Source organism: Parambassis ranga, chromosome 6 (genome assembly GCF_900634625.1).
Source record: "Parambassis ranga chromosome 6, fParRan2.1, whole genome shotgun sequence".
In the NCBI taxonomy this organism is placed as follows: Eukaryota; Metazoa; Chordata; class Actinopteri; family Ambassidae; genus Parambassis; species Parambassis ranga.
The window spans coordinates 9,102,249-9,366,011 of record NC_041027.1 but is presented as its reverse complement, the minus strand read 5'-3'; the positions used below and the strand labels follow the sequence as shown (position 1 = coordinate 9,366,011).

The 263,763-nt window shown below is 40.9% G+C and overlaps 14 protein-coding genes across 28 annotated transcripts; 10 read left to right on the top strand and 4 right to left on the bottom strand.

The window, feature by feature from the left end:
• Positions 1-793: 793 nt before the first annotated feature.
• Positions 794-5,953, bottom strand: LOC114437279 (ubiquitin-conjugating enzyme E2 Q2-like). Of its 2 annotated transcripts, none has more exons than XM_028407886.1 (13): positions 5,701-5,953; positions 3,954-4,058; positions 3,704-3,826; positions 3,565-3,621; positions 3,320-3,472; positions 3,024-3,108; positions 2,875-2,935; positions 2,667-2,757; positions 2,515-2,573; positions 2,355-2,403; positions 2,172-2,267; positions 1,997-2,063; positions 794-1,910 (listed from the first exon to the last, which is right to left on the bottom strand). In XM_028407886.1, the coding sequence occupies exons 1-13, from the start codon at positions 5,857-5,859 to the stop codon at positions 1,879-1,881; spliced, it is 1,137 nt and encodes a 378-aa protein (XP_028263687.1). In that variant the 5' UTR covers positions 5,860-5,953; the 3' UTR covers positions 794-1,878. The 2 variants fall into 2 exon arrangements, with proteins under 2 accessions (XP_028263687.1, XP_028263688.1); XM_028407887.1 differs by having other exon boundaries at positions 3,320-3,469.
• A 4,348-nt stretch (positions 5,954-10,301) lies between these two features.
• LOC114437201 (neuroplastin-like) lies at positions 10,302-21,535 on the top strand. Of its 2 annotated transcripts, none has more exons than XM_028407726.1 (8): positions 10,302-10,635; positions 16,125-16,293; positions 16,385-16,479; positions 17,180-17,313; positions 17,737-18,010; positions 19,488-19,509; positions 20,454-20,530; positions 20,630-21,535. In XM_028407726.1, the coding sequence occupies exons 1-7, from the start codon at positions 10,545-10,547 to the stop codon at positions 20,512-20,514; spliced, it is 846 nt and encodes a 281-aa protein (XP_028263527.1). In that variant the 5' UTR covers positions 10,302-10,544; the 3' UTR covers positions 20,515-20,530; positions 20,630-21,535. The 2 variants fall into 2 exon arrangements, with proteins under 2 accessions (XP_028263527.1, XP_028263528.1); XM_028407727.1 differs by having other exon boundaries at positions 10,309-10,635; positions 19,500-19,509.
• Positions 21,536-24,173: 2,638 nt separating this feature from the next.
• LOC114437200 (potassium/sodium hyperpolarization-activated cyclic nucleotide-gated channel 1-like) lies at positions 24,174-34,489 on the top strand. The gene is made up of 8 exons (XM_028407725.1): positions 24,174-24,826; positions 28,472-28,895; positions 29,207-29,368; positions 29,904-30,122; positions 30,660-30,806; positions 31,228-31,468; positions 32,377-32,541; positions 32,928-34,489. The coding sequence occupies exons 1-8, from the start codon at positions 24,174-24,176 to the stop codon at positions 34,487-34,489; spliced, it is 3,573 nt and encodes a 1,190-aa protein (XP_028263526.1).
• Positions 34,490-36,799: 2,310 nt separating this feature from the next.
• Positions 36,800-41,810, bottom strand: pkmb (pyruvate kinase M1/2b). The gene is made up of 11 exons (XM_028408245.1): positions 41,698-41,810; positions 41,006-41,185; positions 40,815-40,906; positions 39,798-39,929; positions 39,528-39,714; positions 39,180-39,450; positions 38,952-39,102; positions 38,716-38,868; positions 37,924-38,090; positions 37,331-37,512; positions 36,800-37,247 (listed from the first exon to the last, which is right to left on the bottom strand). Exons 2-11 carry the CDS (start codon positions 41,154-41,156, stop codon positions 37,141-37,143), a joined length of 1,593 nt encoding a protein of 530 aa, XP_028264046.1. The 5' UTR covers positions 41,157-41,185; positions 41,698-41,810; the 3' UTR covers positions 36,800-37,140.
• A 3,553-nt stretch (positions 41,811-45,363) lies between these two features.
• On the top strand, positions 45,364-50,460 carry LOC114437835 (protein mono-ADP-ribosyltransferase PARP6-like). The gene is made up of 22 exons (XM_028408767.1): positions 45,364-45,405; positions 45,543-45,629; positions 45,929-46,023; positions 46,113-46,173; positions 46,605-46,695; positions 46,775-46,841; positions 46,930-47,079; positions 47,156-47,297; positions 47,373-47,504; positions 47,789-47,884; positions 47,969-48,061; positions 48,141-48,266; positions 48,348-48,413; positions 48,504-48,571; positions 48,666-48,714; positions 48,815-48,927; positions 49,015-49,087; positions 49,186-49,255; positions 49,336-49,415; positions 50,040-50,103; positions 50,191-50,275; positions 50,364-50,460. Exons 1-22 carry the CDS (start codon positions 45,364-45,366, stop codon positions 50,458-50,460), a joined length of 1,947 nt encoding a protein of 648 aa, XP_028264568.1.
• A 1,904-nt stretch (positions 50,461-52,364) lies between these two features.
• Positions 52,365-52,973, top strand: rpp25a (ribonuclease P/MRP subunit p25, a). The gene has a single exon (XM_028408766.1). The coding sequence runs from the start codon at positions 52,365-52,367 to the stop codon at positions 52,971-52,973; it is 609 nt and encodes a 202-aa protein (XP_028264567.1).
• Positions 52,974-53,813: 840 nt separating this feature from the next.
• Positions 53,814-56,472, top strand: cox5aa (cytochrome c oxidase subunit 5Aa). The gene is made up of 5 exons (XM_028407974.1): positions 53,814-53,971; positions 54,809-54,925; positions 55,926-56,047; positions 56,143-56,259; positions 56,336-56,472. Exons 1-4 carry the CDS (start codon positions 53,899-53,901, stop codon positions 56,254-56,256), a joined length of 426 nt encoding a protein of 141 aa, XP_028263775.1. The 5' UTR covers positions 53,814-53,898; the 3' UTR covers positions 56,257-56,259; positions 56,336-56,472.
• A 1,560-nt stretch (positions 56,473-58,032) lies between these two features.
• On the top strand, positions 58,033-67,490 carry LOC114437409 (AT-rich interactive domain-containing protein 3A-like). Its single transcript, XM_028408072.1, has 9 exons — positions 58,033-58,260; positions 58,779-59,408; positions 62,998-63,072; positions 63,159-63,231; positions 63,908-64,091; positions 64,442-64,692; positions 64,775-65,050; positions 65,221-65,310; positions 65,819-67,490. Exons 1-9 carry the CDS (start codon positions 58,237-58,239, stop codon positions 65,959-65,961), a joined length of 1,746 nt encoding a protein of 581 aa, XP_028263873.1. The 5' UTR covers positions 58,033-58,236; the 3' UTR covers positions 65,962-67,490.
• Positions 67,491-71,928: 4,438 nt separating this feature from the next.
• LOC114437552 (interaptin) lies at positions 71,929-78,663 on the bottom strand. 2 transcript variants are annotated; one of them, XM_028408330.1, is made up of 23 exons: positions 78,233-78,663; positions 78,104-78,165; positions 77,753-78,011; positions 77,523-77,617; positions 77,301-77,436; positions 77,102-77,221; positions 76,892-77,017; positions 76,686-76,790; positions 76,450-76,590; positions 76,138-76,367; positions 75,809-76,070; positions 75,320-75,419; positions 75,193-75,235; positions 75,032-75,101; positions 74,842-74,915; positions 74,679-74,763; positions 74,510-74,600; positions 74,355-74,437; positions 74,183-74,281; positions 73,878-73,991; positions 73,616-73,768; positions 72,814-72,874; positions 71,929-72,534 (listed from the first exon to the last, which is right to left on the bottom strand). In XM_028408330.1, the coding sequence occupies exons 1-23, from the start codon at positions 78,317-78,319 to the stop codon at positions 72,323-72,325; spliced, it is 2,808 nt and encodes a 935-aa protein (XP_028264131.1). In that variant the 5' UTR covers positions 78,320-78,663; the 3' UTR covers positions 71,929-72,322. The 2 variants fall into 2 exon arrangements, with proteins under 2 accessions (XP_028264131.1, XP_028264132.1); XM_028408331.1 differs by lacking the exon at positions 72,814-72,874 and having other exon boundaries at positions 72,413-72,534; positions 78,233-78,660.
• Positions 78,664-79,671: 1,008 nt separating this feature from the next.
• Positions 79,672-84,750, top strand: LOC114437789 (enhancer of mRNA-decapping protein 3-like). 2 transcript variants are annotated; one of them, XR_003670938.1, is made up of 8 exons: positions 79,672-79,813; positions 80,067-80,232; positions 80,314-80,540; positions 80,639-80,974; positions 81,360-81,513; positions 81,596-81,813; positions 81,908-84,593; positions 84,630-84,750. XR_003670938.1 is itself a non-coding variant. In XM_028408708.1 (7 exons), the coding sequence occupies exons 2-7, from the start codon at positions 80,069-80,071 to the stop codon at positions 82,240-82,242; spliced, it is 1,434 nt and encodes a 477-aa protein (XP_028264509.1). In that variant the 5' UTR covers positions 79,672-79,813; positions 80,067-80,068; the 3' UTR covers positions 82,243-84,750. The 2 variants fall into 2 exon arrangements, 1 of the variants encoding a protein (XP_028264509.1); XM_028408708.1 differs by having other exon boundaries at positions 81,908-84,750.
• Positions 84,751-84,929: 179 nt separating this feature from the next.
• On the top strand, positions 84,930-95,725 carry LOC114437592 (tyrosine-protein kinase CSK-like). The gene is made up of 13 exons (XM_028408386.1): positions 84,930-85,381; positions 89,956-90,059; positions 90,133-90,246; positions 90,337-90,449; positions 92,075-92,294; positions 92,913-93,006; positions 93,128-93,193; positions 93,417-93,516; positions 93,596-93,686; positions 93,762-93,835; positions 94,138-94,333; positions 94,542-94,628; positions 94,869-95,725. Exons 2-13 carry the CDS (start codon positions 90,045-90,047, stop codon positions 95,052-95,054), a joined length of 1,356 nt encoding a protein of 451 aa, XP_028264187.1. The 5' UTR covers positions 84,930-85,381; positions 89,956-90,044; the 3' UTR covers positions 95,055-95,725.
• A 2,234-nt stretch (positions 95,726-97,959) lies between these two features.
• cimap1b (ciliary microtubule associated protein 1B) lies at positions 97,960-100,541 on the top strand. The gene is made up of 7 exons (XM_028407479.1): positions 97,960-98,014; positions 99,400-99,513; positions 99,594-99,797; positions 99,868-99,969; positions 100,048-100,169; positions 100,235-100,375; positions 100,449-100,541. Exons 2-7 carry the CDS (start codon positions 99,402-99,404, stop codon positions 100,539-100,541), a joined length of 774 nt encoding a protein of 257 aa, XP_028263280.1. The 5' UTR covers positions 97,960-98,014; positions 99,400-99,401.
• Positions 100,542-100,995: 454 nt separating this feature from the next.
• Positions 100,996-104,743, top strand: rabl2 (RAB, member of RAS oncogene family-like 2). 2 transcript variants are annotated; one of them, XM_028407481.1, is made up of 8 exons: positions 100,996-101,601; positions 101,694-101,723; positions 101,954-102,033; positions 102,159-102,238; positions 102,469-102,580; positions 102,677-102,774; positions 102,874-102,957; positions 103,161-104,743. In XM_028407481.1, the coding sequence occupies exons 2-8, from the start codon at positions 101,698-101,700 to the stop codon at positions 103,239-103,241; spliced, it is 561 nt and encodes a 186-aa protein (XP_028263282.1). In that variant the 5' UTR covers positions 100,996-101,601; positions 101,694-101,697; the 3' UTR covers positions 103,242-104,743. The 2 variants fall into 2 exon arrangements, with proteins under 2 accessions (XP_028263282.1, XP_028263281.1); XM_028407480.1 differs by having other exon boundaries at positions 100,996-101,615.
• A 130-nt stretch (positions 104,744-104,873) lies between these two features.
• shank3a (SH3 and multiple ankyrin repeat domains 3a) lies at positions 104,874-256,474 on the bottom strand. Of its 10 annotated transcripts, XR_003670879.1 has the most exons (28): positions 251,749-251,862; positions 213,878-214,412; positions 193,524-193,727; positions 191,587-191,658; positions 174,177-174,285; positions 173,531-173,682; positions 172,892-173,059; positions 169,429-169,545; positions 164,272-164,349; positions 163,783-163,849; positions 162,877-163,106; positions 162,590-162,759; positions 155,178-155,359; positions 141,826-141,939; positions 126,987-127,062; positions 124,672-124,754; positions 123,436-123,560; positions 123,039-123,174; positions 119,634-119,714; positions 118,966-119,093; positions 118,697-118,802; positions 117,666-118,192; positions 115,446-117,577; positions 115,291-115,335; positions 114,813-114,859; positions 111,732-111,783; positions 111,138-111,154; positions 109,518-109,654 (listed from the first exon to the last, which is right to left on the bottom strand). XR_003670879.1 is itself a non-coding variant. In XM_028407478.1 (24 exons), exons 2-24 carry the CDS (start codon positions 214,187-214,189, stop codon positions 109,084-109,086), a joined length of 5,940 nt encoding a protein of 1,979 aa, XP_028263279.1. In that variant the 5' UTR covers positions 214,190-214,412; positions 251,749-251,862; the 3' UTR covers positions 104,874-109,083. The 10 variants fall into 10 exon arrangements, 1 of the variants encoding a protein (XP_028263279.1); XR_003670876.1 differs by lacking the exons at positions 115,291-115,335; positions 251,749-251,862 and adding an exon at positions 256,346-256,474; XR_003670881.1 differs by lacking the exon at positions 115,291-115,335 and having other exon boundaries at positions 213,878-214,170; positions 251,794-251,908.
• Positions 256,475-263,763: the final 7,289 nt, after the last annotated feature.

The window sequence follows — 263,763 nt, the reverse complement described above, 5'->3', positions numbered from 1 at the left end:
CTCCCTCATCAGATATATCAGACAAGTAACAACAAGATGTAAAGAAGCGTGCTGAGAGAAGGGGGAAAAATGTTTTTCCTGATTTGAAGATATTCTCTTCAGGCACATTGCTGCCATTTGTGCAAACATTTCTAATCAGGAAAATGTAAAAGTCGCACTAAAATCCCCATGTGGGTTCTGATAAGCTATAACATGAGGTGATCATCATGCTGCTCTGTCTGTGTGTCCCACTGTTCGGACTACAACAGCATGTTACCCACACTGTAAAGCTCAGTTACAGTATGAATTCATTTAATGTTTGTGTCTGCCTGACATCAGATCAGCGGGGGAGCAACGTCAGTGGCACAGAGCACTAATTCACCCCGACATGTATAGATCCCCGTCCTAAGATATTGTTTGTTACCTGAGTTGCCCTTCAAACATACTTTTGCAGACAGTGTTAACAAATAACCTGCAAAAGAGCCAAAAGATTGATAGATACAGTGTGTGTGTGTGTCCTGTAGCGTGGGGAACAGCAGTACTGGTGGCTGTACTACATACAGTATGTTGCATGGTCAGAGTTAAAATATACACTTTGATACAGGTATCTTCTGGGTTGGTATCACACAATTAGTGACCTTGTTCCCAAACTAACATGGAAACAAATCTCCTGTGTATTGTGGTGGAAAAAGAAGCCCTACTCTGCAGAGAGGAGATAAAAGCAGCTGTTCAAAACGGGCGGGGGCAAACCACATCAATTTATGTTTGGGAGATGTAACAAATTTGCTGTAAAAATGGGCAGAACGACAAAATATCAAACATCTACGTTAGCTTAATTTAATTTCTCTGTACAGCCCATACCAGGAGATTTTCCTAAAAAAGTGTGACTCCATTCAATAATGATGCTGCAGTACAACATGCTGTTAACGCCGAACACAAAGGGCTTTACTGTCAGCATCACACTAGCCATCAGCCTCTACTATACTCAACAGATAGACCAATAGCACTTGCAGGACTGGTAACATAATAAGGCAAAAAGAGCCACTCAGCTTTTAAGGTTAGGCCTGTTAAAACTTCCAAAATGTCAAAACACTCATCTTCTGAGAGAACCTTATGAAGCCAAAAATATGCAGGTGCCTATATAATTCTATATCCATTGGCCTTCCTATTAACCTGTGGTTGATTTGTTCCAACAACAGCAACAGCCGATCTGCATTCAGCAGCTTTGAAGTGTTTTGATTCTGTTCGGCCCACAGTTTTAAAAAGTAAGAGCTAAAAGATACCGAGCACATCGATTTTAAGATAAGCTTTCATAATGTGAAACTGGCTCATTTATTGTCTAGGATGCTCAAATAATAATAATAATAATTAAAAAAAATGCAAAATTAGATCTCTAAAATAATATTTGCATTTATGTACCAGGTAATTTCCAAAAGAAAAACAAAAGAAATAAAACTGCAGTCAATAAAAATGGGTGTGATGAGGTGAGGAGTTTTAGTATCGATCTTCTTTGAAATTCCCCATTTAAAGACGGGTAAACTGACTGAAGCCCACTTTGTCAAAGCAGCTAAAGAAAAAGTGTTTCCCCACATTTAAAAGGAGAACAGTTTTTTTTTTTAAAGACAAATGAGCATATTTAGAAAACAGGACTGGTGATACCCTCACATCATCCTCCTCTCTAAAACACTGAGGGGAGAAGCAACGTGAGGCCACGACAAAGTCTTTCCTGGAGCGAGGTGAAGGAATACTTGTCAGATGAGCCAACGAGATGGTTCTCGCAAAAAAAAAAAAAAAAAAAAAAGATGATGATATATTCCCAGTGAGTCAGAGAGGGAAATTATTCCAAAGAAAACAAAGTGACCCAAAGACATGATCCCAGTGCATAGTGGTAGTAGCTCCCTATCCATCTTCTTTAGGTGGTGTGTACCAGCCTGGAGGAACAGAAGGAAGACATTTTCACAACAGAATCCATCAGGGTGTATGATGAGCTCCAATCATTCATGTATATTTTCTTTACCGTTTTTTTCGTGAATCTGCACCAGGGATTTGTATGACTGTTGTGCTCTGGCAAGATTGTACTGGTTCTGAAATAGAAGTGATGATAACAGAAAATATCGCTATTAAGAACAAAATACGGTTCTTTTTCCCCACTGCCACATCTTTGAGAAGCAAAACATGAGCATGTCTGTTACCCTATTGGCTCCGAACTGCACCCTGGCTTTGCCTTTAACCAGGGTTGCATTTATCTGCATAATGACAGATTCTATGGAATAGGCACTGCTCCAGCCCTGAAAACACACACACACACACACACAGGGAGATTGTGTGATTGAGCTAAATTCAATGAGGTGCACATAATCAAAGTATTAATGTACCTGTTTGGTGAGAAGTTCCATGCACAAGGCTCCTCCTCCTAAAACATAACTGACAAAAATGAAAAAAAAATCATATGTAGATTTGAAACTCTGCAATTTGGATAAAAGTGAATACTTTTTTCTGAGATATATTTTAATGTAAGCAACGATATATACTCACCCTCCAGACAGCACAGGTGAGACAACCCGTACGAAAGGTGGGTCAAAAGGGAAATTATCCTGTCATACAAGAAAAAAAAAACATGCGTTTTGAGTTTGTGCACTCACCCTCACAAAAACTGAATAACAGAGAAACATACAGACAGGACTCACTTTATAAGAGAAATTGAGAAGAATGTAGTCCACTCCTTCCTTTTCTTTTAAGACCTGCAAGTCACTATGTAATGGACTATCTGGGTCTACCCTGTAATGAAGAATGATGTGTTTAATCAAATGCGAATCAATCAAATTTAAAGAACATGCAATACTTTCAAAAATGAAAAATAATAATAATTAAAAGAAAAACAGTGTAAGCACTTACGTCCTTAACTTGACGTGCCACTCATAGAGGCTGTCACTGACTAGCTCAACTGAATAAATACCTAGAAATAAGTCACAATTACAAAGCTTAGCGTCCATCGGCAGATGAGAAAACTATAAAAACTATAGATAAATGTGTCATTTACTCACCTGTCTTGTAACTCTGTGACCTGTAGATCTCCCTGAGTTCCTTCATTAGGCGGTCTGAGGCTTGCACTGAGCCAGAGACTGCACCCTGCGATGAGAATCACAAAGATACACATACAGTAAGACACCTGGACAAAGAGGAAGCATACCAGAGGTTGTACAAATCTGATGTCTAGTTAAATTTCAAACGACTGTCCTGCCAAGGAGACCGTGTTTTGTTGTCTTGAGTAATCCTGAGGCTCAAATGAGATATGCAGAAGCAGCCCCTCAACCAACACATGAACAGAATGGGCACTCACATTCAAGTGATCTTGTCTCTGGTTTTTACGAATTTTCTCCAGGATAGCCAGATTTTCTTTTTCTATCCCGTCATCTTCTGACTTTTTTCCATCCGCAGGCTCCTCCTCTTTCATCTCGTAATGGTCCAGGTCTGGATCCAGATCAATGTCCTGCTGCCACAGTGCATCAATGATGTTTAGAAACAGGATGTAACAAGGTTGTGATAATATGAATCTAAGGGACTGTCAGGTAAATCTTTAGGCACCTCTCCCATTTCTTCTTCCTCTTCCTCTTCAGATGTCACTTCGTCTGGTGGCCCATGCTATAATAAAATGCGTAAACAGTAAGCTTCTGAATAAAATAAAGAAAAGACAGCGAGCTTGACTCTTGCTTGCCGTCTCTACCTTTCGTTCCTGGGTAATTGGGCCAGCAGGTAGAGGCTGGTCCAGCATTTCTACATCTGGATGTTGTGGCAGGTTGTAAAGGCGACAGAGGTCACAAATGAGGCGCTTCAACTGCTGAAGAAGCTGTACGCAAAATAAGAGGAATTAAATGTCAATAAATACCAGACAGTTGTTGAAGTGTATAGCCTTAGATACAGTTTGTGATTTCATTTTGTGCTGTGTGAAGCGAGATCCATACTGGACAACGCACCAATGTGCTGCCTTTTCTCACATCCTCTAAGCGCTCCAACACTTCAGCCAGGCTTGGATCATCTGAATCAACAAACCATATTGGTGGTGTTGATGGATATGATTCCTGCAACACAGACAATAATAAGACATGGAAATTAATTCATGACTCAACAGTTTACAGAACTGAGGATTTGAGAGACAATTCCACTTATAACGACATAAAATAAAGCTAAACAAAATAAATGTCATGCATAGATCTACGATGAGTGATTATTATATCGCAGTTGTGTTCATCACAAGTCATAAGACAGTTCGACTGTTGTGTGGAGAACACAGAAATATTGTTTTGCAGACTATACAATACACATCAATAAATAAATGAGAGGTAAACACTTTTGAGTTTCCTCTACAATGTTGATGGAAATGTGTCAGAGAGATGTAGTTATAAGCACTGCCACTAACCACTTTCCACTTGCCCATCACCAAGGTACAAAGCAGACCGAACAAATGCCAAAATATGTCTGCTGGCTCCACAAAAAGTGGCAATGCAACGCAGAATTCAAATGATGGCACCTATTTTTTTCCATATAAATGTGGCTGAATGGTGCATGCAACAAAAACAGATTATATATATATATATATATATATATATATATATATATATATATATATATATATATATATATATATTCTGTGCATGCTGATCAGTGTCCTACACAGTTCTCTGGAGGACTGTAGTGTGCATGAATGTATTCTAGCTTTTCTGAGACTGACTCAGCCGAGTCTCCATATGACATGACCATCAAAACATTTTTAAAAGCCTGTCTGCCTTCGCAAAATGTGCATAAGTGTAACTGTATGAGTGTTTCTGCAGCTGAGAGGAGGATGTGGTCAGGTTCTCAAAAACGTTCACCATGCTATGTGCACCCTGAATGATGAGAGTGAGCCTCTGCTGTCACATTCTGCGATGGTTAAGATAGAGATCAATCTAAATGACCAATAATGAAATAAGGAATCTAGCAGTTGTCGTTTAAATGCATTAATCTCTCGGGCCCATCTTTGTATCTACCTGATCAATCTAAATGAACACTATCACAGATCCTTAGTCGATCGGAAAAGTCGAATACAGTCAGGACGCGTTTACACTACTTCGTTTTCATGTAGATAGCAGCTTTATTTTATTCTGAGTTCAAACCTGGGATCGGTCTATTTACTGAAAAGGCAGAAAACTGCGGAACATCATTCCTGTAAACCGCCTGTATTTAACGTTAAAGACGTGATCGATACTTCATCAGTTCAGACAAACGTATCGACTGAAATGTTGTTTAAAATCAGATGCGATAGTGGGGATACCCACACACACACACACACTCACACTGAATAACGCCACGATTAAACTACATACGATCCAGTAGTTACAAAGTTAGCCGCTGTAGTCCTGCCAACAGTAACGCAGTTATTTTGGCTAACAAAACAAGCTAACGTTACTTTCAGTTAACAGGCTAGCCAAAGCTACCGCAGCGTCGTTACTCTTCGACGTTTTATTGTACACTTTTTCAAAGTGAATTTAACACTGGGTGTACATTGGATTATTTAATCCACGTGGTTTCTTTAATGTGGATGTCTTAACACCAAATGATAATAGAAGCGAACACTTTTATTTGTAGTTAATTAGTAAACACGGTACCTTCCGCGGACTGATTTGGTTTCAGTCGTTAGTCAGTGGCTGGGCTAGCTTGTGCGCAGCAGAGCTGGCCTGGACTCACCGTGATGTTGCAGTGAATGATCAGCAGCTTCTCTCCCGTTACGTTGAACTGGCAACTGAGCTCATCGGGTTTCCAGTCTATTATTCTAAATCGTTCGTGGTTTGGGTCAAAAATTGACTCCAGAAACTTCAGTTCGGCCTTCAGCCCCGAAACCGACATCTTCTACTCATCTCAAACCACCAGGCCGCTGGCAGAGGGGAAGTCGGGGCGGAATGCGACCGCGCAGTCGACTCGGGTCTACGGTTCTCGCATGTTAGCGTGAGAACAACAACAAAGGGCTGGAGGGGCAGCTTTATATAAACCTATATGTGCTGCACGCTGTCAGTGGCGTTTTTTTTAGAGTTATGGCACTAAACTAATGTTTTTGTATCTTACTTCATTTTATTTATGGCACCAATATAGTGGCAGACACCACACAAACAATAGAAAATACATCAACAATTCAGGGCTACACATAATATTTAGATATAAAATAAATTAAAATGTATTTGTCAGATGTCCAGGGGCCCCCCAAAAAAAACAAAAACCACAAGATTTGTGTGTGTGTGTGTGTGTGTGTGTGTGTGTGTATATATATTAAAAAATACAAGTGTGTACAGTGTAAAACAGGTAATACATTCTCATAAACAGGTTTACATGTTAATACCTGGGAAATATGGTATTGGTTGGCATATAGGTCTATGTGTATTAATTATAGCTTCCTGCGTATTCTATCACACTATTTGATGGAATCTTGCAGGTAACAGGGGCCCAAAACTAAATATTTTCTCACAACTGTTTGTCCCAGTTCTGTGATATAGCGTAATCAAAACAAGTTAAAGTTATTATTCAGTTTACATTAATATGAGAAACACATGTTGTTCCATCTCATATATGAGTGTGCATCCTATTCTGCAGCAGTACAAATGGTTCTTGTGTGGGGTTTTTTTATGTGTTAAAGACCTTAAAAATCGCCTCAAGACAAAAACCTGATGCAGTTGTTCCATGCTGCCAAATGACCTAGTATTAACTGACCCTGGAATTGGTGGAGGGGCAATGCTGGCTCCAAGTTCCTCTGGTTTTCCATGTTAGGTGGACCATTCAAGGTGAAGCTCACTTTGTTGCTGCTCCTTCGCCCCTCTCTTACATTCCCTTCACTGCAACAGAGTTGGCAGATAGGATGACTTTCCCTCAATTAATAAAACATGTTCTGAGTTACACTGCTGGGATGTATACACTATCATACATCACAGAGCCCAATTACAGGAGTTTGTCCAGGGTTCTGGAGATCATGGGGTCATTGTGATGAAAAGCTTCCTCTACATAGCTCTGAAGAAATTGCTGCAGCATTTGCTCAGCTGTCTCTTAAAGGCATATGGAGGTATGAGGATCAAAGGCCTGCCAGCATGGGCAACAAATGGCTGCAACAGAACCACCTCTTAAAACACCCAAAGTTGAGCCTGTTTGTAACCCGCGGAGGCACCAATGGAGTGATCAGCCTATCTCTCCAGAAATCAGAGCAAAGGGAGCAGCTGTGATCGTAGACATTGGCATGTTGGACAGACACATCTTTGCACATGCACTGAAGACGGTTCTTTAAAATTCCACATACAGACAACATGCAGGCGCTCTCCAGGCTGCACAGAGTTCAGCCCATGACACCTCTGGATCAGGCTGTGTTTTGGATACGTTATAAGATATAAAGGAGCCCATCATCTGTAGACACAGTCCTTCAGAATGTCTTGGTTCGCTTACAGCTGTGTTGATGTCATCGCAGCTTTGCTGACCACAATATTTATCTGCACCTCAGCTGTAACTTTATTGTGGAGACTGGTTTGTACTGGGAAAAAAAGTTAAGTATGATAAGAATGAAGATTTCTTCTTGGTGTGATTATTAGGTGACGAAGAGTTAATGCAGAAACTCCTGCCCTGTGTGAAGCACTTTAATATGGTATATTTCATGTATTTATTAGTGTGAGTGGTTATGCACTAGTTTGACAGTAGATGGCAGCACAAGCAAGACAGAGCTACATGTGATTCACAGTGTTGTATGAACATCTGTGTCCTTCTACAACCATTGATATAGGTGTTTACAGTCCTGTGGATGAAACACTATGAAAATAATGCCGTTCACATTTTATTTAAGAAAGTCAGTGAGAAAAATCCATAAACATACAATACATGGAGTTTCATAATCAAAATATTTCACTGTGAAAATAGAGAACAGGAATGAAAGAAGAAACCGTTAACCTATGAATTATCACATAGATTTTAACCACTGCAACTCATCAAAAAAAACACACACACACACACACATGAATAACTGAAGGACTGACTGATGTTTAAAATGTCCTGATGATTTTGTGACTAACATTTTCAAAGCTGTTATTTTTTTAAAGCATAAAAGCTTTCAGGAAAAAATTTCTTCAACAATATTATTAACCCTTATGCACTGTTCGGGACATTTTTGTCCTCTGAGAGTAATTTTTCTGTTTATTTTGGCCATAACTTTGTCAATATGTGAGCAAATTGAATCATTTTTACTCAACAAGCTTAATTTTACATAAATTTTGTTAATATGATTATGTAGTGCCATGGCTGTGCAGTCAAAAAATGTGGTTATAATGGAAGTCTATGGGACAAAAATGGCCACGAACAACACATTAGGGAGAAAAAAATGAAAATCCAGTGCTGTGCAAAAACTAATAATGCAATAAAGTCATTTTTTTACTGATATTTGACATGACCAAGACTGTAATAAAGGTTAAAAAAAAATCCAGTCCACATTCACCTTTTCTATTAAAAATGAGCCATTTTGTGTGTTTTTTTCCATTTATTTGCACCACCCCTTATAAAATTGGTGATTAAAGGGTTAAAATCCTGGGGGAAAATGATTTTTTTACTACTGTTGATCAGAACTGAAGTTAATTAAAAGGTCTATGCAAAAAAATTTCAAAACAATATTTATCTGATATATTTTTAAAACCGTTAAAGTTAGGGGACGTTTTTGTCCCGAACAACACATAAGGGTAGTGTTTGCAAACGTTGCACAAGGGTTAATAGCAAAATCAAGCCTGCTTATTTACAGACCATTTGAATGTAACACTCTCCATTAGCACGTAATTCATGGCATAGTGTGCCATATGAAGCTGTGCCATTAAAGGCTATCATCCTGTCTAAAATCTTTACAGGTCCACCAACCTGAAAAACAGAGCAAAGAAAAAAGGAAAGATGTGAAACTATACTGGTTAACTTCTCTTAAAAGTTAAAGTCAAAGCCCAAAATCTAATACAGAATCACAGGTCTCACATGACAAAACAATCTTTAAAATTACTTTTTATATTCCCACACTACACAACTCCTTTGTCTGACAGCTGAAACAGACCAAGGACATGCAGTATATGTGATGTTGCTGTGAAGAGAGATGTCAAATAGTGATTTGACTTTAGGATTAAAAGTCTACTTAAAGCCTCAGGTGCTGCCAGGGCTTAGCCAGAGTGAGAAACTGTTTGACCTATGACACTATTAATTCCTTGTAGTGCCATGCTCAGCACTAAACGGCCTGCTGTCTAAAAATGGTTCAGCGTCAGTGACTGAGAAATGCTCTTTCTACTGGTGGCAGCAACAATATTAGTCTACATGAGCAAAACTAGCTGATCATGATTTTGGCAACAATTTCTATGTGTCAGGACCACCACCATCCGGAGAGACCTCACAGACAACAGTGACAACAGATATGACTTTGTCAGACACGACATAGAAAGAAGGATCAAGGTAAAGCCACTCGAAGAAGCTGAGGTGCAGTCTAAACAAGAGTGTACTTAAAGCAATCACACACACATTAAGGTGCCCTCTATACGGTTTGTTTTATGTGAGTATGGACGGCATTGTGCTATTGTTGTGTTTGGGATTTTTAGCACCTACAATAGATGCTTGTGGTCTAATTTAGATGTGGTAATCAGAATACAGACACTTTTTATTTTTTTTATGACTATATTATAAAAAAATGGTCAAAGGGGTCAAAGGTCAAACTATACTACCCAGTGAGCTAACAACTTAGCTAAATTGGAAGCTGGTCACTTGTCAGCATTTCTGGCATAGCACCAACATTTTAAATAACTTTTTGAAATCAGCAACTTATTTGAGCAGGAGGTTAAAACCACACATTTTAATTTAAAGTCGATAAATTAAGAAACAACTCTAATTTACTGCACTTACTTACAGTGCATGCCTTTGACTTAAGCAACTATTTAACAATATGATTCAATTGTTTGTATATCAGACAGATAGACTACATATATCATAATAATGGCTCACATGTATAATTTCTCATTCCAGTACCTTGCTATTATCATGACATTTCTCATTATGAGTTTGTTTCTATATTAGTCTCTGTAATTATTTCATGATTATTATTATGAGAAACTTCATGCTGTGTTTATAATAAAAGAAAATCAACCTTCCGGACATGTGTCCATGTTTCAGCCTGTCTTAGTGAAATTACAGCGTCCATCTTGTTCATTGTTTTCATAATTGATTTCTGCTCCACTTAAGTGATTGAACATTGTGTGATGTACCGGCTCCTCTCTCTCACGCTCTGCGCTCCTCTCAAGATCTCGCGGGATTTTAGGATTTCAGGGCTGGTTAAAAAAAAAGGTGTCTCCCTCGCTGCACCGGGCTGTCAGCAGAGCAGCACAGGTAGCCAGCAGCAGTAGCAGCGCTGCGGGCTCCTGCTAGTCTACCTAGCGACACTTCGCTTTTTTTCGTGTTTGACACGACCCGGAGGGTGCGAATCTTCCTCAGGAGCAGCATCATAACCCACTCAGGTCACCTACCGGCATTTTCCCCATCCACCGTCTCCGAAGATGATACCTGGAAAAGGAAGAGCTGCAGTCATGTCCTTCTCGGTGGCGATATTCGGAGCGCTGATGCTGCAGTCCGTCTCTTCCCAGAACGGTATGAGCTCTGTTTACTGAAAATATGTGACGGTGAAGCCGCATCATGGCGAAAATACGGTTTAAATGGAGGAGTAGACGCCCGCAGTCACTTTGGGGGGCATTTTTAATTCATCGTTTGAAGACTCTTTTAATCATTAGGAGCGATGTGTCTCACAAGCCTCGTTAGATAATCCCTTAACGTGACACTAAAAGACAAACATGTGAATCGATGCTTTGATTCTCCTGCATTAAAAAAAACGACGGGTCAATAAATGATTAATAGGTTACAATCTGTATTCGTTAGGCGGATGTGGGCCACACGGAGGCCTGTGTGATGTCCCTAAAATGTCCTTTAAGTGTAGAGCAGAATACAGAACCGATACATGAGCCTGCAGTCTGCAAGGTCCCGCTCATTAGGCTGAGGAAAAGGTGACACACACACACACTCACTCACACACACAAACACACACACACACACACACACACAATCAACATGCTGTCACGCTTGGGTCTGTGGTTGAGGAATCCAGTGTGCGCCTCTGCCCTCCTCCTACCTCCTGGTAATGAAGCCCATGGTGCAGGCCCGTGTAATTAGATGTAGGACCTGAGCAGTGCTGCTCTGTAAATAGCATCAGTCCATTTTGCTGCATGCTTCTATTTTTAGAACAGAGATGCTGCACTGGGATCCACGGCTTTAATGTCCTCTTACAACACTGAATCTGTTAACTCTTCGCTGAGATGTGCTGCACTGCAGAGGGCCATTGATTTCTCACAGCACAGTTCTACTTGTCTAAATGACCCACGGCTCATAAATCTCATCCCCACCGAACAGATTAGGGCAGTGTAACCCTCTCTCAGCTGAGTATCTGTTGGTGCGACTGTCTCTCTGTGTGTGGCTGACAATTGAGAGTGTGTTCAGCTTTGGCCTTGTGGACCATGTGTAGGATTGCATTACACATTCTCTTCCTATACTGCACACCCACTCAGACTCTTCTTCAATCAGATAAAGCAGAAAAAGCTCATTTTTGGTCAGAAGTAATTCTTCTTTATCTGACTCAGGGTGGTCTCAGGGAGCTCTCTGTCTCTTCATTTCTTTGTCCATCTGCAGCTGGTAATGTAGGATGCTAACACACACTGTGCAGCCAACCACATATCAGAAGCCATTTGTATAATGGCTGTTCATACGTGAAGCTATTACCAGTCAGGTTCCCTATAGATGTGCAGTCGGTTGCAGCCAGCAGAGAAGCTGTTATTTAAAACCACGTTTTGTTTAAATCCCGTGATCGCATTGATGTATTCAAATGCTGTTTTCTTAAATGATTATTGATTGTTATATGTGCACTAGTATTTTGAGTGTGATAAGAGTTATTTAGTGTTCAAGGTATGCTCTCTGCATGTAAACTGCATGTAATCGGCCACTGATAGAATCCAGGATGCTGTTGCATTGGCTTTCTGAACCTTCTTTGGTGGTACACTGAAATGTGAGAAATCAAGATTTAGATGACCTGAAAGCAAACATTTCTGCATACAAGCAACGATAAAACTAGAAATAATATAAATCCTAAATCTGATTAAACTTATATAATGGGTACTAAAATGCACTATTACCTCTTAATCTGCATATTCTGACTGGTTTTCACACTTCGTTTGTGACACATGGGAGCGTTGCTGTAAGAAACCCAACCTGCCTACAGTGTGCTTGTGTAGTGATTGAAATCTGAAAGGAAGGAAGTAACAAGGCAGAGGCAGTGTTTTATATTAACCACTCTATGCACAGCTTCTGTGAACACAAACCTCATCTGTGTTGTCGCAATATTTTGTGCATGTGAGCGTAGTGAGTGATGAGAGAGGGCCGGGAGGAAGGTGCAGGCTTTCACCCTGCAGGGACATTTGTTTCTGTCCTGTCTCAGTTCAGCCTTTCACACGGTTGAACACCTGTTAAACCTGTGCACTGAGCGTGTTGTGCCGTTTTCTTGTATGCTGACGTTTGCATGCGTTTTGTTTGTGCAACAGTTGGATACCTTACAGTTGAACCACTACCGTTGCTTCTTTTTTGTGTGCTGGTTTCATAATTAATGTACATTTCTGTTATATTTAGCATCAAACACAGTCCCAATTTGGAACAGGAAATAAAAGCTTTCACAGCTCAGCTGTTTTTGAAGCTTTTAAACATCCTAATTCAGCATCAGCATGAGGAGCATGACTGCAGGACTGTGTCTGAACTGATGCCACATGATGCTGATGCGTTTGTGCACATTCACTTTAAAGTGTTTGTTAAACTAAATGATGTGTGTGGCGTTGACCTTCTGCTCTGACAGACTAATAGTTTAACATTGAGTTCAGCTACTCTTTATGTGTTGGTACAGTAACTGGGACTGTGGCCAGAAGCACTTCATGTTAAGTCAGTTTAAATAGACTCCAGAGAAGGTATCTCTTATGACTATTCCTGGCCATCTGTTGTCAGGTTGTGCTGTTAGATTTGCTGTTTGACTAATCAGCCACAAATTAGCATACATGGAAACCTTTTGATTAGATGTTTCATTTGCTGCTATGTGGTTTAAGCACCATTTAACCATTTGAGTCCACAGCCAATGACAGGACATCACTACATGTGGTTAAAAGCTATTAACTGAAAGCTGTTTATTAATTTCTAAGCAATCTAGGATGCTATAAAAGCATCACATACAGAGCTGATGTGATTACTCACTACTACTATTTCTCTGCTGATGTTGTTCTGCTGTGAAGATATTTGTACTAGTCTTGTTGTAAGATGTTATTTTATCTTTTTTTGACATTTTGTAAAACAGTGGGTGTACAGTATATCATGAAACAACCCACACATCACATGCATATTCCCTCATATTCACCAAGAAAACAAACAAAAGCATGCATATTTAATGCAGGACATACTGCAGAAACACAACACATGCAAGATATAATACGTAAAAAAACGTAACAGGCAAAAAAAAAACATTTGGAACATATTATACAAAAAGGCATTAAGCAAATAATTTTGTAATTTCATAATATCACAAATTAACCTTTCCTTAAGTTTTTTTTTTAATATATATATAAATATATCCTCTCTTCAAAAGGATTATTTCAAGCCAGTGAGTGGAGCTGCAAAGATTTTATTCCAGCTTCTCAAGTGTGATGCTTTTCTTTGTTTTACTTCATAGTACTGTGAAATCTTGGTCACATAATAACAACAGCTTGAGCTTTAATATCAGTACAGGCGTAGCTCATTCTCTGTTTTACACCAACAACAGCAGCTATTGTTCAAAAATGAAAAAAAAAATGAAAAAAACCCATGAGACACACTGATTCACAAACCACAGCTAAGCTAGCATCCGCCTCACGCGAGTGATGTCACTTAGGCAGTACAGCATGGCGTGCGGGGTCAAGGCCACCGGCTCAGCATTTTTTGACACATCTCTGCTGTCAGAGGCGACAGGGTCCATCACTCAGCACTTCTGTGTTAGGAGCTGAGGTGTCGGTTTTCAGGCACGCGCATGTTATTTATTGGTACTTGCTGTAGAATCTATATCTATAAAAACATGTGATGGTCTGTGTTGTGTTGGTCTGCCGGATCTGGTTGGCTATGTCTCTTCCTCTTCCTACTTTGTTGCTGTCGAGTGCTTCTATGGAAACGGAGGGGGTCTATCACCATGCGCCCACGCGCTCCCCAGACCCAGATCTGCAGCTTCTATAAATCTCCTCTCCAGCTCATGCTCTCCGTGGTGCCTATAGACCATAGTTATGACTACACCCCCACGCATCCGTCCTTCTCTCACTGTGATCATTGGTTTTGCTTCTATTGCATAGACTTCTGTCAGTGACACCCCCTGTTATAGAACAGTAATGTAAACATGCTTCTCTTCTAAAAATGTCTTCAACATACAGATGTGAGGTACTGGAAATGACAAGGTCACATGGAGGTCTTTTGGAAGTGAGCGCTGCATGGATAGCACACACATTTATGTGAAGTCATTAATTGGACAAGAGCAGCCGAACAGTTCAAGCTTCACAGGAAAAGCAGTGACAGTGGCTCAGGCAGATCTGACATCGTCTTTGTCTGTTACCAAAAAAACCTTTTCTCACAGGCATTAGAACCATCACTACGTCACACTAGGCTTTAGGAAATGGTGGATGTCATTTGTTTCACAGAAAATGAAGCAGACTTATTATTACTGACCAAAAAATTAGCTTGGACAATAAGTTGTTCTTATCTTTTATTTTCATTCAAATTTTTAATATAATTTGTGTTTTTACATCATGTTGTTTTTATCCTTCTGTGTCTTCTCTTTTAATTTAACCTGTTATTTTCTTGCTTTTCCATTCTACATCTTCTGTTTTATGGACACTCTGCCCCTCTGAACCACCACTTCCAGCGGGCTTTGTGAAATCACCCCTCTCTGAGACTAAGCTCACGGGCGACACCTTTGAGCTGTACTGTGACGTGGTAGGTAACCCTACCCCTGAAATCCAGTGGTGGTACTCTGAGATCAACCGGGCCGACTCTTTCAGGCAGCTGTGGGACGGCGCTCGTAAGCGCCGGGTCTCTATTAGCACAGCCTACGGCATCAACGCTGTGAGCGTGCTCGGGGTCTCGTATCTCACACTGGATGATGCTGGGACCTACGAGTGCAGAGCCAGCAACGACCCGCGACGTAATGACCTCCATCAGAATCCAGCCACCACCTGGATTCGTGCTCAGGCCACTATAACTGTGCTGCAGAGTGAGTGGTCAGTGTAGAGAACCACCCCCGCCACCCCCGTCTCTCCCTTCAGAACCTGTGTGAGTCAGCCTCCCTCAGATCTCCCTAGAGGACCACTAGCTTCCTCTGTAGGTGCCATCCTCCCCCCCTACAGACTTGAAAAATGAAGAACACCATCATCTTGTCCTCATTTTATCTTTTACAATCCCTTAGTTCAGTACATCGTTTTAAATACATCCAGTAGAGCTCAGTTTTCCTTCATTTCCTCTGTCATTCATTTTGGTTTCTGTTTTTTTCAGTTTCCTAAATTATCATATTTTCTTTCTTGTTATGTGTTGTTTTAAATGTTTGCAGACTGCACTATGATACATAGAAATATATATGTATATTGTAAATCCTTTATTTTTAGTCCTCAGAGCCATTATTCAACTCTACTTTTGAGAAAGACCTTTTTTTTAATCATTGTACAGCAACCATGACTTTTAGCTTCCAACCCTATTGAGACAGGGTGTAGCAAATTCAAACTACTTCATCACTTGAGTTAAAAACTAAACGGGCATCCACCTGAATCAGAAAGGGAATGAACTTCTACTTCAAGGATCTCGGATGCCTGAAATAATTCCTCCCACTTTGCAGCTCTTATGTCTGTGCTATTCTGCCTAAGGTCTGGTTGGCTGTAGTGTTAGACTGCACCCTTTTAATGTTTTACCGTTTATCTTCTTATACACCGTCACCCATCAGCACAAGCAAGCATCCCTTCTGTTGTAGCTGAGGTATGTCTCTGTTGCAGAGCCGTCGATTGCTGCCTCAGAACACATCACTCTTCCTGTGGAAGGTGACAGCCTCACCCTGCAGTGCAACCTGACCACCGCCCACAGTGGGCACCAGGAGAGCTTCTGGATGAAGAACGGGGAGGAGATCGCTGAGACGCGCAGCCCAAACAAGAACACCGAGTACAGGTAGCTGGTAAAACGGTAAAGCTTTTGCATGAGTTTCAGGGAGATGTTTAGGCTGCTGTGACTTGATGTGTGGTGTGTTTTTTCTCTGCAGGCTGAACAGACCAAGAGGAGAACACGCCGGGGTGTACATGTGTGTCTACACCTTCGACTTGGCTCCCCCAGCCAACGCCACCATCGAGGTTAAATGTAGGTGTTGATTTGTGAGCTACAGAGCACATTAGAGATGTCGCAGATAGATGTGTCCTCAAGCACTAGCAGCCCCGTCATGTGTAGGACCTGTGATTTCAAACAGCTCTGCTGGCTGCTCAGGGGCAGCCGGCGCCCTTGACACCTCCATCCAGCCATTGCCCGGCTCAGTGGCAGCAGATGGTGTCTTGTTTGTCTGATGGCAAGGGATTAAGTCTCAACGGTAAAATCTGGTCAGCCTTTTTCTGCTGTCACACATGCATGGCTATGGAGGCAAATTGGTTTCTGGGGCAGTGTACATTTATGTTCGTACAGGCAGTTTTACAACATGCTGGTTTATTAGATAATATATGCAATTTCCCCATTGTGGGACTAATAAAGGTTTCTTAATCTTAACATGTGGTGTAAATGTTACTGTTTTATTTGGGGGGTGTCATTTAGACTGCTTGATTTCTCTGCTCCAGCTATTTTAATGCAAGTTATTGTTGCTTTTGTTCAAACTCTTGAAAGAGCTTTGTGAATTTTACCTAAAAAGGAACATAAATAAACTATGTTATATTATCCGATCACTGAAAGGTGGTAATTGATATCAAATGATACAACAAGTAACAAGAAGCCTCTACATATGTAAATAAAATGTTAAAAATCAAAGAATTTTTTTATTTAATTGTATTTAACACTCGCTCTTTCACTGTTTTAGCTTCTCCTGAGATTACCGGCCACAAACGCAGTGAGAATAAGAATGAGGGTCAGCGCGCATTGCTGTACTGTAAGTCTGTGGGCTATCCTCATCCAGTCTGGACCTGGCGCAAGTTCGAGAACGGCGTTTTTAGGGTATGTCAAATGAGTTTTGCTATGGAAAAAATATCATTAGACATATCATACATGATTCGTGGTGCACTGGCATGTGTGTCAGTGGGTTGCAGTTATGTTAAGTAACCTTCAGGAGTCTGGATGTTTGCCTTGTAAGCAGCAGGAAACACTGAGATCACTGGAGGTTAAGAGGTTAATATCCTCTTTGGCTTTGCAGCACTTCACTCACACCGACTTACTCTAATTATTCAAGCTCAAGTTGTATTTATGACAACACCAAATAGAAAATCTTAAATTTATTGTACAATTCATTGTAATGTGAATCATTAAAGCGAGAATGAACATAATGTATGTATGATAATGTGATTTGTGATGATTTGTGAAATAAATAAAAAAAATACTCTCAGTAGTTATTTTATGGATTTCTCTCTGATTCTTTGGTAGGAAATCGACAATACGACTGGACGCTTCTTCGTCAGCAGCAGAGACAACTACACCGAGCTCCACATTTTGAACCTGGACATCACTTTGGATCCCGGCGAGTACCACTGCAACGCCAGCAACATTGTTGGGTACCGTGACGAGAAGTCTGTGCTGAGGGTCCGAAGCCATTTGGCCCCTCTGTGGCCTCTTCTGGGGGTTTTGGCTGAGATCATCATCCTGGTCGTCATCATTGTTGTTTATGAGAAGCGCAAGAAGCCAGAAGATTTACAAGACGGTGAGTCACCAGTGATGCTGTTTTTTCAGTGCTCAGTTTTTAATATACAGTATGTGGCACACTTTCCTTCACCAGAGACACCAGCACAGTCACCCGATACTGTGTTGTGCCTGCATTTAATAATTCAGTCTGGTGAGGTAGGCCCAGTAGGCAGACACTGTTGCAGAAGGTCGCACCTTGTCAGGACACTTTACTGTGTTTAATATTCATTAGAAATAAGATACTTTAGTGTTGCAGAGGTGGACACTTTTAATTATTAATGGCTTCCAGGGACCTTGTGGTGTCCCATGTTTGTGCAGCCTCGAGACTCATTATTTAGCAACCTGCGTTTGCCATCCTGCGATTTTCTGATATGACTTGAGTACTTTATTATCCAGATATTGTAAATTATGCATTAATGGTATTTGGCGACCTTTTCCCCTCAAACAGAATTTTGATGGTGTCACATGCTGATTAGATGCAACATGCAGAGAATGACTGACAGCTCAGAGGTGGCTCTGATAGACAGGAATAGATTGTCATTAAGGTTTGTTACTCTTTCACTACTGCACTGTTGCAGAATTTAGGAGTGTTAAAGTCACCTTGAGGAGCCTCTCGGTAGCAGCACAAAATGGCTGCGTGAATCTCACAGAAGATTCTTGCTTTGACTGTAAATATTTCCTTTTTTTACATGTGTGTGTGTGTTTTTTTCAATTTAGATTAGATTTGAATATTTTCACAGATTGTTGTAATATCTCCCGCCTTCCCTCCCTTTTCCCAAATTGCATAACCTAAACCATGTTTGTGGTAAGTGTGAGACTTCGCATGCCTCATGAATTTCAATAAGCATTCAGCCTCATCTTCTTCTAGTTCACAGCACACTACACAGCTCTGTTAAGCTTCCTCTGTGTTTTATTTTACAAAATAACACCTCACACTCATTGTTACTGCAACAGTGAAACAGCATGCAAGTCAGTGTAGAGAATTGAAACTATGGTGTTTATCAGTCATTTCTCGTACCACTGTTCCACACTGCTTCACTTACTTATTACCTACAGTAGAGGGCTGATATTGATGGAGCTGCTTCTGACTAATCTCTCTGACCGAACAGATGTTCTCTGTGAGCGCTGCTTGTCTGTGCATGACAACTTTACTTTTTTTTTTTTTTTTTTTTTTAATTTGAAATGTTGCCTGTTGGAAACTTTCCTTGCTTGTTCATGCAGTTTTTTAATGCGCTGTTCAACTGCGTTTCTGTGTGTGTGTGTGTGTGTGTGTGAGTGGATTCATGAAGTGTACCTTTATTCAGCATGACAGACTATATTGTGTTACTCCATCCAGGCTGCCTTCTCATTCCATAACACCGTCTTTCCACACACATACAAATGAACCACATCCTCAGGGCCAATGTGTTAGTTAAAACACTTCACCAACATGTGCAGCTTGATTTTGATTTCATTTTCTGGACCTCATTTCTCCATATTTTCCTTTTTTGCCTCAGATGACGACCTAGCTGGACCAGCGTAAGTATAAATTTACCGTTTGTCTGTTTAGCTTAGTAAAGTAATGTGTGTTTTTATCGTGGCACACGTGTCACTCCTGACAGTCTGTAGACCTCACTGTGGAGAACTCCCCAACACCGGGTGTAGGTGTTACTATTAATGTTTGAAACAGTTTAATCTTCGTGTTAAAATGAGCAGGAGTAGGCGAATTTTTAAGCCAATTGATATAGATTTTGTTGTCAGCACCCTCCTGTGGTTTTTTGGCAGTAATTTGCCAGTGGGGTGGGACGTGGCAGCAAATAAATGGAGCATAAGCTTGCCACAAACAAAAGACGTCGGCCTTGTAACACATCTTGTGAAAGGGTTTGTCTTGACTAGTCTGTACATAAAGATGGATGAACCTGCTGAAGTGGTTTCAAGGCTCAGTGTGGGTGCTCTGGCTGTCGCCATGTTGGCAGCCCCTGAGTTCATCTAAATCCTGGTAAATTTATAACTTGAACACTGGCTTCATTTCTCCAACCAGGAAATTGCTCCTAAAAATAAGCAGGATCACTGTAGCAACAACACATTGTCAGTAGCTCGCCTGTTTCACAGTGGTCCAAAACCAGCTTGTGTTCCTGATATGGAGTTAAAACAAAAGTAAAGATAGAAACAGGAATGTAGATCATGCTGAGATTTTTTTTTAAATATAACTGGATCCTGGTCTGGTGCACTCCTCCACAGTTATAACTAAAAATTGTTTACCTCACAGTAATGCTGCAACTGAGTAATGTTCCATAAACGGTTAAAGTGATCGTTCAAAAATCAATGTCTCTCTTAAAAGCTTAAAAGTGGTGTGTCGATGTTGTGAGTTGTTTTGCCAAACAAATAATCCACTGCCAATTCTATCAGTTATTTAGTCAGTGATTTGAAAGCAGTATAACAGTTCCATCGATAACATTTGTGTCATTTGCCTCCTGCTAAAGGAAAACCAATTCCACCAACAATCACAAAGACAAGAATCTCCGTCAGAGGAATACGAACTGAGCAGCCCGTCTGCTGAGTAAGTATTAAATTATTAAGAGGAGGCCTGATGATAAATATGTATGACAGGCCTGTGGCCACAAACAACATGTTGACTGAATTCTCTCTTTGTGTGCAGGTCTCATTACACATGTATTGACCATATGAAGGTAAACAAGAGGGGGCTCCATAGCAGTTGTTCATAGGATGTATCTGCCATTTGCTTGTGGAGGAATTAAACGAGGCATGCCTTATGATTTTATTGTGTGAGGGTGTGAGGTCAGCAGGTATGCATCGGAATTGTTGACATTATAACCATTGTTGCTGCATGCAGTTGTTGACGTTTTTTGGTTTTCTTTCCCTCTTATCCACATATTTTACATTTTTACTACTTCTACAGTAATGCATGCAAGGTGTTGACCTTCTGTTTGATACAGAAATGGCTTCTTTTTTCAGTTTGTTTTTCTCTGAGAGTGGCTTCATGTAGATAATCTGTACTATGTGTTATAGAGGAAAAACAAAATCTCAGCAATGTATAAGAAAATATCACCATAATCTGGTATGACAGATGTGTACAGTTTTATCATTCCACTGCATACCATTCATATCTATTGCATTTAAGGGCTTTGCAATGTCCCTCTAAATTTGATTAAGGTTTACTTTACTGTATGTATTAAATCAATATAACAATGTATCAGATCACCATTAATATAAAGACTATTCATATTATATGATGCACTTACATGTTGAGAATAATGTATAAACCTACTTTAGGAGATATGTACTAATCATTCTGACATATTGTTTTATATTTATGTGTATTGTACAGCATGGCTATTATCCTATGCAATTATTATCCATATCAATATATTGAAAATCATTGCAGCTTTTGATTTCTCCGTGACAAAGCTTTAAACTATAGTAGGATCACCATAGAGCGTTGACGGCATACAACACAGCTGCATGACTTCTGTACCGCTGACGTGGGAGGGTGGTGAAGAAGAGAGCCCACGTCAGAGCTGACACGTGTGAAGCAATTCCAAGATCCCGAGTCATTTTTAAGAATAAAAAAAAAATCTCAAAAAAGGAAATGTCTTTGGTGGGGTTTTTTTTGGGCACCAGCTCCTACATACATACATACACAATGGCAGAAAGTGGAGAATTGCACCATCTAGTGAGGGTTGAAGTGGATTGCAGCAGACGGAGGAGGTGGAGGAGGAGGTTCACAAGTGTGTGAACAAGTCCTTAAGCAATATTGTCTGCTAAAATTCTATTCTCTAAAACCCCATGTGCACGTTTAAGCAACAGCTTAAACGTGCACATACCTACCTCCGAATGCACATTTGAGAATTCCACTGTTTGCATTGTTAAAATTACAGTTTATACAAAGATGCATTTTTAACAGATTATTTGGTACATTTTTACATCACTTTTTTAATTTATAAATTCTTAAATGAAACTGTTTTGTGATCTAGGTATAAATTAAAATACACAGATTTTGGTCCTGAAGGGTGTCTTTCATAGATGGATACAAACCCAGATGACATATTAAACAATGCGAATACACAAAAGTATGGTTTATCTTTTCATTTATAAAGACACTGCAGTCCTTTGCTTTAAATGAACAAATGTTTCTTCATCAGTAAAGACAGGAAACATTAAGTCGCTTCTGAAAACAGGTTTCTTTTGTTCTGGACGCACAACATTTTGTGACATTCCAACTGATCTCTCACGTTCAACACAAACTTTGAGGTAATGGCAGCAGTGCATCCAAAGGGGGCGCTGTTTGTAACGTCTGCTGGCTCTGAGCATCCCTGCCCAGGTCTCAGTGATGCTGATAAGCTCTCAGCAGCAACTTGTACCATTAGAATAAAGACATACTGCAGTGTGTTTTCTTATTGATTTAAGGTGGCGTATTAATTATCTGGACCTCTTTACCAAGATGTAATGCTGCATCCTGGATTAATATGTCAGCAGGGTTCAAATAGTAATAAAATCCGTCCGTTTCTGCAGCACAGAGACATCTGTGACTTTGTGAACTCTGTAAAAAAAAAAACAGCAAACCGCTGGAAGGAGGGAACACAACTTTTGACAAAAATGATTTGTTGTTCTCTCTCTGTGTGGATTAATCCCTCAGATGTCGGTTGAAGTTTAAATCAGTTTGATGGATTCATTCTTATACAGGCCGGTCGACTGTTTTTATAACAAACCTCATGTTAAAATCTGCACAGCTGCTCCAGTGTGAGCTGATCATATGTCACAGATAAATCAGAATTTGTTGATTAAAACTAATACTGAAGACTAGTGCAGTAAACCTATAGATGTGTAAACACTGTGATCTGTGTCTACATGTGAAGGATTTAATGGCACTTAGTGAAGGATTTAAACCATCATATAATGCCTCACTGAAGTTGCATGTTAAGACTGTCTGATCTACCTAAACCACACGCTTTGATATTGTTGTCATAAATGTGCCTAAATAATTGAAAATAAACTTTTAGTTTACAACAAAACTGCATATAAGAATGTATGAATTTGCACGTTTTGTTGACTCTAAATTAGCTGTAAGTGTGAACATGGATGTTTGTCTCTCTGTGTCCAGGTTGGACAGTCAGTCCACTTAAGGATTCAAGGTTGAACTCATTTGATTTTAAAGTCAGATTTTCTGTCCATTGCTTGACTTAATAAATCTTTGAGGGGATTTCTTTAAAATTTAGACCGAACCATAATTTGGATTTGAGGATGAACATATAAGATTATAACCCAAGAATTCACTCACTATAGGATAAGATTTCACACAAATTCCTATCTGGTTTTGTTTAAAAAAAAAAAAAGACAAGAAAAAAGGAAAGAAAGAAAGAGCAAAAGAATCAGTGTCAGAGGATGTTAATGTTAATGCATGACTGTTTTATCCACTTTGACCATATTAAAGTAAACCAGTTTGTTTTCTAGCAAGACTTCAGAGGTCCCCCTCATAGTCTCAGCTCTGAGTCCCTCACACGCATCACTGGGTGTTGCATCCTGTCTTAACTGAACTACTACTCTTAAGGCTGGATCTCATCCTTGAATCATCCTCTCCAGTTGCCCTGACAGGGCGGGGTGAGCGCATGTGCCAACCTGGCTCCTATGGCAACCCGATAGATTAGCTCCATCGATATTCACGTTATTAGAAAGCGACAGGCTTCAGTGATGGATCAGTGATGTCAGCGCTGTTTGAATGCCGGTGCCAGCTGATTACATGTGTGCGTTCACCTTGCACTGAGGGAGAGCTCGGATATTTCGGGGAGGTGGGGATCATGCTTTGTCATTGAGGAGCTCAGCAGCAGCAGCAGCAGCGTTCTCCCACTCCGGCACGTCCGACGCTCAGCATGCTGCATCCTGATGCGCTCCCGTCTGCACTCAGTGAGCTTACCTGGAATTTACATGCATTTCTCGTTTACCGCTTTGACATGACTGTGTGACTGGAGCGGGCACGTATTGTTGACGCATCTCTATGTGTAAAGGAGGAGAGCGGCACGTCCCAAGTGTCAGATAAGATACGACCTGTCCTGCGGATGCGCCGTTACTGTCTTGCCTCCAGTGGTACCCCAAGTGTATGAGATACATGATTCATCCCTGTGTTTTCACGGGCTGTCCTTAAAGCGCGCCTCCTCCTCTTCTTCTTCTTCCTCTTCTTCTTCAAAATGGAAAGATTTCAGTCTTCCATGCGCAAACGGCTGTACAGCTTGCCGCAAAACATTGGGCAAAAACCCTTTGTGATTGACGAAGGAGACAACGGCGACAAGGACACTAAGAGGAAAAGTATTCGGCTAAAACATTTGTCCTCTCCGTCTCCTGCAAGCAGTTGCAAGAGCATTGAGGAGGCCAGGAGCGAAGACTTGGAGAGGGACGTTACTGTGAAGACCAACTTGAATGGGGACTGTCGCTTTTTTAGGGGCAGCATCTCTTCCATCACCGGGCGGCATCCTCCCGGGTCAGACTCAGCGGAGCAGCGGCGCCTCATCCCCGAGGCTGATGCCGGTGTCAACGAGAGTTACCCCGGTGAGCACGGCCCCGGGGCCGAGCAGGCAACGGGCGGACTGATTGGCGCAGCCGGGCAGCCGTCAGTGTTTGACCAGTCAAGTTTCATCAAGTTGGAAGGGTCCGAGCAAATAATACCTGAAGATGACCGGCTGTACCAAGCCGGCTTCATGCACCGACAGTTTGGGTCGATGCTCCAACCGGGAGTCAACAAGTTCTCCCTGCGGATGCTGGGGAGTGAGAGGGCCGTGGAGCATGAGAGGGAGCGCGTAAAGTCTGCAGGCTTCTGGATAATCCACCCCTACAGTGATTTTAGGTAATTTATGTGCAGAAAGTCTTGTCCTCACAACAGCAGCTGCAGTCATCCTGTCGCTCATTTCACACTCATTTTGCCTGCAGATATAGAATAAAACAATTCTGATCATTATGAAATGGCTTAAACTTGACAGAAGCTAAAGCCCTGCACGTCAGGAGTGATTTTACTGCATTATAACGACACCAGGAGTGTGCAGAATGGGTGCATAACAGGCTCTCAGTAACGTATTCACACATTACATAGATAAACAGCTCAAGGTGTGAAACTGATAATGATTACAAAATATATATTTACAGGGAAACATGGACTTGAAATGGTTGATTTGTGCTAAATATCATGCATGTGCAGGGTGTAAGTCTGTCTTTTGTTTGGCCTAGAGGTGTGTGTGTGTGGTTTAATTCACACAACAACTTAGCTGTATAATTATCTAACAACCAATTTTCTGTATGAATCCATTTTGTGAATCTAAGCCAACCTGTAATTCCCTAATTTGCCTCGCCTGCTATACCATTCCTCTGCACGCTGCCTGTAAACCAGAGTTCTGTTTATCACCACCATCAAGAGATTTTCCTGACATTTAACCTTGACGCTCGCTGTCATCATATTTTCACCAGCCAGTTGTATGCCGATGTGTGTCACTGCAATTTTTTTCCACTCATCTGAATTACATTTTTTTTTATCATTTAGCGAGGGCAATGGATTACAGAGAGTGCAGCAGGGGCTTGGAAATGGGGTAATCAAAATAGGGTAACATGACCATTCAAGATATTAGAAGCACACATCAGTGGAGATTATTACAGCACAATTAGTCTAATGGAGCAGAGATGGTGTGGACAGGGAAGGGACACACAGCAAAAAAAAAAAAAAAAAAAAAAAAAGCACGCACTGACAGAGAGGGAGAGAAAGAGAGATTGAAATGAAAATGATGTGAGGAATCAGGACAGCCAGCTGTTAGCTCTGTGGACGAGTTATGAGGTGTCATCACTTGGTGCTTGGCTCAGTCACACTTTCGAGCAGCAGCCATGTGTTAGTGCAGGCCTGTCAAGGTAACCAGTTCTAGTTTAAAGATGTAAACTTTATCCAGGGTTCCTTTACAGGTTCTGATCCTGCAAACTGGCAACTTCAGTCCCTGATGTGTGTCACAGTCATGAGGCGACATGCTGTGTGCTCACACTCTTGTTGTCGTCTGCATTCTAAGTAACTGCTGTTTTGTATTAAAGCATTCTGTGGATACAGAAGCAGACATACTGAACTGGCACGCTGTGTAAATATAGTTAATATGATTGCTGGTGGGCCTGAGCCACAGTACAGGTGTGTGTTAAGCCACTGAGCTGCATGCAGGCTGTTGTGTTTCAGCTGCGCTCTGGCAGCAAGAGATAAGTATCTCTAGTACAAATGTGATCCCTTTTTCAGCTGTCCTGATTGATCTAAGCTTCTTTCACCATTTTAAGCCTTTTTGTGTTCACTTTGCTTGTAACTCCCCTCTCTGGGTGCTCTCACGCTCTTTAACGTGGTTGAACTCTGACCCAAAAAGTGCAAGATTCCTCTCAGCACCAGCCAAGGTCCACAGACTTCACAACTGTCAGCTTTATTTTGATGGTAACGCCAGATTACACCAGCAGGTTGTCTGATCTTCGTGGGCTGAATGCTGCGTGCACAGTCATTTGTTGAGCCAAAAGGATGGTCTGCAGGGTGATGGCTGTAATGCACTGTCCCCTACAGACCTTTTAATTTATTTATTTTTTTTCATCCAGCTGTTCCAGTGTTCTGTAGCACAGTGACGTGTGCAGAGCAATAATGCTAACATCTGGCTGATGGGAGCTGACTTCTGGAGATGACATGGATTCCCAGGAGATAACGGTGGATTTAGCCAGAGAGGGGAAGTGCAATTAGGACCAGTGTGTCACTGCAGAGACAACAGGCAGATGTAGAGAGAAATGCAAATGCTTTGTTTGGCAGAGAACAACGGAAAGCTGATTAGGACAAATGGCCACTGTGCCCTCACTGGTTCCCACTTTTCGTGATGTTCCCCCTGAGAAAGCTGGGTGATGTAGAACAGGTGGATCTGTAGGAGTCACATCAGAACTCCTGAACACTCACCAAATAACAGCTATTAATCATCAGCAGTGTAACGATATCAGATCAACACAGTGATTGTGGTAAAAAGAGTTTATGATAATGATACTCTCATGATATCTGCAGTCGTAATGAGGCCTATCCTCATTAAGACTGCAGATATCATGAGGATATGAGTTTTAATTTTTGCATGTCTGTGAGCCTACCCGGCTAGCTAGTCCTCATCTTTTTACAGCATTAAATTGTATTTCCACTTAATATGACAAAGCATGAACACAAAGAAGCTGAATATTAATGAACTTCTCTCTCAGTCCACCCTTAGATAATGGTCAGTAACACTATGAAATATGTTTCTACACACACTCCTGATAAATGAAAATGGTTTCCTCAGTCAGTCTTTTCAAAGGATTCTTGTGTTCTCCTGATTGCAGTGAGTGTTTGCTGCACGCTCCCCCACATCCCAACCTTAAGTGTTGTGATGCATGCGTCCTCGTAGGTCCTGCAGTTTGTGCTGACCCTGTTGGTGCGTCAGGCTCCTGGTGAATCGATCAGCTGTTAATCAGGTCTCTGAAAGAGATGGAGGATGTGCCGTCACACACGCACACACACAGTGCTACATCACTGCATGTTGTTTGCAATGCAATTTGCAGTAAAGAAAGAAAAAAAAACATTTGAAGTTGTTGGAGTAAGACATCCATCAGTACAGTATAATGGAAACAGCCAGACATGGTACCAGATCATGTGGTTTTATAATAACTGTGCTGAGGCAGGACTGGAACAACTAGCAGCCTCTTTCATGCAGTTGTAGATAGAATTGAACACACTGCTGCTGCTGATACTTGTAAAAATCAATATTTCCTCATGAGAAATTCAGATGAATTCCAATAACCAATTTTCCTCCACGTCCCTGTGGCCAGAAGCCCAACATTGAACTGAATTAGAGAACCATTGTTATTTTCTAGAATCAATCTAATTCTCACCTCAGTCAGTTTGTGTTGGTTCTGCTCAGAAATCTTCAAGTTTAACTGTAAGATACACAGAATTATTTGTATCTGAAGTCCTAGATTGCTCTAAATATGTAGGGTGCACTCTTCTATACCATTACAACTTGTTACATAGCTAACAAATAAACACAGCTTTAATATTCAAGTTTATGTGAAGCCATGTGTACTCCGGTTATTTTCACATATCCTTAAACGTGTTGAAGTCTTTCATGGTGTCTAAAAATAGAGCCGTTTCTCCTTCCCCAGTTTTTAAGGTACGCTCTACTGTTTGTAAGTTGGTTTGTGTACAACACAGAGCTGACTGCTGGTAAGAGGCTGCATGTACACAACAACAAGAAACAGCCCAGAGAGCTGGTTTCTGAGGCAGAAACATTGGAGTGCTGCTCTCACTGATATCTGATGCATCATTTTATTGAGTTTCTGATACTAGTTGAACAATTGGAACAATTCTAATCTTCAGTCTCTGTATGTATGATGTGATTTTGTTGTTGTTGCTGCACATGTCTCAACTGGACTACAGTCTGCAAATGACTTTGGTGTTACAGTCCATCGCTGTGTGTTGTAGGTTTTACTGGGATCTGACCATGCTGCTGCTGATGGTGGGTAACCTCATCATCATCCCTGTGGGCATCACCTTCTTCAAGGATGAGCACACGCCCCCCTGGATTGTTTTCAACGTGGTGTCGGACACCTTCTTCCTCATGGACCTGGTCCTCAACTTCCGCACAGGCATCGTCAAGGAGGACAATACGGAGATCATCCTGGACCCACAGCAGATCAAGATCAAGTACCTTAAGAGCTGGTTTGTGGTGGACTTCATCTCCTCCATACCAGTGGACTACATCTTTCTTATTGTAGAAACACGCATCGACTCGGACTTTTACAAGACAGCCCGAGCCCTGAGGATCGTCCGCTTCACGAAGATCCTCAGTCTGCTGCGGCTGCTGCGCCTCTCCAGACTCATTCGATATATCCACCAGTGGGAAGAGGTACATGAGGGCACAGCTTGATTTATGATCAAATGCTTGTTCACTGCGCACAACAGGCAGGATGCTTTTATATGAAGTCATTTTTTTTTAGATAAAGCAGTCTTAAACGCTGTGCATAGTGAGATCTCTTTTCTGCTCTAGCAGTGCTTTCTGACTCATCCACAGACTCCTTTGTGCACAATCAAATCACTTTTGTAACAATAACAGATGCTTTGCTGCAATAACTTAGACAGTTTCATTCCAGTCAGGTGTTAATGTGCAGATGTTTACTGAACAGTTCAGCAGCCTAATACACACAATCTGTGTCATAGGTGTTCCACATGACGTATGATCTGGCCAGTGCTATGGTGCGCATCATGAACCTGATTGGTATGATGCTGCTGCTGTGTCACTGGGATGGCTGTCTTCAGTTCCTGGTTCCCATGCTGCAAGACTTCCCCCCTGACTGCTGGGTCACCCGAAACAAGATGGTGGTAAGTGGATTAATATTGAGTCAGAGGCATCTGAGCGTGTCCCACTTAAAACCACAGCAAATATATTCATGTTTAGGCTTCATCAGATATCATGTTTAAATGTACAGCAGCAGATTTATCACTCACTTTTGTGTCACACACATACACGAGGAACATTAGGGACCCTGTAAAACATCTGAATTCTAAGAAAGTGCTCAAATAATACAGAAGACGTGTGGATCCAGTTCTGACTTTTTCTTAGTTTTTTTTTTTTTTTTAACAGAATTGTATTTTTGTTTCTAAATCTATTTTGAGGTGAGTCAGAATTCAGAAAAAAAACTCAAACATTTACTGTTTGAGCACAAACTGAAATAGCTTTCAGACCAAAGATTCAATCCATAAAAATACAAGCTAAATGTAACCATGCATGGTGATGTTTTGTGACCGATCCGAAGCCAAAGCTGAAGAACGAAAGCTTCATCGTCTGAAAGAAAAAGACATGAAGCCGCAGTTATGCTGTAGATTCTGATTCTTTCTCCTTCCACGTCGCTTACAGAATGACACTTGGGGTCAGCAGTACTCCTATGCCCTGTTCAAGGCCATGAGTCACATGCTGTGCATTGGCTACGGCCTGTACCCCCCTATTGGCATGGCAGACGTATGGCTCACCATCCTCAGCATGATCGTGGGCGCTACCTGCTTTGCCATGTTTGTGGGGCATGCCACTGCGCTCATTCAGTCTCTGGACTCCTCCAGGAGGCAGTACCAAGAAAAGGTGGGTGTTTGTTAAAAGTATGGCTCAGATTTGATCAATTCAGATACCTATCTTTACAATGCCCATCAAATTAGGACCTTTGGGTGTGACTGGAAAGGACAGAGGAGCAGAGAAAATCACTGTCAGATGTTCAAGCTGCTAACACATACAAATAAACCGGGAGCCTTCCACATACATAGGCTGGCTGCACTGATCATTTATGGTGCTTTGCTGCTAGAGTACACTGCTGAAGGGCACAGTAGTTAATGTTATTAGCCGCAGCCTGCAGAGCGCCACTGTAATTGTCAGATGGGGCAGAGTCACAACATTGCACTGTGGGCAGGTTTCACAGATGGCCTGACAGTCGACTGTTAACCTAATGAGACACATTATAGTCCACCTCTGAGCCAACACATCAATCAGTTTAATATATTCATTTTGACATGACTTTGCATTTTGTCTTAGACAGAAATGCAGTCACATTTCAGTTGCAGTCACTCAAATACTTTCATATATTTGTATCATATAAATAACTAATAGTATTTGTCGTCACCGCAGTATAAACAAGTGGAGCAGTACATGTCCTTTCACAAGCTCCCTGCCGACATGCGACAGAGAATCCACGACTACTACGAGCACCGTTATCAGGGCAAGATGTTTGATGAGGAGAGCATCCTGGAGGAGCTGAACGAACCGCTACGAGAGGTCAGCTCCAGCTCCTGACTTTACACATATGAAAAGATCTAACTTAGGATTCATAAATGATTTAAAACATCATCATGTGTTGTAAGTGCATAATACTTTTATAAAGGCATTTGTCAACAACTGATTTTTGACACTAATGGACCAGAGAGACTTGAAGGTAAACTGTTCCTGCTCTCGGGATTAAGTTGAATGCTTAATTATTCGTGTAATCTAACATGGCGGTCTTACTTTGCTTGATAATGTTAATAGTCATGTAATCTGATTAGTAATGGCTGGAGACTGTATGAGGACAGAGAACCTCATTAATAGCACTAAGCTGTTAACCACCCTGCTTTTACAATGATTGAAATGTACACACGAAGCAACACAGACGTCATGACGCCTTTGCAAAGACACTTTGTTTTTGTGTCTCTCTCTGCAGGAAATCATCAACTTTAACTGTCGCAAACTGGTGGCCTCCATGCCCCTCTTTGCCAACGCTGACCCAAACTTCGTCACCTCCATGCTGACCAAACTGCGCTTCGAGGTCTTCCAGCCGGGCGACTACATCATCCGAGAAGGAACCATCGGCAAAAAGATGTACTTCATCCAGCACGGCGTTGTCAGCGTCATGACCAAGAGCAACAAGGACACCAAGCTGTCGGACGGCTCTTATTTTGGAGGTACTGTGTCAGTTTGAACATGGGTATGAAGGAGTGGTGGTTGTATGATTTGTTTTGATTTATTTTGCTCAGGCACTCAGCGGATTAACTTCCCTGACTATTACAGCTGGGAAAAAAACTGTTCACATCATCTCCTTAAAAGGGGCTCTGGAATAAGAGGAGCAAAGCTTTGCGATCTTGGATTCCATCTGTGGGGTTTTCCCCTGTTGTTGACACCATATTTAAAGCTAAAACCCGTAACTCTTCATTTGTTGTGTCCTTGTCATCATATCCAGCACAGCGAAATGTCAACTCAGGACATTGGTACATTTCAGGTATAAAAACATGAGGGGTTAATCATGAAGCATATATTTTTCTGGCACAGCTTAACACACACACAGATGTTAAAATAGTAAATGAGGACAGAAACATCCAGAACCAACACACAAGACAAATATGTCAGAAATCCCTCGTCGTCATGTGTAATAAATAGATTAAATTGATAAACAGGACAAGGGAGAGAGAGAGAGAGAGAGAGAGAGAGTTTTAGTCTGTGTGTGTTTGTATATCCTCAATATGTCTGTCCTGAAAAATATGCCTACTCTTTTTTTTTTTTTTTTAATGGCGCATTATTTTATTTTTCTGATCTGGCACGACAGATGAGGTCAGGACAAACTGTAAGCTGCAGAAATTGCATTAAGTGCTCCATCTGTGGGGTTCAGAGGCACTGGTCTTTTCGTGTTTTATCGTCTCACACTAATAATACTATTTTTGACTTTTATTTTTTGGTGAATGAGTCTAAAAAAGATATAAGAGGTGGGAAATTATTGTATATTCATTGATAATAATGACCCAATTTTAGTCCTGTCTTTGATTCTGCAGGAACTCTTTTTAAAGAACAAATGTTTTTTTTTCCCCTCCAACTGCAGAGATCTGTCTCCTGACCCGAGGCAGGAGGACAGCCAGCGTGAGAGCAGATAACTACTGCCGGCTGTACTCTCTGTCAGTGGACCACTTCAACGAGGTGCTGGAGGAGTATCCCATGATGAGGAGGGCGTTTGAGACCGTGGCTCTCGACCGCCTGGACCGCATCGGTAAAACCACTTTATAGCAGCTCATTATTTTTTTTTAGAAATCATATTTATTAATGTTTACATTCAAATGTTTTCTTCTATATTATAAATAATTATTGTATTCAAGGCTGTCTATTTATATGTGTAACTGGCACAAAAATGTAGTGTCTTTTTTCAGGATTAAATAAACACAGGAATGATGAGTGCAGTGTTACCCTCCATTGTACAATAATTTTGTATAGCACTTACATACTAAAATACATTATAGGTTTCTGATGCTGCTGAAAAATATATATTTGTTTCAGATAAATAAATTTAATGCTCATCATTGTAGCATCTAGTTAAGATGTTGCAGCTGATGAGTTGCTTTAATATCATGTGGTTGACCACATGTCTTTCCTCAACAGGGAAGAGGAACTCTGTTCTTCAGCATAAAGTCCAGCATCACCAAAGTTCTGGCACACTAAACCTTCAAGAGAATGAGATCATCCAAAGAATAGTGCAGCACGACCGTGACATGGCTCAGTGCACGCAGCTCATCCAAACCAGCACTACACCAAGCTTAAACCCTCCCGCTGCTCCTCCGTCACCAACGCCCGTCATCTGGGCCCCACTCGTTCAGGCCCCGCTTCAAGCTGCTGCTGCAACGACCCCGCTGGCTCTGGCCTTGGCCCACCACTCCCAGCTCCCTCCCATACTCTTCCACCACCCTCTGGCTGTGGGCTCTGGTTCCTTCAAGGATCACTCCAGCCATTCAAGGAGAGTGCATGTTGGAGCACACACCTCCACCAGCTGCGCTTCAGGGTCTGGTTCTCCTACCAGATTCAAATCTGGGGTGGAGACTCCCACACTGGCGTTCCCCACAACACACTATCTCTGTGCTGGACCCACATCTCCCACTGTGACGTCGCAGCCCATCTTCACCAGCAGCATGCAGCCCCTGACCCCTCTGCCCACTCACCAGCCTCTGCCCCACCCTCCACACTCTGGCATGGCTTCAGTGTTCCCCATCAGTCAGTCCACCGTCTCCTACACCTGCTCAGCTCAGCTCCACCCCCAGCCCTTCCATGGTGCAATGACCACCCCACCTCACCCAATAGGTTTACTCCAACAGGGGGCGCCAGGGAGGCTTACAGGAAGATTTCCAGTCCCCTCAGCTTCCACCATAAGTCCTCTGATCTCCAGCTCAGTCAGTCCCATTCTAAGCCAACTGCAGCAGACCCCTCACGCCATCATGCAGCAGATGGGATCCAGTCATGACAGAGCAGGCAGGACATCCAGCGGTCTGAACCTCCCATATTTTCCTTTCATCACTAACACCCAGTCCTCCACTGGATTAATACAGCCTATGTCTGCAGTCGGAGCTGGTGCTGCTGCCTCTCTGGCCCAGCACAGTCTGGCAGGTCTTCAGTCTGTTTTCCTCCCCCAGGTTCTCCCCGAGAACTCGGCCCTCGCCTCCCTGGCCCAATATGGTTCTGCCGAGGCTTCGCCTTGCTACACGCCTCCGGTCCACAGTCCTAGTATCCAAAGCCCTGTGAAAGGAAGAACAGTTTACCGCAGTGAGCTTCCTAGCACCTTGAGCTCTCACAGCCCTCTAACCCTTCAGACCTCATGCCCTGCCCGGGTGTCCTCTTCCCTCAAAGAAAGGGCCGAGTCCTCGGTGGATCTCTTTTCCCAGGAAATAAAGACTATCTCAGGCTCTCACAGCTCTATACACCAGGAAAGGCCTTTGGCCATGAGCAGCTTGTCTAAGGGAGTAGTGGGACCTCTGAGCCCCTTCTCCTCCCCCATGGCTGCCAGTAAACCCTACAGCCCCATCCCAGGTCAAGCCACTCCTGTCATTCGGACACATTCAGGGCCCGAGTTTCAGAACCAGTCTGTTGTTAGCATTCACTCTCCTCACTCTCAATCCCCTCCTAAAATGATAAAAAATGAACACAAACAGTCTAAACTTCCCTCCAACTTGTGAGGTTCAGACACACCCTCCTCTAATGCCTGAGAAAAGGTTATTTTAACCACTGCTTACACATTTTACAGCAGGAGGGTGTGTTGTCCTTGGAGATCAGTGGTTTCATTTTTAATCAGAGTGAATGCATCATGGATGACGATGAACAGTGTCAGAGAATTGTTTTCTACAGGATATATATTGCATCTTTGAATATGGTAATAACATCCAAACTGTAGTATATATAACACCTGTCGTATGTATTGTATTCTAGCCACACTCTGTGATTTGTCATACGTATTTGTTTAAAACCCAATTGTCCAGGCAATTTTGTGTAACCTTTTAGTGACACCTGTTCAGTTGGACAACTGTATTCAGTTACGATTGAAACCAAAAATTGCTGTCCTCTGTTTATATCCATTCCCACTGCTGAGTGTGGCATGAATGCAGGGTAACCCCCCCACCCCCACCCCACTTAGAGAGAGAGAGAGAGACAGACTGTGCACTTTGCTTGTTGACATCAACGTTGGATGATGGCAAGTCTTCCAAGTTAGCTTTTCAGCAATATTGCACACCCAAATGTGGGTCACACAAATCAGATGACGTAAAAACTCAAAGGTGATGAATGTAATGTGTGTCTGTCTGAGTGGGAGGATTCCGTTTGAATGTGTTTTTCTGTCAGAGCCACACAACGGATGCCAATGTTTGGCAAAAACTTTGGTACAGAACATCCACCTGAGCCGAGGTTTGTGTGCCACTAGCATAGTATGCAATAATCTGTGTTTTTTTTATGGATACACAAAGATACTGTGAATTGAAGCACTTGTATTGATGAGTGAAACTTCAGTCAGAACTCACTTAAATAAGGGAATACAAACAAAAGCAATTGTGGATAATCAAACATCCTGAAACCAGCGATGCACTAAGATTGATGTGAATGTTTCTTCTGCACCAGGCAAAGGGCTAAAAGCAGTTACTTGGACACAGGATTATTAAGACACCCTGGTGGGTCATATTGCTGCATATTTACCTCTTTCATTGTACAATATTTGATTGTAAAATTTGACATCTGTTGTTGAACAGTTGCTGCTTTGTGATGCTATGCTGAATCGACGTGTCACTGACTGCTTTTTAAAAACTCTCTTCTCAGTACGCTCACTCACACATTCAGATGATGCATCTTTGTGTGTCTGGGCCTTTCAGCAGTTGACAAACTGTGAGCAGTGTGCCGGTCAGCAGGTTGAGCCCATCGGAGGGTCCTGTCCTGTGGCTTTAGCTGCCTGGTGACTGAACCCGAGGCCTGCTGGGACTCTGAAACCTTCCAAGGTTCAGAGATGCTATCAGTCATGAGCCAGTCCCTGCCAATGCGCTCGATCAATCCCTTATTACTATTCTCCTCCGATGACCTGCCAGCAGCATCCGCTCAGTTTGAGGCTATTTTGAGCACATTCGACTAAAAGGTGTGCGTAGGAGACAAGGTGTCGGTCAATCATCTGTTTATATATTTATTTCATCACATTTTGCTGCCTTTTAAGCACCATATCTGATGATTTCATCACCTTTATGTTAGGCACATTTTATTTTAGCTATTGAATTCAAGGCAATAAAATAACATGTTCAATGCTGCTTGTCAGAGCTGTTGATTTCTATTCTGGAGAAAAGAATGGCATCAAGAAGAATCCGATAAAAACAATGGAAGACTTTTTGGAAGTTTAAGCCGGGTCATGCCAGATTTCCACCATTTAAAATAGCCAGGATTATAGAAGAAAGAGTCCATAGACTGATAACCGCCGGATTTGTGAGTAAAGTTCTTTTTTGGACTTGCAGCTCAATTTTTTTAGTTAATAATAACATTCACAGGTACGTCTGTCATTAACAGGCTTAACTTGAGCTCCTGTTGGCTGAAGCAGAGAGATTAGTCTGATTAAATGGTCATCTTTGGCTACTAGACAATGATATTATTAGATCTGATCTTCAGCTAAGATTTATGTCTTCTATCTGAACATTAAAATATGATACGGTTATCTCAAGATGACAGCATGACCAATGCTCTCAGCTGCTGTAGCTATGGGTTTATTTTCTCGGTATCTTTTTCAAAGGACTGTTTTTGCAACGATTTATTTATTTAACACCATAGCTTTTAGCTTTATTTAGCTGCTTACACTTGGCTTTGTTTTGCATTCATTACCCTTGAATTTGAGCAAGGACAATGCTGCTAATTTAACTTGCTAATTAATTTTTCCTCAGCCTAGTTTCATTAGTCAGTAAGGCAGTCAGGCTCATTTCTGCTTTGTTTTCACTTTTCTAAAACATTAGGACAAACTCTGACAGTGATTATGAAAGCGGTTGAACAAATAGTTTATTTGAATGGATGGAAATGTTGTTTCATTTGTGTATGAAACATAAGAGATAACAATGATGGTACATATTTGTAATTTTTCCTCCTGGACAAATGAACAAAACAAACAAGAAAATTACAAAGTATGTAACCTTGAATTTAGCATACGGTGTACATCACGGTCTGTGGCGGTGGGATGTAGACAACATCAAAAGTCTTTTTAAAGCATGGCCTGGTTTTGACTTTCTGTAGTGAAAACCCTCACAATTGAACATGAACATACAGCGAGGGCAGGGTACAGAAAAGGGGAGTGGTTCTTAATGTCCTTTGATGGAGCTTAAGGCACCAAAACAACCCTCATGGTGTTGGTGTAACCAGAGCCAGGGCGCCAGCCAGTCACGACAATGGCCACATCACCAGACTTGAAGAATTTGCGGTGCTTACCTGCAAACAGTGAAAATTAATTAACAATGATGCCACATTTTTTAGGAATTATTTCTAAACAAAACAACAAAAATAACACTTACCATATTCCAGGGCAAAGTTCACACGCATGTCGACGTCCTCAGCCCAGACATCATTGGCAGGCTTGGTGTAGAGCACGGGGTAGATGCCACGGTAGAGGTGAGCCTGGCGGGCGGTCATAGCACAGCGAGTCACAGCGATGATGGGGGCACGGGGCCTGTACCTGGACAGCATGTGAGCAGACCTGCAGACAACAAATACGAGTTATTACAAAGACAAAACTCTCACAGCAATGAGCTGAAAGAGGCTACATAGCTGCAGAATATTTTCATACACCAGTAGTCATGTGATCCAAAGTTAATGCACAAATAGTGTATCTAGTGAATTCTCTTTATGAAGAGATTATCTTTGTGAAATGAAGCCAGCTGGCTGTGGTATGTGGTCTGTATCATGTGCTGGGAGGATGAAAATGGAGAGGAATCAAGAGGGTGTTAAAATTAACTTGTAAAATGTCAGGGTTCAGCTCTCTAAAGGTCAAGTGGAGCACAGATTGTGTGTGCTGTGAAAGTTGGCATACTTCACACAGCTGGGTGGGGACCTGCATGAGGTGTTGATATTACAGTATGATTCAGCTTCACAGAAGAGATTTACTGACCTGCCAGACTTGGTGAGCACGATGATCGCACTGGCGCAGCACTTGAAGGAAGCTTCCACAGCACCAATGGCGACGGACTCTGTGGGGTCACGGGTCAGATGAGAGGTGCGGCGCAGCTCCTCGAACATCTGCCTGTGGAACATGGCGGCCTCGGCTTCACGGGCAATCTAAACAAAAGCAGATTACAGCGGTGTCAGGCTGTGTGAGGAGGAGGCAGAGTTCTTCATACCTGAAAGCACACTGAGACATGAAGCTAAACAACAGCTGCGGCTGTCGGTTGCTGCGGACATGCTAACTGAGTGATATGATCACACAGTTAAAGCAAAATGCAGAGGACAAGACGGGATGTCTGGCAGCAGATGGGTGGAGGAGGCAAGCAGTGCAAGAGGGATGCACAAAGCAAGCTGAACAAATACAAAACAAGCTATTAATAAAACCAGTGAAGTTAATGCACATCACCAAGTGAACAGATATTGCTGATGCACAGCAAAAACATGTATTATTTCTTATTTTTCACATGATTAAATGAGGCTGATATAGCAATTATTTTTCTGGGGTTAGTATTATTATTACTCCTGGGTGTAATTGTATTGTTTTCATAGAGGTACAGGACACTATTGCGTCAGGTTTCCAAACCCCATGCTGGGCCCCAGAATTGTGCAGCCCTGCTCTAGACCACTTAAATGCACCGCATGCTTCAACAAGTGATGAATCAAACACAGCAGGAAATATTCTCACATCAAACTGAATTAAAACATGCAATAAACACAATTTTAAAGATGTCTGTGTTACCCTGTGTTGTGTGCGCACTGCCTCCAGAGGGTAGTCGCCCTTAGCGGTCTCACCGCTCAGCATGATGCAGTCGTTGCCGTCCAGCACGGCGTTGGCGACGTCACTGGCCTCAGCACGAGTTGGACGGGGTTTCTTGGTCATACTCTCCAGCATCTGAATGAAAACAACAACAACACACAACGTCTTCCTGTGTCCAGACAAAAAGTGCTGATCTGTTGTGTCATGGTGTCTCAGACCTGTGTGGCACAGGTGATGGGCTTGCCGATCCTGTTGCACTTGCCAGTCATCATCTTCTGGGCGAGGAAGACCTTCTCTGTGGGGATTTCAATGCCCAGATCTCCACGGGCGACCATGATGCCGTCACTAGCTTCCAGGATCTCATCAAATCTAACAGAAAAAAAGAAGATGTTTAACAGTCATGCAGACTCAGATTCATGCAGTTGGGCTGCTGGACGTCGTCCCACCTGCGCACACCCTCATGGTTCTCCAGCTTGCTGATGATCTTGATGTCTTTGCCCTTCTCGCCCAGCGCCTTCCTGACAGCTTGGACGTCAGCGGCCTTACGGATGAAAGAGGCGAAGACCATGTCAACACCCTGCTCCACACCAAACTGCAGATCCTGCAGGTCCTTTTCAGACAGAGCAGGGAGGTCGACAGCAGCTCCGGGCAGGTTGACACCCTTCTTGCTGCCCAGCATGCCACCATTCTCAATCTCACACATAAGGTAGTCGTTGCCTTTGGAGACACAAATATTTTCACTATTAGACCTGAAACTAATGAACAAGAATGGCTGAATTTTTTTTTGTTCTTACCGACTTCCTTGACCTTCAGGGAAATCAGACCATCATCAACATAGACGTGGCTCCCGGACTGCACAACCTTGGTGATGTTCTTGTAGTCGAGCCACAGAACTTTCTCATCACACTTCTCCTTGTACTGGTCGTCGAGTGTGAGCTTGATGGTTTCACCCTTCTTCAGCTCGACCTCAGCGGTGGCGCTCTGACAATGCATTCAATTGTTATATTCATATAATTATTTGTTCTACATAAATCACATATAAGAGACATTTGACAGGAACTTACACCCTTTATCAGTCCAGTTCTGATTTCTGGTCCCTTGGTGTCCAGAGCGATAGCGATTGGTCTGTATTCAAGAGTTCCAGGACCAAAGCTTTCAGCTGCCTCACGGACATTCTTGATGGTCTCAGCATGGTACTGTAAAATAAACAAATGTCGTCATACTGGAAAACAGCTGCTTTATTGTCTCTTAAATTCTAAAAATGTCAACTGAACTCAGCACAACAACAGGTGGACAGTCTCTGTCTAAGTGACATAAGTGCTTACATTCACAACTGCAGCACATTTTCAGCATGACATTGTTCAGTATCACTGCACATAAATAGCTGTCAAACCTTTCCCATAATGTGTTGTGTGATGCATTATTTTTACTTTCCTTGCTCAGTTGCCTGCACGCAAGCTTAAAAAAAAAATGGAGACACTGTTCTCTGTTAATAATGCCGCCTCACTGTGGCTTCTCTACATGTCTTCCTCTCTTCCTCTTTAGCTGTGAGGGTCACTCCTATTTATAGCTGTACTGACAACTGACACGCCAATGAGACAGAGGTCTAATTTAGTTTTTTCCTTCACAAGACAAATCCTTTTTAATCACTTTGTTGTGGCATCCTGCAGTCGTGAAGCAAAACCGACACTTTTGTTATTATATATTACAGCACAGATGACAGTGATGCACCTTTAAGGCGAGCCCCTAACCTTGATGATCACTGTGGGTATTCATGCTGCTGCAGATGGTATGTTTGATGGCTCAGATGACAGTGAAAATGTAATAGAGGCATGACTTTTAAAGGTGATGGGTCACTTTTGAAACTGTATCATGGCCACCTGGCTTGTACTATACTGAAAAGCAACCTCATGGATCACGTTACAGGCTGTTTCTAGGCCACAAGGCTAACTGCTGCCACTGTAAAAGGAAAACTGCACAGTAACGGCTGTTGCATTGCTCTGTTCTGCCTTTAATAGCTGCTCTGACATGGATCAGACCTTCTAGGTTTCAGAATGCAAAGATATTTCTCCCCCCTTTACCTCATGCGTGCCATGAGAGAAGTTCATTCTTGCAATGTTCATCCCAGCCTTGATCATTTCCTTGGACATGTCCACAGATCGGGAGGCAGGACCTGCATCGGGACATGCAGAGACACAGGGTCAAACATCTGAATGGTTCAATGGATGATTCACATAAACAGTGGTGATTATTTAGTGGTGATGTGTCTGACCAATTGTGCAGATGATGCCAGTGTTGCGGGACACGGCAGGTTCAGAGTCGATGTCCAAGAGGCACATGTGCTCAATAAAGGTATCCGCCATGGCAGCATGCAGCTGCTGGGTGTGGATGATGGAGGAGCCCATATCCTTTGACTTTGACATGACTGGATCTGAGTCTGCAGGAAAAAGTCCTGCGCACACAGAAACAAGTCCATAACTGTGGTGTTTGTCCACACTTAACAACCAGTAAGTTAGAAAACAAGCACTGAGAACAGAAAACAGAATGATAATGAAGGTGCCATTTCTCTATGAATGACTGTATAGTTGTGCTGTGCAGTGTGTGAGCTGGCTAAACAGCCTCTGCATAAGGCTATGACAGTATGTCTGCCTGACTCCCATGTTCCAGCAGAGTTTATGTTCAGCTAAAGAGGAGCAACTCTCTAAAACTGATCCACACACATTCTTTAAAGCTGCAGTTTAATCGAAAATATATACTTAAATCTGTTTTACATCATTGTTAGCATAGTCAGCATATTTCTAAACGTGCTAAACAAGTCTATAATTGAACAGAAATAACAAATAAATCAAGAGTTGTGATATATCTAATGTTCCAGTGTGCATGCGCAAAATCTAAACTTTTCCTTTAGTTTAGTTTATATCTGATATTCTCCCATGTCCTCTCTGTCTGCGTGTCTTTACTCACCTTCTGGGGTGAACTTTGCAGGGACCAACGCGCCAACTAGTTCCGCTGGATCGACCACTTTTATTCCCCTAACCAGCCGGGACTACTTTCCTAAAGGAGCAAGAACACCAGCTGGCACGGGATAGGCTGAAACAGCGCGCGTATTTATATGAGTTTTTATGGAAGCAGTTTGTTATCGTTTTTTTTTTTTATTCCGTGTCAACAATTTAGTTTAAAGCGCAGATGGTTGTTTAATATTAAGTTAAAAAGAGAGTAAGTGCACGTTTTTGTTTGCCTGGCCAATCAGAGAGCGTTTGGACTTATTTAAATTGTGAGGGAAGATGATTGGTTCATTTGTATCAACATTAATACAGAATAAATTGAAAAATTTAAAGTAAAATATGTATGATTCTACATTCTTACTTCCTATATTTTATATTTATATATATATATATATATATATATATATATATATATATATATATATATATATATATATATATATATATATATATATATATATATTCCTTTTATATTCTTCTAATGGCATATTGAACAATTAAATATGTTCTTTAAAAACAAAAATGGCAATGGGCTACTGTGACCTCTGACCCCAGACCTTGTTTTCTGGCTTGAACACACTTTTTTACTTAAAGACTTTTCAAAATTCTGTTTTTAAATATCTCAGCTTTCTTCATTTGTTTGAAGAGAACATAATTTCAAGAACACAAACACACACACTGATCATTGACCTATTACTACATGTTACTATCCATTTTCAACAACCAGGTTTTTATAAACTCAGCAGGACGCCTTGCATTCCTGCAGCATATAACGTGACGGTCCGGATACATTCACCTGCTTCATATACTGTAATTAATTACAGGGCTAGGAAGTCCATGCTGTGAGGATTATGACAGCTGATAAGCAGCTTCAATTTCAAATTTAATAACAGCCTCCTGCACAAGTGCATTAGACCCAGTCAGTAACACATGATGCAGCTTCACCAAAATAGAGCCATCCTGCAGTTACAGTACATGCCCTATACACGAGCACGCCCACCATATATATATATATACACACATATATAGAGTGTCTAGCTGTCATTCTGCAGAGGTAAATTATGCTAAAGATATATATATATATTTGAGACCTGCTGGACTCCATGCATGAACATCATGCACATGCTGTACCATGACATAAAATCAGATCTGCCGTGTTGCCTGCTGTGTTTAACATATATGTGCTTTCTGCTCATCCACTATGCTGTCATTTAATACAGTCAAATGTGCAGCCTCAGCAATGTTCAGTAATACAATCATTTATATCCAGTGATAGGAGGTTATTTTATGACTTTCTTTAATGTGTTGCTGTAAAAAAGTATCTGTTATAAACAGATTAAATGAAAAGACTCTGGCTGTACTGGTCTACTGTAATTATTTTAGGACAATCTTCTTCTAAAGCAAATGTGACATCCATAAATGTTTATGACCTTCAAAGCTCTTTTAAGAGGTATAAACCAACTGTATACTTTCTCTGTATCCTCCATGACTACTGAATACAGTGTGTGAATGCCATAAGACAGAGAAATCTGATTCCTGACTGTCACTGACACTGCCTGTCTTAAGACTAATTTACAACCCATAGCTGGCGTGAAGCAGGCACAGCCGCTGCAGAGAAATGTGTGCAGTACTGATTCTTACTGTAAGGAGGGATTAAATGCTAAAATAATTCTTTTTTTTTTAAGATTGCACTCTGTTGATTTGATCTATTTATCTGTGTATTAGTGTCAAACCTGCTCTGCCTCTGCAAAGCAACAGCAGACTCAGCAAAGTCTTAGCATGCTCAGACTGTCAGAAGGCCTTTAAAGTTGAGCTGTTGATGCACAATGTTCTCCCACACTGCACTGCATTAGACAAATGCTGTTAACAGCAGCTGTAAATAAATAAATAAATAAATAAATAGATAAATAAAAAACATCTGCAGTGACAATTTAAAGCTGCATTTAGAGTTTCTGCACATGATGAGCAGTAGAGTACAGAGCTGCCTGTAGGTCTCCTTCTGCCTCTCTTTTCTTCTCAGAGGCTCATCTGCAGCTCTCCCTTGTGGACACCCAGCTGAATTGTCTCTGACTTCCTTTTCTTCCACTCATGGACCGAGTGCAGAACCAACCATATCTATCTATCTATCTATCTATCTATCTATCTATCTATCTATCTATCTATCTATCTATCTATCTATCTATCTATCTATCTATCTATCTATCTATCTATCTATCTATCTATCTATCTATCTATCTATCTATCTATCTATCTATCTATCTATCTTGTCAGTCTGACAGATGAAACACCTGAAAGTTATGATATAACAGTTGATGTATAAATTATGTAGGGGTGGATACAACAACACAATATGATGAATAACCCTGCTGCACACAATGCCCAGTGTTATTCCAACACTTTTGTCTGAGGCGTGCTGACTCATCTTAGCAGGAGTTTCAGTGGCTTTGATTGTGCACACAGTACCTTATAAATGGCAATATAAAGTAGAGGGATTCATGATGCTGTGCCCGTCTCCTACAAAGACACTAACACCCACTCATGTCTAAGTGGATTACCCCGAGGGAAGCACTTGTTAAGAGAAGACCTGCACAGATGTATGTAGTCCTAGAAGTGTCTAATCTGGCCAGACTGAAGAGCAGCAGGCGACTGCTAAACAAGGGTAACTGCTGATTAAGGTCAGGCTGTGACACCGCAGACAGACAGGAAGACTAATAAATGCCAAACATCACCCGGGAACTTTGTCCTCATCAGGATCTTAAAGCTGATTCATACGTCTGACTTTTCCAGAGTCTGGAGGATGTGTGTGTGTGTGTGTGTTTTAACCTCTCCTCTCTTGCTAAAGATAATACATGAGCAGTGCATGTGGATGACATTGGTGTCATGCACACTCTAGGTCGCCTGCTCCGTCTCTCCCCTCTCTGGATCTGGTTCAGCTGATCAAGTTGTCCGTGTCTGTATCCAGTCATGTGACCCAGAAGTCAAGCTGAACATGTGTGACTTCCTGCTGTTCAAAACAGAGAGGGAGAGGACAAACCCAGACAGCTAGCCGATCCACGAAGAGGAATACTCGTTCAGGAGATTTTGATCTGTGTGTTCACTTGAAAGATGCAGAAAGAGGGGTAAGAGCTTCATTATCTGTGATGTATTTGCACATACTGCTGAGATGATATATTGTGAATATTTAAAAAAAAAACACTGACTAACATTCTGCTGTAGCTGAACTAATTAAATGGTGTATGTTTTTCCCCGCATAGTGTTTCAGTCACAGTGGAATGAGCACATTGTTGATTGCTGCTGAAGAGGATCCAAAATTCTCAACACATGGTGAGTCTATGAGCCTCAAGCATCCAAACTTTTATGTAAAATTCCCCGTATCACCAAGACGACTTTCTTCAAAGGGATGCATGCTGGGTAAACAGGATGGACAGTTTACAAACCAAACATTAATGCTTTTCCTCATAAATGAGCTAGTGTTACATCCAATGCTAATTGGCCAATTCACACATAAGACACACTGTATCTCACAGTAAATCTGATATGAGTGGGGACATTAGCACTCTGTTAGCAAAGCAAATGTGACCACAGAAGTGGCGTATGGTTACAGCACCCAGGACTATGGTGAAGCATGTGTGGTCAGAGAAAATTCCTGGACAATAATCGACTTTTGGTACAGACAACAACATTGCATTCATCAGTGTTTGCATCAATTCTCGCACTGTTAAAGCAAATATAAAAATATCAACACATAAAGAAAATGAACTGCGTAAAACTTCTTTTGATATGTCTTTCCCTTTAACTCAACAGGAGACTTGGACAGGAGAGTGGCAGCCGTGGACAGAGAGTTACAATGATGAGGACAGCGATGAGGACGAAATCATGGGTGGAAGCCAAGTAACTATTAATTTTATTGTTTAAGATGATAATAAAAGTAAGACTGAGTATAATAAGACCAGGATTAACAATAATTAGGGTGCAAAATATGTATTAAGAGATCACTGTTAAATAAGGATGATAACAAATATTGCTATCAATCTATCTATTAAATCATAAAACCTTGTTATAATGTAAATGAAACCGTTCGTCTCAGTCAGTGTAGTAGTAAACATGCAAGCGTTTAATCCTTCGACCCCCTGTGGTGCTCCTGAGCTGTTTGGACCAGAAGGTAAGTGTATTAGTGTGTGTCTTGGCAGGAGAGCTGTGCCAGTGACCTGTATCACCACCCTCAGCTGGATGCAGACATCGAAGCAGTCCGGACTTTGTATTCAGACACTGCAGTCTCTGTCAGGTGAATGTCTGAACATCTGGTATTACCATGAATGGATCTCTGCTGTGGTTCTGTTGGGTTTATTTCTCCCTTCCTTCCTTTTTTATCAGGGAGTATGAGTCCATTGATAGTGTGGATGTGGACTTGAACATTAATGCCAGCTTTTTGGATGTAAGTTACACTTATTTGTTAAGGAGTTTGTTTGTAGAGTTTATTTCAAATGTCTTGTGTAACAGATGAGTGAAAACTGTATTTAACTTCCACATTATCAGTCTGATTTATAGCAGAATTGTTACATTTATTTCATATAAACCTATGAGTATATCATATTTTAGTGCAGTCCACATGAGGCAACTCTAAAAGTTGAACTTTTGCATGCAAAGACACCTCTGGTGTGCATTTAGAACCTTAGCTCAGCTTCAGCATACATCATCTCACCTCGATTAGTTCTTCAGGAATGGCAGACCGGAGAATGCCAGGATCAGAACAAAAATGATGTGATGATAATGAGTCATGCAGTTACTTAAGAAAATAATGCTTACCCTTTGCCAGAATGTTGTGCATCATCTGATGGACCTGTTAATGTCATCTAATGTTTACAGGTAGAAGCAGCTAAAGCCTGGAAGGTTGATCTGTTGGAGCCCATCGTCATCCGCCTACATTTTTCTCAGTCTCAGTACCTGGACGGACCTGGTGAGCACCACCAACACTTCTGCCAACACAGGTCAATGTGAATCAATAACACTTCATTAATACATGTTTCTCACTGTAGCGCCTTCAGTTGAGGTCTTTCAGACATCCAATAATGATCACTTCAGTCTAGGGAAACAACTGCAGAAGTGAGTGTTCTTACTTACTAACTGGTATGGCTCTGATAAGCTCCTTCCACCGGATTCACTGTCCCTCTGCTGATCATTCTGTCCCCAGTATCCTCACTATCTTCATATCTCAGGAGTGGAAACTCCTGACGAATGAGAGCATTGTGGTCCAACAAAGGAGCAGACACAATAAGTTCAGGCCAAGTGGAACCATCAAGAAGTTTCGTGCAAGACTCAGCATTTGGCTACCACTATCAAAGTAAGAGTAACGCAGCTGTTTTACTGATCAGGGCTAAGTTCTTGGATCCACGTTGACATCTCATCTATGTGAGCAGGCCTAATGAGCTCCATGAATCAGCTGTGAGGGGTCGAATCATTTTACCAGCGATGAAACTCAACCCTTTCATAAACTCAGCAACCTCCTACACCATCAAAAACCCAGCCGGAGAGCTTTTCACCTACACGCCCAGCGGAAAGGTGAGAACACAGATCTAGGTGTTACTTACTGCAGAGTTTACAACATGTTTTTCACCGTCTTTTCTTCAACTACAGAGAGTGATGGTCTCTGCTGTCAAATCATCAGCACAGCTCAGCACCAAACAGCTGATTGAGCTGCTCTTCACTTCCCAGGCCATCGGACACTGTAAGACCACACCAGGTCTGCAGCATGGATTTCTGGTGCAGGTACAGCCAAAATAAATGATAAATGGACCTATTTATAGTCTAATAGTGAAGGCAAGCTGTACTTTTCTCTTTTTTTTGACTGATACCGAAGACTGAAATAATTTGGAGCTCTTCCTAATCATCCAGTGATTTTGAGAAGAGTTATCGTGTTAGTCTCGGTGGACCTATGGTCGGCCTGTTTTTGGTCGACCTTTATTTGAAATGTTTAGTAAAATAGTTTTATGTATTTGCACATTTTAGCACAGAATGGACATTTCATGATGTGTTGTCCATTGTTTACACAGATAATGAGGTATACTGAGCAGAGAATCCCAACACTGAACGAGTACTGTGTTGTTTGTGATGAACGGCATGTGTTTCAAAATGGCCCCATGCTCAAGGTACAACCTCGTAAAAAGAACATTTAACCAGCACTGTTACTACTGAATATTCTGAGTGTGACATTGTGCTTTGTGTATTTGTAGCCAGCAGTGTGCACCCGGGAGCTGTGTGTGTTCTCCTTTTATACTTTGGGGGTCATGTCTGGAGCTACAGAAGAGGTCGCCACTGGTGCAGAGGTTGGTAACACTTACACCAGCTATGAGTGGTCACACTGAGGAAGAGTTAAGTATTCCTGTAAACTCTGTGCTCTCGCAGGTGATCGACTTGTTGGTAGCCATGTGCAGAGCTGCCCTTCAGTCTTCACGCAAGAGCATCATATTTGAACCGTACCCTTCAGTTGTTGATCCATGCAACCCCAAAACCCTGGCCTTTAGTCCCAAGGTATCAGCTGAACCACCATCATCACTGACCTGATTTGCAATGCATTCAATGTGTTAATAAAATAATTGTTTGTTGTGACAGAGAAAGAGTTACGACAGGCTGCAGAGAGCTCTGGACAATGTGTTATTAATCAGGAGGATGGCTCAGGTGACGCATCCTAAAACAAATGCTTCAAGTTTTATATCAGTCTTTTGTCTCCACAGTTCCATGAATTGTTTTTTTTTTTATCACATACAGGGTCCATATTCTGAGATAAAGAAGCAGATGGACAAGATAGACCCACTTGCTCATCCTTTACTCCAGTGGTAAGACACTCATACATTATAAACATCAAATGTTATTAATATCTAAGTATATTTAGAAGCATGTCCATGTGTGTTTTTGTATTTTTGACCATAGGATTTTAGCAAGTAACAGATCACACATTGTCAAGCTTCCACTGAAAAAGGTAGGCTGCTGCCGTTTGAGTTTCATGTCTTAACATTTAAAATTAGCAGCCAAAATTGTACATTGTAATTTATACATTTTGTTCTGTTGTTGCACACCAGCAACTGGAGTTTATGCACACCCCTCATCAGTTCTTGTTAATCAGCAGCCCTCCATCCAAAGAGGCTCGTTTTCAAACGGCCAAAAAACTCTACGGCAGCACATTTGCTTTCCAGTGAGTAACATCAAAGCTTGATGTGATGTGAAACATGATCCCGGCGTGGAAGCTTAGATTTTATTCTGCGTCTGCTTTTTTTTTCAGTGGTTCCCATATTGAAAACTGGCACTCCATTTTGAGAAATGGTCTGGTTAATGCCTCTTATACAAAATTACAGGTATATAACCACATTACACAAAAATGATGACAAGTCAATATATCATACATTCAGACCACTTCAGGTGCTACAGTCTTTTTTCCTATTTTCCATTCAAGCTACATGGAGCTGCATATGGGAAAGGCATCTACTTGAGCCCTATATCCAGTATATCTTTCGGATATTCTGGTAAGAATATACACATTTTAATATCTGCTTGTATGTATAAATATTCATGCATTATTGATTCTACTTTCTTTTATGTTCAGAGATGGGTAAAGGTCTGCACCAAATACCAAGCAAAGAAGAGCTGATAGAGAAATACAACCGAATAAACCTTATCAAACAGGTGACTTATCAAACTTCTGCATGCAGTCATGTTTAAAGGCCAGCGCCACCTGCTATTTGTCTTTTTGGCGATTTCTTGCTGCTCTGGAGCATTCAGCTGTGTGTTAACATAATGCCACGTGGGAAAGACATAAGCAATGGTGTTAGAGAAGCAACTGCTAATGCATCAGTTTAGAAATAGTAAGCATGAAAAGGATCCAAGGTACAGCAGCATATGACCTATTCAAAGTCCAGACCTCAACCCAATTGAAATGCAGTGGTGGGACCTTAAACTGGCTGAACAAAATCCCAAAACAGACCTCAATGAACTGAAGTGATGCTGTGGAGAAGAATGGACTCAAATTCTTTTACAGCGATGTGAGAGGCTGATGAGCTCATACAGGAAACCCTTACTTAAATTTAATGTTGCTAAAGATGGATGTGCAAACTGCTGTATTATGGGGGGTACTTAGTATTGGCCACGTTTTTTTTTAGTTTTAGGATGCTAAACAAACAATAGCACATTGAAAAGGGCCAAACACTAAGACCCACCATGTTTTTACACACACACATACATCCTTACATCCTTAACATCCTTATCTCTTATTTTGTCATCTCATTCTGTATCTCTCCTTGTCCTATATAGGAGCAGCCGGGGGAAAACAGATTTCTGCAAAGCAGTAACCTGAACTGTATTGCACTCTGTGAAGGTAAATAACAGGTCACTTAGTTTAAGGATCTAAGCTGTAATGTTTGTGACTAATTTCAATGTAAAAGTTGTCTTGATGCTTTTACAGTGATAACCTCTAAAGACCTTCAAAAGCATGGCAACATTTGGGTGTGTCCTGTACCTGACCATGTGTGCACACGGTTTCTCTTTGTGTGAGTAAAACCCCCCTGTGCTCTGCCTCTCAGTGAAATCAGACCATATTTCATGTTTCTTATAACAGTCTATCTTTATCTCTCACAGGTATGAAAATGGTCAGGTGGGAGACGTCCACATCAACACTCAGGAAGCCAGAATCCAGAGGGAAATTTTACAAGTAATTGCTTCAAAGCCATGCTGAGAAGATCAACACACAAATCCCCAATCTATACACTTTATATCACTTATATCCATACATGTTTTGTAATTTTATTTAACAAATACCACCGACTAAAAATAGCTTGTTGTTTTTATTCATGGTGATGAAGATTTTTTTTTTTTAATTTTTAAAAATCCAAATACCAGCTTCTCTTTGAGTGTCATGCCAACTCAAAGGAAGGTTTATATGTGCCTTATATCCAGTGTCACAATAATCCTAAGCCTGTATTGTAAACATTTAATATCTATACATTTGTAAATACATTTTTACAATATTTATTGCTTTGTTTTCTTTTGACCTGTTGACAGATTCCCTTCTTTATATTTTCTGCAATGTGCAAGTTCTTCCACAAGATGGCGCTGTTACCAATGACACTGAGGGTATTTTTTATTAGACAGGGTCCCAATAAAAACCTATTAATGTCAAGTTAAACTAGCTCCAAATGTAGCAGCCATGACATTAACATGCTGTTCTCACACTATGCCATATGTAATAATACATCAGAGGGAGCCTGCACTTTTACTTTAACACTTTGCTGCTGATTCTTGTGAAATGTACTAACATTTTAATTTTAAATTAAATCTAGATAATTCTCCAACAATCACAGATGAAATATTTTAGACAACGACTGATGTTCAAGTTAATATTATGAGCATTCAGCTGACATGAGCCTATGTGAGGAAACATAGCAGATAACAAAAAATCATTATTTACAGGAAAAATAATCACCTTTAAAGAAGATTTAAGAGTTCTGGCAGCATAATGAATGTTAAACTAATATGTGATTGTGTTCTCATCACCACTGAGAGCCACATGTTTGTGCTCATTGCTCAGTGGATAGCACAGGGTGCAAACAATCCTGTGAGGCAGAAATGCTCCTTTGTAACAGTATGCTGGTTCCATATGAGTCCTGCAGCTGCCTCCTGACCTTAGAGAGCAACAATAAACACCTCTGTTTCCATCTGCATTGTTTTTACAGGTTTGGTTAAAAAAGTAGCAGCTCCAAGGTCGAGCCATTGTCCTCATTTATTTAAAAAAAAAAAAGCACAACTTCTGCCGTGAGCCCTTTCTGGGTCAGCCAGCAGGCGACGGGCTGAAGGGAGGAGAACTGTGGAGATGCTGTCAAAGCCTAAAGGAAGACATTTCTCTGACACCATATGGCTCAGTGATGATAATGCAGGGGGGGGGGGGGGGGCATTGTGTCCTGAAAACCACAATATACTGTGTTCGCATAATGTTTTTCTTGCATCTTCATCCCATTGAGATTGTTTAAAAATCTGCAAATGATCAAAAATGCTAACAAACTTTGTCAACCACTAACAATTGCTTCAACTGCATGCCTTGTTAAATCTCATTAAACCATGTTTAGTCATCCATATAATTCAAGCAACCTCGCAGACAAATACAATCTCTGGGTCTTTAAAGCCATTTACACAAAAACTACAATGTGACAGTATTAAATGAGGCAAAATGTTGCATGTGCCTTTAAGAGCACTATGTCCCACTCTACATGTCTCTCTCTGAGCCTCATATGTGTTTGTTGGCATCAGCTGTCCTCAGTGCTGAATGGAGCAAGGACATCTTTTCTTCACGTCAGTGGGATTAGAGGAAGAAATGGCCTTTTCTTTCTGCTCGCTGTCAACTCAGAGCTCAGAAGACAAAGTGAAAAGCTAACAGGGAGACAGGATCCAGATAAGAGATAAGTTTGGAGTACAGAGCTGATCACTTTTTAGTTTCTTTGACTATATGAACAAGAAACATGCTTCTGATATCAAGGGAGATGCACAAATAAGCCGAGGCAGCAGGCTCAGACACAACATCCTGCACTGTAGCTGTGCTGCTTTCTGAGTAACCGACATTAGGTGGAGGGTTCACACAGGACTATAATGGATCATCAATCAGCTTCATTCAGTTCCTCTGTCTCATCTTCATCTCTAAAACTTGATCAGAGCAACTTCAGGAGAATCAGCCGCACAGAGGACAGCAGTCTCTACCCCATCCCAGGCCTCGCAGCAGACATCCTGCACATGCGAGTAAAAGAAGGAAGCAAGATACGAAATTTGCTGCGGTTTGCAACATTACGGATGCAAGGAGAGGGAAGAGACAGCGCTGGGACATTGTTGAGACAGGTGGTCTTTTCTGGCTCAGGTAGGGGAGTCACCAAGACCATCACCTGTGTGGAGATCCTGAAGCGCAAAGTGGAAGGGCTGCACCAAGTGTCCAAACTCTACTATAAGACCATACATGAAGTGTGGGAGAGTCCACAGCAGGGAGCACCAGGTACAACCATGGAGAGGACGGTCCCTGCCATCTGCATCCTGCTCTCAAAAGACCCACTGGATCCCCAGGAGCCGGGATACCAACCCCCACAAGTCATCAGCGGTCCTACAGACACAGGGAGACACAGAGGTCTGCTCCGGGTGGCTCACAGTCCCCCCTCACAGCGCACAGCCAAGAGACTCTGTCTGGATGACTGGAACATGCGTCCCACCTAATATCAAACAGTTTGTTTATATGTCGTCTAACTTGGTATGGTATGGTATGGTATGGTATAAGTTTCACTAAAATAATTTGCAATTAAATTTTTATATTAAATATAAGGTCATTAGTTTCTGAAGTAATCCAATATAATGAAAACACTCCTTTCATTCACAACTTGATATTTGTAAGTAACATAAAGTTAGGAAAAATGTCTCAGCATCCTCGGTATAAAAAGGACCACATGTATGTAAACTTTTATCAGCAGTAGTATAAATAGTCACATTATTAGCGGTTCCATGTATGTGATATCAGTCATCTTCTGTTTTCTATTTTTGGAAATAACATGTGAACATAGATTATCATAACGACTGTGTATCTGTGTCTATGCTGCTTCTTCCCACAGTCGAAAGGCCTACTGGTTAGATTAGAAGGTGAATTAGCCGAGGGTGTGAGTGTCAGCATGAGTACTTGTTTGTTTCTCTACACTGCACAAATCATCAAGTCCAACTTCACAAGAAAGATCCAGAGAACATTGCATGAACATTTTTCTATAATTTGAATTCACTAAATGTCATTATGAGTAAGAAAATACAATAATAAGAAAAACAGTTGTAACCCTTGGGCATTTTTATGGCATTTCAATAAAACTGACTATTCTTAAACCCCTTTGCAACAATAATTATGTATATATTAGAATATTTGATCATTTTTCGTTTGAAGACAATTTAAAAATGAGTCACAAACAAATCACATGGCACTTTACAGTATTGCTTTTGAAAAACTTTGAACCTGTCAAGGTTAGGGAGAAAAAAATATGTCAATGAGCTGCAGTTTGCACATGCGCAGAAGAGCAGCGCGTACGTGACGGGCTAACAGTTAGCGCTAGCTTCCCTCTGCCAAACCTCGCCGGTTCGTGTAGTAGCTTGCTGTCTTTGCAACATGTTCAGAGCCGCCGTCCGACTCTCGGTCTCCGGTGTCCGGAGTCTAACCCGCACGCAACCAGGCTGCCAAGGTATTTGCTCATCCGGCTTTCCATTCTGAGTTTTATTTTTTTAAATGTAGCAGCTTATGAAACTGTCCGGGCAAAGTTCTTAGCGGAAATCAAGTGTGACTGTCGGCACATTGCAGTGTCCACACAGCTAAGCTGGCTAGCTTCATTAAGAAATGGAAGGCAGTTAAACGTGTTTAAGTTTCAGTCAAGTTGTGTTCTTTTGGTACAGTCGTTATTAACGCAATATGAGTGTGTGCTGATCTGAAAATGTCCCCGTATTCAGCCCGGTGGTGTTAGTGTCCTTGCCGTGACCCAGTTGGTAGGCTCAGTTTGCGGCCCTGTGATTGTGCTGCTTGGGCTAGTTGCTAACATGCTAACTAGGTTAGTTGTCTAAGGTGTGTTTATGTAGTTGCGAGTGTTTGGTGGTTTGGCACGAAAAATTGCCACCAAAAACAAGCATGCTGCTATTATGAGGCTACCCTGATGTATTAGCAATTTAGCAGCTACATTAGCTTCATACATAATTATGTGAAGGATAAGGTAAGGTAAGACTGCATCACTTTAGATCGATAACAATGAATGAAACAAAACTCTTCAGTCACACGTCCGCCTGTATTCAGTCCTATTAAGTCGCCATATGATATGAATCTGTGGTATGTCCATGAGTGTCACTGTAGGTCGGTCATATCACGATGTTGTCACTGATCCAGCTCCGTTACATTACTTCCCAGAATGTGTCCTTTTCTTTCTTCACCTAGTGTTCACGTTTAATTGAACTGTACTCCTCCTCTTCCTTTTCTAAAAACCTTTATTTTAATGATGAATGATTGCTGAAAAAAATGTACTTTTATCCTGCAGCTCCTTTGGCCTCAAGGTGTTACTCACATGGGAAGAAGGAGACAGAGGAGGAGTTTGATGCCCGCTGGGTCACTTATTTCAACAAGCCAGACATTGATGCATGGGAGCTGAGAAAGGGTATGCCGTACAAAATTTAAAAATAATAATGAAACTCTACTTTTTTAAAGCTGTCTTATTACAGCTGAGGTATGACAAGAGTCAGGATGCACTGTGACTGAGATTTAGGTCAAATCAGTGAGCAGTTCGAAGGAGTATCTCATTACTGGGTTTGTTTTTTTATTTACTGGAATTTACTACAAGTTAGTGCAGCATACTGTTTAAAATAACATTAAAAAGCTCACGTTTCCAGTTTCAGCAGCTGTTGTTTTTGAGTGCTTAACTAGTGTTTCCAAAATAACTTCACAGTTTTATTACTATAGCTAGTGTTACCTGAGAATCCACTTCAGTTACAAAGTCATTACATTTTCAACTTTTTTTTAGCCTAAAAAGAATTTATTAAGACATTGTATCAGTCACGGTTACTTTTTTTTTTGGTAGTACCAAACTTTTATTTGGATTTCTAGCCAGTCTGTGTGATCCTTCAGAAGGCCACCTCACCTACCGTTTTAGTTGATCTCACTAATATTAACTTGTATAGCAAAAACAAAGAAACTGTTGCTCAGCTGTGCAACAGTGCAACGCGTTGTTCATTTAGGAACCACCCAACCAGTCTAATGTGTATAAGAGCTCACCTCTGTAACCTGATTCCTGTGTTTTCCTTGTTTGTTGGCAAACTTAAGATGAAATCTGTCTCTGGATATTATAAAGGCTTTAGCATAGTATTTGATCAGGTGATTTATCATGTGAGTATTACAGTGTTTTTCAGCCATGGATTGTGAGTATTTTTTGGCTACAGCGGTGGTGTGTATGTGACCCTCTCAAAATAGAATACCGTGCCCATGTTAATCGCAACAAAGGGACATGTCCTTCTTATGTCAATCTAACCGTATAATTAAGAAATGCATTTAAGTGACCTTGGTTTACTTTTGGTTTGATCGTGTCATGGGATTTATGTACAGTGGGGCTTGTTGTAAAAAGGATTTTCTCCCATTCTTAAGTGTTACCACCATGTTTTTAGGGATGAACACACTAATTGGGTATGATCTGGTACCTGAGCCAAAGATTATTGAGGCTGCCCTCAGAGCCTGTCGGAGGTTAAACGACTTGGCCAGCGCTATCCGAATTTTGGAAGCTGTGAAGGTGAGTGAAAGCAGCTCCTGTGTTAACATTGCCCGCCATCCCCCCCTTGTAGTCATAAGATAATGATAATGATCTTTACCATTTTATTTCCTCAGAACAAAGCAGGACCTCATAAAGACATCTATCCGTACGTGATCCAGGAGCTGCGGCCTGTTTTAGAGGAGCTTGGTGTCTCCACACCTGAAGAGCTTGGCATTGACAAAGTGTAAAAGGTACTAAAATCCTGGCTTTACTCCCCTGTGTGTAAAAAGAGAGCAATCTAATGCAAATATTGTTTGTCTGTTTCAGATCTAACGAGAGGAGATACCCCGGACACAGAGCCCTTGTACTTACATGTGTGTAATATTTAATTTGGCCTTTATTACGTTCTTTTGCTTGTAAAATATTGATGAACCTAATAAAGGAAAACGTATCTTTGAGTGTCACAGGTATATTGGTACATATTTGGAACAATGAAGCAACACTGATACAGGTTGCTTCAGCCCAGAGCAGGTCGTCACTAAATGGTTCATGTTATCATGTGTGGACAGTCCTGTGAGAATCGCAGTTGGCCACCAGGGAGCAGTGTTTCCACATGAATGTAAAAATCATTCTACTGTAACCAGTCTGCAGGACATTCATCATCTGTTTGCATTTCAGGGAGAATATACATGCTGGTAAAATAAACTTGTTCAAATTGCGGAAGGTGTGATATTATTATAAACACAGCTCGGGGATATTAACAGGAGGTTACAGTAAATATGACTTCCTTTTCTGTGTCATGGACAAGTGTAACAATAATGTAAAAATTAATCATTTAAAGTGAACACTTTATCATTAATATGAGCAGAGAAGCAGTGTGTTTATGTAAAGATGCCAAGAGAAACAATGGGTTAAAAAATAACTTTTAGTGACCTAAGTCACCTTAGTGGAGTAAATTATTCCTTAGCTCATTATTTTCAGATTGTTTTTAAACTACAGTGCAGGTGAGTTGCCTATATATATATATATATATATATATATATATATATATATATATATATGTATATATATATAAATAAATAAAAGATTATTAAGCTTTAAGAGCCGATGCTTTTTATGGCTGGCTGTGCATCCTCAGCTGTGCAGATGCCATAAAGTGGTCCTTTAAAATGATAAAATATAAAATACACTGATTTTATTTTATTGTGAAAATGTATTTTAAACAAAGAAGGGCAGACGATGATGAGTGTTAAAATATTAAAGATTTATCAGAGGGATGTTTTTATGGGCACAGGAAATAGGATTTGCGTGTTTACAGTCACAATGGGCCCTTTTCATCAACATGACCATTTCAACTCCTAAAGCCTTTTTAACTCATTTGCTGCTCCACAATTTATCTGCCTGCATATTGCTGTCAAACCCAAGAATCGGTTTAAACGTAATTCCGCCTTTACTTATCTCTCAGAGGAAATCTGAGCTTATTGAGAGAAAAGTCTTGTCTGATTTTTTTTTCTCTGTTTCCTGTAATCAATCAGCTCCTGTCAGCAGCATCTGTTTGAGCTGTTTATAGACTGGTGGGAGGAACTATAACCGCGGATTCACAGGCAGGCAGAATTATCACATGTAGCAGCTGTGGATGCAATTATAAGAGGACACAGGTCATTTAATTTAGCCCAAAGAAAATACATTAAAAATATATGTAATCACTCTCACACACGTCTTTATGTTTAAATTAATTTATCAGTGTCCACGCTTGTCTGCAGCTCAGTTTGCTGTTTGTTAGTCTTTTTTTTTTTTTTACAGTGAAGATTGTGTTACCTAGTGTAACAGCCGTGGATTTCGCTTCGGGGTGGGATCTCCCTGTGAAGTGGGTGGGAAGTTCCACATGGAAAAAAAAAAAACACTTTACGATCTTTACGCACGGGGCGGGCCTTTCATTCATCCGAGTTGTGGGTGTGGGCCACTCAGTCAAAGACAATCAAAGATGTTTGAGTTTCCATGCGCAGTGACCAGGGAGGTATAGACCACGTAGCACTATCACCCCTCCTCCAGCAGCTCTGATCCCTCCGGCCTCCACACTGCAGGGTGTGTGTGTGTTTTTTTATTTTAAATCACATTTGATCAAAAGAAGAATCTTTTCGTTTTCAAAAGGAGAAAGCTGGTCATGCAGTGCGTTTTGTTTCCGCCGGAGGAAAGAAGGAAAAACTAGATAAGACCTGTTGGCGGTGATGAATTACTCCAAGGCGCAAATGGTGAGTGTCGACGACTCTTTTCTCAGCGCTTCTTTTCTCGTGTTCGTTACAGTAACAAAGCAAATGACCATTAATGAAGACATTCAGAGCTGCTGTGCGTTTACGAAGACGCGTTCTGTGTAGTTTTGTGTTGAGAAAAACAGGTTTTCTTGGTTTTTGATGCAGTTTTTATATCTTCACCTTCTCTGTGAGTTAAAGTTTTTTTTCTTTTCTGCCGAAGAATCCGTTTGTAAATTCACCTTGTCGGAGTTTAACCGACGTCCCTCTTCCAGGTTTCCTCTAACAGGGTGAAGCCACAGAGTTTTTGTCTGCTGTATGCTGCTAATTTATTTTAATAAAGTCATTAAGTTTTTTTTCCCCTCGGCCCAAATGTGTAACTTTTATTTAATTAGAAAATATTTGAACAATAATTTGGTTTTTTTCTTTGTTAGTTTCTATTGTTTAAAAAATCTTTGATTTATTTGACTTCTTTCTGCCGTGTACAGATGATTTCAGTGCTTTTGTGTTTTTGTCTATAGTCCAGCCTGTCAGAAGAAGGAAGTACAGCTGGGTTTCCACAGTCCAGTTCTGCTGGTGTGAAGCTGGAGGCGGTGATGGAGCAGCTGCAGAGACAACAGGAAGCCAAGCTGGAGATGAGTCTGCAGGAGAAACACCTCCTTCAAGCTCAGCTCCTGTTTGCTCAGCAAGCCGCTGCAGCCAGAGCCTCCGGCTCCAAACTGGACTCTGCTTTGTTTGGAAAGGCAGACAGACAGACTTACCAGCAGATTCTGAACCACCATCTGAGCAGGATGCAGGATCCAGAGGAAGATGAGGATGAAGAAGACGATGACGACGACTCGGATAAGGAGGGACAGGGGATGTTGGGACCTGAAGACAACTACGATGAAGAAGATGATGATGATGAGGAGGAAGGGGATGAAGAGAGTAGGCCCCATCCACAGGCGAAGAAGCCACGTCTGCACCCTGCCTCAAACTTCCCCTTCCAGTCCTATCTTCCACCCGCTGCTGCCAAACAGTTGTCCGAGTCTTCCCCTCCATCAGTCAAACAGGAGCATGAGGAGGTGAAGGTGATGTCTCCTACAAGTCAACATGCCTTCACATCACCCAACGGCTTCCCTGACTGGGGCTATGATGAGCCTTGTAAACAGGTGAGAGACAAAATCAAGGTTTGTGTTCTAAGTTTTTTAAGGAAATTCTGGTTTAGTTCTAAAGGCGTCGGATGGGTTACTCTTCCTCACAGATGTCTGTTCCTGTTGTGGTTTGTGTGTGCTTCTCATTATTAATCTCTCATGTCTTCACGCTGAGAGCTTGCCATTTCTCACATGAGGAGGAAGGAGGAGTGTGCCTGTCTTTGGCAACATGCCCAACTTTTGATAGTGTTTAATTACTGGCCAAGTTGGGGACCTTTACTTCTGTCACCTCATGTCTGAAACCTTCTCGCCACTGGCTGAGCTAATTGGTCTTGGCTATAGTCCAAAGAAGCCAGTTTAAGCCTGAGAGATGGACCTAAAATAACAGCAGAGAAAAGCGTGTGTACAAGGTAGATTTCCTGTAATATCATGTTAAATAAGACAACCAGTGTGTCCACACAGAACAAGCCTCTCTGTGTGGATTTGTTTTCCCCCTTTTTTATGGGGGCTGTTCTGATTGGTTCCTCTTTGTGTATGTTTCCCTTGAAAAGGCCCCATGTCAATACAATGCATTATGATGAATGAGGTCTGTGGGTGGGGGTACAGTTGGGTTAGAGCCTCATAAGTGTACTTACAGTAGTTCCATTGCAGAGACAAAAGGACTTCTGGTGTCAAGAGTGGTGGTACCACCTCCGCAGTGGTCATTTAGAAGGTTAAATGCTCAGAAAGCTCCCTGAACCTCTTAGTGGTGGTGATGTTACTGTAGCTCCATGGATAGCTTTGCATAATTTAACTGTCGCCTGGCAACGCTAAATGGCAGCGTATTCCCCTGCAAGTAATCAATACATTATATGGCCAGTGCAGTGAGAATACATTTCCTTTGCATGTTTGTGTGAAAGGACTTTAGCTTTTTATTGTTAAAAGCAAAAAAGGAACACCAGGATATATGTGTGAGATTCATTTAAGTTCATCCATCCTTGCAGAAATATGACGGTTTGAAATGTGTTTTTTTCGCGGGCCAACATGTAAGCACAGTTCAAATGTTGCTCTTTTGTCTTCTCCTTCTCTGCAGTATTTTTCTTGTTGGTCTCATTAATGAAATAATGAAAGGCTTTTCAAGTCTAGCCAGACCGGACAGCCATTGTTAGCTCCTTGTCTGTGCGGTCTCACTGTAAGCCCTTAAATGTAGCATGCAGGGGGGGGGGGGTGAAGAGCCCCCCCCTCCCCCAGTTCATCCAAGCACACAGCACAGCAAGACGTCAGATAAATGATCTTGACTTGCTGGCTTGATTGAAGGTCCAATTATTTGATTTGGATTAATTTTGGTCCCCCACCCCCCTGCAGTTACATTGAAACTTTTTTTTGAGGTTAAGTTTTCACTTTTGCCCTGCTGGAAAAACTGAATGAAGCTTATAATAAGAGGTAATTGGTTAATGGTAACATTTGAACAGTTTAATGTCATGATTTATTTTATTATCATGAATGGAGGAAGTGACTCGGGAGTGATATGCATGAACCAGATGCCGTCTAATTTAAATGTATAAATCACATATAAAAGTAGCCTATTTAACAAAACAATAGAAACCTTTTCCTGACCTACATTCTGAATACTATCAGCATTCCCAAGCCTGGATGTGTGAAAGCTCTGTGAGCAATTAACTGGAAGCTCTTTGTTAATAGATCCGCAGTAGGTCTCACTTGCTCATCAATAAGAGGGGGAAGGGTTTTATTTCGATTTGATGGTGAAAAGACTGGGATGTTTATCTCCCCTCAATGGGCTTTCTGCTGGAAGAAGGCTTGTATTAGAAATTCAAAGCCCGGGCAATTACATGTGTCAACAGCTACGCCACCACAGGGGCGAGCTTTGTGTGTAAAGTGGATACATTCAGTAACCAGTTTAACCACTTAAAAACTTGGGAAAAACAAACTAGTTTACCCAGAACCAGGGTAGGAGTTTTCTAAGGGTCTTATAGTTGCAGAGCGTGCAGTTTTAAAATCAGGAAAATAACACAAAACGAGTTATCTGTGAGTGGTGAAAGTGTGCGAACCTCTGTCATTTGGCATTCTTTTGAAAAAAAAAATGGGAGTCCATTTGTTCAGAGGTGTTGGTGTCAATCAATAGGATGAGAATCGGGTGTTGGTGAGTGCAGAGATCTATCAAAGTCTGATCTTCACACCACATGTTTGTATCATGGCGCGAAACAAACTGAAGCACAAAGATAGAAATGTTTTTAAAAAAAAATCATTCAGCTGTGACTATAACACACCAATCTAAACACTGAACAGATCACCATGACAGTTATTAGTATTAAATAACACCCTGCTCTGGTGGAGCTGTGGTTTTACACCTGATGACAAAGGGAAGCTCTGTGTTTCACTTCCATGCAGGTGTTGAATATGTGTCTGCAAAGCTGTGTTTTTATGGTAAACACATGGACAGCTGCAGCTGCACCAGAAGCTAAATGACTATCAGATCCTGATGTGGAATGTTGTTATTCCTAAATGAGGTCATGTTGTGTTACTGTGCATTTAACATATATATATATATATATATATATATATATATATATATATGTTAAATGCACAGTAACACAACATGACCTCATTTAGGTGTGTGTGTATATATATATATATATTGTGTGTGTGTATATATATATATATATATATATATATATATATATATATATATATATATATATATATATATATATATATATATATATATATATATATATATATATATATATATATACACAATTAAATAGAGGTACAGTAAGAATATCCAAACATGTATTTCAAGTTTAAAGCTTTCCAGTTAATGTTAGTCTTAAAAGACCCAAGGTTGTTTTAATCTTAAAGCGGTTAATATAAAACCCAAGCATGAACTGAAAGGCGCTGACCCGCAAATCAAAGCAAACAAAATGGTGTTTCATAAGCGGCAGAAATCAGCCCTGAATAAACTATTTATAATTAATTATAAAACAAACGGAATCACATGAACATAATGAGTGACCAATCTCAGATCTCTTGCATCACGGTGCAGCTCTTTGTGTGCTGGCAGGACAATAACCTCTCAGTGGGTCTTTCCACACAGTTGCACACTCGCTGCCCTCCACTCACATTTTTAACCTTTAACCGTCATGTTAAGGTGGAGGCGGGGGGGCGGAGTTGATGCAGGAATAACATGTCGCATTGAACTACTTAAAGAGCATGCTTCATTTCATTAATCTCTCTTTCACTGTGCTCAGCTTTACAAATGTTGCTACATCGTGGGTGAGTGTGGGTGTGTATAGGTGTGTTAAAAATGTTGAAAATTGTTTACACAACACAGCAGTGCAGGTAGTCAGATGTTTACAGTTCCCAGATGTTTACAGTTCCCAGCTGTTTACTACAGGCAGACTGATGGAGGTGGAGCAGGTTTAGAAACGGGCAGATGGAATGGGAAAAAAAAGAGATTTCAGTAGAGGTCTATATTTTAATTTCACTATTTTCCTGTTGAATTGCAGAAAATGATAATTAGTAAATCTGCAGGAACATAATGTAAAGTTGCGTTGTCTGATGACAACCTGTTGACAAATGTCTCACTCTCCATGTGGGGTTTTTACAGAGAGGAAATGCCATCTGGACCGAGGAGAGTGACGGAGGAAAAGTAAGAGGAGAACCATCTCGAGACTTTGCCAAGGTCGGTAGATTTGGATGTAAGACATGACGTGTAAATGCCAAGAATCACTACACAGTAACAGCTGACTTTGTTGTTTCAACGTGCAGCTGTATGAACTGGACAATGACCCACACAGGAAGGAGTTTCTGGACGAGCTCTTTGTCTTCATGCAGAAACGAGGTAATTATTACATGGAGTATCATACTTTTTTTCAAATCATCTTAAAAACATGACCATTGGAAACATGGCCTAAAGCTTTCTCAGTGTACTTCTGTCTTTACTGTCTAAATTCGTATTCAGTGGTGCATGTTAAGGACAGTAGTGCAGAGTAAGTGGTTCTAATTAAAACAAATCTGGTCCAAGTAGAGACAATGCAGTTCTGCTGTGTTCTGAATGCACTGGCTGCTATGTAGGCAAACATCATGGCGGTGGATAATGTGCGTGTGCCATGTGTTCATCTTAAGAACACAGTAATCTTCCAGCTAGCACTGCTTTTTAGCCTCCTTCATTAATTGGCTTTTTACTAAATCGGGATTGGAAGGGTTAGCTGTCACCCGTGTGACTGGCAGACACTGCTGCTCTGAAATCACTCCTCCCCCTGTGCTCAAATCATTGCAGCAACAAAGCTGCTGTTGTGGAATTACCCCCCCCCCCCCCATGTGAAATAAGCTTTATTGGACACAGATTATACATGTTAAGCCACATTACCTTACCTTAACCTCAGGCCCTCAGGTGTCTTACTCTGAATATGTTCTTTCTCTGTGCATTAACTGGAGCACAGCAGTAGTTCTCCAAAGCTGACTGCAAACATGTATCACTAATTCATTCCTTTGTGTTTTATTCTATCATTGATCAGGAACGCCGGTGAACCGCATTCCCATCATGGCAAAACAGGTGCTGGACCTTTACAAACTTTATAAGCTGGTGACAGAGAAGGGAGGCCTGGTGGAGGTTATCAACAAGAAGATCTGGAGGGAGATCACCAAAGGTCTAAATCTACCCACGTCCATCACAAGCGCCGCCTTCACCCTTCGCACCCAGTAGGTGTCTCTCAAATCTAAAAAAAAGCACTAACACTTTAACGCTTGCGGCCTCACACAGCAGCAATAATGCAAACATTAAATACTTTCTTGAATTGACATTAGAGCATGTGCTCAAAAAGGTATTCAGTATCACAGGAATCATAACACACAGTGTCTGGAGGTGATTTTATGTTAAATCCAACCTGAGCCTCTTATATATTTATTTTACATTTAATGACAAATCAATTAAAAACATTGGGCACTCTTACGTTCTACCATCGCCAGTTTGTAGATAAGGTGTTCTAAATGGGATATATAAAGGTATTTTTTTTTAGTTTTAGTCAGTTTTGTGAACCTTGTCCTTGCAGGTATATGAAGTACTTGTATCCATTTGAGTGTGAGAAGAATGGTCTGAGCTCTCCAGGGGAGCTTCAGGCGGCCATCGACAGCAACCGCAGAGAAGGCAGACGTCCCAGCTACACCAACAGCCTGTACCACTACTCTCCATCTCCGAGCTCTGCTCCACACGCTCTCCTGTCCTCACCCACCATGCAGTCCACTCCGACCACACACAATGGCCTGGGCAAGTCTGCTAGTCAAAATTTAAAGAGAAACACAGGTATGCTGCGCTCTGTATTTATAGCAAAACAAATAAAGTTTTAGTATTTCAAAGTTTTTTTTTATCACTTTTCTTTATTCAGATGAGAACTCCACCCCTGTGATACCCAGGCTGCCCATGGCTCTGGCTCTTGGTCACAAGCAGCAGCAGCAGCAGCTGGCACAGGCGGCCACATTAGAGCATCTCAGAGAGCAGCTGGAGCGGGGAGCGGGTGGAGCTGCAGCCGACGGCCCGGAGAAGAAAATGATGCGGCTTGCCGAGGAGCAGCAGCGCCTAATGCAGCAGGCCCTCCAGCAGAATCTGTTGGCTATGGCCTCTCATTTTAACCCTATGAACCTCAAACTTAACAATGGACACGGTGAGTTGCTGCATGCTACCTAATCATCAGTGATTATTTTGGGACTTACTGCTACAGTGAATTAATGCCACAGAGAATTAGGACACTTTTGAAGCCAAAGGGGATCACCACTCAATCCCAGCAAGGTGTAGTAAGCATATTAATTGGATTTTTTTGTTTGTCTTTCACAGAAAACAAACAGGATTTGTCGCTGAGTATCTCGACTAGTGGGCCTGCCAGCATCAGTGTGTCTGTGGAAGTCAATGGCACACTTTATTCAGGTAAGTTTGGGATTGTTTTTGTGTGATTTAGTGACACTGGTGCACCTCATATTGAAGTGAAAGAATAGCTAGCTAGTAGAAACTAGTAGAAACTTTGCTAGTCTGCAAACTTCACTTTATATTTCAGTTTTATTTAGCATTGAATTCACAGGATGGGGCAGCAACTGATTTGTTTATGGCCAAAGCTAAAAAGGCTAAGCTCTGTCTTTATCTTGGAGAAGGTACTATTTAGGAGAATCGCTGGTGTCCACATTCCTGAATGTCATCACCACTATGAACATGTGGGCCCCCTAGATAGTGCTGCTGACAGAAAATGTTTTTGACTTCAGACTCTGTGCAAAATCACTCAAGGAGCTGAATTACATGTGCATGTAACCAGAGCTGCGTAGACTCCTCTTGACCTACCTTAGGGCACAAACTGATCAATCAAAGTTGAACATGACAACAAATGTTTTTGACCGATACAGACTGATTGAATTCATCTTCTTCTGTGTCTTCTCTGTGGTAGGAACGCTGTTTGCCCAGAAGGCGACCGCTCCTGTGTCGTCACAGTCTGTGACTCTGGCAGGAACGAGTGCTTTCAGTGCCCTTTCTTCCTCACACAGTCCCTCCTCCTCCTCTTCCTCCAGCTCCTCAAAGGGAACAAATTAATTTGCGCTGGTTTTCAAACCAGTTCTGCACGAAATTATTAAATAGTATACCTCAGACAAAAATGTAGGAACTCCAGGGAAAATGTGCTGCAACACAGGAAGCTATCCATTTTTATTCACAGCATTGACTTTCTGTTACTGTGCTTATGATTCTTGTTGGACCTCAAAGCTCACACACTGGTGATAATGTAGGTTCAGATCACAGTTTACCTTAGTGCCTGTTAGAAGCCTTTTGTACTGTAGTGGCATTCTTGTCTAAAGACACATTTTTTTTTTCCCCCCCGGAAGTGTCTTTAGAGCAGAAACGTGCTGAGAATCAATGCTGCGTCTCTTTGGGTGTCGACTGAGTTTGTAGCTAATTATCAAACAGTCCCGTAGCTGCCTTTCCATATAGTCACCTGTAGAACAATGTGGTTGTCAAAGTACAACTGATGAAGACCAAAAAGCCTTAGCTCAGTGTCGTAGCTCCGCTCTGTAACTGTTTGCTGAAGCCCTTTTGTATCCCTCTTGGTAAACATTTGGTTTGCAAAAGCTCGTAGTTTACACTTTTTTCACAGCAGCGTTCAGGGAAAACACGTCATCAGAAATGTCTCGGGGAAATAAACCTGAATGTAAAAAGGGGCTGAATGCAGATTAGTTGGATTCTTTTACGTTGTGCTTTAACTTACTTTTTTTTATTTTTTATTTAATGATTCGATTTGGCCTCAAAATTACAGAAAATTTATTTCATGTCAGCTGTGAATCAAATGTGAGAGAGAGATGAGCTTTATGTAGAAGTGACACAACATTTACCTCAACCGACTTCCCCGCCTGGGAAAGTTTTCTCAGATAAATCTCTTTTGGACTCAGGAATGTACTTCGGACGCATCACATGTTTTACTATATCTCATAATATATTGCTGTGTTATATTTGTATAAATGCAGAGAATGTATCGTTAATTAACCTCTAGCTTTGGACATGTGAACACTGAAACAGTGCTACCTCACTCTTCTAGAGAAATATGCAATGCTTCATGCAGCATGTGTCAATTTAGCCATCTGCTGAAATGTGTGTGGACAATCAGGCAGACATATCACTGCAAACAAATGCCACTGTGAACATGACAACTGTAAAGACAATATCAAGGTTGATCAACGCTGTTCCGGTCTTTGATTAACACATTTATGGAATGTGGAGCCATGAGGAATAAAAGAATCTTGTGTGATGTAAAACAAACAAACAGAAATGTTCTTTTTCTTTATTTCTGAATGCTGTAACTTTAGGATGTCAAAAACTTTTATTGAGCAGTGATGTAAGCCTTTAATAAGATTGCAGTTCAGATGATCAGTTGGTGGTGTTACATACAGCAATGTGGCCTAGAGAGCTTAACTCACTGCTACTTTTGGAAATTGTTAACTTTTGTCTGTTTTTACATTTTTAAATTGTCTTTGGAAGAAAAAGACAAAGAAAATGTCTCCATCAATTTAACATCACAACTCGACCATACAATAAAAACAAAATGTGACACAGTTGGAAACACAAGCAAATAATGCAGCAAGTAGCGAAAAGATCAACATTATTTACTTCTTCTTTTGTTGCATGTGTTTTTATGCATGCTCACATTAAAACGGTGAATAAAATAATTGGTGCTACATTTTTTTTTTATCTGATCACAAATTCTTTGCCTCCCAATGTTGTGTTTTATGTGCTCTTCAGTTGAAACTGTATTCTTATTCTCATAATTCTTTCCCTGACAGGTTACAGTATGCGAGTCACCAGATGGGGGTGGCATTTCCTTGCCTGTACAATAGAAACAAAGCATTTCCTTTTTAGAGGCTTAGTTGTGTTTAGTTTTTTTTAATAATTACACTGAGGAAATTTGTGTTATTGTTTTACAACATGTGTCAGATTAAGATTAAGGCTGTGAGGTCAAACTGCACATTGGGCAAAGAAAGAGTGTGTTAAGCATTAATTCCTCCACAGCCATACTAATGGATATAAGAGGTTGTGGGTCAGCGGGTGGGGGTTGGGGGGGGGGGTTGAGGGCAGGAGATGGGCTGCAGGATTTGCTGTTGGAATCTATAGTAACAATACTGGATTGGCATCTGGAGCACTGAAGAAGAAGGATGCTACAGAGGTATTATGAGCTGTGTGTCACCGCCCACAGTCCCCACCCACCAGGGAAAAACCAGTCTAGTCAAGTCAGTCAGCAGATGACGGAATCACTGCTGGGGATGGAGACTGGGATACACAGTACACGTTGAGAATCGATGTTTTTCCAGCTTTGAGGAACTGCAGTTTGTCGAATAACATAAGAATTCCTGTGTTTGTCCTTCTTTTATGGCTCAGACCAAAGTAATGCGAATCTGAAACGGCAAGATGTTTTGATGGAGGCCAGTCCTTTTTACACCTTTGTGGCTTATGTACGAAATGGCTTTGGTTGATCCTCTAAAGCAGACATAGATGGGTAGATACCTCCAGGACTGAAAGTCAGAATGCATTTTCAATCAAGCAAATGATCCTCTCTGGACTTTTACCTGTGGATGCTTTAAAAACAGGCTCTGACAAACTTTCAGCACACTGTTGGCGACATGCCTTACCACGACGAAGAGTACCCAGGCCAGCCTCTTTGGCAGTCTGTGCTCCTCTTTTGCTGCAAAGGTATGATTGAGGGCATCATGGTCATCCTCTTCTTCTGGCTGCTGGTGCAGGTCCTCTTCACCAAACAGTTAGAAGGTAGGTACGGTATTAGAGAATATCTTATCAGTTTTTTTGACAACACACAAAAGGCCACACATAAATTAAGAGAGTTTCAGACGGGCATTCTATCTGTCCGTGAAATCTCACAATGAAAGTCAAGGGGTCAAAATCCAGATGTTTAAAATATAAACCTTGTGTTTTTGTTCAAGAAATGAGAAAGAGAATGTATTTCATGCAGCCTTCAATCACATGGGTCAAAGAAGTACATGTACTTGCTATGTTATCTAATCCAGAGGTTGTCTAAGGGAGCATTACAGCAGTCTGAAAAAACGTATTATTCCCTCTTATGCCCATAGTTCATCTCCAGATTCTCCTCCTGGTTGGACTGATCGTCTTTTGTCTGTGTTTGGTCCTGGGATGCATTCTGTGCTGGAAGAAAAGTAACATATGGCCAGTGAAAGACAAAACCCCTGTGATGCCAGCCCCTGCAGCTCCTGCTGAACCTGGGACCTTTGCTCAGAACCTGCCTCCCTTAGCAACAACATCAGCATCCCGGCGATATGAGGAGCTGGATGGAGATGTACTGGAGTACCCCTCCACCTTCACCAGCCCGGCATTCTCAGAGCATGAATTTACTTCTCCACTATTTTCTAACCAAGCTCAGCCTGCTTCTGAGCAAAAGGAGCAACCGAAGTCCTATTTTTCCCTGCGCCGCCTCAGCTCACCACTGCTAACATCACCTCTTTATAAACCTATAGACCCCAATCATACTTCCCTACCTTCATTTCCCAAGCTGGGACTGTTTGCCAAAACATGTAAGGCTATGCAGAGGCGCTGCACAGTGTCTGGGGACAGTATATCTTACAACGAACACAGTAGACTCACCAGCCCCAGTGCTGCCTCCCCTTCTATGACTGAAAAACCAATCCCTCTGGCTCCACTGGGCTATGGCTCCAGAGCAAGCTGCAAACAGCCAATATCACCAAAACCCTGCCTCCATTTCACCATGGCCTTTTCTCCAGAGCAGCAAACTCTGACAGTCACTGTCCTCAGTCTCACTGGGATATCACACAGCCTGGAAGATGTGTCTGTGATGGGCAGCCTGCCACCTCTGCACCCCTGTCCCATACAAGCTTCTGTCCAGAGCAGCTGCAGCTTTGAGCCTCACTGCCTGATGCTGCCTCTGAAGGTGAGCTCTGTGAAGGAGCTCCAGATGTGTGTACTGAAAATATCTGTGCATGCGCAGGAACCACAGAGCCTGAGAGGCACCACTCTGGGGGAACTGGAGGCCGAATGTGGAGAAAGAGACTGGAGAACAGAGCATCCGGTTCACTTCATAAAGGAGCTTACCCCAGACCTATGGAAACTAAAAAAGGTAGTAGATAAACTGTGAACAGTTGAGCCAGATCAATGGTTGAATAGAAGGTTGAATAAACATCTGAACTCTAACCCAATGACACATTGAACCTGTGTGATTGAAGCCCCTTGTAACCTGCGAACCGGTTATTCTCTGCTGAAACCAGTAAAAGATCGAAAACACTGAGTCATATTTAGTAATTCCAATAGACTGTTGTACAAAAGTATTATGTTGATGCATTTCTTACTGAATGAGATTTGCCCCTCTGTCTCCTCTTTGAACTGTTGCCCTTTGACTCTAGAGTCTGATCTCCCAGGATGCACTGATGTGTAAGGGGCTTAGCTGTCCTCCACAGATCTTCATTTTGCTTCACTATCAGACTCTGGCTCATCGCGTCAAAGTCACTGTCCTCAGAGCTGATAACCTGCACAGTCTCGCTCCCATGTTGGCCGCAGCAGCAGGTAAGAAAACAAAGTCAAAGTGTTTTTTAAGATTTCATTATCCCATCTGGACATCATGCATATATATATTATGCAAGCAATTGTGGGCAGAACTAACTTTTGCATTTCAGGGCAGAGGTAAAGTAATTCCCTATGTTTGCTTTTAATGTTTAGGGGATTAAATGATGTCGTACAGAATCCGAATGCAGCAGGAGATCATCCCCTTTTTAATGACATTGTGGTTTAATCCTTTGCTATTCACAATCCTCAGGAAAACGTTCCAATCTGCACTGGAACTCTTATCTGACAGATCTAATCTTTGTTTGCATTAGCCTGTCTAGGCATTTTTATATTAATATTATTATAAACTGGCACATTCTGTATGCAAAGCCATTAAATTTGATCAGATCTGTTTCATGTACATTATTTCACATATGCATGCCTTGGATAATCTCTTTGTTGTGCATCAGGTTCTGATATGACACAGACAGGAGACAGCTCAGAGATGCAATGAATAAAGATGGGGATTATTTCCTTATGTTAAAGAATTCTTGTGACTCTTCACAATGTGTCTGTGTACAGATTATCAGGTGGTGATCAATCTGTACCACGATGGAACTTTGCTCAGCAGCAAAGAAACTAAAGGAGGCTCCTGCACTGTGTGGAACACATCTTTGCTGTTTGATCTGCCACAAGGAGACATTAGCCAGCTTCCCCTCATGCTCGAGTTCGTAATTATGCAGGTAAATGTTTTTGCTTTGAGAAATTATTTCATGGTTTCTACACATGTAAACAGACACAAATACTCATGTTTATTTGCATTGTTTTCCACTGGGACAGAATCAGCTTCCCTCTGAAGGTAAAGTCATCGGTCGAGTCCTGATTGGAGCAGAGGCCGCAGATGCAGGACGCACCCATTGGAGGGACATGTGCAGCCTGCAGGTGGACCAGGCACGGTGGCACACAGTTCAACCAGAGCTACTATAAAGCTTGAACACTGGAAATATAATGTTGAACTCAAGGAGGGGACGTCTGCAATTAAGTATTAAGTTGCAGACAACTGCAGATCCGATGGATAGATGGATCTCTGATCTTAAAATATGGCCTTATTTCAGTGTATCAGCCATCAAAGTCTGCCATTAAAATGGTAAAAAACACAATGTAAGTTCAAAGTTAGAAGGCTTATAATAGGACAATAGTTGTGTGATGCATTTCCCAGAATAAGCACTCTAAATGGATTTCCTACAATTTGGAAGAACTCCACAGTAATCTGCTGCAAACCTTTTTTTCTCAGTTCCAGTAAAAAAAGAAGTAAGATGGAGGTAGCTGAACTCAATGGTCATTTAATGCATGAGTAACACATAATATTCACAGATGCACTTTAAACACCCTCATGTATTTTAGCTATTTCTCAGTTACATTTTATGTCTGATTTCCTGTATGTAAATATGATGTGAGGAAATAAAATAAAACAGTTATGGTGCTATTTATTAACAGCACCGGTTAAGGCTTAAATTAGATGCTGTTCTGTTAAGACTGACATATAAAAAACACAATCTTTAATGTTAAAAGTGTGTGAGCAGAAAAATAAACAGGCAAAAATCTGGTGAGCTCAGCAGCTGAAAGGTCACTTATTAAACATAATAAAATATAAAACTTTTTCTTGAGGCCTTCAGTGATGTCGCTTTCATTAAGCATTCCTTGGTTACTTATGAAAATCCACAGATCTTGTTCTGAGCAATTTAATGAGGAACTATTTTCCACCAAACTGTCACCAAATGTTATCTCTACTTCATCTATCTCCACACTTGGAGATAAATAAATAGTGCTGCAAGCCACAGGAACAACATAAAGCATTCATATATTTTTTTTATAAACTGTCGCTTTAAGTATTCAAAACACTACAACCAACCTCATCTTCCTCTTCATCTTCATCAGGGCTACAGATAGATACAAGTTCAGCCAAGAATATACCATCAGGATAGATGGCAGGTGTCCACCTCTGCTGCAGGTCACACTCCTCTGAACAGTGTGAAGACATGTGTGATACTTTTCCTGTAGCGTTGAGGTCCTGGAGTGCCGGATCCAACACTAAGTCTTAATTAAAAATGTAAAAAAAATGGTTAAAACAAATGTCTATATATATATATATATATATATATATATATATATATATATATATATATATATATATATATATATATATATAATCTACACACACGACAGGAAGAAACACAGACGGCAAAGAGCAAATTAATTGAAACCAATAGTAAAGTGGGATGCCTCTTCTCATTGGTTAGATCAATTAAGCACAAAGAATCACAACTTACACACCACACACATTTCTACACTACTGGTGACATTTTCCAACTTCACCTTGCTGCAGATTGTCATTATCTTTCTTCAGATGGCTGATTTCAGCAGACAAAGCTGACATCTGACAGAGAAAAGAACAGTTTCAGAGTACTGATCATATATTTGCCTCACTGTGCTGCACAGTAGGCAAATATATGGTGAATAAACAAATTCAGTTTCATAGACTGTTAAGTAACATGCAATGTTTGATGCTTTTGCGTGTTTATGATGGCTTTCTGTCATCATACTGCCACAGTCACGCACCATCAGTGTAAGACAGTGACATGCAACTGGTTCTTATCCTCTTATGTTTGAGTCAGATGCGTTTCAGCCGAGCGGTTCACTCCTCAGCTTCATATCCGATTATTTACCAAGTAGAAAGAGTCATATTTGAGATTATAGCTGAAATGCGTTTTGCATAGTATAAGCGGCTATGCAGCCAGGCTGACACACCCCCATCACACACACACACCACCACCACCAGCAGCAGCAGCAGCAGCACACATGGGCTGGATGCTCTTTGATTAAAGCAGCAGCTGGGATTAGTGCTGTCTGCACATGTAAGTGTGTCATATGCAATGAAAGCGGGGGGGGGGGGGGGGGGGGGGGTCTTTCATGATATAATCTACAGTATGTGCCATGATCACACCAGTAATGACATCATATGTTGCAGATGTATACACTTATACACATTGTATACACATTTTATGCAGCAGGGCAGATGCACCGTAGATGTTCTCTGATGACTGGAGGACAGACAGACACACAGACACATAGACAGCACTAGTTTACATTAACTTTCTATAACTTAAGCTTTCATTACCTGATGTGTGTGGGTGGGCAGCTCTCCTTCAGGATGACTCCCTTCTGTAGGCTCTCCTTCCTCTTTCCCTCCTGTCCAGTCGTTCTCCTCATCCTCCTCTAACACTGGCATCAAACCTGATCCCTCCTGCCAGTATCTCCTCTCCACTGCTGCCTGATAGAGAATATAAACACAAACTGCATGTTTTTTCTATGTGGCAGTGTTAATGTTGTCATTGTTGTGATCTTTGCTCACATGTTTTTAGCATTAAGGTGCTACATACTCTAACAGCTTTAGCTGTGGGAGTCCGGTCTTGAGGTGAGGAAGCTCCAGCTGCTGATGTGTTGTCAGTCTTTCCAGTCTGCTTTTCTTCTCGCTCTTTAAACAAACTCTTTAACTGCGGACATATTAAGATTCACTTAAAAATGTTTTAACTAATTTGCCTTTTCAATCTGGCTATCTGCTGAAAATGTAACGTCACGTTTGGAATAGATAAAATGGACCCATTGTAGTGACATCTACATGGAGCCATCCTGCACAGAGGGATGTATAAAAATGACCTGAAAGCCTGCTGCCACCATACAGTACCTGCTCTGTGACCATTCTCCTTTGCTGCTCTGTCTCTTGATTAACCGGACAAATGATTTTATCCTTCCTGCTCTCAACAGGTTGTTTCTCATCTTTAACCTGTGGACAAGGTGTGTGTCATTCTTGACATTCATAAACACAGGAATCTCTCCCAGGGTTTTACATACTGTACCAGGTAAAGCTGTCGCAGTGTTTGAAGCTTCTGGACCGCCAGCACCTTCTCCTGCTGCAGCTGGTCCTCCCTCCTCCTGCACTCTGAGAACATAGAAGACTGTTTAAAACAAAATGCTCTGTCCTCAGTATGTTTTTCAGGAGGCAGTCTCATACCATCCAACTGGGCCCTGAGTGAATCAGTAGTCAAGATGTCTGCTTGCAGGCTTTTATCTTGTTGAGCATCTTCAGAGACCTTGTTCACGAGCTTAGATGAAGAACAGAGATGACAACGTGAGAAGAAAATGCAGGGTCTGATGTGCTTCAGTGTTTTCAGTGGCTGTACCTTGAGCTCCAGAGCAGAAATCGTGATTTGAGCCTCCATTTTTTCTGCTTCTCTCAGCCTTTCCAAACTCTTCAAAGCATGCTCTCTAACACAGTAAGCAGCAATATCAATTATACACTAAAATTTACAAACAATTACTCATCAGTTCTAAAAGAAATCTTACTTTTCCCTCAGTTCCTTCTCTCTTTCTGCAAGTTTTTGCTTCAGCGTTTGAACCTCGCTGCTTTGTATGCACACCTAGAAATTACAAAAGATGTCCCACATATTATCATCGTACGACATTACCTTCACCACCTTGTTATATGTTGATGTGTTGAACACTGTCTTTCAGTGAGGCAGGAACATCTTGTTACCTGAGAGGATTTGTTTTGGTGGCTGTTGGGGTCCGATGCTTGTTCCCAAAACAAAGAGGATTCTGTTAAGCTGATAAAGAGAAACCATGATGAGGAGGCAGATCACAGAATTTCATTTTTTTAACATTTTAAATATGAAAATCTCATCAGAATCCACTCACTCTGTCACGGTCTCTCTGTCCCGAGTCTCCACAGCCCCACCACCTACAGATCACAGGTCACGGCATATTAACGCCCCCTTGTGTTCAAAGAACAGAATCCTGGACTGTTATTAGCACATATGTTTACCTTTGTATCTGTGTAGGAGTGCCTGTGTCCTGCCTCTTTCCAGCTCCAGCTCATGTTTGCATGCATCAAGCTCAGCCCTCAGCAGTGAGGCAGAGTCTCTCTGTATGATATAAGTGAGTAGTCAAACATTCCATGGACTGTATATAACTTTAGTAGCTGAATCATTTCATTGAGTAATACTGTGAAAAACGTCACTTAGTGAATATAGCAATAAATTAGACAAGGAACAATAATTCATACTGGTGTTAAGTCATTTGTTTTTTCTGGTGTCAGTAGTTGCAGGGGTTCTTTCTGAAGAGTTATTGCACTGTGCAGAATCTAATGACAGAACACTGTTTTTACATCCTTCTGCTCAAAGGGAAAAAGACTGCATGTGTATAAACATGTCTGTGTGACATTGGAAGCCAGTCGTAGTTCATGCAGGCAGCATGAAACACTGGGACTGGACTTTCAAGTAAGGGAGAACTAGTAGAAACTTTGTATTCTTACATCATTTCTGGTGTTCTTCTTGAGTTCCTCTAGCTCTTCTTGTGTGGACTGCAGGGTCAGAGCCACCTTTTGCCATTTCTCAGTCCAGTGTGAGACCACAGCTTTCATTTCCTTGATGCTCTGCACTCTCTCTGCGTCTTGTTCACGATACTCTTCCTCATGCAGGTGCAGCAGTTTCTCCTTCTCAGTGACCTCAGCCTCCAAACACAGACACTGATCCTGCAGTTTCTGGTTTTCTGATTCCAAAGATTCCACAGATTCTCTGCAGAGGTAGGAGAATTTTACTAAACGCACAGTTGATAACTGATTAAAGTCTGGTCACAACTTACCTGTACTGGCAGCACCTTTCCTTTATCTTCATCAGCCCCTCGTCTCCACCTTCATTCATTTTACTCAGCAGCTCCTCTTTCTCTCTGAGCAGCTGAGAGCGCCGCACCTCCAGTTCTGTAATCAGCTTGTTGTTCACGATCTTCTCTTCTTTTAGCTCCTGTACCTGACACTGTGACATCTCCAGACTCTGCTTGGTCACTTCAAGCTCTCCTCTGAGCTCTTCATTGACCTGATACAAATACACAACAGCAATACTTAAATCAAGATTAGAAACAGGAATTAACAAAAAGGATACAGGTCAAATTTCTAACCTCTCTGAAAGCCTTTAACTCTTCCTTTATCAGGATGGTTGGCTGGTTGTTGTTGTTGTTGTTGTTTAGAGACTCATTGAAAGCATGTTGGATCCTCTTGGCCTCAAGATCCTGACCCTTCTCAAGAAGATCTGCTTTCTCCTGCACAGCAACACATGAAAACAAATATAGTCATAAAGAACAACATCACACAGAAAATTAAGTTTATGTAGTAAATATATGAACATATGAGACACTTGGGTTAGGTGGTCTTTGTCAGCCAGAGCCTCTGTCAGTCTGGCCTTCATTTCCTTCATGTTGTCCTCCAGCTTCACTATTTGTGTGGACAAAATAGCCTTTTCCTGAGCAGAATTCAGAGACAGTTATCAATATGAAGACAGTGAGTCAGTAACTCTGATGTGTGTTAGTCTGGTCAGTTTATTAACTGTTGGCTGTAACCAACCAGGCACGCTTGACTGATCTTGCTGTTGGCTTCACATAGCTGTTCTTGCACTTCAGAGTGATTCTGTGCAGTCTGACTCAGCTTCTTGTTCATCTCCTCAATTTGATTCAGCAGTGTCCTCTGTGTCTATGAGAAACACTTGAAGTTATAAATGTATAACTTCAAATGTATCAGGAGGTGTTATTGGTTTTATTTTGCTTGGGAGCTGACCTCTGTGGACGTGTGGAGGTGCTGCAGTGCCTTGTTTCGTTCTTCTTCTTGTGCCTTTGCTCTGATCTCAGTTTCTTTCAGGGCCTCTCTCAGCAACTCTGTGTCGTCCTTCTGCTTCTCCTGAAATAAAATAATTAGTAAAACAAAAATGGTTGAGAAAGAGATAAACATACAAAAGTATTTTTAAAAGCTTACGCACCTGCTTGTTGCTATCCTCTTCACTTACTGGTACTGTTCTGCTGGTTGAGCTGGGAGCTTTTTCGATTGGTTGATTGACGCTTCCTCTGTCCAAAGTAGACTTCATTTGCAACAGGTCCTTCTCCAGCTTCAGGACCCTTGTGAATGAATTTTACATGATGAGTTTCAGTCTTTTCTTTAATCAGTCAAATGTTTTTTATGTGCTTTTTTCCTGCACTTATACTTCTCATGGAGCTCTTCACGCTTTTGGTGCTTTTCATGTTGGGTTAGTTCAGCTGCCTCCTTCTGCTCAAGCGCGCTCATTGCCTCTGATAGATGCTGTGTGACACATTAGTACATGGTGAGAGAATACTGTGTGTGACTGAAAGACACCCCAAACACCGATCTGAAGCAGCAAAACAACATGTTTGGTTTGGTTTAGAACCATTTCAGCTTTCTTTAAAAGTCCCCTACCTTGTGTTTCATATCAAGCAGCTGTGCAGCACTCAACTGTGAGTTTCTGGTCTTCAGGCGGTCCAGGTGAGTGTCTATTCGTTCATGAGCATCTTGCAGCCACTGCACCACTGCTGCTTGTCTGAAGCTACTCTCACCACGGGCAGCCCTTAATTCAGCTGCTGCCGAAGGAAAGGGTCGTGTAGCAGCCTCAGGTGCCAGATAGGACAATGATTGCCACTTTCTTAGTCCTGGATCACTCTGTCTGAAGCCTCCAGTGCTGCCAGAGACACAGAAACACAAATAAACCACCTGATGGTTGAGAATTTATATATATATTTTTTGTCTATGTCATCTAAGTTTTACTCTTACCCTGAGCTGACTTTGGACATAAATCCCGATCCAGGATTCCAGGATCCACACCATGCTGAAGTCTGAAAAGAAATAGATCTTATAACTATCTCTTGATTAACCAAAGTTACATGAAATTCTGGATCTTACCTGGGCTGTAAAACGAGATTTGGTGTCCCACATGTCGAGATCCATTAAAGAAAGTGGACTTGAACTCCCGCATGAAGGGCTAAACATCCTGAATGGTCTTCCTAGATCTAAGCTATCACTTCTGTCTGTATGAGAGAGGCCACAGCTCTCATCTGCCTGCAGGTCCGCCCAAGTGTTGAGGCCCAACACGAGGATAGATTGTCACACAAAGGTGGCAGCTTTGAGGTGTCTGTCTATTCTTGGATCATGTGTCTTGATTTTTCCACCACTTCCTTGATGGTCAACAACTACTTTCAACATGGCACGGTTACTCAAGTGTGTTAATGATCTAGAAATAAAATGTTTGTCCTTCTTGGTTTGTTTATCACACCACTATAAAACTATGACACCTTCTCTTACAGTACCTTGATACAGAAACCGTCTCCTGTCGTCTGATCCTGCACACCTGCGCTGCTTGTAGCCCTTACCCTGCTTTGATTGCAGGCTTTTCTGGTGCAGCCCCTGAACTCAGTATCCATAGTAACCTACGTAGCTACACAAGACACAGTTGGGTGAGTGTGTCATAACACTCCAGGGATAGTCTCCACATGATTCACTCAGGCTGCTGACTGGCCTGTTTGTTGACATGTGTTGTTCAGAACAGTGATCCCAACACACATACTTTTCCTTTGATTCATTAAGTAAATCTTTGCCATAATTGATTTTGACTGCTCTGGAGCACAGATATGAGATAAGAAGAATGTGAGCATGTTCTTAGATACTGTAAAAAAAATTAATTTAGGCAGAGGGGTAAACATGAAGATGAACTGTGTTGAAGCATGCTACTATTCTACACAGTGGTGTGAAATACTGCATGCTACTGACTAAGTTGTTCTTAGCATGACAGAGTTTGACCATTATCCCATTAACCATTATTAAGCCCTGCTTAATCTTTCAGAAATATTGCACATAGATATAAATAATGAAATAGATAGGAAAGTTTTAACTGACTGAGCACCAACAGTCAAAATCAACAACATTTTGTTGGAGTACAGCCCGCCTGATACAACACGTACAATAATTTATACATGTGCAATAACTTATATGTACAATATCCCATCTGTATATCAATAACAATGCTGGTGTGCAATGTTTGTATATAATTCTTCTCATCTCTTATTTTTATTATACTGTATTCTAGTTTATTCTACTTCTTCTTGCTCTGACTGTCAGTGTGTATTGCAGCTGGTACCCAAATTTCCCTAAGGGACCTTCACGAAGGGATTAATAAAGTATATTCTATTCTATTCTATTCTATGCTATTCTATTCTATTCTATTCTATTCTATTCTATTCTATTCTATTCTATTCTATTCTATTCTATTTTTTATTTTGAAAAATTATGCAGTCTTATTTTGAAACGTCGCGGCTCCCGGAAACAGGAAGTAGTCATCCAGAAGCAAGTAGCGAAAGGTTTTGGGGCCATTCAAAACGCTAAGACGCTAACTACCGAGGACGCGATCTGTTCTTTACCAGCACTTGATATTGCTATTTCTTCACTTGTGTTCTTCTAAGGGGTCTGCATCACCTTACTTCTGAAAAGGTATATCACTTCCGAGTCCTTGCGACATGAACGTAACGCTACACATGAACTTAGCTTTGTAACAGGCCAAGCTAACGCTAGTTAGTTCGCTAACATTAGCATCGATCGGTTAGTATTTTTGATTTCTTACTGTCAGAAAGTTATGTCTGTGGATGCTCTCTATCTTGTTGTTTTTTTTTTTTTTTAAAAAAAAGCCTTTTAGATATTACAAGACTTCTTTGTTCGTTAATGTATAAATATAACTTTTCTGCAGATATGGCCGCGGATTGGTTGGGTAGTTTGGTGTCAATTAACTGTGGGCCAACGCTGGGAGTTTATCAAGGAGAAGTATCATCTGTGGACCAGTCCAGCCAAACCATCTCCTTAAGACAACCGTTCCATAATGGAGTGAAGTGTCCCGTTCCAGAGGTCACATTCAGGTAAAGGTCTCCGTCCATCTGTCTAATGACCCATTCGTTTCTTTTTGTTACCTATGCTGATTTTGATTTTTTTTCCTCCAGTGCCATTGACATAAAGGATCTAAAGATTTTAGATATCAGTAACGGCAACGTTAGGATTAGCTCCACTGAATCTACAAAAGTAAGCAGTATGCCAGTTGCAGTTCCAAAGGGTGACCCCAGGTCTGTGGAGAAAGTCAGCTCTCCACAACACTGCTCAAAAAGTTACGGAGATCGTCATCTGGACATTCCTGGTCAGCCTAAAGGATTCCGCCGAAGACATAATTCCTGTAAGTGTACAACTGCTGAATTGAGTTAGAATAAAACAAAATATTACTACCTACTGTTTGTGACATTTTGATTAACTGTGTGTTTACTGTCTCATCAGGGTCATCTAGTAGTCGAGGGGCAAACCAAGTGACACCGAAAAAGAACGGTGTGAAGAACGGTCAAAAGCACAGAGACGACGAGTGTTTCGGAGATGGTGTTGATGATGGCCTAGATACAGACTTTGATTTTGAGGGAAACCTGGCTCTTTTTGACAAAGCAGCAGTTTTCTCAGAGATTGACATATCGGAACGTCGTAACGGTGCCAGGTCACGTGGGACGCCTCAAGAGCAGACCCCTTCCCGGTATCGCCATGATGAGAATATCCTGGAGGCTAAACCTATTGTGTACAGACAGATTACTGTCCCACAGCCTGGGCCCAAAGAATATTGCACTGGTGAGTGTTTCATGGCATGAATGGTATTAATGGGTTTAGTTTAGTTTATTAAGATCCCCCTTTAGCTGCTGCATAAGCAGTAGCTATTCTTCCTGGGGTCTATAGACTTCAAAAAAAGTATTCTTATAACATAAAACAATACATTATACAGACAAAATGGAGTGCACATGTTCATACGGGACAGTACAGCAACGTACTAAAAAATAAAACAGCTCTACATCATTCATTATCACAGTCACAGTTATGCTACTGTAGGGTTCATAATTTTCATAGTTTTTTTTTCTCTCTTCAACCAGTCTTGACAAAGAAGCACCAAATATAGATAATAACAGTGGACACATGATTTGAAATAGTGGTTTCTTAATGTTTTCTTTATTTTAAACAGACTCTGGACTCGTTGTACCCAGTATATCCTATGAACTGCACAAACGTCTGTTGTCTGTGGCTGAGCGCCATGGTCTCTCACTGGAGCGGAGACTTGAGATGACTGGAGTATGTGCGAGTCAGATGGCACTTACTTTGCTTGGAGGGCCTAACAGGTAAGCATGCTGTAATAATGTGCAATCATGTTAGAAAAAAAGAGAGCAGAAAAAAAATATGATTTTTGTCCTTTCTACTCAGATTCACTCCAAAAAATTTACACCAGCGTCCAACAGTGGCACTACTGTGTGGCCCTCATGTTCAGGGAGCTCAGGGCATCAGCTGTGGTCGTCACCTGGCCAATCATGAAGTGGAGGTCATCTTATTTTTGCCAAATTTTGTCAAGATGCTTGATGCTGTGACAAGTGAGCTTACACTCTTCAGCAAGACTGGTGGCAAACAAATGTCCAATATCAAAGGTGGGATTCTTCTGTGACTTTTTTTTTTGTTTTTTTAGTTAAGTTGGTAGCACAATTCCATAATGTGTTTTTCTCTCAATGTTTGACTCCACAGATCTTCCAGACACCCCTGTGGATCTAATCATTAACTGCCTGGACTGCCACGAGAACACATTCCTGATGGATCAGCCTTGGTATCGGGCCGCTGCCGACTGGGCTAACCAGAACAGAGCGCCGGTGCTCAGCTTAGACCCCCCTGTTAGTGGACAGGGTCAGGCAGTTGAGGCCAAATGGTCCCTCTCCCTTTGCCTCCCGCTTCCCCTGGCTGAGGGTGCCGGCCGGGTTTACCTGTGTGACATCGGTGTTCCTCGCCAGGTCTTTCAGGAAGTGGGAATCAAATACCACTCTCCATTTGGCTGCAAATTTGTCATCCCGCTGCACTCTGCGTAATATGTGCTAATGGTCAACAACGTAGATAAACTCTTTCACCTCCTTGACCATTTGGGTTTTGGCGCCTTATATTTCCGAACTTCAGCTGTTTATGTTCATCCAAGAAGTTTAATGCAAGCGGGACTTCTCTCTCCTGTGGACAGACCGCGCATATATTAGCTCTACAAGTTTATATGGACAGAGGAGAGAAGACACTTACAAATCTTTATTAAAAAAGATGCCCAATATAAATTAAGATTCAAAAGTACAAGTGTCAAAGATAATGCATTAATAATTATAGTAATGATGTTCAGTGTGCAATTGGAATTGGGACAATCTTTGATAGAAAAATACAAAAACGTGAATGTCATTGTAGTTTAACCTCATCCAAAGCCATTTACTGAATAAACAGAGATTCACATACAATGTTATTACAGATGAGATGTGATTGATAAGTTTGTGGCCCAGAATAGAATGACTTAATTGAAATGAAAGGGATCCATGACAGCAGTGGTGTCGACCACTAAGCTCCTTCATAATGAGGAAGAGTTGTCACCAGCAGTTGGAAGGTGCAAAATTTAGAAAGCTAGTGTCGAGTTCTGTCAAGTTCCTGGATGATGTTTCTCAAACACCTGATGGAAATGAATAAAAAAAAACTTACTCACTTCAAGCTTTTTGCATAATCATCCAATGAGTTGAACTGCCCATACATGTAATAATAGCTGCATAAGTCATCTCTTTCTACTCTAGGCCACATGCTTATAAATCAACCCTCCTACACTGGGACCTGACAACAGAAATCCTAGTTACACTGGTTTTCTCAGTTACTGTAGTCTGCTGTTTTAGAAGTAGAATATTAATATTCAGACTTAAACCAGTGTTTTATTTTTATGGGGCAGCTACTGGATAGAATCCAGATGTTTTGTTTGTGATTCATTTCGCTGTGATGAGGCTCTGGCAATATGGCACAGCATGCCACATTTATTCCAGTCTTATCTTTTTTTCTTTGTGTACAATTGTGGCATAATACTTCATTTCGGTACAGTTGTGTTGGCTAAAGGGCTTTAAGGTTCCTGTTCCTTAACTACAAATTGTGTATATTTGTAAGGATCATTCAAAACTACATTCTTTGGATTGTTTTTCCCACAGTTCCATTTTCCTACAGTTCCATGTAGACGAATTGGTTTCCATTTATTTTTGTATTGCACAGTATTAATTGGCAGACTCTTGTTGTGTAAGAGCTCAATTGCCCACATTGCATCAGACTAACTAGAAATGGTGCAGGCTTGAACGGATTGCTCATATTGACCATGTTTCTGTATGTGTATTTCCTGTTTTACAGAAATAAATAGAAGCCAGTGGATCCCTGGAACAGTAGAAACAATTCTGCAGAATGTAGTTTAAAGTGCACAGGAGTGAACCTCTAAGTTGAATTTAACTGTGCAGGTTAGAACGTTTTTTTTTTTTTAAATGAAAGTTGTTCATTTAAAAGTAGTGAAAGCTTATGTTGGTATTTTATTGTATGAACAGCCAACATGATTGGATTAAAGAATCCTGGAATTACTAAGTATGCCTTTAAATGCATCAAGACATCCTCTGTGTTTTCAGGATGTAAAGTTGTTGTTTTAAAGTACACAACAGCATATAGACTGTGAAAATACGACACAATGATCTGCTCGATTCGCGTTTTATCTCTTGCCAGATCCTTTTGACAATGACAGCCTGTGTGCTGGTTCTTTGAGACCATAGTGATGTGAAATGTGAGCAGAAGTGGAAATGTTACTTTGAGCTCACTGTTCTTTGTGCTCATCAACATTTATTTGGAGTGAATTGTGTTTTTATTTGAGCACAGTGTAGTCTGGTGAAGACTAATTTCAAGCAGTCTGTTGATGGAGTTTGGTGTGATCCACATTTTAACATCTAATGAGGACTGAAATTAAACATGCGTTTTTCTCTCTGTGCACATTTGTCTGCACAGAATTAATTTGCTGACTCGGTGAAATGTGTTCACACGCACAATGCTTCTGTCCTTTCTCCAACATTCCTCTGGCCTGATGTGCACACTGTCACATCTGTTGAGGCAAGCCTGGCTTGGAATCATCAGCCTGTTCCTGAATGTGGAATGAGTTCATCTTTGCCCACCAGGAGGCAGTGACACCACCGTTTTCCTGTAAGGTGGCTCCTTGTTCAGTTGTAATGGCAGCTTTGTGCTTTTTTTTTTCTTGAATAATTGTGTTTTCTCTGCAAAATGTGAACAGTTGGAGAGCATGTGTGTTGTCAGGAAAATGGCATTCTTTTTAAAAAGGCAGGCTATTTTTTGTTGTTGATTTAATTAATTTTACAGGATTAAAATGTTCAGATCTACAGAAAATGTTACGTTCATGCATCTTTAAAAACGCATTAAACAGAGTGACAAGTTGATCTAAACAAACTTTTACTTTGGGGACTAAGTTCACTGTCAAAGGTTCATATGCTGAAATAACACTGTGCATTCATCATGTGTCATGTCTGCAGACGCAACAATAAAACAATCACTGAATTTTTGTGGACTTCCTTTTTTTTTAATTTTTCTTGATAAACATTGACTCATTGATGATCACATTCCGTTACAAACATGACTGAAATGGATCCTCTGATAACCTATTTTTAGCCAGAGAATCACTGAATGCGCATGTGCAGTGAGGAATCAAGGTGGGGCAAAAACTTGAATAGGCCTACTTCTGACGGGGAAAAGCAGCAGAGCAGCCCGAAGCAGAGGCACAGCAGTCTGTTTTCATTGATCGCTTCCAGGCTGTTGTTTTTATTTTTATTTTCAGAACGCATTATGACCGAGACGGCTGTGACAACACTGCAATGAGCTTACTTTTTGTTGCTGTTGTTGTTGTCATTTTTGAGTAAATAATGTTGACAGGAGAAGCACCAGCAAACCGCCCGGCTGTTTTTGTTGACTTACTTTTGGACTGCTGAACATTTGTGTCCATCTGAGAGAGAGATTTTTTTTACTTCTTCCTCATCAGGACTTGATGCGTTTTTTGCGCGTCCACATCGCCTCACTGCGTGGGAATCTGCGTGCCGTCGCTCAGATGAAAACGGACGTCAGGAAGTAGTTGAATCACCTGTCATCGTCCCAAAACCACTCGGAGTTTCTTTAACGTGAAGGGTAGGTAAGATGTACAATTCTAAGACACAACCATGCAAGTTCATCTTTGTGAAATACAAGCGCTTATCATTGTTTGCACAGGGATGGATGACTTGCAGCAGAGTGTGAAGTTCAGGTTAGTTTATGTAGAGTTTAAAAGAAGGTTAGAGGTGGTGTTTTCATACGTGGCCCCTTAGACTTTTTCTCCACTGACTTCCTGAAATGAAGAAACTGCATCAGGCTGCTCTCTCCTCACTGCTGTGTCACAACATGTTAGATAATGGTGCTGATCATGATGATGATACTCTGCTTGGTGAGTTTTCATCACAGCTGTCATAGACAATGAGATTACTGCCGTGTATTATTATTGGAGCTGTGCTGCTGGAGAATGCTGTTAAATATTTAACATTACTTCCTTATATAGTTTTAAATATGTAAAACTAACCAATGCATTAAAAGCAGAAAACAAAAGTTTCCGTCGTGTAAGAGAGAGAGAGAGAATCTAAACATGTCCCTCCACAGAGTAGGACTCTTATTTAAAAGTGTGACAAAGGCAGAATATTCTGCTGAAAAAACGACATGAACAGAAACCACAGCAAAGCATCGCTGCAGCGCTGCACTGCAAGGAAGTGTCCGTCTGCTGCTCAGGCATGACTGACAGCTTTGTTTGGCTCATAGCTTTACTAAAAATCAACATAACTGATCGTGTGCTGAGTGTAAAGATGCTCAGTGTGTTGTTTGAATTTTGGATAGCTGTAAAAAATTCACTTCGGTGCCAGGATGCCAGATTAAAGGGGGGGAATGCCCCTGACTGGGCCTTATTTTATTTCTCTTCCTGTTACACTGGCTTGTTTAGGGTCAGCAGCTAGACTACTATACTACTATACTTCCTGCCTAAGATCCATCCCCTGCTGCACCACAGTCCAGTTGTTGCCCCCTCAGAGGCAGAGGTGATTTCCTTCACCAAGGAAAACATCTGCCGGCTGTGTGTTCTGTTGGCATGCGCTCCTTCTTGCTCCTCAGTGTTGTCTGTCTGTACATCTACCAGATGAAGGCTCAGTTGACAGAAATCATTTCCCTGACCGCCACCCTGCTGCTCTAACAGTGATGATAACAGGGCAGCAGCTTCAAAGCAGCCGCAGACCATCCTGTGGCCAGAGGGTCAGAATGAAAGGCCGGCTCACCACGGCACCCCTGCTGCACCCAGAGAGGGGACAGGAGCTTTAATGATACATTCCTGATGCTCATTGTGAAGCATTGCGTGCTATAAGAAGTATTAAAGTTCTTCACCAGAGTAAAAATACCACCGCATTTAAGTCAAAATGCTTTACTTCATGCAGAAACTGTAAATAAGTAGAAACACTCAAGTATTAGAGGTGACATAAGGTTACAATTCAAGACATTTTTAACATGTTATTGTTCTGTTATATTTCATTTTCAGCAGAAATTAACATGCATATTGCTTAGAATAAAGGGCAGGATGGTTTTAAGTGAAAAAGGCATCAGCCAGGGACGCCGACCCTCAGTTAACAACACAGGAACTCTACTATGAACATTTTCACCTCGGGTTTTGTCTGCAGGTAGATGAGGGAGTGGCAGATTTAAACAAGGCCAAAGAAGACATATCTACATTCTTGTCTTGTCTTGCTCTGTGCCGTCACACCTCCGCTGATTTGTACAGTTTAGAATGTGACTCGCTTGCTTAAGATAAGAGTCAGCTGTTGATCAGCTTGTTTGGTTTGAACAATAGGATTGCGATGGATGACAAGAACATGTAGAATTCTATTGTGATTGTGAGTTTTTGGACTCCAGCCTGGTTCATTCTGTCATTGAGTTGGTTGGTTTCCTGTTGCTTAGTTAATGTCAGAGGCACTCACACTTCTTTCTTGTGCTCCAACTTCATTGTACTATTTGTGATTTTTGTTTTAATTAAAATTCACATGATGCTAACAGAGCAGATTGTTCAGTACACTCAGAACATATTTAGAAGAACATTTCATATTTACTGACTTCCTAAATTGAAACTGTTGCTGCTCACTGGTCAGATTGATGATGATGGACTTCTGAATGAGATGGAGGTCAGGAGAGACTTGACCGCCTCACAATGACAGCCTTGTGTGCTACTATAGAAAGCTGTGGTTCCATGTGGAGCATTCTGGAAATGGCAGTGTGACTCAATGACAGGCTGGGTTCTGTCCCATTCACACAGCTGCTGGTGGCCTGCTGCTGCTGAGACGTACTCAGTGTTCAGGAAGAGATGAATGAAAAACCTTGGCCCCGTCTGTCTATTTCTTTTCTTGGCTTTAGAGCTGTGACCAAACAACAAGGTCAGACTTTGTTGACTGTAGCAGAAAGGTGTGTTTTAGCCATGTTTGCAGTGTATATTCCATCTTGGGAAGCTTTGCTTGTGTCAGTCATTGTCTTGCTGAATGATGAAATCTCTCCAATGAGTAGTGACGCGTTTAGTGTGAGTCATGCATCCTCTATGATTTCCTCTTATGCGCAGTGTGTTTAAAAGGGAATCACGTCTTTTACACTGTGAATCTAATCCCATTAAAACTGAGACACAGCACTTTAATGTAGTGTAGCACCCATAAACAACAACAGTGTAGCTGTCCAAATGCAGATCAGGTCTGGACTGGATTTAAAGGGTCATTGTATCAACCTAGCAGCACCTGCAAGGCTTCTAGGTTTGGATTCTCACATACTTTGTAAACTTTAGTGAACACTTTGAATGGTGCACAGTGGTTTCACATTGACATTTAAATCTGTGTCCAAGCTAATTATAATTATCACCATGAAAACATGCTTACTGATGACGGTCGTTTTTCAGCTTTTGCTAGTGTTTGAGGAAGTTGAGGAAGTGTGAAACTGCTCGAATGAACGACATTCCTCCATCATTAACATCCAACTCGGCATGTTTCACCTCTGATTCCAAGAGGAGAGGAGAAGTCATCAAAGATTTAAACACCTTAACTGTAGCCATATCAAAGGAGAGATATTGTTCTCTCATGAAACACTTTAATCCAAGTGCCCAGGTTTGACGTTTACCCTTACAGTCAGTATGTTGCTCATTATTATTACTAACATTTATTGATGAGTGATGGACCATGGACTGTCTGGAGCTCGGGCTGATGGGATGGGTATTGGACTAAAGGCCTAGAGCGAAAGTCAGGAGATCACCAAAATTGTTCAAATAATCCTCATGTTGTTACATGGATGTACAATTGTAATCTTATTATAACTTTGTCTAAGGTTTCCTTGGAAAGATTACTTCACCTTGTTTGGCACAGCCTCACAGAGCTGCCACCTCTCTTCTTCTTTTGGGGCCGCTGTGGAGCCGTTGTCCACTAATTGTGTGGTTGGCAGTTCTCTGCCTTGGCTAAATCCCAATGTGCCCTTGGGCAAGACACTTAATCCTAAATTGCTTTCAGTGGTTGCGCGATTGGTGTGTGAATATGTGTGCTTGTGTGTGCCACAGGGTAAATGTGACATAGTGTAAAGTGCTTTGAGTACATTTAAATAGGTAGAAAGTGCTATATAAGTACAGCCAGAACAGTGTGGTGATGAGCAGAGGTGGGGGTTGATGTGATGGGCGTGGGATATTGTATCCAGCTAGTTATCGTCCCTGGAAGCAGAAGACAGCTGCAGTATTCCATAGGGGGACAACATCCGCCACATCCCATCACAGCCAGTGTTGACAGTCATCTCTGTCCTTGTGCGATTTTTTTTTAGTCTCACATTATAAAAGGACGTGTGCTGTAACCATCAGGTTTCTAAGCACCCAACCCTAATATTGAAGCATTAAAACATGGGTTGTCATACAGGAAGGGGACTGTAAAGTAGAGGACATGTCAAAGGATGTGACTTCATGTAAAGTGACAGGATTCTCCCTGGGAACTGACAGAGGAATAGAGGAAGTAGGCTTTTGATAGAGGAAAAAGGAGGAGGCATGTTGAGCATGACTTAATCCACACTGCATCATTTAACTATGACGTTTCGACTCTGACCTGTTGTGTGTGTGTCATGGAAACACCGGCCCCGGGGTGACTCCGGCCTCAGGTTGCCTATACAGCGACACATACACACACAAAGAGCTGGGGTGGATGAGTCCCTGGGGCCTGTTCAGATCTAACCACAAGTTTGCATTCCAGTGTTGGAAGAGGGGAGTTATCTTGATTCCTTTACGGCCCAGTCACACAGATGGAGAACTAGTGTGTGTCTATTTTAGGTCAAGTTTTTGTCTTTTTTTCTTCATCATATTACTCTAGAATGTATAAACTTCTACCATCAGCAGACTGAAAACTATTCATGTAATGTGGCGTTGTCCTGCGTCATGGAAACGTTGTGCGGCAGTTGTGAAAGTGTGAATAAAAAAAGAACACTTGTTATTTCTGCTTTCTGTAAAAGCGGGTTATTTTTGCTGCCACAGCGTGACGAGGCTCTTGTGCACTCTGAAAAAGGCTGACTTGCCTTACTTGAATTAACAAGCAGACAGAAAAACCAAACACTCTTCCTGGGAACTAGTCTGTGGTAATGATAAAGTGTCCAAAAGGTGGGGATGTCCCACTCACTCCTCCGTTCTCTCTTTACAGGTACTCTGTGTGTGTGTGTGTATGTGTTTACCAGCTCTAATGATAGCAGCTGGAAACCCTGACCTGTGAGAGGATTGAACCACCTCATCATGACAGAGGTCCAGGTAAGAAGTACAAACAGAAGCACAGGTAGGCACACAGATAAAGGTGTTTCATTGTAATGTGATGTGCCCACAGGTTCCATGGCCACAGGGCACAGAGTGCGTGGCCAGGTATAATTTTAAAGGTACATCAGAGCAGGACCTGTCCTTTAACAAAGGAGATGTGCTGACCATTATTGTAGTCACAAAGGTAATGTTTCATTATGTTACATTTCTTAATGAGCAATGTTTTTGTTTCATGCTGAAAATGCATGTAAATATACAATTATTATGTTTTCAGGATCCAAACTGGTACAAAGCAAAAAATGCCGCAGGTCAGGAGGGAACCATTCCAGCCAACTATGTTCAGAAAAGGGAAGGTGTGAAATCTGGAGGCAAGCTGAGCCTCATGCCGTGAGTACACACTCCGATCACCGCGGATGGTTCAGTTCTGAATCTTTTACTTGCAGAGCAAACGGGAGTCCGTTTATGTATCTGCCGTCTGCATCTTTTGCCACAACAAACCAGCTCTATGTTCTGTTTGCAGAAATGGCTAAAATAGATCGACTCCGCCCTTTTCCTATGGCTGTGTGGTTACAGAGGGCCGATGGCCTATTTGTCATGGCGGTGACACAGCCGTTGTGTGAATGGAGACCAGAGTTTGGTCGGGCTGTGTTGTAATTGCAGTGCATTTGCGTCTGCTTTCACTTCGGCTTTGCATGAACTGTGCACGGTTTCCTGTTGTTTCTTTTCTATTTCAGACTGAAACAATCTTGAAAAATCTACCCTTTGTCCATGTGACGGGTTTCCGTGTGTGGTTTATTTATAGCATGCTTTATCATATAATGATTAGAATAACTCCAGGTTACTAGTTCACTGAATCCAACTCACATACTTCCTGTTATAATAAATACCACCAGTAATTATATGAGATCAACATGCTTTAGGGAACCCATATAAAGGCCGCATTATATCTATAAAGTGACATTCTGTAACACAAAACTGCTTCAGCAACACTTGATACAGAGAAGCCGCTGCTGTTTCTGTTTGTCTCAGCTTTCCAATGAGGTTAACTGTCTTTACTGTCTGATATTTAAATACACAGCTTTGTCATGGCGCCAGATGCAAATGCATTTACTGTACATTCTGAAAGCTACATTTACATAAGTGACCGCCTCAGTCCGGGCCGGTACATCTGCATCTGGATGCTGGAAACAGTGTGTTTGCTTCATTTGCAGTCAAGGCCTGTTTAAGGTGAAGAACATAACCAGACAGAGGAATAAATAATGTGAGGAAGTCTTATAGACTCTAAATAGCCACACAGGCTGAAGTACACAGGATCCGTTTATTCATATTCAAATGTCAGCATTAACCCAGCAATACTGATCTGATACAAAGCTTTTATAATAGACACCTGCTGCAGTCCAGTAGACCACCGTGAGACCTTATTTTCAAGCAAAATGTGGTGTAAAAAATGTGTTGCGTCTTACTTTACTTTTTTTTTTTTTTGTATTTACGAAACAAATTTTACCTCTTCATCCTCTGTGGAGATGGTGTAAGGATGAACATAAAACCAGACCAGGAGAAACACCATCACTCACCACATGACCAAAAACTATATTATACATTTTATATTATATATTATATATTATAGAACCCTTCATTTTCAAAATCAATATAAAATGAGTTCAGCATGCACAACTTACAAGGATAAATAAGTGCTTAACTTAATAACTTTTTACAAGAGGGCCCTGCTTTCATATATGGGGCTTTATGCAAATCTAATGGAAAGATTGTTTTTGCTTTAAATAGGACACGCTATTTTGAATAAGATGACAAGAAATACAAAATAAGCCAGACAGAAAAAAAAATCACTTGTCAAAATTGAGACCACAGGAAAGAAGTGAAAAAAATATTCATGGTAATGTGCTTTGCAACAGTTTGGCAGCAGAAAGGGTGTAAGCAGATTTAAATCATCATTGATACTGTGTTTTAATTCTCAGTAAAATGATTAGTTTTTCTGATCTTATTTTTTTCAGATGGTTTCATGGGAAAATAACTCGGGATCAGGCCGAGCGGTTGCTCAACCCCCCTGAGACGGGCCTCTTCTTGGTGCGAGAGAGCACCAACTTCCCTGGTGACTACACTCTGTGTGTGAGCTGCGACGGTAAGGTGGAGCACTACCGCATCATCTACCTCAATGGCAAGCTCACCATCGATGAGGAGTGTCACTTTGAGAACCTGATGCAGCTGGTAGAGGTGAGGCGTGAAGTGAGGCCATCCCTATGTTTGCACCGGTGCCACATTGAACATTTGGTCTACTGTAGATACTGAGCCGTGCTACTTCACAGACTCTGTGCAGTTCCTGGAACATATAATGAACAGGAAGTATCAAAGAGGAAGTGAACAGTGTGCTGAGGTTCTAACCTCAAACAGACACTAGGCCTTTACTCTCAAAATGAGTCCCTTTCCTGTGTGAAAACTCATTTTGAACATAATTATTTTCTACATACCTCACTGTTTATAGGAAGGCAGAGTCTAAATAAATTCCATTTGATTTACTGTGCTGAGGTACTTCCTTTTATATTATCCTTGATGTTTTACTAATTGGACCAGACAGCCCTCTATTGGTCATTTAAAGTGTTGAGTGAAACTTTGCATACTGTTTAGTGTTCATACTGCAAGTTTCTAATAAATAACACCAAATAAGAAATAAGATAATGAACCTACATGAACACACAATATTTGAAAGAGCAAGCAGAAAATTCAAAGACAAAATAAGACATGAGAAAATCAATGAAATGTTCACTTAAAGCTTCAACTTGTGAAACAAAATTTACAATTCATCTTCATGTATCTTTTTTTTACTGTGTTTAGCACTACACCAAAGATGCTGATGGCCTGTGCACCAGACTAATCAAGCCAAAGCTGGAGGAGGGGACGGTTGCCGCTCAGGACGAGTTTTCCAGAAGTAAGACTCAGTTTGTTCTCTCATTTATGTAACTGCAACATGTTTATTAGTGTCACCATCATGTGTGAGCCTGAGTATCATGTCTCAGTTGCACAATGCTTCTTCTCTCAATGACCAACAGGTGGTTGGTCGATGAACAGAAAGGACCTCAAGTTACAGCAGGTTATTGGAAAAGGAGAATTTGGAGGCAAGTGGTGTCACATTGTTTTATAACCCTCAGCCACTGTAGAGGAGGGGAACATTCAGTGTCTGCGATCTAAAAAGGCAGTTAGAATAATGTAATTCTCACTGTACTTCCATCCACCAGCTTTATCCTACTGTTTTTAACTACCTACTTTTTTTAGCACAAATATTTAACGTATTTTTCTGTGAGGATTTTATATTGTGTTAATTTTCTTGTATGTGCACAGATGTCATGGTGGGAGACTACAGAGGGACTAAAGTAGCTGTGAAGTGCATAAAAAACGATGCTACAGCCCAGGCCTTTATTGCAGAGGCTTCTGTCATGACGTAAGGAAATATATAAAAAAAAAAAGATTTGTCTTTGTTATAAACACACGTAACGTGTCCATGTTTCCGTGCATTTCAGGCAACTACGGCACAATAACCTGGTGCAGCTGCTCGGTGTGATTGTAGAGGAGAACGGGAGTCTGTTTATAGTTACAGAGTATATGGCCAAGGTAGGTGTCTGATAAGGTATCAACATCTAGAATACTTTTTTCTTACATGTAACATGTCTGTTTTGGGGTTTTCAGGGCTGTTTGGTCGACTACTTGCGCTCCAGAGGTCGGACAGTACTCGGGGGAGATGCTCTCCTAAATTTTGCACTGTGGGTATCTCTGTAGTGGTCACAATATCTATACTGGAGCCATGTTTGGATGAGCGAGCCTGTCATGTTTTTTTGTTGTGCTTATTTGCAGGGAGGACTTTTAGATGAAAACTTTTATTAATGTTTTTAATTATGTTGTCACACAGCCAAGAAGAGGTGTATGATCTTGCAGATTTGCAACCTAAAAAGGCGACAGTGTTAAAAACAAGTTGAAAGGCTTCCTGCCTGTTTTGAGATGATCATATTTTTTTTTAAAACTGAACATGTTTGCAGTGCAGCCTGTAATTCCTTTACTTTTACAGAGACGTCTGCGAGGCCATGGCGTATCTAGAAGCCAATAATTTTGTGCACCGAGACCTGGCAGCCCGTAATGTTCTGGTGTCAGATGAAAACATCGCCAAAGTCAGTGACTTTGGTTTGACCAAGGAAGCGTCTTCCACGCAGGACACGGCGAAGCTGCCTGTGAAGTGGACGTCACCAGAAGCCCTGAGAGAAAAGGTACACCGCTGAGTGATGTGTTTTGTCATGTACCATCACACAGCACAAGACACCAGGCCTGAAAAGGGAGTTTCCCTTTGCCACTCTCTGCTTGCTCAGGGGTTCAGGCTCCAGGTTTCTGTAAAGCACCTAAAACAATTTTGATTGTAAAATGTGCTATATAAATACAACTGAATAGATGCATATTTTTTTCTCTCTTGATAAATAGAAATTTTCCACCAAATCAGATGTTTGGAGCTATGGTATTTTGCTATGGGAGATTTACTCTTTTGGACGTGTCCCTTACCCAAGAATTGTAAGTATCACTATATGTGTGGAGAAATCATAACTGATTTGAATGAGGGATGTGTGTAAATGTCAGTGAATTCACATTGTATTAGGTCAATGTATTAGTTAAGATGAACAAACCTGTATGTATATACTGTTCTTTAATGAATTGAAGCTATTTTTTATTTACACAACACACAAGACACATATTCGTAAGTTTGACAGCACAGCAAAGTTTTACAATCATTATCTTTCCTCTGTTCTGTAGCCTTTAAAAGACGTTGTGCCTCGAGTGGAGAATGGGTACAAAATGGACTGTCCTGATGGCTGTCCTGAGGTCGTGTATAACATCATGAAACAGTGCTGGATCCTGGATCCTGCTGCACGACCAAGCTTTCAAATGTTGAAGGAGTGGCTGCAACATATCAGCCAAGGGATGGCAAAAAGACAGTGATTAGACAGAAACAGTGCTTTTCCTTCATTTCGACCCCTTGGACCATAACGTTGGATAAAAAAAAATCACAACAAATGGAGTCTTGTACAACAGTTGAACTGTATGCTTCTTACTGCTGTCACAGTAAATGAGCAACTCTTATCTTATTTCCTTACCACACGTTGTAGCCTCAGAGCCACAGTGCCTCAGTATCTTTCCATATCTGCCATGCCCTTATGTTGATATTCATAATGGTTTGGCTTAATTTGATTTAATTAAAAAAGAAGCATAATTTCACTGAATCTACAGTTTAAAGAGGAAAGATGCTTCAAACATAGGAAAACCATTTTAATACATTGTCACTCACTGTATTTAATTTTTAAACCATTTCTTCAGACACACCTTTTTGCATGAATTGTTGGAATATTTTTTTAATGGAATAAATTAAAATAATTGTAATTATGCAGCTTTATTTTTTAATATTTTTTTGTTTATGATGTTAATTGTGTCATGGCTACTTTTTGATGACTTCCCAACAACACAGCTTTGTTTTGTTAAGTAGTACATTTTTTTTTATCTGACATCAAAAAATGTAATGGGGAATCTTTGGATTGTATCAAACTATATGGTTATTGGATGCAAAAAAAAGTACTGTATGACCATTTCAACAATAAAACAATGTTTAAAAACTATTAACACCCCTTTTTAATCTGATTTTTGTTTTATTAGTTCAGTTTAGTAGTTTAATAAAAGACATTACACATAATACTTAACAAAACATGCACTTTGTATACACAAAACAATAATGCATATTATACGGGTACTCTATTTGAATTTTAGGAGATCTGGTGGTAGGTAATGGTTGGTTTCTTATGCTAGTAATTTTAATATTATGACCCTAACCCTAATCCTGAGCTACGGTTAGCATCTCAGCTGTTGGCAAGTGAGACATTGAACCACAACTCTGCGACCTTCCTAACTCTAACCAATTATTTTTATGTTTCCATGGTAAGAAATTCTATAGCATACCAAAATAAGCGTACCGAACCGTACAAAACCTTCAGTTCCAAACCGAACCAAACAGCTTGGTGGAAACAAGCTTTAAGGCCCTTCAATGTTTGCAGCAGGATGCTCCACCTGTTCTACCAGTCTGTTATGGTGAGCACCATCTTCTTTGCTGTGGTGTGCTAGGGAGCTGGCATTAAAGCAAAGGAAGACTGGACAGACTCATTAGAAAGGTGGGGCCTGTTGTTGGTTTTAAGCTGCCAACCTGGAGGAGGTGGCCAGGGACAGAATGCTGATAGTAAACTGATGACAATCATGGCCAAGACTCATGCAAACAAGCTGCTGTAAGGATTGGTACAGGAAGTCACTCCTGCCGTCTGCCATCAGACTCTAATACTTAAACTAATGCATCATCTGAAGTGCACTTCAAGCTTTTCAGTTACATTAACTGTGTATTTATGTTAATTTGTCTGCTGCTATAGGTGTGTGTATGTATGTAAGAGTTTTTCCCCTGTATATATTGTATTTATTGTGTTTAGAATATACTGTTTTGTTTTATGTGAGTTGTGGCATTATGTGTTCTTTCTGAGCTACTGGACACTGGAATTGCTGGAAAATAAATTTGCATAAACAGCTCCTACAGGTAAAACTGCATTAATGTGTACCAGAAATAATGTTAGTAGGACAGGTTCAAATGTTTATTGTGGTGAAAAGCCTATGTATTAACACTGTTTTCATCTATTGCAACCACCCCTTTCTTTAAAACATCTAGATTTTTAAAGATAAAAGAAATAAAATCCAATCACCTAACAGAGCTATGACCCTCCCTGTGATCTTGGCTACACCTGAGTTAACCTAGTTCAATTTGAACTACTCTGTCAGGCACTTTGCATGACTTTTTGCAAAATTGTTGCGTGAGATTTCTTTGTTGTTAATACAACTCAGTTGTAAAGTTTTTTATACTTTAGATTCTAAAGGGGTGCCCACACTTTTTTGGCTTACAAGCTACTTTTTGCAATGACCAAGTCAAAATGACCTACCTACTACACCTGTGTATATCATTGACTTCCATTTTAGGATATACGAACAGTAGCTATATATAAACAGGTTATAATAATCAACACAGAAATCATCTTTATCAAATTAAAAAAAAAACAATGTGTAGTTACGTTACATTTTTCAGTACAAACATATTATAAAGGTACCCAGTCAAGTCTGTGTGTCATGGGGCAGGCTGTGAGCAATAAGTGAAGAGAGAGGCTGCTAAATGGATCATAATAAAGGCAATAAAAAATAATAATCCCTATTTTTTTACTGTGTTTAAAATGATCAAACTGACAGCAAGCAAAGTCTTCATACTTCATCCATCCATCCCAAAAACTTGCCCCAAAGGTCTTGTATTGACGGTGAGAGCTCTCACTCCTTCGACCGTTCACGCCACTACATACACACACAAACACACAACGACGTGGGCGATCAGAACAGAGTGAGACATCTGTGTTATAAAGGATCTTTGAGGCACCATGAGGATAGATGAAACTAACATGAAAATTCTTTTTAAATTACACGTGATCGACCTGCACCCCTGCTTTAGAATAATTGTGTAAAGTAATAAGTTTGTGTTTATAATAGGATGATTCATTCCTCATCATGTGACATAAGCAACAGTTTAAATTACAGTGTAAGATGGGTGCACATAGCACAGTGGGGCACTTTGCCAAATTCATATAACGTTATACAAACAGTGTAACCTCATAAATAGCTTAACACACAACACTTAATGCCTGTCGTTGTGTTACTTTACAGTTTACATACAAAATCATAGTCATGTGACATGTGACTGTCAAAGAGTCATTTCCATGGCGACGTTGTCATAGTGAAGGTGACAAACAAAATCTGTGTTTACTGCACATGCAGGGGAGATAAAGCCTGAAACAGATACTCATTGGAGGATCTCATTAGGATTTTTGTACACGGTAAAAATCACCTATTTACTTAATTTACACCAGAAAGTGATGCTATCTGTCATATTTTGCATAATGTTTTGATATATGTAGACTGGTGCTAGTGTAATTTAACTTTACCCATAATCTATCTGGCAGGTCTAGGTTTTATTTGATGGTCAGAGTAAAGTTAGTCAGGTGTTTTATTTAAATCACTAACAAGGAAAGATATGAGAAGGTAATTATCAAGACAGCCCAACATATTTTTAGGGCTGTAATCTCCCGGTCGACTGGTCGATTTATTGGTCGACACGTTCTGGCTCGACCAAAATTCTGATTGGTCGACTTTTTGTAGCGTTAATTTTATCAGGAGGAATGTACCAAGTGCTAATGGGGGTATTTTCGGCGCACCCGTTTCACAGGTAACAGTCGATCCTTGAACTTTGTTTTCACTATTTTGGTTTAGTCCTAACCATAGATTGAAGCGTACCCGGCCCGGCGGTTTGCTGAATATTTATTTAGTTTTGACCGTGTCATTTAAGTCAGTCCTCCTCTACCATGTCAGAGACATCTGCAGTGTGGCAGCGTTTCATGGAAATAGACAACGAAAGAAAGTTTGCATCCTGAAGTTCCCCTCACGGATCCATAAAGTGTCTGTCTGTCACAGCTCGACTACAAACAGGCTGCCCCGTCCGTTTTAAGAATATGAACATTGACGTATTTCAATGTTTTCGTCTAATAAATGGTTTTATAACTGTAGGCGCTCGCAGCAGCGGCAGCATGCTTCAGACATACCCAGACCATGCTGGATGTTAAGCCATCATCCAAGCGTCATTCAGCGAAGCTGCGCTCCTGTGTTCAGTGTCGCTCTGTGCGCAGGACATGTGCAGAGCGACATGAGTGTCTGTAAATATTCTAACATGACATAAACAATTGTGCTGATATCACTAGATGAGGGTATATTTTTCAGAAATCTGTGATATTGCGCAGATGCACGTGATTAAAAACGCTGTCAGAGCCGACAGACAGACTCGAGTGTGTGATTAATTTCAGCGCAAAGTAACCAGGTCAAAAAGATGTAATAATAGGCAAATAAATTACTAGTCTTTGTAGTGTTTATGTTACTTAATTTGTTAAACTTTATTGCTTCAAATTCCCCACCGTAGTGAGGAAGCAGAGGAGCGACACACACACACACACGCACACAGGTAGTCGCTTTTTAGTCAAAACTTGAGGGTTTCAGTCGACCAAGACTTTCTTTGGTGATTGCAGCCCTATTCACCAGTCAGACTTGTTTATAGCATTTACATATGTATAACAGTCATTGTGTGACTAGTATGTAGGTGATCTATCTATCTATCTATCTATCTATCTATCTATCTATCTATCTATCTATCTATCTATCTATCTATTCAAAGTAATGACAAGTGCTGACCCTTGGGTTGGGAGCTGGAGGCCCCACAAACCTAGAGGGCCGATAGCTGCCCTCTATGGAAGCCCTGGACCCAAGTATGCACTGCCTGCACTTACTGGTAAGACGTCATTATGCTTATGATGATGATGATTATTATGGCGTGTAACATGATCTGGGTCTCTTTGCTCCTTGAAAAAGGTATGTCCAAACATGATCCTACCAAATATAAAGCACCAACGTTCAGCTTCGGGACACGTTCTGAGACTTCCGCAGCAAACTGCTCACCGGGACCAAGATATCTGATCCCCTCTAATATCACCAGAGTGGGCCGAGGTGGCACTCCTGCATTCTCACTCCATAGCCGTCCTAAAGAGCTAGATGTGTTTCTGGCTCCCGGACCAGGTAGAACTCACAACATACTCAGACACAAGCTGTCAGACGTGTATGTCTGCAACTTTCTTTGGTGTTTCAGGCCACTACACCCCAGAGCGTTCAGAAAAGTCTGTCTTCCACTCTCCTCCTGCCTTTTCTCTTCGTGGGAGGAGCAAAGATGGCCGTATCAACCAAATACCAGGTAACAATTGCTCTCTTTTGAAGTTATGCTGTAACGTTTCAAGGAGCCAAGTGTTTGTACCTGTTGTATCTACTGCAGGCCCAGCTGAGTACAGTCTGCCACCTCTGCTGGGGCCCAAAACTGTGACCATGTCTTCGGCTCCCACATACTCCCTCTATGGCCGCAGCAAAGTTGGAAACTTCCATGAAGACCTGAAGAAGGTACACCTGATCAAAAACATAGAAGTCATGGTTTACTGTTTTTTAAACGTTTGTTTTCTCTCCAGACTCCTGGTCCTGCTGCCTATAAAACAGTGAACCCATACATTTACGCTAAGAAACCTCCACAGTTCAGCATGACAGGCCGCAACTTCACTCCTGTAGAAGCCACAAAGAAACCAGGACCTGGAGCACATTATCCTGAACAGGTTAGAAACCCTCCTATTTCACCACAAAGGCAAAGCCAACATTAGCTTACACTTGCATTTTTTTCCCCTATAGGTGACCTTCACCAGGAAGAAAGCTCCAAGTTTTTCCTTTGGACTGCGTCATTCTGAATACATGTTACCTCTCAATGTAGAAGTTACTGACTAATGCCACATTTACACAAATTCCAGCATTAAATAAACGATCAAAAGCGCAGGACGTATGAGTTTTATTGCTTCATGATATAGATTATTTTGTGTTTACTTGTTCCTTTGTCATGTGTTTGACATGTTAAATGTAAATTACACCACATTACATAACTGGAAAATGTACATTATGTCGCTTTCAAATCGGTTGGAGAAGGCAGACCAGCGAATCAGAGCAATGGTTTGAGAACGTGGAAGTGACGTGAGGGCAAGGGTATATACACAATTGTTTACAATACTCTCAAAACTGACTGCCACACATGTAGGAAAAGCATCACAGCTAAGCAGCAGCAGCTAAGTATTTTGTGGAATATATTTAAAAAAAATAATAAACAATGACCTCATTATTTCCCTTCCACGTTTTTTTTTAATCAGGCACCTGCAAGAACAGCATAATACAAAACCCAGAGGTCCTGCAGGCGTCCCCGTTGCATAGAAACGAATATTGTCGCCGTGTACCAACAAACTTACGTATGCCTCGAGAAATGGAAACTCGAGAAAAGAAAGTGAACTCGTTTAACTCATTTTTGTGCTGTAGAAGTATCACATACACAGGGCAATCGGGACTATTTAAGTGAGATTAACAATTGGAATTTAAGCTAACTCTGTTAGCTAATGGTAACTAGCGGTCGTGTCCTCCTTCTGTTGTTCGGCGTGTTCTCTGAAACTAACGCTGCAGTACCCAGCAGAACGCTACAGACAATCAAATTCAATCATTTACAGCCTTTCTAATGTCGTCTTTACCCTTTGTTAATATGACCTAATGAAGTAAGCGATATAAAGCCGAACTATACGATGCTAACCGATGGCAAGCTAGCTAACATTCGCTGTCAATAACCGTCCAGCGTAAGCTCCCGTACAAAGGCGAGCTTAACCAGACTGTATTCAGGGGTTTATAGAAACGACTAAAATAGTTAAAAGTAGGGGAAATGGCCGCTGACGTCGGTGACATCTCTGAAATGAATCAAAAGAAATACGATGCAGAAGAACATGTGAAGATAATCTGTCTTGGAGATAGTGCTGTGGGTAAATCTAAGTGAGTATTACATTTAATACTAATTATGTGTTTAACTTTTGCTCACATTGTATGTTGACTGTTTCTTTTCTCTCTTAGGTTGATGGAGAGGTTTCTCTTGGACGAATAGTATCCTTTTGCAGCTTTAGAAATTAAGATTAAATGGCATCTGAATCAATCATTCTTATAATCCATGTTACCTGTTCTTTATTTATTTGTTGTTTGTTTGTAAGGTCAGGCATACCTTCAAGGTTAAATGTCTGGGTTTCTATGAAGAGCCTGGAGACAATTCTGATTGGAAAAAAAAGATGCTACACAAATAAAATTGAATTAAATTGAATCCTTAATTGTTCTTGTAGTCGACCCCAACAGTTGTCAACATATGCGTTGACTCTGTACAAACACACAGCCTCTGTAGGAAACAAGACGGTAACAGTTGGTAAATATTGCATATTTGCTTTTGTTTAGCTCTCACAGGAAATCATTTTACCAAGAGAAAAGTCGTCTGATATTAACAATCAGACCTGATACTGCCTCTACATTATGTTTTTTTTTTCTCCACAGATTTCTGGGACACTGCAGGTCAGGAAAGGTTTCAGAGCATGCATCCCTCATACTATCACAAAGCTCACGCCTGCATCATGGTATGACACATTTCACCCCTTTTCAGTCCTTTCAGGTTTTTTTTTTTGATGTTGCAGTGCCTTGTTGAAAACCTGTCTCTGTCCTTGTTGCATGCAGTTAAAAAGATGCTGGATAAAAATGCTTTGTGGACAATCAGGCGGCAGTTGAAATGCACGTTTTGAACTGCAGAGTTGCTACAATGTCAACAAAAAAAGCTGAACAGTTTTGTAATTTTCCTTCCTTCGCTCAGGTGTTTGATGTCCAAAGAAAGATCACGTATAAGAATTTAGCCACCTGGTACAAGGAGCTAAGAGAGTACAGACCAGAGATACCCTGTTGTGTGGTTGCTAACAAAATTGACGGTGAGTGTAGTTTTTCATGCTGCATATCACGCTCACAAAGTTGGCTTTATTTTTCGAATGTGAACATGTGTGTGTGTTTTTTTTTCACACCTGCAGCTGACATGAAGGTGACACAGAGAAGCTTTAACTTTGGGAAGAAGCAGGGGCTCCCATTTTACTTTGTGTCAGCAGCTGATGGGACCAACGTTGTTAAGGTTTGTTCTCCTAGTCATATAACAAACAAATTCATATAACAAAACAAGTCAGTCTCATAAACCTTCCTCACCACTCTGTGACTGTAACTATCACATCAGATGTTCAGAGAGATGATCAAGAGAGCAGTGGACTACAAGCAAAACCCAAGTGACTTTATGGATGAAGTGATGCAAGAATTAGAGGTAAACCTTAAAGCATTGTCTAAAAGTATATGTAACTGCATAGAAGGAATGGTTTTATTGTGCACTTGGAAAATGTGATTGGAAAAGTTATTACCCTAAAAGTAGGCTCTTGCTCTGGCATTACTAATCTTTTTGTTGCTGCATTTTAATGGTTAAATAGTAAATGTGTATGGTGATGTCCGTCTGTGACACTCCTCCCACAGAACATTGACCTGGAAAACAAAGAAGATAACTCAGATGCAGAGGAGGATGGACTGAAAGCAGAAAGTCCAGAGGTGCTTTGAAAGACTTTCCATAAATATATCCTCCTCTTAGTCATCTCTGTGACTGCACCCATCAACGGGCACATTGTTTTTCCTTGTAATTGTGAGTCATAAATTATTGGTTTGTAACTCTACTGCTGGAGGATGGCAGACGGTGTTTTACTCAGAGTTTAAATCACTGCTCTATATCTGTCCAGTGACATTAGCAGGGAACTAAACCCGGTGGAATCATTAGCATCATCAATCATTAGCTGCTTCTTGTTTTGAACAACTTCTACTGTTAGAATGGTAGAAAGGAACATCTGCTTTAATGTGGAAAAATATTACTTGTGTCCCATGGTAACAATGTGAAGCAATGAAAACAAACTGGCACAGAACAAAGAGAACGTGTGATTATCAACTGTTTTTGCTGCTGTTCTCGATGTTTGTGTGTTTGTTGGCAGTGGTGAGCTGCATCTGTTGGCTGATTATTCTTTTTTTATGTCGCATTAATTTTATAATGTAATTTTCTTTCTTTTTTTATTAGCGCATCATAAATGAAAACTTAATGTACCATGTTATGAAAATGATATCATGTGATCCAGCAGAAGAAACCAGCGCACTAATGTTTGGTTTCTGTGTGTTTGAATGAGAGTCTTATCCAGTAGGTGCAGGTCAGCATGTTGGTTTGTAGAGGCTGACTGGAGTGCTGACATGGAACAGTGGTGAACAGGATCAGCAGCAAGTCATATTTTAGTACCTAAACAGAGACCGACCCACTTGCATAAAATCAATTTCAGGTGATCACGTTTAGAACATTACCATTGTTTTTACCAGCATCTACTTTGAATCAGTTGTGTATCTAGAATCTGGTTGCAGGTGGCTAAGCAGTTTTTGGGTGTACTTTGAGGCCCCCCTCTCAGCTGGGTCTGTCCTAATCTATCTTCAGTGGTAGATGCCCAAGAGGCATCCTGAACCACCTCAATATAGTCTTTTAATGGGAAAGAGCAGCCCCTGAAAAATCACTGCCTTAATGTGGTGGAAGGATTTGACAACAGAAAACCAAACAGCAGCTGCAGTTCATGACCCACACAGTAACTCAAACAACACAAAGGCCTCTCAAGTGAGTCTTGGTGTCATTGGAAAAGGCTGTCTGATGGGTGGTGGCATACAGCTTAGTGACTATTCTTTTAGTCCCTTTAGTTGTTAGTAGGTCTTTAGAATATGTTAATATCAGATCATTGTGTGGCCTCTGTCTGGCTCTCCAAACTGGGGGTGCACTGACCTGACTATAGATAGGTACGTACTTCAAATAAATCACATGATCCCTTTACTTTCTGGAATTTACAAGATACAGCTACCAGTCTATATACATGTTCTATACAAGTTTATATCATTTCTCTTATACTAATGTGAAGGTTTCAGTCTTGCAGTGTGCTTATTGACAGATTTGATGAGTATTTGTACACTCATTCATTGTTACTGTAGAACTTAAGTTGCTTCTTTATGATGATTATGTTGAATTACAAACATGTTTATATTTATGTTTTGTGTTTTATTTATGGCTTATGAAGCACACTGGGATATTTGTACTAACAAGATGCACTAAAGCAGGAAAGAGAAACAAAAACAAGACACACTTCATGTTTTAATTATAAATTTATTACATAATATAACAAACATATATCTCTGAGGTGGAGATATCCTGGGCAACATCTCAGATCTTGCCTCAGACTTTACTATCGCCCTTACACCGTTTGCATGAGGAATACTAGGTAGCTTCTGGTTTAATTGAATTTGAATAAAATATTAGGAGGGGTGGGAGGAAGGGAGGGGGGGGGGGGATTCTAAGAGCGTGGACAGGAGGTCTTAGGTGAATCGTTGGATTGGATGCTGAGAAGGGGAAGTTTACCTGTGAGACAAGGCTGAGGCGTTGCAGTGATACGTCCACCGTTCTAAACTTCACAGTGCAAACAAGGAGAAAACCAACAATGAAAGAAAACCCCCTTTGATGATAAGAACACTGGTTCCCCAGTGGGTTTTTAAAAAGGTCACACTGCTCCCCCCCCCCCCCCCCCCCACGCTATGTAGATTGTGCTTTGTTGATTAAAAAAATAAGACAAAGATAACGCCTTTTCTCACTGAACCTATTTGACCAAATGATGTGTAGGTCTGTTACACATGACTAGTTTTGCATCTGTGTTTGTAGTAAACTTACATGACAATCCGACCGGGTTTTCACTACACTACAGTATTGATTCTTCTAAGCAGGCCAGCCTGTGTCTAAGTTCAGACTGTACACAACCATCTCTCAAGTGTGTTTAGATGGGAACAGTAACCTTCATCACAGTCAAATCAAGCAATTGTGTTACCATGTCTCAAAATTTAAACAGAAATGTTAATGCAACTAGATATACACAGGCTATATATATGTATATGAAGTAATATAAATGTAGCCTGCTTCTTTACAAAATCATAACAATGAGTACTTCCACCTGCAGGAAAGTACAGAAGGAATCTAACAAATGTTTGTTGTTCTCAAGATTTCCAGGAGATGGCACCATATTATTGTATTATATACTATAACAGCTCAAGAATGCTGTAACTAAGATAGTTCTAAAGCAAAGATAAATATACAGTTTAAAAGTTTTCTTTTTGGCACATTTTTCCTTTGTGTTGTTTGTCCCTCACTGGATCACCTCATATAGCATATCCAAAAACTCAGAAATTGAAGGTCTGAAAAAGGAAAGAGGAGTGCTGCCCGACAGAGTGTGGGGTACGGAGCGCAAAATGTCATCTGGGAATGGGTGTACAAAACAGTGACACTGTATAAGCTGCACCTACACAGTTACAAGGTGAGCTGAACTGCAATATAAAATGTGACAGTGTTCTGATCAATACCGCATGGTGATCTCTCTCTCTCTCTCTCTCTCCGTCTCTCTGCCTGTCTCTTCCTCTTTGGGCAGAAGACATCACTCAATACAAAACAAGAATGCAGAACAATGATTTTGAAGATGAATGTTTGTGTGCATTTTTCTGTTTGTGTGTGTGTATGTTTTGTGAGTGTGTGTGTGTGTGTGTGTGCGTGTTTGTCTGACACAGCCACTGCCGGCAATCTCTGATGGTAATACAGTAAGGCTATAGTGGACTAACTCCGGAGACGTAAACCCTACACACTCTCTCACCGTCACATGCATTCTCCAAAACAATTACACACATACACACACAATGGGGACATATACACACATACACAGACACAGACACAATGGGGACATTTACATACATACACAGCCATACACACACACACACACACACACGTTGAAGAGGAACGACCACACAAGAGAGATTCTGGAAAATCCAGATGCACACGTGCGCTTGGACGATGGGTGGCTTTTATGTTAGCACCTTGTCACCTTGTTTTGTGCAAATCATCCCCTAGTTCATAGTTCAGAGTTCAAAAGTTCAAGAGTTCATAGAAAGAATAAAATCTGCTCACCTTTTCCACAGGTGGTTAACTATGCATATATGCCAAACATTCATATATAGATCTATATACTTTTTGTTTTTCAAAAATTTATATGAAATCTATCATATATACATTGCTTGTGATTTTTTTTTAAAAAAAGCAAATATTTGTAGTTCATTTTTTTTTTACAAGTGTAACTATGTTTAGAACTGACAGGATAGTTTTTCTTTCTTTTCTTTTTTTCCCCCGTCAAAATTCAAATGACTGAAAATATTAAGTATCATGTTCCACACGCTACAAAATCTACCCACAGTGTCCGAGGGTAACAAATCAACAATGAACAGAAAAGAACTTTAACAACACAATGAGACTGAGGACATAACACTGGAGGTCAAAGTAAAATCAGTGAGGTCACAGTGAGGCAGTGAGTGCTATTCCTATAATCCAAAACTGCTAGCAAAAAAAAAAAAAAAAAAAAAAGAAAAAGATGCACACAACTTTTCACCAAGTAAATTTGTCCTGGCATTCTGACTGGATGCTGCTGATGTGCAGAGGTTTTTAGTAATAGACATTTCCTGGCATCCTGTCAGAGAAAAGTTCTGTTAAAAATGCTTTGTACTTTGAATAAAACTCACTGTTTCTCACTGCCAGCAGAAGCTACTCATGAGTACAATTGTAGATTTATATTATTAAAGGAAAAGTCAGTTTTGTTTGTTTTGTTCTTTTACAACCTGGGTCTTATTTTTCTGGCTGCCACCTTTAATGATAATATTTTACTCAGTAAGACAATAGTGAAGATAGACACAGCCAGGTTGTAAAATACTGAAATTTTGTCAAGACCATCCAGAGACCTACCCATCCCCACAGCCTGCCACACATTTCATGTGTCAGAGATGCAGACATCCAGATTACATTAAACCTAATTTGCCTACAGATTTCAGATTCCTCTAATCTGGTTTGTTACGATGAAAAACCTTCCAGTGTTTCCTGTCTGAGAAACATCTTCAGGGGTCACAGGGATGGAAATTAGAAAAGCTCTCTAACATGTGTCAGACTGTGTTTAATTGTCCTCAAACATCTTGTATTAAAACATCCTACAACTTCCTCATGTGGGTGCCCCAAACTTCCATCCCTGAGTGATAGACAGGCACGAGTCTACAAGTTATTGTGGACAGACGGAACGACAACAGTGACTTTTTGCAGCCGTGGTGGTGGGGATAGGAGTCTGCTGGGGTCTCAGCCTCACATTACGGGATGCCCTTTAGTATGAAGGAAGACCGTAAGAAAATAAAAACAAACGACAAACTCTCCGCTCAAAAAAACATGATGCAACTTGTCATGCTACGGTTCAAAAAAGGGTGACCATAAGGAAAGTTGTTTACTATGACAAAAATTTCATTTCTGTATCTATATACTTTTTTCTTTCAAATATATATCTATATCTATAGATATATAGATATATATATATATGTATGTATATAATTGGTAGAAATGAGTAAACTATTGGTGAAATAATTTTAAGTATTCTCTCTGCTTTTTATACTAAAAACCAAAAACAGGCGCAGATTAATTTATTACATTTCCTTTTTGCAACATTGTCTTTTCTTCTGAAAGCTATATTTAGATACATATATATATTATATTATATTATATAATACCTATATATAATATTCCCTTTGGAAAACCAAAAAAATTGATTATGAAAAAAGCCACGAGTGTTGGTTAAACATTCTCCAAATATAATAGATAGCACAGTCTGGGTACCAAGGCAGAGGGGCTGTTCTCCTGTGGTTTACTTTGTGGAGCTCCACCTCTGGGCTCTAAAGTCTTCAGTTTAAAAACAGCAGGTATACAGCAGACACACCTTTTCAGAGCTGTGTCAGCACTATGTCCATAGCACTGTGTTCATCTCTGTATAAATAATTTTGAAAGGCAACTGAGCTTTTCTGTTTGGAACGCAATATCTCTTCCTCCTCCTCCTCCTCCTCCTTTACTTGAACTGCAAAAGGCTTACATAGGCCTAATGGATGGGCGGGTGGTAGAGGTAGAGAGGAGAGGAGGGAACAGTGAGAGAGAAAGTGTGGGTGTTGCTAAGGAAACAACTGAACCTTTCACAAATCAAATGTTTTAATTGGAGCTCATGCGATTCTTTGCTGCAAAGAACGACCAGATATTATTTTGAGCTCTGATCTAATTGGCTGCAGGCAAAGAGGTGTGCAGACACTAAGGGCCGAATAGAGGGGGACAAATGTATTGATTCCTCCTCTTCAGTGCAGTGCTAAGTGCAGGGTGTTAATGCAAAGTGTTCACAGGTGATGCTGAATGTAAAAAGCAGCCAGAGTAAAGGAGGAGCCGCTCCTCTCGTTTCTCTCTTTGCTGTCAGCTGTCTCCATCTGTCGCTGGGGCTCAGGGCAGGGGTCACCTCTCCAGCAGCTGTTTAAGTGCACGCTCAATGTTCATGCGGTGTCCGACTCGGGTCACTCCCAGCTCTGCAAAGTCATCCTTGGTTAGAGCTGGGAGGTGCGAGCCTTCGATCTCATGTTCCTGAAACCCTGCTCTGTGCTCTCCAAGATTGATGCTCTCCAGCCAGTCTCCAACATCATACTTGTTCCAAAGGTGGAGAGGTTTTTGGTGGAAGGGCCGGAGGGCTAAAAGTGGTGAGCCTAGCCCAGGGGAGTGAGAGGGTGATGGGGATGGGGAGCGAGAGCGGGAACGGGCGCTAGAGCTCCTCATTACAAAGCGAACCTCTTTAGGCTCCTGGGGGAGGCTGAGGCTGGAGGATTTGAGTATGGTTTGTGGTGGTGTAGTCGGTGAGGTCGGTAGGCCGAAGCCTGAGAATCGTCCAAGGGGGTCACCCCGATCAGGTGAGCCTGAACCTGGGCTAGGGGTGCGTCGCGTGACGGGGTAACGGCTGCCAGGGCGGATGGTGAACGTGGTTCCATAACTTCTCTGAGAAATAGTGTGGAGCTCGCCTAGGCTGCTGAAAAGTCTGGTGGAGACAAAGACAGAGAGGTTTTTAGTAAGCTAAGAAAGAAGAGAAGAAGAAATAGACCGAGATTTGGGTTATACACAGTACATAAGCTGCTGTTAGTGAGGGATACAGGTTAATGGCTGTTAAAAAGATCAGACTAGTCTCACAGTAGAGCCACATTAAACAGCAAGCTGAGCTCATTGATATCAACATGTTTCATATATTATACAACTTTACCACTTGCAGTTTTGTGAGTTATACATACAGGCTGTTTGAATCTATTTCCACATCATCCTGATATTACAGAAGTCTCTATAAGCAATTAAAATATAAGCTACAATCGGTTAGATAATCTAAATATAACAATTAGAAAGGGAACTGCTGCCAGCAGCCTGTTGCTTGTGCCCGCTCACTGTGTATGTGAGTGAGTATCTGAAAATCAAGGCCTACACTGATGTGCTGAACCATGTTTTGCACAACATGTGCAGAATAGGGCAACTTAGAAGCCAGTATCAGCTGAGTGTTAGTACAATGACAATAAAGCTGCATTGAACATTCTAAAGCAAACAACTGCAGATTAAGACAATATTTGATGATTGAGGCGCTCTGGAGAGAGTATTTAATATCCTTTAAGCAGAAATCACTCCATAGGCTGTTAAAGGCGACAACAACACAAAGTGATTAAAACACAATATACACATTTCTGCAAATCCATTCAATTAGAAATATTTAAGTCATGAAGTGGTTAGGTGGGTAAGAAGTGACCCACAAATGCAAGAACTAGCTCAGAATTACATAGAATCTGTAGATTTAAATCACAAGCATTAACATGAAAGAGCTGAATTCATATTTTAATATGGACCAAAGAATGTACATGCAAACACTCACCTACATTCAGGCACAGATTAGATTAAAAGACTAAACGTTTGTTTTGTGATTTTCAGCTTGTGTTGCAACTAGTAATTCTTCTCATTCAAGAAAAATTACATCCAGTAAATGTGCCTTTGTATGACCGCAATAAGATAAGATAATCCTTTATTAGTCCCCCAAAGGAGGAATTCACAATGGTGGAACATTTTAGCTGGTTTTAAAGGCCATGTTGGGACACAGGTTACTCCAGTTTTTTTCACAGTTCCAGTAAATGATATTTTTCCTGCACCTTCAGTAAGAGATTATCAATTAATATTCTACTGATCTAAAGGAGGAGAGGATGGCCAGGAAGAGGGTTTGATTTAAAGTCAAAGCTAAAGTGAGTGTTTGGTCAATCTTGGTGCAAGCAAGTGGAAGCAGAAAGGCCTAAATGCATCAAGTTATTGTTCTGGTGTCTGTTTAATTCATGCATGTGTCTCATATAAGGGGTTTCCATCTACTCCATGTGAACCTGTGGGTGCGTTTTGGACTAAAGAGTGTGATGGAAGTAGCTGCAGCACACAGGCTGAAAAAAAAAATGATGAAACTATAAGGAGCCGACGGATATGAGATGAGCTCCATGCGCACTTACACAGTCGTCCTGCCCTCCTGGGCGCACAGTCAGTTCAAGACCAATCAGATCAGAGCAGCAGGGCGGAGCATGCAAGGTGAGCAGAGAGAGAGCAATGGGAGAGAATGTTAGCATCACTCCATGAGAAGCAGCCTGCCAACCAGACTTTTAGTCTTCCTCAGCCGACTCTGCTGCCCTTGACATGGTTCATGTGTAGAGTATGACTACAGGTATGTTTATATGGAGATGTGTCTGGTGCATGTGTGTATGTGTGTGTGTGTGCATGGGCTTGCGTTGCTGACATGTCAGCATGACAAAGACAGCCGAGCAGGTTTCTGCACTGAAAAGTCTGACCAGCAGGCTACATGAGAGAGAAATGAGCACACTTTTCACATATCAAACACTGCACAAAGAAAAACAAAGAAACAAATAAAAGGGAGGCACATGTCTCTTGACTTTTGAAATTAATGAAATGACGGGGACCAACAGAACCTCTATTCTTGCACATATACTTGTATATGTATAATGAAAGTGCTAAATATTGATTATTGTTTGTGATTTTCTATAAAAGGGATACATGTTTGTTGCTGTTTTAGTGTGCTTAAAGAAACCTACAGTGTCCAATAAGCATGACAGTCAGGGACCATGGCCATCCTCAACACAAACACTGAAAAACAAAACAAAGTTATGCCATTTACATAAACAACGAAGAACAGAAAAACTAAAGTACCCATGTGAAATAAAAATAAGAACCACAGGTTTATAAACCACCCAAAGCTATGACACACAGCATGTGAATAAGGTGAGAGACAAGAGAGATAAAATACAGCAGTGTGGCATTTGAAGGGGTTTTAATGTGGATGGGGTAAGTGATGGGGGAACATTACAATTAAGAGTGCTGGAGTGTCAGTGCTATATGTAAAATGCAGAGAGGTGAGAAGAAACATAAGCACAGACGCAGAAAAAGAGGGAGAGAGAGATAATGGTGTGCATGATAATCTTTGGCACAGCTGAGAGCAATCATCTGTCAGGATGGAGATGGTGAGGAAGTCTTTGATCATATGACCTCAGGAAAGTGAGCCCACATGATGTCATGACTGCCCTGTCCATCCACAGATGTTGTAGTGCACATCAATGATCAATATCTGAATCTGGTCAAGTGATGACTGATAAACCATATTTTGTTTACCGCCACCATGGTAATGAGTTGTCTATTGGTTCAGTGAGCGTTCCAACACTAACTATTATCATAGCTAGTTACTTTTAGAGTAGCTTTTCATAATACATGTCAATGCTACATTTACAGGTGAATACTGCTTCCACAAACAGCGGAAAGAAAGAGGAGCATCTGAGACAATTAAGGCAAATAAATCTCCTTTTGTGCCAGTACTGTTTATACAGGTCAAAGATGTTCCTTCATTTTTTTGAGATATCATTTATCTTTCAGGAAAATGATATGGAAACACACGTGGCACATGACTGCTGAGGTTATGGTCAGCTGTGAAGACTGAAAGAGTCTATCATGACTGCCTCTCAATACAATACTGTCTGTTCTTCTAATCTGCAGCGAACAATGATGAAAACAAATTCCTCCATACTTGTAGTTCACAAGAATACAGTTCAGGATAAAAGCAGAAGAAAGGAGAAGAAAGAAGACAGGAGAGCACGAGAAGAACTATGCAATCAACTGAACTGCTTCAAGAGTGATTACAAAAACCTGAGCTCTTTGAGACTCGGGCTTTTAGGGAAAGTCTGGTATTTATGAACCTGAATGAACCACATTTCCCATAAACCTTTCAGTCTAACTGATTAAGAGTGACAGAAATGTTTGGAATTGGGTCAGACACAACCACCACACACATATGGGGCATTTGTCTGCAGTGCCCCATATGTGCTTGTTTTTTTGAGCTATAGGTGTGAAACAACATACGGAGAGGACTACTACAGAGACAGACAAGGATATATCAGAAGTCTCTCTGAAGTGTTAGGGGAGGTGAGGTATTGCAGGAAGACAGCAGTGTAAATGTGAGCGACAGTTGGTATTACATGTCCCACACAATGTTCACAGAATAACCTTTGGGGGATTAGGACAGTTGTACTACAAATATGGTCCACATGCTTTTTTTGTCTTTGCAGTGACAGTTTTCATCAGTGCTACTGTCAGCCAAGAAGTGATTTAGGGCAGAAAACAGCAGAAACACCTGCTGCAGGAGGAAGGCTAATGCAATTAGCTCAAGATTTCAGTAAACATTACTGTGTAGCTGGATAAACAGCAAAACAAGCATGTTTAGTCCACTACCAGATAACTGTATGTGTGTGTTGCCAGTCTGTTCTGTTCACTATCAAGGACTTCCAAACATTTTTCTCCCAATTATTCAGTAGCTGTCTCCATACAGGGACATCTTTTGAAGGACTTGGTCCATGCAGTTCAGTCCAACCACAAAGATCATAACAATAAAATTACATGGTCATGTCTAAAGGGGGTTGCTTGTATATCATCACAGGCTGCTCCTGTTGCTTGCAACACTGACTGAACTGCAAGTGAATTCTGTCTAAAAAAGAATCCAAACATTACTGGGATGCAATAAACCTGGCCCTACATTGAGCTGTAAGGAATCCACCCTTTGCATTCTTTCGCATTTGTTGGCTGCATTTGACAAAATGGATTCAAAGAAGGCGGCCCCTCAACTGAGACACACCTTTAGACTCAAAGACCTGCTAGTTACAACTAAGTTACAACTCAGCAGGCAACCAAAAAAGAAAACATTTGTCCTTTAAAAAACATAATTCTCAGCCTGCCAAAACAAAACAAAAAACACACCAAAGCTGATGCAGGTTATTGTCCAGCTCTGTGCCGCATCCCGAGGATAGGATTCCGCCCATTTATTAGACTTTATGCAACACTTTTTTTTTTTTTACAAAGTTCAAGACTTTTATAATCTTGCAATTAACAAGGCTGTTATTGACATGATCCTGATTGAATGCTTTTAACATGGCACACCATTATAGATTAGTCATGTTCAAATGCTTATGAGAATACATCCTTAAATCTTTGAGGTTATCACTGATGCCTTTAGGATGGGGAATTGTGATAAGAAGGAAACGGTAGTTTCTGGTCTTATCAAATTTGTATCAGTGATGACTGCAAAGTGCCGTGGATAAGAGGATGTATTATTTATTATTTGAACAAGGACTCTGGGGGCTGCTCGAGGAAATGCTAGAGGGATAGCTGCTAGTAGGGTCATAGGTTAGAAGAGAGTGTGTAAGAGATGAGGGAAGGCTCACAGGAAGTACATGCCTAGAAGCCCTGTTACCTTGTTTGCACCAAGAGATAATCTACTACACACACACACACACAAATGAAAAATTACATAACTAACGTATTGACTACCACTGTCTACTACAACAACATAAAATATTTAAGACTAGACCAAGGAGCAGGAGTAACTATGGAAACAAGGAGCAGCGCCATAAATCATAATACTAATGTATACAGAAAACACAGTACTATAGCAATATTGTATCTTCAGCCAATCTTTCTAAAATATGATGTAAGTAGCAGAGGAGATATCACATGATGCAAACAAGGTAACATAAAACAAATGAAACAAAATGTATAAAAAGTCTGTTCTCTTTCAAAGGGCTTAGTTTATAGGTTTGTTATGAAAAGTATATATTAAAAAAGTGTTGGTTTACCCTAGTGTCTATAACCTTAAGGTTTACTGTCTTCGGTGTCCTCACATCTGTAGAAATATAGAGGATTGCATTGTACTTTCAGGTATGGTGTAAAAATGAAATCCACAGATAACAAACAACACAAACACAGTAAGTCTGACAGCCCAGCACATTTCTGCATGTGAAACCTCTTTTTCTATGCCTCATGAGTCTTTGTCTTAATGATGTTGAAACATATCGTATGGCCCACAAGATAGGTACAGCATATGTTAACTGTGTTATTACTCTGACACTGATGCCAACAATGCTGGTGACCTGTGATCTCATTACCACTTACCATCACAGTAGAGTGGGTTAAACATAGCTTCATTTACACCATTATAATAAGAATATATTCATGCACAACTGAAACAAAGATGCTTTTTGTTGTTGTTGTTTTGCAGTAGATATGCTGGAAATATAAAATGTTGATAAACAAGATAAAAAAAAAATAATGAACCTTTCTAGCAGTGGCTAGGCATTTAAATTTCTTTGGGTCTTGGGTCTAAAAAAGAAAAATATACAAACATAACTTGAATTAAACCTTTATTAAAATCTTCGTTCTGTCACACAATGTTTGATGAAGTTTTAAATTTCTTTTAAACATTTTCTTACCTGGCACCTGCCACAGGAGACTTCCTTCCTGGGTCAAGTGATGCTCCCAGAGGCTCCTCTCCCAGTGACCTTGTGTCTTTATTTAGCTGCTGTAGTCGTGAACTTAGCTCTCCCATAACTGATGGTTTTGTTCCCTCATCTGCACCCAGCCCCAGTCCAAGCCCACCAAGATTGCCCAAACTCCCAATACCAAGCCCCACCCCAGGCCCACGGGGCTCCACTGGGTCCCCCCACAGCTTGGACCTCCGCTGGAAGAGGTAACGGGGCTTGGTGGGGGCAAGACCAGTCACTGAGGCTGAACCACCTGAGGGGAGCCCAGCTCCTCCAGCTGCAGCAGCAGCCAGGGCAGCAGCCTGTTGCTGTGATAGCAGCTCGCTGTCAGAGCTCTGCTTAAGCAGAGGGTCCCTGAAGGTGACAGAGCCTTTACTGCCTCCTATCTGGGACTTGAGTCGGGGCTTAGGAGGCACTGGCGGCTTGTCGAGCACAAAAGTCTGCCCGTCGGCATAGGAGGTGTGCGTGGTGTGTGTGTCAGCAGGCTCGCCGCTTTCTGAGGACAAAGTGGACATGCTGGAAACCGTGGAGACGGTGCTGGTGGTCTCGAGATGGTGGTCTCGCTCTCTCTCGCTAGAACTGCGTGTGTCAGCCTCCTCCACGCCTGAGTCAGCCGCAGAGCCAGACTCACCCACCGGTGGGGGCTCCAGAGGGTCAGAGGGCTTCCCTGAGACAGCTGCTGCACTGGGTGGAGGTGGGGGCTGAGGAGGCTGAGGCTGGGTGGGGGTCACAGTTGGAGTTGTTGGTGTTGAGGGAGTTTGGGGTGTTGGCGTTGGAGGGGTAATGGGCAAGGTGGCAAGTTTTGTTGGAGACACTGGCGCCCCTTGTCCCTGCGCCAGCAGCCCATTTGCAAACTCATCTGGTGGCGGAACAACTCCAATTTTTCGTAGCTCCTCTCTTGTCTCCTCATCACTGGAGGATAACATGGCAGGGGGTAGGGTCACTGTGTATGGATCTACATCCTCCTCTGAGCTTCCCTGAGCCAGACTCTTCTCTTGGGCTGGACTGGCAGGACGCTGAGTTTGAGGTAGGGCCTGGGGTTGGGGCTGGGCCTGGAGCTGGATCTGGGCCTGGGGCTGGGAGACAGTGGGACTGGGGGATTTAGCCCGCGGACTTGGTGATTTGCTGGGCTCTATGGATGCAGGGGAAGGTGTCTGTTCTAATTCTGAACCCACCCCAACAGCCTGACCATTACTGGTAGCATGGACCATGATAAGCCCTGCTGTCTTCTGCTGTGATGTGTCCATAATACTAATCAGCATGCTTTTCTTATCCTCTAGTCTTTTCTCCTCCTTTCTCTCCTCTATTCTGGCCTCCATCTCTTGCCGGAATGATACAGGTGATGGTGATGCAGCCCATTGTGGTTTGGTAGGCTGGGGAACTAAAATTGATGCTGGGGAGGATCCAACTCCATACCCTGCTGCCTTGGCGCTTTTAGGTGAAAAAGGTGGAGATGTGGGTGCCCCTTCCCCATGTGGAGCATCTTTGGTCTGAGTGTCACTAAATATTACACCCAGGCCTGCTCGCTCTTGTTTAGTCCGAGGCTCTGGGCTGCTTGTAGGGGACTGGGAGGTCAGCGCCCTCTCCCTTGCGGCCAGCGCAAGAGCCAGGGGAGAATTGGGATCCAGGGGCTTTCCTGTAAGTGGATGGATAAAGGTGGTCCCACTAGGTGAGGGGCTCAGAGCCAAGGCAGGGGGAGGTAGCTGTCCCAGCTCTCGGGTCAGCATTCGTTCATCGATGGAGTGAGACTGCGTCAGAGAGGGGGAATCGGAGCTGGTGGTAGATGCCCCCTCCATGGTCCCAACAGAAAGGAAGACAGTGGATTTCCTCCGTTCTTCTAGGCGACGCTCACGATCTTTCACTGCTCCGGCAATGGCAGCAGCAAAGGGCCCTTTACCCTGAAACATCATCTCTCCTTGGGCACGCATACGCTCTCGCTCAGCCATCAGCTGCTGCTGGTAGTAGTCTGCGCGGCTGGTGTGTGTGTGCCCATGAGCATGTGGGTGTCGTCCTGAGGGTGAGCTTTCTCGCGAGTGGGCAGCAGCTAAGGCCAAACAAGCTTTTTCTTGTGCATCTTCCACCTGCAGTAGACAGATAAAACAAACAATTACAAACAACAAACAAGTCGGACAATTTTAGCATTAAAGACATCTGTGACATGCAACATACTTGTAGCTGTTTCACCAGGGGACTTTTCTTCCTTTGGGGCTTGGTGGGTGTGTACAGTCCAATACTAAACTGACCCACATTAGCATAAGGGTTGTCAATGACCCGGCCCTTCCTTTTGATTCGCTCAGGTGGAGTAGCAGCAGAAGGACGGGGTATTTCTGTGGGTTCCACAGGTAGATGGGAAGAGTCCTGCAGGATGATCATGGAGCGGGCTTTCTTCTGCCTCTCGATGTGGGTGGCCTGCCGCTGAGCGGCCTCATAAGGCAGATCCAAGGAGGAGGGCTTGAAACTGGAACGTCCTCCAGGCTCGTGGCCTTGACTCTGAGTCCTTGATGGGGGAGGAGGAGGGCAGAAAGCTGGGGGAGGGCCGGTGTCTAGGTAGTAGGGAGGTGGAGGAGGTGCTGTTTGTGGAGGTGGAGGTATTGGACGAGGCTGTGAGTGGTCTCGTAAGCTGTCTGTCATAGAGGAACTGCGTGGAAATCGATGCTCATCTGCGAGGGCAGACAGCCGATCCTCCTCTGTGGCACCTGGCGAGGGAGGAAACAGCATGAATAGAATAAAAAAGGAAGTCACTTACTGCTCACTGTCTCAAATACAGCCATACAATAATGGAATTTAAACTTTTTTGACATTTAATTCTAAATGACTTTAATGAATATGCTTTAAAAAAGAACACGTTTAATGTAACTACAAAGGTTTCACAATAATTTAGGTTTTGTCAAAAGGTTGATGAAGATTCTCAGTCATCCAGGTTCTTTTCATTCTGAAATTTGAAGCAAGGCAACTGCACTCATCTGAGCAGCTCTAACAGTTAGAACTGATGAAGCTGCTTGGATGAGCAGTGAAACGTCTTCAAGAAAATTCTACAGGTCCAGTTGCCTTGCTTCAACCTTCTGAAAGTTGTGTCAAAAGGTTCAAAATTGCTCCATCTTCATCATTGTCCAAAATCTGATTCTTCAAAACAGGCTGAAGTCTTATACTCCTTATTGTATGATAACACCATCATTCACCAGGAGAGCTGAGTGTTTTACCAAAAGACTTGGTCCTGGACATCCCCTTCGTTAGTGGTATGTGACCTCTCTCAATCCCTGGGTGAAGCTCTCCATGTAGAGTCATCCCTTGTCTCTCAAACAGTGACTGCAACACAAAACACAGAATTATCTGTATTATTAAAGACATCTTTAAAACACATACATCAGTGTGTGTGTAGTGTTGTGTCATGAAGTTCCAGGTCTTATGGCATATACTGTCTTATAAGCATACTGCTTATGCTGTCTGTGGTGTGTGAATGTGCACTCACACTGATCTCTGCTGGTGTTATTCTCCTGCTGGTAGGCCGTTGTTTGACAGTGGCTGCTCTGTAATCTGCCTCCGAGGGCTGAGAACGCAACATAGACTCCTGGGATGCCAACATCTCATCTAGTCTCTCTGTTGAAGAGGAAATGAGCCAGAACTAAATACTGGGACATAAGACAACAGAAAATGTTGTCTTCATTTCTGACATTGATAGCACTGGGGAGGAGGTACATCTCTAAAATGTACAGCTGCTATACACGTAGAATACAGTATGAGGTCATGCACTATGGTGTATCACTACACTGTCTCTTGTGGAGCACTACTAAAAGTTAAAAGGAACAAAGAGAGGAAAAAAAGAGTGGAGAAAGTGAGTCCTCATTTGAGGTGACCCCCTGCTGTTCTATTCAACTGATACATAAGTAATAAATCATCTTCATGACAGAGAGGTATCAATTTCTTGCCTCAGACTCACCTCCTCTTCTCCTCCGAGCAGAAGCTTGGTGGGAAAAAGATAGCGTTCAGAGGACGGAAAATGACAAGAACAAGCCAACAGAAGTGACTATTCTAAAAGTTAGGAGACACACTGAAGTTTAATGACAAAGCGAAAGCAGAAATATGACAAAAAAGGAAGAAAAGAGTGTCGAGGTTGCATGCCAGCTCTTTGGCACTCACCCAGCTCCTCCAGTTCAGCAGTCATGGACTTTGAGCGCAGTGTCAGGGTGGTGCTGGGAGCTCTTTTGGGTGGTGGGGGAGCTGTGGAGACATGGCATGGTGTTGAGGATGAAGTTGAGGGGGATGAAAATCCTTTGGCTTTGCGGCTCAGTGCCCTCCTGGCATCCCCCAGACGGCCAGCCCATCCCATCTTCACGGCTTTGATTTGGTTAAATTCAGAAGAACTGGACGCCTCACACTTAGCCAGAACCTTGTTCAGGCTTTGATTGGAGCCCAGCTTCTTCATGTTTTTTTCACTGTTGGTCTGTTAAATCTGTCAGTCTGTCTTACATTCAGTTTCTTAGTCTTTGTGCTGCAGAAATTCTTCTCTGCTGAGGTGCCCGTTGGCAATGAACATATTGTTCAATCCTTTCTGTAACATCCCTAGCTTTCTGAATCCTCCCATTTAACACAGAACAGCAGAATCTGTCTGCTACAACAGGCAGAATGAGTAACATGTGAGTGGAAAGGAGAGGAAGAAAGTCATCCATCTTACTTTTAATATGCTGCCTGGAATTTAGCATATGTGCATTAGAAAAACAGACTCAGACTCAGACACACATACATATATTCCCACTGAGAAAACTCCTTGAGAGGGAACATAATGATATGTGGGCTGACAGATGAAGAGATGTAAATTCAACACCTAAGGAAAATGATGCGGCAGACTTTATTCCCCAAAGCTGACGGGAGCCTCCCAGATCCTACTATGCACATAACCATCCCAGTCAAACAAAGCAGCAAATCATTACCTGCCAAATGTTAGCTTTAAAAACAACCTGCAGAGATTAACAAAAGCCATTCAATAAACACTGCAAACTGAAATGAACATATTTAAGCATGGTAAATCTGCAGTATGCCATGCAGTCAGACAGTGACGGTAAAAACCAGTCTCTACATGCTCGCCAAGTTTTCTAACAATACCCCTCAATAGAACTAGATCAGCTCAGTCTCTCCGAAATCGGCCAGCCAACAGTCAATGCACCACTGTAGAGCGATACATCTCCAAATCCCACAGATGCTCTAATGCCTTCCTACAGCAAAACTACCATGCTGTCGTCAGCAGCTGCAGATCTAGCGTACGCTGCCATCCTGGGTCCTGTCCATATCAAATATCTTCATTTCCTCACCAGCCTGCACATTCTGCTACAGGAGGAGGATGGAGAAGGAGAGTGGAACAGAGACAGACTCAGAGGGAGAGAGAGTTGCAGTTGCTTCTGTAATGTAATGCTTAATTCAAACATGCAGTGTAGTCACCATGGCAACGGTGGCAGTAGTGAGGCCACACATGGTGCAGAGAGTGTGTTTTCGCTTGCGAGTCTGTGTGTGTGTCAGCATGTGCCTGTGTTTTTGTGTAAAGGTGAACCGCAATATGCAGAGTCTCACCGGAGAAGACGGAGAGGGTGTTCAGCTCAGAAACAAAGACATTTAGAAGTTTGAAGCAAAAGCGAAGCATTTCATTCTCTCTGTCTCTCTCAGCCCTAAAGCAGTAGATCCATCTAGGCTATGGGTGTTTGCACAGTCTGTGTCTCATCTCTTCAATCTGTCTGCCCACATTTTTTTCAATTTACACTACAGGAAGTGCTTACTTTACAATCTGCCTCAAATTTTCACCTATCAACAAAATATCTCTAAATTTGAGAAGCCTAATCATGCAACCAGCTAGCCTAGCTCCAGCAACCAGCTAGCATGGCTCTGTCAAATGGTAACAAAATCCACCCAGCCAAGTGTAAAAATGACTATTTTGCCCTTTACACAGACTTATATGGCACATCACTGCGTGGTTGGAACCAGTAAGTGAGAGCAGTGACCCAGCAACTGTGGTATTTAGTTGGTTCCAAAAGGGAGTGCAGCACATGATCTCTACAAAAAGGCAGACTTGTTCTTGTATGAATTAAGTAACTCCCAATAACAGGTAAATTTGTGAGTTTAACAGACAAATGCACAGAGTCATGGTGGGTGTTTTTTCCAGTATTTGTGCCACACTATATACACTCTTTATATTAAACATCTAGAAATGAGAAAGGTATTCTTAACTTTTATCATAGCTATGCTGATACAGGCCTACGCTGTTGGGGGACACAAACATTATCCACTCCCCCTCAGCCCCTCTTACCTCTCCTCTTTTCTCATCAGCCTGATACATACTAATGATTCATGTCATTACCTGTTTTTGCCATAGTTTTGTGTTTTTATCTGCCTCCCTCTCTCTCTGCTTATTGGCTGCACCAGTCTCTGTTGTTCATCTTTGTTTGGACTATTATTATTTATTAACTGATGATACATAGAGCCACTATAAGATAAACACAATGGTTTTAGCTTGCTTGACAACATCAAAAACCTGTCATGTTTGTTCCTCTCTCTCTCTCCTTCATCCTCTCTGTCCTGTCTCCCTCTTCTTCTCCTCCTCTACCCGGCTGACTATCAGCAGGATGGTTCTCTCTTATGAGCCGGGTCCTGCTCAAGGTTTCTTCCTGTTAAAAGGGAGTTTTTCCTTGCCACTGTTGCTCATAACGAGGTTCACGCTCTGGGTATCTGTAAAGCGCCTTGAGACAATTCTGATTGTAAAAAGCACTATATAAAATTCAATTGATCTTGTCATCTAACCTAATAAGCATCTTTTCCAAACTCTTAAATGTCTGCTTTAATTAAATTATGCAAACAGAAGTAAATCTGCCAAGAACAGCATGATTCAAAGTTCAAAAGGTCAAAAGCATGAGGAATGATACATAGACACTATTTGTGAGAGACAGAGGGGGAGAGAGAGAGAGATTGAAAGACCATAAAGTCCTGAGTAGTAGGATTTATTTGACACAGTAGTGTTCCAAACTAGGTCAAACTCATTCATCACTGTCCCTGTATCTCAATAATCTGAAGGGTTGCACACACACGCACGCACGCACGCACGCACGCACGCACGCACGCACGCACGCGCGCGCACGTCGTATAGGCACAACTGCAGTGTACACAGTCCTGAGGTCATTGAGCCAGGGCTGTGTGGGAGCTGAGTAATGGCCATTTGTGGTTGACATGGAAACTACATAAATTCACAGCAAGAAAACGTAGTAGAAATCACCTAGACAACTGAAACACTTACACAAAGTAACTTCCGCTGTACTAACCACATATAATGTCTCTGTTTTAGACATGCTATGAGGTGTTTCATGACCTCTATATTAGAGGTCACGACACACTAATTACTCAATTCAATGCTGCATACTTAGTGCTCCTAATAAAAGTCCTAACACAAAGCATATACTATGTCACATTCCACACTATGTGGACAAAAGCAATCTTTTTCACATAGAACATAATTATTACATTTTGTCAAATTATTACAGGGCACAGTGAGGATTTTATCTTTACCTTTTTTGCGAACGACTTCCTCAGACTCAGGTTTCCGAGTGACAGAAACCACTTTCATCAGCAGCCTATTGCCTCCTTGCCGGATCAGGGACACCACTTGCTTATGGCCTACCTTCACCACATTCACCCCATTTACCTAAGAGAAACACACATACACACAGGTAGAATGACAAAAAAGTGTATCCTTGTTATTTCACAGAGTGCCACACACAAATTATTTTATGTAAATCATGTCTCCCCCTTTGTGGATTAACATCTCATTAATTCAAAAAGCAGAAGCAATTTTTAGGTGAGCCCTCACAAATGGATTTTTATTGACTGAAGAACTATGTGTTCACTGAATCCATTAAAAAAAAATAAATGAATGGACAACAAGGATTAAGGTTCCCTTAGTTACCTCTATGAGGAAGTCCCCTGTCCTCAGACCAGCCCTCCAGGCCACTCCCTCCACGTCCACTGATTCAAGATACTGCAGGGCAGGGAACGCTGGGGTCGGGGTGAACTCTTCAATGGGCGACTCAGCTGTGAAGAAACACTGAGGTTTAGAGGGTGTAAAAACCTTTTTTTGATTTACTTTGGTGGCTCAGTGACATGGAAACACTGGCTCTTTTAGTGTCCTTGTTCGCCTGTTTTTTAAGCACTTGTACCTGTGTTTACTTCTAATGTACATATTGACCAAACATATCAACATGAATATATTAGACAGGTGTACAGGTAGTTCTGAATGGATATACAGCCACATCTGTATAACACTATAGATGCACACAAAAAACACACACACACACACTCTCACATATAGTACACATGCATACTTTTTTAAGGGAGTGCGCTATCACAAACTCCATTTAATCTGGAGTGAATCCAACTAAGTCACTGACACATGAGAACTCTCTGAGGACCACTAGGCACGCTGCAGTGTGTGTGTGTGTGTGTGTGTAAGGGTGCTGGTGAGTAAAAGACTGACTGAAAAAAAGAGAGTGGGGTGAGCCAAGATCCATGGTAGTGAGTGATGGAGCAGTAAAGCACACTCAGACTCCCGGCAAGGTGCCCGAGAGAGGTTGCCATGGTAACGGCCCAGGCAGGGAGCTGGCACGTGCATGAGTAAAATGAAATTGCAAGAGATGGAGACAAGTAGGAGAGGCGATTTCAGTTTAAAAAAGGAGGAAGGTATGACAATATTTGGAGACAATAATGGGACAGGAAGGATATGAAGGAGGTGGAGGAGAGCAGAGAGGAATAAAACATGAGGACAGACAGGAAAAATGGGAGAAATAAGAGAGGAAGGGAGAGGGAAGCGTGTCTCCACCAAAGCTACACGCCATGTGCAAAGAACAGATGGGACAGCTAGCTGACAACTCAGCCAAGGATGACGCCACCAAAGGGGCTGCATGTGCTCTCCCTCTCTCTCTCTCTCTCTCTCTCACACACACACACACACAGATGCCTGAATGCATCTGAATATACAAGTCGAGTGTTGACCAAAGCTGGTTGTGTTGTTGACTCACACAGTAACAATGCCGACTGTGCCATACTCAGTGACTCAGATCAACAAACATCTTAGATCAAAACATGCATTCACATTGAAAACAGACAGGTGGTGAATGGCTTGGTGTAGTCTGTGTGTGTTGCTCACCTTTGGCTCCCCGCAGGACAAAACCAAACCCCTCATTTTCTTTCTTCTGTAAAACAGCATTCTTCTCTTCTATGATATAGTCACTGTGGAGAAGAGAGCAGAGTGACAGCAGGTATGAGTCCAACACCATCCTCACACACTCAAAGAGAGAGGGGCGAGACAGAGGGCAGGAGAGTAAAAGGGTGGTCCATTGGGGGGAGGGGAGGAGGTAAAGGCGCGAACACACACACACACACACACACGTGACCACACATGCCTGTACGATTCCTCCCAATCAAGTTAAAAGCCAAGCAAGAAACCACAGCTCCAGGTTCCCTGGTGTTATGCTAGCATTTACACACACACACTCACAAAGGTAAAGAGACAGAGAACAGAGAGGAGTTAGTGTATAAAGGAATAATCACACCAAAGAGAGGGAGTCCTCATGAGTGAAGTATCTTTGGGATAACACCTAAGAGTGAATCAATCTTCTGCCTGATCCTTTAGATGAGACTGCAGCTGAGAAGTGTGTGTGAGGAGCTTTTGCAAGAGAAACTGACAAGAGATGGCTCAGATGCAATACTGAGCCCTGACTAATGACAGAGGAAACAGTATACAAAAGTAAGTGAGCAGTTCATCACTGTCTGGGGGAGGCTGCTAGGTGGTGCTCTGTAGCGTATGTTTTTTCTAAACTATGTGTGTGTGAAAGCCTGAAAGCCAAGAGTAGGGTTGGTGAAGCATTAAGCAGCAAAGCAAATAACAAACCTTCTCTTCAAACTCACAAAATCGGGGAAAAAAGTCTTATACCAGTTTTAGGATGGCCAAGGATTTTGTCTCTATTTGTCAAATGGCCATAAATAACAGGAAAACGCAAAGATTTTTGTAAAATTAGATCAACTGACTTTTAGGAAACAACATATTTAAAACTGCCATGCACAGCAATACATTTCAGGATTTCTTCCATAATCTAAGATAGATGCAGGCTTCTGCCAACCCTGAACGCCATCACACAGCCAGGAGCTTCAGTATTATCACTCATTGAACCTCCTAACGTGAGGCGTACACAATATAGGGCTAGTGTTAAGAGAGCAGCTCGGTGGGTGGCTGCAGTGGCATTAGCTTAGTTACACTCCACTCTCTCTCTCAGACTTACCAGGGGAGCACAGAGCTCCTGCTGCCGCAGCCAGGAGACCCATAACAAACCTTTCTGCAGGAGGAAGGTCAAAGGTTTGGTTTCATAAAAAGCTATCTATCCATTTTTGCACTAATTATTATGCACAGAAAACGATGTTGGTGAGGCATCCCTGAGATACTTTGTTTTAGTGGAAACCCTTTTATCCACACTGTGCTTTCATCTCTGCTCTATGCCCCAAAAATGCCGCATTAACGCACAGTGCTTACTGTCCTTGTTCAGAATCCGCCTACATAACTGGATAAAGGAAAAATAAACTGTGACTCGCATTTTAAAATGTTTCCTTAAAATAAACCTGTCCTCTTGACAGGTCCTCAGACATTGTACAACAAAACTCAAGTAAATCATTACTCAGGTCTTTAAAGGGGCCCCAGATTGATGTGTTTAAATAATATTTTAATCATCATATGCTGCATCTGTATTTATGACAAAGGACAAAGGAAATTAACTGTTTTCTCCAACTAAACTACATTTGCTTGCAAACGAAACAAAATTACACACAATACATGCTGCATAATGTATGCAGACAATCGCAGTTTAACAGCTTCAGTAACAAATCAACAAGCCTAGAGCTCAGGTAACAGACGTGACATTTAATCTGGCTAACACCTAGAAGGCAAAAAAGCTGACAGTTTATGGAGGGCTGAGAAATCAGGTGGAAACAACACACACTAGCACTGCCTCAGACTGATAAACTGTGTCATTATATGAATTTGCATCATAACAAAACCTCTCTCAGCAACTAAATCTGATTTAGAAGAGATGAGGCACTCACATTGTGCACTCTGTCATCTTGAGACATGGACAGGAAGGAAAAAAAAACCCCACACTGAGTCTAAACCGACTGATTGTAAACATTCTCTTATCAAATCATAAACTCACATACATGCACCTGTATGCACATACAGACAAAAAGAGTTATGTAACAGCTTGTTAGATGCAGAATTAAATGCACTGGCAGCTTCTTGCCTTTAGATGGCACCACCTCCCTAACACTACATCACCTTTTCACTTGCCCTTCATTGACTATGTTAAGGCAGGGAAACAGTCCGTAATATAACCAGTGTAACCTGTGCATAGCATTTATTAGAACACACGATCTGCACATCACTGCAGCATGCTAGCTCACAGAGAGAGGCTGTACCTGTATGAGGTGAAGTTGTCGTAAGATCCCACAGTGTAGTGTCTGAACAGTCTCTTAGTGCGGTCCTCCCGAGTCTCTGTAAAACAGATTGAATGCCTTTTAATCTAATCAGACAGCCCAGAACATTCACAGTGCATATAAAAATACTCTCTTTTACTGTGAGCTAACATTAATGTCTAAAGACGTATAAAAAATTAATTCCTGTCATCATTCTGTAGAGTAATTTAAGATTTCAAATAATGTGGTTGGTGATTTAGTTAAAACAAGCTCCTATACAGAATACAACCAAACCTGATTTAATATCAGAGGTCCAAGGTTTATATATTGCAGCATATAGAAAGCAGGATTAGCCACATCTTACGGTGTGTAAAAGAGTTGACACTACAATAATATCTCAGGAATGAACATGCACTCTTCATAGTTTTTGGATTTCAGTCATGACAGTGGTGACAAAATGACAGCAATGTTAAGGTGGCCTCTGCCCCAGTTCTTAGCATGTTAGTATAAGATTCCACAGAGAGGAATTAAGCTACCACAGAGAAGTAATTATCATTAACATGCTTCATTTATCAAACCCTACCATAGTATAATTGTTCCATAGTAATTTCTCTGCTTTTTGAAAGAGTACAATAATTGTATAATTCAGTGTTTAAGTTCCTTTGTGTTAGAAACTAAATGTGTGCTTGGGTAGTGTGTGTCTGTGGTTTCTGTCAGAATATAGATATATACTATAGGAGTGCTGATAGAGATCAATGCCCTCTCCCCTTCCCAATAATACACCCTGCGTCTCCACTCAACAGCAATCTGCTGACTTCACACTGCATGACCCCTTTGAGGCCACACAGAAACTCTTAAATAGGGTGACATGCGAGAGTGATGGTGTTGCAGACACACAGCATGCTGCCAAGAGCGTGCCTGCCCTTCTGTGTGTGTGTGCGTGTGTGTCACTTTACTGTCTGACATCTAAAAAAAGGCTATGCCTAAAGATGTTTGGGTGTATTTGAGGAAGAGGAGACATGCAAAGAGGAAAAAGGAAAAGAGATCAAACACGACTTGAAGTGTCTGGCCTCTTCAGATACACTTTATCCTGTCCATCTGCCTGAAGAGGTGACAGACTGACAGCCGAGAATGACTTAAGGCTCTGATTACTGCACCCACTGACACATGGTGACACATGAACAGAGGGGCAAAAAATAAGTTCTGCTCCACGTCCATCAGCCTAAGTCCTTCCTCTCTCACCTTGATTCTCCTTTCTTCATGTGGTTTTCCAATATAATCTTATTTGCAGTTTTTTTATTTGTGCTTTTCAAATTTTAATTGCATGGTTTCTTACACATTCAGTTGTTTCAGCAGACGCATGTGGAGCAAGTGAGTTTACAAATACGGAACAAAGATAAGTGGTGTCACAATTTCTTTGTCAATGACAAAGTATTTCTTTTTCGTTTCTCTAACTAGGTTTGGTATTTTTTTTAATTGTATACACAACAATAAAGACTAACAGAAGAAAGAGCTGAGCTCTGGATTGAGGTATTTTAATTTGGTCAGGGTTAGTCACTTTTGGTCACTTTTTTATATTTATAAAAAATATATCTGGATTATTACCAGTTTCAAAATATTTAACTAGTTTAGAAAATAGTGCAGCAGCATTTTGTTCACTTCCTGTGGTGGCTAACTTTTGGCCTGTCAATGAGTCCAACCAAACCTGATCCATCCCGACCAAAGACAAACGAAGACAAGAATGATGGAGCTTTAGCCATAAAATCACAATAAAAGTACTATAAAATAAATATGAAGGTATGAAGGCTGAGGAACATAATCAAAAATATAGATCAATGAACACTGTGGGATTTCTTTAAAAGAATAAAGGTGAGTGGGTGTTTTTGTGAGATTAAGGGAAAAAGAAAGGTGTGAAGAGAGCTGGATGGTATTTTGTGTGGGTTAGAAGGTTACACTGTGTCCGGTCTGTGGAGAAAAGACGTGACATTTTGTTAGCACTGGCTGTCAAAGGGAAGTAGTAATGAAAGAAGAGGTGATATTTGGGCAGAAAGTTATAGATGAGTCAGCACATGTCTTCTCCTGCACATTTGAAGTCCCCCTTTTTATGACCATCACTTACACGCACACATACGAACGTGTGTGTGTGTGTGTACACACTCTCATTCAACCCCTCTCACTAAAAAGCACTAGAAAGAAATCAGCCAAATTCTGGGGAGTTAATGAGAATGAATACACAGATCATATACTCAATACATTTGTGTATGTAGAGTTTGTTCGTGCGTGTGTGTGTGAGAGTGAGAGAGAGCACTTTGTGATACCAGATGCGATCTAAAAGTGTGAAATGCAGCTCATTCATCACAACTGTCATGTATTTTGTAAAGCCCAGGAGCATCTAAAGGCAGGGCCCTGATAACACTGATAACCTCAACTCCACCTTCATCTATCAAACACACACACACACACACACACAGTACAACTATTGTAATTTCTAGGATATATTTATAGTGTATAACTGGACATCCATTTTTTTCATGCTACATTAAAAAAGCAAACTAGTTGGCTGTTTGGAAATGTTAGCAATGCGCATGAGAAACATTCATTTTATGTTCTCTCTCAAACTATTCATACAATTCTGAAAAAAATGCAGTTTAACTATCATCACGTTAAAAAAAACAACATAGAGACAAAGAAAAAGAAGGAGGCCATCTTCCTCTGAGAATAATATGAATAATATGAGGGACAGTTGCCAGTGAGTGCACATTAGGATGTGACCTCGGAATGCAGTTTAATAAGATATCCAGAGAGAATGGCATTTTCATTAGATCAATGTGCTGCAGAAACACAGCGGAAATGGAGTCCTCAGAGAAAAAAGTGTAGCACATAAAAAAAATCTAGCCACAGCAGCCAAAAGACACACAGACAGGTAAGATGGGCAGGATTTTAATTTCTTGAGCCATCCTCATCTCTTTCTCAGACTGATGTGACTCGGCAGCACTCACTCCCACACACAGGCTCGTCAAAGCCTTTGTACAGTATGTCACTTTTGAAACACCTGCCACTCAGCAAGTCTTTCTTGGAGAAATTCTGTACTGCAGCAAAATGTAATGTTGCATAGCACTGTTACACTGGCTATGTACACAGTGGTTAAGAAACAAGAAGAACACCAAGTATGACCAAAGGGCGATTAGAGAGTGAAAAGTAACAGGGGTGTGAATTATATGCAAACTCATTGTTCACTCACATTCAGCTCTAATAGATAATGTTGGAAACATTTCATGTGATTTATTGTTAGTGGACAATAACAACTTCCTCTCTGGCCACACGGTTGGCCCATAGTTTGTCAGTGGGTTCTGATGTGCTGTACTAAATCATCCAGTTATGACTAATTAACACAACACATTTAGGCAAAGTAATTCATTTTAGGAGGACTCTTCCTAATAAGCATAAAGGTCTAAGAGGTGATTGTTTTTTTATTTTATTAACCATGGTAACAGCAGGTTAGAGTACCAACAATAAGCACTTTCTGTCCTAACACAAGGTCACATTGTTCCTTTCTGGGATATTGGTATTTATTTTATTTTGCACACACACTCTATTCACTTTCTAATAAAAAATAATGACATTTCTAAAACGTTCTTTTTTTAAATGTTTGACTCAGGAATTACACGTTAACTTCCAGAGGAACGTGCTGATTGATGTTTGTAATGAGCAGCAACTCGTTTGTAAAAAAAAAAAAAAAAAATGAGTGTGTCGGTTCTCGCTGGTGGCAGCTGTCAACACATGAGATGAAGATATATTTAGCACATCAAGCTTTCTGTCAATGTCTGCGAGCTGTTTACGTTTCCTTCTTAGCCCTGCACAGTGCTTCTGCATACTGGACTGATTGTAACACCTTCACTGTCCTTGTCTGAAGGACGCAAGAGCCACATTATACACACACGCACACACGTACACAGATTGAATGGAAAGACAAACCATCACACACACACTCTCTGTGTGGGAATTAGAATTAACCTATGCTGTTTTACCACAGATAAGAGCTGCACATAAACATGCACACCCATTACCACAAACACACACACACACACATCAAGTGAGCCTCATTGACTTTTTAATTCTTTGGTTCCACACCTCTCCTTCCTCCTTTTCTCCTCATCGAAACTCTAAAGTATAGAAAACTTTGCAGGGGGTGGTGTAGTAAACTCAGAGGCCTCCCTACACCTTGAATACTAATGCAGCATTTAAATGAATCAGAACAATGCTCGGACTCTTCGGTGCAACAACGTCCGAAGAGCCCGTGAGGAGATATGTGTAGAAAGATTTCAAATAACAGCTGAATCATTTTGTTCTTTCATTCCTTGCCTTTTGTGCTGTCATATAATGTGCCTGTTGTTCCACTGATCAAACAGGGAGTTGCTGGAGCGTGCAGGTGGATACAAGGCTCACCCACCTCTGCACCACACAGAGGACAGACCAATGTCTTCATTTTCTTTTCCCTCCTCATCTTCCCATGTGTATGTATGTTATTTAACGTGAGCTGTTTTTTCATTGCTGCATGACATTTTCAGTGCTATATGACAAAGAGGACACTGACACAGTCTGTTCTGCATATACAAGGGATTGAAGTAATCTATGCAAAAATATTTGGAGCTCCGGGACAATATTCAACATCAAAGGTGGCAAAACTGTATTAACATGTGCCTTTGATATTTGTGTGATTCAATTTTTTAACATGATATGATGGGAAGGATGAAGTTACCTCTAATGGATTTAAGTTTTAGAAACTGTAAAAACTAAAACCTAAAGATGGAATTAAAAAAAGAAACGAATAAAATATATGGGTAAAAATATAAAACATTTAAATAGAAGACTGAAGGATAATAAACTAGAAAGACGAGAGGCTGCACATGACAACAGGCTGACAAACAGACCACCCAGAGTCCTGACTAGTGTTTTTCAAATAACCCTTTTGACAGTTTTAGAAATGATTCATTCACTTCATCATTTTCTGATCTGCCAGCTTTACAATCTGACAGCCTATCAGCTACAGTCTGATGACTTAGCTTCCAACAGGGCTTATGTTTTTTGCAAGCAGCCCGGCTCAGCTTGTGTGAGGGATGAAACACTAAAATACATGCAGGCACAATGTTGTTGGTTAAGGCTGGGCTAAATTATACTTGGCCAATTACCATTGAATGAGACATTCAAAGGGATGAGAGCACCGGAATGCCCAGTAGTGACCATGCCATACTTGTGCACATGCTTATGACTACATTACTGTACTCATTTAACTGAACTTTTTTAAATGAGCCACAGCTTCTCTTTTTTTATTAAACTGTTACAGCAGCACTGAATGGTGTGAGGATCCACAAGGATGACAGAAATCCTGAGGCTTACAGCTGTGAAAGAAGAGTCACAGGACTGTTCTGAAATATCTGCTGCCCTGTTTTAAAATGCAACATGACTACACTACATCCCAGACTAAAGCTAACTTTGAGATGGAAGATAAAGCAAAGGAAAAAACAATAACTCTTTTTAATGTAAAAAAAAAAAAAAGTTGTTGATGCCCTTCTTTTAATGTGGGTTGCCCCGGTTTAAGAAGGTGCTATGTTCAAAGTACAGAATCAAACAATGGTTTTTTAGGAGGACGAGATTTTAAGATTTCTTTTACAAGTGAGCCGTATATTCAGACTTACCCCAGTACAGGTCGCGACATGTGGAGCTTGTGTGCTCCGCTTTCACAACTGTTACCACTCCATCAATCCTGCTACACATCACAGGCAGATCTGACACCATGACTGGACAGCAGTCCATTTTTTTTAACGCTCCCTTTGAGACTTTGACCAGTAGGTTGTCTCTCCACCTGGCCACTTGTCCGTCTCCCAGTTCGAATGACTGAGAGGTACAGCCTTCCCTTTCATCTTTTCCTTGAGATGATTAAAATCACTCCTGAAACATCCATTTTGTCCAGACATTTACTCGAAAACCCCCACCTCCATCTTCCTGTAAAAGGACCCCCAGCTTTCTTAGTGTTAAGAATGAAATAAGACTTCCAGGACATGTAGCGCTGAGTCTGTGTGCCACTGTCTCCAGCCTTAATGTCCCATTCTGTTTCAGCCTTGAGCAAACAACTAAAGCATATATTTCACATCTCTGCTTCTCTGCTGTCTTCCTCCTCCTCCTCTCCCTCAGAATTGGTTGGTTTGTTGAAGAGCCTTTAGAGAGCTTATTGTTACTGTGTGTCAGAGGCAGAGACCAACGCCTATAAATACTTCAGCTCTGTCAATGTGAAAGAAGTCTTGAATAATTCAGTCAAATTCAGACAACAAGAAGCAACTGCTATACAAGCTCTTCAGATGCTGCTGATGGCTCATCACGACACATCTCTGAGTCAAGGTCGAGACAAGCAGAGATCCACTCAAACATTTTTCTAGGACAGGAGGGAAGCAAAAGAATGTTCAATTGTATCTTTAACACTGAGTCCTCGAGCTGAACGGAACTGTACTGAATCGTCAGGATCAATGATGGAATCGGTGGCTTTATGCTTTGGAGCTTCGTTCAAGCGGTGACAGAAAGCATCACTGTCAGCTCAGCTTTCTGCTCTAGAGAGCAATCCTACTCTCACTCTCCACTTACAGTGTTTATTTATTTAGTATTTATTCTGTAATGTCTCAATTGCACAAATGAAAAACTCTTAGCACTGTGATGCAACAAACGTTTCAACTCTTTACGGGTCCACCTAGATGGCCTGGCATCACAGAATTCCTCAGCTCATCCTCCGAAAATATTTTCAAGGGCACTTTGTGTGTAACCTCAAGAGCACTCAATCATCTGCAGACATACACTAGCATCAAGAGTGTCTTGGCATACATATGTTAGACTAAAGTATCTTGCCTGGCCTATCAATGATCAGACATGTAAGACCCCATCCTACCAAGCAAGCTACCTTCAATTAAGTCTGCTGGCTTCTTTAAAATTGACATGACACTTGTGCAACAGACCTTGCTGTCTCCTGGTCTGGAAGATAAATGTTTTTTTGGGAAGAGTGATGGGATACATGTCATGCAACCTGAGCTGTTTTAAAATGTTTCCATGGATTGAGAAGTGAGGATTCTTTAAGTGGTTCATCTCTCCCTTTTATATGCTGAACACATCCTGTCTGAAGCAGCCACACAGTGGATTACTAACAATCCAAGGCTGAAAATAGGAGTGCCGTAACATGATGGAATTATGAACGGTGATGTGACTGCTTACTGAGGTGCATATTGATGAGAAGAAAAGTAACTATCCATCTTTGAAGTGAACTGTGTACAATGATTCAAATAATCCAACTCCAAGAAAAGTGGGCGACTGATGCTGAGAGAAAGATGGAAGAGAGGCAGTAAAATATGGAGGGACAGGAAAACAGGAGTATTCTAAAAGCCTGTGCGTGTACAGCCATGGAAGGGCACAGAATGTGACAACAAAGTCAAAGCAGTGAAAGGGTTTATATAAATAAAATGAAACAACCACTTGTGTCTACAGATTACAGGTGAACAGGGAGAGCCGCCATGGCACTGTGAAATAGGCTCGATTTTTTTTTAGAGAAGTGTAGTAACCTGGCCTTGTGTGTATGTGCTTGTTTATTTTTGTGTGTGCGTGCCAGTGACCTGCTGCCGCCATTCTGCGCAGCCCCTGTCAAATGTGATCTGTCTCTACTCCACTGTCAGACCTGCTTCAGCTCTGATTCATCGTTCAAATACCGTCGCCATTTATTATGATTTGATATGGATCTGTCCTCCAGAGAGAGCGATGGCTCAACACACTCGACTGACTTCTGATGAAAAATACTGATAGTGGTCATCACTCTGTGGCGAACAAACAAACACAGCACACACCCACGCACACACTCACACCTTGAGATATGTCACTGTAGGACACTTTGTGCAGATATTTTATAGGGTTAAATGGCAGCACTCCTCTTGAACTGTCGGTCTAAAACACTGACTCAGCTAAACTTCAATACCAAAGACATGTCTTCCAACCTGCGGTTTATTGTCTCTCTCTCTCTCTCCCTTCCTTTCTAATAAAATGGATTAGCTGCCTATGCTAATCCATCTGCTGACTCCACACATAATATAGACAATAACTAAAGTGTGTGTGTGCATAAGCATGCTCGTGTAAAAAAGTCTGACCATTTGCATGCACACATTGTGTCAGCATTTGCATACACTGTGCATTTTAGAAGTCTTCACTAGAGAGACTAACCTCAGTATGTGATTTGCAATCTGAGCCTGTACAGACTAATATATGGAACCATGAGAGTAGTTAACTGAAAGTAGTTTGTCATTGAAAGGTCTGCTATTTAATGAGCTTCATCTGTTCAACCTTCAACAACATAAAATTACAGACTGAGAGATAGTGAACTAAAATACTGAAATGTCTGCTGCAGGCAATACATCACAGAAGACTGACAACGTGACCATGACACCACAAGGAGCAAAGCACAGAGCAATTTTTGCTCTTTAATAACTTATTCTCTTTATTGATCACTATATTCAGTAGTTTGATGCTTTGAGCATTCATGATTCTATTGGAACAGTGTGTGAATGAGCAGACTCTTTTTCTAATGGTTGTTGACATGTTTGGTCCTGGCTTTATCTCACTGGAAGGTTCAAAGATGCCTACTGTAACGTCTTTCTTCCAAACCTCTGTGACCGGGTTGTATAACAAAACAAACTTTTTATATATACTTGCTGTATGTGTCAATGGACAAAAATACTATCCTGACATATATACACATGAACAAATATTCAAGCCCGTTTTTTAACAACTGCCATTCAGGTTGCCCATAGCAGCGACCGGGTGCACACTCTCCTAATCTTTTAAATTGTTCCCATTCAAAAGAAGAGTATAGCTAATGGATGGATAAATACCAATATTGCAATAGTTCAATTCTTGCTCAGATTCAGGAACACAGGACTGGTGCGATTGTTTCCTTAATCAGCTCCTTAATAAGCCTATTCAGTGTTTGCGTTTCCATGCAGGATCAATGTCTCTCGACTCTGCAGAATAATAAACCAATAAAGCCTTATTTTGTTGTCGGCCTATTTTGCTTTTCTTTTCCATGTCTTCCTTAGAAGGTACCGTAGGTTCTCATATTCGATCCTAAAAACAGCCCTGAAACAGATCCACTGCGCAAAGTTCTAGTAGTGGAAACCCACATGACACTGTAATCTAAATCCTATGGAGTATACAGTCTTTGGCAGCCTAGTTATTATCATGGTAAAGATAACACATTGCAAATAAAACGTGATATTGTACCCTAGTATTTCTAATAAGATTCAAATTGTACAGTGAGGCTTGCAGAAACATTGCCAAAATGTCTGTTTAAGGCATCAAGGTCAAAACATTTTTCCAAAAAAACATGTCTACCAGGTACACAATAAAAGATGCTTTCATTAAAAACTGTTTTTTTTAATAGTTATTTTAATGTAAATCCAGAAGGCAGATGTGGCTTTTTAAAGTATGCACAGTTTTTTCCTCACAGCACCTGTCGTGGTGCCACTGACTGAATCTCCTAAGCTTCAAGTGCACATGGTTTATAAAAAGGTATAAAATAAAAAAGGAAGGAATGGCTGTGTCCTCCAGCAAGCAGAGGGAAAGGTGTGATAAGAAAGAAGGTGTTACCAACATGTCTGTGGTGTGACTGGCCTTGTTAACACACAAAAACATTCATATTCATCGTGTTAGGGCGACATTCTGTGTATGAAGGGTGGAGATTGAACCTGTCCTTGAAATGCTGATAACAGGTCAAACTGAAAACTGACAGCAGAGGTACACGCAAAAAAAAGAAGACGAATAGTGGGAAAGGGGTTTAGTTCAATGCTTTGTTAGTAGACCCCTATATGGACACACTGCATTTACTGTATGTAATACATTTTGTCTTATGCAGCTGAATGTAATAGACCTTTTTTTAAAAAACATAACAAATTATTAGAGCTGACAACAGCACCACAGATTCTAAGACGCCATCTTCACTGACTGCTTCCGCCACATGAAAAATGCTAACGCGTACTATAAGAGAATTATTTCAAAAGCTATGTTTGAAGCCAATACATGAGGCAGGCATCATTTAAATGTCTTTCCCTTTTCTCATCCCAGCCTCCTCCCATAACTCCTTGCCCCTGAGGACTTTGCTCCTGGGTCTGCTGCCTTTATCTGTCGTTTTGTCCCAACGCTCCCCAGCTGACATGGTTCATTAATCCGTGAGTTAATCTATCTTTCCATATTCCATCAAGCTTTTCTATTTGTTGTTCAATCATGTAACATGTTGTTGCATGTGTACATAATTGTCTCCTGGGGTCTTTTCCTATTGCCCAGACAAAAAGAGAAAAGGCTCTTTAATGAGAAAGCTATGCTGAATACAGCCATCACCATCTAGCCTGTTTTTTTGCTGTATTGTGAGGATAAGCTATGGAACAAACACTGCTGACTGATACTAATATTTTAGTAATAAAGTATCAGTCTTTGAACATCACGACATCCATACAGATGCTGAAAGGAATTTGTACTACACTGTCAGACGGTGACAATAAACAGGCTCGGATAATTACAGTAATCCATCACTATTTCTGTTGACCTTGCACCTGGGATGAGGACAAATGAGCCAAGCTAAAAGAGGGAAACTACACCGACAGATCCACTGCTTTGACCAGATGACTTCCTGTATGACACCTCTTCAATGCATTGCGCTGCACCATCTCCCAATCACTCCTTACCTCCCTCTCCAAGCCCCTGCCCTCCATGATGCTCTGTGCATGTCAGTCTCAGCTGCCGCAGCAACACTGATGTTTAAGCATTCTGGGGGAGTGCAGACACACTCCAAAACTTCTTAATGGGCAGGCTAAAAATAGCTCAGGCTGGATCTGACTGGGCTGATTCATGCGGCTGTGAGTCATTCAACTGTGCCGCGGTGTGGGGAGAGCAAGGGAATGGAGTGATCAAGCATAAAAAGAAAATAAAAATAAAAGTTTGCATGCTTGTTAGACTATAAAACCATAGGAAATTGCATCCAATCATTGGAGAGAAATGTCCATTATTGTACTGTGGCTGTTCCTTAAGGACATTTAACATCTAATACAATAGAATATGTGGAGATAAAATACAGTGTAATACGGTCTTTTTTACCACAATGACACATTTGTCTGTTTGGCTGTAGCATATTGATTTTTTTATGTGGGGGTTAAGCAGGATGGGGGCGGGGGTTTGTAGGATCCCAACAGATTGTAGCCAACAGATGAACAGTCGCTGAAAATGAGCAGTATGGCAATTTGTTAGCATCATTAGGAAGGGAAGAGCAGTTCATACTCACATCATTATCCCCTCCATTACCATGGGTAAACATCTACTATTAACCCTCAGATACAGGCCAGCAGCATGTGTGTTGTGTCTGAGAGGGAGTGGAGTGAAGATATTCCATACAAGTGATACATATTCCACATATTTAATAACAATTACTCTGGAGTCTTAGCAGTCTTGAGTGGGGAACAGTGATTCATATTAAGCCTAAAAATACTGCACGCCCCACCAACTCATATCAGCGGTTCACCACTGCATCACTCATTTACTGTTAATGAATTCAATCAATAGTCTTTGCTTTTCGCCCCCATTTTCTCCATCAATCGCTCATGTCCTCCTCTGCCATTTTTTTTCCCTTTTGCTCCTACACCTCTCTGTCCCCCTTAAACATCAGCTGAAGATGAACTGCTGGCCGCAGGTAGCTAAGGCTGTGCTGAGAGAGAGAAAAGCAGTGTGGCGAAAGATAACAGCCACAAGAGCCGCTGATGGTTTAAACTGCCTCTTCCACATGGTCACCTGCTTCCTTTCTCTTTGTTTCTCAATTGCTTACTACCTGCCTTTTTCTGCCCCCTCTGTCAGAATGAAAATGTTTTTTTGTCCCCATCATTGCCATTGTTTTTGCATCTCTCCACTTCTCCATCATTGCTTTTTCTAACCTGTGAGAGAAAAAAAGATGGAGGCAGACATAGATAAAGAGAGATAGCACTTTGAGCGTCATGGCTGATGTACAGTGGCAGAGGGAGAGAGAGAGAGAGAGAGAGCGCTCGATAGTATTTGGGTTACTTAATTGTAGACAGGGCTGTCTTTCCTGCTTCACTAAGCTGAGACATATTGCCCTTACTGTCAGTGACGCCTCAATGGCTGCCTTTAGATAAACAACTGTGTGTGTTTTAGTGTGTCTGTTACTGTGTTATCTTGTGTACGGCTGTTGTTGATGAATCTAGGTATGTGAGTGAGATCAGCTCTGAAACGCCTCAGTAAATTCAAAACTCTGTATGTTAATGAGTAAAATATAAAATACATCATATTGGATAATTTAATTTTGATCACACATAAATATAGCTACAACCATGCCAGTTAATTAATGAAGAAAAAACATTCATACACAGTGTTTGAGAGGAAGGACAGGGGAGGTAGAAGACACTTTTAAGCCCTGAGAAATGGGTATCTGAGGGCTCAGAGTTTTTCAGGATTTATGAAGTAACGTGACTCAATATCAGACCCATCTCCCTCCCTCCTTCCTTTTCTCCCTACTTCTCTGAAAGACACGCTCTGCCATCTCCACTTTGCTGTCTTTTAGAGTATGCTCCACCATCCGTCTCCCTTGCTATCTGGCCCTTTCTTTCCCACCTTCCCCTATCTTTTTCTCACAATGCATTTAAATGGGGTATTTAGAGATTCTGGCCTTTCTCGTCTCTTCACACCTACTCTGAGGTAACCTCAATCCCTCAACAACCCTTTGAAAGAGGGAAAATGCCCCAGTTGCTACAGAAATAGGTCCCAGGAGATGCATGACAAACACACAACGGGGTGTCATTTATTACAAAGAAAAACGTCCTTGTTCCATTTCCAACACATGTACCCAGTGCAGTATTTCATATCTTGTTAAACTTTTTTTACTCAATGACCAGATGGTTTTCATGATACTTGTTTATGATGCTGCACAGAGCTTAAATCTCAGTGTGAGTGCTGCAAATGTTGAAGCCCCTGAGACGGTGCCAAACAAAATGTGCCATCTGCTAATTAAATGACAGTCTCAGAGGGAATGGGGTCACATTCTATCATGTTTACATTAAAATCTGTGGCAGTAGCATGGTATGTTCACGGTCAGCATGTAAGATTCAGGTAATGATAATTTTAGATCTTAAAAAAGCAACTTGCAAAGAGAGAGAGACTTTAACTTACAGACTTCTGAACATGCTTTCTATTTACACTGTAATTCTTTCTCTGGAGGATTTTCTTCAGAAAAATAAAACGTAATGTTTAGACTCGACTAGTTTTAAAATTTTGTTATACTGCACAGATACACACAGATATGAAACATACAGAGGGGTGCCCTGTGAAACTGTGAAAATTTTTAATATGTAATACATGAGCATTTGTATGTAAAAGTTTGATGTTGATGATTACATTTGGAGTAATTTCCATGTGAGGGCCATTACCATCTATCATCTGAAAAAAAGCCCCTCTGCTTTCTTCTTCTCCATAAAACATCTGAAACTAAAGTTCATTCTCATTCTCAGGAGACTCTTTACAGACACTGGGAAATAAATTGATGCAGTTGATGGGACAGATCCTGGAGAAAAGTTTATGACTAAAAGCAATTTACAACTTGACACGACATAATTCTGGGACATCACAGATTGATGATACCACATCTAACAGTGTGAGTGGATTTGAGGATGGTGTTTAAAACATAATAAACATGTGATACTCTTGGTAACTTACTGCTCTCAGCTTGTCTTTTCACTGAACATGTGTGTGCCTGTGTGTTGTTAAATTCAGAAAACAAACAAGAAAGTACTAAAATGTTGACATTTATGTCTAGTTCGCTGCAGAATTTAATGAAAAATGTCCTTTGATGTAAGCTGTGTGTACATGTTTTTAAAGGCAGGTTAAACTGGTCGACCTTTCCAGTACACCTGCGTTTAATTAGACACTAATCAAGTGTCCCTAAAAGCTGGGAAACTCACAGGAGGCAAATGTCAACTAATGAAGAGGGACAGACCTTAAAGGAAAACAGCCTCCACTATGTGTCTGCATATATCACTGCAGTGCTTCCAGAAAACCTATATTTGTTATTCTGTGGTTGTTATTGTGGCTGAAACATTTCAAAATAGCTGTTTACATCATTGTGCTTGCCACTGTCTACAATCCAAACTGAAATGTGAGACAGAAGTTGGGCATTAGGAGGAAAGCCCACTAAAATTAAGGGTTAGTTAGGGAAACAAGAAAGCTTCTGGTAGCAGAATCGTAACCATTTGTCATTAGATTCTGTGCATTTCATTTATATTCAGATCTCTACAAAATGTTTAAAAAATGTGTCCACAGTAATTTCTGTGTCTGTCCATCTTTGAGCCAGCCCTTTCCTGTCACAACAATGGTAGCTCCAGAATTTAATAGAAAGGGAATGACAATAAATGTATGGAAGGTTGACCTGAGCAGAAGTAAAACTCTGGACTCATACACACTAACCACTCAGCCATCGGGTTGCCTTTCATGAATTTAATAATATGACTATATGTAAATTGCTAGAAATTAGTTGTATGCACAGTCTTTGATACTTTAGAAAACAGACAGTGATCAGAATAAACTAAAGTAAAGTATAGGGGTAAGAAAATCACAACATTTCTGCAGTAAGGACTGTAGGATTGGACTTCAGCACCATGGACAGAGACAGCAGAGCAACACATTACAGCGAGATCAAACTTGTTGGAGTGTGACAGGACAGGAGTACAGTCTGAACAGTGTGTGTGTGTCAGTGCACATGTAGATGTCTTACCTTGCCGTGGGTCATACTGCCTCATTTGAACTTCTTCCACACAGTCTGCTGGGAACCAGCCTGTCCTCCCTTTGACCGTGCCTTCCCAGAATCCTCCTTCCCCTATACTCAGCACTGACAGAGACACAGACAACGACATCAGTCAAACAGTGTCATAAGACAAGCTGTCATCACTATGAGTGTTGGTAAAGAGACCAAAAGGATAAAAGGCCAGGTAGTTAGGTTTTTATGTTTGTGATTCATAAATTACACAACACATAGCAGGAGAGAGGGGAAAAAGGATCAGCATTTGGAAACACACATTTTTATTCCACTTAAACCAATACATACATTTCTAGTTCCTAGTAAGACAAAGATTGAAAAGCAGGGGAAATGAGTGACGGAAAGTCAAGGAGATCTTGAAAAAGAAAAAAAAAAGAGACGGAGGAGAGATGGTGAAAGAGAGCAAAAGGGTGGGACGGAGAAAGAGAGATCCCTTTTAAGTTCCGCTGTGGTAATTAGAGATGAATGTATAGTTGATATTGATCTTCCCTGCAGGACTGAGCCAGCACACTCATTTCTACAACACTCATCCATTATCCCAGCAAGCCAACAGACACACATACACCAGCACACGCACACATGCGGTCCTCAGAGATCACCAGCTGGAAATGAAGCTTTGCCTGAGTGAGCCCTTCTTCTAAACTGGTTGCTAGGATACGCCAGCATGATGTTGCAGCCAGCAGACAGGCTGCTAAATGATGTAGTCTGCTTCCTCCAAACTATATTCCACTCTGGCATGGGGACATGTCACAGTGATGTAACCTGGGGCAGCATCAGAAGCAGACGAGTGGACTTTATCTTCAGTGACATGATAGTAAATGTTTAAGGATCAGCCATTCACAGGAGTCCTGGCTTTACTTTTTAACAGATGCTTTCTACCCACATCTTACTTCCCCTAGAACTCAAATTCATCTACATCCTGTTCAGAAACGTGGCACAGGTTGGCATAGCTAAATGTTCAAACATGTATTAATAATATAATAGTATTAATCTGACAAGCATGATATATCCTGGCTGGTCTGATTTTACTTTTTATTACATTTTATTAAAGATTAAATGTCAGGTCAAACACATTTTTCCTCTCTTTTCAATAGTTTCCTCTCAAGTGAAGCAAGTAAGTATTTTTACTTAATCAAATTAACATTGTTAAAATTAAAGGTTAGCCAAAGCACATGTCCTTATTTTCTGTTAACAATATACCGAGCTACTTGGATGAGAATAGTGGTGTGTGAGAGGGGAGAAGGCCGTTTATTGACTCCCTGTTGTAAAAAACATGACACTCAGCACACAGAGGATACATAGACTGATCCCCCTCTCTGATCTCAGCTTAACACAACTTTACCCTGCCTGTCTCCTGAGAACAGACTTCATGTTTAAACCGTTTATTTTCCCCACACCTCTCTCTCCACTCTCGGTCTCCTCCACCTCTGTGTTTCTAAACGATTTCTTGGTCATCGTCTCTCCATCCCACTCTTTGTCTCTGTCGGTGTGTCTGTCTATAATGTGATGGTGTCCCTTGCACAGTAGACAGGTGCCGACTGTGCTCCCTGTTCCCCATTCAGAGGAAGAAAAGGTGAGACCTCTCATTGATCTTCTAGGCTTCTGTTGCTTCCTTCACTCACTTCCTACTAATCTATTTCTGTTCTTGGTCAACAGCTGACAACATGGAAAGAATCGACCAATGAATGTGACAGAATGCACGAAAACTTCACGCAGAAAATATCTATGTATACAAGAGAATGTTGTTATTACACATAAAATTAGTACTACCCTACAATCATCCTCTTTTGTGGACTTCAAACACACTCCAGGCACACTGGAGGTTATTGCAAAATGCCCACACACAAATACTGTACAGACATGCACACACACTCAGACACACACACACACATGCACAGAGATTTAATACAACATGCTTAATAATCCTAAGAACGCCCTCAGCATTTGAGAGGCTGCATGAACATGGAGTAAAAATCTCATTACCTCTCCAGCACTGTTAATAAGACTTAACTCATAACAGGTAGGCTTTTATTTGGTTATTTGCCACAAACAGGCAACAAAAACATGCATTGTGTGCAACACTATGTATGCGTATAGAAAATGTACATCCATACACTGTGTGTGTATGTGTGAGTTGCCTCTACCTTCCACTCCCATACCACTCTGGCAACACAGCTGTCCCTGTGAATCATACACAAGCTTAGAAAAGCAAGGAACTCTGCATATCTGAGCACAGGGATTAACAATATGTGTGCTGTGTGTGGATGTTTTTGTCCAACACACTGCTTGGGACCACTGCAATCTTGAGAGTGAAAAATAGCAGAAAAAAACATTTAAAGTCAAGTTGTCTTGTGAAGAGTTTTTGTACGGAAGACACACTACAATATGCCACAACAATCAAACATTATTTTCTTTTATTAGTCTCCATTTTAGACCCTTTTGGCATTCCTTAGATAAACTGCTACAATCCCAAAACCATGTTCTGTGGTGGTCTGTTAGGGGTCAACTGAACCCCAGTTGACTACGTAGGGTAATCAACACCTCAGCTAGACACCAGATTTCCACTCTACAGCACGATAAGAAGTCAGTCATAGCTCAGCCGTATCAGTACAAGCCGTGACCTGCCATGCTGAGTCATAATCACCTCCACAGGTAAACTAGTGTGAGCAAAATTGAAGCTTGTGTTGACATACACTCACACACAGTCATACACAAACATGCAAGCCTGGATGAACTGAACGGTGCTGATTGTCCATTTTTCAGCAGGTTAAAAACCACCATGACGCACCAGCAGCCTGTCATGTGACTCATGCTGCTTGTGCAAAATTATGATTCAAAATTTGTCTTACAAGCAATCCATTTGCTCTCCTTATTGGTCCAGTTTTGATGTTCCTGTGCCAACTGTAGACACTATTTTATCTGACAACATCAGCAAGTACAGCTGGGCACCAAACCAAATCTGCTGAATTACCAACAGTCTCTTTCCAGAAGGATCTTTACTCACATTACAGCTTAAAATGAATTGTGGAGCATAGTTACATCATTACATCATACATTTAACATGCTAACCAGAAGTCTGGACCAAAATATACAGAACAAACTAATCAGATGACAAATAAATGACAGCTAAAATATCATGTACTTCTGCTATATATACTTCAACGTTATTGAACTGAATGCAACAACTGAAAAAGCAGAGACGTCCTTCTGCAAACTGCTGTTTAATTTAAATCATATCCTAACATATTCCCTCAGTAAAATGTGCAGCATCTCACTGGGCCATTAATAGAGAATTCTAAGCTTATATAGAAATAACACACAAATGAAGCATGAAGTGTGACTGGAAAGAAGAGCAGCATAATAGAGAGCCTCAGAGAATGAAACAAAGGGAATGAATCTGAGAGAGAGGCCTGCGTTCAACAATGACAAAGAGAGATGGCAACCAGTAAAGACAGACACAAGCTGACAAAGGAAAAGAGCTATGTTTCAACAGACGCCGAGTTATTCATGACTGTCCAAGAAGTCTGCTGTCTGCTGAAAAGTCTTGTACAGTATTGTTCTGTCTGTGTGTTACCTCTGAATTTTGCCCTTGGATAAGTCAGTCACGACTCCTTGTTTAAAAATAGCAACAGTGAGGATGCAGAGCTATTTATACTCTTCACACACCCTGCCTGCAGGCTTCAGTGCCTCCCTACTGTGTGAGTGGGTGTTTGGGTTTCTTTGTCCACGTGTGTCTAGCGACTGATTGGGCTCATTTAATTTGTGCTTTGCTTTGTTGTATTGCTTTGAGCTGAGTCATTCATTTTGTTTCCTTTACTCATCACACACACACACACAGTGGTGAGGGCATCAATGAATGGATGACAGCTGGTAAGGAAAGGAGGAGACTTTTCAAAATACGGACACATTTGTCTAGCTAACAGAGGATGCGTCAGGCTCCTGTATTTGCCTGCAGAAACAGACAATGGAGGATGCAGCTGTGCTGAGAGAAGCTGATGGCTTTCTGCCACTGATGCACTCACACTGATTCATGGAGAAATGCCATCGACGATTTGCCAAAGCCAAAATACACCTTGATTTTCACAAAAGACCATGATAGGAGATCTGCATGTTGGGTTTAATTTAAAATATCAAAAAAAAAAAATAATATGAATTTTCTGTCAGTAAATAATACTCTTAAGATGTTTGTGTATCTATAAGAAAAACTGATGACTGTATACTTATTTCCTCATAGTGCTGTTGTTCTGCTTTATAAAACTATCCATCATGTGTGTCTATTTTCCTGTTTCCACTTATTATTAGCCAAGTCTTTGTGCAGCACAGTTACATATAAACATCAACAAACAACACATTTAACGTGGAGTTAAATTTAACAGGATCTGCTGCATATTCCACAGTTAGATTTACAGGTGTGGGCAGCAATACAAAGTGAAGAGATGGCAGCAATCAGCCATCTACCTGGCAGAAACACCTGGTAGCTTGTGTGGCTGTCATAACCAGGAGCTATTGTAATTTTTTTTCACCCACGTGTTGCTGCTCTCTGCTGTTCAATTCATAAGCTGTGCTCCGCTACAGTTTCCACTGTCTCTCTTCAACATAATTAGTAACAAGCCCTCAAGCAAACACATGGACACTAGTGTTAAAGGGGTGTGAGCCAAAAAAAGACTTTAAAACTAAGGTCAAGTTAAATGAGATAAAGCTGGTATATTTTAATAAATGATTAATAAATATGAATAACTTGTTTCACCCCACCTGTGATCTTGATATTACACTGCCCTTAAGTAAAGATAGACACATAGATAAGACACTTTAATGCTTTACACTGTGTTCACGACTATTGTGTGTCTTATTCTGTGAAGGTTATATAATGTGAAATGGGTTTGCTGAGTAAGACCTTTCTGAATAAAGATTAAGTGTATACAGTATCTGAGAAGTGAGTGTGTGTGTGTGTGTGTGTGTGTGTGTGTGTGTGTGTGTAAAGGTGAGTGAGAGGATTCCAATAAGCAGAGTGCAGCTGTTATTAGATTTTGGATCCCTGCAGTCTTTATTAAACCTTAGTTCAATTCAGTATAACAGACAGAGAGAGCAAAATTGCATCTTCATGAAACAAGGGGGACGCAACCAGAGACATGCTAACACATGTCTACACATACACAAAACAGATAAACAAAGGGCAATGCAAGGACAATGCCCACTTACAGTAATATGACACTATAATTCAACAATGGCAATATTCTGCACAGTAAACAGAATATTTTATAGTCCCTCCAACAAATCCAGCATCTCCCTACTAGCAATCTCCAACGCCACATCTGTAATATGAATAACCTGGTATTTATGGAAATGCTGGAACTAAACATACATAACATAATGTGCATTGACTCACTTTTGTAGCCAGCCTCAAGTGGACAGTGGGGGAAATGCAGTTTTTGGAAGGACGAGGGTGGACATGGAAAAGGAATAGAGGTAGTAAGCAATTAAAAAGGTAGTGGGGAAAAGGGCAAGTGGACCCCAGAGTAGATACAAGACTGAATGAAGTAGGGTGCCAATAAATAACAGGAAAGAGGGATAGTCACTCTGCTGAGCCAAATGTGTGCTGTGATTTTCTCTGTGTTCATTCTCATAGGACTTCTTTTGCTTAGAAGAGGGTGAGGGAGTGGTGCAGACTCAAAGCTCATCACTATTCCACAGAGAGAGAGAGAGAGAGAGAGAGAGAGGAGGGAGGAAACATGATAGAAATAAAGGAAATATACTAAAAAAAGAGCCAGTTTTTTATGAATGACAGTACAGTCAGAGAAAGGAACACAGCAAAGCAAGAAGACTAGAGGGAGGAAAAAAAGGAAAAGCAAAGAGGGCAGGAGTGTTGTAAATTATAGTGGGAGGGGGAGGAGGAAGAGAGGAGGGAGGAAAACTCCGAGGCTGACTCAGAGGGATCCCTCTTCACTTCCTACCTCTACTTCTCCCTCCCTTGCAGGCTTGAAGGGAGCTACAAAAGATTCCTTCTTTAATTTCTAATTTGCTTTTTATTCCATCTCTCATTCTTTCTCTGCACTGGTATCGACCCTCAGGTGAAGACTAAAATAGAACAGGCTAGCTAATAGCTACCCTCTATCTTGACTTTTTTTTCTAACTCCAGGCAAAGTTACATAAAAAGCCTGGCTTTGGTGGCAGAAATGAGGCAAAATATATTAAATGAAACTAGTAGTGATTTATCAATAATTGGTATGCATGAGCACACATATAGAAAAATATTCAGATCATGGCCACACATAATTATATCTTGATCACCTGATACACTGACCAAAAAGTCCACCATCAATGTATGCCAGAGATTGATTAGCTGCAGACCAATTGATCGCCTGTTGATTGTTAATAGATCAGAGATGGATTGTGTGTTGTCAAGTCATTAATCACACAGTTAATCATTTGATTGACCATTCAGGGTGACACATAAATGATGGTGTTTATGTAGTGAGAGCGGAACATGCTGTAATGAGCTGATCAGCAGCCCTGACACAGCCTATATGCAACACATTATTACATGACTAAAAAAATGCTGGTGACCACTGCAACAGCATGTCAAATGCATCTTGAGTTGGACTGGTGAGTGAACATGAGGTTGATATTTGAAGGCATTAACAGCAAAGGTAAAATCAGGGTGGTCAACTGGTTTTCCCTATATATTTTTCTGTCATCACAGACCTCTTGTTGCCATAAATACCACAAATACGCCTTTTTATCTTTATACATAATTTCCATTCAAGACACACCACATTACAGTAGTAAAGGTTATATTAGTCACCTTACGTTGTTCTTACAAGGTTATGTGTAATTTCCAAGGTGGTGACAATAAGCCCATACATGCACCTCTCACACATCTTGAGCATGGTGTACCAACCACTGTCAAATAGTAAAGCAGTCATTAATGTGAGGCACACTCACACAGTAATTGAACATGTGTACAAACTAATAGAAAAATGGCACAGCAGTCCATTTTAATCGCTTACAAATTCAGGTAAACTGCACACAGCTCAAAAATGAGACTAGGGGTCAAGACACAGCATTTCCAAAATTTGCTAAAAACTACTCCACCTGACACTGCATGGTAAGGACATGACCTTTACATACACAATTTTATAGCCTTGACAGCAAAGTAGGCTGTAACCGTGCCGGTCAGAAAATGCCTGACAACCACCTGGCTTCGGCCCAGCAGTCTGCACCACATTGTGCACCATAGAGCGATTGTTAGTCAAAAGTATATCAGTCCCCCTGTTGAATATGTATCTGCATCAGTCAATGGCTTCTGTTTCTGCAATGGTGTTGCGATTCATGTTTATTCATATGCTGATTAACACAGTAACTGCTGTTTCTTCAGCGTTTCTAATTAGCATGTGGTATGAGGCTACATCTCGGTAAGTCAGATGTATGTTAGGAAAGCATGGGTTGTCAGAGGGTAAATGTGGAATGATCCTGTCAGCCAAAATGCACCAGATGGGAATGAAAACAAACAAACTAAAAAAAAAAATAAAAACAAAAAGGATGAGAGTGTAATATGAGGACAGGTGGTGTGTTCTGCAGGGAGCAGGTAGGTGTGTGGGCAGGACTTTGCACCCCGCTGCTGCTCTGATTGGACAGCAGAGTCCTTGCCTTAGGCTTGTGACCCTGTCCAATATCAATAACACACACACACACACACAGCTTGGAACATTATAAATGACCAACCGGTGAAATCTGTTAAGAAAATAAGTAGCTTCAGGTCAATTCTGTGATAGCATTAATAGTTCCCCAGGAACATTGAGCACAGACTCTAAACCCCTCATTCACAACCCACTCATCATCTGTCCCTATACACGTCTCCCATAAATTTCTTACTGGTCCCACTAGGCCTTCTTGTGGTGTGGTGCTCTACAAGCCAGAGGAGAACATTATATGTTCAACAGTGTTTTTTCTCTATAACACAATTTGTTTGCCACTATGGTAGCAACACTTCTCATAGATTACATAAATATATTTGCAGACAACAAAAGCTCACTTTGATCATTTTAGAGCTTTAGATCTTCCTTACTTGATATTTCACTCACTGTGATGCATGTGAAGGTGTGTGTGTAGGTTAGGAGCGATGCTGCCACCTTCAACAGACCATCATCATAGATCAATACTTTTTTTAAGCCATTGGTTACATTTTTACAGTGAATGCAGCAGCACTTCTTTGGTCTCGTCATATATATTATTATACTATATTTGTATGTGAAAACGTGATAATTGCAATATTACTTCTAAAACGCTTTTATACAGGCACAGAAAAGTTAAATTTGCACCTTTATCGTTTTCCCATCAAGTGGCACACATGTTGACAAGTCAGCTTTTTTATATGTTTGTACAAGTTATATATAAATAAATGCAAGACTTACAAAGGCTCACACAATATCAGTGTGTTAACTGCAAATAAATGATCGATGAAAAAGCATAATGTTCATCTGCTATTCATGAAATAAAGACAGATTTACATGTAACAGAGAGAAACGGAACAGAGAGCAGGGCAGAGAGACATTTGTTCCATATGTGCCTCAGATATCGAGGCACACAGACAGCTGGTGAGTGAACACTTGAAGGATGCTGTTTATCTTAGTTGTAGGAGGCAATTACTTACACTATGCTGCACAGAGACGAGCACAAAGCAGACACACACTAACACATTTACACACATGTGAGTGCACCATTCATACACAACAATGAAGAGATGCTCATGCATGCACAGAGACCACCTCGTGCTACTACCAGACAGAGCTGAAGTCTAATTAATTAGCCCAAAGCTCACTGTGGGAAGCTAACAATGATATTTAGTCAAAAGTCCACAGCTAGAACACAGGTTTTCATCCAAGTTAAGGTGCAGATACAAGAGAAAATGCAAGGATATTTATTATATAATGGAAAAAATGAAAGTAAAAGAATATTATTTTCCAAATTCACTGAAGGCATAATTTGATCATTTTTATTCTTGTGAAATGACATGTTAGAGCTATCAGATGCACTTAGTACCTGTTGCCTAGTAACTGACAGATGCATATGCATTTTAGTGTAACAGTGTAATAGTAGGCTGTGTATTAAAAAAGTGCATTGCACACTGCTTCCTTGTATAAGGCACTGGCTCCTGCCTTGTCCAGACACACATGTACTGTAATGCATACATGTGTACTATAGTAACTGTTGAGGGGGAGAGATATCTTCACAGGGTGGGTTTTAGAGTGTCTGCGGCTTTGTAGCACTGTTCAGCTTGACTTTAGTGACTGGCTAATCTACTGAATGTGCTCCCACAGATCACAAGTGCAATAATAAATGCCTTCTGAGCCTATGTAAAGGTAGACCTGGAGGAAACAATTAAAAACCAGTATATGGGTGTCTATTTGTGTATTTTGGTCCCTATAGCTGGCCCAGGTATCCTCTATTGCCCACAGCAGTGTTAATATTCTGCACACACTGGGTGCGGCCAAACCCCATTAATCATGTTTGTGAATGTCTAATCTCAACATTACTTGCACTGGTTTCATTTTCATGGCTGTCTGCAAGATTTATAATGGCGTTGGGAGGTGTATGTGGTGTGTGTGCAGGAGATGTAATACACTGTTACGGAAGTATGCTCTTAAGTGTGTCACCTTGTTGAGGAGAAGAATGTCCTGAATGTGCTGGTAATGCTCCCTGTGGGCGGGGCAGCATGTTGACACACACATCTGTTCATTTGCATGCATATTTGCGTGTATACATTGTGTAAGTTTTGCTATCGAGTGTTTGTGCCTGTGTGTTTCTGGACGCAGAAAGCTCGACCTGGTTACGGAGGAATGTGTCCCCATTCGTTACCATGGTGACAATAAGTGGCCTTTCAAGAGATGTCCATCCAGATGATGAGATCAGATTACATCGATGAGTGACAGAGCAGAAACAAACACTAACAGGAGCAAAGGAGAAGTGTAGAAAAGGGGGATGCAGGATAAGAGTGTGGGGATGGGCATAGGGGCCCTAATAATGGAGAGTACCATACCTAAACTCACCATACATGCACACACATACGCAGCAGGCCACATACACATGTAGGTACTCAGAGGCAGACCACAAAATCTGATAAACTTGGAAGCATCTTTTTCTTTGAATGGCATCGCTGACATAAGCACACACACAATCACACACAATGATAGCATGTGTGTGCTAGTTTTCTGGTGCAGTGACAGTCAGACAGTGAGGAAGGACAAACAGATCTCATTATTTAGGACTAACAGTCGGCTTGGAGAGCTAGATGTGGATGACCCTGTTAAATGGTGGACAGCAGGGCTGTTTGTCTAGACGAAGGCTGTCTAGAGACATTGATCGTAGACAACAGACCAATAGACTGACAATCACAGAGTAAATGCTGGGAGGTTTTCCAGGCTTTTCTTCATCATGGATAAGAAATCAGTTGGACAAAATGTGTACTTCATACAGACAAAACAAAGCACATATTAAGGTTCATCTACGGTACTACAACTAGAGACTAAGGGTGAAAAAGAAGGATGAAAAAGTGGAATTGTGTCACTTTAGAGAACCACAGAAGTCTTTCTAGCATACGTAGATCAACATTGCAAATCTTAAAAAAGAAGCCTTTCTAAGGTACTGAGGTCAGCATATCTGAGGTCACTTAAAGCCACACAATCCTTTAATAGGTATGTGTAAATTTATAATGGATTGAATCATTTTATTTCCTCAATGGTTAACCACTTTGTCATCCCAAAAACAAAGCAAAACAAACAAAAGAGGAAAAATGTTTATTTTACCTTCTTGTTCATTATAATCATCATCACTGTCAGTGTAATCGTCAGCATCTTCATTGCATGGGGTGTCAGCTATAAGGCATTTAAAAAAATGTAATAATGTTTCATTGAAAAAAAAAAAAGAAGAAAAACCTACACAATAACCAAAACTCACACACATGTATTGACTGGCTACAGCTATCAAGAACTACTGTATTTACCATCTGAGTCCAGAGGGTCAGCCTTCACTAAAAATAAAAGTGGAAACATAATCATTTTTTTATATTATGTAGTTCATAATCATATATCTTACCCTTGGATTTTGCTACAGTTAGCTGCTGAGCACTATATTATTACTACCATTAGAAAATAATCAGGTCTGTATTAAAAACTCCGAACTACGAACAGTGGATAAAAGTTAAGCTAATGCCTACAAGCGTAAGCATGGATACGGTCACACAAACACACAAACGTCATTGAGTGACATTTACCCAGTCTGATCTCATCATAAAGATGCTCCTCTGGTATAGCTGTTGATTAACAATATTGTGAGGACATCGACAGGAAGAAAGAGATGAGTACATAACCAACTTTGTGTGTTTATGGGGACTATTTAAAATCAATTGATCTATATCGATCTATAATTATCTATATAGCCTACTGTATGTCTGTATCTCCCTCTCTTTCACTTGCATCACATCCTTTCGTCCTACACTGTGACATGGGGCTATTACTATTAGTAGCCCATTCATTCATGAATGCAGATTAGATGAAATGCATTATGTATTACACCAAGTGTCATCTGTCCCTAAAGAAAGTGGCTTCTCAAGCTGCAAGGAGACCTTTAAGGATATGGCTAGCTCTAAACAGGTCACCAAAATAAAACTTGTTTAACAACTAATTTACTTTAGTGATGCATTTCACAATTTATATCCCCAAACTACAGAGGCATAGTGAATGCAACACAGTAATGGTTATGGTGGTCAGTGTTGCATAACAGAGCCAGATGGTTTACTTGGCTGGACCATGGTGCTGGCAGCCACGCGACTATAAGCTTGTTTCCTGCATGGCCAACATGAAAGAATGGCAAAACACTGAGTGTTCACATTAGTGGCAGGGTTATGGATTCACTTGCACAGACGGAAAAGTCAGAGACAGCAGATCCATTCAATAGATGGAGGAATACTAGGCTGCTGTTGAGTCATCAGATTTACACTAACATTTGTGTCAACATCAGCATGCATCACAGTTTCAGACGCTACCAGATCATTTGGATTTCTTCAACAAAGGGGGAAGCCTCAATTGTTTATCATCTGTTTTAGTAATTGTTGTGCAAATGACAGCAGTGTACAGAAGGAGGTCTGCTGATACAACACTGTAAGGAGAGAAGTTATCAAACAAAAGACATCCAGAAAGAGGTGCAGACACTTCAGTAGGTTTACAGGCAGAGGAAAGGAGCTATAGCAACGGATACATAGTATTTGTGTGTGAGAGCTAAGCAGGTTTATGTGTAAGTGTGTGCACATGTGTGTGTGTCTCTGTGTGTGTTGTGATTGTTTGCACAAGGTCTAAATTGAAATTCCAAATTGACCCTTAATCTGTACTTCCTGTGCCTCTGTAGATCTGAAAGGAACATAAGAGGTCTCAGCATGAGAGCGGCTCCCGTCTCTCTGGCCTTTCTAAGGACATGAGGGAACTGTTTCCATTAAGCTAATGTGGGTTTGATCCATGGTGGTGTATGTGAAGTGGCAGGATGCGGAGTGTGGGGTCAACGTGAAGCAGGGTGTCTCTGGACAGGTGATAAGATGAGGGAGAAAAGAAGTTGTGTGTTCAGGGGGGAAGCACTCTAAGAGAGAAGGAGGAACACAGTGTACGTACACATACCAACAACCAAAAGCACACAGGACCTGTTTGAATTTGCATGCCCCTCTCCTTGAAGTGATCACAGATTTATACTGAGATTACACGTATCTCAAGTGGATTCAAACAGGGCCAAGAACTAATTACTTCAATGCAAGTGTGGGGTTGACACACAGAGGTGTGTGGGAGAGATACAGGGTGAGAAGAATATTATGGAGTTTACCTTCTACGTCATTACAGTCATAGTCTTGAGTGAGGCATGGATGGAGACAAAAGCACACACACAAACACATGAAAGCAAAGCCACTGCACCTCTACATAAAACAGAAAAGAGCACATTTAGAAAGTTAATGAAAATGATGCTTCACAATGTCAAGCTCAAATGTCGCAGAAATGCAGGCAGATTGAGAGAACTGCTTTGTAGACAAAAACACAATGGAGTAATGGTGTGTTCTGTATCTCAGAAGTATGACAGTATAGGAGTGTGTGCTTTTCTGCACCAAACCCATGCAATCCATGTCACAAGTTTCCAGGAGTTCCTAAACATCACTTGTGGGAGTGATGAAAAGTTGCTGACATGCTATGAAGATACAGTAATTTAACACAACTGGTTTGAAGTATTAGTAATAGGTTAAGTGAGTCGAAAACCACAATTGACCGTAGACAACATACCTTTTACGCGTTCCCCACGGTTGAGTTGGATCTCTCCCTCTCCCTGTGGTGTGTAGGGTTTGACCACAATGAAGGTACGTCCTGGGACAGCACTGTAGAGTTTCCGTTTGGGCCCACGTGGGCCCGACAGTGCTGGAGGGGTGTGATGAGGTGGGCTTGGGTCTCGCTGCACTGAGCCGGGGCTGTAAACAAACACATATGTTACTGTGGTGATTCCAGGGAGCTGGTAGCTGAAGCCCGTGGTCACCGACATGGTCGTCAGTGGGACAGCAACCTGGTGACACCCCCTGCCTGTTACGGTAGCCAGTGAGGGATTCATAAACAAGTCCCAGTCCCTGCCAATCAACATTTAATAGTCAGCACTCCATGGCAGAGTCATGAGAGGAGAGCACACTCCTCCCAGCCACTCTTCACCCCTCCTCCTCTTCTTATCCTCCCTCTTCCTTCCTCAATAGCAAAGACAGTATCCTTCTTGCTCTCTTTTACCTCCTCTTATCCCTTCCCTCTCCCTCACATCCAAATCGAGGTAGAAGCAGAAATGTACAGCGATATGAGAACAGCTCTGTTTCCTTTTCTGTGCAGGTCTGTCAGATCCGTCTGGAAGACCCCCTTAGTCAAACACATCCTGAGTTTGGGCTCCAGCAGAAGTCCCCTCCAGAGAGGGACAGGAATCTCCTGTGCATCCCCACTTCCAGATGCTCCAGGCTGGGCTACAGATCTTGCCTTGTCCTTGAGTCCTGGTTCTCCTGCTGTGGAGCAGAGAGGCTGGGTCTTCTCCCCAACTCCTGCTCCCTCTCCTGGGAGTCCCGCCGTGTCTGCCTCTCCTCTCCCCTCCACCCCTCACACATACACGCTCGCTTACACACACTTACACACACCCTGGCAATGCTGCTGCTACTGCTGCTGCTGCTCTCCGTGGCTCCCCTCCCCTTTGACAGCTCGCTCACACTCACACACCACAAGCCCTCTATGTGCATTCTAGCTGTGCGCGCAGGCACATACACAGACAGCCCCCTCCACTCCGGCTAACACTGCACCTCCACTAGCATGGCATACGCCGCCACCAGCATGCCGCTAACACATCGTTGACACACACACACACACACACAGCAGTCCCAGAGCACGATTGATCTCCTCCTGCCTGTCTGCCTGGGACCGTGCATGCGCCATGGCTCCCTGAGGCAGGCTGTGAGAGTATGTGTGTGTGCGTGTGTGTGCTTGTGTGCAGTGGGGTGGGGGGCAAAAAGCTCCAGCCCATTTGGTTTAATTGTTGCTCCTCCCTCTTTCCCTTTGCCTTGAATCCCCTCCTTCTCTCTCTCTCTCTCTCTCATTCTCTTGCTTCCATTTCACCCTCTTATCCTTCCTTCTCATTTCTTTGCACTGCATCTTCGTCCTCTCTCTTTCCTCGCCTTTCTCCCTGGCAGTGAATTCTAATACAGCAGCAGCAGAGCTCCGCCTAGTCTTCATTCATCATTACTTTGCCATCACTGTGTAAGTTACATTCAGCATTACTCGGCCCCATGTGTTGCTTTCCCGTAAGCTCCAAAACCACATGTATGTAGTCACATAAACAATGTATTTAGCATAATCTTAATTCATTTAATGAGATTTGAGAGTAGTTAGTTTTCTTATGCAAATACAGACAGTACATGGTTAATTCACTGTAACAAGTGACTTTATTGTGTCCTGAAATGGGGCATTGACGCTATTCACTCCAACATTTAGTCATTTAGTCATTTAGACATTTACAGTCCAGAAATCTCTAAACCTCTTCCTCTCAGTGTCCCTCAGCCTATTGTATCAGGCATTTTAAAGCCTTCATTCTTTCATTCATCTGATTCCAGCATCATATGCTCTTTCCTCTTCTTTCTCAATCCTTCCCTCCAACTCCTTTCCTCATTTCAAGCCTTATTTGTCTCTTTCTTGCCCCAACTCTCTATTGCTTTTCTTGCTCTCTTCATCTCACCCAGCCTCCCTTTCTCTGTCCCCCTCTCTATCGAAACAACGGCTTGCTGACGGCTTTCCAATTACCACAGGGACTGAGGGGCTGAGATGGCTGCCGCATGTTAATGTCTGAGCCCCAGCACCAAACATCAGCAGTACACACTAGCAAAATGGGTGCAGGAGGGCCGGGGAGGGAAGGGAGACATAGATGTGTCAAAATAACATAAATGTCCCCTCCCCCAAAAAAGCCTTAAATGATGCCTGTTACAACGCCTTTATCTGCCTCTTTTGCTCATGTACCTTTTCCCACACTGTACACCTACTGGGAGGTTATGTACACAGCTTGACCCCAGCTGCTCCTTGCAATTGAGCTGATGATAGCAGGGTGGACACATGTTATCTGTGTGTCAAACAGAAGGAAGAGGGTGGAGCTGCTTCCTGCTCTCTTTTGGCTTTAATGACTTGATTTTGTTACACAGGGTGATAGGAAGCTAAAACTGCACTTTCAGATAAAAACAGATTCAAATGCCCGAAACTTCTTAAAACACTTAAAATCCTATGCCACCATTACAAGGCTTGGTACAAGGTCTAATTCCTGCTCATTCTGATACATCTTAAATGATTTCATATCCTCACTCGCTGTAACAGAGTTTACCATTGGGTAATGATTTTGAAATCAGACCAAAAAAGCTGAAGAATTTTCAGACTGCCCTGGACGAATGAGATGATGATATGATTAACTGTTCCTACATGCAAACTTGCTCTGCTGCCTATTTTCTTTCTGCTGTGCCTCATTAAGGGTGGCTTTAACAAGATACAGATGTAGGATCCATTTCATGCGCACACACACACAGACAGAGATATGTACAAATACACAAACTTCTAATGCAGTCTGTTACAAAAGCTCCATCGTTTCCTAGGACACCAGCCGTGCCTCCTCTGTAACGATGGCAACTGTCAATAAAAGGAGAGTAAATACTGCTAACAACTGCACTGATAAGTCAATAATATGAACTTGGATCACTATTACAGTCAATTTGTCATAAATACGTTGCCTTGAAATGCATGCATGTTATTTTGATCAACTATTATCTTTCTTTCTATTGTTATCTTTTACATCCAGGTAAAATCATTGACACTGCAGATACTGAATGTGGTAGCAGTAATTCAGCTTACACAGATCACAGTGAACTTAACTCATAGTATGTTTTATTCCTTACACAAATATAGTAAAGGCATATTGCATAAGATATGATTAAAATGTAAAATTGTATCCCATTTAGAAGTGTTGCTGTACTGTATTGCATTTTTGCTCATGGTCCAAGAACATTTCTTTCATTTAATATGGGAGTTGCAACCACAAACAAATGATGTGGACAAATGTCGTTAGAAAGATCAAATGTTTTCAAACCAATTACCAGATGCTTAATTAGGATTAATGAGCCCACTAAGAAGCAGGTTAACATTTGAATAGCTCCATAATAAGTGTACCTGTGTCTTGTGTTTGCTCTCATGTGAAATTCCTTCATAGCTCTGAAGATGCAACTGCTAATGTCATTCAATGCCACTTTTTACTGACGCCATCAAGCTAAGCTGCATCAGTGTAGCATGACTGCCTTGCTTTCGCAGGTAAATGGCTTTTTCCTCAAATAGCCCAGCTCTCTAAGGTGAGATGAACTCATTATAAACACAGTGATAATCAGCATCACACTTGGCATCCTAATGATCATCAGTCTGTCCTTGCTTTGCTGCACATGAATGCAGACATGCTCTCTCATTTTTTCTTGCTCAACATGGGAGTGTTTATGGCCATCAAAGAGGAAGCAGAATGTGGAGCTTGCTCATTGGGCACAACATATTAAGGCTGTGAACAGCAAATCTGTTTGCACATGACAGCTTATGCTCCGTAGAGACGTTGAAATTAGGCTACATTAGAAGAAAGGGTCATCTCATGGATCAGCAAATAAACTACAAACTGTGCCTCCATTTTTGGTAGCGGGAGGAGCTTGGCTAAATGTACACTTCACTTCAGCAGTTTTACAGCATTGAAAAATTCTTCTCTTTCATGACAAAACTTCAAAGTAGGATAGAATGTCCTGGCAGCAACATCTATACATGCCCCAAAATGTGCTGTAAATGGCTCAAGATGATTACTGAGGTAGTCCCGAGGGTGTGTTAGTCTGAAACACAAGGAGCCATGGCATTGCTCTGAGCCATGTTCGTTTTTCAGTGCTACCAGAAATAAAACAACATGTAGCCTTGTTTACAAGAGAGCATAAGACAGCAACAAACTGCTAGTTCTTATCTATGTGGCACCTGCAGTGAAAGTAGGTGTTGGTGCACGCAGTCTTAATGAAAAGTGACCTGAAAGCGAGGTTCTCATTTGATCAATGTTGCAACCTGTAGTCATGAGTTCTGGGAAATGAAATGAGAGCAAAATTTGTTTCCTTAACAGGTTCGTGGATTCACCCAATGGGACAGAGTGAGGGACTCAGATATGCTGAGGGATTCTGGAATAAAACCCGGAGGTTTAACATACCCAATGTGGCTTGGGAACAACACTCAATCCCCCAGCAAGGATGTGACCAGTGAGAGGAGCATCAAGGCTATCATGGTGATAATGAGGAGTGGTTACCACACACACACAAGTATGTTACAGATCTGTCCTTACCACTAATTGTAGTAATGTTGCATCCACATGCTTTTACAAATCCTGCACATATTGTTGATTTATTTTGTGTGGCCATGTCAACCCATGACAGCATTACAGTTTTAAACAAAGCTGTTGGAAAAACAGTGGAACAGAGCAGTGTAACATCACTGTTACTGATCAATACCACTCCCCTGTGTCCTTTGATGTGAATTTTCTACACGTAACGCAACAAAAAAGCTCAACTTTCTGTCTCCTCCTTCCATCCTACCCTACAGCTGCCTTTACTGTGGACCTCGGCTCCTTTGCCATGTTAAGACGCCATGAAAAATCTTCACACCAGCATCCACTGTGTGTGACTAATGTGAAAAAAGGAGGGATGTGGGTTGAAAAGGAGGTGAAGAGAACAGTTGCAAACAAAGAATTGAGAGGTGAAGTTAGACAGTAACACAGGGGGGATATGATACAGCACATCAGTGGGTAATGACACGATGTCTTTCTCATTAACATAGACAGAGTGTTCACCTTTTGCTGTTGAAACCAAAGTGACACACTGGAAACAAAAAAGACCAAATCAGCATGTTCTGCTCAGAAAGTACAACAATGCACCAATTTACCTAGAAAAGCATAGTGCGAACGTTCACACTTCAGTATCATGATTTCTGACACTGACGCTGTCAAGACAATGTCCCCTTGATGATAAATTATCCCCTTGTATTGACAGCACATCATGGCAAGTAGCCAATTAACCTCTTCTGACAGAAATCACATTTGCTTTGTTCTGATAAAATTCTGCCAAATTATCATATTAACACCCATCAGCATGACTAATTATATTGTGTGCTGCACCAGCTGGGGTGATTGTTACACCCACACTTTAATCTGTTTTTGTGAGCTTTGTTTGTTATTCTATTTTAATCTATCTGACCTATCTGTATCCTTTCTACTGTGTGTGTCTCAATGCAAAGTTGGCCAAGCGATGGAGTCCTGGCAGCACCGCACACATCCGAGTAGGAGGAAGTGATGGTGACTGTTCCACAGGAACTTGCTGGAGTCTGCCGTTAGGCGGGCTGTTGACCGGCCAAGCTAATTTCACACTCCCCTGGCACCCATAATGCCTCTAGAGTTACCATGGGCATAAACAGAAGGTCAGAGAGAGAAACTGAGAGAGGGAGGGAGAAATATTACAGAAAAAATATTCAAGGACAGCATCAGTCTCACTTGGGTGCAGGTTTTGGCAATGGGGACCAGCTGCTCATTCTGGTCTTTTTATATATTCTCTTCACTTTAAAACAAGGTGTGAGGGTATACTCAGTCAAGAACAAGGTCTTTACTCCCTGAGCACAGAAGGCCATGTAGGCCAGGACACAGCAGACACACTAACCCTGCTATTGTTTTGTTCTTTTTGATTTGTATAATCAAACTTGTACACAATCAACACAGATTTCTGTCAGTGAATCTTAATCCTATAACAGGACGAGATATAGCCAAGGAATATGAAAAAATATGGAGGACCATTACACCAACATAGTGTATGCTGTATTCACTTCATATTCCGTATGTGAACATTTTCTCCATGACACAGCGCACAGTGTGTCTGCATGTGTGTGTTAATGATAGAAAATAAGAGGTAAAAAGCATGTGTATGTGTGAGTGTGCTTGTGTGTGTGAGTGAGTGAGTCTTTGATGGATGGACTAAAATGACAGGAGAGTATTAGAGGAGAGAGCAGTGCAGCTGGAGCTGTGTCTGTAATGCAATTCCCCTGTCAGACATCACACACGAACATTCACACACAGTGTGCGGCGTAGGTGATCTTGTGCTGACATATGATCATAATAAAAAGCTTAACAAACCAAGTGTCCATAAACCAGTTTAATCTTTTGCTTCAAGATGTGATCAGAGTCTCAGTTTACTGTGCAGTTTGTCTAATGGTTCAGTGTACAAGGGAGGAGATTTGTTCCAGCACTAAGCAGCACAACTACATCTGTGGATTTATGTATCAATCGGTTGACAAGCTGTTTTGCTGTGCGTCCAGCTGTGCGTCCAGTAGCATTACTCATGGCTCTAATTTCAGAATGTATCCACTGTCTCTCAATCTCTCTCGCACAAGCTGACATCTGCACACACTCACAGACCGCCAGTCTTCAATTGGTCCCAGTGGTGATCATTATTAGCCCTGTTCCATCTGTCTGTTTTCAAACTGTGCAAGCACACCTATGCACACAGTCCTGTGCACATGGTCATACACACATAATCATAAACACAGACATAGATGCAAAGAATGTCATTTGTCCACCCAGCAGGACAAATACTGCATTTCAGCCAAGTCTGTTGCATAACCAGGGTGGTCTGACAGACATCATGCCTCTGATTATACACTATCATCCTCAAAGAGCATGGGCCAAAAAACAGCTATGCTAAATTTATTAACACATATTTTCAAATTTAACTCACTGATATAGGTGAGTTTCTGACCATGCATGCCAGAGATTGGCATATGAATAAATAAACAGGATTCTGATGTTATGTCATGTTTATCACCAGGAGCAGACGGCAGCAGATGGATCAAGTTGCAGGATGCTGCGTGGTGACTAACAAGTAATTCACACACACGGGGCTTCTTGAAAATAGTTTCAAATATCAAAGTAGGTGCATAATTACAATGCCAATCATCATCTATTTAGAGTAAACAGGACTGGCAAGAGTAGAACATTAATCAGGAGCCAGAAGAGAGAGATTTGCTTGTTTATACAGTTATGCATAAATCTATTTTGTTGAGTTTTACTGGAAACAGCAAATTAAGCAACTCATACAGACCTGAGTCTGCCACGAGGGCCATGTCCATGAGGGTAGCCATGGCTGTGGGACCGTCTGGGAATCGGCTTGTCGTCTTCATGCATGTGATGTAGTGACGGAGAGCGGGAATGGGAGGATCTGGAGCTGCCAGTACTTTGGAGACTGCTGTCAGGGATTTCTCCATGACGACTCTGAATGACACATAAACATGCATAACAACATAGTCATCCTTCTCATTCATTTCCTCTGTCTAGTTTCTTCAAAACTGATTCACAAGTTAAAATTTCACAATTGCCAATTTCACTTACCTCCCCAAGGCTGCTCTGCTGTTGTCCAAAAGCTGGTAGACTACGTAGCGAGGGGACAGGGGAGTGACCCTGGCGGCCGCGGATTTCTCGGGGGGCTGGACCATGAATGTGATCGTGGTCCCCGTTCAGGTTGTTGTCACTCGCAGAGCGGAGCAAAGAGCGTGGTGAGGGCAGGGGGCCGGGTATCACACGTCGCCGGTTAGTGTAAGAGGGGGTCTCCCTGAAAGGCACTGATGAGAAAAAGACACATTTTAAAGCTGAATGCACAATAATGGAAATGCATCGATGTGATAAAGCAACTCTGCACATCTCGAGGTTATTAAAAAGCCATCAAAAGGTTATTACTACTACTGTTCATGCACACACAAAATTATGCATAACTATCATGTTATACAGTGGGTGTTATGATGATGTAGTATGATCCCTGGTGCTGAGTTATCTTGCAGAAAAGCTGTAGAGAATAATTTTCTAGACAACGACAGTGACACCCATCTCAGCAATCTCACCATTCCAACAAAAACAAATAAGGAAAGAGAAAAAAACTACAGAAATTCTACTGGTGCTAATGCAAATCAAGCCTTATACTTAAATCAGTATGTTAGATGAGAATTATTACCCACATTACATCTGGCTCTTTTGTTACCATCAATGACCACACAAAATCTGACCTACACTTTTTCACCACATAAAGACTGGGGTGTTACACCCTGTCCACACCAGATGGCAGAGTTTTCCTGTTAGTTATTTCTCTGCTCAACTCAGCAGGGATCCAATAACCCCTGAAACCATTGCATTTATCTCCTTTGTATTTTCAGATTAAAGCCACTTTCCTTGAACTTTTTCATTATTCGGGTCCAAACTGTAATACAGAGCGGGAGCTACATATAACCACTGTTGTCAACTTACCAACATCTGATACTTTGTGGACCTTAATGATTTCTGCCAGATCAAAGTTTCCTGCAATAATTGCCACCTGGGAGTGGGCAGAGAGAAAAGTAGAAAGAAGGCAAAGGAGAAAACATGTAAGGGACAGAGACATTTCAATCTGTAGAACAGAAACACAAAAATACTAATAAATATGCATCCCATATTGTCATATTTTAAGGCTTGTTTTATTGTAGCTGATATGTAAAATCTGGCTACTGCAGCAATGTGCACTGCAGGGACCAGCCTGCCTTGTGTACAAAGAAATTAAGTTTGATCTGCCTCTGGAAATCTGTGTCAGTGTCAATTTCACATGGACTTCATCGACCAGAAAGGCTGTATGCCTCTGTGGGAGGGAGCCATGATGCAGCCTGTGTTTTTAATCACAATATGGATACTAACTATACCCGCTCTGATGGGTCAGTCATATTAAGTATAATGTACACTCACATGAAGTGACATCAAACAAACCTGAAATGCGGTCTGACTGTTGTAGTTCTTTATCTCTTTATTGGCCCCCCGGAACAGGAGAACTCTTGCACAGCTATCCTAAATGACAAAAAAGAGAGGTACATGTTTAGTTACATGTCAGTGTATGTGATTTTACCATATACCACACACGCAAACACACATATTTTACCCACATACACATAGGGTGACGTATGAACATCATGGCACCTGAGGGCACCATTGCCAATCTTCTAATTAGTCTCTTAATTAAACATGTGTCAGACATGTCACATGACATTTAATGCATTTAGCTGCTGTCTGCATCAGTAAAGGTTTTTAAACGTCACATCAAATGAACTGCTTGAACAGGCTCATTGTGTGTAAATCAAAAAGAAAATAATCTCATATATTCAAAATTTAAACTAAATTATGTCTGTGTGTATAAAAAAGCTACAAAAAGAAGAAATAAAACAATGTGAATCTGGACATAGTTTAAAAGAGTCACATTTCAAATGGAGTATAATCATTTTGCATGCTATGCAGTGTGACAGTTGTTGCCAGAGGCGGCATTTCAAGTAACCTCTTTGATCACCTGAAAAGAAACAGGCTGAGAATGACTCTGACAGAGGTGGCAGTGTAAAAAGAACAAGGATGTCTCTTGAGAAACCCATGTGGCTAAACATGAATCTGTGAATATGAGAAAAAGCGATACAGAGCTTTAAAATACAGTGTCGATATCTTTGCTTGATTCACTGATTAAGTAGTCATTGTCTTATAGTATAAAAAGCCAGCGGTGAACATTAGAACAGTCACATCTGTGAGTCTACACAAAGACAGACCATAGTACAGTCTTTAGGGCGCTAGTGACTACAATATGTTAAGTGTGTAGTACCAATCAAAACCATTTCACCCTGAGGTTCTTAGCTATTTTCACATGCAGCTGTTATACAGTGTGAAAAAAAGAGAAACAAACACACACAGACATGTTTACATCACTAAAGAAGACATGACACTGACAGAAGGAACACACCAACAAGTACAAAACAAACACCTTGATCAGCTCACCACCTCATTACATTGTTTTATGTGTAAATAAAGCACACGCCCCAGGCTAAAAAAGCCCAGCTGTAGATTGACAGACAAGAGTTTGTGAGTCCATGCTTTGGCTGGCTGAGGGTCGATATGTAATTTAACACACAGTGAAGAATTAATAGGACTAGCCTGTCTCTCGCTCTACAATCAGTGCAATGAGTCACACATTCAAGGACATGCACGCTCAGATTAATTGAACACACTGTTGAGTTATTAATGTCCATGTGGGTTTATTCATCAAACTATATCTGACACCCCACTTTTAACCTCTAGGGCGACCTCTTCTGGTAAAATACATACAGTAGATGGGGACTCTTGCTGAGTCTGCCCTGTAATGGATAAGCAACACTCAAGCGAAGCACAGATGACCTCAAATGTACAGGCAAACGGAGATGGTGAGGCATTTATAAGCACGTCAGTCATATAATAATATATCATCATATCATCAATTTTGCTGCTAATGACTAATATATTTGCCTAATTGCCTAAACAGATAAATGCCTATGGCTGTTAATCCTGATGACATTGATGAAGATTCTCAGTAATCCAGGTCATTTTCTTTCAAAAGGTTGAAGCAAGGCATCTGGACCTGTAGAGTTTTCTTGAAGATGTTTTGCTGCGGGAAAATATGGTTTATATGTGGTGGAGGACCTCAGTGGGTGGGTCTGTGTTAAACTCAGAAACAAAAGCTCTAAATTGGTCTTGATGCTTTAGATTGTCATCCACATATCTAAACCAGTGGGTAGGAAGGATCCCAGGAAAGGAATTCATGGCTGTTCTCTCCACTTCCTCCATGTAGAGGTTGGCCACAATTGGCGACACGGGTGATCCCATAACACAGCTGTGCTTCTGTCTGTAAAAGTTCCCATTGTACTGGTGGTGTTCAGGCAGAGGTCCAGGAGGTCACAGATGTTGTCTGGCATGAGGTTGGTTCTGTTCATGAGTGTGTTGTCTCATAAAAGGGATTTCCTTACCATCTCTGCGGCTTCTGAAGGAAGTGACGTCAATGAGGCCATGGTGTCACCTGGGTCCATTCAGATCTTCTCCACTTTGTTCACAAAGTCAGTGTAGTTTCCCCAGGAAAAGCCGGAAGCAGAGCTTGAGGATGATTATTTAGTGCTTCTCCAGGTCTAACACAGAGTACCGAAGAAGCCTGACCAAAAGTGTTAAATCTTCTTCAGACTCTTTGGAAAACCTGAATTTATCCATTTACATGCATGTTATAACATATCAACCTTATTATATTGGGTGCCTCAATTAAGAGCTGAACTGTGATTTAGTGACTTTTACTCTCTCTTTTCCCCCACACAGATTCATAAAATAAAAGGCATGCACAAGCAAATGCACAGGCCAATTACAGTGTGGGCCATCTGTCTTGCTCTTCTCTCTAAGGCTTCCTATAGGAATTCATTTAGAACTCCATTCCAGTCCTCACTGGTTTGTGATTACTTTAGCTACATAGAAATGCATATGGTAGTGAGTTAAATCGAATACTTTCAGCTAATGGCACAGGTCAGTCATGTGTAAAGAATGTGACAGATGGTTTTCTCCCACAGCTATGTTTATACATTGGAGGATTCCTTCTGTCATTAGAATTGAGGCAACAAATGTAGAATTCTCTACTGAATGTACTGAAAGCAGAGCTTTTTTTTTTTTTACATAATTTTGTAATCTAAAGCACATGGCACCATTTAAAACTGAACCACTTTGAATAAGAGCTGATTTATTACACGTTAGTGTGCACAGCAACAGCATGATACAAGTACTGCAGCAGCATGTAAACAGCAATATCTCCTTTAGACAGCTTATTATAGAGATGTCAGAAGATTTCACTGGCCTAACAAATTTAGAGAGTACTGTGTGTGTCTTGTGCCACCTCTCACTCATCAGTGTTGTCCCCATTTGCTGTTTCTGACAGTGCCACATCTTTACCTAATCATTCATCCCACCACCTCCCGTGGACCTGTCAGTTAGGCAAGAGACCCCTGTCTTGCATCTCCTCACTGCTGCTGACCATTTGCCAAGCTCAAAGACTAGTTATTAACAGGCAGTCCAAGAAAGGGACCCTCCCGAGCATTGAGAGTACTTATTGTACTGTGTGTTATCTTGTCATTCCTCCAGCCCATCCTACCCCTTCCTAACAGACATTTTGCTCTACGATTATGGTTCTATAGATCATGCCACTGGACAACTAGTTTCCTCTGTCAATTCTTCTAGCACATTACATACTGTGTTTCATCCAGAGCAGACTTGCTTCAGGCTTGCTGGAACCCTGCTAAGGCACACTGTTTAAGGGATCAATCAGCTCAATGTAGTGTGCAGTTGCTGATGGCAGGATATCACCCATCCTCATCAATGGAAACACACAAGAGCCGGGACAGGGTCTATTACCAAACTGAAGACATACAATGTTGTACAAGTGTGAGCCTAAAAATTAAACTGTTCATCCATACTGTCTTTAAATACTCTCCATACACAAACCTGCACACACATGTACAGAGAAGTTGTGTTTCCATTATTCCTATGTGACGATGACTGAAGGATGTATATTGCCAGAGACATAAATGGTTGGACAGATAGAGAGAGAAGTAGTGCTCATTTTATGTTCATGGATTCAGCACTACTGTCCATTTCCCAATGAAGTGTCAGGAAAGCCCATGAGCACACAGCCAACAGCCCTCATGGGAGTCAGCAGAGTATGCTGGCCTTTAGTGCCCCCCTCCCACAACCTCTCCCTACTCTGTTCCTAACACAGAACTTATGTATCATTTAGAAATATCATATAGTGTCCTTGCACAAGTCATACTGTCCTCACACTGGGACCAGCACAGGGTGGCAGGTAATTTTCCACAATATCAGGTTAATGCTGTTGATCTAAAATGAAAGGCAAACGATTGTTATGGTTTTCTGAACTGGCTGGCATTCATTACTTTTGACATGGGAACAATAGCTGATTAGGTATCAGTAACAAATGACATGAGTCTGCAGCTGAAAACAGTCCCTGTTAATGATGAACACCAGACAGACCTTAAGTGATGTCACTGTATACAGAGAAGCCAATAATTGTTTTTTACAACTCAGATCAATGACAGGCAATTGGTCTTAAGTAAATACAAAATCACAAAACATGATACCAAAGAAGTCATTTCATCAATTTACAGCCAGCATGGAAGAAATGTCTGTGCCACACTCCCACATAGATCAGTTCTCTTCAGTCTCAGCCCATTATCATCACAAACACAACAAATATGATGGAGTTAATGACCAGGTAAAAGATGTCTATGCTCCAAAGTATCACTCAAATACATACATTAAGAGGCAACGCACAAGGTAAATACTATATTGCTCTAAAGACATCAAGTTACTGCATTATATAGTGTCACTGAGTAAGACAGTAAGACTCACCAGGGTCAATGCTGAACACTTAGAGGACAAACACTTACATAACACCCACATAAGTGGGACACAACATAAAAAAAAGATTCTGAGGCGACGAGGAAAACGATTCTTTGGAGTGTTTAGGCAGAACTTCAATTATCATTCAGTGAACAGCAGACGCTACTCAGTAGCTGGTAGTTTCATTCTAATAGTGAAGCACGGTGGTGACAGCATCATGATATGTTTTGAACACAGGGCTAGGGAAACTGTTTGGAATTAAAGGGGTAGGACCTGGACTCATGGACTCTCAACTTCGACTGCAAACACTTGTTACATTGAATAAGTTTAAGGCTTTGGTGAAATGTTATTGTTTGTTTTAATGTAACTAAGGCTGCCCTCTAGGCCAGGTCTCCCTTGCAAAAGAGATTGTTGACCTCAATGGGACAAACCTGGTTAAATAAAGGCTAAATAAATAAAAAAAATAGTGGAGGTGTCGTATGTGATACGTACGTGTGTATGGCCATCTAGCTCTATGACCTTAAGCTTTTCACCCCGCTGGATGAATATCAAACTTCTTCCTGCACTGGCAGTGAACAATGACATTGGATTCAAACTGCACCCCTTAAACATGAGCATCATTCCACAGAAGACCGCCCTACCTCTCCTCCCCAAGCACACAAGCCATAATGATTTTTTTATAAATGGTACCTGGTTGTAGAGAGCACACACATGCAGAGCGGTGTTTCCAGATGCATTCTGTGCACTCATGTCAGCTCCATAAAACAGCAGGTGTTCCAAGTGCTGCACGTGACCATAGCGGCATGCCTGAAAGGACAGAGTAACACATTTACTGTTTTTGCAAAAGAGACAGTTTCCTTACAAAGTCACATGGCAGCCCGCACAGTCTAGGAGAACAGTGTTGCATATTTGGCCTAATATATATATATACTTTAGCCGTGCCTTTCCTTGGGGTTCTTCCCTTCGTAAAATTTTTCTCACCATGTCTCTAAAAGGAAGGGGGAATCTCTTGTTTCTATCACCCAGGGCTAAATGTAAATCGGGAGAAGTTATTCTGGCAAGAGTTATGCCTTTTTCTGCCTCTTTTGTTTCACACAACCGGAAGCAATAAACTTTTCATCTAATCTCTATCTTCTCTCTATTTCCCCTCCTACGCCGTGGTTTTGTCCTCTGTCATTGACAAAGAAGCACACAACTCTGCCCAGCAATTGTTCTCTTATTCCTGTGTTCTGTCTCCCTAAGAGTGTGTGACAGCAGTGGGACAGCGCACAAATGATGTTGGGATTGTTGTTGGTTATCAGCCCTTCTGCAGTGTACCTATTGTACACAATATATACCGGTAAAATGCTTAAGCTCGAAAAGACACAGAAGGGGAGAGGGTGGTGAGAGGAAAGAAATGGAGTAAAGATGTGTAGGACTCTGATATTTACCACGGTATCTGTAATTCACAAACAATAAACATGACCTATTAGGGCTTGCTGTGTCTGCACACTGCACATACTCTGTGTATGTGTGTCTCTCTGTGTGTAAGACACCAGAAAGTAAAGACATCTGCATATTTTATATGTTTATACATATTGCTAATAAAACATGACTGCTCCTGTTTGTGGGAAGGCATGTTTACAAAATGCCAAATCAATCCCCCCTTGAGCATGCAGTGAGGGTAAAGCATGTCGTGAGCAGACTGTAATGTCTTTTATTCCCTGACTTCCTTGGTTGCCTCGAACAGCCTGTGAAATCTGTGGACAGATTTTTTTTATTGTTTTGTAAAATTCTGAGACTAAACACAGTGTCAGCAGTGATACCAGAGGAAACCTTTGTTGAAAATAGACAATGTAATAATACAGCTGCCAGCAATGTGTCATCAGAGCATCACTATAGTGTAACAAAGGATGAATGGTTTGATATGAAGTTACTTTCTGAAATAAAGCTATCCATTACCAACACAAAAAGCAGTGAAAGGATGCCAATCATCAAGAGAATAATGTAGCCTACAGTAAAAGATGTTGGAGTAGACACTTTTGAGTGCCACAGTGGATGTTTCTGGACAGCGACCTGAATAAAAAGCCTCAGGCATCTGTCAGAGAATGTACAATATGATTTGGATTACTGGCAGAGAATCTCTAAAAATCAAATTTTTTTTGTTTAAGTGACTTGTTACTGATGAGGTGCCTTGTCTGTAATATTTAAACCTCTGTTTGTGTTTTCACTGAGTAAGTGTAACTGAGTAGTGTTAATCAACAATCTCTGAATTTTTTTTACATTGAGTGTCAGCATTAGAAAACCCGACTCCCACAGCTACCTGTCTGCTTCCATTTATAGCACAAAACCTCCAGCGCCTTTCTGCCACAATGCAGATATAAGCTAAAAGCCATGACACAAATAAAAACACCATGTAGGCCTCCATTAGGTTTACTGAGTAGGGCATGCCTTGAGGACGTACAGTACGCCTGCACACAGTATGCTGTGTTTGGTCCTCGGAGGTCAAGAAAGTATCTCTGCACTACACTCAGTGAGTCACCAACACTTGGCTTAGGCACAGCAACAACACAACAACTGTGTGGTATTAATTAATAAAACTTTTGTGGTTGTGCAGAGTGTGCAGATGTGTGTTGTTAATGCCATGCGTGCAAGCTTATCAAAGTTTTATTTACAGTTCTATAGATTCCCATCACATTGTTGCAATTCATTGTCATTGACCTTGAGCAGCTGAAAGCAGCTGCTCTCATCGTTCCACAGTATGTATGAAGCATACTGTAACAATTTATCCTTATAGGGTCATGTAAAGGGCGAGTCTAAATCTACTTATAAAATCTTGTCATAGAGTTTAAAATGACAGTTGCACAGGACGTTTCCATCAAGCAGCAGGGTTTATATGCATCTCCAAATTATGAAACGCACAACTGACACAGTTAGGTCTGCTTTGGTAATAATTACAGTCAATCAAGTTCAATATTAGAAAAACAGCAGGAGACCAGAACATTTCCAAACCAGAATGTGTTTAAAGATTTAAGGACTGCTTTGGCATTAATTCTGACTTGTGAGAAGAGCCTGACAAGTCCTGACAATCTGCTGGGCAGAGAGAAGTATGTTGATACTCTTCATTTGCATAACAGTGATCATTGGTTTATGTTATAAAGTACTTTTTCTGCACTCAATTGTCCATTGGTGTGTCATTCTTTAAGCTCTCCCAGCTCTCATCAATCAAACAGCCACAGTGAGAACACGTCCACAAGGTATTTTGTAAAAGTTATTGTGTGTTTCAGACCTCAGTTTAGAATCACACAGTGTTTTTGGCCCACAATTAATTCATGAATACTGCAATGCTGGCTTCAACAGGATCAGATAAATAAATCTTCAAACACATTCTGGTTTGAAAATGTTCTGGTGTCCTGCTGTTTTTCTAAACACTTAATTTAGACTAAAGTACTTATGATTATGGTGGTCTCACACCTGAGGGATGTCTAAGGTTGTGAAGGAAAAAGCAAAGTGGAGCCACCATGTCAGCACCATGGACAGCTCCAGGAAAGTATATTTGATAGTATATTGTAGCTGCAGCTCTATTTTTGCAACTTCTGCTTTTTCTGCAAATTCTCTACACAGACACAGAAAACAGAGAATGTCCATCTACACCCCCTCCGGTGACAGCAACGTGCTGTCTGGCAGTCACACCTACTTAACACCTCTCCTGCTGAGGTGACAGAGGAGCCAGACATCGTAATTCTTTCATTTGTTACTATTTGTGTCAATTCACATGCAAGAAGCTGAGATCACACTACAAATGTCTCCAGGGGAGACGATGGAAATGTGTAGTGTATCTTCATATCTCAGCGACTACGTACTGTCATCCCTTTTACCATCATACTCCTGAAATATTATTTCAGGAAATCAACTCACAAAAATTCTAATAATTCAGTTATTTATGTCATAACTATGAACAGAAGTTTGAAGAGGAAAGTTCACACTTATTAAAAAGTGTTAGGCACTAAATAGTTTCTTTCTTCTCAACCAGCACAGAAGAAATTCTCAAGTGAGGAAAAGACTTCTTGCCACAACTTCAAGTGAACTTGCTTTTGTATTCTACAAACAACCTACTGTTGTTCTGTGTGTGTGTGTGTGTGTGTGTGTGTGTGTGTGCATGTCACTGTTTTACCTGGTGTATCTCCTGCCAGCCATTCTCATCCACACAGCCGACCTGTGCATGATCATGCAGCAGCAACTCGCAGCAGTATGGATCTCCTCCTACCATTGAACTATGGTAGAGAGGGGTCAGCCCCCTGCTGTCTTTATAGTCAGGTGATGCACCCAAATCTAGCAGTGTCTGGTGGGAAAAAAGAAGCAGGCGTTTATGTCATTTGTGTTTGTGTTCACTAGCACATAAAAAGAAAAAAAAAATGATGAACTTCAACAAGGCAGACCTCCAGAGATGTGACACAAGAGCTTGTGTTTGTTACAAGACTCAGTGACACTGATATTTGGATAATGGTGATAGAAGTGACCGGAAATGACAAAATCTAATTTCAAGGCTTGGTTCAACAGGGAATCAATTATATGACTCATATGAACCCATTCATTCATTGTAAGCCTCCTCAAACTGGACAGATTCAGGGCCATTCAGCTGATATGCCAGTCCATTCAAAGTGGCCATGTTAAGCCTCACATATTCAGTGCTTGCTCAAACACCCGCCGTACTCAACTGTTGGAGCATGTGCTGCCAGAGATTACCTGCCTGCAAACTCTCCCTTTCCCAGAGGGAAGTGTGTGTGTGAGTGTATGTGTATGATATACTCACTATAAGTGCTGTATGGTTCTTGCTGCGCACAGCCTTGTGTAGAGCAGTAATACCATCTTTTGTTCTGAAGTCCAGATGTGCCCCTCCATTTTTCAGCACCTTGATGAGCTCTGCACATCCCTCCAGCTGTGCTGCCAGCGTCAGAGGACACTCTGTAATCCCAAGGATGTGCAAATGATGTGAAAAAATGCCATGCTTGCTTACATCATCATCTCCTCAGAAAATGAACATTCAATATGTGCACAGCGGTGAGTTCACACTTTCGGTGACTGCATTTGAATAACTGCTTTGGCTGCTCTGACAGTAACCCTCAAGTCTGCCTAAGTCGCTGTTTCCTGTTGGTGCTAAACCAACCTATTCTCCCCTCGCTTCACAGCTCATCTGTCAGACTACAGGTCACCCAGCAGGGAAATCTCCTTTATGGCTGGACAAACATTTGCATATACATGAGGAGATTAGGAAAGCGAATAATCCAGCTTTACCCGGCATGCAGAAGGCTTATTTCAGATAATCCATAGATGGTCATTTGTGGCAAAGACAGAAAGGGAGATAGAGAAAGTGAGAAGAGAGGTAGAGAGAGTGAGTTCAACACAAAACAAGTTTAGAAAAAGAAAGGATATGGGAGACATAGCACAAGCTTTCTCACCTCCTGTGTCTGGATCATGGAAGTTAGGGTCCAGGCCTTTATCCAGAAACCTTGAGACCTTTTCAATATTCCTCTGCTGCACATACTCCATAAACTTCTTCAGGTTTGCCTAATGGAGGAACACAAGGGAACAGGGAGAAGGGGAAGCAGAAGAAGAGACAGCTGTGATTGGGTGATGTCAGACTCATGCGGAGGGGTCTGTTTAATAATGCAGTTTCAGAGATGAAAGCTTAAGTCGTTGCTTTCTCCTTCTCTGTTTGAAGGTTTTATGTCTGTTCTGTCATGCCAAGCAAATGGACCATGAGCAGAAGATATAAGCTATTATAGGAAAGACTAAAAAAGACCGGGGAACACTGAAACACAGACTTTTCCTTTGGAGATTAGTACCAGAGAAATAAGATCCCGAGGCTACTGTTGCATACATTGCATTGCTGCACAGCACCTGAGAGCAACGCTTACTGTACAATGTAATATAAGACTGGTTGTAGCATTGATGCTTAAAACCCTGCTTCATGAAACAACCACAGACACATGCACAAACCCAAGGACACCCACTCTAACACACACTTACACACACACCCACACTAACACACACACTTAATTTCCTTTGTGACATGTTATTAAAAACTTCTACTACAGCATGTGTGAGTATGTAAGTGAAAAATGAAGCTGTGAACAAAGCTGCAGCACAATGACTTCATCATAAATTAAACAGTGAGAAGAATCAGAGCAACAATCAATCTGGAAACACAACAGTATGTAAGGACATAATGAATATGTACAGTACTTATAGAAGACAAAAATGGATTACTGAAAGAAGTTTACCGCACTATATAATACAGAACATATAAAAATGTCAATGAAAACATATTGTAGAGTAATACAGATGCAATTACAACAATCTCGTGCAGAATCCCAAATGAGATTCACAGCGAACTTTCATTACTCTTGCATCCTCTCAAGGTTTCTCCGCCTCAGTCATTACATAACATCCACATGTGCAAAAGCCCCCAGACACACATTACACAGTCCACAACTTAATGAACAAATCTCACACTTACAAACACTCACATGCAAGAATGAGAGTAGAAGGCAGCAGCCGTTTGACACTCACCATGTGTGGCATGATGTACTTAAAAAAATAAATCCTGTTCTGATATGTCACACTCTTCAGAATTTCACATCACACAACCACTTTCTCTTCACACCATGTCATCTGTAGCCGACTTGCCTCTACAAGCCTGCTTCTTGTTCACACAGACACACCCATCCCCTATAAGGATGCGCTGCGAGGAGCTGCCAGAGCGCTACGCTCACCATCTCCAAGTCAAGCTGAGTGAAAGAAATTTACTTTGGCTTTTTCCTTTTTTTCCACATGTTCTGTGAGGCAGTTGTTATGGTGATAGGACACAAAGACAGCTCTGGCAGCCAATGTACACGAGTGGGAAGAGCACAGAGGTTGTGTCTGAGTGTGAACGAGTGCGTTTGTGTGTCCTGCATAATACCTTGAAGAGGCTCGAGGATGATTTGCCAGTGATCAGCTGGAACAGGGTGCTGATAAAAAGGCCTTCATAATGATTTATTTGCTTCTCTCTTTGTTTCACACAAACACATCAACACCAGAGGAAAAAGCATATTTTCTTATTAATCGTTATACACTGACATTTGACAAAATATTTTAAAAGTATGGTTCATCATATGGTTGGCAGTCTGTCATACATCAGATAAGGTCTAAACTTCGTGCAGGACTGGTGGAGTGACAAAACAAAACTGTGTTTTGAGACAATTAATGATTAACAATTGCTGCAAACTATTAAGCCAGGCTTTCAAATAAAATAATTCCAAACTATTTAGTAATTTTCCTTATTAAATAAATGTGTGTTAAATGAAACTGATAGGACTTGTCAGTAATAATTGCCATAATGTGATGCACACCTACATTTTACAGTTCTTAAAAAAAAACCGTTCCATCATCTTCCGGCATCCTAAAAATCATCCAAACTTTAATCATCGCACCTCTTTTATGTCTTCTCCTTGCCATTCTCTTTCTTCCTGACTTTGAGAGGAAAAAAATCCCCTTCATGTTGCCAGCTTGAACAAAATACTGCAGAGAAGCCTTCAGCAATGCTGGTGGAGGACTTAAGTTTAACCCTCTTGTGCACTGATTACCTCTTACTTTCAGTAACAACCACTTATAAGTAGATAGGTCTATCTTTTTTATTTTCATGCACACTTGTGCATACACAGCAGGACCTTGCAAGGATTGGCAAATGAGATAAAAGCCTCCTCCAATGTAATTCCCCATTCTGTCCACATTTCATTCAGCCATTTGGCCAGGTTTCATTCACATATAAAGATGGCTACACTACCTCAATGGCTATCATTAATCACAACAACAGGTTATTCATCATAGCTTGGATGTTTTTGCCTTCTTTCCCCTGAAAACAGTACCTTTTTCAAGAGTATAGTAATGACAGGTTACATAGCCAGGGGAAAAACCTATATTAGATTCCACATCAATCAGAAGGTGAAAACCATTTCACCTATAAAAACACATAAGTCAGCAGAAATACATCGAATTTTGGCTCCACTGAGACTGGCATCAAAAGTCAAGAGAACCCTGTGTTAAAAATTTCCAATTTTAAGAGCAGAAATAAAAATGTTTACTGACTGGCACAGAGAGCATTGGTTTCTATTAATAATTTTCAGATTAAGCTTAATTAAAGGCGTGACTGTTATGAGTGTCTCAGTTTGAGGTGCTGAGACGAGAATGACTCAAACCGCCATGCTGAGCTTTTAAACTACTCTTCAGAAAACCTATTGGTGATGCAAGTCTCATCACTTTGCCTTAAGTGGGAAATATCTTTGGCAGTAATCTATGTGATGGCATGAACACAAAACTGTATAAAAGTCAAAGCCCATTAACACAGAAAAGCCAATCAATCACACTTATAGGAGATGTATAAGAACCTATGACTAAAATCATTGTTGAGAAGGATGATGTGAATATGCAGTTACCACATATAATCATTATTATTGCTTTTGAAAGTTACAGGAACCTGCAAAGTTGTACTTGTCCCTAAAACTGTAAATGCATTTTTCATCACTGGCTTTAAATTTGTCAGGTTGTCGTTCAGGTTCTAGCTCCAAAAATGCCATAATGAGGCAACTTTATAGATAAATCTGATCCACAAGCTCATAATATCTTCTTATTCCATATGTAACAACATTTGACTAAAGCATGATTGCTGTACATATTCAATAGTTTCACCACAGCTTGTTATGTGTAGTCAACTATAGTAGTCCTCTCCAAAGATAACATGTAAGTTCACTGATCACTCTCACACACGTGTGCACAAGCTCACAGAAATGCATCATGTGTATTTCCTGATCCCATTACCCCCCCACAGCAAACCACACAGAGGAACGAATGAAAATAACAATGACAGATATGATACATCATGGAGTTTGGCCACACAAACGTACAATATAGTGCAAACGCTTTGGGCATTTTGAAATGTTATCCATCAATCAACACCATCAGACAGCCCGAACCCAAATTCATTCTGCAGCATGACATCGACCCCAAACATAAACCCAGAGTCACAAAGAACTATCCATCTTCAGCAACAAGTACAACAAAGGAGTCCAGCAACAGATGGCAGGAGCTTTACAAAACTCACATCAGGTTTGCTTCAGAGACACAAGAAAGACAACCTGAATCCACAAAGGTCTCCCGCCTACCTGCCAAATCCCTTGGAACGTTCTTTACTGAGGAAAACTGGTGCAGCATTTCTGTGTCTTTATCTTTAAATGCTCTGTCACCTTTAGCGCTTAAATGCAGGAGATCATTCTTTGCTTCATTCTAAGATGCATGTGCTAGTACACAGATTCAAAGCTAACATGACACCAGTTATCTAAGAAAAGCTACAGATATAATTCAAAGGAGACCAATCCACATGGCTGTGAAAAACACCTTACACATCTCCTTGTGTTCTTTTTAGGAAAAGATGTGCTCTTAGTCATTCTCTACTAATTTCTGGCTACTGAGCAAACAGTTCTTTCTTTGGCAGCCATTCAATAATGATTGCCATCACAGCAGGAAAATCCCCGGCAGTGCTCGCCCGTCACGTTGAAACAGTTGTCACAACATGTAGCTCATCTTTAAAGACTCTGTCTTGCAGTCGCTCACCTCCATCTCCTCTTTCTCACACTTGACTCTAAACTGTAATTACTTTGTTCTGGTGTGATGACGATGACAATAAAGCAAAATATTTTACTTTGATTTGTACAGTACTCTTATATTTTTGTTTACATTGCTTGCGTCTCCTTTCTCCCTGGCTGAATAGTAAAACACACGGTCTGAAGACATGGCCACTATCTGAGATGCTACCTCACGATGGGTACAAATATTTACAGATGCAGATGTTTACTCATTAGTATCGTAAACTTGGACTGGTGATCTACAGTGTGCAGTTTCTGAACACACAAATGTAGCTCTTAGCATAAGTTCAATAAGGAAGACTCTGTTTCCTATCATTCACCATTTATCCCTATCCACTTCCTAATCTTTCTCCCTCTATCCCTCACTCCTCTGCTCCCCCTCTCTTCCGCTCTCTTAGTCAGGTGCTTAATAGAAAGCACCTCCCTCACCAATCAGCTGTCGCTTCCATCCCTCTCCTGACCAATCACAGCTTAGCACGAAATTTAAAAGTCTCCATCTCCTCTCCAGCTTTTTTCTGATCGAACCTGGCAACCCTCCTCCACCCCAAGCACCACCAGATCCACGCCAGTTCAGGCCTCCTATCTCCTGCCCTCCACCACCACCAGGTCTAGACCCCGGGGGGATCTTCTGATCCAGCGGCCTCTCCTCTTGCGTTTTCCCCCCTTTTCGGATGTGGTCTTCACGACGGGGTCTAGGACGCCAATGCACATTCAAACTTTGTACTGAATAAATATTTCTCATTCAGTTCGCTGAGTCTCTCATGATTGAACTGCTGTCATTGATAGAGCGCACAACAAATCTGTTGTGCTGGACGAAGAAAACAGAAACACAAAGTCAGACGGGAAGGGATAAGTGAAAGATAGTGTCTCATCTCAGTGCAGCACAGCACTGAGCAGGGGCAATAATCAACTCCTAAAATCTATGGCAATTTACCAACTTGTTAATCCAAGAAAAAACCCTGCAGTGATGCTAAGGACAGGGTGTCCTCATCTGCTCCCCTTTGTCTTTAATATGTATCCATACATAGAACTTTTTGTCCACCTGAGAGAGACAGAATATTCAAGGAAGTAACCTAAAAGACAAAAGTACAAACTAAATATTATCTGTATATCTTTTTCCTATCTGCCATTGTGTGAAAAATGGGTGGGTAAGAAGAATAAAATTGCGGACGTATATGCAGCTTTTCTGCCTTGGTTGTTTGCCACAGCTCCACACAAGAAGCTGTACAAACAGTTCAATAACTTTTGTGCATCAGTGTGTGATCTGTAAGGCACCAATATCACACCACAAACAGGATGTACCTATGTGTGTCAGACAATTTCAATGCCCTATATTTACACTTATTACCACATGGCTACATAGCCCCTGGTCCCCCACAGCTGGCCTACAGTACGCTTTGCCATGGATGAGTAGTAATTACAACGCTCACCAACATGATGCTTATTCGGGAGAATCATAAACTACCCTAATGTGAGATGGCCCATAAAATACACACATGCTCGAAACCGTCACAACTGCTTAGACAATAAACACAGTGAGCCAGAGCAGTGCGTCATGGGGATGCTCTGGGGACCATCAGAATGATAGAAGCACAGCTTAAACAGTTGGGAAAGAACACAGGCCTCAAGCGGACGTGCCAGCAATATTACTGACTGTGTATCGTGCAGACAAACATATGGAAAAACATTCCCATATTTTCATGTTTTATATATTTATATTTTCATATTTTCAGGTTTATGTGACTAACCCTCATTTGTTTAAAGTCCAGAATACATGGGATATGTTCAGATGTCCCCAAACCTCTCTCTGTATTTTATTATGGCTACATTAATACTCACTCATTTGCTGCTACTTTGTGCATCCAGTTCATTGGGTATACCTTGTCATTATGGGGCTGTCATGTTTATTAACCTGACTGACAGCAATGAGGAAAACATTTATGATGTCTGATAAATCTGACTCAACAATGTCATTGTGGTTAATTTGATTTAAATAATTGCCTGTAAGCACTCCTTAATAAACAAACGTGACTAAGTTTGTGCATATAAAATGTAAAAGTGCATTCAATCGTGACATTTGCCATCCATGTTATCAGACAGAAGCAGTAATATAAACTCAAATACATCCTTCTTATGTGAGTAGCCATCAGACACATCACTGCTACCTGGCACCAGCTGTTCCTGGATTCTCTCTCTGGCTACACTTTGTTGACAGTCACTTAAACAAAGGCAGGAGCGAGAGCAGGCAGGCCCTGACCCCGATTTCCCAGATGCTTTGTACAGAGGTCATCTTGCTTTAGGGCCACTGAATTTTAATTAGGCACACAAACTGAGTGAACACAGCTCTCTATTAGACACATGCAGAGCCCGGCATCATGCACATAGCTATCTGCACCTCTCTGTAGTGATGCACAGCAGCATTGTTACTGTACATCATTTTGTTTATTTGCATTTTAGTGTTGTACTTTTATTTATTTTTATTTACAGTGACAGAATGTCTCAACATAATGCACACAGACACAAATGAAACGATATGTCTCCATGGTAGTATTGATATTAGGATTAAAATGGGCTAGCACAGAGAAGGGCATATTCACAAACACTAACTTTATTTAAAAATAAGCAGCACAGGTAAGTCAACATAGCTGGGAAAAATGCTTTAAAAAAAATATTAAGTACAACTGATCACTTAATTAAGGGGAAAAGAGGTCTTAAAATATGAGGCAGGATTTACAACATGCAGATCAACTACAGTCTCGTGGTGGTGCAGCACACAGAAACCAGTTTTGTTAGTCACATACTCTAGTGTAAATATGGACTTATTGAGTCAAGTCACAAACTCAAAATAAAGGGGGGAGCATACAGTTTATTCACTCAGCTCCATAGCTGAGAAGATAAAAGTAAGAGACACCATGTAAGCATACTGAGATACACTTGCAGTCACTGGCAAAACAGCAAAGTAAACAGACAGAGCAGGAAAAGCGGTTGCTGGTCTGCTGCATCTTCCACTTCACCCAGGTTCACTATCAAAACACAAGCTCCTCTTTTCTAACCCCTACTCATCAGGAGGGGGGGAGGGGGGGGGCAACAGTCAAATGGCTTAGCTAGTTTTATTTGTCAGTGCTTTCTATAATTCATAGGTTTATTGCAGAGTATGAAGGTCTAGAAGCATGTTCCATGAAAAATGCAGTACCATGACAACGTGCAGCAGAGACACAAGAAAATGGAGCCACGTGAATGGCAGCGAGTAGTGCAAGATGTGAAAGGAAAATATAGTGTAGCAGAGTTTTTTCTGTCAAAGCTAAAGAAGATGTAGCACAGTTTTTTAAAAGAACACATTTGATGTCACCTCAAGCTTCAATTATAGTAAAAACACAGACATATGGGACATTAAGATTAAAGTTTTGGACCTTATCATCACATCCTGCAGCAGTTTGTGATGATTGTGAATCACTTAGGGACAATGTCCGTCCAACTTGACTCCATACTGCTAATATCAACAGAGGGCCAACTTATGAAGCATTCAGAAGAAAACTATTTTGATACTTAACTACTGTTTTAATAATCTAAACTACTGGTGGATTTAATAAAGCTGTCCATTGAAAAAAAATAAGAAGAAACACATTAATTATACTTCTTGGTTTAATGTGGGAGTTTTAAATCCTTGGAGACACGGAGCGTCTGTGTACCACTTAATGCCTCTGTGTGTGAATGACTACAGTGTGTCTGTTTGGACAGCAGCCCACAGTGTGTTTGTCTGAGAGAGCGAAAGCCTGAGTAATCTCAAATACCCATACCTAACAGGCTAAAGTGTAATGCTCTCAGCTACAAAAAGACCAATATACAGTATGACAGAGTGCGGATTTGATCCCTGGGAATAGGATTTTCTATGAGTGGAATCTTCAACCTTTACTGTACAGCAGCAAAATAAATCGCTGAGTAATTTGATACACTCTTAAGCTTAGGAAAAGACTAACACGACCAAAGCACCGGAGGCTTAACTAAGAAATTTATTGGATACATTCACACCCATACCTACCTGCACACACACTCACACACTTACTAATTCATAATTTAGCACACTAAACACACAAATTTTATTCATGATGTATGAGTGCAGTAAAAAGCCGACATCCAGAGTGATGGGGTGCTGTTACTATAGCAACAACATCTAACACCTCATTGTGCATGAAGGTTTCTGCATAGCACATAATTCACTTTTACACCTCTCCAGTGACGGTTCAGAGAAACTCAAACTCTTCTCACAGCTTGCATGGTTCACATGAGACAGGGTCATTATCATCATCCCCTTAATAACTTCTAAATAACTCGCTCCATCCTGTGTCTCCTTTCAGACGTTTAGTATTTTAGAGACCCCTTCAGCTGAGATATGTCTAGCCTGTGTGGGGGGTTTTTATTGATGTTTTTGTTAAGGGGCAACAGAAAGTAGTTAAAGGGCAACAACGACAAAAAAACAGAAGAGAGAAGCAAGAGAAATCCTTTCTGCTTTTTAAAGCCAGCCTTTATCTGGACGCAAGCTGCCAACACAGCATACACATCCAGTATGGTTTACCTAATATACAACCCAGGTCTGCAAAACATGACACAAAATGATGCTATTATAATCTGTCTGACAATCAGTACTCTTTTTATTCATGCCATCCATTGACTAAACATAATTCTGTTGTGGCACATGTCTAAATGTATGCATCTAAATAATACATAATGTACTTATAGGTACATCCGTGGTCACAAATGTTAAATTGGAAGTCCATATAATTCACACACTTTCCATACCAAGCTACTGTGCCTGTTGCTTCACATCTCACTTTAACATGGGCAGTGTTGAAAGGCTACCTGCTCTGTCTCACTGTAATACTAACCCATATTTGTGAGTCATTTTAGCAGCAGTGTGCAGTGTCTAACCTCTGTGGCCCGGCTCCTGGTAGCTCTCTCTGATCGCAACAGCATGGTGCCTCCTGAGTAATCCTTTTCAAAAGCACTGGAATAAAATGCTTTAGCTCTGTATAATATCTAGTATTCTTCTGGGTGAAGTGCAGTTTGGGCGGCGGGACAGTGGGTGCTTTCCTAAAAGGTTGGCTAAAGGCTAAACGCTAGAACAAAGCAGAGCAAACTTGCAGAGCACAGGGTTATTGTATGAGACCTCCCTCCCAACACATTGTACTGTACACTCAACCACAACCAACCACCCTCCCTGACCAGCACAGCTTAGTCCAGCATTGTCTCTTCCATCAAAACAATTGGGCTCTGACTTATTTGCCTATCAATTAGTGAAAAACAAGGAATGTGCATAAGCAAGACACTAAATGTGTGTAGTTACATGGAGACACGTACAGAGGCAAAAGCTCTCAGAACGGCTTGTCTTTTACAAACATTAGGCACCAACATTCCATTGAAAATCTGTACTTATAAACAAAACATGGTTGAAATTAGGCTACTTTTACCACAGTCGCAATGGTTTAGAGCATGTAAATGTCAGTGGATGTTAATTTGTCACGTCAAGTGCAGCCGACAGCAAGGTACAAATTGTGTAATTTGAAATGGAGTGATGCATTTAGTCATATTTTTGCACAATATATATGTTTGCAATGACACTGATGACAATTCTACTGTAAAAACTATTATAATCCACTGATAGTATGCTGACCGTTTGTAGATGTGGTCAGCAAATCATTCCTATACGTGCTCTTACTGACAGTATGTATAGGACGTGTATAGGAAATATATATTATCAGAGCTTTATTATTATTTGTTTATATTCATGACTGTCACTTTTTTGTGTTTGTGTTTGTAAGCAGGGTGGCCAGGGAGCCTGAGGGGAATGCATGTTGTCATCAGAATTAAAAGGGTCCACAGAAAGAAAGAGCTGAATCAGGTCCAGTCATGTGCTTTCAAATGGACAACAGGACACAGGCAGGCAGGCAGGCAGACAGCAGGGAGACAGAGCCGGAGAATGAAACAAAACTGAAAAGACCAAAGGTAAACTGGAGCCCAGCCAAGTAAAACTTATGTCCAAATAAATTGGAAAATACAACAAAGGGATCCTCCCCTACATTTGAACCTTGGCAGCAAACAGGCCTACAGGCTACAGAGAGAACAGAAGAGGGCAGCCAGCAGGCTCCAGGCTGAAGCAGGGGGTACGTGGGTAGTGCATTTATTGAGCCTGATGATTATAAGAACTCTTTTGTATTTTATGCCTCTGGCATTCTATTTTACAGGCATCTATTCAAACAGGCTGACCTAGAATGAGGAGTCCTCCGTTAGTAGAATGTAGTGTGATTGTGATATCAACTTGGACAATGAGGTGAAACAATACCAAGACAAAAACATCCAGTTACAATCAAGTAGAATGGATGGGTAGATGCAAACAAATTGTGAAATATATGTGGTGATAAATGCTGTCTGAAAACCCTTAGAGCCAATTCATGCTTTCTGTTTTTGTGTGTCTGCAAGGGACACCATGACGTTCGTTTTGTCATCTGCCCAAGACCATGGGTATCCATGATGTCCCTTCTGTGAGTGTCCATCCATGTGCAGCCCAAAGGCATGCCAGCTGTGCCAGAAACACAATATGAATGGTGGCAATGAGTGGAGTCTGTGAGAGAGGATTCACCTTTTTTACACCGAGAATTCATCATTATAGGAGTTCTAGACACACAGATGGTGTTCACCTCCTGAATGCGAACTTTTGTTAAACTAACTGAATTTCACCTCAGGGATCAATAAAGTATCTATGTATCTATCTAGTTATCTATCCTGGTTAAAAGAAATGCTCAGTGTTCCTTCCAGAATCCTGTGCTATGTCTGCCTATAGGAAATAAAAGCAACAACATGCTGCAGATTATTTTACACTACTAGAACACTTTAGCTGGTGCTACTATCTGATATATTTTGCTGCTAACAACCTGTATCTGAAAAATGCAATAGCATTTCAGAATCATCTAGAAGAAGGTAAAATGAGCTAGATCAGACCAAACTGAACCATTTAACTTCTGCTTGTCTAAATATCAATGGTGTCATTTCTTACAACGCCATAAAACAAAGTAAACCAGTTTAAAAGTGAGGCGGTCCAATGGACAGCGGCATTGATATAATTTACTTGAAATACAACTGCGGTACCTAGCCGAGACCCACATAGAGCTCACTAGAGTGTATTATGAACAGCTCTGGGCTATGTTTTGTTTTTTTTACATGGCCTGGTTTCAGAGCACACTGAACAAAACAGAATCAATTCCTTCTTTCTAATCTGTCTAATCACTGCATCTATCTTTCTCCCTTAAATGCCACTACACACACACACACACTACTTAGTGAAAGTGAAAAATGAATATTAGAGGATAGATACTTTTGTGGTGACAAGTATGTGAGAACACAGCACTGCAATTTCTCACAGAAGGGCACAGGCTGTGTGGAGAGCATGTATCTATAGTGAAAAAAAATAAACTGTCACATAACAGATCACACGTTAGTCCATTGTGCAGTTTTAGTGGACACTATGTGTATGTGTATAGGACTTACACAAGATTAAGTCTTTATAGCACATATATTTGACGTATACTAAATCAATGACTGACCAAAAATGAATACAGAATACATGATTGTGTGGGAGATTTTGTAGCACGGGTCATACAGCAGCTGGTTAAGTTTGCCCGCTGTGGCCCATCTTTACAACACCTCTGTGAGAAACACACACACAGTAAGGCCAACTCCATCAGGGAGAATCAGAAGCAGGTCAAGACATGTGACACAACCAGCAAACACCAGAAACAAGGTAGATTCCAAGTCCATTAGAGATCCACTAAAAAATTCCAACACTGTCATGTGCATGCATAAATACATTTTTTATACATGCATGCACTCACATGGGCACACAGAGGAATGTCTCTCTCACACACACACACAAATGTATGCCTTTACTCACTCTCTGCAACACAACTCCTCACACTAACCACAGCCAGACACAAGCATTCACCATCCTCTATCCCATACAGAGAAATACACATACACACAATGGTCCAAGCCTACAGTGAGTAACTGAACCAGTGCAGAGGAAAAACATTAGCATTCTGTCAGGGTTTCAGACAAGACTGCACCAGCTCCTCACACAGCCAACATGCAGCAGAGCATAACAACAGAACGGCAGCCACAGAGAGAGGGAGCGCAGACAGGTAGTCAGGGATGGGTGGGGGAGTGTTTGTAAATAACTGGAGATAAGAAGTGTGAAAAACAGAAGTGGAGGACAAAAGATGTTGATACTTGGAGTTGATGGCAAAATAAAATAAAAGAGATGATGAGAGCAAGTGGGATACCTTACTATTGAGCCTGGCCTTCCTGGCTGCTTTTGCTTTTCTTTTCTTTTTCTCAGCTGCTTGTCTTCTGCCCAGAACGGATCCCATCTCACAAACACATGGGCACACTCCCCGTCACATACGCAGTCCCGTAGGTTAGCTACACTTCGAATCCCACACCATCCTCCACATGGCCATATCCAGCCCCTACCTCCTCCTCTTCTTCTTTCTTGTCTACTCTCGGTCTCTCCCCCCCTTCTCCTTCACTACCTTTCGTCTTAGTAGTAGCACATGCAGACTCACATGGTCACTCACACACAGTCACCCAAAACACACACACTGACTCCTGTGCAGGCACAGACAGACAGAGGGATGAGAGGTGATGTTTCAGGATGCCGGAGAAAATAGAGGGAGAGTGGGGAGAGAGAGAGAGAGAGGAGGGGAGGGAAAAATTGAGGGAGGAGAGAGTGTAAGACAGAGGGAGGGAAAACCGAATGAGGAAAACAGAGGGTGAGTGGGTGGAGTGAAGATATGGATACCTAAAGTGAAAGGAATTATAAGTGAAAGCAGAGAGAGTGTAGGGAGCAGGTGCATCCTCATTTATTACAGTAATGTGCTCAAGTGTTACATGGCAGTAGTGTCTCTATGACTATTGACTAATTCCTGATCACTACAAAGAAACAAACAGTTCAGTTGAACTCTCTAAAACTAAGAAAACATCATTAAGTACTCTGTTTATATTTATGTGTGTGCTTGAACAAATGATTCTTGTTTCTACTCCGATGTTTCAAAGGACTACATTTCCCCTCCTTTTTAGTGGATTATCCATAAGGGGAGCTTTGTGTGCGAGGGATTCCCTATTGACAACATCCTTTTATTCTGTGCCATGCAGATGTGTGCGTGTGTGTTTCCCACATCGAATTTCATAGTTACTGTGGCTGCAATAAAATGGCATTGATGGGAGCATTTTTGTGCTGTGCAGATGCTTTGTGGGATCTGGCTTCACATAACAATATCACACCTACAAAGAGCTACATTCTCTGTGTAGCTGTAGTCAAAATGGAAAATAATGCAGGGATTCTCATTCATAAATACAAATGCTATACGTTACTCACAAAACATATGGCATATTGCTTTAGCGTGTGGATCATACTCAACAAGAATAATCATTTTTATCCAAAGAGCAAGCACATTTTATACTTTGATACGGCGTGCAATTCACAGTGCATTTATGATAAAAGCACACAGGAAATGCCCTCATTTTGGCATTGTGCTCTGTGGCATCCATGACCACATTATCAAATAGTGCGTTACTAAATGCTCTCTAATACTGTTTTGCCTCTAGCTTCCTCCAACCCCCACTCTTCCAAGTCATATACATGGCTATGGTGCCCATGACTCTCATTCAGAAGTATATGGAAAAGTGTACTGTATAACTGCAAAAACACAAGATCCTGACAATAATCCAAAACAACTGAAACTAAAACCAAGGGCCATTTAAATCCTCAATGCTCTGTTTGCTAATGCATACAACAACATGAAGAAAACACTTGTTCACACAATTTTAGAATTTACTGAATACATACAGTAATACTGTGACAGCAAAAACAAAGTTTGAGTAAGTTATTTAAAAAAAAAATACTGGAAGCCCTTTGTCAGCCTACAAGAAAGCCACTGATTCTGCAGGCCTATCACATGGTCGGTCGCCTACACCAAACACCCACACACACACTTTTTTCTAAGAGTATACTATGTACATTTTCCATGAAGCCACCATGCACGGTTAACCAGGGCAGTCACAGGGTGACAAAGTGTCATTTGGTCAGGCAAGGGGAAAAAATGAATGGAGAAAATCCTATCAACTATGACCTAATTTCAAACATTTGCCTGCAGGTTGTAAATGCCATACTAGCAAAGTAGGCTAATGTTTGACTTTGTCTAGCTTGCAGGGCAGCTTGCTGCAGTATGAATAGAGCACAGTGGCTGCCAAGGCTGCAAGAGTCACCCAAAACAGGATATCCCTTTTAATCCCCCATTATGTAACTAAAGCAAATGAAAAAACAAGAAAGGAAAATTAATGTCAATGTTGCCACACTTTATAACATCCCTTGCTTAAAGCAAGCACAGCGTAATATTTTCTTTGTCTGACTTCTGGTCTGAGAGACCTGCAAAAAGCCTTTAATACACCTGACTGAATAGCCAGGAAGTAAATAAATAGATCTCTGTTCTCAGACAAATTATATGATGACAGCACACCTGCATTAGTGTTGCATAACTTTCTCTGCATCATGTTTGTAAATATGTATTTGCCGACACCTGTGATATGCCTCGCACACTATCATCAGGCAGTAACATTAGTCAATCAGGTTATCTGGGTTCTTTTGTGCATGATTCCCAAAGGACATCTGGACATGTGACAAATACAGCACATCCATCAATATTTCCCGTCACATAATTGTACACTCACACATACACAGCTGCAATATCTTCTATGCTGAGCAATGTCCTTGTGCTTCAACGACAAAATCTCAAATAAACTGGTGACTCTAACAGACCATTCAGGTCTCCACTGGAGAGACAGTGTTAGCAGCAGAGGGATACACACTGTCTTTGAAAATGGAGCAAAATTCCACTGCTCCGTGAGTCAGACCATCACAACAATTTCTATCATTACAGAGGATTTAGTGTGTGAAATTACCAGCTTGCACAGAAACTGATCTTGGTTGAGTGTGTCTGTGGAGTACCATTCACTTATTCTTTAGCACAGCAGTGCAGCACTGAGGCAGAAAGAAGCGACTCACACGAGGTAAGGGCTAAGGCCTAAGGCAGGCCTGGGCAATTATTTTTTTGGGGGGGCCACATAGACTTCCAAGGGCCACTGATTCTTTTTTTTTTAATAAATAATATTTAAATAAATATCTACTAAGTGTGAGTGTGTGTTAGAGGCATGATGAAGCGTCTCTCCACACACAGTGCAGAGCAGAACAAGGCGTGTACTGTTAATTTTAGCCTATTAAAGAAAACCATTACAATTAAAGCGTAAGTAAAAGTAAAGAAGAAACTCCAAAGTTCTGAAAGTTGGGTGAGAAATGTGCTACAATCATGCAAGTGGTGGACACCAATACATGACAAATGTGAGACAGAAAAGAATCAATTGTTTTGAATCACTCAATGTTCGAGAGGTTTAGTTCCTCAAAATACGACTGTGTGGATTAAAACTATAATCGCATTTTCTCATGGGAAATACATGAAGCTTACTACAAAGCTAAATCAGCAGTAAGCTGTTAAAATGTTCTCACAAGTATTAGTCAATTAATTGTGAGAAAAGCATATCTAAGAATATTAGTCACACAGAAGGGGCAATGGTGGCCTACTCTTCCAAGTTCTTATGATATTTTTTCAATAGGCAGCATGTGATCATGTCTGACAACTAATGTCTACAAAAAGAGAACATACCAAATAACTTTTGGCTGTTGACAACAACAGTGTGTGAGAATAACACAAACAAACAACAACAACAACAACAACAAAACAGCAGCTCCACAATGTCAGCAGCTCTGCACTAACACACCACGCCACACTATTATTTGTCCCCAGTGTAAATCTCCTTCCATAGGATACCATACAATGACTAGCAAGGCGCACCACAGGCACAGGTGAAGTGTCTTGCCCAAGGACACACAACAACGACTTGGAGTTGGGATTGAACCACCAACCTTCCGGTTATTGGACAACCCTGCTATACCACTGAGCCACTGCTTCAAACACATCCACTCTCCTGTTACATCTTGTACAGAATGAACACACAGACAGAATTTACCATTATCTACTGTATGTCTTTTGCTATATCAGCCTTGCCCTTCTCTACCTGACCACCAGTTGTCCCCACTGAGTTGATGATCGAGGTGATTGGTCAATCATCAGTTTGCACACCTGTTCCCCTATTACGTCCCCAGTCTAGTGCCATGCCAACAGTCACATTGTGCCAGATTGTGTAGGTTGGTCAGCAGACTTAGTGAGCCAATCGATCCCATTCTGCCTCTCATTATACTTCCTGCCAGCATCGGCCCTTTGTTTCTGTTTGCCAGCTTTGGTTGCTTTTTAGTTTCTGTCTGTAAGCCTGCTGATCCTCCAAGGAAAGCCTGAGTTTCTTGAGCCTGTCTTGTCTGTTCCCATCTGTCACACATTTTATCTAATATCTCACTGCTGCAAAATTACACATTTGAACTATGACTCTCTCTGTACGTAAACATCCATTCTGTTTAGATTAGTCATTATTGTAGCAATACACACCCTGCTTTGTTCAGTCATTTTAGTTCTGTCTCTAAATAAATGAATGAATATGTTTACTTTTGGCCACAGATATTATAATACAAGATATACTTTCAAAAATACAGAAAGTACAAAAGAGTGTGATATCTATGACGGCTTTGTATGAGCACAAACTGTCTCTACATAGGGTTCTGAGGGGTCTACAGGTGATACCAAAAAAGAATATTTAAATTATGTTAATCAAGCATAACATACTGTGTATGTAGCATATAAGGAAAAAACTACAGGAAAATATGCTGTAACAATCATATGGAGCCACACATAAGAACCTCAAACAGAATGTCAAAACAACAAATAAGAAAATCCTTCAAACCAACAGTCCTCATTCTGCCAGTGGAGAGATTTCAACAATCAACACCAACGAACACTGAACAGCAGGACTAACACTGTATAAGTAACCAAGCTTTATGTGTTGCATTTCATGGTCATGTCATCATTCAAAGCCGTACAAATGAAAAGCTCAGAAGATGTCAGAACACATATACATACTCATGTTAATTAATATGCATTGTCTCTTTATAAATAAAAGGAAAATAAAGCCTTACCTTGGTGTGGAGCTTAGACAGCTGCTTTTCATCCAGGTAGGTCTGAGTGTAGACACGTCTTTTATAGCGGAACTGAAACAAGAGAGCACAAATAAAAGGGTTGAAAATGAGGCTTTTCTTTTCTTCACTGCTTCACAAGAGAAAAATAACAGTTAATTAAAGTCATGCCAGATAAATCTGTCACACAGCATCAACTCCTCAGACCACATTTCTTTTAAAAAAAGTGTGAGATAGAAAGCAAGAGAGCAGAGATAATTTACAGATTTGGACTCATTTAACACTCCTTCAAAAGCATCAGGGGCTAAGAATCTACACCCATCCACACTTCATATGGAAATACAACTTTGGTCAAAGTGTTAATACATAGATGAAGCCGACGAATTTATCACTTATAACAACACAGCATAAATAATAAAAGAGATGACTATAAGAAAGTCCACTCATTCTCTGCACTGGTGGCCAAATGTAGGTCAATATGGCCAGGAGCCAGTGACTGAAGTAATTAAGCGATATAACGTTGAGACACTGTGAAGCTGAAAATTGCAACTTTAGTCCTATAAATTTGCCAAGAAAGCAGTGTGAACCAGCTGCTTTAAAGTGGCTAAACAGAAGCTAATGTTCTTTCACAACCATGACCAAGCTGTGCAGGTGCCTTCGCTGAGAGAAGCAGAAACTCATGTGAGCATGGTCTGTTCAACCAAGGTGTGTTTGTTTTGCTGAGATACCAATCAATGTATAATGTGGTTTAGAGTAAAACCCAGACTTTAATGTTTGGTTGTAACCGATGTGTGAGCCACATTTCTGTAATTTCTAGGACACACACACACACAAACTCATTACAAGGAACAAGTTACAAATGTATGTGTGCAAAGGTTTCCAAAGATGCTGCAGCAGGCAGCTCTGGTCTATTCATTCATTATTTCTGACAGACTGCACTCAGTGCTGACAGCCTGTAATAGCTTTAAAACTTCTGTAACTTCTACTGCCAAGGACTCACTCATTTTGTATTTCAGGTCTCAGGTATAGTGTGTGTGAGAGTCAGTATGTGCACGTCTGCTTCTCCTCCGATGTGTGCTGTTCACTAACGGTAAATCCATGACAGAGCAAAGGATTTTGAGCTGCTAATCCAAACCTGTCAATCATCTCCACAGACCATGGGCCTGAGGGAATAACTGCAGGTCAATCAATGGCTCACACGCACACTGCACTGACAAAAACTTGTAGTATTCACACAAACTGAGTCCACACACCTATCAAACAGATTGTAAGCCTTTGTGTCAGCAACCAAAGAGACACAAAGGGAAAGATGAGAAGAACAGAATGAAGCACAGTCCAGATCAGACAAGAACTGTGAAAAGTGCATTATGTCAATGCTGTTCCCCAACATAGATCTCCAGTGATGCTGACATTGATGCCATTTTAAACGAAGATCTGTAATCTACTAATATTAATACTACACTACGACACTATTCCAGCCTTGAATCTACATCGATATGTGGCCACTTTAGCAAATCCTTCTTACAAATTTACTACAAACAAAGATGAACAGTGAAACCACCTGACATCTTTACACCTCTGTGGCAAATCTTTTACGCCTGTGATCTCTCCAAACAAAAACTATGATCGACAAGCACTACAATTATCTCAGAGAGATGACAGCTGCTGCTGACAACAGATTGTAATAGAGCGCAGCCTTATTGCTGCTAGGTTTGACTGACATGTACTGACAGAAAAAACACTGTGCCTACAACCCACAGGCAGAGGACACCTTACACTGTCTTAAGATACCTCCTGTATCTGTGTCAATAATTCATGTTTGAGGGTTGATCCATACAGTACATAGAGACAGATATTGTATGGCATGTTGTCATGCACCACCTCTGTTTCCACCCTTACTCCCTTAAGCCTCATGCATACACATGGTCATTCACACCTACCTCCAGGTAAGGTACAGGAGCAATGGAGGGGAAGGGGTATTCCCTTAGCTGTCTCTCCTCATCCAGAAACTTGCCAGCCTTGCCGTTGTAAGCCGGCTGGAATAGGCCATAGTTGAGTACATCCTTCAGGCTCTGGTTGAGAGTACACAGGATCCGCTGCTTCGACCGCCAGATTGGAGCATCCACATTGAATTTCATGCATTTCTGCAGACGAGAGCCAAAGAGGGAAGAAGGTTAAGCATGTGCCATTTTTCTACATGCATCGTGTACTGTATTGCACTTCAGAGAAGTGAAAACTCACAGACTGACATTTTAGTGATATGCATTTTTTTTGACATTTAGATGATAGTAATCTTAAATAAATCAGGAAATGGTTTCCTCAGAGAGGTATGCATCAAACCGATGTCACGCCTGTGGTAGAATCTAGGGCTTTTATTATAATAAGCAATTCACGTAGGCGTGGTAGCATTTCCATTACTCTTCACAAAAGGTCACCCCAAAAGCATTGTGGTAGTTACCACACTAAAGTAAGCAAAAGTATAATAGAAGCAAAAGCTCTTACTCTGCTGACACCCATTTTTCAGCAACATAAATTTGTGTTTACATTTGAAAGAGCATTATTCATTCTTGAGAAAATTAAGCAAAGAAATATGGATTTATTTATTTTCCACACCGTTTCCGCGCTCTATTAAACAACTACATACAATGACTAATAAACTGACTCACTCTCAAAGCTTCTCCTTTCAGCAATTATTGATGTGGAGAAAAAAAGATTTGCTTGGTTAACTGTTAAGTGAACCCCATACAGTGGTGTATCATGCTAAATTTAACACTTAAATTACTAAAATGCATTTCGCTATCAGTCTCTTTGGAGTGTAAAGGGGCTGTGAATACCATGGCCAGGCACCTCTCTGCAGTTACCACAGTGTGGAGCTACAGATGAGAGAGTGAGTGAGAGAGGGAGAGAGAGAGAGAGACCAACAAGTAATAAATCAATCGCTGATGCTTGCAATATTGACTTGAAACCTCAAAACTATACTACTCAACACCACTATGTGGCTACAATTTAATTCCCTTCTAGCCTGATGAACAAACTACAGCAACTGTGCAAAGACAGTTGCAGGTTTGTACCTTGCTGCAGGTTTTACATTTTGACCAAAGTGAGGCTGAAATGAATCAGTTATACCAACAGCAGTGTAAAACACAAAATCAGAATCAGATCTTGTGGAGTAAATTGTGAGGTTTTTGTTGTTGTTTTTTTTAATATATTTTAGACAAGCAGGTCTATATTATAGTTCTTTAGGCTATCAGCCGTTATAATAACTGGTCAAAATGATCGATCAGCAGCTGAGCCATGCTGAACTCTGTACTTCCAGCAGGAGGAGGCCCACTTTTGAAACTTAGCTTTGTTGGGCTTCTGATGGAAACACATACATATTATTCCTATTATCTGTAGAACCTATACAATACAAAAACTTATCACCATTTAAAAACCATTTGGTCTATCAAAATCACAAAATGCAGTGATTTCAATGTGTTTATCCTTTAAAGTAAACTGGGGAATGACATCCCCACAGTCCACCCCTCCACTAGTTTGTTTTATATTCAAAACACGAAAGGAAGTAGTTTTTTTTTTTTGCTCTCCCAGTGTAACAAAACTGACATCAAAAGCTGCATCTTCAGTCTGAGATAGAGTGCGTTTTCATTACAGAGAGAGATGAGGCAGGGTTGGAGAGACTGAAGATTTAGGATTAAGGCTGCCACTTGGGACACACTTGTTAAAACACAGAGATATTGCCAGCCACAAACAGTACAGACACAGAACTGTAACTTGAAATTAATTTAATAAAGAGTTTCATTTTTCTGTGTGTACAGTTTGGCTTTATGTAAACATCTGGTTAATATGGGTTTTCCAGAGAAATAGGCAGTCATTTCTTTATCATTTATTTGCTTTTTTTTCCTCATATATTTTTTACACATGTATATATATACAAGGCTCTGTACATTCACTGTCAAAGCCACATTTGATGAATGTGGCTTTGACATGAACAACGGCATCTCAGTTCACATTGACCATTTATCTCGTGCTATGCAATCTTGCCACCTCTTCCCACCTGTTTGTACAGTCCTGACACTCAATAATTCATCAGCAGTAAAACTTAATGTAAGGGTCACAGAAAAGACAACATTGTTGCGTACTCTTTAAATCAATGACTGCAATTATATTTATAACCAGCAGCTTCTTTCATTTTAAAATCAAGACCAAGGTAGTAACTATTGTACTTGTACATGCTCCAACACTGTATACCCTGTGTGATTCTGCCTCATTCATCACCCCGATCATAAACTTAGCACCGCAAGTCACCTAAAGTCTCAGTTTACACGGTCTACAACATAGCCAGTGTTTAAGACAATCACTTAACCTCGCCATCTGTCACTCCTGGCACTGGGATTGGGCCATTATGCAGTCAAACAGCAATGTTTGTTTTTACATAATTCATTATGATATTTTATGTAAACCTCATGTTAAGAACGTTTGTCCATCCATTGTGTTGACATTTTCCAAAGCTTGCCAACACACAATTGAGACAAAAATGAGACTAAATTTAAGTATAATGGCCCAAATATATATATCTTACATGTACAACTTATCCACTTGCGGCTTAAAGTTGTGCATAATTTGGGGAGTGAGTACTTTGAATGACAGGTGGGTGCAGTCACAGATCACTAAGATTAAGATTAACTAGGGAAATTAAGTAGTAGGTGCATATTTTAAAAGCACAATAAATACAATATATACAGGAAAGACTCACACACACTCATACATACACACACCTAGCAGCAGACAAATCAACATAAATACACAGTTACCGTAACTGAAAAGCTTGAAGTGCTGGAGATGATGCACCAGTTAAGGTTTTATGAGCAAACCTGTCTGCCTCAGCATCACTCTTGAGGAATCGTGCTCTTCAGGAAACCTTTGGATTTACTGAACTTCCACTTGAACTAAAAAAATGGTGCATAGGGGAAATAATACCAATCCAATCGCTTTACAGGTAAGGTCATGGTAAACAGAATCTCCATTTTAAAAAAAGGTTAAGAAAAACTAAAACTGTACTCAGCTGACCTGCCACAGGTAAAATGCCTCTTTAACAAGAGGTTTAAATCTCTATTTGTGCCCTCCTCCCCTAGTCGTGCCTTTGAACTGCAATGCAGAGCCAGACTGGATATAACATTCAAAGCATGAGAGCAAAAGAAAGAGCGTCAGTGCAGCAGAAATGAGACAAACAAACACAGTTACTGGAATGGGGAGGAAGGGAAAGGAGACCAGGATAATGCCGTAAAACACAGAAAGAGCCACACACATCCATCATATGGATCTGCATGCGTACATGTGGTCATGAGCCAGTCGATCAAACTTCTTGTTTTCTCAACAACCTTTTGAACACATCAGACAATATCAAATGTAACACAGAAAAGTCCTTATAATTGTACAAAATGAACAGTCAAAGTTCCAAAATCGAGACTTGTGATGTTTTTATATAGTGCTTTGACAGTGGTCATACCAGACCTGCATCTTGATGCTGTATCTAATATAATTATGACACGTATGAGCACATGAATTATTATTAAATATGTGCCAGTCAAACACACAGCAGGTCTGGAATTACCAATTAAAAAGCATATTATGATCCACTGACAGAATCTATGGCAGCTTATCATAAAAGCTGAAGCAGGACATGAGCCAATGGAAGACTCTCATGGAGCTCTGACAGAGCAGCCAACCTATCTCTAAGTCATCTTGAGTGTTTACGTAACAACAGTTGTTGCTAACTGCTACTGTGTAACATCATATATTATTTAAAAATACATTTCGTACATTATAAATGAAATACTACTGCTGCTAGTCTGCTGGAAAGACGAAGATAGGGCATGCAGCTCTCATCCCCACACTGCCAGTTGTGTTTGGATGAAGAGGAGCAGGCTGAGACTAAAGGAGTGATATCCTACACTGAATATTTGGATTAATAATTATTTATAAATCAAAAAAAAGATTCTGTTGACATAATTGATTAATTAACGTTAAGGCATTTCTGATGTGTCATGTTAGACATGCAGTCACAGATGAAGAAAATCCATTCACATCAATTCTGATTTATTGTATTTAGAAGAAAGGGACGTCCAAACCAAAAAACATGTTGGGCCATGGCTGTTATTAGAGTGGGGGCATACATTTTCCAATTATGACTTTGAAAGGCTCAAATGCTTTTAGTCCAAACATCAGTGCAAACCCCAGCTATTTACTAAACTTTGAAAAGTGGCAAAGCAATGCAGCAAATTCTGAAATTATAGGAGGGAAGCTGAGGAAATGTATTACCAATCCAGCAGCAGCTCTTTGTGTTTTGTTACTAAGGGTTGAACCTTTTTTAGCTTACTGTGGCCATGTGATAACTAAAAATACAACAACCCATTAGACAGAATACACCAACAAACAATTCAAATTTAAAAGTGTCACAATGGAAATAACTCCTTCGGTTTAAAAAGACAAACACAATCTTACACAAAAGGCGCTCTGCTGCTAACTGACATAGAGCTTACACTACACTTGCTTGGTGACAAATGCAGTGGCTGCAGCTTGATGCCTCAAATTCTATTAAGTGTATGTGAGTAGCTACACCTGCATGTGTCACATTGGCTAAATCTACACTGTAATGGTGAGTGAGTGCTCCTCCACTCTAGCCTGCTATGTTCAGCCATGTGTAACTACATTTTCCTATTGTAAAGCTGTTCTTGACCCTGCGCTCACCAACCATAACAACGCAGCATTAAGCCCCACTAGATGAAGAAGACTGACACAACAGGAGGGGCAGATAAATGATGAGATGTTGAATGTATACCTTGAATGTATACCTTGCTATCAGAACACACTCTAAATAAGAGAAAACAAACTGTTCAGATGTTCTACATAAAAGGTAGTTGGAGTTGTGGTTTGCTATGCTTCCTATATAAAGCTTGTACATTATAGAAATAATACTGTTCCTATTCAAAAGCACATGATGTCCTTAAAAGCATCTGAGCCTTGGTATGTATCACTCCTGTGTGACTGCCCCTCGGGAAGGAGACCTGTGTTATTTTTTATGATGAGAATATATCAGAGCAGAAGAACAACATAAACATAGAGCAGCAGGCATATGTTTCAGTCAGAGAGCTGTGCTGATCATAACACTTAAGATGCAATTTCTGAGAGATGCCAAAGCACAACCTTCAGCCCTTCAGTCTGTGTGTTTGGTTGTGTTCCTGTAGCCCTGTGTGTTTATCAATGTGGCTCCATGTCAAATTCATTCACACTCTGGTTGAGATCAGACACCCTGGGGTATTACATTCCTTTTCTCAGTCTTCTTCATGTCTTCAGATACTTTCATCAAAGGCCTAGCCTTGATCTTTTGTCTGGTTAAATTAGAGACATTAAATGAAGGATGGCTGGACAGGAGAATACTGGCTTGAAGGAGGAGATGAGACAACCAGGAGGTCACACTTGCGGGGCATTGTGGAACAACGAACAGAAAGGCATGAAGGAAGACAGAAGAGGCGGTGCCATTTCTATGAATCGCTACATTAGATTGCCTAATGTAAGACATGGATCACTGGGTGTTTGGAGGTTAAAGCTAACTAGTTTAACAAGATGTTGGTTCCTTTTTATGCTTCCAAGAATCACAAATAGATAGCTGCTGGTATTGGTAATCAGCTAACAAGGTAATTATTACAACTTTCCTACAGACAGCCAGCCAAGTGTTATGAAACAATATAAAGACTAAAACCAGTATGTCATACACCAGGAAATTAGGGTTCTGTGACTTTATCTGACTAGGGAAAGAAATACAACCCTGACAGGACTCAAGTTCACGCAAGTTCAAACAGGTCGACTAAGTGTAAACAAACACACATTACGTCATCCCACATCAGAATTCAGTACAGAGCCCAAAAGTGCCTTACTAATTAAAACATATCGTCTGTGTGTTGTTGTTTGTGATTATGCAAGCAAGGATGATGCATGGAGAAGGACATGGCTACAGTATCTCTAAAGGCACAGATGGAAAAGTCTCAATAGAAAGAGACAAGGCATTGTTGTTGCCTTTTTGCACAAAGTGATGCATCGACAGAGGAGAGAAAGAAAAGTGAAGCATAGTGGTGAAGTGGAGTGAAAGAAGAAGAGAGGAGTGCTGAGATGATGGAGTGTAATGACTCTCACACAGCCCTGTCTCCATCTCCCAAGACCTCTGGCTGTCGCTGCCCAGATGACATATGCGCTAATTAACGCTGCCGAGCCTCCGACTGGATGTGGGGGCAGCTAACCAATGCCCTAAAGAGATACAGTAATACAGATCACTATTGCAAACATGTGTTTGTTCCTCTGTAAACTAGATCATACAGTGAGTAAATAAGCCCCGTCTGTTTGATACATGTGTGCCAATCACCTACAGACAAGCTTGGGTTTACTAAATGAAATGCCTCTGTCTGGTGTTTATATGCTCAACTGGCTGGCTGTTTTTCTGGTTTCATTCTGTTTGGCCAAAGTCCATAACAATAACAGGTGCATGTTTCTCTGTCTCAATCTATGGGCCCTGCAGGAGGAGACTCAGCATTGGCACATAAACTAACACTGTTTAATCTTTCAGCCATCCATATTTTATGGTACAGTTAAAGTCACCATTTATAATATATCAGCAGCAAGACGTAGCAGATGTTAATGCTCAAGCAGAACTTTGCTATCATGCTTTTTTACTTCCCCCTGGTTTAGATTGGTAATCTCCACTTCCTATGCTACTGACAATATACTGTACAATATGTGACTGAGTAATCACATCAGTCAGTGTTTAAAATCAGGAAGAGTTCAACATCTACACCCTTGTCAGAAGAGCACCAGAATGCACGAGGAGACACTGTGATATTAAACATGACATGGTGTCAGGGTACACATTAAATTCACTCTAATTCAGGAAGACCCGGCATGCAGTTTCACATCACAAAGGTGTGTCACTGCAGTGCACACACAACAGAGAACTGAGGAGACAACTCATCATCAACAGCACCAATCCATGCAAAATGTGTCCTTTTGTGTATTTGACAGTAATTTTCCTGCTTAAAGAACCTTCAGGTGCCCTGAAAATTAGATCATCATGAGTCGATTCGGCCAATTAACACAATTTTTGTATTTGTTTTGTTACAAATAGCACCTGTTATGTTATATGCAGTTGAAAATTATAAGGGGAATGTTGACCCATCACGATTTGAAGCACAATTAAAGTTACAATGCCATGTTTCACTTTTATTTGTACCACAACAGGAATATCTCTCAATACAACAGCAACACTCTAAAAAATATTCTTTTTTTCATAAGTGACATAAGGTATGACAGGGCTAACAAACGGCAGCCATGTTTTTCTCACTCCCATCACTGCATGTGACAAGCCAACTGTGAAACATTGCCGCGTTGCATTGCAACTGAACACATTATGAGGCCACATCTGGCTACAGAGAAAACTAATATAAAGACAGCATGTTTCCATTTGTGTCTATCACAGTCGACATCCAAACACATTTGTTACAAAATGCAACAGCCTGGTCCCTGTTGGTAATCACATACTGCAGTTCATACTCTACAGTTTTATACCGCATATGTTTATTTAAATACCACACCAAGAATCTTAACCCTTACTGGCTCTAGGGAACTCACAACTGGACAATACACAGTTGACTCAAGGGGTTTACGTCTGAACCACATTACCAGCCTACACCCATGAGACAAAGAAGGAAAACAGGCATTGATTCAATTAACTCGGATTAATGGGATACCATCAAGATTCAGGCATCTTGAAAGACACTATGTGAACACACACACTAAACACTCAATGCACACAGAAAATGCTGAGGCTGAACTTTCCTTAATTACGCACAATGATGCGTGATTCATGCTGTCCATTTGATACGAATAGTTGGGTTTAATTTGTGTTGAAGGGGCATGTTGTCAAGGAAAGGAAAGAGCAGAAAGCAAATGTGCATGTTGCACTTAGTAGATGTAGGGCAATGGGCTTGAATGTATAATATGTAATCAAAAGTTGCTGTAACAAAAAGTGTGGAGGATTGGCCATAATTACAAACAGCTTGATACAAGCAAGATACAGTTTATCTTGACTGACTGGTATATCAGAGGAGTGTCAACCTTACCTGCATTTAATAATAATTCCAGGTAAACTGTTTATCATGAGCACTTCTAATGAAACCCTCCACCCAACAGCAGGACATAGCTGTGCCAAAGCTTTATGGTCTGAGTTTAATGTAATCATGCCCTAAAAACGCTATGAAAGATATACACTCCGATTCTGATTCTCTGTCTCTCTTAAACAGTATACTAACATAAAAGGTTAACAATCAATCAAATCAATATTTGTTTGTACCACTGCACCAAGCTTCCTTTGTACACTTGCCAGACCTTTTGTGTGTTTTTTTTTCTCCAAGAGACAAAATGTATAAGAACCCAGAAAGAGTAACAGAGAGTGTATTAGTGAGATAGTGAGCCAGAGAGGGGTCGATGTTTTATAACAACTTCAAATGCTGTGACTCAGAGGAACCTTATTTTTATCTGCAAAGAACCCTGGACCTGAATGTGTAAAGAGAGCAGGCTGGGATCTCCAGTCAGTTTCAACTTCAAATGCAGCATTTGGCCTGTACTGTCTCCCTCACTAGGACCAGGTGAGCGCATATGATTCCTAACATCCCTTTTCTGAACACCTAGCTAAAAATATTTAGTACAGTTTCTGAAGAGAAGTTCTTAAGTACCCAAATTCGTGAACAATGCACAGTACATACATACATTTACAGTATATAAACAGGTGTTACTCCAAAGATATTTTTCAGCAGCTTACTCTCTCTGTCTGCCTTCGTCTCTCCTACGCTGCATTAGAAGTACTCATCTCTACATCTAATACAGAGGGCCATCCTGCATCTTAACAACCACATCAAGTAGGTGCAGCACAGTGCTGGCTGCACTCAGTAAACACTGTAAAGACACACACTATATTTTATAAAGCTTCTAACGGAGGAAACAAATTTATTTCAGGGGACAGACTTATCCTGCCTCTCTGCCTCTACTTTTCCACTTTAGTTTGCGTTTCCTTAAATTTGCATTTCATCAGCTAGTTACTTTTTGGGTGTGCCAAGGAGCAGCGCACCCCAGCTGGTTGCCAAGGAAACTTCCCAACTAGCCAATAGGGATTGCTGGTTAAAGCATATACATTTTTTTCCAAGCACTACTGAGTAGGACACAAACTTCACACCATAGCCAGCATTTGTGCAGCAATGACACAGTTCATATGACTGAAATGGTTCTCCCATTTATAAACACAAATCTTTTGATATGTATTTGACATTTAATCATTTAAAACTATGCCATTAAAAGACACTAAATAAATTACATTTTATAAACTAGTATTTTAGATCAACTTTTGTGATTAGCCCACAGTCAGCTTCCCTTGCATGCAATTCTTCTGTAACTGTTGGATGTCATGACACAAATGCACCACCTGTCAATATCACTTGTGTGCTTTTCATCAAATGTAAGCCTTTTTTATCATGTCACCACCATCCTGCCTTTCCTACATGTCAGGCCTGTCACTGTGGTGATTGCTTGCCTTAGATCTCAGACAGCTGAACCGGTTCCTGAAGATTTTTCCTCCTCATATGTTTGGCACAGCCGATGTTCTCTGCACTGCGAATGGTTTGAATGATGCTTATTTTCATGTGTCAGCACAGCATCTTTTTTTTTTTTGTTTACGAGTATCAGTTCCAGGTGCTCATTTTGGATTCTCTGTTGCTTTTCCAAACTTTAAAAAAGGAAAAATATCTTTATACATTTGGAAGACTGGTCGATCCCTGAAGAAGGCAGCCACAACACACCCGCTCTGTTGATGTCAGAGAGTTTTCTTCTACCCAATCAGCAAGTTGTGTTCATCAGCTCTGGCCTCGATTCAGTGTTAATGAGAGCCTTTCCCTCTCTCCTGAGGGTGAACAACATTCTCATCTTCATCTCGCAGCTTTCCAAGCTGTGTGATGCTAACATACACCCTCTTTCTTTGGTTGCTAGGCAAACCGACAGTGGCAAAATCTGTCATCCCTCTAGGGGTTTATTCATTGTGCCCTTGAGTCTCAACCCAGGAAGGCATGACAGCAGGATGGCGACGGTCTCAAACCAGTGCCTTTGGTCTTTGAAGCCCTAAAGAAATATCAAACACTGTCTGTCCACTATGGGTCTGCTTGTCGGAATCATCAGGTCCAAAGGGGCACACTGCACAGGAACATCCTAACCAGTCCACACAGTCTGATGCAAAAATTGCACCTTATCATGCTGCTTCTGTCACACAAGACTTTGTTTGTACAGTACCAATTAAGAGGACCGTAGCTGTTTTCACAACTCTCCATTTAAATGCAAATGATTCTGCCTGCTCTTAGATGAAACAGGTGACCATGCAATTGGAAGGGGTCAATAATCTACATCGAGCTCAGGTTGACTAATTGAGTCAGTCACTGACTTAAAACAGTGAAAGAATCAAAGGTCAAACTCATGATACTTTAAATTCTACGGGTAATGATGTTAGATGGAATTCAAAAATGCAAAGCTACATAGCATAAAGCCACTTGATAGAGAGTTAGTACTTAAAGTGACCTTTCATCTTGCCACTTTTAAAAATCTACATTTACATTATAAATAGTCAATGCACTGAGATGTGACTTGCATAGTGTATCAGGGCTGGTTTGATGAAGTCCAAATGTATGCTTTACATAAATTGCCTTAACATGGTGAAAGTGCCTCCTAATACATCTGTATAATAAATATTTACTGATACTGAATGTATACCTTGGCATGATTTTACATGCCAAAGCTCTCATGGGAACCATATTAGAAACAGCAAGTAAATAATCAACATGGTGCACAAAAATTGATTTTTAAATACTCACACTCTAAATCCAAATTATCAATATGGCTTGCCCAATTAAAAAAACATCACCTTTCTTCAGCAATTACATCCTTAAAAGCAGCTAAGTTTGCCTGCAGGGCTGTTGTAGGAGACTGCATCAGGTGTGCCCAGCAGCTGAATGTATGCACACATTTATGCTGTTTGAATTCACCTCACTGCATACTCACAATGTTGAGCTACAGCCATGTTCACCCATACAGCACAAAGTCACGACATATCGCACACAGGTGTTGTTACTCAGGCATTACTCACTCAAAATTCTACACACAGACACTGCAGCTTATATACTGTAGTAATAAGCTGACTGCAGACATACGATGATAAAAGAGGACACAATCAGTGTGTGTCAACCAGAATTAGCAGTGAGATAGCGAGTTTCTCTGCTCTCCAAAATGTATTTTCAAAGTGACTCATACAGAATTACAATACAGGCAGCCTGATTAAGAAGATTTAATATATACGTCAGAAGTGAAGGGCAGGTTCTCTTCCAAACTTCTAAACTATGTGTCTTTAATGCAAGCATAAACACAGACACACACTGCCACACACAACAAATATCAATAAAAGTCTACTTTTCCATTACTGTTGACAGGCGAGACTGAATATGCCAACAAGATTTACAGTTAATGCCAGTCACCAGTGAGATATGAACACTCAAAACACAGACACAGCCAACGAGACACACATGCTGTACCCACACACACACACACTCACAGATATACAGAGAAATCACTTACCACTAGTTATGTTTATTCTTTCCTTGCAACAATACACGCAATGCACTACTTTCTAGTAACTTTCACATGTCCATTAGAAACAGTAAAAACTGTCTTGAGCTTTTCTATAACAGACGACTAATTAAAACATGAGTGCACAATGTGCATCCATATGAGCAAATCGTGTCACGCAAGAGAAGCAGGCAGTTCCAGTGGATAGGACAACACTATAGATGACATCTCTTGAAAATTAAACTGTTCAAAAACAAGGTATCAACCTACCCTCAAAGAGGAAGACCCAACTGTACTCATGTCTGAACATGAACCTGTTGAATATCCTAAATATACAAAAGCATAATTCAAGTTCTAACAGCAACCAAACAACCAAATAATTAAGTAGTACTAATTTATCAATAAGACAGGAAGAGTGAGATTCATTGCAAGGATACACCAAAACTGATCTCTCTTTCTGTTTAAAAAAAATGTAGCAGAACACTACTGTATTGCAGGTAATTGAAAGTGTATATATTGCCAGGGGGTCCCCTCTCCCTGAAGAAACCTGAAGTTTTAAAATGAAAATTAACTTTTGTCTGGGGGTTTGAGGACACCCCAGCAGTCCACTGGTTAAAAAAAAAGAATTGGCATATTAAAATCTACTGTCCTCTCCTTTGTGGTTATATATTTAATATTACAATGGAGAGAGGTCTACTCCCTCCACAAACACAATTAATATCTGGACCAGACCTGTAAGAAAAGGTCAGTCTTAATATTAATGTCTCTATATATTCCCTGGCTTCTCTCAGACAAGACTCTGCCAAAGGACGAAAACAAATAAGGAAACAGATAAAACAAAAAAATATGGAATAAAATGTGAATAATAATAAATAATAAATGCTGCCGATACTAATAAATACTACTTAATTCATAATTCAACTCCAAATAAACACGACTTTTAGTAAAAGTGCCATTTTTTTTTCTGGAGGGTGTCTAGAGAGGTGGGGGCACTACCTTGAGCTTTAAGGCAGCAAGGACTGAGAACTGTATACAATCAATAAAAACAGACAGACCCACACTGTTCAAAACAACAATTTATCTGGCTGGCATTATACTTTAAGAAGAATATAAATGTTTAAGTTCAGCTGAAAAAGGCGAGGGGCTGGCAGTGCAGAGATGGCTGGCTGTTACACTGGTGTCGTGACTGTTCTGGAGTCTGATGTCATCGATTTTGTTACTGAAGAAAGGTAAACTTTGCTCACAGATCAGAATGCTAACAAGGAGGTAAACCGGTGAAATCAGCAGGATATAATGCTGCAAGGATGTTGTTCACTGCTTTCTTAAAATTATTAGGACCCAAATGAACTGTTCCTAAACAGCAGCATATATATATATATATATATATATATATATAATTTTTTTAACCCAATAAGACAAAAACAGTTTGTAGCAGCAGGTAGGGTTAAGAGAATCAAAGTGCTCTGTATTGATTTATTTATGGAGCTTGTACTGATGTGATTTGGTATAGCTGATCTTCAAACATAGTCTTGTTTTGTCCGTTCTGCTCTCAGATATGCTAGAATATTACACTGTGGTCGTTTCCAGCCCTTTCCTTCTCTCTGCTTAGTCTGTGCTTCAGCAAGACTTTGTGGACAGATGGAGGGGAGCTAGGGTGGAAGAGAGATAAATGGGGAGTGAGATGAGAATAAGGGGAAGGGGTGTTACACAGGGTCATCCCGCTCACTCCCTTGATGGGTGTTGTAACCAGATGGAGGTAGAAATATGCTAGCCACATCTTGTGCCTCGGCTGCCACTGTGAATGAAGCTAAAAATAGCAAGATGGCAGTATCAGGGGTTTTACAGAAAGATACCTACTAATCACTGATACAGCATTGCACATATCAATGAGTATGTGAGTGTATTTAGAGGAAATGTCAAACTTCTGTTGCATGTAAGGAGACAGAGACATAAAGTGTGAAGAAAAAGCCAAGATAAGGAAAAGCAAAAGCCCAAGACAGGCACATACAATGAAGTGAATCCATGGTAAATGAGTCAGCATGAACATATATGGAGTACAGAGAAATATACAGTGCAGTTTAAAAGTTAGTGAACACTTTATAATTTTCTATAAAAGGGCCTCAAGGACAAATAAGAATCCATCTGTTTAAAGGTGTTTCTAATGAATGGAGGATGTCGGTGAGTGCCTGGGTTTTACTTAAGTACGTAACAGTGATCTATCAAAGTCTGATCTTCACAACGTGTTTTTGAAAGTGTATAATGGCATAATCAAATGACATTTCTGAGGGCCTCATAAAAGCTGTTGTTGCTTATCAGGCTTTAGTAATCTCTAAAGAGTTTATACACCACAAATCCACAGACAGGTTTTGTACAAAAGGGGGAAATTAAAGGCCATTGTTATCTTCCAAAGGAGTGGTCTATCAACAAAGATCACTCCAAACAAAGTCATAAAACAGACCACAAGGTTACAAAGGATCCCAGTGTATCCTCTAACATTGGCTAATGCTAATGTTCATGAATCCACCATCAGGAGAACACTGAACAACCATCGAGTGCATACCAGAGCTGCAAGGAGAAAGATACTGCTGGCTGTCTGCAGTTTGATAAAGCTCATATAGACAAGCCAGAAGACTGCATCTGACCCTAATGTTGGGAGAAAGAATGAAACTGAACCTATCCTATCTGTGAAACATGGTGGCTGTAGTATCATGGTTTGGGCCTGGTTCGCTGCACTTGAACCAGGGCGACTTGCTAGCGTTGATGGAATAATAAATTCTGAATTATACCAGTGGAAATGTCAGACATCTGTCTGTGAGCTCAAGACAACATGGATCATGCAGCAAGACAACAACAACACCAGTTATTTTTTTAGAGAAGAATGGCTAAACAAGAGCTAAAATTCTGAAAAGGTTCAATTCCAAGTTCTGACCTCATTCCAACTAAAAAGCACCAGAGAAAAGCAGTTAATGTGAGAAACATCTCAGATTGTAGCTGTTCTGTACTAAAGAATGGTGTGAAATTTGATTTGTCCCAGTCATTGTGGACGACTGACCAGCAGTTTAACAGAAACCTTTAGTTGTTGGTATTGCTTCACAAGGAGGTGAACAGATGATACTGAAAGCAAAGGTCCACATACTTTTGTCACTTATTATATCATATTGAACCATTTTCTTGAATGATTAAAGTAAAATATTTCTGTTTCATTTGTTAGAATGGATTCTTTTTTCTATTGTCAGGACTTACTTATGTAAGCCTACCAATTTGAGGATGTTTTTTTCCCCTTAGTTTTACCCTGAGGGACAAAGCAGAATACCTTAAAACTACATAACACACATAATAATAAATGTGTGAGCAAGGCAAATTTTGTTTTAAATTTAAACCTCTTTAAAGCAGCTACCTTTTGCTTTGATGACACTTTGCATATTCTTGACATTTTCTCATGCAGCCTTAGTCATCACCTAAAGCATTCCCAACAGTTCTCACATATAGTGAGTACTTGTTGAGTGCTTTTCTCCTCACTCTGCAGACCAGCTCATCCCAAACTATCTCAGCTGGGTTTAAGACAAGTGATAGTGGAAGCCAGGCCATCTGATGCAGCCCACAACACAGCCGGAGGTGTTTTGGCTCATTTTCCTGATGATAAATGACGGTCAAGCTAAGCTCAAACATATGGGATGGAGTGTCACTGCAGAATTTGTAGTAGTCATGATGGTTAAGTGCTCCCTTGTTTCCAGCAGCTTCTCACTGGTCTGCCTCTGTCGTGGTTGCTTTGCAGCAGTTTGACAAAAAGGGCCTGATTTACAGTCTACTCTGAAATGTTGCTGTTGAGAGGCACTGATAGGCTCCAATCTGAGGTGCCATTGATTGGTGATTTCTGAGGCTGAAAACTCTAATGAACTCTTGGACTTCCTTTCCTGGGGCAGTCCTCATGAGAACCAGTTTCATCATGGTGTTTGATGGGTTTTTTAACTCCACTGAGTTCTGAGTTGAGAGAATGTTGGATGTCTTAAAGTAATGCTGGCCTCAATGGAGATACAGTCTGCTCTATATTATAAAATGAATAGCTTTACTTACATTTCTTCCTCACTACATCTTTCTCTTGGTGTTATTTTAGGATGTTTTAGGATGATATGTTATATTTTCTGATGTCTTCTGTGTGTTTCAATAGTTTAGAAGATTAGATATAAACTTTACTTTTATAGAGATTAAGTATACTGCCCACAGACAGCAGGTTAGGACCAACCCTAATGTTGCCATGACAGAGAGAGGGAGCCACAAAAACATAACAAAAACAATGGATTCACTCTAAACTGACCAAGAAACTAATGACTGAATATTTAAACATGAACCCAAATTTTCAAAAAGCATTGAATAGTTCCCAGCACAGTTGTCAAAATCATCAAACATTTTGTCTTAGTTTGGCCAGATACATACAACCATATAATATAACAAACAGTGTAAGGGTGAGTGATGGGTTCTGGCTGTTGAAGACATATCATGAGATGTCCATATCTAGAGCCCCAGAAACTGCTGGCAGCCAGACTATTCAGTACCAGAGAAGCACAGGCCAAAACAATGACTGGATGGATCTGAAAAGGACAATCGACTGCACAAAGCTAAAAGCTACACAGAAAAAGCAGCTGCAATGCAGCAATATTGCAAGAAAAGACTTGCCAATACAGGAGAAAGAGGGCCACAAGATTCTCCAGGAGACAGACACCACAGAAAATATGGACAGTATGAGCAGCATGAGTCGTTTCAGTCGTACTCTCTTTAAGCATGCCCTAGGTGTCTAAAAGTATGGAAGACATAAGAAAAAAAGTGTAATGTGTCCCTACATAATTAAGCTAAGATGCCACAGTCTGCCTGATAAATGAACACTGCAGCCAATGCTGCGATGTTTTGATTTTTCTAATGTACACAGTTCTGTTTCAATTTTGCCAGTCCATGACATTTCCAAATGTGTTTCTTATTATCCATCAACGTTTAAAAGACGAGACTAATTTACTTTCTTTCATGGACCACCAATTTCTCTTTTGACAGTGGATCATTCCGTTAAATTCTCAGGCAATCATCATAAACATTATTTGCTTGCACTGATACAGAAAAATATGACTTAAAGCAGCAACAATCAATGTGACAATGTTAAACTGGCAGTTTTATTGGTATCTACAGATCCCCTTAGTGTCTGTAAATGCAGCAAAAGTGTTTTTAATGGAATTACACAGTTATAAAGTTAAGAATTAACAAACTTTAGTGTTACTGTTTTAATGCTGAGGGAGGACACCACTGTGCTTTCATGTGCTGTCAGACACATCTATTAACTGGAAGAGGGCTGCTCATGAAGCTGTTGTGATGCAATTACTATCTGATTGCATCACAACTCTTCCACAAATCTTCTCATGGCAGCACAGGACTGTTATTGAGTGACAGCTCTTATGGCTCAGAAACAATCCTTGGCAATGCACAGATTGCAGAGATCCAACAGCAGCGGCACTTTATTCTGTCTATTTGTCTGTTATCATTACTCATAGAATTAATAATTAGCAACAACTGTTACGACATGCTGCAGAAACATTTATTTTTCTTCTTCTGTTGTTCTTCCTCAACATTATGTGCACTGATCTTGGCAAGCAAAAACAGCAGTGAGTCAGTGAACTAACCATGTCAGCTAATTTTGCTAAGATTAAAAAAAAAGACTTAATCTGCAGCATGACAAAACTATTTTTTAGACTCGTACACTGTAATTTTCAGTCTTTAATGACTGAAATACTCTAAGTAAAGAGCTGGACATGACACTGAGGAGAGCCGTGCAGCAATGAAAGCAGGAGCACACAGTAGAATTAGAAGATTACATTAAGAGGACCCAACTGAAATAAAAACACTTCTCAAAATGAATTTAATCAGAGGAGCAAGAATATAACACACACATTATTATTTTGGCCAGCCCCTAGAGTTTGAATTAAAAGGGGATGACTCCTCTGTGATGTCATCTATGGGTTTCTGAACAGGGGTTTTGAATCTGTGTGAAAATCTCCAGCTGTGGCCATGAGAGTCTGCACTTTTTCCATGTTGGTAATTAGACAAATCAGTACATCACAAAAATGTCATCAACTTGACTACATTTGTAGAGTAAATACTCACAAGAAGCTATATAGCAAGTACTGGAAACAAGTTGTCACTACATGCAAGAATTCCATCATCCAGGGAGTGTATCTGAGGTAGAACAAGAATGAATGAATAAGTGTCAAGGCCTTCTGAATGAATTATAAAGCAGCCATGAGTACATCTGTAGAATGGCTACTAAAACTACTACAATATCTCAAGGCAACAGCAGGAATGGAAGATGTTTGCCGTGGTACAATAGAAACCCCCTGTACTGCAAAATGGGCAGAAAGAAGGTGGCAGATATCCAGAACTACAATAAACACTGATGATAGAAAGATGATAGCTCCAAAGTTTAAAGTTCAACACAAAGTTATCCATTTTGATTGTGGATTCACAGTGTAATAGAATGAACAGATTTCATATGGACACGTACATCTTCTGTAGAAACAACAAAGCCAGGTAAATGTCTGACAGCAAAATACCTTCTGTGAATGAATAAGGGATGGAATGCACAGAACGCAATTAAAGGATACAGATTCAACAGGTGGGCAGACTACTTATGGTTCCCTTTGAGAGATGAATGACACCTATCAGCAGTATTGGGAAGCTGACTCTTTCCAATCATAGACCACCTCACCAAATTCTCACAACAAAACATTTCACATCTGAGAGAACCAAGAAGAAAGGCCAATATTTTATGTATTAGGCAGTAAAGTATTGGAAAACTTAACAGGGCAGAGATTAAAAAAAGAAAATATGAGGATTAAGTCATTTTACTCTTTGGCTTTCCCCCCACACCGGGCCTCTCACCTCCCATCTTTCCTGCTGAATAAGGAAAGTGCTTCCTGGCGTGATCTTTCATGGTGCTTCCTTCTCCTAAACCAGGCTTGAAACACAGCAGGAGATGTGTAATCCTTCTCCAGGCAGACTATTCTAGTGTAATCTCCTGCTCACTCAGAGTACACACAAGTCATTTTTGACTGCTGCATAAAAGATTCAAACTGTCAGAATCTGGCCATCTGTCTTCTGTCTTTATGTTGGTCTGTCAGACTTTCAGACACAAGTTTGTCTTTCTATCTGTCGTTATGTCACACATGCATGTTCTTCACATAATCACATTAAGGTAAGTCCCCTGGTAATGGAATTAATGGATGGGTATGTGTGCACGTTTGTGTGTGAATGTGTGCCTGCATGTGAGAGTATGCGCAGTTACAGTGTGTGTGCAGTCTTACATCTTTGTCTATACGCTATGAACTGAATGTGCATGCTTAAATGTGTGTGTCCATGTGTGTTTGAGCTTGAATCAGAAAGGTTTTTGTTCACAGACGCCAACTCTGCAGCACCTTTGGGAATTCTATTCTTTCTTTTCAACTGCCCTCCTTATAATTCCTGTCTTTATTCCTGGCATGCATGGCCTGAGTCTCAGTGAGACACAATGGTTCATTTCAGCCAACAACAATGAGGCAAACAACAATAACAAACACACAACCTTTTGCCGTTTTCCATCACTGTCTGAAAAAAGAATATAAAAGGACACTCAAACTAAACCTCCAGCACACCTACATAGTGACCGGCCATAAAGGTTTAATGTACACTTTGCTATACGACAGATATTTTATATGTGCTACTGACATGAGGAGAAAAAGCAGTGTTGTATTGCCCAAACAATTACTGACACACAATAGGGTGGCTGTTTCTGAATTAAAACAGCAGAGCTTAAAAACTGAATGAAATGAGCTCATTTAGGCTGTGGACACTTGCCCTGTTCTATACCCACTCTAGCAACACGCTGACATAGACACACACTGATAGTGAAGAAATGGGAAGTGAATACTGTATACTGGAAATGGGAATACAGTAAAGGAAAAAAGGTTCAATGTCACAGTCTAATGGTTCTGCATTTTTTCAGTGGCTGCACACAGGCACAGACTACATCTTTAGAGAATCTGCTGTGTTATCGACAAAAACCTGTGAATCTGCAACAGATACAGGATGAGGTAAAGTTTTACAGTCCAGGTACAGGATGACTATCACGACTCTCCACTTTGTGTCTTTCTGTGTCTTTTCTTCTTGCCTCCTTTATCCCTAATGCCCCCCCTCCTCCCCATTCCCTCCCACTCCCGCTCTCACCCTAAGTGGCCAGTTGTCAAAGTCAGCTGAAGCCTAGTTAATGAAGAGGTAGATTTATTAGGGAGACATCAGTTAAATAGGCAGGAGGGAGTGGAACCCCCCCAGAAGCCAGTAAGCAAACACAGACAAGTGTGCATACAAAAACAAAAAGAGAGCAGGGAAAGAAGAAAGAGGGGGATAGGAAAGACAGAGAGGATGATAAAAAAGAGACAAAAACAAAATTTGAAGAGGTTTAAAAGAAAAAGAAATCCATGAAGCTCGAAAGGGGTTGAAAGCACCCAGTCAGAGAGGCAGGGGAGAGGCAGCTTCCCTCTCTTTTTTACTCTAAAGCAGTGGCTACAGAACAAGCTCTTACCGTCTGTTGTAGGTCTGGGATTCCAATGCGGATGACCACCGTGTTGCCTGTCGGCTCCTCCATGGGTGCTCTTGCACTGTGGCTACGCTCTGCACCGGGACGGAAAGCCGGAACACCGTGAGGAACGGGAACACCGCTGTCCTCTTCCCGGGAGCTGCTGCTGTCAGTGCTGGCCCCCTGGCTGCCGTTTGCTGCGTGTGTGTAAGGGTGTGTGAGTGTGTGTGAGTGTGTGTGTGTGTGCTGTTGCTGCTGCTGGTCCTGCCGTGGAGGGCTGGGTGGCTCATGTTTGCCGGCTGCCGGACGCAGAGGCATGCTCCGTGTTAGGGGCTCGGTCTATGTCTCTCTCTCTCTCTCCTCATACATATACACACACACTCACACACTCACACACAAGCTCACGATGGCTCTCGCTCACACTACACGCACACACGGCTTGCAGCATGCATCACTCGCCTGGGAGAGAAAAAGAGGGAGGGAGAGAGAGGCAGGGAAGGAGGGTGGCAGAGAGGGAATGGGCAAAGAGGAGGGGGTAATACTGGGAGATTACAGAGAGATGGAGGACAAACACACAAAAGGAAGATAAGTACCATGGGAACTTGAGTAGAAGACAGAGATAAACCAAGACTAAAGAAATTACCAAGTCGACTAGTGTAAAATAATGTATCACTCTGATTTACACAAACGATAGTCCTAATTCCATTATTAAAAAAGATGCACATCTAATCTCAAACTGATAAAACAAAAACTGAATCCGACAGAATGAAGACATTTGCATGAAAATACCTGCTTCTTTAACAACATTACCTGCAGCTGTATTTGAATAATAACAGCACCATTAACAATTAATGTGACTAATAAACTCTGCACATGTTGCAACGTTCATAATCTGACACTGTTCCTGTCACACACTGTTGCTCTTGGTGTGGTATGCTAACACAGCGGTGACATTAGGACAGCATGCGTGTGTGTAGGGGGTGTGTTTGTTCAGATCAATGCGGGGCAGGATTTGGCCTTCATGCTTCACTTTATCTGTGGGGGGGGTGTCACTGATCAAAAGCCTGCCTTGTAAATAGTGACACACAGACAGTATAAGCTGCAGTGAATGCAGAGTTTACATGAATTTTGCGTGGGAGACTTTCATGGGTGGGTGGGTTATTTACCATTTTAACATGCAGCTCCCATTCAGCCCTGACAGTGTGATTAAGGGCTAAACTAAACTTTTTGTTTACTATCCAACACCAAGCTGAAAGTATTGGCTTCATGCTTCAGTTGAAATCAAGATAACAGACATACATGTCAGAGAAGATTAGCACCTGACCTCTGTGTGGTGTGTAATACATAAGGGTTTGCACATTACCAGTTACACAGCCTATCATTTAAACGAGTGGGATTCTTATGCAAGGAAAATGTGCCATAAAACATTTGTGGCATGTCTGTAAATTATTAATCATGATCTTAAGTCAGTGCTATGCTCCATTGTGTTCTCAGTGCCATCCTTGTTCAAGCTACCCCAACAGCCTCAAGACAGCATTCTCTTGTTAGTTGGAGTTAAAAAACCAGCACTTGAATGAAAAAGTGATGAAAGCAAGGAGCTGTTATATAAGATAACGGGGGCAACTGAGAGGATACAAACATGCATACTGTATATATGGTACTGTGCAAGTTTTAAGTCTTTTTAAATGGCAAACCCAAACCTAAACACACAGAGTCCAAGTGAAGGAGAGTTAGAAACAGGGATTTGTTATTTGTGAAGAGCAGTCCCACTTCTATGGTGAATATGTACCCACACAAGTGACTTATGCTGCTTTCCTCTGTAATCACACTCCCAAAACATGGGCATGGGCAAGCTGAGCAGGAAATTGAGCTAACATGTTTTTCTGAATTTGCTGGATGTTGATTGTGGGTATAACTACTGAACTGAATGAGGAGAAAGGACAGTGAATTTTGGTTATTCGACCATTGATAGAAGAAACATGAGGATTTTCAATATTTTTTTCCTATATAAGCACAGTATCAGAATTTATTGACTTATTAGCTCCAAATACAACACAATCCATTTGCTTCAACATTACTGCAGAGGTGCACAGCAGTCTAGGAAATGCAGTCTGTGCCTTTGGACACCCAACTGCTTGAGCCATACCAAACAGCATGTGGCTGTAGTTTCAAACACAAGAAGGAAAAGTCTCCAGTCAAATTACACTAAAACTGAACTTTCTGTCCATCATAGACTTGTGTAACACAGAGCCAACATTTCCCATCAGCCTGATATCATTCTTCCCACAGAGAAGCTCAGTGGTGGCAGCACCATGCTGTGCAGATGCTTTTCATCAGCAGGGACTGGAAAACTGCACATGACGAAGGATGAGTGCTCTAACTACATGAGATTCTTTAGTGCTTTAAAGGCTATGGAATGGCCCACAGTCAGAACCCAAACAAGAAGAAGATTGCTGTGCATTTAGAGCCTATCTATAGTGGAATATGGTTCTGAGTACAGTAAACATTTGTGCTACATGGAGCTTTGGACATGCACATCTACCTGTTGTGGCTATATTTAAATATGTGGGACAACCGGGGCTGTAGGCCGCTTTTGTGTTTTTAATGTTGTTGGTCCTTTTGCTCTGCTCCACACACACTAGAGTGTAATTTTGTGTTTTAGTGAAATGTTGTATTATGTGCTCAATGTGTCCACAATTCACTTTTTCAACAAATCAGCATTCAATCTACACAAACCACCATCACTGTCATGCAACCAGCTGTTGGGACATTGGATGGCTGTACACTGCTAAAAATGAAGAAAGGTATAAAAACCTTCAAAAAGTTTTATTATTGAGCAAAAAAGTGTACCCTATATAGGCACTTAAAAGTGCCTATATAGGGTGAATTCTCTGTTAAGAGACTCTAGACAACAACTAAAGAACAGCTGTTTTGATTACCGTATATACTACAAGTTAACAAATGGTGCTATGTGACTGAACAGAGATTTGATGAAACTGAAAAATATGGAAGGTATAATTCTTTTAACGTTTCAGTGTGTCTCTGTGGATTGCCTGTGATGACAGTTTTTGCAAAAAATATCACCTCATTATATCAGAAAAGGCTTCAGAGTCCTGTGGAGAGCTTCTCAGAGAAAACAGTTTAAAAGTGAATCCTGCTTCTTGTACTGTATGCTCACCAGCACAGTGGAAAGACTTAACTACCAGGAGAGTCTGACAACAAATACCACTGTCCTAATTTGGAGGCACACGAGCAAAGATTAGGTTCACAGATTAAACCTTTTTGTAGGGTTTTGAGAGAGTGTGAGCTATATTTATTGATTTGATGTTCACCTGGCACCAACATCACATAGGATTGCATGTGAGTGCACTACTGCTGGACACTCGACAGTATGTAATCCCTTTAGCACTGAGCAAAGGGCATGGCAGGTAGCCACAGAGGATTTGTAAGGTCACTATAGCCTTATGTGAATTCAGTCGAATTTAAGGGTACAAAAACTTTGATAATGCTTGAAGCTATTTTCTAATGCATTTCTGTGCCCATGGTATGCTGCTCAAAACTGCCCCACTTGTAAGCTACACCTCTGAACTTCAAGTTTAGACCCATTTTAATGTAAGAAGTACTCAGAATGACTATCTAAACTGATGACATTAACTGCATGTTGAATAGCAACAGTCAAAAGGCAAAAGGTGCCAATAAGCAATAATGATGCCCCTGGATAGCTAGAGAAGAGCTATACAGACATTTCATCCTACTTGCATCATACAAGCATAAACTGTGGCCAACAGCCCTTGAAGAGATTCATACAAGGAGCAAGTTATCAGGTTGAATAAATGCAAAGACAGAAAACGACAGGGATAAAAGAAAAAAGTTAGAGTTAATATGCACTTTTTACCCAATGTGTTTAACCCACCTTCATTTTTACAAATTTGTCCTTTAACATCTGAAATATTTCAATATGCTGGTGTCTGAGAATAAACACACAAATCTAAAACAAATTAAAACATCTAAATAAAGTGTGCACTAACATTAAACACTGCTGCCTGATTTTGAGCCCACAAGTATGATTGCCACTCCCTTGCTGGCCACACTGCAGGGCCAAGTACTCACAGTACAAAAGCTTCATTCTGTTTACCTCGTGGAATATTTAAAAGCTGTTTTGGGCACTCTGACAGATGCAACTCTTCACAACTGTATTAATCAAAATGTGCTCATCATAACATAAGAGAGCATAACAACATATCAGACCATGACTGACTTACACGGAACTATCTAACTGTAGAGTGCCCAAGGAAACCTCTGCATTAGTTGTTATAGTAAATACTGGTTTCAGCATCATAAATGAAATACATTTGGAAAACCTACTAATTAACTCTATTAATCACTAATGACGCCTTTGCCATATGTGATGCTATGTGACTGCTTAATGAAATTAGCTGGACCTTGAATGGGGCATGAATAATTCAACATTAACATTTATCACTGGGCCCTATTATGGTATAGTAAAAAATTCACTTGCATTTCTGGCCCCAGTACCAACTTAAATAGATATGGGAGCTTGAAGGGTGTCCATATGTAAACACTGTTGCCCAGGTTCTCTGTTTAACTCCCATTGCTGAGGAACATGATGAGAGTGGACTAGAATTATAAGAAGGCTAGCTCCTATGTCTCAGCTAACAGCTACTGCCTCCTCTCTCTTCAGCTCAGATCTCTTTCACCCACCCCATCTCTTGCGCTCCAGTCCAGTGAAAACAAAGTGAATAATTCATGACCATACCGAGCAGTGTGTGCATGGATCCAGTGCAATGTATGCATGTGTCTAAAACATCCGCTAGGTTAAAAAGTCCCCCTGTACAACTAACTAACTAACTGAAATCCAATACAAGTCACCAGGCAGCCCTACTTCCCTCCCCTCTAAAACATAAAAAATAAGGGTGGAGGCAGAGGGAGGAAGAAAGATAAGGGTAAGCATGAAGCAGAAAGGGTCAAACAGAATGTGGCCAAATCAGTCAGTGGGCCAAGAAAAAAAAGTAAGAGGGAAAGGCAACGTAGAGGAAAGCGGGAAGTTAGCAGGGTAACGACAGAAAAGGGGGGGAGGGAGAGTCTGTAAGAGGGTGGGAGAGAGGGAGGGAAAGATTACATACAGCCAGCTTTGACAAACCAGCCACATAGCCCACGGCCTGGAGTAAATGTGATAACTGTTCACAGACCCCATCAGAGTGTGCTTCACGCTCCTCTACACCTGGTAAAGCAAATGTCATGGCCACTCACAAACTGAAGTCACCCAGGGCCACATTTATTCACAGGCATACACACACATACACACACTTTATCTCTCTGTCCCGTAACACATTTCTTCAGTTTTATTCATTCCATCTTCTATTCATACTACAGACCCTCACTGTCACTCATTGTGCCTTTGAATGAAGGTAATTCATTGGCAAAGCTGAGAAACATCAAACAAAAATGAAGGATGTGAATTCCAGCTGTCTGCTGTGAGTCCTGAAGTACTCATATGTAACAAAGTCTTTTTCTTACCATCAGGTGCAAAAGGCTAATTTATCTCTTAAAGTAGCTGACTTCTTAAGATGGCACAAATCTATTTTTCATACTGAACCTAAATCAGCATACGAAAATTAGATTTATAGTTGGTTTGTTAGTCGTTTTGTTACAATTGCCAAAAACGTTTTGATGAGAGGTGGTGAACATTTTTATCAGAACATGGTTAACCAATGGACCATTAAGAAAGAATATGTGGTGGATTTATTTCAATCAAAAATTGGGGGTTTTCAGATAAAACTGTGCAAAGGTGGAAAATCACAGCATGTTACTGCTCTGCATTGATAACATGCAGAACTGATGGGGTTAACCTTATTTCAGGTCAAAATTTGAACTAATCATCCTTCAGCTGATGCATAGATCAATCATAAATACATCTAACTTTAGAAGATCTGATGTTCTTTGAGATTCTTCATTAACAGCAAGTTATTGGTTAAATGCCCTTGACCTCTCTGCTGACAATTTCTTACAGTGATCTGCTACATACCGAGGGGAGGCTGGTGGATTTTCCATAGTATGGACAATAATGACTGATGACAGGAGCTGTCTTTAACCAGTCCACTAGGCAGGTTGAATTTGACTGACAAGCAAAGCAGCTTCATATTTAACAGGACTAACATCTGTTAGAGAAGACAGGGGAGTGTGTGCTGCATAGAACAAAATGTTTGATCACCAGGAAGAACTTTCTGTTCTCCAATCAAATATCTTTGTATCAAGTATCTTTGAAATATAAGCACATATATACGTATAACTATGTTGAAACACATGGGAGCAACAAACAGTAAAGAACTGAAGTAAAGAACATTGCGGTCTTGAGGCACTATGTGGCAAAAGACTGTTAGAGAGCCCACTGGAGAGGACATGGATAAGTAATTTTGGACATTTGGTATGAAGCAGTGTCAACAGACACACACGTACCTTAGTGTCTCTATCTGACACATACACTCACACAAAACTCAGCCAGCTCACATGGATCAGCCACTCAGCGTAAACAAAACACTGCCTGACCCATCCAGAGCCCCGGGGCCACATGCAGAGACCCCATATGGAAAATTAGCCATGCGCTAAAAGCTTTTGGAATCAATATTCTACAGTAGCTGCACCACATCCCAAAGCCACTGTCTCTCCTGTTCGCATGGGCTGACACAGCAAGCAGATGTGCTTTTTTCCCCTCTCTCTTTTTCTCTCTCTCTCTCACACACACACACACACACACAAAGCTGACATGAATGGTAGCTACAATGTGTTTTAGTTCCCAGCAGGGTAATCATAATATCATATTTTTTTTATGACTTATAATATCAGTGTTTATTTAGATGTGGTTGGCAAAGAAGGAAGACAGCTTGGCAAACTCCTTCAGTGTGCCTTTTCAAACCATCACCCCTGCAGATAGAACTGTAAGTGTGAGAGAAACATTTTAATGTGATGGAAAACATATTGCATTCCTTTTTTGTCTATACTGCAAAGAGCACATTTGAGTACACAGCAATTTCTACAATCTGTCAGAAAAGATTTCAGCTGTGTAAATGCATCACTGACCGTGCTGAAGCGATATTTCTCACATTTGTTCAGGTACCACATCAGTTTAGAGATGACAGACATGACAGTGAAACAGTTCTATTAGTATGCAAAATCTCAGGAAAAGTATTGCTCTAGACTACAGAAAATCATCTATGGGGTATCACTCAAGAACACAATTATCTAACGAAAAAAAAAAGTTTTGTGTAGAGTATATTGCTGCAGTGTATCTGGAGGAATGTAGTAGACAACCAAAAAGAAAGTTAATCATGTGTGCCAAAATCCATTTCCACACAGCATCCTCACTGATTTTTCTCTTCCTATCGCTGCCATGCTTCCTCACACTGTTCTTTTCTCGCAGTCTGTGTGTTTATAAACTCTCTCTCTGTGACCACAGAAAGTTGCAGATGTACAGTATCTGTTGATCTCCCTGTTTCTAGGGATGCTGCTGGAGTGGCAGTGGGTTCTTTGATGCAGGCTGCCTATTAATAATCAATGGGGCTCCCAGGAGAAAATTTCATAAAGCCTGCCAGCCAATTAAGACCTGTTTCATACCATATACTACATTATCCCTCCATACACCACCACAGTTCTTAAAAGGGAGGCTGGGGATGGTAAGGAGGTCAAGGATGCCACTATGCCAGGCTCCAATTAATGCTATCAGATACTGTATATGCCACAGTGGGGAATCAGCGTTTGTACTTTTAGCACACAGAACTATCACCCAGAACAACCTAAAGCTGTGTTTTTCCTCAGTTGTATAAAAAGATGTGTGCAGCTGATTATTACCTGCACAGACTAGTAAGGTAGCTGAGATATGCAGGTACATATAAAACAATGGTAATAACACTTACGTGGTTATAATACATGCTCTAACTATCAGGCTACTGTCTCCTTTGTGCCGTATGTTGTTATGAACCATATGTTGTGGGAGATTAAGGTATAAATATTACACAAATCTGCCAAAATCACACAACGTTCCTCTTGTTCATGAGATATTAGGCACTACACCTACAGGGGACATACATATAATATGTTCCTCTGAGTAATCTCATTGTTCATTTACTGCAGTTCCTCCATAATTACCCTAATATTCCCTAGGATAATCCTAGTGAATTCACTGAGTAATGCAGTGCTCACAGTAATACATAATATAAAATTGTATATTTACATGAAAAGGGGCATATTGTCAAGTTCATAAAACCAAAAAAATATCTGCAATTCCCCTCTGCAAACTTTTTTTTGATAATGTGAAATTGTGCCCCTATAATAACTACTATAAGTACTACTTTCCTTTAGTAACAGGCCACAATAGACAATAAAATGGATCCTGAAAACCAAAACAAAAGTCATGTATGGGGACTTCACATAAGGTCAAATTAAAGTTAAAAACCTGATGGATTCATAGAGAATTCTTTACTAATAAAGTTATCCAAGTAACCTGAATCACAAGAATCTAGGCATGTCCACAGACAGTGTATCACTCTCAGATGTTAACTAATACAGACATGTCACACCTTTATCATCATGGTTTGAAAACTGCCACAGCTGCATGCATGAATGCTAGCTTGTTAAGGCTACCTTATGCCATAGTAGTTTGGCTAACATTATTAGAGTTCAGTCAAAACAAAAACAGCTTTAAGCCTGTAACTACACCGTGGTATATATTTATTTCTTCTTTAGGGAGATGTGTTCTGACATCCATCCGACATAGTGTCATAAATATTTCATGCCATTACTCCATCACTTTGCCCTTAAACCACTAGTTGTTCATGTGTTCTTGTATCCATGTGAAGCTGAGAGTAAAATTACAGAGAATGATAATGAGGGAGAATTAAGACTGAAGGAGAATTGCTTCTACATTATTAACATGTTAGGAAAGAAAGGATGACAGACTAAAAGGTAAGGTAGCAATCATCAGATTAACCTACTTTATCCCTCTCAACCTGGGATTTACTATAAGCCATCTCTTTGTGGGCTTTCATGACTATTGATCTTGATCTGTCATTTGTGAGAAAAATGCATCTGGGTCACAATGCAGTCCAGTAACAGTGACACATCAGACTATAGAGTTCAGATCTGGGCTGTCATGCAAAGAAACGTCTCTCAAAGAAAAATGGTGCATGTGCATGTAAACACCAAAGCTAGGAAAACACAAGATGATACAAACAGTAATCTACACATGCCAGTTAGTCAACACAGCATGTATTTCTTATTGAATAGATGTGTTGTTTAAAAAAGGAATAAACACTAGATGAGTAAGTACAGAGGACAATAATGCTTCCATTAATGTCTCACTTGTCAACCCTAATACTGCATGTTGCCTCAGACTGTGCCAGTAAAAACCACACATGCCACAAAACAGAAGCAGGAAATTAAATTAGGAAAAGTGCTAAATGTAATAGTAAAGGGAGAGACATGCATAATAAAACTGGGAAAACAGATGAACTGAATGCAATATTGCATCCCACTTTTTAGTTGATGTTTTCAGAGTTCAGTACTTCTCATCCGTTCACGTGCTGATGTAAGTGGTCCCAATTCCTGTCATAAAAATCTTTTTAGCATTTCTACAGGTGTTATATTGACTGAAAAGTTAATAATCTTCACCACACATTTCTTGATGTCATCTTCTGACAGATCGGACCTGGTGTGATCAGTTTTGATTTCTTATATGCTTTCACAGACAAGTTGCCCCTAAGCAAAACCAGTTAACTGCTCCAGTGGGTCTGCCTAATGTGCACCGTTACAGGTGCAAATGTGTGAATGAGAAAAGCCCTGCAGGTCACACTGCCTGCATGCCAACTTTCACTCATTAAATCTTTAGCCTGAGATGTACGTGGCTATGTACATAAAAAACGCTGTGAACAAACATCAGCTCCATTAGAAAGAAATCTGTGCTGCAAAATTTTCAAGTGCTCCGAGTTACTCTCTGCAGACACATTAGTCAGTCCTTTTAGGAGCCCTCTATTTCCACTGTTCCTCTTTGTCATCTTCACTGATATAAAAACAGATTGTGCTGAGAGAAAACAGTGTTTCAGTTCCAAGCTGTCCTCATTTTTGTTAGTAATGGAAAGAGAAGATCATAACTACATTCCTAACAAACAATTTTATCTAGATAAGTCTGCTTACTGCAAAAAGTCTCAGCTTCATGCCCAGAATGAATAAACCAGATTTCATAATATCTGTATATTATGCCATGAGTTGCTGGAATACAGTTATTGCAAATTAGATGTTGGAAACAAAGTAAACTAAAAGTTTGCACCTCCACACAAGCTACCACCCAGCATAATAAGAACAATGCAGTACGTAGAAGCTAATGCTCTGTGGCTAACATTGTTCAAGATGACCTGCAGCAAGAAAAGTTGGCTTGTCAGTGTTTTGTGTATTCAAAACAAACTTAAAATTAATGAAGTTACATGAGAGGCCTGATTATTGGGCCGTTGTTCAGATGGTGCTGCAGAAAACTCCTGAAACATTAGGCTTTTGCAATTTTCCTGCTAGGTTACCTAGGTTTCCTGCAAGGTTACCTGTAGGACAACCATCTCTAGAAAGATGGTTCCGAGCGTCTCACAATTACCATGGGAATACAGGCTAGGCCACACAAAGTAGTGATGAGTCTCATGTATTTACAATTTTGAAAACTATCAGATAAAACACTGTTACTTATATATTCCTTAGAAAAGCCACTGGGTCATGACTCAGACAGCCAAGCATGCAGACAAACATATGTTCTCCTGTCTCTGCCTGTCTAGCTTTAACTTTAAAACTAAACTTTTCAGAGATTTCACTCTAAGAATTTATAAATATGTGGCACTCTCTTCCCTCAAAACACCCATCCCCACCCCCACACCTCTCTTTTCTTTAGCTCATCCCCTCCCTACACCCAAATTCGTCTGTTGTCGATGTGTCGTGACTGTCTGCCAAGCGCAGTAATTACAGTACAGCAGTAGGAGCTGAGCAATAGGGAGAGAAGCAGCATATCAAACACGACTGCACAGGGCACTGGGTGTAAAAACTCATTCTCAGAACTACAGGCTGCTGCATGCAGAGCACCAGACCACAACTATTGCCATCTTCATTTTTCCCCATATATCTGGGCTTTAAGTCATACATCGACTAAACAATCCACTGGGGTTGTAACATATGGTATATATTACAGGTTTAATCACTGGTACGGCATTTTTATTTATAAGTAATACTTGTATATCTAAAAATAGCCTAATCCGACCATCGACACACAAACTTGCACATACACACACACAAACATACACTTGCTAATGTATTGCCTATTACACTGACAGTATTGGCAGCGGGCCCAGAGCATCAGATAGTTTATGATGATGGAAACAATAGGCGTGGTTAAAAAATAACTTTATTATCAAATGCACCTCAGTGACAAAAAAGGGGCACAGTGACAAGAGATGAGTAAGTGCATGCACTGCTCAGACAGTGGGGGTGAAAGGGGTAATTAAACTGATACCAAAAGTGCTTATTCAGTAACAATTACAGCTAAATATGAGCTGATTAAAAAGACCTAGGTCTATGTTTGCCATAAGCCCATGACTTCATTCTGCACTTCAACCAGAAACCTGTACTTTTATAAAGAGCTAGCAGTTGAGATGTAGCTACTGTGTTAAAGAGGCAGATGCTTAAAACTATCCAACCACAGATTCAAGAGCTTGAAGTGAGGCAACTGGACTTTCTTGAAGATGTTTTGCTGCTGCTCCAGGCATCTTGGAGCAGCAGCAAAATGCCTTCAAGATACTCTACAGGTCCAGTTGCCTCACTTCAAGCTCTTGAATGAAAATGACCTAGATGACTGAGAATGATCATTGACCTATCCAACCATAGGGGCTTTAGGTACAGAATATTAACTATATTCTCATTTTCCATTCTTTGTTCAGATCTGACATTTCCATAAGTAGCAATATGCTCTGACACCTAGAACCTACATACACAGCTCTGCAAGGGAAAGGCTAATCAATAGCCTCTGGAGATGAAGTGTTTATGTTTCTAAAGCTACAATAGCTCTGTGTGCTTTTGTGCTCGAGTGTGTGTTTTATGCCCATATGTGTATGTGTTTGTGAGTCTTTTCTTATATGTGTGTATGTGTGTGTGCTTTTTCCTGCATTTGAAATTGCGGCCCTTCAGTCTTAATGGCCAGCAGAGAAAAATGATTCCCTTCTGTCCCAGGGGCGGTGAATTAAGAACTGTTCCAAACATTTTCTTTTCTTAACAAAAGCACACCCACCACTCAGAGTAGGAAAAACTATGGAAAGGTCACTTTTTATCTGTTTTAAGTCTATGTTATGAAAGAAAAAACACAGTTCACAGCACGCTCGTACACAAACAGCTCAAATGAGGGCTGCATTAAAAAACTAACCTCGCTGGTTCAGGGGTGGTATAATGAGGGCAGCAGTGTGTGTGTGTGTGTGTGTGTGTGTGTGTGTGTGTGTGTGTACAGAACAGCTGTTTGGTGCAACACATGCACTCACACAGTAGAAAAAACTGGCATGAGTTTCACTCCATTTTGAATGTATTGGCTAATGCAATAGTGCCAGCTTTTTTCAGTTTTTGTTCCAATGCAGCCGTTTTTAGAAGCATGGTCATTATCGGATCATTACCCAATGCCCCACACCTTATAACATCTGCACCCACTTTCTTTCTTAAAAAAAAAACTTTAGCCAAATTTAGAATTAACCATACAAAAATATGTCATGATTAGTACAAGGTCTCAACAATGAGAGAGGAATAGAGGAAAGAGGAATATGCTCAAACACACTTATGCTTAGAAACAGAGAGGACCATGAACCAAGTGTATCTGCAGTTCATTATCTTTAGAGGATGACTCAAATAAGTCCTGCAAATTCATAAACTGGTTCATCCAACAGAATGGCCTTCAGGCTAAACATTTACACCATTACACCAAACAAAGACTTCAGTCACAAAGCTGTTTGCCCAGTTCACACAGTACTGGAGTAATTCAGTGTTCAAAAGGGAACTTAAATTGGTTTATAGTGTAGCCCTTTGCAAAAAAAAATGTGCACCTTCAGCTTGCTAAAGTCTTTTGAAGACAGCTGCAGCCGCTTCATATTTGGCACTGGGAAGCAAACAACACAACTATACCTCTCTCACATGCACACACACACTGCATTACATTCTACACTCAAACACACACATGTAAAGCTCATTACAGCCTCACACAAAGCTCCCACAGGTCTATGGGAGAAACTAATTAGTTGGAATAACTCAGTGGAGTATCTCTCATCGCTTCCTCAGTGGTGTCAATACCTTTTGCCAAAGGTAATTTACCTGCTGGACTCTTAAATTTGAGGGGACACTGTGTGCGATTTATTTTTTGTATGTGCAAATAACCATTTAATAGAAACATCATATAGTAAATGCACAGTCAATCCTTTAAGTTCCTTTACAATTACTTAAAGGAAACCAAAATTTAAGAGTCATTTTACTGCTCAGCAGAATGATGAACTAGCAGTAAACCCTGTGTTGATGTGAAAAGGTGATCAAGATGTATTTATTACCATGATCGTAATTAGAAAAGAAAGAATAAAATATTTTATACAATGCCAAGTCACATTTACCCAGAATATCCCAGATTGAAGTGGCAGATTTTGTATAAAAATGTTCTTTAGTGAAATCACTTTTAAGCCATTGTAGGCTTAGTGGGGAAGAAAAAAAAGGGATAGAGGAGGATTAGTGATGAGAAGCAAGAAAAATAAGGCAGCTGAAAAATCAATCAAGCTGCATTTCCAAAAACTTTCCATATAATGTCATTACTTCATGAGGAGAGGGCAGATTCAGTATAAAGTCTGCTGGTCAGACAAGGCCAGCAGACAATGGTACAACCTCATGGCCTGTGTGTTATTTATTGACTGTTAATTCCATCAAAATATTGACTGATCAGATAATAGTTTCACATCAGTTCAGCACTATCCATGGCTGTGATTCAAACCAGTGTAGTTGGTAAACTGCACAGTGGTGTAATCCTCACAGCCCCTTTGGGACAATGTAGCCCCCAACTGACACTCATATACACAGACTAAGTGTTGAGGCATTTGTTAATCTTGTAAACATCCTTTCACTGATCTCTCATTAATTCAGCCCAGAGGAAATGCAGGGAGGGCAAGAGATAAAGAAGAAGGAAGGGGGGGAGAGGGTTGGGGGGGGGGGGGGGGGGGGGGTGTAAAGGCAGCTCCCTCCACTCTCTTAAAATATGCTAATGGTAACATTGGAATAACTTACAAGACATTTGGGTTTATGTCTGCATTTTATAATTGTTTACACTACTGTGTGTGTCCATAATTCACACTACTGTGGCAAGAAGGTTTGCTGTGTCTATCAGCAGTCTCCAGAGCATGGAGGAGATACCAGGAGACAGGCCAGTACCCCAGGAGACATGGAGGGGGCCAGAGGAGGGCAACAACCCAGCAGCAGGACCACTACCTCCATCTTTGTGCGAGGAGGAGGTCCTACAGGCATTTGGAGGCCACACACTCCTCCTCATTTTGACTTGTCTTGAGGAATTTCCACTCAAGTTGGATCAGCCTATAATGTGATTTTCCACTTTTATTTTGAGTATGGTTCCAAAGCCAGACCTCCATGGGATAATCATTTAGATTTACATTGATCATGTTTATGTTATTTTGTTCTCAACATATTCCATTATGTAAAGAATGAACATTTTCAACCTGAATATTTCATTCATTGAGATCTAGGATTTGTGTTTTTTGTGATTTGTGTACAAACTAAAAGTCTGAACAGTAATTTGCAAGTGGTACTTTTAGTATGAATATTGGTAGAAGACTTTATATTACTGGAGTATTGGTTTTAGTCCCTTGATGTCAAAAAACCATAACTAGCATTAGGGAGGTGCCGAAGTGGTCTCTAATAGCAGCAGTGTACAGCCCTGTCCTTACTAACAAAAGCACAAGATGGCATTGCACCCCACAGAGCACTGAGCTCATCTTCATCATCAAGTCAATCGGGTATCACAAGGCCAATTTGAGCTTGGAATGAGATGGCCTAATCCACAGAAGAACTGTGGCGAGATGCTTTAAAAAACCTGGCTGCCAACCAACCTTGAAAAACTGCTCAAGTGTACCCATGAGAATTGGCGTTTATGGAAGGTCAGTACTGTTTACTCCATTTTGATATTATTGCCTTATTATTCACAGCCTGATTTCTGAAGGCATTCTTCATGTATACTTTAAGTATATTTTTAAGTATGTAATGTTTTAACCAGTGATGCCTTACTTGAGTGGGTCTGCAGGTCAGTCTGAGTCCACTCAAATCAGAGTGGACACTGAGACGATTTTACACCGGCATGGGAAGAAGAAATGGCTTTTTAACATCAAACCTCAGCAAATTACTTTCACAAAAACGGGATTGTAAATCTGGGGAAGCAGCCAGACCCTTGCACAGAGGTGCTGGAGCAAAAAAAAGAAACACTTCCATACAATTATCTAAAATGCATGCATAATTATGATTTAATTTGCACATTCTGGATGACAGTGATTAATGTGAATGATAAAATGCAAACAGACAGAAGCAAAGAAAGACAAGAGTGCAAAACAAGCACCCAAAGCATTATGCTAAATGGAAGGGTTCATTTATCTGAACATTAATTAAAACACATAATTTTACTTGGATGCCTGTTGCATGTGGGATACCTTATTACAACACATCAGTGGTTAAGTAAGCATTTTATTCATATCAATAATTTGATCATAGTTTGCACTGTGTAAAAATGTCTCTGCCTATTGTCTTTATAGTGTAGATGAAAATATAGTCACTTTTTTGCATTGAGAGCAGCTGGTCAGCAACAGTGAACTGTATAGAAACAAGCCAAATGCAAGCAAATGTCACATCAGAAGGACATCTGTGTCATCTGTCATCTAGGTCATGTTATATCTGACAGTTTAAAATGGAGGCAACTAAACTCAGCATAATTTTGTGACTTCATGAGTCCTGAGAACTGATAATAAATAAAAAAGTGTTCTCTTAAACATAAGTCAAGATACAAGCTTTACAATGAATTATAAATTCTTCATCTTATACACTGACATTGCTGAATTAATCAATGTCTATCACGTTTGTTGACTTTAATTCTCATGTTCCCACAGAGAAAGTCACCGATGTAATGTTTACTTCTCATGTATTGCGCCTGCAGTAAGACACATTTTAGACTTCATCCACATCTAAATTTGGATTTATGGACTATAAGTATTGACAACAAAAGACATAACAGAATATAGTGGGACAACAAGTGTCACAGCTCTCCAGTGACACATGCCTCATCACTCCATGAAGATAATGCAACAATATACCTGTGTGTAAATGCAAGACAAGAAAAACCTTAAAATGTTTTGAATGAGATTTACATGATCTAAGACCCTTTACTTCCCACCCCAGAGTGCCTGTAAAAGAAATAAAGATAACATTGTTTGTTTTCTCTGTGACTACATCTCCCTATCCACCAACAAAAAATATGAATATCCAAGAGAGATTTGATAAAAATGTCCCCATGTGTGCAAGCATCCTCATGATAATCAAAGCCATTGTGTAATCATCCATTTCAACGACAGTTATGTTTTCCATTCACCAATAAACTTTAAACACTTTCTGGGACATTTTAATTTATATGTGCAGAGATATGCAAAATTATATATGCAATATAGTATGCAAATAGACTGTATATTTCTAGACGTAAAAGATGCCTAACTTTTTAAAGCTGTGAAAATGTGTAGTTTGCTGTATATAGGTTTTGACCACAGACACTACAGGTTAGTAATATTTAACCGTATCATGTTCTTTATAAAGGACAGACAGTAAAAGCTGTACGTTTTAAAAGTTACAGAGCCATGTTTCATCGACCTCCACTGTGTGTGACACTTGAATGACCTGCACGAGCCATCAAGCGTGACCAACAGCCAATCAATAATCAGCACGCCTACCTACAACCCTCCCTTCTCATGCACTTGTTTGAGAAAAAGTAACTGATTATTCAAATACTCTATCATCACAAGCCCTCTAAATTCCTCCTTTTTTATGTTCAAATTATTCTGAAAACGTCATGAATGCCAAATCTGCACAGGAGAGGCACACTTTGCACTTAAAAGACAGGCAGCACAGACAACAGGGCACAGACGTGAACATCTAATTACAACAGCAAAGATCAAGAAAACCCTGCTTCAGAGACACATACCGTCAACTGTCCTGTTTTCTGAATGGATAGGCAGAGAATACAGCGTTAATGAACAGGAAAACCAAAGCCGTCCATGTGTGCTGGTCTCCACTCTGGGAATGCGGGATCTAGGAGCAGACCCAAACCCGTGAGAAGTAACAGAGGTAATAGGATCACGCCTGTCCATCTGGCCTCATCCCAAGACACGCTACAGGCTATAAATAACACCTCCACAGCTAATACTGTTGATTTTCTAATTCTGTACCTACTCTGAGACAATTCATCAAACTTAAGAAAAACAAATGGTCTTGTTTTGAACCCATTTAATAACGTAATAATGGTTCTTAACACCAATGACTAATGAAAGCTGAACTCTTTCCTAAAAATTTGTTTTTTAATTGACAGTCTGCTGCATCAATTCAATCAATCAAAAAAAATTAGGATATATCAATCTATACTGTTGTCTCCAGGTGATATTCAGAATCAGGACTGTTGACAGCACTGACAATGACAGCAAAGTGTCAGTTGCAAGTGATGCAAAGGCACCCATTTCTAAAATTTTTTAAATGGTTTTGGCACTTTGGCCTTTACTCAGTGTGCTGACAGTAGGGTGAAAAGAAACATGGTGTGAGGAGGCTCCTAAAAAAGGAAAAAATCATGCAGCTCAGCAGTTTGCACTGTCTGGGTTTGAACCTCCTGGCCTCTTAGAGCCTCTCTGTGTGTTTACCCCATGCCTTCATGGGTTTCCTCCCTGTTAGCCCTGTGAGAGACCAGCTACCTCCAGGATCTACTCAGCCTTTCTCCCATTGACGGTTAGAACAGGCTAGCTCCATAGGATATGATAGGATAGAAGCACAATAAGAAACCCTTATTTTTGCAGAGCTGTGAATAATTATGAAAAATAAGTCTAAGTTGATATGTCCATAAGTTCCTTTGGATTAAATGTGTATTGAACAGCTGTGCTATTTTGAACATAAAGTATGAAAAACTCAAGATAAGGCACAATAAATACAAAGAAGTGACATCCCTATACAGTACAGTCATTGTACTAAATAAATGTAGAATACTCTATTTGCACAGAGCCTCTGTTTTGATACGGAAGCAGAAATATTTTCAATATTAAACAGTACTGAGAATTTACAACCTGAATAAGAGATCTAAGCAGCCCAAAATATGAGATCTTCATTAAATATTCATCAGTGACACGCTACAGTAACGATTTCTAACAGCTCTGAAAGTGTTTGTTGCATAAAACACTTCATATTAGTGAACATGGAACAACAGAGCAGATTGACATACAGTGGATTTGTTTGCAATACTACAAGTAGTTTGAGCTCTCTAGGGAACTGTCTTTGTCCAAGCATGAATGGAAGCAAAGCACACTTACTGAACAAAAGCTGTACTTTGGCCAACACACAGAATACTTCAGCCGATAGCATCAATCAGAAATGGCAGCCAGTGATACTTGGGGTTATCAGCCAAGCATCTGATGATGCACACAGCTAGGATGTGCTTTTTGTTGCTATGGTGAAAGCTGAAACCAGAGTTGGCAGTTGGTGGAGCTGTAAAACGAGTTAATGTAAGTTTGCAAGAGCCCTATCAAAGAGCTGTCATACAAGCATAGAGGATAAAACACACACACGGTGAACAAAAAACTCAGCGTTTGGAAAAAAAAAACATCATGAGAAACTCCCGTCATGATGATGAGCAGTTTTATTTTCTTTAGAAATCAGTATGCTGTCAGACTCATGCGACGCTCATGCTCGTGACATCTGCAACAACAGATGTCATCAGAGTGTCCATACAAATGAGAAAAATCGCAAATGTCAAAATGCACGCCATGCCTCACTGTCACACACAGCGTCATACACAGATGCACACTCCTAGAAAGCTCAGACGCACAGCGAGTTGATTAAAATCAAATTAAGGCTTAACCAAGTGACATCTCCAGTCCCTCAGGTCCATCAACAATTTGAGGAATATGGGAGAGACAAGACAGCATAAAGAGGAAAAGACCTAATGTGAGAGGGAGCCAGAGTACTGCTGTGAGAGGCAGCTGATCTGCAATGCTGCCAGAGTCTTTGGTGTCTGCATGTCAAATGCCAGTGCACTCCATAGGAATACGATAACGAGGGCTGCGCACAGAGGGAATGCCAAATGAGATATCAAACACAGAGGAGAGTTCAGAAACACAGAGCACAGCACTGAGCCATTTAATAAGACATAGATAGAGCGGCTGACTGCCTACATTGTACCTCAATACAGTGATTCATCAGTGTTGTGACAGAGAATGTGGCACAGGACATAGCATCTACATAGCATGACGTGATATTTTTCTGAAAGAGTCCTTGTATGTGACAGCGCTACTTAGCCAAAGCGCATCTAACATTCAGTGGCAGCGCACTATCCAATGATCCCATTACACTCTAAACCTGGGATTAAAGACACACTCCCTGATTTTGTTACAGTGATTGATGGTGTCATTAAGCCTCCTCCCCTGCACACATTTTATGTCTTTAAACTCAACAGTGAACTTTACTCGCCCCTATCAATTTTTAACAACGACATTATTTTATTTTGCTTGTTAATGTCTACCAGTCAAGAATAATTCAATCAATTCACAGACAACGCATTAATATGAAGGACATTGTCAGGAAATGTATTTTAGATTATGGAAAGAGCCTTCTACTGTCAACTGAAATGGATGTTGGCTGCTGGCCTGCTTGAGCTATCCAAGAAGAAAAAGTCACAGTCGCAGCTTAACAAAATTGTGAAAATTCTTAAACTGTTGCATGACAGCTGTGCAGTTGAGCTAGCCTTTTTTTTTTCTTTAAAGCCACTGGCATTCGATGAAGCACACCGTTTTTTGCTGTGTTTTGGTTGCTGACTATATGTAGAGCACATTTCAGCCACATCTGTCTAAGAATGTGCCAAAATGTAAGCGGGCCACAGCTACACACAGCATGTAAAAACAATCAGCATGCTGTAGCTGTCATTGCTGTGTCGCTTCTGTGTTTCTGACGGTGCTTCTATAATATTTCCGTCCCTTCCTTCCACTTCTCGGCAAAACTAATGTGGGGGGGCTGCTGGGCTTGTCAGTAGGGGATGCCCCCCCCCCCCCCCTTTTTTTTTACAGGAAACAATTAGTAAGCTATCAAAATGCCTGACGATCAGTAATCAGCTTCATTAGTGCTACACACCATCAGTACTCAACTTGTTTAGTATTTGTTGTCTTGCAGCATCTCTGCAAGGAGAAGATTTTACACATGCTAACAGCAAAGGGACAAACAAGTAAAACTTACCACCCTCCCATTTGAATTATGTTAATAAGCTAGCACCCAACACACATTCAGAATACACGGTGTTTGACAAAGCCATTTTTAGGGATTTACAAGATACAACATCTTGTAAATTCTACTGTACCCTGTCATCACTGCAGCTGATTTCCATCCTGAGTTAAATGTGAAGCATCTGAACAAATCCTGACCCTACAGCATGTAAACACAAGAATTTTATTAAAAAAAAAGAGAAATTAAAGCCTCACTAAGTGAAAAGAGTGAAGTAATGACTTTTATCTTATTGCTAATACTTTGTATTTTTAGGGCTTACCCTCACAGTGTAACTAATGAATCCACTTAATTAACGGTCCTGCTCCATTAGGCTGCCAGGTGGTTATCGCCTGTGTGGTGGCATGTTTAATCACATTGGACCATTGCAATGATAGGCTACACGTAGGTGGAACGCAGCCATGTTATTAATCACACCTGTGTTTGAAGAAACTGTGCATAATACCATAAAACTAACGCTGTCGTTGATGTAAAAATACATGATATACATAAATATGTGCACTGAACACCAACTACGTGTCGCCATTTTTAATAAACGTAGGTAAACATTGGTTTTGTACCGCTTCTTCCTAAACTACAAGCGTAAATACTGCCATGTACCAAACATTAGCCTGTTTGTTAGGATGCAAACAGCTTTACCTGACCGGCTTGTTGCAGGAGGCGAACATGGTGCCAAACTCTTCATGAGCACCAGCAGCAGGCCGACCGCTGCAGGTGGCTGGCTGCCTCCAAAATAAAAGCACGTATGATAAATGGAACAGAGGACACCCATCTAAGGTAAACTAGATGCTTTTATTTTGAAAAGCCAAAACTCAGGGTTGTCCTGAGTAGAGCCCTGAATTAAAAAGACATCCAACACTTTTTGGAATGATTTAGAAAATTTCCTCTGTGCCAACATTTTGGCAACAATTTTAAATGGTATTGTAGCTGAATATTTTACATTTATAATGCCCATTCATGTGCCAACACTACATTCCTTTTCATTATTAAACAATTAGAATGAGTAGAGGTTCACTGAGGGCCAGCTGTTGACACTTGCCTTACTTGAAGTGCAGGAAATTTAAAATTCTGCCACAAGTCTTTTCATAATTGAAAAGGTTCTATAATGCAACAGTGACTTTGGTATAAAGAGAAGATAAATACATTATTTAAGACAATAGATCTTTGCATCTCATCCTTTTCTTGCCATTGTGGCTGGAGATAGATTCAAACTTATAAAACCGTGTCCTCTGTATACAAAACAGCCTGCAGCTCAAGTCATTTATCATCTATCTTCAAAGACACCAACTAAGAAAAACGCAAGTGTGCAAGCTTCCAAAAAATACTAAATACTAACTAAGTGTGAGTTTGTGTATGAATGCAACACTGCATGACTTTAAGGAAGAAGCACATTAGAACAGCAGAACACATGCTGGGCAGAGGGTGCATTTTGCATTATAAGTTACTGCCAAAGTCAACACTTCCCAGGTGTGACCTACACATAGTTTTATAATGCCTTTTTAGAAGACTTTACAAAGAGGACACCCCAGACATGATCGTGTTTGTATGCTTTTACCATGAATCGGAATGGTCCATTGTCAGTTGTGAAACCTCTGGCAAAAGAATTTCCTCCGGGATTAATAAAGTTTTATCTTACCTTATCTTATTAACCCAAATCCAACCTGCAGAAATTCCAAATGTTGCTTCTGTGTCATCAAAGTCCTCATACAGTGCCAGCTAACAGTGTGCGTGTTATTAATATCTGTAACAGTCCCACCCTGTGCAAAACAATGCACCCTGGTCTGCACATATAGAGGGAAAAGGCCATTATAGAACAGAACAATGAGGGTGACTGACCTTGACTATCACAATGTGGACATACTATGGGGTCATTGGCAGGTCAAATATAAAGTATGGGCTTGATTCCGGCTTTGATTAGAAAATCCTTGGGTCTGGAGGCAGCCTGTAATGAGGTGGGCTATGGGATAATATGATGCTATTTAAACCCAATGCCCCCTTAACCAGATCATAGCTACTGCAATGATTGAAATGTATTCTGTGCCATATATTAGTGTATCTTGCCTTTAGTGCTCAGCTGATCTCCACCTCTGTAAAGCAGCTGAGGGGAGTGGGTCAGTGTATGGAGACAGATGGCTGTGAGGGCCCACTGTTAGCCTTGGCAGCAGAGCTTCAACAACAGATTCTGTGATGTGGCAGACTGGTCCTCTGCTGCTTGCTTAGATGCATGGGACCACTAACCGAAATACACAAAACACTCCTCTGTGCTGCCTTGGCAGGAGGAACCCTGTGGGCAATCCCACAGACCACCTCCACACAACTCCTTCAGTCCCCACTTCTCTTAAGTCCTCTCTCTTTCTCCATCAATAAAGATCTCTGCTGGCCTGTTGCCCAGTAAGCAGTGCAAAAGCCTCTTTAAAGCAATAGTCAAAGACAGAGGTACTGGAGGTAGTATGAAGAGGGAGATAGGTAGTTGTTGCAAAGAAGAGAGATGATCGCATAAAAGACAACATATAGATGACAGCAGTAAGGAGATGGGATTTATTTAAGACATGGTGACTAAATACATTCATTATCCTTGCTGCAGTTTGTTAGTCAAGATAAGTAGAGACAAGAGAACATCTGGCTTAGTTAATGGTCTGTATTTTATCAAAAACCCAATATGTTGCCATAGCATAGTCAATTAAGTCCTGAAATAAATTAAAAAAAAAACCCAAAACACTAGGTGTTCACCTGTCAACTCTGCCACCAGAAAAACCTAAAATAATGTAGTTTTTTACTCACCTTAACAGGGATATATGTACCCTCTACCTACCACCTAAACAAGGGAGGGCAGCAGTCAGACCCCAGCCACCATTTACAAACCTCTGGTGACTGTTACGCCCACTGGAGCACAGCCACAACCCAGGACCTTTCTGCCGTGAGGCAACAGTGCCAACCACTGAACTACTACACCACCTGTCGCAAATGCAAGCAGCTAAAATTAGTTTTCTCTGCAGGGCAGTCAGGCTTATGCTCTGTGATCAAGAAGCTTGCAAATCAGAGTATTAATGCAGATCCACTGCTTCTCTACATTTAGACAAGCCAGCTGAGGTGGTTCAGACATCTGTTACTAGGCTCCCCCACAGAGCCTCCCATTAAAAGGTCTAGCAGGCAGGGTCAGCTGGGCAGAGGCTACAGGGCTGGCTCAGGACTCGCTGGAGGTATCTCACAGCTGGCCTGGGAGCTGCTGTGGATCCCCCAGGAGGAGCTTGGATGAAGTCGTGGGAGATAGAGGTGCCCCTGTTGCTACAGCAACCCTGATGGACAATACAGTTGTGAACGGAATCAACAAGTTTCATCCTGTGTGTTTTAACCATTTGTCGTTTATAGAAGCTACATGTGGGATTAGTGCCTTTTGTCAGCTAGATGTAAATTAAGTGGGATCAGTGTTATTGATCTACGAGCACATTTGAAGTATTGTGTTAGTGATGAGAGTCTATACTAAGCATATTGATCATTTGCCTTCTCAAGAGAACCAAGTGTATGCAGGATAACAAGGCACATCAATCACAGCAAACAGGGGAAAGACAATATCACATGATGTCCTCCCTTTGTGAGGTTTATATTCCACACACAGCCACTCAAGGGACAGACACAGAGAACGAATTAATGAATGGAGAAAGACACAGAGAATGTAAAGAGAGACCAGCATGCAGATGAGCATGAGAAAAGTAGTGAGATAGAGAGAAATAGATGACTTGGACCTGGCAGAGGGAGCTTCATTGTTTCCGAAGAAAAATAGAACAGATAATAGGAAACACAGGAATTAAAAGACTGATAAAATGCTTGCTAGAGCGATAATGGTTTGGATGTGTGCAAATGTGTGGTTGTAGATGCAGATAAAAGCTTGTTAAATATGAAAAAAACAACAGAACACTGAAGGATGAGCAGGAGAATAAGAGACGAAGCAGAAAAGTAAAGTGAAGGTTTGGTGAGGGATGCATGATGAAGCAAATCACAGAGTTCATCTCCTGGCTTTAAACCAATCCAAGCGTCTTCCTCTGTTAATCCATCATCAACTGTTCTCCCATCCCTGCTGCCAGGCTGGAATCTATGTAGTCCTGGGTGAATAAACAACCTGATGAATGAAGGTCAGATCCAGACAACATGCTCACTCTCACACAACTGTTGCTGTGTGCTCATCAGGGGGCAGTTAACCATTTACTGACCTGCAATGTGGGGTCTACGTCAATGTTAAACAGCCACAATCTGTCCAGGCTGTAAGTGTCACTTCATTTCACATTCATATGTCGGCTGGTTGGATTAATTAATGTAAAAGAGATTCTATTTTCTGTCCACTTTGTCTCAGACACACTGCAGTGCTTATGATAGTCAGTTTGGATAGGTGTGAACAGCTGGTGGTGTAAATAAATTGGCCCATACTTTGTTTAAATGTGTGTGTTTTGTGTGTGTGTGTGTGTGAGTTGTGCAGAAAGATAGATAGCTGGTACTGCTGGGTGGCCCTGTGTTCAGTCATGCAGAGCATAGAAACAGTAATCAAACAGAAAGGCAAAAACAAACCACCATGACTACACCTGCTATCACATATTTGACTGGGCTTCAGTCTCTCACCCATATCAAGGATTTGCTATGCAAACAGCTGTAGCAACATGGGAATATGGTTAGCCATTAGTGAAGGACACACATTTTAAGAGGTTGTGAGTTGAACAAATACCACCTGGCCTGAGAGACATTTGGCAATTCAGAGCTGTATCACAGACATGACAGGAAGACATTGTGTGCCTTGCTGCTATATTTTATGAATAAGAAGTATCTATAGAAAATGTTTGTAGGATTAAGAGACATGAACACAAGTGTCCAATGAGAGTTGTGCCTGCTAGCTCCAACTGCACATGAAAGTCAAAGTGGTGGCTGACTTTGGAGAAATGCTGAGACACTAAATGTGCAGAGTAGTTGACTCCAGACATCAATGTCTGTGCATGTACAGTATGACACCATCCATCCATCACGCTTGTTCTGAGCAGGGTCACTGGGGGATTCCCAGCTGTCAGTGGCTGAGAGGCAGATATACCCCACACAGGTTGCCAGTCTAAAAAGATATAATTGTGACAGCAACTTTGATGAGATGGATGGATATTCTATTTTTGTTGTGTATTATAAACATCATGTGAGATGTCAATCCAGGATTTTCTTGCATGTACAGAAGTAATCTGTTGCTCACTTTGTGAAGAATTTTACTTTAGTAAAACTTTCCCAGACAGAGGCAGTTTCAGAGGAGTTTTCAGAGGAGAACAAACCCCTCTCTTAAGATTAAGAAGTTAGCTGACTTCTTCTAAGGCTACAGCCTCACTGACAATGGTCACTGTTGCAGTTAGTCACAGCAAACTCACCAACACTGCACTCAACTTACTCTGACATGGCTGTCACCAAAGGAAACAAGCAGGGCTGCTAACACACCACCAGTCACACATCCAGTCACAATCCAGTAACATGTGCACAACAGCAACAGACACAGACACAGACACACACACACACTCTGCCGCTTTATGCACCAGCAATAATTGCTGATTAGCCTTATCAGTATCATCAGACTTGAATGCATCACTACGGGGTAGATTACACAGACAACCATACCCATGATGATGATAATGAATTTGGAAAGTGCTCATCATCAGCCATGAAACAGACTCTGATTACAGTCATTATTAGTTATGATGACTGATTAATAATTTAGATAATCAGTTTGATCGGTCTAGGTGGATTATGATTATTATTAAGTAAATCTTCTTTTGGTAAAAATAGTTTCTTTTGTATTCACTTATGAGTGTTTACTAAATATTAGAATTAGAAAATTATTAGTTTAATTTACTCTAAGTTCTGAAGTTTTACATAATATAATTTCAATCTAACTCTGTTTCTCCTTGACTACTTCAGAGCACACTATTGCTTTTATGTGTCCCTTTGTGTAGAAAATATGGGTGCACACATGTGCATGTGTGTTTTGCTCCTCCGCTGACAGATTGTTAAAGTAGAAGAGCCAAATGAGGTGCTTCCTCATTAGCCTCATTACAGTGAATCCTTGTTTCCTTAATTGACATAAAAACAAACACTAGCTCATGAAAGAGTAACTGCCAGTAATCTCCTGCCTCCACCCCCGTTTTGTCTTGCTGTGTATGTGTGGGTTTGTGTGTGTGTGTCTGTGTTTTGTGAATCAGAGCCAGCGAATGGGTGATTCAAGCTTTGTATAGATCCACTTCATTCATTTCAGAATCGTCAACCTTCCCTACACTTCATTCATAAATACGTCTACACACAAGCTAATCCCTTGCGCAGTGCATCAGGAAAGAGTGAAAGAACTGATACTTTTTTATGTTATTACATTCTGAAACAAATAATAACTCTTTGTGTTCTGCTTTGACAGGGTTTGGAATGATAAATGTACTTTGCACTGTATGGTGGTCCAAACTGATTGCAACCACAGAAAAAAAAAGGAAAACTGATTTTAAGAGGAGGATGTAGGCTGTGTGTGTTTGTATATATTAAATAGTATATGAGGCGGTTAGCATTAGAGGATCATGCTTGCTGGTAACCATGGAGACCCCCCAACAGCGGAAAGTGTTTGTCAGACAGTTTAACATACTGTACAAACGGCGTGCTTTGTAAGTGTCTCACACACACATGCACTCATGCACAATAGAAATCTTTATGGGTTGCTTCATACCATGAAACTGATTACTGTAGTGATTGCCAAGTGGAAATAATTACTTGCAGCAGAAATAAAAAGGTTCTATCACTAGACACACTTACACATGATAAACAATACTTTGTTACATCCTGTTTTAAACCCACTTATTATCAACTATTCATTGTTTTGACCCCTCATCATGTCCTCTGTTATTGTATAATATCTGACATCTAAGGGCAAAGTGGGAATGTGGTGCATGTCACAGCAACATCCACTCAAAGCAAGGACCCAAACAGAATGTCACCCAGAGATCACACCGCCTCTGTCAGCTCGCCTTCTTCCTAAAATGCACCCTGATGTTGTTTCTTCCAACAGATAAACAATAAACATGCATTTAGAGGGGTAAGCTGAGGTCACCATGGACATGGACTGATTTGTGATGCACTGTATGTTCAGGCACCTTTCTACAATAGCATGAAGGTTTTCTGCAACTACAGTAGAGGCATCAGAAACTGTGGGCACCAATGACCCTGACACAAATTCACTAGTTGTCCCTCCTTGAAACACTTAGATAGTTACCTCTGTCTACCCTGGAACCCTCCATGAAACAGTAATGCTCTTTTAAAAGTCAGTGAAATCCTCACATTTCTCCATATTTCCAGCTTCATTTTACTCAACCCAACTTTTAAGGAGGACTTTGACTAATTTCTGAGACACACTTGGAGTCACAGACTGGCACAGGCTGGTCTGGATATCCTCTCTGGGACTCCTAACAGCAATGTTTGATTTGTTGCGATGGTGACAAATACATAGCAGAAGAGCCCAGGAGGGAAATGAGATTTTTGTGGAAAACATTTAATCTCTTTCACACATGGTGCCAGATGACACTGCACAAAGACAGACAGATGACACACACACACACACACAGCACATGGTCATGAAATGTGTGTGAACAGGAAATGCTATGGCAATCTTGCCAAAACATGTGGTGATTGGACATGGAATGATTTATTACCCATCCACCCATGTTTGGGTAAAAAGGTGTCTTCATTTGCCTGGATAGAGAAAATCGTAAAGTCACGTTGTGCAAACGTGAGTTTGATTGACGCTTCCTAAGCCTTTTCCAGATCGTACAAACACAGCCACCCTTCAGCAAAGTCAACCAACACATACTCAGACAAAGACAGACATGCAAACACAGAGACACACAGAGGCACAGGGACACAAAAGTCCTGGGTGATAAGGAGGTCGGAGGACTGGCCAAAGAATGCTTTTGCTTGACAACTGTAGAGGTTTCACAGAAAGAGAAAGAGAATGCAAAGAGACAAAAGCAATGTACTTTAAGACTACTGAGCTACAGTTTGGCTCAAATACAAGCTATGCTTAAATACTTTTAATTTTATGCTGCTGTTGTGTATTGTGACAGCTGAACTGTCCACAAAACATGAGATTATCTGATCCTCTATGTGCCTTTTAAAAACTGAACTGGGACAAACCATAGATGAAAAATGTCTCTACTGGCTACAACAGTTAAATGCTGATAAGGTATGGCAAATATATTGCTTTTCTACCTATTCAGAGCACTTTACACTATGTCACATTGACCTTTTTGAACACACAAACACCTACATTCAACATGGAACCACCAGGGCAACTTTGTATTACGCAATATCTGATATATTGACATTGGTTGATTGATGATCCCAGTATCAATACAAGTATATAACCATTTTTCCATCTGATGGAAAAGAACATGAAGTTTCTCCTGCAGTAATATATCAAGATGAGCAATGAAAGGGAAGTAATATCTGCTCCTTGCACTACCGATGCTGAGCAATTCTTCCAACTTTGCAGTTTCTAACTCTTTAAAAATACTTCTACTGCCTGTTATCTCATTTGTTGTCAGTGCGCAACAATGCAGTTTCATCATTCATCGTAGTGTTTATTGTCTAAATCATGGCGTGATTATTGAACAGCAATGCAGGCAAGTACATTTTAGTATTACTGTTGAGATGCGATTCAACAGTGCGATTTCTTGTTGGTGCAGATGACACATTGTCTAGTGGATAATGTGCCATATGCACCAACCTTCTAAACATTAGATTTATCTAAAGGACTTGAGGAAAGGAACTAAGGAGTTGTTGTTGCATCTTTGACAATCTTGTCCTGGCAAGTGTTCGTCTTTTGTTGTGTCTCTGGGGAGATGGATATCAAGCTTTGAATAATCCCAGCAAGTCCTGTTACACACAGATACATCCTCTGAGAGCCCTCTTGTGTATGATGGTGTATTTGTGCTTGTTTGTTTACATAACTGCATAGTGTACACCTCTACCATATTTATGTCTGCAATGTTTATGGGAGCCTTTACCAAATGGCTGTTACGCTGAACCACTTGAAATGCATTCTCTATGCAGGTGCTGGAAAGCCATTGACTTTGAAGAGAAGTCAAAAAAGAGGTCCATTACTACTGCGTATGTAAAATTGTTCTTTTATAAAAAAAAGTGCAGTAAAATTGCCTAAACCTCAACAAAAGACTGCCTGTGGCAATGCCAATCTAATGTGCTTGTCCTGAACACCTCTTGTAAGTGGACCACAAAGTACTATAGAAGAACAACTATGCATCAGTAGTCTCTGTTATTGTCTGTGTCTGTGAGGAAGTATTATCATGGCCTCAGGGTAGGATTAGGCAAGTTTGTGGTTATGGTAAGAGTTCAGATAAATCTCCAGAAAAATAAAGTCAAAGCAACGTCGTCTGAAGTAAGGAAAATGTGTGTGTGTGTGTGTGTGTGTGTGTGGTTGTCTACGGCATACCCCCCTATCTGGATCTTCATGCTGGTGAATAAGCTTATTAAAGTCACCGTTTCTCGCAGTCCAGCTCATCAAAGACTACCAATTACTGTCCACAATACAAAGCCGACGCTGATGTAAATGGATGTGTAGCTCTGCTTCATATCCTTTCAACCAGGGATTGCCAGGCTGTGGAGCCGTGCACTGATGAGCCTAACGGGGCTTTGATTAACCCGACTGGGCGTCGGTAATGAAAGAGACGAAGAAACCTGAGTTTCCATGATCATTAAGATAAACACTACATGAATGATGATAGAAGTAATTGTGCACTTGTGATAAACACCTCTGTTTATGCACAGTGATAAAGTAAACACCCAAAGATATTGCTGTGGAAAGACCTGTGCAGCCACAATACCTCAAGGTCTTTCCTTCTCTATTCTGCTCTTTCTCTGCCTCTCTCACTTCATGCTGCAGAGCTTTCACCAGGTCGCTATGGTAACTCAGGTTTCCTGCCAAGATCACTTCCAATGCACCAGATCTGACATTCCTCCCTTCTCCATTTCCTCCTTTTTCTTCCTGTCCATCACTTTGTCTTTCCTTACTGTTCTCACTTTCCTGTGACTCACCTGGCTGTCAGAACGCCAATAATCCAACTTAAACTCCTGCTGACATCATTTGAGCTCAGCTAGCTGTCACAGTACTCACACACTAACTTCACCCTCAATGAGTTGTTTGTGTGTTGACTGTTTATTGAAACCTCACAGAGAATATGAAGTCACCTGAATGGAAGTTTCTTCAGCTTGTACTTGATAAAACACTGTACAGCCGTTTTTATGTTATAATAACTTCAAAAAAACCTTCAGGAGCCCAGTGTGCGTGTGTCCTTGAAGCAGTTTAATTACCTGTGTTAATATGTGTAATTGTGTCAGACGTTTGGGGATTAAAGCTCCAATCAAAGTGTGATTATTAACGTATTTCTCCTGGCTGGTTTTTCAGGGTGAGAATTTCTCAAGGGTCTCCACTAGAACAGGAAAAGAAGCCTTGCTTTAACAATGATCTCTACTTACTGCGCTACTTCCCCTTAGTGGAACTGTGTGTGATCAATATGTGTCTGTATCAACAGCAGTGATGAGTGTGTATCTTTGCTTTTGTGTTTAACCGCAACAGTAAAGCCTCCTGGTTAATAACTGTGGTCTGCAGTGTTCAAAAAGGATGTTTGTGTCCTAGTAAAATCCACATGAAACACAGGAGTCCAGGTTCTATAGGAGGTCATCCTCTTATTCTACCTTACCTGTAGACTTTTCTAAGATAGGCTGGTTTCTTTTCCATCAGCATGTAGATAAATGCACATATTTCACCGGTAATGGGCACAGACTATCTGTGAGCACTCACGATCTTGTCCCTGGCACACTAATTGTCCTTCCTTGGACCACTTTTGTTCTAGTAAACATGCAACAAGGCCATTTTAGAGACTCTCCTACTCAGTCAACATAACTCTGCCCTTGTGGAACTCATTCAGGTCCTTGTGTTGGCTGTTTTTCTGCTTAGAACACGGCAGATTTCCATGCTCCTCACTCCATGTACTGTATATTCCACCATTCACAATTGCCTTTGTAATTATGCAATCATTGTTATACACATCCCCTGTTAGCGGTTGTAGCTAATCTGTCACGCACTAGTGTGAAATTGTTTTAGCACTAGTCAGCAACATTTTAACATGACAGTGAAATTCACTAATTAACCCATGACCCATGTGCAGTTCCTGACTTTTTGGGCTTAACAAGTATAGTGCTCCATGCAGAAAGTACATTCAAGACCTTGCTGAAAACTAATCGGTAACCTTCCACAAAATAAGAATTATTTCAATTTTCCATAACTGCAGACAAAGAAGAAAATAGTGTGAGTCACTGAGAGGCAAAAGAAACTGCACCAAATCCAAAATACACATAAAATTATAGTGAATTTAACTAACACAGCTCAAGTAGGAGACCTCTATCCTGACCAAAGTTTACATATTTACGTATTTCCTTGGGATTAAAGATCTCTGCAGCTCTCACAAATCACATCATAATTATAATTAGTCCTACAGGAGTATGGAAGTTCATAAAGTTTGTAACAGCTTTGCAGTGGCCGTTGTGCTCTGACCTTAAAGTCCAGTGCTGTCACTTAGCAACAAATGCTGCCCAGGACATTCAGAGGACAGACTGAGGGACACACTTAATAAAAGACACAGCAAGCACTGACCTAGCAAAACTTTTCTAGGAACATCTGTTCTGAAAGCAAAGCACATAGGCTAGTGACGTCAAAGGGAAGACAGGTAGACTGCATGCACACAAGACGATCCCCTTTATGATCCACATGAGCTTACAGCAGCCACTTCACTACATACACAGCCTCTGACAACAACCTTTACAAGATGGAAATCCATTTTTCTAATGAGGTCTGGAAAACCACACACACCACACATACAATCACTTTACTCAGGTTTGAATTGTGATGAGGGGCATGTTGACTTTACAAGGACGCGCTCTCTGTTTCTGCCTCCATCTGTCTTTCTTGTACACTCGCTTCTGTGTCTCACTTTTTTTTTTCTTGCACATGCGCGCACACACAAAGATTCCAGCAAAGTGTGGCGCTATGCACTAATTACTCCTCATATCAGCCTTCCAAGTTTCTTGGCGCTGGGGCACTGAGAAGAAGAAAAGAAAGCCATTTGCTGCCTCTAAAGGGATTGTCTGGACTCCTGCCTGGCTATGAGATGAGAGGCTGTGAGACCTTCTGCCTGCCTCTGTATGTCCAGTGGTGACTTCTGGCAAAGCAGACAGACAATGAGGGCACAACTTGGGCCAAGATCTGATAAAGAGAAATACGCCTGAGAGATGTGACAGAAACAGATTAATCAGGACCGCAGGACTTTGTTTACTTTGCCTAAATACAGACTTCAGAATCTAAATAAACTGGAATGGGTGAACATGCCTGTTATCAGTCTCTAAAAGTGAAAAGGGATTGAGAATTGAATCCAAACTACTGCAAAAAAACCTGCTATAAAACCTGTGCAAATAAGGACCTATATTTAGGAAGGGCCAACTCCCATAACTACGTCAGATTTATGCAGTCTTATCACCATCTGGGACAGGACTGAACATCAAGTCATACAGCCACGCAGACACACTTTATTCCTTTTTTTTTCAGAAACACTTTTGTTTTTGCAGCCCCCACCCACAAAAAAGAAAGAAAATCCTGCTGGAAGGCCAGAAGAGCAGTAATGAGTTTCTCTGTTTTCTTTGTTTTTGGCCAACAGCTGAATCGTGATCAGAGTGTGTGTGCTACCGTGGCTCAGAGTGGAGGAAAGGAAGCGCACAGATACAGAGACACTGCGCAGAGGGCAAGGCTTCAAAGATAAACCCTCAGAACTCAGCTACCACACTATTAATTAAGTAAGGTCATTTATGAACAGAAACACATTAATTCAATCAAAAGGAGACCACAATCATCAAAGTCATATTACTGTAGTCATTTTCTTCCATTAGTAATGGCCAAGCATTGTTAATAATGCTGATATTGAAAGTGTAACAGGCGTATTGTTTCATGAGCTCCCCTGCGGTTCTCTGTAATTGCATTTAGTTCATTCTCTGGTTGTTTGTGTGTACATTCATATACAAAAGCTTTCTGCCTGTCTGTCTGCCTGTCTGTCTGCTTGTCTGTCTGTCTGTCTGTCTGCTTGTCTGTCTGCCTGTCTGACTGCTTGTCTGTCTGTCTGTCTGTCTGTCTGTCTGCTTGTCTGCCTGTCTGTCTGCTTGTCTGCCTGTCTGTCTGCTTGTCTGTCTGTCTGCCTGTCTGTCTGTCTGCCTGTCTGTCTGTCTGTCTGTCTGTCTGCCTGCTTGTGTCTGTCTGTCTGTCTGTCTGCCTGCCTGCCCATCTGTCTGCTTGTCTGTCTGTCTGTCTGCCTGTCTGTCTGTCTGTCTGTCTGGCTGTCCATGACTCACATACACTCTTCTCTGTGGGTAAAGACCTTTTGGAGCAGAATCTTGGATTCACAGTGACCATGTTCAGTTATTACTGCAATTGCTGCCTTTCAATCAGTGTCCTGCTGTGCACATTTTCATATCTGAACCCGAGCAAACTGAGGCCAGCAAAGTTTTTTTTTTGCATGCAAGCAGCAGGGTATAACCAAGACTGAGCCCACCATCAGCTCCATGATAGTTCAGGCTGCTGCTGTTCAAGCTCTTACTGATTATAATGGAGCAACGTAATTGAGTTAACTACTGCCGAGTGCTAGGGGCTGCTAATAAGAGTGCAGTGGATTGATGAAAAAGTTAACCATCTAAAAACAACAGTGGTTAGATATTGTAGCCTTAAGTCTGTACACAAAGCCTTGTTGAGACCTGAATCATAACAGAAATATCCAGAAAATTGAGGCTGCAGATATGCCACTAATTTAATCTTTTTTCAGGTGTGTGCTGAAGAAACCCAGGATATTGGATATTTGGACTTGACAAACCAGTCAGAGAGAGAGAGAGAGACGAAGAAAGAATGGACCAACACCCGCTCACAGCATGCCATTCACAGATCAGATTCCTGGGTGCTAATTACCCTATGCACACTGAGAAGCACTCAAACAAACAAACAATACTGAGCGGCAGTGGTGTCAACTGAATTGTAACTACACAACATTTTGCAAACAGCCAACAGTTTGATAGAGCACCAGCCCATTCTTAAATTCATTCTCATAGCCAAAGAAAAAAAACATTTATGTTTTATACAATGCCAAGACAGCACTTGTAACAAGTGGTTGTGAGTTAACATCAGTGATGTGAAAATGTTTTTTTAGTGATGTTCTCTGCAGCAAGCTTCTCAGCACTTCTCTTAGCTACCCTGCTCCTTAAACATCTCATCTTAAAAGATCTTCCATAGCTAAAGGACAGAAGTGATTCAATGAGTGATAGTCCCCAGCTGATGATCAAAATAGGCCTCACAGAGGTGTTGCACTTCCCAGCAGGTTTACAACAATCTTGTACTGCTAACAGCTCAGCACAGCCAGAGTGCTCAGCTGCTCCTTGACTCACCAAGGACACTGGATTAAGATTCTGTAATTTACACAGCCTGTAGGACTGGTGGCTACTGGAGGGGTTAGCAGTTAGAATAGCACTGCCTGTGTAAAGTACGTTGAATCATATACAGCATATATAAACCATACTCAGATTCATCTCAGAGGTCCGTAAATGTGGACATACAGGCAACACACAGCCTTTATGCTTTTAGACCCTCTGTGCTTGTAGAGCACAAATGAAAGCATCATTTTCTTTTTATTTGCCTGAAGCAGAAAATCATGTTAATTTGCTTTATTCTACAGTCCAGCTGCAGCCATGCCATGCACACACACGCACAACTGCAAGATTTGATTGAGAACATCATGTTTAATTAAAGTTTGTGTCTACTGTTAGTAGAAAACACACATTTAATCAAACGGTAATGCACATTTCTATGTTGCAATCTGAGTGAAATGTGTTGCTGGGGCGTCTTCAAGAGAATTACATAACCAAATAATCCATGACTTCATTAAACCTCTTGTTCTATTGATTAGCATGCACAGCTGAAAGATGTAAGCAAATGTCTCATCTACTAACAGCAGTGTAAATCAAGTTCATACGTGAACTACTGCCATCTTCGATCAACAGTAACAACATTACAGTTGATAATTACAGACCATGTCCGCATGGCTTTTCTGCTTTACTGCCCTCTAGAGTGCTTTATTGTAGGCTTGAACAGCAGGTGATTCAGCTAATCAGATAATAACTGCATTCTTCTGAACATCGCACACACATACTTTTTACTTGGAGAATAAAACTGCATCATTAATTGCAGACATAGCTGCTATTTTCAAGCTTTACTGCTGATTCTGCAAATACTTTTCTCTCTGTCTCCATGAATCCTGACCTTTTCCTGTTTTCTTGTGTCTGTGTATCGGTGGACACAGATTTATGCCTTAAAACAATGCTGCTAGTAATAACCCTTTCCCTGGATAAATGAATCAACATCATAAAGACTTAAACTTACATGAGGGATAACAAGACACAGGTGAAACATATTAAGGGAGGAGCAAGCAATCGAGCAATGGAGGGAAACACAAGAGGATGTAAAATGCACAGAGAGACATAAGAAAACGTCCTTTCAAAATAAAACAGGAAATATAACAAAACACCAGAGACTAAATAAACTAGGAAAAATCAAGGAGTTAAAGGAGAACCAAGCTAAACAAACTGGGGATCGTGGAATTACTGGTGTCAATGTGAATCTTTGAATTGCTTGGAGACAGTGTTGCATCTATGATGATATTCCAGTCCTTAAGTAGATTATTTTTTAATGTTTGGCTTTTGCAAACTGCACAGCACAGAGAATGTTCTTTAAATGATATTCCTATAGCCAAGCTCTCACTGGACATTTTACTCTGCTGGATCTTAGTTCAGACATTGAAGCATCAACCATAAGATGTTCATTAAGGCAAAATCTGGGTTTGCTCTGTGTTGTCCTGTGAATCAGAAAACACAGCAAAGAGAGGAATGACATCACTGACACTGATGTTTTAATTTGGAGTGCCTCAAGGGTCTGTTCGCAGACATATTTTTATATATGTTACCAGTAAGCAACATTTAATTTGGTATTCATTTTTTTATGCAGATGATGCTTATCTATTCTTATATCTCAAACTTGGAGTTCTGAGTAATTCAACCAGCCTACATTAGCCACAAAATGTTGTTTGTAGTCAAACAGAGGCACTAATATCTCACATTTACTCTGTAAGTATGTTGTCAAAAGCATTTGTCTTCTGTGTCTTTATTGTGAGTCTCTTTTGCTTCATTCAGGGAGCTGCATAACTCCTCTGAAGACGATTTCAAGCTGTGGCTCATTTTCTAATTGAGAAAATCATGAAAGTAGGTCTACTTTATGTTGGCTTCTCTCCATTGGCTGCCAGTAAAATCTAGAATTAAAACATAGTAATGATTAGTTTTGTCTTACCAGAGCTCTTTGAAAGTTTAAGGAACCCCAACTTCAGTTGCCTTGTTTCAAACCCTTGGAGACTTGATATAGATGACTGAACATCTTAATCAACAGAAAGCAGACTGTGCTGCAAAAAAATTGAAATTGTTGTTGTGGTTTTTACATTTTGGGATTAGATGTGTGTTTCCTGTATTTTGTATTTTTTAATTACTTGAAGGAAACAAAAGGAAAACGCCCACATAAATCACACAGAGGATTGGCTGAGGCCATAGTAATGATAAATGCTGAGCCAGTTCAAGCAGAAGGAGGGTTTGGAAGCAGCAGACACATAAGTGAAAGAGATGAAGAGAGGAAACGACAGTGAAAATGAGAGGGACAGCGAAGCCAGCGGCAAAGTCAACACTGTCATTACAGTGACGATTACATCAGCAGGAGGGGGTGAACCAGGGAGCAGAGACACTAAACACCTCAGAACACAGCCTGCAGGCTCTGACATGACCTTCATGAATTAACCACTCGGTACTCCCACATGACCCTACTAAACTAACACTTAGACCCATAATTATAATGACCTCTGATAAGTAACAGTGGGATACTAATGGCTGCATTATGTTATGCTGTGTGAGAAGATCAAATCTATGTGTGTGGCTTTAGTTTTGGTGAGTTACAGTGACTGAGATTAAACCGCTGTTTACAGGAAACAATATCACATTCATTAAGTGTCTCTTAAATTGCCCTCTATAACATTTATAATATGACTCAATCAGAGTGCCCTTACAGGTTGTATTTAGGTCCAAAAACCAAAGCAGCACGACTACCTGACCAACTCCGGATGTCCGAATGCCACTGCTCCTGCTCAGCTGATTTCCATGCTCATTTACAGCAGGCCACACAACCAGTATAAAAGAAAACCTGGACTTGGTTCACCTCCCTCAGTGACTGACCATAAGTTCACTGACCTCAGCCTCCTGCAGCTTTCCACCCCCACACGGCTGTAACACGACGTGTTGGACACAGAGAAATATGGGGATGGGGGGGCTGAACATGACAGACGAGTCTAAGTCTTGCCCCAAAGTGCTCATCTCATCATGGATGGGGGGGTTAGAGACAAAGCGTCAATCATTCTGTGCTCCTCCTATAGGCATCACTCTGTCAAAAGAGCGATGAAGGAGACGTGGCTTCAGAATTCACCCCAAGCTTCATGTCTGAAGAGAGAGACACTTAATGTCAGGAAGAGGGAGGGTTCTTCTTTGTGAAGTCTAATTGCTTATCGTTGAGTTGATGGGAAAACGGTTATTAAATAAATCTGCTGATAATTGTCAGCCATCCAATCGTACTTCCAGGTGTTCATTTCTGGGTGAAAAACATGCAGGACTTGCATGGACCTGCAAGGATCCAGGTGGAAGTTTATACACATTCAAATAACTGCTTTAAACCTGCCCAGAGCTTCAAGAGTAATTTCTCTGTTACACACTGTAACCTCTGATGAGTGTGTGTGTGTGTGTGTGTGTGAGCCTGCATGTATATCAGTCTATCTGTAGCATGCACTGGGGCATGATAATTTCCTTAATCATGGAAGGTTTCTCAGAGGAAGAGAACGTAATATAACCAATTACTCTGGCTTCAGCCATTAACGATGACAGATATTAGTTTGGGAGGCAGCAAAAGCTGTGAAGATGAACCCCTTTGTCAAAATGCTACAGAACACTGCAGCATATCTTTTTCATTCTATTCATTTTAATAGAATATTTATTTTTGAAATATTCTGGCTGCTCTTTCTTGCTAAGAATTAGATGGAAAGATCAATACCACTCTCGTTCTTGTACTCTGCATATGAAAGCAGCAGGGGACGGTTAGCTTAGCATAAAGACTTTAAACAGGTTTCTAGGCAACCAGCAGAGGCTCCAGAAAGTGCCTGCTCCAGACCAAAAGATTTCACAACTAGTAAGTCAGTAGATGACTTTGCAGAGACAGAGCTGCACACAAACGTGATACTGGCGTTTTTATTTGAATCTCATAAGAATAAAAGGTATTTCCCAAATGTCTGATAGGGGACAATTCAAAAAATGTTTGTTAAAAATGCTTAGTGTTTCTAGAAGAGGGTCTCTTTGAGGCAGTAGGTCAATGTCATTCCCCACAAACAGCTGCCCAGCATCTAACAGGAAACCTGCACACCGGGGATGCCGCTGTGCAGGTTTTGTGTATTAGACCCTTTAGTTTTTTAATTGCCAGACATTTTCCCTGTGCAGATGCCTCCGAGCGTTTCGAATAACATCTTGTTGGTCTGCTGTGAGATTTAACAAGCTGTCTGTAGGCTTGCTGGTGACCACAGAGATAGCGAGTCATTAGCTCTGTCTGTATCTCCTCAGTTGGTCAGGGAGCATTCATTAGCATTTTTCCCTGTGTGTGACAGGGAGTCAAAAGAGCATCTGCCTCTGTTCTGCTGGGATCACATCCTCTATCACTCATTCCTCGGGGCTCTCAATATGGCTCTATCATTGCTTGACCTGAGTGCCGTTCATTAGGATTATCACAAACACAGAGGTCCCCTGCTTTGTTTCAGTGGTGGAGCATGTGGGTCAAAGACAGCTCTTTGGTGGACAGGGGCTGTAACACTTGCAGGATTTGCAGGGCACACAGATGTACAGATCTGAAGGCTTTTGATCACCTTCATGACCACATTGCCAGCACCCCAAGAGCCTTTTGCTGAGAACAGAGAGACAGATTCAGGCCTGAAATGACTCAGTTGCTTGTTCCTGTGAGGGAGCAGGAACACAGACTGGCAGACATCCGGGCCTAGATGTACAATTATCAAACTGACCATAGTGAAATCTTGCACTCATGTTTTATAGATTTCCAAAAATTGTGCCAGGGTAGTGTCCAAATATAAAACATGACAAAGTAAGCTGAAGCATAGGACCTCTCTTCCATGCACCACATATTATATATTATCATAGCAAATCAATTCAGTAGCCCCATTTAAAGAAAGAAAATCAATTAGGAACGAAGGAAAATGCTATAAACAGAAATCTGCATATCTTAATATACAGACTCTGTATAGGTTGTATAGAAGCTTTTAAGTCTGAGTTGGACACATTTTTTCATCTCATCATAGATTCCCGTCATACCTTTGAGCAAACAAGTAATGTTGTGTTAGTTACCAAAATACTTTTACATTAAAGTCACTTTTTTCTTTTTAAACTGCAAAGAGGTTTACTGAAAATAAACAAAGCAGTGAATACTGCTCAGATTTCTGCTTTGTCAGTCAGCACAGGTGTTTCTACATTTTCACTTTTTTAAAGCTTTTTTTTTGACTGCCTCCATGCTGTAGCTGCATGGTTAGCAGACATCAATCCTCCCACATTAAGGCAGCTTCATTTATGCTGCTGTGTGTAACTTTTACTACACAATTAAATTTATGTTCTGGAGTTTGCCACCGAAAAAAAAAGCAATCTGTGCATTATAATCATCTTCAGATGCTTGAGTTGATAACTTTCTTTCTGTCTTAATCACTCTCAATTTGAGATAAAATCTAAGCTGTTAAGATTCTGACAGTAACAGATGCGACATGTCCACCAAGATTTCAGCTCTTGAAATGATCCTGCCAGCGCTGATGGTGTTCAACACCTTCTGCAGTGCAGAGTGAAATGCTGAAGAAGCTCTTCATTTGCACAAAGTATGACAGACAAGGCCTACATACCAGGTGTCTTTACACACCGTACAGTTAGCAAACGCAAATGCACCAATTAAAATGGTCCTTTTCATGGAATATTAAAACTTTAAATATACTGCACAAGCCAAGCAAGACAAGGTGATTTAGAATACATGCACAGGCACACAGGTGAAGCAGGAGTGCAGTCTGTGTGTAAGTGGGCTGTGTAGAGGTGAAATAGATAAGCGGGGGAGAGGGGGGTTAATGTGTGTGTTTGTCACTAACTGCCTGTCTTCAAGAACCCCTACAGTCAAACAAAGACTTTTTTGCGGTGACAGTCTCAGACTCTCACCTGTGAGAGCTTAGCCTGTAACAGGCACAGAGTGACTCCTGTTTGTCAGCTGTGTGTTGTAGGTGCACCTGCAGCTCTGCGCCTGTGTGATCGACCTCTGTACTCCACCCTACACTCCAGCTAATAGAAACAGATGGAGGAGTTGAAGAGGGAAAGGAGGAGCCCTGAGGGCAGCGGTGATGAAAGGAGAAAAGAAGCAGAGAGCATGTTTGGGGCCGTCAGAAGAGAATGCAGTGAGGAACCACTCGCTTCTCATGTACATGTAAACAAATGCTGTTTACCAGCAGAAGATTAGCTCACACGTGCTAATTTTAAAGAATGAAGTTAATAGTGTGAAAGAGATGCAATTGCATGAAAGAAATCCTACATTTTTCATGAGACTTTTTGCATTTGTTTGGATTTATTATGACAAAAAGGGCATAAACTATACAGTCCGAAATGCACTGTACAAGGAGGACATTTAGTCTTTAATTCACTCTTGTGCATTATTTCTGCACAATAAAACTATTTAGGGATTAATAGATATATTATGCTTAAAAGGTAAAGCAGAATTTATTTAGTAGACAAACAGGATATAAAGGCTTTGAAATGAACGTGTAATTTTGTTCCTGACTGTGCACAGTTAGCTCTCAGGCTGATGGATCCTGTTGATGATGCAGAGTTCTCAGAAAAGGTGGAGATGAGCCTGAAAGCTCATCAAGTATCCATACATCTTCCTAAACCAGGTCTTTATTAAAAACATTTTTAAAGTGTGAAAGGTCTGCCTTCTCTTGCTGTATTTTTTTTTTTTTTATACTTAGACAAAATAACACCTGGTTCTCCTCCCGTTCCTCAACTCTTTCTTTTTTTTGGCATTGTTTATTTAATAGTGTCACAGGAAGATATTAGAGTTTTTGTAGGGGGGGATGTATGTTTTCTTCTGGTGATCTCATTATTACTATTATTATTGCACTGCTTCCTTTATTGACTTGAATATTGCAGGCTTGTGGGAAAGACGTTGTATTGGCATTTTCAGTGCTTTATATTTGTGCTGGTGTCTGTGTTGCTTCAAACTTCAAAGTCACCTAAGATGTACAAATGAAATTTAAATGTCGAAGAAGAAAACTGAATATCCCATTCGCTGTGTAACACCAACAGCTTTTTGGTACATTTTAAACTTTGTACGGAAGAAAAGGCAAAATTCTAAGACATAAAACCCTGCAAGTAAACATTGCATTTAACATTCAGATTCTTGTTTGTAAGTTTTATAAATTCATCCATGTAGTATCAAAGGTTGCTTACAACAACATCTGCACAGAAAACTATTTCTAGGATAAAATTATACATTGAACAACATCAGTACTCATCTATTTGCCTTTTGCTCTGTCTTACCTGAAGAGACGGCCCCAGGAGAAGGAAACACCCATTAACAACTTTACGTCAGCAGTACACATGAACAAGCAGGCGGAGTGATTCTGTTGTGGAGAAAAACACCAACTCCAACCACCATGTGAGGAAAGGTACCGTATGCTCTGAAGTGCTGAAGAAAATGTGATTCCTCTGAAGCTCTCTCTGCAGGCGCCTGGGAGAAAAGTGACTGCTGGTCTCAGGCTGTCGACCTGGCTACTCTGTTCCTCTGTGTGTGTGTGTGTGTGTGTGTGTGTGTGTGTGTGTGTAAGGATGACGGCCTCTCTTTGTTGTCCATGGTAAGAGGATCCTGGCTAGTGAAACAATACCTAGCCATTCAAAAGGAGATGAACAGACTTAACTGAGTCACGCTGATCCAGACTAGGACAGACCAGACAGAGGCACGGGAGGGGGGGGCGCCTGAATACCTCCTCTGTGAGGAGAGGAAGGAGGCAAGCCTTTCAGCAACTGACCAGTCATTAGCCCTGTGCATGTTTCAGCGTGAGACAGATTCAAAGGTCCTCTTGTGGAGTCAGAGGGGGTGATATAGCTGAGGGGGGCAGAGACAGAGATGAAAGTGGGAATAGGAAATAGAGTGAAATGGATCACTTTTTACCTGAGTGTAAACTCTCCATCTCTGCAGAGGTAATCCACACCTGCATTAATAATTGAGCAATGCTCTGTGTGTGTGTGTGTGTGTGCCTGAGAGGAATCCAGCCACTGTTTATCCGTACTGTGCAGTAAATATCTGCACCCTTTGAAAGTCAGCAAAATCCTGCTACTGTGGCTGGCAACGTACCAGATTTAAATTAAGGCAACACAGATTTCCTTCTGATAATTACTGCTCTCAAGCTGTGGCACGGCATCTTTATCAGTATAGCACACTTTCAGCCCATTCTTGCTCGACTCCTAATATTCCTCTCACTCTCCCCACCTGCGAAGGGCAGTGGCTGTCACTCATGTCAATGAGATTTCTGGGTATTTAACAGTCTGCAAGTCAATCCGCTTCAGCCTCAAATTGATCTCATCTCAAATGGAGCCAAAAAAGACAATTTGCATATTCATGCTGAAACAGTACAGCGCTGACTGATTCAGATAGGGGTCACTTTCACAGAAAGCTGCAGCAGATTTCCGCTGATCAGTGTCAAGTGCTGTCCATATAGACTGAGTAGGGTAAGAGCTGAACAGTTAATGAGACATTTTAAAGACGAGTGTTTTCACAAGAATCTGACTGATACGACATTTATGTGGCTGGTGCCAATATTGATTGTAGTCCTAGCCATGCTGATAACATGGTAAAAAAATGCATGTCTGACACAGTTAGTTATTATATAATAAAATAAATAAATCAGTGAAAATGCTACAGTTAAAGTATAATAACTTTCCAGCAGCTAGCAACAAACATTTCACACTGTGTTACATGTGCTCAGGATATTTCAAACAAAGTGGTCAGTGCTGCCCCTGCTGGACAAACTATGTTATGACATCATTTTAAAACTACACTAAGGATAATTTTCTGCATAATATTTAGTAAAAAAAATACTTGACCATATTGAACAACATGCACACAGATATTTATAAACTGTATGTTTATGATGGACCAATACAGATGGGATACTGTGCCTGAGGTCATGAGAGCAAACACACACATGGTAATGGAAGAATTATTAGCATCACTGATGCACTTGTATTGCTGCTTTTTCTGTGCTCATTCCACTTCAAACCAGCGCCACTTGCCTCACCCCCTCCCAGCAGAGCCCTTTAAAGGTTTTCTTTTAAATGTTTTTATGTTGTGACTTGAAACCATTTTTGTGTTTGCTGTATTTTATTTGACAGTTGTATTTTGTTGAAGAATGCTTGATGTCCATCAGTGTCACTGGGGACAACATAACACTTTGTTGTCAGCCCAGTAGATGCTGATTTTTCATCAAGGAAGACATGACACCAGTCTCTGTACCCAAAAGAATACAAACAGAGAAATAAATCTGTACGTGTGTGTGTGTTTATGTGTGTTTGTTCTTGGCAGTATTCTCTGTAGCTGATAGATATTGATCATTCATCTTTGAATCATCAGCATATTTAAACAGACAACTTATTTATAGCTAAATGAAAGATAATTTATTTTAGTGAAGAAAGGTGCTCAAAGGGCATCTTCAGGCTCACTTTGAAAAACAGGTTAGTTTAAGTAATAGTTCATAGTAATATAGCAATGCAGCTGCAGGTGAAATAAAACAAGTGTCACTGGACATTTTGAGTGTTGCTGCCCCTGCTTAGCTTACTAAATACAAAGGACATACTGTATGAGTCTGTGAAGTGTCTTTGATCAAATTCAATTTGACATTTGACATTTTTCTGCAGAGGAGAAGAAGGTGAGTCCTGCAGAGCAATGTGATGGCAGATAAATACGAAATTTAAACTGACATTTACACCTTCTCAAGTTGTCCAACTGCAGTCAGAGCACTCAGTCACTTCACAAAATGTGAGATGAACAACGGTTTAAAGATCTATGAAACAAATGAAAAGCAGTTCCAGCACTGGGAGACAGACAATGTGGAGAGACGGGGAATGGCTTTTATCGAGCGTGACACAGAGAAATGGGATCTGGGTTTGTGGGCATTGAAGTGGTAATTGATTCAAGGGTCTGGATCTGCTTGGAGGCTAACCTCAGGAACAGTGTTGTATGGTAGCTGATATGCAGCATGATAGCTTAAACACCAGTTTGACAGAGACTGAGATTCAGCACTGTGAAGAGTCACTCCTCAAACTGATGTGACTAATAGCACGCCATGCTAATTCAGAGTCAAAACTGTAATTAGAGTCATTGTATTGCTTCACTCATGAATTCATTTACATCCTTTTACTGCTTGCTCACCAGATGAATTCCATCTGATGACAGTGTTCTAGCACTGGAAACGGAAACAAGGTTGGTGCTTCACTGAAGACAGGGCAGAGACAGTCAGCCTCATTATATGGCACAGAAAGTGCAAATGAAGAACTGGCACCACTAACCTCATTTAGCATTTATTAGCAGCACTAAATCAATTAGTCAATGATTTACAACACGGTAATAGAAAGCTAAAAATATTTTTTAACAATTTGTTTTACTTCTGTCTGCTGTAGGTCAAGGTTTATTATGTATTTGTATTTACAGAATCAATGTTTAAATGAACATAGGGCACTTTACACACCTCAGTATAATCCAATAAAGCAGCACTGACTTATTGGCAATAGTCAGGAAGATCATAATTGTGTTCACTGAACCACATAACTGTACACTGTACACAAGTGTTATTAATACCCTTTAGTATATTGCATGTGTTCTCTTAATAATATAAGAAGCTAAAGGTTACCCCACAATGGGTAAGCACTGTTCCACAGAGCCCGCCGTGTTTCTACAGATGTGTACCAGGATCTTGTCACTTAAATGACAACCAGGACCTGTTAGACTGATCTCATGTTCTCACAAACCTTGTGGGAATCCATTGATTGAAAAACTTGGAAATGTTAAATCACTACCGTTTTATTGGCATGTTATCTACCTTCATCTTTATCAGCTCCTCTGAGTTGATGAGCTGCAGAGGAAGCTGTGCCTACCAACAGCTGATCAAGATAAACTCCCGCATGGGGGAAATAATCATTAAGTCAGCTCATGTGTTTTGCATTCATCACTGTTTGCGGCTCCAGAGTCATTAGGAGTGATGCGGTCGCATGTTGTAACCCAACTAAGCAGTGAGGCTGCTAATGAAGGGCCTAACAATCTTGTTTACATCTTGTGCCGTGATATGCATTCTGTTTGCATTTATCAGTGTTTGACATCAGTTTGTTCAGTCAGATGAATGATTGATCTTGTGGTTGAATGAACTGTATTTTTATATGCTTTACTGTTGCATGAAAAGAAAACATATCTAAAAAGAGAAAAGAGTCAAAACTGTTTAAATCCAATCTGTGCAAGTTAATCATAAAAACTGGGGGAGGAGCCTCATGCTCAGTGGGCTGGCTGTGTGTGTACCAGTTATAAATGATGACAATGCAAAATTCAAATTACCAAATAAAAAGAATTACCATTAACTTTCAACATTAACATTTGCATGAATATGGAAATAGATGTGAGGAACTGGTGTTCAGATGATAATAAATTCAGACTTGTTTACAATCAAAGCAGAGAGTTTTCTGTCCCTGAGGACAAGCTAAGCCGAGGCACATCTCAAGGTGAGAGGAGCAGTAGATTTGGGAGTTAAAAAAATCAACATCTATACACTTTTCTGCCATTTATGTCATGCAACATTAATCAGTATTTTTAGCTCTTAGTACACCTCAGCTCATAGCCCAACAAATACAGCCGAAACTCAATTTTGAATAAATGTTATCTCCCTCTGCAATTGCCTGTTCCTCACGAGTCATCTCTATGTATCTCTCAAGTCCGTCTGTCTGCAGGATGAGAGCAAGGGTGATGCAGGAGTCAGCCTGAAAAAGGATAAATCACTTGTGGAAGCAGCTTTGCAGTGTGGCTGCAGATGACAGCCTGGGGGGAGTTGGAGGATGGCAGTGGGCACGAGGGCCAATCAGACTGCCTGTCTTTATATCATCAGGCAGTTGTGAGGAAGTTGTTACAAGGGCAGGTCATGATTGCTTCTAGCAGTATACCATAAGACATCCAAGACACAACAAATGTTGGTGCTGACCGTCAGTGTGTGTGTGTGTGTGTGTGTGTGTGTGTGTGTGTGTGTGTGTGTGTGTGATAATTGTCCAAAGACAATAACGTTTGTGCACAGGTGACAACATGGAGAACATTTGCTCAATGTTTAGTACAGCAAAAGCTTTGGTGTGTTAGCTGAGAACGCCGACAAAAGCGCATATTACCCCGGCAGGTCCTCAAACATTTATGAGTTCTTCAGCTCATGTTGCTCCATGGAGGCCTGTTAGATTTCACTGCGTAATTCTGTGCTCTGTTCTAGTCTCTATTGTGCCAATGAACCTCTGTTTATTTGCCAGGATGTTTTCTATCACTGTTCCCTCAGCTCACACGCCAGAATAACAATGACTTTCTATCATCCAAAGCACAGGTTGATCCCTGCTTGTACAGTAGATTGTTACAAACACCCACAACTGCCTTGCTTTATTGAATGTAATGTGGCCATTAAACATTTATGATTTTCTAATATTATACCGACAGCGTGTGTAATAACTGTGATTTATCAGAATGAAGTACTGTATGTGTGAAAATGAACAATTCGGTTATTTACCAAATGATCTTATGCATCATTATCACTATATCTTCTCTCAGGAGCAGCTTCAAAGATGTTGGGGTGAATGCTTCTCAAAATGCATTTGCATCAAGACGAGATAATAGAAGGCACGCTCATTTAAAGACGTGCAGGGCAAAATAAAGAGCTGTCCTTGGTTCTGAATTACATCCTCACATCTATCTATCTATCTATCTATCTATCGATCTATCTATCTATCTATCAAGATACATTTTTAATGTATTTACATACTATTTGCTGCACAGCCTGTGATATTTGTATAACCCGACCCTCATCCCACCCCCCACAGACACTGTAAAGATCAATACATTAAAGGAAATGAACTATGATCTCATTGTGCCCACTGGTGGTGAATCTGTTTAACTGCTTCTTATGGATCTGTGCTGCAGCATCTTTCACAGTTTAACTCACAGGTTCAGACTGTTAATACTGTGTGAAATGGCAAACAGCAAGAAGAAGATTAGAAGCGTTTTTCTCAATAGCTTATTGGTGCTTGTTTTCTGTTGGCTCAGATCAGAGTTAATACCTGCTGTGAACCAAATAAACTGGTGCAGAAAACTGTGAGCACATATTTTTCCAAAGAAAAGAAGGAGGTGAGGAGAGTCAATGAAGAGGTGAGAAGAGAAGAGGAGAGAATGGGAGAGACTCTCCCTGGAGGTGTGAAGCTGGTTTCTCTCTCGCCTTGTTTTTGTCCTGAGGGAGATTGTGGGATTCATTTTCTTCACTCAGCTCTGCAGGGTTATTTTGTACCCATCTGCACCCTTTTTTTCCTGAGTGTACGCACAGTCCGTTCCCTGCTGTTGTAAAAGCAGATGTTCCAAGCCAAAAAGCAGGCCAAGATTACCTCTCACATACACATACACTGTCATGGGAAATTCATTTTAAGTTAGTTTTTTCTCTTAACAGCACAGAAATTCTTACATAAAGACATGTAAAATTAAATCCTGAACTAATGCAGCAACGACATCAGAGCAAAGGACTGGTGAAAGGACTGCTTTAGCTCAAGTTGTCCCCAGGTTAACAGGTCAACACGAGCAGGACTGAGGACCTTTCTGATGCCTCTTTGGCTACTTGGTCTGCCCTGTTTGTCACTGTCAACACTTTTTATTTGCTAACAACAAAAGGTCAGAGCAGTCATCTTTCACTGAATCACAGTGCAGACAGCTGTGCGTGTGAATGTCATTCAGTCAGAGTGACGCATGCAAAAAAGAGCACTGTGTAGAAAACAGCCTCACAAATCATCAGGGGGGAAATCTTTATGAGTTATCTGCTCCTATTGATGCTTACTACAAAATAATGTGTGACAAGTTACCAGACTATTGATTTATCTGCCTTGCCTTGATTTAAAATGAACACCTGCCATGCAAAAAAACAACAAAAAAACCAAAGAGTGTGACAGCCTCCCCTCCTGGGATGTAAAGCCAGGCTGTTCCCTGCAGAGATGTTTGCAGCTCTCAGTGTTTCAATGGATTAAATGAAGAGAGCTCCAGCAGAGAGGCAGTTCTTCAAAAGCTCTCAGTGTTTGTGTTGTTTTCTTTGTTTTGCTTTGTCTGTCCTTCTATGTGTGCACACTGTATTTGTGTATCAGTGCATTTGCTCTCTGCTTTAAGTTCAGTAGGTCAGGATTTTATAGACAATGGCATGAGAACAGGCAGCTAGACAGGGTCTGAAATGAGTTCTAGTTTTTTTGGAACACCTGCCTGTCAAAATGCTCTATAGCAAGGCAGCAGCCAAGCAGAACCAATTTACAACATGCATGTGTAATATATTTTCTATTAAGATATACTAAAATTCTTGAAATATTCAAGACACCATTTGATAACCACAACCTGCAAGCTACACCCCGCCTCTCTCACACATAAACAGTTGATGCTGAATGTAGGTCAGTACTGTAGAGAGATGTAAAAGTGAATAATAAATCAAAAATATCTATTTCCCAAAGGCTAAACAGCAATGCTGGAAAGCAGGCAATCAAACTGATACTTACATACACACACTCTATAGTATTCAATGTACTCATGTCATCCTCTTCTTCTCATGTGATGCCAGCTTATTTAAATGCAGGTAGTGCTCTTCCACTCTCCCCACCCTGTCCACAATGGCTCTGAGAATACATAAATAAATCGGCCCAGTACTCTG

Coding starts and splice junctions, on each gene's coding strand:
- rabl2 (XM_028407480.1), top strand. CDS start 101,509: ATGGCCGCTGACGTCGGTGACATCTCTGAAATGAATCAAAAGAAATAC. Junction 101,724..101,953: donor AGGTTTCTCTTGGACGAATA/GTATCCTTTTGC, acceptor TTGTTCTTGTAG/TCGACCCCAACAGTTGTCAA. Junction 102,775..102,873: donor ATGGGACCAACGTTGTTAAG/GTTTGTTCTCCT, acceptor CTATCACATCAG/ATGTTCAGAGAGATGATCAA.
- pkmb (XM_028408245.1), bottom strand. CDS start 41,156: ATGTCAAAGTCAAAGGATATGGGCTCCTCCATCATCCACACCCAGCAG. Junction 39,715..39,797: donor GAACTGGACTGATAAAGGGT/GTAAGTTCCTGT, acceptor ATGCATTGTCAG/AGCGCCACCGCTGAGGTCGA. Junction 38,091..38,715: donor CAGTGCGCACACAACACAGG/GTAACACAGACA, acceptor GCTTTTGTTTAG/ATTGCCCGTGAAGCCGAGGC.
- shank3a (XM_028407478.1), bottom strand. CDS start 214,189: ATGCCTCTGCGTCCGGCAGCCGGCAAACATGAGCCACCCAGCCCTCCA. Junction 164,350..169,428: donor TGTGTGCTCTCTACAACCAG/GTACCATTTATA, acceptor TTTGTCATTTAG/GATAGCTGTGCAAGAGTTCT. Junction 127,063..141,825: donor GCAGTATGACCCACGGCAAG/GTAAGACATCTA, acceptor TCTGTTTTACAG/AGACTCGGGAGGACCGCACT.
- cox5aa (XM_028407974.1), top strand. CDS start 53,899: ATGTTCAGAGCCGCCGTCCGACTCTCGGTCTCCGGTGTCCGGAGTCTA. Junction 53,972..54,808: donor CACGCAACCAGGCTGCCAAG/GTATTTGCTCAT, acceptor TTTATCCTGCAG/CTCCTTTGGCCTCAAGGTGT. Junction 54,926..55,925: donor TGCATGGGAGCTGAGAAAGG/GTATGCCGTACA, acceptor CCATGTTTTTAG/GGATGAACACACTAATTGGG.
- LOC114437835 (XM_028408767.1), top strand. CDS start 45,364: ATGTGTGGTCAGAGAAAATTCCTGGACAATAATCGACTTTTG. Junction 48,062..48,140: donor AGGTCGCCACTGGTGCAGAG/GTTGGTAACACT, acceptor GTGCTCTCGCAG/GTGATCGACTTGTTGGTAGC. Junction 48,572..48,665: donor GCTCATCCTTTACTCCAGTG/GTAAGACACTCA, acceptor TTTTGACCATAG/GATTTTAGCAAGTAACAGAT.
- rpp25a (XM_028408766.1), top strand. CDS start 52,365: ATGGATCATCAATCAGCTTCATTCAGTTCCTCTGTCTCATCTTCATCT.
- LOC114437200 (XM_028407725.1), top strand. CDS start 24,174: ATGGAAAGATTTCAGTCTTCCATGCGCAAACGGCTGTACAGCTTGCCG. Junction 24,827..28,471: donor CACCCCTACAGTGATTTTAG/GTAATTTATGTG, acceptor TGTGTGTTGTAG/GTTTTACTGGGATCTGACCA. Junction 28,896..29,206: donor ATATCCACCAGTGGGAAGAG/GTACATGAGGGC, acceptor TCTGTGTCATAG/GTGTTCCACATGACGTATGA.
- LOC114437409 (XM_028408072.1), top strand. CDS start 58,237: ATGAATTACTCCAAGGCGCAAATG. Junction 63,232..63,907: donor TGTCTTCATGCAGAAACGAG/GTAATTATTACA, acceptor ATCATTGATCAG/GAACGCCGGTGAACCGCATT. Junction 64,693..64,774: donor AAATTTAAAGAGAAACACAG/GTATGCTGCGCT, acceptor TTCTTTATTCAG/ATGAGAACTCCACCCCTGTG.
- LOC114437279 (XM_028407886.1), bottom strand. CDS start 5,859: ATGTCGGTTTCGGGGCTGAAGGCCGAACTGAAGTTTCTGGAGTCAATT. Junction 2,268..2,354: donor TGGAACTTCTCACCAAACAG/GTACATTAATAC, acceptor GTGTGTTTTCAG/GGCTGGAGCAGTGCCTATTC. Junction 1,911..1,996: donor GCAGATTCACGAAAAAAACG/GTAAAGAAAATA, acceptor CTGTTCCTCCAG/GCTGGTACACACCACCTAAA.
- cimap1b (XM_028407479.1), top strand. CDS start 99,402: ATGACAAGTGCTGACCCTTGGGTTGGGAGCTGGAGGCCCCACAAACCT. Junction 99,514..99,593: donor TGCACTGCCTGCACTTACTG/GTAAGACGTCAT, acceptor TCCTTGAAAAAG/GTATGTCCAAACATGATCCT. Junction 99,970..100,047: donor CCGTATCAACCAAATACCAG/GTAACAATTGCT, acceptor TATCTACTGCAG/GCCCAGCTGAGTACAGTCTG.
- LOC114437552 (XM_028408330.1), bottom strand. CDS start 78,319: ATGTTTAGCCCTTCATGCGGGAGTTCAAGTCCACTTTCTTTAATGGAT. Junction 76,071..76,137: donor GAAAGGTGCTGCCAGTACAG/GTAAGTTGTGAC, acceptor CTACCTCTGCAG/AGAATCTGTGGAATCTTTGG. Junction 74,601..74,678: donor TTTCTGCTCTGGAGCTCAAG/GTACAGCCACTG, acceptor TCTTCATCTAAG/CTCGTGAACAAGGTCTCTGA.
- LOC114437592 (XM_028408386.1), top strand. Junction 93,517..93,595: donor GCAGAGGCTTCTGTCATGAC/GTAAGGAAATAT, acceptor CGTGCATTTCAG/GCAACTACGGCACAATAACC. Junction 93,836..94,137: donor GCTCTCCTAAATTTTGCACT/GTGGGTATCTCT, acceptor TTACTTTTACAG/AGACGTCTGCGAGGCCATGG.
- LOC114437201 (XM_028407726.1), top strand. CDS start 10,545: ATGATACCTGGAAAAGGAAGAGCTGCAGTCATGTCCTTCTCGGTGGCG. Junction 17,314..17,736: donor TCGAGAACGGCGTTTTTAGG/GTATGTCAAATG, acceptor ATTCTTTGGTAG/GAAATCGACAATACGACTGG. Junction 18,011..19,487: donor GCCAGAAGATTTACAAGACG/GTGAGTCACCAG, acceptor TTTTTGCCTCAG/ATGACGACCTAGCTGGACCA.
- LOC114437789 (XM_028408708.1), top strand. CDS start 80,069: ATGGCCGCGGATTGGTTGGGTAGTTTGGTGTCAATTAACTGTGGGCCA. Junction 80,233..80,313: donor GTTCCAGAGGTCACATTCAG/GTAAAGGTCTCC, acceptor TTTTTCCTCCAG/TGCCATTGACATAAAGGATC. Junction 81,814..81,907: donor ACAAATGTCCAATATCAAAG/GTGGGATTCTTC, acceptor TTGACTCCACAG/ATCTTCCAGACACCCCTGTG.